The following is a 214,714-nucleotide window of genomic DNA, read 5'->3' as shown; positions in this document are numbered from 1 at the left end:
GTGCACAGTTCCCTGGTCCCCTGGAGCATATCCTACCATTCATTTGGTCACCTCGTATCTGAACCTTTGTGTTTGTGAAATTCTGCCACCTTGTGAGCCTTGGTAGAAGTAAAAAAATGACCTCTTTGACGTTAGTTTTTTATTGCTGCATAACAACAAATTACCACACACTTAGTGGCATAAAACAATACCCATTTAATATCTCACAGTTCTGTAGTCAGAGGTCTAGAATAGCATGGGTGGGTTCTCTGCTTAAGAGTTTCACAAGGCTGTAAGTGTTGGCTGGCTGCTTTCTCATCTAGAGCTTGGTGTCTTCTTTCAAGCTCATTTCTGTTATTGGCAGGATTTAGGTCCTTGCTGTTGCTGAGCTGAGGTCCTTGTTTGCTTGCTGGCTGACAGCTAGGGGCTGCTCACGGCTTCTAGAGGACCTTCATATCCTCACCACAGGCTCCTTCTATCTTCAAGGCAGCAGTGGCATGTTAACTCCTTTTCTCACTTGGAATCTGTTTGACTCCCTCTTAGGCTACCGGTGGGAGAAAACGCCTCTGCTTTTAAATAACTTACATAATTAGGTTAGACTCATAAGTGCCTTATGACTAACTCAAAATCAAATGATTTGGGGTCTTAATTACATCTGCTAAATTCCTGTGCCATGCAATATGAAAGAATTACGGATGTAGTATCGGGGAGGGAGATTGGGGGACATCCTAGATTTCTGCCTGTAACACCTATAAAACCTTAAGAAGCTTGAGGCTTAGAGTTTCCAGCATCTCTTGCAGCTAAGATACAGCTAGCTATGTGATAGGAAGCAGCAATCAACTACCTCTATCTTAGAATACACCAATCAAAGGCTGCTTTCCTGGATTTTCACTCGAGCTAGTGATGGAAGAGGAAAGAGATAGGGAATACCATCCCTGGAAGTAGCAGGATGCATCCTCCTCTTTGCTCCATCTCCTATCCCAAATCACTGCTGCATTTTTCCTAGGCTTTGGCAAGCACCAGAGAGGCAGAGCTACTTGGTGGACTTACAGTGCTAAAAAATAATCCAGGCCAGTGTTAAGTACCATTAATAACACTTCTCGTGGATTTGGTCCCTAAAGGGCTTATTCTGATGTGGGAGTATGAATCTGAAAGATCTAAAGCTTTGCTTTCTGGGTTTCTAGTATATTAAAGTCCTGGTAGAAGAAAACACATCCTGTCTCTGAAAGAAACCAGCATTGTCAGAACTAAGAATTCTGTTACTTCTAAAAGCAAATTATCAAAGTTTCAGTAAACACTGAGACATGGCATTGTGATCCAGAAAAAAACACAGGGACTCTATATCATCAGATACATGATGTCTATAGAATCATCAGATATAGACATTAAAGTACTTAGCATTGCTGTTTACGGAGATAAAGCCAGAACTGAACTACATAAAGTTGCGTAACAGAAGGAAAAAACCTAGAAATTATGGAACTGGGTTTAATGCCAGATTAGATTAAGAGTTAAAAGAGATATTGGGGAATGGGAAGAGAGGCTAGAAGATTCTACCCCTAAGGAAGCATGGAGAGAAGAGACCTGGAGAATGTAGGGATTTCATCGGAATCCCAGAGGAGAGCGGAGAGAGAAAGCAGCATTGGCAAGGGGACTGGACCTTTATAACCCTGTTCTGAACAGATGTGGGAGGCAGACTGTCCCCAGGAAAAGAGAGAGGTCTCGGATAAGGTGGCTCCCTTCAGCTGAGGACAATTCCCATAGAGGGCTGATGGGTGAAGGCTGTCATCTGGTTGTACTCCCAGCACCTAAAGCAAAAAGTCCTTCAGTCCTGATGGGGGATCAGGGCAGAAGATCACAACATTCACTACATGGAGCTATATCAATGTTACACAAAATGGTCTTTAGGGTAAAAGGTATCACTAGGGATAAAGTGAGTGGCTACATAGTGATGAATGTTTCATCTAATCAGGAAGACGGAGTAATTTAAATATATATTCTAGCAATAACCTGGCCTTAAATTATATGGCCTCAAACTAAAGTTGGCAGAAATATAAGAAAAAATAATTTAAAAATCATAGCATGAGACTTCAACACCTCTCTCAGAATTTGATAGGAAGAACAGACACAAATCAGGAAAAGTATAGAAAATTTTAATGAAATAGTTAAACATAATGGGCATATACAGGACACTGCAAACAATTTCAGCATATACATACTTTTCAAGCACATAAAATATTTACAACATTTGGCTATTCCCTGGGGCATAAGGCAAATTCCAACAAATTTTAAAGAACTGAAGTTATGTGGAGTGAGTTCTTTGACTGCAACATAAGTAGGTTAGAAAACAATAAAAAATAAGAATTATCAATTTATTTGGAAAGTTAGGCCTAAATATAAAATGCAAAAGTATAAAATTCCTTGAAGATGACATAGACAATCTAGGTGACCCTGGGTTTGATACTGTTTATCTACAACATGAAGAGCACGGTCCATGAAGAAAAAAAATTAGTAGTTGAGCTTTTACAGTAAAACCTCAGTTCTGTGAAAGGCATTGTTAGAATAAAAAGCCACAGACAAGAAATATTTTCAAAACATAAATGATAAAGGATTGGCAATCAAAAACATACAGAAAACTTAAAACTCAAGAGAAAACAACCCAGTGTTCAAATTCGGGGGTTGAGGGGTGGGGGAACTAGGCAACTCACCAAAGATACACAATTAGTAAATAAACATATGAAAAGATATCTGAGATCATACATTAGGGAATTATAAATTTAAAAGAGATACTACTATACTCGTTAGAATAGCTGAAGTCTAAGACCCTGAAAATACCAAATACTGATGAGAATGTGGAGCAGCAGAACTCTTATTCACTGCTGAGGGAAATGCAAAAACAACTTAGGAAGACAGTTGGGTAGTTTCTTACAGAAATACACACCTACCATATGATCCAGCAATTAGACTCATTGGTATTTATCCCAATGAGTGGAAAATATGCCCACAGGAAAACTTGTTCATAGTAGCTTTACTCATCATTGTCAAAACTTGAAAGCAACTAAGATATCCTTCAATAGATGAATGGATAAACTGTGTTACATCTATACAATGGTATATTAATGAGCAATAAAATCAATGTTATCAAGCCATAAAAAGACATGAAGTAACCTTAAATGCACCTGCCAGGTGAAAGAAGCCAATCTGAAAAGCCTACACACTTTATGACCCCAAATATATGACATTCTGGAAAGGCAAACCACGTAGAGAGTGGTTGCCTGGGACTCGGGGGTAGGGAGGGAAAAATAGGTAGAGCACAGAGGATTTTTTAGGGCAGTGAAAGTGTTCTCTGATATGGTGATAGTGGATACATATTATACATGTATCAAAATGTACAACACCAAAAGTGAACCCTATGTAAACTATGGACTTTGATAATGAAGTATCAAAATTGGCTCATTAATTATAACAAATATAATCCATAATACAAGATGTTAATTTAAAAAACTGGTGGGAGGAGGTAAAGGTGTTTATGAGACCTCTATACCTTTTGCTCAATTTTTCTGTAAACCTAAAACTGCTCTAAAAAGTAAAGTATTAATTTTTAAAAAAGAATTGCTGAAGAAAGTATTTCAAAGAAAGGAAATAACAGAATGAAACTTGGAAGATGAGGAATGAAGAACAGAATGGGTAAGCATTTGGATAAATATAATAGGCTATCCTTGAGTTTTAAAAATGTGAGATGGCTGAAAGCAAAACTGTATTATCTGATATGGTTGTCAATGTATGTAAAGGAAATATTTAAGAAAACAAATTATAAAGCAGTAAGCTAAATACCTAAGTGGTTGCAAAGTTCTTATATTTCACTAGAAGTGTCAAACTGTTGATACTAGGCAACTGATAAGTTATATATGTATACTGTAATCCATTGAGCAACAAAAAATATATACAAAGTGATATATTTAAAAACACAATAGACAAGGCAAAACAGAAGTTAAAAAAAATCAGGTACCCACAAGAAGGCAGGAAAAGGGAAACAGGAATGAAAAAACTATATAAAGGAAGCAAAAACAGAACAGCAGACTTCACTCCTAACATATGAATGAATATATAAAATGTAAGTGTCTCAATTGTAATTAGAAGATAGATATTCACAGAAACTTTAAAAATTACCTGACCATATGCTATCCACTCAAAACACATTTCAAATACAATTAATATAGGTAGGTTTAGAATAAATGAATGGAAAAACATGTCAAGCAAATACCAATTCAAAATAAATTAAAAAAAAAAAAGCTGGAATGGCTATACTAGTATCAGACAAAGCCTTCAGAGCAAAGAGAATTATCAGGCACAAAGGGGGACACTATACAAGGGTCAGTATGCCAAGAAGACATAAAAATCTTAAATGTATATGCAGCAAGTAATAGAGCTTTAAAATACATGAAGTACAAACTAGGACAGAATACATGAACTAAAATATATGAAGTACAAAACAGAACTAAAAGGAAAACATAGACAAATGATAATATAGCATTAGGAGTATAGAACAGGATTTCGAAGATGGCCAAATAGGAACAGCTCCAGTCTACAGCTCCCAGCGTGAATGATGCAGAAGATGGGTGATTTCTCCATGTCCAACTGAGGTACCAGGTTCATCTCACTGGGACTTGTTGGACAGTGGGTACAGCCCAAGGAGTGTGAGCCGAAGCAGGGTGGGGCATTGGTGTACCAGGGAAGTACAAGGGGTCGGGCAATCCCATTTCCTAGCCAAGGGAAGCCGTGACTGGACAGTACCTGGACAATCGGGACACTCCCACCCAAATACTGCACTTCTCCAATAGTCTTAGCAAATGGCACACCAGGAGATTATATCCCATGCCTGGCTCAGAGGGTCCCATGCCCATGGAGCCTTGCTCACTGCTAGCACAGCAGTCCGAAATCAAACTGCGAGGTGGCAGCAAGGCTGGGGGAGGAGCGTCCACCATTCCTGAGGCTTGACTAGGTAAACAAAGTGGCCAGGAAGCTTGAACTGGGTGGAGCCCACCACAGCTCAACGAGGCCTGCCTGCCTCTGTAGACTCCACCTCTAGGGGCAGGCATAGCTGAACAAAAGGCAGCAGAAACTTCTGCAGACTTTAAGGTCCTTGTCTGATAGCTTTCAAGAGAGTAGTGGTTCTACCAGCACAGAGTTCAATATCTGAGAATGGACAGACTGCCTCCTCAAGTGGGTCCCTGACCCCTGAGTAGCCTAATTGGGTGACACCTCCCACTAGGGCCTACTGACACCACATACAGCCAGGTGCCCCTCTGAGACAAAGCTTCCAGAGGAAGGATCAGCCAGCAACATTTGCTGTTCTGCAATATTTGCTGTTCTGCAGCCTCTGCTGCTGATACCCAGGCAAACAGGGTCTGGAGTGGACCTTCAGCAAATTCCAACAGACCTGCAGCTGAGAGTTCTAACTGTTAGAAGGAAAACTAACAAAGAGAAAGGAATAGCATCAACATCAACAAAAAGGATATCCACACCAAAACCCCACCTGTAGGTCACCATCCTCAAAGACCAAAGGTAGATAAAACCACAAGGATGGGGAGAAACCAGAGCTGAAAAGCTGAAAATTCTAAAAATCAGAGCGCCTTTTCATCTCCAAAGGATCACAGCTCCTCACCAGCAATGGATCAAAGCTGGACGGAAAATGACTTTGATGAGTTGACAGAAGTAGGCTTCAGAAAATCAGTAATAACAAACATCTCCGAGCTAAAGGAGGATGTTTGAACCCATCGTAAAGAAGCTAAAAGCCTTAAAAAAGATTAGATGAATGGCTAACTACAATAAACAGCATAGAGAAGACCTTAAATGGCCTGATAGAGCCGAAAACCATGGCACGAGAACGACATGACGCATACACAAGCTTCAGTAGCCAATTCGATCAAGTGGAAGAAACAGTATCAGTGATTGAAGATCAAATGAATAAAATAAAGCAAGAAGAGAAGTTTAGAGAAAAAAAAGAGTAAAAAGAAATGAACAAAGCCTCCGAGAAATATGTGAAAAGACCAAATCTATGTTTGATTGGTGTACTGAAAGTGATGGGGAGAATGGAACCAAGTTGGAAAACACTCTGAAGGATATTATCCAGGAGAACTTCCCCAACGTAGCAGGGCAGGCCAACATTCAAATTCAGGAAATACAGAGAAAGCCACAAAGATATTCCTCGAGAAGAGCAACCCCAAGACACATAATTGTCAGATTCACCAATTTGAAATGAAGGAAAAAATGTTAAGGGCAGCCAGAGAGAAAGGTCGGGTTACCCACAAAGGGAAGCCCAACAGACTAACAGCAGATCTCTCAGCAGAAACTCTAGAAGCCAGAAGAGAGTGGGGGCCAATATTCAACATTCTTAAGGAAAAGAATTTTCAACCCAGAATTTCATATCCAGCCAAACTAAGCTTCATAAGTGAAGGAGAAATAAAATTATTTAGAGACAAGCAAATGCCGAGAGATTTTGTCACCACCAGGCCTACCTTACAAGAGCTCCTAAAGGAAGCACTAAACATGGATAGAAACAGCTGGTACCAATCACTGCAAAAACATGCCAAATTGTAAAGACCATTGATGTTAGGATGAAACTGCATCAACTAATGAGCAAAATAACTAGCTAACATCATAATGATAGGATCAAATTCACACATAACAATATTAGCCTTAAATGTAAATGGGCTAAATGCCCCAATTAAAAGACAAAGACTGGCAAACTGGATAAAGAGTCAAGAGCCATCAGTGTGCTGTATTCAGGAGACCCATCTCACATGCAGACACACATAGGCTCAAAATAAAGGGATGGAGGAAGATCTACCAAGCAAATGGAAAACAAAAAAAGAGCAGGGGTTACAATCCTAGTCTCTGATAAAATAGACTTTAAATCAACAAAGATCAAAAGAGACAAAGAAGGCCATTACATAATGGTAAAGGGATCAATTCAGCAAGAAGAGCTAACTATCCTAAATATATATGCACCCAATACAGGAGCACCCAGATTCATAAAGCAAGTCCTTAGAGACCTACAAAGAGACTCAGACTCCCACACAATAATAATGGGAGACTTTAACACCCCACTGTCAACATTAGACAGATCAACGAGACAGAAGGTTAAGCTCTGGTTACTAAGGTTAAGGTTCCAGCTCTACACCAAGTGGACCTAATAGACATCTACAGAACTCTCCACCCCAAATCAACAGAATATACATTCTTCTCAGGATCACATCGCACTTATTCCAAAATTGACCACATAGTTGGAAGTAAACCACTCCTCAGCAAATGTAAAAGAACAAGTTATAACAAACTGTCTCTCAGACCACAGTGCAATCAAATTAGAACTCAGGATTAAGAAACTCACTCAAAACCGCACAACTACATGGAAACTGAACAACCTGCTCCTGAATGACTACTGGGTAAATAACGAAATGAAGGCAGAAATAAAGATGTTCTTTGAAACCAGTGGGAACAAAGACACAACATACCAGAATCTCTGGGACACATTTAAAGCAGTGTGTAGAGGGAAATTTATAGCACTAAATGTCCACAGGAGAAAGCAGGAAAGACCTAAAATCGACACCCTAACATCACAATTAAAAGAACTAGAGAAGCAAGAGCAAACACATTAAAAAGCTAGTAGAAGGGAAGAAATAACTAAGATCAGAGCAGAACTGATGGAGAGAGACACAAATAACCCTTCAAAAATCAATGAATCCAGGCACTGGCTTTTTGGAAAGATCAACAAAATTGACAGACCCCTAGCAAGACTAATAAAGAAGAAAAGGAGAAGAATCAAATAGGCGCTATAAAAAATGATAAAGGGGATATCATCACCGACCCCACAGAAATACAAACTAGAATCAGACAATACTATAAACACCTCTATGCAAATAAGAAAATCTAGAAGAAATGGATAAATTCCTGGACAAATACACCGTCCCAAGACTACACCAGGAAGAAGCTGAATCCCTGAATAGACCAATAGCAGGCTCTGAAATTGAGGCGATAATTAATAGCCTACCAACCAAAAAAATCCAGGACCAGACAGATTCATAGCTGATTTCTACCAGAGGTTTAAAGAGGAACTGGTACCATCCCTTCGGAAACTATTCCAATCAATAGAAAAACAGGGAATCCTCCCTAACTTATTTTATGAGGCCAGCATCATTCTGATACCAAAGCCTGGGAGAGACACAATGAAAAAAGGGAATTTTAGACCAATATCCCTGATGAATCAATGCAAAAACCCTCAGTAAAATACTGGCAAACCGAATCCCGCAGCACATTAAAAAGCTTATCCACCATGATCAAGGGGGCTTCATCCCTGGGATGTAAGGCTGGTTCAACATATGCAAATCAATAAACATAATCCATCATATAACAGAACCAAAGACAAAAACTACACGATTATCTCAATAAATGCAGAAAAGGCCTTCGACAAAACTCAACAGTCCTTCATGCTAAAAACTCTCAATAAACTAGGTATTGACGGGACGTATCCCAAAATAATAAGATCCATTTATGACAAACCCACAGCCAGTATCATACTGAATGGGCAAAAACTGGAAGCATTCCCTTTGAAAACTGGCACAAGACAGGGATGCCCTCTCTCACCACTCCTATTCAACATAGTGTTAGAAGTTCTGACCAGAGCAATCAGGCAGGAGAAAGATATAAAGGGTATTCAATTAGGAAAAGAGGAAGTCAAATTGTCCCTGTTTGTAGATGACATGATTATATATTTAGAAAACCCCATTGTCTCAGCCCAAAATCTCCTTAAGCTTATAAGAAACTTCAGCAAAGTCTCAGGATACAAAATCAATGTGCAAAAATCACAAGCATTCCTACACACCAATAACAGACAAACAGAGAGCCAAATCGCGAATGAACTCCCATTCACAGTTGCTTCAAAGAGAATAAAATACCTAGGAATCCAACTTACAAGGGATGTGAAGGACCTCTTCAAGGAGAATTACAAACCACTGCTCAATGAAATAAAAGAGGATGCAAACAAATGGAAGAACATCCCATGCTCATGGATAGGAAGAATCAATATCGTGAAAATGGCCATACTGCCCAAGGTCATTTCTAGATACAATGCCATCCCCATCAAGCTACCAAGGATTTTCTTCACAGAATTGGAAAAAAATTAAAGTTCATACGGAACCAAAAAAGAGCCCACATTGCCAAGATAATCCTAAGTCAAAGAACAAAGCTGGAGGCATCACATTACCTGACTTCAAACTATACTGCAAGGCTCCAGTAATCAAAACAGCATGGTACTGGTACCAAAACAGAGATATAGACCAATGGAACAGAACAGAGCCCTCAGAAATAATACTACACATCGACAAGCATCTGATCTTTGAGAAACCTGACAAAAACAAGAAATAGGGAAAGGATTCCCTATTTAATAAATTGTGCTGGGAAAACTGGCTAGCCATATGCAGAAAGCTGAAACTGGATCCCTTCCTTACACTTTATACAAAAATTAATTCAAGATGGATTAAAGACTTAAATGTTAGACCTAAAACTATAAAAACTCTAGAAGAAAATCTAGAGTTTCTAGGACATTCAGGACATAGGCATGAGCAAGGACTTCATGTCTAGAACACCAAAAGCAATGGCAACAAAAAGTCAAAATTGACAAATGGGATCTAATTAAACCAGAGCTTCTGCACAGCAAAACAAACTATCAGAGTGAACAGGCAACCTACAGAATGAGAGAACATTTTTTTCAATCTACCCATCTGACAAAGGGCTAATATCCAGAAAGTACAAAGAACTTAAACAAATTTACAAGAAAAAAATCAAACAACCCCATCAAAAAGTGGGTGAAGGATATGAACAAACACTTTTCAAAAGAAGACATTTATGCAACCAACAGACACAAGAAAAAAAATGCTCTTCATCACTGGCCATCAGAGAAATGCAAATCAAAACCACAATGAGATACCATCTCACACCAGTTAGAATGGCGATCATTAAAAAGTCAGGAAACAACAGGTGCTGGAGAGGATGTGGAGAAATAGGAACACTTTTACAGTGTTGGTAGGACTGCAAACTAGTTTAACCATTGTGGAAGACAGTCTGGTGATTCCTCAAGGATCTAGAACTAGAAATAACATTTGACCCAGCTATCCCATTACTGGGTACATACACAAAGGATTATAAATCATCCTGCTATAAAGACACATGCACATTTGTATGCACTATTGTGTTTATTGTGTATGTTTATTGTGGCACTATTCACAATGGCAAAGACTTGGAACTAACCCAAATGTCCATCGATGATAGACTGGATTAAGAAAATGTGGCACATATACACCATGGAATACTATGCAGAGCCATAAAAAGGGATGACTTCATGTCCTTTGAAGGGACATGGATGAAGCCAGAAACCATCATTCTGATCAAACTATCCCAAGGACAGAGAAGCAAACACCGCATGTTCTCACTCATAGGTGGGAACTGAACAATGAGAACACTTGGATGTCACAGGCTGGGAAACATCACACACGGGGACCTGTTGTAGGGTGGGGAGATGGGGGAGGGATAGCTTAGGAGAAATACCTAATGTAAATGATGAGTTAATGGGTGCAACACACCAACATGGCAGATGTATACATATGAAACAAACCTGCACGTTGTGCACATGTACCCTAGAACTTAAAAATAGTATAGAACAGAACGCCAACACATGGGATATAATTGACATTTACAGTATACTACCCAACAACATAAGATTATCCACTTTTTAAATATAGCTAAGGAATATTCACCAAGATAAACCATATGCTGAGTTATACAACAAACTGACCAATTTACAAGGACTGAAATCATACAAAATATTTTCTCTGACCATACCGGAATCAAACTAGAAATTAATAATGGACAAGGAAATCTCAAAACACTGGGAACTTAAAACAGCACACTCCGAAATAATATATGTATTAAAGAGAAAAATACATAAAGAGGGAAATAAAAAATACATTGGCTGAATGACATGAAAATGCAAAATATCAACACACATAGGATGCAGCTAAAGCAGTACTTAGAGAGTTTATAGCACAGGAAACTTGTATTAGAAAAGAAATCTAATCTTTCACCTCAAGAAATGAGACAAAATTAACCCAAAAAAGCAGTAAGAAGGAAATAAAGTGCAGAAATCAATAAAACTGAAAACAGAATACGAGAGAAAAATCAATGAAAAATGAATCTATCATTAAAGATCACACATTATGGACATTAAAAAATAATAAAGGGGTATTACAAAAAACTCAACATTTTTTTACTGCTTCCCAGGCTTCTGATCAATACAAAACATCTTTCCACACATAAATTTAAAAACTTAGAGAAAATGAACCAATAAAAACCACAAACTACCAAGACATTGAATAATCTCATAATAACTAAATAAACTCACAATTTAAACTAATGTCTGAAAAAAATCTCCAAGTGCAAATGGTTTTATTGGAAAATTCTACAACCATTTAAAGAATTAACAGCAATTATGCATAATCTCTTCCAGAAAAGGTAAGAGGAAGACATTTCCCAACATATTTTATGAGGCATTACATTATTAAAACAAAAGCTACTATAGATTGGTATCTTTCATGAATAGAGAGACAAAAATCTTCAGGCCAAATCCTATCCAGCAATATATTTAAAAAATTACACACTGAGACCAAGTGGGGTTTATTACAGAAATGCAAGGATTGCTCAATGTTTAAAAATCAACTGATATGATTGCTATGATTTGAATATGTCCCATAAATTTCATGCGTTGGAAACTTAATCCCCAAATTCATTATGTTGATTGGAGGTGGGCCGTCTGGGATGTAATTTTAAGCTTAACTAAGTTAATCAGGATGAAGTCTCCATGATGGGACTGGTGACCTTATAAGAGACTTGAGATGACATACACTCTCTTGCCCTCTAGCCATCGGATGTACCCATTTGTGACACAGCAAGAAGGCCTTCACCAGATGCTGACACCTTGGTCTTGGACTTAAGAACTGTAAGAAAAAAATGCATTTTCTTTGTAAGTTAACCAGTCTTTGATATTCTGTTACAGCAACAGAAAATGACTAAGACAGCAATTTACAATATTAAACTAAAGAAAAAAAAATACGGTTATTATATGAATTGATGCAAAAAAAGAGTATTTGGAAAAATAAGAAACTATGGCTAACAGTCATCTTCAATATTGTTTTATGCCACTTTTGATTTTGTCATTATTAATGTGTATCTGTCAAAAGGAGTTTTTGAGACAGGTCTTGCTCTATTGCCCAGACTGGAGTGCAGTGGCTCACTGCAGCCCTGACCTCCCAGGCTCAACCAATCCTTCCATCTCAGCTTCCTGGGTAGCTGGGACTATAGGCACATGCCACCATGCCTGGCTCATTTTTGTAACTTTTGTAAAGACAGGGTTTCACCGTGTTGCCCAGGCTGGTCTTGAATTCCTGGGCTCAAATGATCCGCCCACCACGGCCTTCCAAAGGGCTGGGATTACAGGCATGAGCCACCACACCTGGCCAAAAGGACATTTTATTTAAGTTTGTTAAACTAATTTAAAATTTTAAAATATTTAGAGATCTACTATGTTGGCTTCCATTTATATTCTTACTTCAGATACCACAAAAATGTTAGAGAAAGGCCTGTTTTGCTTTTGCGTGAAAAAAAACAAGAAAAAAAATTTGGCTTCCGGAACAAGTAAAAATAATCAAACTCTCTCATTTAACAAGAGAAACAGCCATTAAGAGAAAGTGAGGTGAATGAAGACTATGGGAATGATTAAGTATTGAAATATTTAAAATATACAGCTAAAAGGGCCTAAAAGATAAGTCACTAAGGAATCACTTTTTCATTAAATTAAAGCTTTGCTAAAATTAATTTTATTCCCAATCATGACGTTCACTGTTATAAGGTAACATAATATACTATATAAGGACTCAGAAAAATACAACTCGAAAATTTATACCAGATCATTAAGATATGAATCAAATTTAAGAACCAGAAAAAAAAGTAGTCACAATTTAAAAGTTCTCTGTCATTCTTGGCTCTACAGTGCTTCCGTATCAGCTGTTTTCCTTATTTCCCATGACTTTCCCAATACCAATAAATATTTTTTCTTATGTCCCATTCTTCACCTCATGATGAATTCTTGCCTTCATAACTATATAAAACTGGTGCTAGTCTCTCCTGGCACTTAGTAACACCAGCTTATCTCTTTATACTTTACCAACTAAGTCAAGAGTAGCACATCTGGCCATTATAAATGTCAAGGAATGTAAATAATAACTTTCTGTATCTCTAAAACTAATTAGTAATCCTCCTTCTCCCTGGTCAGATATATCCTTAAAACCCCAATCATTTGACATGAGATGAAATATCAAAACCCAAACAGAAATACATAAGATTACTAAGGAAAACAGCAAACAACACATGAAAAGGTGCTCAGCATTAATCATTTTAGAAACACAAATTAAACCCACTATGAGACAGGACTCCTCATTCACTAAAGGCTAAAATTAAAACGACAGCTAAAAATACCAAGTACTGGCAAGGACGTGGAATAAATACTCTGAACCTCCCAACACATACTGCTGTTGGGAATGTAAAATTTCAGCAAATTCTGAAAAGTTTAGCAGTTTCTTATATAAACACACTTACTATAATACAACAACCTTAATCTTAGGTATTTACCCAACAGAAATGAAAACATGTAACCACCCAAAGACTTATATACTTATGTTCATAGCAGCTTTATTCATAACAGCAAAAAAATCTGAAAATAACTCAAATGTCCATCAACTGGTAAATGAATTAACAAACTAGTATGACTATACAATGCAAATACTACTGAATGATAAAAGATAAAACAGGAACTAACTACTAATACATTTAACAGTGTCAGTATCTCAAAAGTATTATGTTCAGTGAAAGAAGCTGGACAAAAAGACTATCTGATTCCGGTTATTTGAAATTCTAGGCCGGGCGCGGTGGCTCAAGCCTGTAATCCCAGCATTTTGGGAGGCCGAGACGGGCGGATCATGAGGTCGGGAGATCGAGACCATCCTGGCTAACACGGTGAAACCCCGTCTCTACTAAAAAGTACAAAAAACTAGCCGGGCGTGGCGGCGGGCGCCTGTAGTCCCAGCTGCTCAGGAGGCTGAGGCAGGAGAATGGCGGGAACCCGGGAGGCGGAGCTTGCAGTGAGCTGAGATCTGGCCACTGCACTCCAGCCTGGGCGACAGAGCAAGACTCCGTCTCAAAAAAAAAAAAAAAGAAAGAAAGAAATTCTAGAAAAGGCAAAACGAAAGTGACAAAAAGCAGATCAATAGGTTGCCAGGGGGTAGAAGTGGGGGCAAGGGATTGACTACAAAGGGGTAAAAGGGAAACTTTTAGGTGATAGAAATGTTCTATATCAGCCAGGCGCAGTGGTTCATGCCTGTATTCCCAGCACTTCGGGAGGCCAAGGCAGGCAGATCATGAGGTCAGGAGTTCGAAATCAGCCTGGTCAACATGGTGAAATCCCGTCTCTACTAAAAATACAATAGTTAGCCGGGTGTGGTGGCGCGTGCCTGTAATCCCAGCTACTTAGGAGGCTGAGGCCAGAGAATTGCTTGAACCCAGGCAGGCGAAGGTTGCAGTGAGCTGGAATCGTGCCATTGCATTCCAGCCTGGGTGACAGACAGAAACTCCGTCTCGGGGGGAAAAAAAGAAATGTTCTGTATCAAGACTGTGGTGGTGGTAATTACATGACTACATGTTCGACAAAATTCACTGAATTATATACTTAAATTGGTTAATTTTATTATATATAATACCTTAAAATTTATTATATATAAAATAATACCTAAAGTTTATATATATCAAAATGGAACAATGGTAACATGATTTACTTTGCTACATTTCCAAATATTTTCCAGTGAGGATGTATTATTTTAAAATAAGAACAAAAATCACATTTAAGAACAATTAGCATATTACAAATATATGAATATACATGATCGCAATGACTTATAAATAAATAAAAACTCAGAGCTAAGAATAGACAGAAATTTATCACTATTTACTTTGGGTAAAGGAGTACTAAAATTCCTCCTAAAGCTTTTGTATAATTCATAACTTTTAGGGGAGGACTTTGTTTTAAAAATGCAGTAATAGAGAATGCCCTGCAATAATTGGTGTAAGTTTATACAGAGCTTTTGCCCAAATTAATTAATTGGGAAGGCATCACATGTGCTCACTTTTCAAAGATGCTTTTGAAAGATTATTCAGTAGTTTAATTTATTTTTGTTTTTTCCGGTAAGTCTCTGTTTCAGGTATTTTTTTTTTTCCAAGAGTTATTCTCTGCATTACTCAAAATGATGAATCAAACAGATTTTGCTTCTTAATTTAATGTCTTAATCTTTAAAAACTCCTAAAGAACGAACAGTTCTTAGACCTGGAATGTATTTTCTACTCAGTAATGCCCTATTTTGTAAACAAAAGAAACAGAACATAAGTAGCACCTTGGATTAAATTGTCCATTCTGATCAGCTGTACAGAAGACATAAATTGGAGGTAACAATAACTGCTTTAATCTCTGTGAATACCTCATCAATTAAATAATTCCTCGGGAACATTTTTCCCATTCATATGGGAATTAAATATTGGTTTGCAAACACAGAACCAACTAACAATCTTTTTTACAGAATCTCTAAATCCTTTCTTCTAAGACCATTCTGGCCAACTGACTGGATTTAAACTGGATAATACAAGCAAGGAAAAAAAAAAAAAAAAAAAAAAGCACAGACATAAACTCTTACAGAGCAAGAAAGACCGGATGGTCACCTCGACTTTATAGGCAAAACCAGTATGCTCTAATCTTGTGACACGACTCTAATGCCAGAATTCAATAAGAGACAGATCACTTTTAGAAGAACAGCCAAGATAATGGACTCAAGATATAACAGGTAACACACATTCCCAGGATTGCGAGCAGTACCTGAATGAGAGCTGTTAATGGATCATTGTAGCATTATCAATACATCCCAGTCATTGTATGATACCTTACTCTCTTGGTTTCCTTGTATTTGTTGGAAGGTACATTAAAATTTCCATTTTTTAGAGTGCAGAAAGATACTTTTCCTGTTTCTTTCTGCAGCATGTCCAGCACTTTTACACCTTCTGTCAAATACTTTAAAATTCTTATATTGCAAAATCAATAGTATAATACTCAGTGATGGATAGTGTATGTTTCCGATTAACATCCTTTTTGCCAAGTTAAAAATACCCTACTAGGGACCAGGTGGAGTGGCTGATACCTGTAATGCCAGCACTTTTGGAAGCCAAGGCGGGCAAATTACTTGAGCACAGGAGTTTGAGACCAGCCTGGGCAACATAGTGAAACAGTGTCTCTACAAAAAATACATAAATTAGCTAGGTGTGGTGGTGTAAGCCTGTAGTCCCAGCTACTTGGGAGGCTGAGGCAGAAGGATCACTTGAACCCAGGAAGTCGAGGCTGCAGTGAACCGAGATCACACCACTGCACTCCAGCCTGGGTGACAGGGCAAGACACTGTCTTCAAAAAACAAACAACAAAACAAAAACAAAAAACCAACAAAAAACTAACAATATCCTATGAAAAGTGGCTTAAACAATTGAAGAGTTTTTATCATATCAAAATAAGTCCACATGTAGAGCAGTTCTAGAATGGATTAATTCTGAAGCTTACCAGCATTATCAAAGGCTCTGGTGAGTTCTATCTTTCCACTAAGCCAACCTCAGCCTATGAGTCTGTGTCCCCTTGTGATCATTAGTTGGCTGCAGCAGTTCCAACTATCAGAGTCAGACAAGACAATGTCCAGGGAGAGCAAGATTTCCTCCTCTATTAGTGAGTAAAACATTTTTCAGACACCCTCTTGAAGATCACTTCTCAGTTGCCATTCACCAGGATATGTTTATGTACTCACGCCTTATCAATTATTTCTAAGGGGGATAAGACAACATGTGATTCATTTAGAACAGCAAGATTCACTCTTGGGGAAAGGGTCCAACGTACCTGCGCACAAAGCCGCACAGAGGGGAACCCAAATAAGCAAACAAGAAGGGAGGGACAAAACAGCTGCTGGCCAGCAACCGAAAGTATTTATCACTATTTGATAGGGCTGAAAATGTACAGCATGTGTTGTTACACTATTCCTTGGCTAAGAAGATAAGTAGCAATAAAATAAAAAGTGTAATAAAAAAATCATTAGATATTTACGAAAATACTTCAGGGACAACTAACAACTAAGATTCAGAGAGTACAGACACTAGGCTATGTGCCAGGCACTAGCCTATGTGCTTTACATGTATTAATGTATTTCATCCTCACAACTGTTACCTTTACAGTCATCCCTCAGTATCTATGGCGGACTGGTTTCCAACCTCAACCCCCCCAATACCAAAATCCATCGATGCTCAAGTCTTTTATATAAAATGGCACAGTATTTGCATGTTACCTAGGCACAACCTCCCATATACTTTAAGTCATCACTAGATTATTTATAATACCTAATACAATGTAAATACTATATAAATAGCTGTTAAACTGTATTGTTTAGGGAATGACAAGGAAAAAAAGTCTGCACATGTTCAGTACAGACGCAACCATCCTTTTTTTTCAAATTATCTTCTATCCACAGTTGTTTGAATCCACAGATGTGGAACGCATGGATATGGAGGGCCAACTGTATCTTACAGACAAGGAAAAAGAGAGAGAAGCCAAGACACTGACTAAGTGACAGAGCTGAGACTGGAACTGAGGTAATCAGGCTCCAGACCATGCTCTCAATTGCTGTATTATGCTGCTACAGGGTGATGTAAAAAAGGCACATATGTTTTAAAAATAGTAAAAACAGCAAATGAACCAAGCCATAGGTGGAAACGTAGAAACCAATCCAAGAAGTTGGCTGAGATTTAACATTGTACATTTTATTAAATACTGGACTTTATTACAACAAATTAATTTACTTCTGATAGAAGTTTCATTTTCAAAAATGTGGTTGTGTTCAAATTCTTAACTGACACTGTTTTTTTGGGCAAACATCCAATTTTTACTGGTGGTATCATCAATCATTATAAGAAAGATTAATTTTGTATAACAGAACAAAGGAATTTCTCAAGTGGACAATACTCAATACATATAAAGGGAATATACTCCCAAAGAGTGGGCATGACCACAGCAGAGTATATGATCAGAGAATATATTCCTTTTATGGTGTGTGTGTGTGTGTGTGTGTGTGTGTGTGTATATGTATGAAATAGCTCCATATAACATCACGTCATGCACATTAAGTCTTTACTACCTATTGAAAGTTTCTACCTTACACATGAAAATTGGTCATGTCCCAGGGTTTGGCATCCAGCCAAAATTTAAACAATGATGAAGAATGGCTGTCAAACAGATTTTTCAGACCACCCCTGAAAAGTTGTCAGCTGTAATATCCATCCTGGAATTGTGGCGGAAAGTTCCTGGGAGTTGCCTTTTCCTGTGTTTTGATCAAGTCTATAATAGCTGACAGTACTGCACAGTCTCTGGATTTAGTGTCATTCCAGTCTACAGGATGAGGACTTTCAATCTTCTCTTGCAGAAGAATATCTAGCTCCTTTCTTAATTCCTAAGGTTGGAAAAAGTATACATGTTCAACAAAGGCAGATATATTACCAAATAACATAATAAATGAAACTGATTTACCTGATACAAGGAGTTTCAAAAGCAATGTCTCAAAAGCTAAAATATTTAGTGAGCAATCAACTCAAGTGTGGTTATGAGCGAATAACTAAAGTTAAAATTCACATGCAATCACATTGAGCCATTTAGAATGGCTGGTCTGTTACCATCTCAAAAAACAATTCAGAAAAACCAGGGACCATTTTTTCAAAATTATTTGCTCTGCTGAAATACAGCAAGAAATGTTAATATATGTAACATTTTGAACAAAACCACTTGACCACATGCTGACTTACATGTAGATTAAAGATAATCGCATAAAGTCAGTTACCTTAACAAGATGGGCAATTCTTGCTGGAGACTGAAATACAATCCACTCATCTACAGCAATAGTTTCCTGATCGTTATCCTTCTGGATGGAAATATCACCTCCAAAAAACAAGAGACAGTATGGGGAAACCTCTGTGCAGTCATACAAATATATCTGTAATGAAAATTAAAGTGAATTAATACATTCAGGAGTCTGAAAAGATTACTATGTAAATTCAACAATATTACCAGTATTAATTAATAAGTACCTTCCTTCTAAAATATTAACCTGCTATTGTAATTACAGAGATTAATTTGTAAGAAATACCATTTTAAATGAGTCATCTTCATTATTCAGAGAACACAGGAATATTTTTTAGTTTAAACTAAGCACTACTGTTTGAACAAAATATTTTCTGAGTGACAAAACCAAAACACGAATATAGCTGAAGTTATTTTTATCCAGTTTTTTATAAATCATCTCAAATTACTGTTCTAAAGAGAAAAATATAAACAGAATCTCACTTAAAATGCTGAACAATACTTATAAGATATATTGACATGCTAACAAAATTCTCTATACAATGTAAGCTCCTGTATACCATAAAATATGCCAATATTCCTTGAAAGCAAGCTCTGAAAGAAAATTATGCAATCCAATAACTGTCCTAACTAAATTACAAAGATCCATCATTACAGACCTGAAAATTAAAAGAATAGCTTGTTTGAGGGACAAAGTTATTCATGTCACAGGAATAAGAAACAACAAAAAAGAAAAGTTTGTATATAATCATTAAAACTGTCATAAAAATATAATGAGACAGATAATCGGACCCTTAATTATTTTAAGCGTTCACTTACACTGCTTGTTCTCATCTTCAGGTGATAGATAAGCCAATTGTAGTGAAAGTCTGTTTGCTCCACATTAACAGATTTAGGATGAATAGCAACCAGGCCATCGGTTTTTGTGTAAACTTTCACCCTTTAAAAAAAGTTAAAATGCAGTTTGTTAAAAAGAAGTCTTCTAGAGGATTTTTTTTGTTTGTTTTAACACTACTTGAAAACCTGATAGAAGAGCTTGGTAAAAACCAAATAAATCCCGGAATCTAAAAAAACTCCAGAGAATGGCCGGGCGCGGTGGCTCACGCCTGTAATCCCAGCACTTTGGGAGGCCGAGGCAGGCGGATCACGAGGTCAAGGTGATCAAGACCATCCTGGCTCACATGGTGAAACCCCGTCTCTACTAAAAATACAAAAAATTAGCCAGGCGTGGTGACGGGCACCTGTAGTTCCAGCTTCTCCAGAGACTGAAGCAGGAGAATGACCTGAACCCAGAGGCGGAGCTTGCAGTGAGCTCAGATCGACAGAGCGAGACTCTGCCTCAAGAAAAAAAAACACTCCAGAAAATAATTCAGTTTATTTTTGCAAAAAATGTATTTATATTTGAGGACAGAGCACAATTTCCTTAAAAATATATGAAAAAATGCTATCAGTATGAATAATTTAAATCATGTAACTAATCTTCTTCTTGCAGGTATAATTACTCAATATTTTAGAAAAATGACAGAATATTCTTTTCCATAATGTCAATGCACACTATTCCACTGAAGATTAAAGAACAAAATAAATATCTAAAATAATTAAGTGATTCGTATCAAGAGAAGAGTCTATACATTTTACTATGACAATCATATTGATAAACAGCCCTTGACTTACAAAATAACTGTAAAATTATTAACTTAAAAATTTTACAGAGTATGACCCAGATGAATAAAAAATGAAAAGTTAAGAATTCTGTTTAAATTCATGTTGACAGTTCTAATTCAATCTTTTTTTGATAGTCATATACATAGTCATATACATTTGATAGTCATATACTTTTTTATAGTCATATACATTTTATCTAAATTTGTAAATGTCTTTAATGTTATTCAACAGGGAGATGTTTAATAATTTTTAAATAGTTAATATTAATTACCTGTATTAAATTAACAGCATAAAAGCTAATAATCCACTAATCTTTCCTATTTGTTTTTACGAGTGTCTCTTCTGAAGTTCTTTTTTTTGGGGACGGAGTCTTGGTCTGTCACCCAGACTGGAGTGCGGGGGCCCAATCTCAGCTCACTGCAGCCTCCGCCTCCCAGGTTCTGGTGATTCTCCTGCCTCAGTCTCCCCAGTAGCTGGGATTACAGGCATGTACCACCACCACGCCCAGCTAGTTTTTGCATTCTTAGTAGAGATGGGGTTTCACCACATTGGCCAGGCTGGTCTCAAATTCCTGACCTCAGGTGGTCCACCCACCTCGGCCTCCCAAAGTGCTAGGATTACAGGTATGAGCCACCGCACCCAGCCACTTCTGAAGTTCTAAGAATTCATAATACTTGTAGTCAAAATCATGAATCATAGTTACAAATTCATAGCTCAAATACTGAGAATAACCAAAAATTATTTTTTCTCACTTCAAGTCAATTTACCAATGCCACCCTGCAACCCTGCATAACTAGAGCAGAAGTTGGAAAATTTCTTTTTTTTTTTTTTTTTGAGACAGGGTCTTGTTCTGTCACCCAAGCTGGACTGCAGTAGCATGATCTCCTTTCACTGTGCAATGGTATAATCTTGACTCACTGCAACCTCCATCTCCTGGGCTCAAGCAATCTGCCTGCCTCAGCCAACCAAAGTGCTAGGATTACAGGTGTGAGCCACTGTGCCTGGTCCAGCAAATTTCTATACAGGACCAGATAGTAAATATTTTAGGGTCTATATTTGGGGGTCTATAATTTCTGTCACAACCACTTCACTCTGCTGGTGTAGAAGGAAAGCGGAATAGACAACATGAAAACAAATGGGCATGGCTGTGTTCCAACAAAAAATGTACAAAACCGAATTTTTGGCCTATAGGTCAAAATTTGCTGACCTCTAGTCTGGACAAAAACAATGCACCAGCCCAAGGGAAACTATGTTTGTTCATAAAGTCCTCCCAGGATGGCAGAGAGGAAAGTAAAATGAATTTCAAAGTAACTCTCTGTTAAGCTACCTGTAAAGTTAGTTACACATTTAAAAAAAAAAAAAAAATTGTCCAAGTATTAATTTTGAAAAAGTACTTAGATCACTTAAAATGTAAATAATCCAACCATAATGATTAAAATTCATCAGTTACCCATTCCTTCATACCTTGGAATAGGGTTTCTTGATGTTACGACAACCAGAAGTATCTCTAGACACTGTCCAATGTCCCCTTTGGGGGCAAAATCACCCTGGTTGAGAACCATTGCCCAAGAACAATGTCTGCACTTTGGCCTATCTGTAAAGTCTATATTTTTTCATGTTTGTAATTCTAGAATATCCAACTTTCATTTAACATCAGTTTAAATATTTTACATGTTACTACACAATGACTGTTTTAAAGCTCACCTATGGAGATGCATTAAATAGTATTATAAAACCACAATTTTCCATTTGCTACTAGAAATCTGTATTATTTACAATACAGCTGTTAGAAAACATTTGAAATTACTTCCTTAAGACATGTCTATCAAGTTAAAAACTCACTCATCCATGCGCTGGGTCAGTGACTATTTTAATGACTCAATACATAATTCTAACCCAGAGTGCCTTCCAAAATAGTAGCAATCACACCAATGGCCATCTGTGACTCTTAGTTTCTCTGTATCCTTTAGCTAGAATTAGCTCATTCTAGCTCATGCTTCATTGCTGTCTCCAATTACTACTGAGACTATCTGTACATACATTATTATACTTTATTTCTCAAAATAGTGATATAATAATTTTATTCAAAGAGCTAAGTTATCCATTTTATAAGACAAGAGGAAAAAAGTTTTCTGAAATAAAATCTACTCTAAGCAATTTCTATCCAGACACTGGTATTTACTGGCAGGCTGGCTTTTCTAATATTTACACTGGCATGATGTGGTAGCATTCTTTGTGAATAATGGGTTATCAGAGAGGTGATTCCAGGATATGTTGTGAGGGAAAGTGATACCAACGCTAAACAGTTCACATTCTCTGAAATGATTAAAAGAACAAGAACATAACCCACATATGAATAAGAACAAATTTATAATATAAGCCTTGTTACATTAGATTTCAAAAGTTTAAGAAGAGAATTACAAGTAATTCATAATAATCTTCAATGCTTACATTTTTCTTTTTTTACCCAAATTTAGTCGAATTTTAGCAACTTTGGGATATAAACCAGCACAGATGACAGCTTTAATTATCTTCTCATTATCTATGGGGGGGGGGGTGAGAAGGTAGAGGGAAAACAAGTAAAATACTGATACAATAGACAAAAGATACTTATTTACACTGTGTTTTCTGCTGTACCTGAATTTATATTAGATTCTGGATCTTTAGGATTTCTACTGCTTACAAATCCAGCTCCAAGAAGATGCTCAGCAAACTGTCCTTTCATGTTATGCAGCATCTAGGGAGCAATGGTAACAAATAGAACTAGAATACCTTTCACACATTGAGACTACAAAATATACACTAATAGATAAATTGAGTTGTAAGCTCTCTCTGCTTTATGAAAACTTTTGCAAACATGTTTTAAAGCAAAGCTTGGCAAACTACAAAAGCTGTTTTTGTCAATAAAATTTTATTGGAACACAGCCATACCCATTCATCTACATTTGGTTGCTTTTGCACTACAATGGCAGAGGTCACTGCTTGTAACTGAGCTTATGGCCTGTAAGCCTAAAATATTACCTGACTTTTCATAGAAAAAGTTTGCATGTTGTAAGGAATAGCCACCAATGTTTAAGGATTACTCCATTTTGTTAAAGACTAATAAAATTTTTAAAATTACTTTCCATCCCCATTTTAAAAAAAATATAGAAAAGCATAAAGAAAATAATCAACATCCATATTTCTATTACTGAGAATTAAATATGGTTCACAATGGCACGTAAACTTAAGGTTTCTTTTTTTTGGAAAAAAAGATACATGGCTTATTATAAAGCATTCAAGTAATTATAAAGCATTCAAGTAATATAGAAAAGTACTTCCCATGCCTCAATACTCAGTTTTCTAAATAAACAAGATTGCAGACACCTATTAAGCATATATACTGATAGAAGAAATGTATCCTAATGACAGAATCATAGTATAGAAATTCTTTATACAACAATTAACTTTAGTTCAATTTAAAGAAAAGTTAAATAGAAATGAAAGTGAATGACCAGATGAATCTTAAATTTTCATAAGCACAGAAATATTTCCTAAGGAATTCCTTTTAGAGATTATGAAATATAAAGTTGGTTGTATTTAAGTATATATCCCTTTTATGAAAGGTGTGACTTCCCCACCTAATTTCCTTACACCTGACTTTCTTAGACACCTCCTGGTTTTTACTGCCATTATTTTATACTATTCAGGATAATAATCTTTACATTCTATTTTGCATGTATAATTCCTAACACCATTTTATTATTAGCTCTACATTTAAATACTTCTAATGTATACTTCCAGCTGATTAAGCATGCACTCTCCAATCCTGAAATCTCCACTGTGATTCCCCTTTTAACTGACAGCACTTCACTGTCAATGGGCTTTTCAAGAAGAGATCAGGGTTATAGTATTTCTTGAGTATTTTCTTGAATACCTGTTGTTTTTCTTTACACCTGAATTCATATCCTGACTGAAGATGACATTCTCAAACACTTGGATTCAGTTATGTTTTCATACTTCTGTTCATTTTTTCCATTTCAAAAAAAAAAGTTCTTATATACGGCTCAAAATAAATATTCAATTACACAGGATTTCTATGCAGATGCTAATATCTACTGTTCTTATGATGGATCAGTCCTGTCTTCCTGTCTTTAAGATTTCACTTATTGCTTTAATTTTTGTCTTTTTCAGGTACCTCCATAAACTGTGATTAGTTCAAGCTTTTTTCCTATGGCAATAACTTGTTTTTAAGGGGTATCCATTCTATTCCTTGTGATTTCTTTCGTTCTTCAATTTATTTTCTCAGCTCAGGAGTCTTTTCATTCACTCTATTGTTTATTTTCTAACCTTTGTTTTGCTGGATTCATATTCTTATTAGTTATTCCATACTATGAAACAGTTGTAAGTTGTTTTCTACTGAAACACGGCATTCCATTTTTTTTTTTTTCTTTTCTTTTCCTTTCTTTCCGAATTGTGGTGATCCCTTTTTTCCATTTTGCTAATGACTGGGCACTTCTGATTCGGCATGTTAGATTTTTTTGTTTATTACTTTGTACATCTGTTAAACGTCCAGTATCAGGCCTCACTTCACATAGCTGGGGTGTATGTGTCCTGGGAGAAGATGAGGATATTTCTATTCCCACTGGCTTCGAATCCCCAGTTCAGTGTAGTCTGAAATATAATGGTATATACCCTCTTTACTGTTTTCTTCTGTTTTACAAATGCTTGCCTGCAGTGTTTCACTGTATGAAACCAGAAAACATACAGATATCTATCCTATTTGATACTTTTCAACAGATTTTAGAAGTGTTAGCAAAAATTCTCAGTCTGAATCATCAAAACGGCAACTAGAATGTAGGGACAGGAACAGAAATTGAACCTTACTGTGCTATGCTCTTACCCTCTGGAACTGTGTTTCTTTTCCTTGTTTTGTTGCAGGTGATTTAAGAAAGATCCCCCATTATTTTGGGTATATATACAAATATACTCAATTTCCATATATTTGACTTTTTTGCTATAGATCTAATTGTACAAAATGGATACACATACTCTGTAATCTAGCATATATGATAATTATTGCAAAACATTCACCATTACCTGCAGTGTGTTTGAAGACAGAAAATACTCCCAGCAATAGTCCTTTTCGTATCTGAAACCACGTCGCCTAGCCTCTTCCCAACCCTATGGGGCAAAGAAATGAAGAAATATATATTCCTCCTGCAAACGAAGATTACTACTGGTTTCCCTCTTTATTTTAGTAAAAGTTTAATATTCTACTAATATTTAATTTTCTTTGTAAAAAATTCGAAAAATTTTATAATTGACAAACTAAAAACACATACGCTCCCCATGATCCTAGTCCTTAGGAGATAACCACCACTGAAGTTCCAGACCTTTATACAATTAAGTATACAGTAATATATTATGTATTTTACACAAAATGACATCCAAACTGTACGTAATACACTCATCAAACAGAGCACACTATTAAACTGACTTAAATGCTATTACATATTTTCAAATTTACAACTTTTCTTTATGGTTTGCTTCTTTTTAGAGGAGGGAAATTGGGTAAAAAGGAAAGACAAGCTGAATAAGCTCAAAGACAAAAAAACATGAATTTCCCCCATAATATGCCATACGAAACAGAATGTAGAGCTACAGAAAAAAGATACTGCCTCTAAAAACCAAATTACATTTAAATTTTACCAAGATAGGTGATAAGTGTTTACCCTCAGATACACCTGGCTTTTGGGAGCAGAAAATGTCTCTTTAATCTGAATTATGCACATGATTATGATCCTCTATTACATGTTAAATTTGAATACATGGTAGTTTATTAATGACTAGAAAGAGACTGTCATGAGTGTTAATAAGCCAAAGATACAAAGAAATTATTAAATACAAAATTTTAAAATAAACAATTCACTTGTTCATTCTTACCAAAAACTACTATGAATTATAACTTTTTTCAAATGTTCAGCTAAATTTCAACATTCTCAGCAATTCACTCCTGATATTTATGATTATATAATATATATTTTGTTTTTTTGTTTTGAGATGGAGTGTCACTCTGTCGCCCAGGCTGAAGTACAGTGGCACGATTTCGGCCCACTGCAACCTCTGCATCCCCGGGTTCAAGCAATTCTCCTGCCTCAGCCTCCTGAGTAGCTGGGATTACAGTTGCCCGCCACCACACCCAGCTAATTTTTGTATTTGTAGTAGAGACAGGGTTTTGCCATGTTGGCCAGCCTGGTTTCAAACTCCTGATCTCAGGTGATCCACCTGCCTCAGCCTTCCAAAGTGCTATAAATACAGGCATGAGCTACCGCGCCCGGCCTTATGATAACACAGATTTCAAAAGGTTAAATATGATCCTTATTCTATTATCAGCATTCCATTTGGATAAACTGTCATAATCCAGAACAAGATTTTTTTTTTTACCTCAAACGCATTCACAACTGTTAAGTGATCACTTCTAGTATCCTTTGCCAATTCCTTTCTTCTTGCATCTGCAATCTTTTCTTTTCCCTTAAAAAGAGCAGATATAGGCAATTTAAATTGCTCTGATGCTATAACAGAGAAAGGCATTCTAATAAAATGCTAATGAAAAATATATCTAAGCAACTCCTGTTCATATGTAAAATAAATTGGTTTTGTTTCCATTTTTCTTACCAATGGAATGACAAATGGATCTTTGAAACTGAGACTAGCAGCAATAGTGAGTACTGGGTCTAAGCAGCAGAACAGAGCTCCAAAAAGAATCATTTTTCCAATATGTGGCTCAACGGGTAATCGTGCCAAGTGGACTCCAAGAGGTGTCAATTCTTCTTGTTTATCTAAAGCGTTCTGTAAAGGAAGAGTGTGTGTTTAAAATCGATCCTGTAAAGCGTTACATTTAAAATGATTTTAGGTTGCTTTAAAAAGAATAACAAGCCACTACTCTCTCTTCTAAGTCCAAATGCCCGAAAACTGTTCAGCTTTAGTTTTCCCTACCAAAACATAAGTTGTGAGGTCAGCAAAGGTTACAAACTTATTTAAACGAAACCAAAATTAACGCACATCTTGGCTTTTCTGTGTTAAGAAGAAATACCAGAAATGACAAACTTTCTGTTAAATAAAGAAAATCACCTAATAAAGTATAAAAATTGTAGAAACAAATAACAAAAACAAAAGATACACTATTATACATTTGGAATGCATAATGCATACTCTCTAGGTTCTAGTAGTTCAGGTGACATGAGACAGAAAAGCTAAAGAAAAAGGAACTATCTAAAACCCTAGAAAATGGGAGTGACTTCTGCTCTGATTCCCTAGGTCATCTGGTCCAACCACCCCACTGTGGACAGCTAGAAAAGTAGCGTGAAGATACCAAGGAGTAAACAAAGAATTACAAGTCAAGAGGTTAGGGAATGACAGACATCTAAGGGAGACGAGTGTAGAGGTTGGGGCCTCTTTTCCTGGCACAAAAGGAACATAAATCCTTGCTGGAAAAAAGCTACCCTCGTCCCGAGCTTCAAATCTTTATCTATGAAGAATTTTAGCCAGGCGCGGTGGCTCAAACCTGTAATCCCAGCACTTTGGGAGGCCGAGACGGGCAGATCACGAGGTCAGGAGATCGAGACCATCCTGGCTAACACGGTGAAACCCCGTCTCTATTAAAAAAAATACAAAAAACTAGCTGGGCGACGTGGCGGGCGCCTGTAGTCCCAGCTACTAGGGAGGCTGAGGCAGGAGAATGGCGTGAACCCAGGAGGCGGAGCCTGCAGTGAGCTGAGATCCGGCCACTGCACTCCAGCCCAGGCGACAGAGCGAGACTCCGTCTCAAAAAAAAAAAAAGAATTTTGTAAACAGAATTTCCAGTGCACAATTAAAATAACTAGGCATACAGATGTAAATAAGAAATAATAATAAAAAAATCCATAAGCATCCCATAAGACACAGATTTTTACTCAACAGTTTTGGAGAAAATACCCTTAATTTTTTTTTTTAAGACCTCTTTCAAATGAAAGAAAAAAAAAAATGAAAAACCCTCAACCTGTTTTCTGAACCTAGAACAGCTTGATATCTAAATTTTACAAGGACATCTGAAGAAAAGTGAATAAACTTACATACAAAAATCACAAAACAAAATAATGGCAAATTGAATGCTGGCAAGTTAGGTTTACTCTAAGAATAAAAATTTGTTTAATATTTGAAGTATCAGTGTATCTGAATACATGAACCAACTAAAGAAGTCATACCATAATCTCATCAGAAGCAGAAGATACTTGATAAAACTGATTATCCATACAGGATAAAAATTTCTTAGTAAACTTAACGTAGTAAGAGCTTCCACACACCAAAACAAAACAAAACAAAACAAAACAAAAATCAACAGACATTATACTCTCAATGACTTGCTGATGGCTCTTCCTTTACACTACCACATCACTTCTGCTCAACACTGTATTAAGGGTCCCAGAAACTTGAACAAGATTAAATAAAATTGTAATTATTTAGAGATGCGATTATATATGCAGAAAAAATCTACATAAAGTGATTAGAATAAGGGGACTTTACAGCATTAATGAATACAAAGTCAATCATTCAAGCAACTTTATTTCTGTAAACTATCATACTCAAAAGATGATGAAATACCACTTATCTTCTAGGTTAGTGGTATTTTGGATTCTGCTTTTAAATATTTGAAATCTAAATTTTTAAAAATCTAAATAAAGACATATAAAACCCTAAAGAAAACTCTAAAACACTGAGACTGAATACCCAAATAAACAGAGCTCTGTTATGCTGCTCTCAAGATTCTCAAATGTATCTGGAAAAACAAAGCACCAAGAAGGGCCAAGACACTCACCTGTTTTAAAACAATTCACTATTATTATTATTATTTTTTTTTAGAGATAGGGTCTTTTTCTGTCATCTGGGTTGGAGTGCAGTGGCACAAGCACAGCTCACTGCGACCCTCAAACTCCTGGGCTCAAGCAATCCCTCCCACCTCAGTCTCTAGAGTCAAGACATTCTTGAAGAAGAATGAAAGGGAGTGATTTGTTCTACTAGAAAGAAAGACTTATCATAAAGCTAGAGTAATTAAGGCAATGTGATACCAACTCAGGAGAGAAATACAGGTCAACAGATGAGAAATAAGCCTAAAAACAGACAAACAAATCCACAGACCTTGACCTATCAAAGACCGCAGACCAAGGACAAAAAGAGATGGACTTTTCTATAAATGGTGCTCAGTCAATGCTCTACATATGTAAAAACTTTTATTTCTACCTCAGTCCCAACACACATCAACTGCAGATGCGTTATAAACAAAAACAATAAAATTTTTTAAAATGTATCTTTATGACCTCAGGAAAAGACTTATTAAAGGCTAAAAGGCAATAACCTTTGAGAATGATATATCTGATGGCATTAAAATTAGGAATTTAGGCTGGGAGTGGCGGCTCATGCCTGTAATCCCAGCACTTTGGGAGGCCAAGGTGTGCGGATCATACAGGAGCTCCAGACCAGCCTGGCCAACATGGTGAAACCCCATCTCTACTAAAAATACAAAAATTAGCCAGACGTGGTGGCAGGTGCCTGTAATACCAGCAGGAGGCTGAGGCAGGAGAATTGCTTGAACCTTGGAGGCAGAGGTTGCAGGTTGCAGTGAGCTAAGATCACGCCACTGCACTCCAGCCTGCGTGACAGAGTGAGACTCTCTCTCAAAAAAAAAAAAAAAAAAAAAAAAAAAAAAAAAAAAAAAAAAAAATTTGTTTATCAAGGTATTAAAAACAGGTAAGTTGAAAACAGATATGCAATGATGCAATATACAACCAATAAAAGGTGCAGATGAAGAGTACACAAGAACTGTTATGATGATCTACAATCTAATAGAAAAACAGACACTAGCAATTTATTAAAGAGACTACACAAACGGATAATAAACATAAAAGCTGCTGAAAAATTCAACGATAGTCATAGAAATGCAAATTAAAACCACTACATACCTACCAGCATGGTTAGAACAAAAGGCCGATTAATACCAAGGAAGCTACAAAGCAATGGGAACCCTCATCCACCACAGGTAGGAGTTTAAGTGGTTTGCAGCTATGGAAAACTGTTGGGCGTTATCTGCCCAACTTGATCATATATGTACTTTATAACCCAGGACGTGGAGGTTGCAGTGATCTGAGATCACACCAGTGTACTCCAGCTTGGGTGACAAAGTGAGACTCTGTCTCAGAAAAAAAAAAAAAAAAAGAGGAAAAAGACAAAAAAAAAAAAAAAAAACAAGAAAACCATAGCTAAAAGCAACAATACATTTGGATCTCATAATATTAAGTGAAATAATCCAGAGCTCTCCTCCCTCAAAGAACAAAAAAAACCACACACATTCCATATGGGTAAAGTTCACGAAATAGGCAAAACTGAACTCTTTACGAAGATGCATATCTGTATGGTAAAACCATCAAAAAATTAAAAAAAAAAAAAAAAAAAAAAAAAGCAAGCCATTATAGTTAAAGTCATGATAGGCATTATCTATCATGATTGGGACAAAGGGACAGTGGAGTGATTGGGAGAGGGAAGGAAGGGGGCTTTCAGCATACTGAGAATGTTCTTCTTGACTTAAGTAATTACTACATAGTCCTTCCTTTGTGATAAATCATTTAGCTGCACATTTGTTTTACTCGCCAGTAATTACAGACCAGTAACTTTAAAATTTCAAATTTTATGTAATCTTAAATCAGGTTTACAATGAAAAAAAAAGTGCAGAAAGGTCCTAGTCTTTTAAGAATTATTAAAAAGATATCACTTTATAACTTTCTAATGCCCATCTCATAACCTGATAGTTCTAAATTGATAGTCAAATAGCAAATCAAATTTGGCATTGGACATCACTGGTCTTCCTTGCAGTAATGAGAGTAAACATTATAATTAATCGGCTTACATGCTCTAGTATTGTAAGTTAGAATTAAAAAACCAAGAAAATAAATTTACCAGCTCCATCAGGTGTCTTATGGAGAGTAACACTGCCTCATTTGATGGTGGATCCATTAACCTACTCAGAAAATAAGCAATTCCACCTAGCCTTAAAATCTGGGGGGGGGGGGGGGGAGACAAATATAATTAAACACATATAATATTAATATACTAGCATTACAACTTAGCCCTACCGGGACTGATGACTCAAAGCATCAAATTTACACATGATTTTCAAGTTATTTTACCAAAATGAATTAAAATTATATTTGTATTTCTATAAAAACATGTTTAAAGGCCCATATATATATTACTACTTTCTACCATCAACTCTATTAACAGGAAAAGTAGCTGGCTAAAATCTTAATGAACAAGTTGATTACCTACTATCTTCAAAATAAGGCTAACTATATCAAAAGACATAAGATACTGAAAAAATAAGTAGTTTATAATGAAGGATAACATGTTAACATGTAATAATAGTAGCTAATGTTTACTGAGCACTTAAACTATGTGCCAGGCACTGTTCTAAGAATTTTAGGAGGTTAATTTAAACAACCTGCCCAATATAACAGAACTAGCTTTTCTGGGGTGGAAGCAGGATTCAAATACAGGGAGTCTGCCTCCTCTAGAGCAGTATGTAATTTAAAATTGCTTAATATACATTTGAAGGAAGTTTAAATACACAATTCACTAACACACACACACAAAATAAATTGTGAGTTAATAATTCTTTCTTGGAGATTAATACAGTACTTTGTTTTATAAAAGATGTCGAAAATGAGATCACTTCCATTTAGTTTCTTCATTCTCCCACCTAATTTACCTTTATTTGTAAACAAAGTTCTTCCAAAGGAGTTCTCAAAATTTCTGGCAGTTGATAGTCATCTAGAAGACTTGCTCTAAGACCATTATACAGATGATAGCAATGACCAGGTTGAACTCTTAAAAAAAAAAAACACACACACACACAAAACAAAACAAAGAGGGACAGTCATCAATGACTTTTTAGAACTCCAGAGAAAACAGTAGGCAGGGAAGTAGCCAATATCTATTTCTTATAAGCCACATAATAGCTAATGTACATAATTATTTTTCCCTTTTTATGAATCATGTATTTCTTCTGTTTAGAAAAACCCTACACCATCTACCCTCTTGTCACAGTTTTAAGAAAGATACACAATAATTCCTCCCCACGCCAATAATTTGCTTCCCTGTTTCTGACAGATTCCAGATTACTGTGCTCAGTAACAGCAGTCTACTTAGGTGAAGGCTAAGAATAGTAACCTCAAGTATGCGTTGTGATCAATTATATTATGTAATGAATCCTGGCATTATGCTAACCTGTCTATATTACTGAAAAATATTTTAAGTACAGTATATTCTATTTAGCGAGTTCTCAGAGGGATATTAAAAGTTTTTGTTTTATGTTTGTAACTAGAGCCTTAAATGATATCATTTTTTGGACAATGATAAGACTAGATGTAGACTGGGCACGATGGCTCATACCTGTAATCCCAGCACTCTGGGAGGCCGAGGCGGGTGTATCACATAAGGTCAGGAGTTCAAGATCAGCCTGGCCAACATGGTGAAACCCCATTTCTACTAAAAAAAATACAAAAAATTAGCTGGGTGTGGTGGTATGCTCCTGTAGTCTCAGCTAGTTGGGAGGCTGAGGCAGGAGGATCACTTGAACCCAGGAGGCGGAGGTTGCAGTGAGCCGAGATCATGCCACTGTACTCCAGTCTGGCAACAGAACAAGACTCTGTCTCAAAAAAAAAAAAAAAAAAAAAAAAAAAAAAAAAAAAAAAAAAAAAGACTAGATGGGAAGTGGTGACCATATTCAAGTATTCTCAAGCAGAATAAATATTTCTATAGGCTCTTGCTGCTATAGGAACAAAAATGAATTCTAAAAATCTTAGCTATTTCTGCCATGAGTCTACATAGATCCATTGTCTATTATATAATATACCTGAATCTCTCTCCAGTAGAAACTAAAATAAGAGTACCTCCATTGAGAGCCACATAGTATAGCTTTTTCTGATCTCCAAAATAAGGCTTTGCTAAAGGAATTTTAATCCATGGAGTCTACAAACGACTATTTTCCTTTTAAATTAAAACACCAATTTCAGGATTAGTTAAAATGCAATACTCTATTAAGTTTAGTTCTATTATTGTTTCATGGAACAAATCTAAGGCTTAGTATGTTTACTATTCATATATAAAGGTGTGCCAAAACCTGGTCACTATGGTGAATACTTTTTGAATCAATATTTAGTGGTGATGGGTCTACATGGGAAAACCTCAGTCTTTCTGGGTCCCTTATCAAGTTATTCCCTGATAATTGATTAGGAGGGTATACTTTGACTAAACCATGATTTTGGTTCAACAGCATCAACTCTCTAATAAACTGTCTCGAAATCAAGTTATACTGGGATAATGTGCAAAGATTACGCAAGTAAGTCAGAGCTTTATAGATATTGTACAAACTTAAAACGAGGGGTTGACAGATGGTCTGTAAAGTTTTCTTTCAACTCTCCTTTTCTTAAGTCTGTATCAAAAGATTAATGGAAATCTCTTATTCTATCTATAAAAGGTAAAAGAAAAACCCTCTTCTGAAAGTCCAGATATGATTCTATCACTCATGTAAGTGTAGAAATACTGTGATATATGCATTAAAGTCCAATTCTTTGTAAAAGTTCAAGACAAATCATTTTTCCTACCATTAAGACAGAGATATTTTTACTTCTTAAGTTATTGTACCATTATGAGGAAAAGTACTTTCCTTGTGCTTTCATTGAAAACTACTGGTGAAAAATCAGTACTGCTATAAAATCCAGTGATTAGGAGCCTAGACTGTGAAGTCAGAATGCCTGGATTCAAATCCTGGGTCTGTAATTTAGAAAGTTATGGCACTTTGGACAAGTCATTTAATTTCCTTGTACCTTAATTTCCTTATCCATAAAATGGATATAATAAATGGATACATAGTACTGTAGTGAGGATTAAGAAAGTTAATATGAATCAAGTGTTTAGGAGATGATCTGACACTCAAAAAGTATTAGTTGCTATTATTATTACACAATATATGCTTTAAAAAAAAGAAATGAAAACCAACTATTGTAAATAACATAACTTATTAATCAAACTCAGAAGTTGAAGGCAAAGGATTCATAAAATAGAAAACCTGGCAGATACTTTTCCAAACTATGATTAAAATAACTTTCTATTTAAAAATGTTTTGCAGTAAGCTCAAAATAAGAAGAAAGGTAACTCTTCTAATAAATATATTTAAATGCCAGCATCACACTTTGTTACACAAAATTTTTGTGTGTTCTAAAAGCTTTGGACAGAGTTCCCATCTTACCTTCCAGCTCGACCTTTTCTCTGTTTGGCATTAGCTTTACTAACCCACTCAGCGGACATTGTACTGATATTGTTCTGAGTATCAAAATGTGTCTCTTTTATTTTTCCTCCATCTATCACATAAACGACATCGTCTATGGTAATGCTGTTTGGAAAACAGATAAATAAAATGTTAAACACATACACACACACACATCAAAAGCACTATTAACCTATAAAAGACCTATAGATAGGCATTTCAGAGCATTTTTTTTTTATTGCATCAAATTATTTTAGCCACTCAGGATGTTCACTACTCTTCACACCCACATTTACCAATATTATAGGGATCGAGTACCTAACAGTAGGCAGTGTCAGGCACTGTAAGTGACAGCACAGTATTAGTTCTTCAGACCATATACTAAATTCTTACTTGTCTACAGCCAAATATCACAAGTTGCCTCATACCTAGTTCCATGGGAGCCCCAACAGCATGGTTTAATATCAGCTTCCATAAAAGAAATCTGTTTCAGTGACTAAACTATGTCTTAGTACCTCCAAGAGAATACAAGAAAATTTAAAGGCTGGATATAACTAATTACCAAATACTACTCCCAACCAGAAACAGGCGAAAGGACAAAATTTACCTCAGCTCCCGTGCTTCTTTAGGAAAACAAAACAAACAAAACCCAATATCTAAAATGCTATTTCTGAGCTAAAGCATTATTATAGGTTAAAAAACCCCCACAAAATTGGCCATGCATGGTGGCTCAGGCCTGTTATCCCAGCACTTTGGGAGGCTGAGGCAATAGGATCGTTTTGAGCTCAGGAGTTAGAGATCAGCCTGGGCAACACAGTGAGACTCCATCTCTACAAAAAATGTTAAAAATTAGACAGGTGTGGTGGCACATGCCTGTAGTACAAGCTACTTGGGAGGCTGAGGTGGAAGGATCACTCGAGCTGAAGAGGTCAAGGCTGCATTGAGTCATAATCGTACCACTGCACTCCAGCATGGGTGACAGAATGAGACCTTGTCTCAAAAAAGCCCACAAAAAATAAAACTATGCTCACTGCCATAAAAAAGGTTTTATTTTTAATAAATTACAAGGCATGTAGTAGAGAAAACAGATTAAGGCATGTAAATATGGTGTTTAAAACTTCTGTAATCATCAGTATTTGATATTTAAAACAACTTTTACCTAGTCTCCGCAATGTTGGTAGCAATTACTATTTTCCGAACACCAGGAGGGGTTCTTTTAAACACCTGTAAAAATAAACACATCAGAATCACAAAAGAACACTAATTTCTATTACATTATTTTTGTAATTAGAGGAATTTCTTCAGATACTGTTCATTTTTAGCATTCTATGTTCAGTCACTGACATATACATCTAATATTTATTGACGTATTTATAAAGTATAGATCATTTTCAATATTACAAAATTATCTTTTGGTAAACCAAACTAAATCCCCCACAGATGTCACAATCTTATCACAAACAAGATTTCCAATGAGGTATCATTATTTAAATATACAGCAGTTTTTTAACAAAAGCTGGAGGTTATAAAGTAGAGGGAGGGATATTTATATTAAGGACAAGAATAATGAAGTCAAATCTCCATGGGTAAGAACAATAAACAATCAGGCAGATGCCCAACCCAGCAGAATAAATGTCAACTGTGCAGCTGTACCAACCACTGTCTACTAGCTTGAGATCAGATTGGAGTGAAAAAAAAATCCTCTTCAAATGGGGAATTCTACAAATACTGCCCACAACCCCGACAAAGTCACTCAAGTAGAAAGAAGATGGGTAATCAAGTACCACTGGCGATAATGCAAACAAACAAAACAAAGCATAAACTTATCCCTTCATTTATAAAACTGGTAATCAATAGAGAAAATGCTTCCCAGGCTATTCACATACTCTCCAGCAAAGGAATACATAATTTACTAGGTTATGGTGTAGAAGATGAATACTTCCACGCTAGAAACTCTTTCAGTCTTTGGAATCAAGAGTTTTCTTTCTTGCCCCTTCTCTTCTCTCAGGTATGTACTCTGTAATTCGTGACTAAGGTACCAGCAACAAAAATATTAAAAGGGTCTCAGAGAAAAATATCTTGATATTTTCTTACAAAAAGAGAAAAGGAGAAACTAGAAACGGGGAGAGGAGCAGGTTTTCTAATCAATTTCATTTTGCAAGAGCCTGCAAATACTATAGATCGTAACATTATCTTGCCTCTGAGAATGCAGTGTTCACTCTAATTAGGAAAGCGCCTGTATCTGACGGAGTCAAAACATTCATAATACTGTAACTATACTAATTTTGTGAAATTAAATCTCAAATCATCATCAAACTGTAGTACGTCACAGATCATTAATTTCTAGGTTTGGTTACTTTTGGTAGCACTCACATACCTTTTTCTCTTATTCAGGAAACCCAATCAAGTTACTGGTAAAACCAATTCTTTAAACTTTTCCCGAATGTAGACACAACTAATCTAATTTGTGGGTTATCCTCTAATATTCAAGTTTTTGAGCAATCATCCCCTGAAGACTCATTTGCAAAGGTTCTCAAATAAATATTTTTTACATGAATTACTATTTGAAAATGTTCCTTAAAAAAAATAAAGGAAAACGTGTAACAAGCAGTCCTTAAAGCTTGCCTCAGTTTGAAATACATTTAACAAATGTATCCATTTAACATACCTGTGTCTGGTTAACTGTAGGCATCAATGAATGTAAAGGTATAATTAAAAATTTATCTGGAAATTAAAAAGAATTAAATTTTAAGATAAAGAGTTGCAGAAAAGCTCCATCAAAAACATGAGACAATGAATTCAGATGCTGAACCACATAATTCTTTTTTTGATAAGACATTGAACATTTAATGAAAACAGCTAAACCATCTGAGTTATTGACAAATTGCCCATGTGTTTAAGAGAACCACACAATTCTTAATTTATATTTCCACATACAAACAGACCAACTTAATTTCTTTATAGTCTTGTTTTCTGAGTGCTCCAAGTTCAAGCTAACACTTTGTTCTGTTATTTCATATTGATAAGTATTTTCTCCAAACTCTTTAAAGAATGCTCAAAAGTTGGGAATAACTTTTTCAAATTACACCAATAAAAGTTGAATGAATAGCCAAAAATTCTGTTTAACATGAATATGTTTGTACACTTTGGGTGATCCTATTTTTTTGTTGTTGAGACAGGGTCTCACTCTGTTGCCCAGGAGAGTGCAGTGGTGTGATCTCTGCTCACTGCAACCTCTGTCTCCTGGGCTCAAGTGACCCTCCCACCTCAGCCTCCAAAGTAGCTGAGACCACAGGCATGCACCACCAAGTTTGGCTAATTTTTGTATTTTTTTGTAGAGATGGAGATTTGCCACGTTGCCCAGGCTGGTCTTGAACTCCTGAGCTCAAGCAATCCACCTGCCTCAGCCTTCCGAAGTACTGGGATTACAGATTACAGGCATGAGCCCTGCACCTGGCAATCCTCACTATTCTAATCATAACAATAATATCTAAATTTTTAAAGCAAATTACTTATTAAATACCCATGTCCTACTTAGAAAATAATGAAATAGTCCTCGTTAAAAATAATACATTCCAAGAGTAACCCACATTTTAAATACATTTTGTTAAAAATATAAGAAATTCCTACTTTTTAAGTTTCCAAATAAAATAGCTCAAGCCCATTCATGATTATTAGCCAACATATATACCTGATATAATACAGTGATGGGTGAAAGGGAGAGTATTAAGAAAACAAGGGTTAATTTCACATTTAAGCATGCTTACAAAAATACAATCTGACTTAAATGCCCAAATGATTCAAGTCAGTTATATTTCCCCAGAAAAGAACTGCTGTTATCTAAAGGAGATATGATGATCCCCATGGACTCTGTGAAAAGATTTTACGAATCTTAAAAAATAAAAAGTAGTAAACAGCTGTCAAGCAACTGATGTTGTTAAAAAAGAATGCTCTGAATTACTTGTCTCCGTGACAGTATGAAATATTTCAACTATAATATTCAAGCCAAAAATACGTGAATTGAATCAAGCCTTCAGATATAACTTCCAAGTTACAGGAAATACAGGTAAGACAGAATCAAATGAAATGATAGCATAAAGAGTCAGAAAAATTCAGAATGTTGGACTTATTAGAGAACAACTGGCCTGGTCTTTTCCATGACCTTATTACCATGAGGAAAAGCAGGGAGTGGAGGGGAGCAATGTTCTACAGCCAGATCAAAAGATGTATTTGGTTTGACATTTTCTGTAGTTTGAACAGACTAGCTGTGAAAGACACTTCAGAAAAATGGGAAAATCTGATTACAGACTGGATTATTAGATGGTATTAAGGATTAGGTATGATAAAGACATGATGGTTATATAGAAAATTGCCTTGAGATTCTTGCTTATACATTTAGAAATAAAATGTGACAGCTGCAATTGACTTTAGGAAAAAACTAGGACTGAAAAAATAATTGTTGGCACTGAAGTCGTGGATATATATACAGTATTCATTAAGATTCTCTAGTTTTGGCCGGGTGCAGTAGCTCACATGTAATCCCAGCACTTTCAGAGGCCAAGGCAGATGGATCACAAGGTCAGGAGTTCAAGACCAGCCTGACTAAGATGGTGAAACCCTGTCTCTACTAAAAATACAAAAATTACCCAGGCGTGGTGGTGGGCGCCTATAATCCCGGCTACTTGGAAGGCTGAGACAGGGAACTGCTTGAACCTGGGAGGCAGAGATTGCAGTGAGCCGAGATCGCATCACTGCACTCCAGTCTGACAGAGACAGACTCCATCTCAAAAAAAAAAAAAAAAAAAAAAAAAAGATTCTCTAGTTTTTTGTATGTTTAAAATGTTTCACTACAAACAGCTTAAAAAGTTAGCCAGGCATAATAAAAGTAAAAACAATTTTGTTGAAGACTACATAATCGGGAAAAAAAAATTTATATTGCTGATACAACTAACAGAGTTAATGAGAACAAAATCTACACTCTTATGAAAAGAAAGAAACAAGAAATTGATAAGCATTTAATAAACTGAATTTCAAAACTTAACTTCTCAGCACAGAGTTAGGCCAATTTTTTCCCCACGACAGTGACTAACTATACAACTGATTATCAAGGTTAAGCTTTTTTCAACATAATTTGAGAAAAACCACTCAAATTCTGGAAAGATTTCCTTTAAAAGGAATTGGGCTGGTAGAAGTATATACATCAGTAACTCTTTCCTTGAGAATAATTAATTGAAACTAGAAAGTTAATGAAGTCAATTATAATAATCTATAATATCACACCCTTTTCCCACTCCCCATCACATACACTAAATGAAAATATTTTGGTATATATCTCATCTTTATTGGTAAATATATGCACACATTATTTAAAATTATAAGTACACTATACAATAATGTTTATAATAAGGGAAGGAAAGGCCAGAGTTAGAAGATTTAGCCAATAAAAAATCTTAGTTGTTTGAAAAAAAAAATTCACCTGTCTAATCATGACAAACTTTTCTACAGAGAAAAGTTGTCACACAAAAAGAAAACAGAAAACAGTGTTTCTTTATAGAGAAGTCAATTAGATCAAAATACCTCACCAGCTAGATAGTAAATAATTTTAATTACAGAGAATGCTTTCAGAGCATGACAACAGGATTTAACAAATAATAAAAACACGCATTTATTATTTTAGTCAATACAATTAGATCAAAATATTTTCTGGTTCCTGTAAATTTTGTCTGGCTGGGCGTGGTGGCTCATGCCTGTAATCCCAGCACTTAGAGGCAGAGGCGAGTGGAATATGAGGTCAGGAGTTCGAGACCATCCTGGCTAACACGGTGAAACTAATTTTTTTATTTTAGTCTCTACTAAAAACACAAAACAATTAGCCAGGCGTGGTGGTGGATGCCTGTAGTCCCAGCTACTCAGGAGGCTGAGGCAGGAGACTCTAATGAACCTGGAAGGCAGAGATTGCAGTGAGTCAAGATCGCACCACTGCACTCCAGCCTGGGCAACAGAGTTAGACTGTCTCAAAAATAAATAAATAAATAAATTTTGTCAAAAGCACTTCAACAGAGTGAGGTTCTAGAAATTATATTTGGAGGCCACGCGTGGTAGCTCAAGCCTATAATCCCGGTACTCTGGAAGGCTGAGGTGGGAGGAACACTTCAGGTCTGGAGTTCAAGACCAGCCTGGCCAACATAGTGAAACCTCATCTCTACTAAAAATGCAAAAAGTCGGCTGGCATGGTGGCACATGCCTGTAGTCCCAGCTACCCTGGAGGCTGAGGCAGGAGAACTGCTTGAACCCGGGAGGCAGAGGTTGCAGTGAGCAGAGATGGCGCCAACACACTCCAGACTGCCGACAGAGTGAGACTTCATCTCAAAATAAAAAAGTTATATTCAGAACTGTAAAAATTAAATAGAATTTGCTTCGTAATTTTCATATTCGAAGTGAATGACTGCTGAAAATACTCTATATTTTATAGAAAAAAAATGTTCTCATTCATTCCTCTAAAGTTTATATGTTTCAAAATATGCTGCTCATTCAGGATCAAAATCATTTAAGGAATTTTAAAAACTTCAGATGTTTAGGTCACATTCTTAGATTTGGGGTGATGATGGGGTCTACGTATCTGAATCTTAAAGAAGCTCCATGGGTGACTCTGTTGTATAGTCAGAATTCAGAAACACTGGGCTAAGGGATTTCTTTTTTGCAGCAGTGAGTGAAAAAATGAAAAACCCCACATACCTATGCTTTAAGAGCCAATTTTATTAGGCAAATTGTGAAAAAGAAAGAAAATATTCTCTTCAAAATACTAAATAAAAAGCTTTCCCTTCATCTGTGACCTAGTAGAAGCAACACTTCTTCAAATAAAAGAAAAAAAATACACATCCCACATATAATTCAAATACTACTCTTTGAATTATAGTAAAATACATTTACATAATACCTGATTTAAACATTACTTGTGACATCAAGAGATCATGTAAAGTGCTGATATTGTCCCAGCCTGGTAGAAAGACCAGTATCGCACCATCCTATATGAAGGGGAAATAACCATTACAAAGGATCATATCAACAAAATGCAGTAACAGTAAAATTGTGTGCACACTTAAATCTCCATTAAAATTACACTAGCTCAGGATAATTTTCATGAATAATTAAAAGTATATAAACCCACTTTTTTTTTTTTTTTTAATTATTGTTTTTGAGACAGAGTCTTGCTCTGTCACCCAGGCTAGAGTACAATGGCATGATCTCGGATCACTGCAACATCTGCCTCCTGGGTTCAAGCGATTCTCACGCTCAGCCTCCCAAGTAGCTGGGATTACAGGCCTGCCCCATCACGCCCAGCTAATTTTTGTATTTTTAGTAGAGATAGGGTTTTGACATGTTGGCCAGGCTGGTCTCAAACTCCTGGCCTCAAGTGATCCACCTGCTTCAGCCTCCCAGAGTGCTGGGATTACAGGCGTGAGCCACTGCACCCGGCTAAGCTCACTTTTAAAAAATGAGACATAAGTCTTTTTTTTTTTTTTTTTTTTTTTTTGAGAAGGAGTCTCGCTCTGTCACCCAGGCTGGAGTGCAGTGGCCAGATCTCAGCTCACTGCAAACTCCGCCTCCCGGGTTTACGCCATTCTCCTGCCTCAGCCTCCCGAGTAGCTGGGACTACAGGCGCCCGCCACCTCGCCCGGCTAGTTTTTTGTATTTTTTTAGTAGAGACGGGGTTTCACCGTGTTAGCCAGGATGGTCTCGATCTCCTGACCTCGTGATCCGCCCGCCTCGGCCTCCCAAAGTGCTGGGATTACAGGCTTGAGCCACCGCGCCCGGCCGGAGACATAAGTCTTAATCCAGATATTTGTTTAGTCTTTTCTTCAAACAAGTCAAATGCCTAAATCTTCTGCTACTATGAGATGATTTCTAGTATCAAAAGTAATTTCTTCCAGGCTATTTTATAAACATTTAAGAAAATCGTATTTTTCATGGCCTTGATACATTAATAAAATTAAAATTATGTTAACTGAAGAAAGAAAAATAAACAAAACTAACCTCTTCTTCCAAAACAATGTATCGGATAAGGGCAACAATCAAATTGAGATCAACTTTATCATCATCCATCATTTCTATAACATCTACAGTACTTGCAGAATACCTATCAAAGTTAAACACAAAGTTACGAAATACTTAATCAAGTTTTCTACTAACTTGCTATAAAAGCTTAAAATTAACTCAATCTGCAAATGGAGGAACATAATCTACACATCGGAGAGAATTACTGGGCTAATAGTGCTTAAAAGTCACATCAGCACAATATTTAGCTGGAGTAAGAGATTCACAGTGCTCTCCTTTAAGTATGTACAGATTCAAGAAGATGCTCCCAGCCCCTGGCTTTCTGTTTTCGTTATTTAGCCACTGATTTCTCACCTTCAAACAAAATAAACTCACCTTCTTCGCAGTTCCCTTACATAATCTGGCCAACGTTCTTTATATATTGCTTCTTTTTCTTCTTTTTCTTGCCTGTTTACATGCCCTTGCATGAAACCCCTCTTAAACTGGGATCTGTGTTCTTTTTGTTCTGGAATATACCTAAAACAAAAACATTCTTGAATATCTTCACTTTTTTGAAACTCTAGTTTTAGCTAAAATCTGTGATATTTTATATTTAGGATTTTCAAAAAGAATTCTAAAGAACATTTTCATTATGCTTTCAAGTGAATGCTAGCTAAAGTATCAACTTGTGTTCATTAACTTAAAAAACCTGATATTTTAGATAAAAATCATTCTTCTCTATTGAAGTATATAAACCTATAGACCATTTTTAGTAGTTAAAATTTTAAAAAAATACTAGAGTAACTTATACCTTCAATTTTAAGTTTGCTTTAGAATAATAGTTAACATTAATGTAAGTCCAAACCTGAGTGCACATAAGAATTGAATCCCTCAGAGAGTTTGTAAAATATAGACTCCTAAATCCCATCCCTGATGATTTGGATTTGGTAGGTACGCCTTGGGTCTATTAATCTAAGAATTTTAATTAGTGCCCGCAGGAGATTCAGCTAGTATATCCAGATCTACAGACCCATGTTAGAGAACTATTTAATTCTGCTGTCACACAGTTGTAGATAATGGCAGATCCAGAATCAGCACTCAAGTCTCTCACATGTCAATCAAGTGCTGTACTATGATTCTACTACCATCCTGTAGTGACTGCTAAAACCACAGAGGGCACATCTGGACAATAATTCTACCTATCACTGTCAGTCCTGCGAGGCATGGGGTGGGAAAAGACAAAAACGAACCCACACTTTAACCCCAAGGCGTCTCTGAGTTCAACTACAGGACAGCCTCTAGATGGAATGGGGGAGGGGTTAGAGCATGGACTCCGAAGTCAGAATTGATATCCTTGCTCAGTTACTGACTAGCTGTGTGACCTTCGATAAGGCATTAAATATCTGGCCTTTAGTTATATTATTTGAGAGATTAATATGTTTATAACAGTACTGGCATGAGATTTTTAAAAATGTGATAAAGTAAAAAAAAAAAAAAAGTGATAAAGCCTCATGTATAGTAGACACCCAGAAAATGTTAATCCCCTTCCCTATTCAGTACCTGTGACCCAGAATTCCCCTAAGTCTTCGATACATACAGAGGCACCAACTTGAGGTAGGGCAACCTGAGACACAGATTGGTTCTAGTCACCAGGATGGACCCAGAGTCGGCTCCCTTCCCAGAAATTGCAAAACAGAGGTAACCTTCAATCCTCCCATCTCCAATCACAACCCTCCATATCATCTTGCCCTGCTCTTGTTCTGGTCATTGTATTTTCTTTGCTACCTCCCTGCTGTGCAGCTCTTCTTCTGGGAAGTGGACAGCCAGGAGCTTCTGATGAAAATCTCTAATCAAGGAATACCCTCATTCAACTCTCCTCTTAGAGTTGATCAGCAGATGACAAATGCACAGATACCACCTTTTCGCTTCAAGATACTGCTTGGCTACAATTCCATATGCATTCCCTAACATCCAGGGAGCTTAAGAAAGCAAGTTTCCATCAGGTGCCTTCAGATTATTGATCCTCAAAACTTTGTTTTCATTGTTGCCAAGCAGTTGCCTATTATTTTACTGGCAAGCAACTGCTAAATGTGCCATGATAGGATGTGAGACACATGGTAAAAAGTGGAAATGAAGAGGGAGGATACAGAAAATTTATGGCGGCTAATGATAAAATCAGGACATGGAAGACCATTACATGCTGTCTGTCTGAGGTTTTTAGTATGTTCTATCTTCTCTGACATATACATTTCCCTCTTTCCTACTTTGACTTCAACTGCTTTCCTAACTTGACCAGTCTCTACCTAACATACAAAATCTAATTTCTAATACACTCTTCACTTCCCTCAGACTTTATCAGCTTATGTGTCTCCCTGTCTACAAACAAATTCTGAGAGCATATACCAAGTCTCCCCTTGCTTAATGCTCAGACCCTAGCATAGTGCAAAACATTGAGTGAAATAAATGTCTGGTCAAAACTCAGCAGATTTTTCTTCATATAAAAATGGTTGTAGGAACTTTGCTCTCACCTTCCACTCTCACTTCCTGGCTTTCTTAAGAGAACTTTTAAGTCTTGAAAAATCTCATCCCAAGTGTTTCTACATCTAGTCCCCAATCCCCTTTTTTTTGAAACAGGGTCTCCCTTTGTCACCTGGGCTGCAGTGCAGTGGTGTGATCTCTACTCACTGCAATCTCAGCCTCCCAGGCTCAAGAAATCCTCCCACCTCAGCGTCCTGAGTAGCTGGGTCTATAAGCGCATGGCACCTCATGCAGCCTACTTTTGTATTTTTTGTAGAGACGGGGTTTCACCATGTTGTCCAGACTGGTCTTGAACTGCTGGGCTCAAGCGATCTGCCCCACCTCTGCCTACCAAAGCATTGGGATTACAGACATGAGCCACCATGCCTGGCTATCCTTTTTTATTCAGATTTACCATAGGTCAGGCACTGTGCTATGTACTAGTTACTAAAATAAACAAGACAAAATTCTGGACCCCAAAAAGTCTGAAAGCTAGTGCAAGAGGCAAATACAAAGAGATACACTATACAACAAATAACATAAGGGTTATAAGAGATATGATACAAATGTTGCAGGAATACAGATGAGAAAGAATTAAAGGCCAGGTGTGGTGGCTCACACCTATAATCCCAGCACTTTGGCAGGCCGAGGGGGGTCGGATCACAAGGTCAAGAGATCGAGACCATCCTGGCAAACATGGTGAAACCCCGTCTCTACTAAAAATGCAAAAATCAGCTGGGCATGGTGGCGTGCACCTGTAGTCCCAGGTACTCGGGAGGCTGAGGTAGGAGAATTGCTTGAACCTGGGAGGTGGAGGTTGCAGTGAACGGAGATCACGCCACTGTACTCCAGCCTGGCGACGGAGCGAGACTCTGTCGAAAGAAGGAAAGGAAAGGAAAAGGAAAGGAAAAGGAAAAGGAAAGGAAAAAGGAAAGGAAAAAGGAAAGGAAAAGGAAAGGAAAAAGGAAAGGAGAAAGGAAAGGAAAAAGGAAAGGAGAAAGGAAAGGAAAAAGGAAGGGAGGAGAAAGGAAAGGAAGAGGAAAAGGAAGGAAAAAGGAAGGAAGGAAAAGAAAGGAAAGGAAAAAGGAAAGGAAAAAGGAAAGGAAAAAGGAAAGGAAAAAGGAAAGGAAAGAAAGGAAAAGAAAGGAAAGGAAAGGAGAAAAAAGAAGAAAAAGGAAAGAAAAAGAGAGAAAGAAAAGGAAAGAAAAAGGAAAGGAAAAAGAAAAGGAAAAAGAAGAAAGAAAAGAAAAGAAAGAAAGAAGAAAAAGAAGAAGAAAGAAAGAAAGAAAGAAAAAGAAAGAAAGAAAGAAAGAAACAAAGAAAGAAAGAAAAGAAAAGAAAGAAAGAAAGAAAGAAAGAAAGAAAGAAAGAAAGAAAGAAAGAAAGAAAGAAAGAAAGAAAGAAAAGAAAGAAAGAAAGAAAGAATTCAAGTCTGTGAGAGGTATTAGGGAAGGCTTAACAAGCAATGAAGCTGGGATTTTTCTTATATAATCAATAGCTTACAAATGAAAGGATGGAGAAGATGCATATAAAGGTCTAAGAGGAACAAAAACATAACAGCGCAAATTCATGAATGAAAGGGCATGGCATGCTAAATATACCATTATGGAATGGTATACTTAGCACAAGCAGGCCATAGGACACATGACTGGGAAATGAGGCTAGAAAAGAGGATGGGGACACACCGTAAAGGGCCTTGGAATGACCAGCTAAGGAATTTGAACCTGATCCTATGGGGCTGTGCTTCTCAGTCTTTTTCCCATCAAAGAATACAAACACAATTCTACACAAGCTCCTGGAGAAGTCTGCTAGCAGCAAAAGGCCAGTGGTCAGAATGCTGAGGGAATCAGTAACTTGGGCATACCAGCTGAAGTGCTCTGTTATAGCCATGACAAACCAAAAAAGGCTCTTAACAGTTTTTTAAAGAGATATCACATATGCAAGGAGCTTGCCCAGGAGCAGAAAGCTCAAATGAACAAATTGTTTTTAGGAAAATATATGGCAGCAATCCTAAGAGTGAAGAATACAGTACCAAAAGAGTAACTATTATATAGCACAGGAGAGACAGTAAGGACCTTGGCAAAGAAATAAAAGTGAAAAGGCATGTTCAAGAAGACAGTTCCCACAGTTTGTGTCTGTTTGAAGGCAAGTACAAAATGACTTGGATTTACTTGGTTACTCAGCGTGTAAAACGGTTGCCATACCCTGGTATATAACTGCCTGATACACACTAGCTTTTGATTTATAGGTTAGAAAACTGAGTGGAGGATAATCATTAACCATTATAAAGTAAAGTATAAAGTATGAAACATTGTTTTATTTTTTTGGTGGGTGACTATAAGATAATGATTCAGGCTTGAGAAATGTTAGGTTCAAGGCACCTGTGGTAGTAGACTACTACAGAGTAGAAAGCCAGTTCAAAGATCAGGAGAAGCTTCAATTCTGAAGCTATACTACTGAAAGCTGTGAAAATATACAACTACAGTCAGGGATATAAACAGGTTTGCACAGTGAAAACATAAATGATTGAGAAGCCTGGGGGAAATTATATTTAAATGTTGGGCAATGGAAGTCAACAAAGGAAAAGTAAAAATCAGGTAACAGAACCATCAAAACGGCTCAAACACTAAAGACAAAGAGGTTCCCAAACTTTGCTGCCCAGGGATCTTCAAAAAACACTGATGCCAGCCAGGGGTGGTGGCTCATGCCTGTAATCCCACAACCTTGGGATGCTGAGGCGGGCAGATCACGTGAGGTCAGGAGTTTGAGAACAGCCTGGCCAACATGGTGAAACTGCATTTCTACTAAAAATACAAATACTAGCTGTGCACAGTGGTGTGTGCCTGTAATCCCAGTTAGTTGGGAGGCTGAGGTGGGAGAATCACTTCAACCTGGAAGGCGGAGGTCGCCGTGAGTGAGCCACTGGTGCCTGGCTACTACCTCAGACATTGTAATGTAATTTAGGTAGGGAGTATAAATCAGGCATCTGGAGTTTAAAAAGCTCCAGGTAATTTTAATGTGTAGCCAAGTATGGCTAATTCCCAGCAAATTTTTTACAAGGAAGTAGTCAATGGTGGGTTTCTGAGACTAAAGTTTGACATGAGAAAAGTGATATATTAGTACTTTTTAATGTTTTTTATTTTCTAATGTTTACTTACCTTATTTTTTCAATTATATCTTCCAAAAGATATTCCACAACCGGAAAGGTAAAACCAGGTATATGTATCATTGGACAGTTACCTATCACGGCAGACAAAATATAAGCATAAATTTGTACTCAAATGTTGAAAAAATTAATATACTATAAATAGGACAATGACTCTATTACTATTAATTCCAGAAAATGGTCCTGTAGCTTTTACAGTTCTACCCTATTTTTCCATATCTACTTTAATAAAAAGCAGCAGTCTAGTCTTCACTCAATACCATTTTACTGCTACCAAACTGTACACACATCTCACAGTTCTACAAAATAACACAGAATATCAAAGAATAGAGTTTTAAGTTGAACTCAAAATCCATTAGTTAGAAGTCTATTTTCTCTTCATCATTAACCCAGATAGTATCATAACAGAATATCCAGAATATCAAAGTTTTACTGAATTCCAGATAAGCATTACTACTTGTAGTACCCAGAATTGGTGGAGAAAAGTAATCAAAACAAGACCTAAACAAATAAATTGCTACTATTTCAAAATTACTAATAAAAAAATCACTTCAGCATTGTTATTTAAATACTCTCTACATTTCATAACAAGGAAAACAAGCAGTACACACGGTAAAAATCAAACATCACATGGGAGGTCAAAATATCTGAGCAAGTATCACTGCTCTACATATGACGTGCATACATTTGAGCAAGGTACTCAATGTTAGTTCTAGAAGTCTCATTTAAAAAAATAATAACAACACCTACCCCAACTAATCTTACATGGTTTTCAGTTTAACTAGGATGTATTTTAAAGGACTTTTATAACGCTGATGACAAGAACATTTATTAAACATAACTATACTACATTGTAATTCCCTCCCTTTCCCCTTCTTTCCTTCACAAGTATAAGCAGGAAAGACAGTGAGGACTGATTTTAAAAGAATGTGCTTTGCAACTGGTCCAATCTATGTTCAGCTTGGGAAAGCTACTTAACTGCTCTGAGGCTGCTTTCTCATCTGTAAAAATGCGAATAATAGTACCTACCTCATAAAGTATTATAAAGACTAAGGAAGACAAAGTGGCGAATATACTACCTGGAACATTGAAGGTGTTTTGTTAAGTGGTCACTAGCAGTATTAGCAGAAAACTGCCAAGTGGTCACTAGCAGTATTAGCAGAAAACTGCCACCCTAACCTGTGATAGTAGATAAAAGTCACAGAAAAATTACAGAAAGAAGTTTATAAAATTATGCAAATCTGTGGTTTGACTTCAACGATGCCATCTTAATTGTGTGGTGGTAGCAACAAGAAGCTACCTGTCCTCACTATCAGACATGACGCCACTATTAAAAAATAGACCCAATTGTCTAATCCATGAAACTGGAGGGTAGAAAAATACTAAAATAAAATTAATAGCTAAACATTCATTTTGACTACTCTTTACCTAGTACCATACTAATTTTTTTAAATTAAGTGGTTTTCTAGTACCTTTTCTAATGCAGTAACTACACATTTTACTCACCAAAATATTCTGAAAACTTTTCCGCATTCAACGTTGCACTCATCAGTATTACTTTCAAGTCAGATCGAAAATTGAGAAGATCTTTAACAACAGTCATTAAAACATCTGACTGCAGGTTTCTTTCATGGATTTCATCAAGTACGATATGACTAACGCTGGACAAATACCTAAGGCAGAAGTGTGAAGTACAAAATTTTAAAACCATTTTTCTTTAACACCTAGTAAAATCCAATTTAATAATTACATCTTTTGATAATACTTATATTTCCTTAATTGAAACATACTCACGGGTCTGACTGGAGCCACTGAAGGATGATTCCTGTTGTACAGTATAAGATAGAACCCTGTTTCCTTGGCAACCGACTGTGAATGAAAGACATGAACTAATAATTCTTGGTTTTCTTTCCTAGTAATTAACTAACTACCACAAAGGTTTATATCTTCAGTTTTAGAAATGCTTTCAGTGTTAATGAAAATCTTCATACTTTTTTTTTTTTAGTTATAAGAACACCCACCACAATGGGGTAATGGGAAATACTTCATTCAAATTCATTATACATTATCTTTGTTGTCATTGATACAATGTTAATTTCTTTTAAAAGATATGACCATTGACACTGAAATAACAACTGACTGACTTACAGGGCCTAAATATTTGGTTCATAATTGGAAAGTTCACTCATTTGAAGAGGCAAACGTGTCAGGCGTGGTGGCTCACACCTGTAATCCCAACACTTTGAGGCCAAGATGGGAGGGTTGCTTGAGCCCAGGAGTTCAAGATCAACCTGGACAACATAGGGAGATCCAGTCTTGAAAAATAAAAAAATTAGCCAGTCATGGTGGTGTGCGCTGATAGTCCCACCTACTTGAGAGGCTGAGGTGGGAGGACTGCTTGAGCGCAGGAGTCTTAGGTTGCAGTGAGCTGACTGCACCACTGCAATTCAGCCAGAGTGACAGAATGAGAACCTATCCCTAAAAACCATTAAGTAAATTAAAACATAAAAAGGCAAATGGAGTCCTAAGCTCCAGAAAAGGACCAAATATGTACTGCACAGTGGAGTTGGATAGGGGGTTAAGATACCAAAATCAATTTAAAAAGTCAGTCAGAAGTGTATGGAGGTGGTACTGAAAGGTGTAGAACACAATCTTTTCAGAGAGAGTAATGGTCTGCTAATCTACGTCCAGGAAAAATGTTTATTTTTCTAATCATTCCAAATACAAAAGCACCATTTTAAAAAGGCAATCGAAGTCCAATTTGGGTTAAAAGATAAATTTGTGGCAGCAAGCCATCTATGATGCAATTACTTTAAATGATAATTGTAATAGTAATAACCATCATAAAAATGGGGAAAATATCCTTTCTTTTGAATCTCCAGCTTCAAAGTTTCACAACATCTGCTTGTGTATAAGAAGTGAACATTTCTTACCTCTGGAGACGAATTTGATATCCAGTACTATTACCATTGCCACAAGATTCTGCCCTTTCTGCAGCCACTCTTTCCGCAACCTTTAATTCAAATAAAATATAAAGAGAATATAATTTCTTTTAGAACAAATATCCTGAATATCCACGAAAATCTCGGACTGTTGAAAAATTGCTCTTCAGATTTCTAAATGAGTTAAAAAAAAAAAAAACAGATATTAAAATCTGAGGTATCTAAAACAGTGTGTGCCTCTCTTAAGAGCTGTTTATGCTTATTTTTCATTTCCTCTTATAAAATCTTTTAAGGCCAAGTTCTCTCATCACTAGTTTCAAAGCGCCTTTCTATAGCATCCTCTCATTAATTTATACATTTTTGGTCTTTTCCAAGAGCTGCAAATCAAGATCTAAACTTGTAGAAATTATGTGTAATTTGAAAGTAATTACATATTGATACTCTTCCCTTGTGTTTTTGTTTGTGGTAGGGTCTGGTGTTGAATTTCTAGTTCTTGGTCATGCTTTGAAAGTTACGATTGCCAAAAATAAGCTTTGGAAAGATGAAATGTTATAATCTAATACTGATTTGTATAACTAAAAGTAACTGACAATTATTTCATGACAGAACAGTGATAATAAGGGATCAGAAATAGAAAATGGCATAATTTCTAAGAAATAATATTTTGGAAGTAAAACTTTCCAAAGTATACCTAGTACACCCTGACAGACCACATTAACCTGTCTATAGATTAAATTCCAACAGATGGTGAAAAAAGAAGAAAAAAGTTACCTACTTAGCATTTCTTCTACTATCTGCATATACGATAACGGCTATATATTAGTGAAAATATTTAAGTCTAGCTACAAAACTGTGTTATAACAAAAGTGGTTTATTTTTCACCATTCCGTAATTTTATGCAATTTCCTGGAATATCGTCCCCATAAAAGGGTGAAGACCACCTGAAACTAAAACTACTAGAAGAAAACCTAGGGAAAAACTCTTTTAGACATTGGTCTAGGCCAATAATTTATGACTAAGACCTCGAAAGCACAGACAACAAAAATAAAAATAGACAAATGGGAATCATCTAAGAAATTTCTACACAACAAAAGAAATAATCAACAGAGTAAACAAATAATCTCCAGAAGGGAAGAAAATATGTACAAACTATTCATTCAGCAGTAGACAAACATCTAGTATACACAAGAAACTCAAACAACAACAAAAGACAAATCATCCCATTAGAAGGAGGGCAAAAGACAAGAACAGACATTTTTCAAAAGAAGATACACAAATGGCCAAAAAGTATATGAAAAATGTACAACATCATCATCAGAGAAATGCAAATTAAAACCACAATGAGAAATCATCTTACTCTGGTCAAAATGGCTACTATGAAAGAGTCAAAAAATAATAGATCTTGGCCAGGACATGGATGAAAGAGAACTCTTACAAACTGTTAGTGGGAATGTAAATTAGTACAGCCTCTATAGATAACAGTATGGAGATTTCTCAAAGAACTAAGAATAGCGCTATCATTGATCCAGCAATCCCACTACTGGGTTTCTATCCAAAGGAAAAGAAATCAATGCATCAAAAAAAACCAACCAACCAACCAAGCAAACAAAAAACCCCTGCCTTGCATGTTTATCACAGTACCATTCACAATAGTCAAGATAGGGAATCAATCTAAGTGCCCATCAATGGATGACTGGATAAAGAATGGAATAATACTATTTAGCTGTAAGAGTGAAATCATGTCGAAATAGACATAGAAAGACAAATATCATATCTCACATAAGTGGGTGCTAAAAACCAGGTATATGTTGACATAAAGTATGGAATGACAAACGATGGAGATTCAGAAGAGAAGGTAGGAGGGGGACAGATGATGAGAAATTAGTTAATGGGTACAATGTATATGATGTGGGTGATGGATACCCTAGAAGCCCTCACTTAACCACTACACAATCTATGCATATAACAAAATTGCACTTGTATCCCATAAATTTACACAATTTTTTTTTTTAAAAAGCAGTGAAGTCTACTGCTCTTTCTTTATAGTACTTCTTAGAAACCAAAGCTTAAAACATATACTGTATTTTCTGAGAAATACTGTCATAATTGGTAATGTTTTTAACCACAGATTCTATATTAAATGACTTAGACATGTGATAAACGGCACTGTCATAAAACCAAAGACAAACACAAACCTTTATAATTTATACACAAAATTATACAGCATAAATAAATTCACTATGCATACTGAAATATGACAAGAAACCCCAAACACCTTTAAAAAATATATAACTCACATATTTAACTAGGTCATCTAACTAAAAACAATAACAACAAAATCAATGTACAGGTTGAATATTCCTTAGCCAAAATGATCAGGACCAGAAGTGTTTCCGGTTTCGGATTTTGGAATATTTTCATTATACTTGCCCTTGTTAAGCATCCCAAATCTGAAAATCCAAAATGTGAAATGCTCTAGTGAGCATTTCCATGTTGGTACTCAAACAGTTCTGGATTTGGGAGCATTCTGGATTTCATATAGTCAACCTGAAATAAGTTATTTATAAGTGTTACTTATGTATGCCTTCCCAAAATTTTGGACTTGACAAACCAGAAACAATACCTTATTTTTCCTCATGATAAATTTCCTCTTACTGAGTAGCTGCATTCAAAAATGACTGTGACTGGGCACAGTGGCTTATGCTTGTAATCCCAGCACTTTGGGAGGCTTAAGTGGGCAGATCATTTGAGCCCAGTATTCAAGACCAGCATGGGCAACACGGCAAAACCCCACCTCTATAAAAAAAACAAATATTAGCCAGGTATGGTGGCACATGCCTATAGTACCACCTACTTGGGGGGCTGAGGCAGGAGGATCACTTGAACTCTAGAGGTTGAGGCTGCACTGAGGCCGTGTTATCACCACTGCATTCCACCTTAGGTCACAAAGTAAGACCCTGTCTCCAAAAATAATTAAATAAATCACTGATTATAGAAATACAACTTAAAAGATTTCCCACTTTCACCACCATTCAGTATACTTACACTGAAAAAATGACAGAAGTAAAAAAAAAAAAAATTAAATAAACCAAGTAGTAAAATGTAAAGAATCAAATGATGGAGATTACTTGAAGCTTGTAATCAATTCTGTAAACATTTTATCTATTTCATTCTTGTGAATACACACTGAAATTTGCCTGGATATAAAGTTTATCTTGAATTCATAAATATCTATTATCTGTTAAGACAGCAGTTACTCAATTTTTTGGCCTTTATTATTAAACATGTTAAGCAAATATTTGCTTTCACAGTCAAAAATCCTAAGCCGAATTAAGAATCACTCTATACCTTCAGAATCAGTAGGTTCTAGCAAGATTACTTTAAAAAAGACATTTGTAATAAGTTACGAGATTACTTACTGAAATGGCACTAATTCTTCTTGGCTGAGTACAAACGATCCTGCAAGCAGATCCTTTTCCTCTTTCAATGTAGTTATCCAAAATGAACTGAGTAACTTGAGTGGTTTTGCCACAACCAGTTTCACCACTTATTACTGTTACCTGATGTTTATCAATTAAATTTACCAATTCCTATTTCAAAAAGAAAAATAAAAAATATCACATGTTGACTAAGTCTGAAAAAAGATATTAATCAAAATTCGACCAAACTGAAGATAATCATTTTTAAAAAAATATATTAATGCTTTCTAAATTTTGTCACATCCAATACTGGCAGTTTGGATATCTGGATCTACCAATCTGCAAGAGATAAGTGCACCAAACTATAAAGAACAAAGCCAAAGCACTGCTAAAGAAAAACATACTGACATAAACAAGAAGAGATAGCTTATAAGTTCCACGCAGAATTAAAATAATGTTGATATGTGGGGCTACTGACTACAGAAGCAAACTCCCAGCCTAAACAACTACTGATATTACAAATTTATATCATAATTAATAAATATGGCTTTGTCTGCAGAACAAGTTTTGTATGCCATTTTAGGAACAAGGAAGAAAATACTGTAGTTTAAAATGACTTCCTTTCAAATAATTAAAATAAAGTCATTAAATATCTAAACCAAAGCTATCTAGAAAACCTCATATTTGGGGAAGATGTTCTTCTACAAAATTATATGTATTAATATTTTTAATAATAATATTCACTATATAAACAAAGTCATCTTACTATCTCAAAGGGAGGTTAGGGGTTATTTTCATGTACAAAACAATTTAATTTGAAAATCTACCTTTTAAAAATTCCCCACTTAGGCCAGGCATGATGGCTCATGCCTATAATCCCAGCACTTTGGGAAGTGGTGGCAGGCAGATCTCGAGGTCAGGAGATCGAGACCATCCTGGCCAACATGGTGAAACCCCATCTCTACTAAAACTACAAAAATTAGCTGGACATGGTGGTGGGCGCCTGTAACCCCAGCTACTCAGGAAGCTGAGGTAGGAGAATCGTTTGAACCCAGGAGTCAGAGGTTGCAGTAAGCCGAGATCATGCCACTGCACTCCAACCTGGTGACAGAGCAAGACACCCTTTCAAAAAAAAAAAAAAAAAATCCCCACTTATTCTAACACATTATACATATATATAGATGTATATATATCAGAAAAAAGTTTTAAGTTTGAACACTGAAATTATAGCTGGTAAATACCGAGAAGTGAAATGTGATTCATCCGTTCAATAGGTATTTGTTTACTGGATGTCTTTAAAATGCCAGGCACTGTTCTGAGTCAAGAGACACAGAGTGAACAAAACAAATCCTATGCTCAAGAACTTACACTGGCCTAGGAAGGGAAGACACACAAATGTCAGGTGGTAATAAGTGCTATGAAAAGCAAAAAATAAAGTAAAATAAAATAAGACTGGGAAAACAGAGAAGGATGAGAGACCACATTATTCTATATAGGGTAATCATATTTTAAGATACAGTGTAATAAATTAAAGAACTGTATTTTTAGTAGTACATTATTTCGCACCTTGATTTTAATTAATACATTAATTTGTACATTAATCTTAACTGAAGTGTCTGGTCTTGACTTAAGTGCAAGGTATTTATCCAAAGTAACTTATAAGAGGAAATTTTACTTTTTAAATTTCAAAGATTTCAATTATGAACAAAAACAGGTGAAAACATCAGGAAAATTGTTTATGTCCTTTTATTTCTTTCTGTCCTTAATTCAAAAGAATAAAATTAACTTCCAATACTATACTGTAGAATAAAGTTCATTAATTTACATTTTTTCTTGATACAGAGCTCTTTTAAAAAAAAAATTGTGTATTTAATTTGCAAATCAAATTAAATAGTGGAAAAAAACACTTTACCTTTTGCATTCCATATGAAGGCAGCTTTTCTCTGAAATGCTGAAATTTAAAAAAAGTTTTAAATTTTCACAAAAGACATGTAATTAAATTATAATCATGGTAATTAGGATACATCATAGGGTAAATTCTCTAGAATCCAAAAGTATTATTATCTTACGGCTTGTGTAAAAAAATTATAAAGAATAATTTACCAATTCCTTTTATATCTGAAACATTCAAAACCAGAACTCCATTCCAAGCAAAATGGAGACAATGCTTTAAAGTCAGTGGCACTAAAATGAAATCGGATGTGTCCTAACAGCATTCTAACGATTGCTAAATTACTTTCACTATTTTTCAATATGTTTTATATATTCATCTTAGATTTGATTTCTGTATTATCTTTTCTCACCCAACAATCCACTATTTACTAACACATTAGGCACTGGAGCAGATTCAGAAATTATTTCAGGATACTTGCCTTTGAGTGTAAGAGAAAAGTAATATCTGCACAGTCAGAAAATCTGGTACTGCCATTTTAGAGCTGTGATCTCAGTTAAGTCATACTTAAAGTGTGAACGTCTAAAAGATTTTATCTCACAGGGTTGCCACAACGTCTAAATGAAAAACCTTTATATAAAAAGCAAATACCAGTTTCTGACACATATAAGCTACTCAATAGATTTCCAATGTGTTAAATTACAATTAGAATACAACAAAAGGAATGACTATTCTGTATTTATGTGACAATTTCTTCCTAATTCTGAAAACTTTTATGGAACCCATATTACATAAAAACACTTAAGAAGCAGTACTGTAGTTTACATTCAACTAAGTACATATAATGTAAAAAAAGAATCTTCAGTGGCATAAAAATAAAGTCAGCTTTAACAAACACCCTTCATTAAAACGGAAAAAACTGACCAGGTGTGGTGGCTGACGCCTGTAATCCCAGCACTTTCGTAGGCCGAGGCAGGCAGATCATGAGGTCAGGAGTCTGAGACCAGCCTGGCCAGCATGGTGAAACCCTGTCTCTACTAAAACTACACAAAATTAGCCAGGCATGGTGGCGCACACCTGTAGTCCCAGCTACTTGGGACGGTGAGGCAGGAGAATTACTTGAACCTGGCAGGTGGAGGTTGCAGTGAGCCGAGATCGTGCCATTGCACTGCAGCCTGGGTGACAGAGCAAGACTCCATCTCAAAAAAAAAAAAAAAAAAAAAGGAAATAATTAAATATATATATATATATAATTAATAAAATTAGAATTGTCTTTGGTAATCTAGTATTATATTATTGCCATGTTTGTCATGGTCAGGTAATTCTTATCAGCACCATAAAAATAACAATCACTGTGATGAATGAAATGAATTCTAGCGATTTTAAAATAACAAAAGCTACCACACTTACCTTACCTTATAATAACTTATCTTGTAATAATTTTTAAATTATCTAAAAACTATTTTTAATGACATAAGTATTAACACCCCAGGTAGTCAAATTTACCATCTTAACATATACTTATACACAAGCTATCCCACTGCATTGCAAACTGGCATTAACCATATATGATTTATACATGTAAATGCCACTGAAAAGAGAGGTATAATCCAATATTCTTTCCCAAGGCAGCCAAAGTTTCTATGTGCTAACTTTTGACCATCACCAAGATGTGAGATAGTTCAACTGTAAGCTCTCTGAGGACAGGAAATATCTTATTCCTCTTAAAAAAGCGTAATAAGCACAACTGGCTGGCGTGGTGACTCACACCCATAATTCCAGAATTTGGGGAGGTTGAGGTGGGAGGATCGCTCAAGCCCACGAGTTCAAGACCAGCCTGGGCAACAAAGCAAAACCCTATCTCCACAAAAATTACAAAAATTAACCAGGCGTACTGGCACATTCCTGTAGTCCCAGCTACTCAGGAGGCTAAGGTGGGAGGATCACTTGAGCCCAGGAGGTCGAGGTTGCAGTGAGCCATGATGGCACCACTGCACTCTAGCCTGGGTCACAGACTGAGACTCTGTCTCAAATATATATACACATACACACACACATATATAGCACAATAACTGGTATCCAGGAAGCAGAAAATTAATGTTTATTAAAGAACATCAAGAAAAAATATTGCACATGGCTAAAAATGATTAAAAAGTTGAGTTCTTAAACACAGCTGAATTTTAGATCTGATTCTGTTATGAGCTATGCAACCTTAGGTAGGTCACTTAACCCAAATCTTTTTCCTCATCTACAACAGACATGTAGTCTCTTATTCAAGGTTGTTGAGAAGCTTAAATAATGCAGTATACATGAAGCATTTATGACAACACATGAGAAATACGAAGACCATCAACTTTTCAAATGTTTTACACATTTTTTTCTTTCTCTGAACTAGATCAATCACCCATCTTTAGTATATGAGTTCTGTCTACCATATATAGCAAAGAGAAAGACACTAATTCTCCTTGTTCTTAAGGCTGTTCAAGCAGCTCTTCTCAACTAGAAGATTCTGAATTAATTCATCCTGAAATTTCCTACATTTTCAAATCACAGTTTTACCCAACAGGCATCAAAGAGCTACACAATTGGGCCCTGGACAACCTCAGCTTATCTATTCTAATAAGGAAATCTAACTTTCATCAGTAACAGTCAGTGGATCATTCTTTCCTAATAAGGAAATTCAGCTGTCGTCAGTTAGCTGAGGGATCCTTTCTTTCCTATAGGAGGTGCTATATCCTTTCTTTATCAAAAACAGCAGTGTGCATTTACATATTAAAGATATGGCCCTCAGAGTTCCCTTGGTAATTTCTTTTTAAAAAATACACACATACGAAGATGGCCGAATAGGAACAGCTCCAGTCTCCAACTCCCAGCGCGAGCGACACAGAAGACCGGTGATTTCTGCATTTGCAACTGAGGTACTGGGGTCATCTCACTGGGGAGTGCCAGACAATCGGTGCTGGTCAGCTGCTGCAGCCTGACCAGTGAGAGCTGAAGCAGGGCAAGGCATCGCCTCACCTGGAAGTGCAAGGGGGAAGGGAATCCGTTTTCCTAGCCAGGGGAACTGAGACACACAACACCTGGAAAATCGGGTAACTCCCACCCCAATACGGCGCTTTAAGCAAAGAGGCAAACCAGGAGAATATACCCCACACCTGGCCGGGAGGGTCCCACGCCCACGGAGCCTCCCTCACTGCTAACACAGCAGTCTGCGGCGATCTATCCGCAAGGCAGCAGCGAGGCTGGGGGAGGGGCGCCCGCCATTGCTGAGGCTTAAGTAGGTAAACAAAGCCTCTGGGAAGCTCGAATTGGGTGGAGCTCACAGCAGCTCAAGGAAGCCTGCCTGTCTCTGTAGACTCCACCTCTGGGGACAGCACACAGCTGAAGACCAACAGGGGAAACAGCGAGGGCCGGTGCAGACGCGAACGACTCTGTCTGACAGCTTTGGGGAGAGCTGTGGATCTCCCAACCCGGAGGTTGAGATCTGAGAACGGACAGACTGCCTGCTCAGGTGGGTCCCTGACCCCTGAGTAGCCTAGCTGGGAGACATCCCCCACTAGGGGCAGTCTGACACCCCACACCTCACAGGGTGGAGTACAAACCTGAGAGGAAACTTCCAAAGGAAGAATCAGACAGGTACACTCGCTGTTCAGCAATATTCTATCTTCGGCAACCTCTGCTGCTGATACCCAGGCAAACAGGGTCTGCAGTGGACCTCAAGCAATCTCCAACAGACCAACAGACAGTCCTTCTGACTGTCAGAAGGAAAACTATCAAACAGGAAGGACACCTATACCAAAACCCCATCAGTACGTCATCATCATCAAAGACCAGAGACAGATAAAACCACAAAGATGGGGAAGAAGCAGGGCAGAAAAGCTGGAAATTCAAAAAATAAGAGCGCATCTCCCCCTGCAAAGGAGCGCAGCCCATCGCCAGCAACGGATCAAAGCTGGTCAGAGAATGACTTTGACGAGAGGAGAGAAGAAGGCTTCAGTCCATCAAACTTCTCAGAGCTAGAGCAGGAATTACGTACCCAGCGCAAAGAAACTAAAAATCTTGAAAAAAGAGTGGAAGAATTGACAGCTAGACTAATTAATGCAGAGAAGATCATAAACGAAATGACAGAGATGAAAACCATGACACGAGAAATACGTGACAAATGCACAAGCTTCAGTAACCGACTCGATCAACTGGAAGAAAGAGTATCAGCGATTGAAGATCAAATGAATGAAATGAAGCGAGAAGAGAAACCAAAAGAAAAAAGAAGAAAAAGAAATGAACAAAGCCTGCAAGAAGTATGGGATTACGTAAAAAGACCAAATCTACGTCTGATTGGGGTGCCTGAAAGTGAGGGGGGAAATGGAACCAAGTTGGAAAACACTCTTCAGGATATCATCCAGGAGAACTTCCCCAACCTAGTAGGGCAGGCCAACATTCAAATTCAGGAAATACAGAGAACGCCACAAAGATACTCCTCCAGAAGAGCAACTCCAAGACACATAATTGCCAGATTCACCAAAGTTGAAATGAAGGAAAAAATCTTAAGGGCAGCCAGAGAGAAAGGTCGGGTTACCCACAAAGGGAAGCCCATCAGACTAACAGCAGATCTCTCGGCAGAAACTCTACAAGCCAGAAGAGAGTGGGGGCCAATATTCAACGTTCTTAAAGAAAAGAATTTTCAACCCAGAATTTCATATCCAGCCAAACTAAGTTTCATCAGTGAAGGAGAAATAAAATCCTTTACAGATAAGCAAATGCTTAGAGATTTTGTCACCACCAGGCCTGCCTTACAAGAGACCCTGAAGGAAGCCCTAAACATGGAAAGGAACAACCAGTACCAGCCATTGCAAAAACATGCCAAAATGTAAAGACCATCGAGGCTAGGAAGAAACTGCATCAACTAACGAGCAAAATAACCAGTTAATATCATAATGGCAGGATCAAGTTCACACATAACAATATTCACCTTAAATGTTAATGGACTAAATGCTCCAATTAAAAGACACAGACTGGCAAACTGGATAAAGAGTCAAGACCCATCAGTCTGCTGTATTCAGGAGACCCATCTCACATGCAGAGACATACATAGGCTCAAAATAAAGGGATGGAGGAAGATCTACCAAGCAAATGGAGAACAAAAAAAAGCAGGGGTTGCAATCCTTGTCTCTGATAAAACAGACTTTAAACCATCAAAGATCAAAAGAGACAAAGAAGGCCATTACATAATGGTAAAGGGATCAATTCAACAGGAAGAGCTAACTCTCCTAAATATATATGCACCCAATACAGGAGCACCCAGATTCATAAAGCAAGTCCTTAGAGACTTACAAAGGGACTTAGACTCCCATACAATAATAATGGGAGACTTCAACACTCCGCTGTCAACATTAGACAGATCAACGAGACAGAAAGTTAACAAGGATATCCAGGAATTGAACTCATCTCTGCACCAAGCGGACCTAATAGACATCTATAGAACTCTCCACCCCAAATCAACAGAATATACATTCTTCTCAGCACCACATCGCACTTATTCCAAAATTGACCACATAATTGGAAGTAAAGCACTCCTCAGCAAATGTAAAAGAACAGAAATTATAACAAACTGTCTCTCAGACCACAGTGCAATCAAACTAGAACTCAGGACTAAGAAACTCAATCAAAACCGCTCAACTACATGGAAACTGAACAACCTGCTCCTGAATGACTACTGGGTACATAACGAAATGAAAGCGGAAATAAAGATGTTCTTTGAAACCAATGAGAACAAAGATACAACATACCAGGATCTCTGGGACACATTTAAAGCAGTGTGTAGAGGGAAATTTATAGCACTAAATGCCCACAAGAGAAAGCAGGAAAGATCTAAAATTGACACTCTAACATCACAATTAAAAGAACTAGAGAGGCAAGAGCAAACACATTCAAAAGCTAGCAGAAGGCAAGAAATAACTAAGATCAGAGCAGAACTGAAGGAGATAGAGACACAAAAAACCCTCCAAAAAATCAATGAATCCAGGAGTTGGTTTTTTGAAAAGATCAACAAAATTGACAGACCGTTAGCAAGGCTAATAAAGAAGAAGAGAGGAATCAAATAGATGCAATAAAAAATGATAAAGGGGATATCACCACTGACCCCACAGAAATACAAACAACCATCAGAGAATACTATAAACGCCTCTACGCAAATCAACTAGAAAATCTAGAAGAAATGGATAATTTCCTGGACACTTACACTCTCCCAAGGCTAAACCAGGAAGAAGTTGAATCCCTGAATAGACCAATAGCAGGCTCTGAAATTGAGGCAACAATTAATAGCCTACCCACCAAAAAAAGTCCAGGACCAGATGGATTCACAGCTGAATTCTACCAGAGGTACAAGGAGGAGCTGGTACCATTCCTTCTGAAACTATTCCAATCAATAGAAAAAGAGGGAATCCTCCCTAACTCATTTTATGAAGCCAACATCATCCTGATACCAAAGCCTGGCAGAGACACAACAAAAAAAGAGAATTTTAGACCAATATCCCTGATGAACATCGATGCAAAAATTCTCAATAAAATACTGGCAAACCGGATTCAGCAGCACATCAAAAAGCTTATCCACCATGATCAAGTGGGCTTCATCCCTGGGATGCAAGGCTGGTTCAACATTCGCAAATCAATAAACGTAATCCAGCATATAAACAGAACCAAAGACAAGAACCACATGATTGTCTCAATAGATGCAGAAAAGGCTTTTGACAAAATTCAACAGCCCTTCATGCTAAAAACGTTCAATAAATTCGGTATTGATGGAACGTACCTCAAAATAATAAGAGCTATTTATGACAAACCCACAGCTAATATCATACTGAATGGGCAAAAACTGGAAAAATCCCCTTTGAAAACTGGCACAAGACAGGGATGCCCTCTCTCACCACTCCTATTCAACATAGTGTTGGAAGTTCTGGCTAGGGCAATCAGGCAAGAGAAAGAAATCAAGGGTATCCAGTTAGGAAAAGAAGAAGTCAAATTGTCCCTGTTTGCAGATGACATGATTGTATATTTAGAAAACCCCATCGTCTCAGCCCAAAATCTCCTTAAGCTGATAAGCAACTTCAGCAAAGTCTCAGGATACAAAATTAATGTGCAAAAATCACAAGCATTCTTATACACCAGTAACAGACAAGCAGAGAGCCAAATCATGAATGAACTTCCATTCACAATTGCTTCAAAGAGAATAAAATACCTAGGAATCCAACTTACAAGGGATGTAAAGGACCTCTTCAAGGAGAACTACAAACCACTGCTCAGTGAAATAAAAGAGGACACAAACAAATGGAAGAACATACCATGCTCATGGATAGGAAGAATCAATATCGTGAAAATGGCCATACTCCCCAAGGTTATTTATAGATTCAATGCCATCCCCATCAAGCTACCAATGAGTTTCTTCACAGAATTGGAAAAAACTGCTTTAAAGTTCATATGGAACCAAAAAAGAGCCCGCATTGCCAAGACAATCCTAAGTCAAAAGGACAAAGCTGGAGGCGTCACGCTACCTGACTTCAAACTATACTACAAGGCTACAGTAACCAAAACAGCATGGTACTGGTACCAAAACAGAGATATAGACCAATGGAACAGAACAGAGTCCTCAGAAATAATACCGCACATCTTCAGCCATCTGATCTTTGACAAACCTGAGAGAAACAAGAAATGGGGAAAGGATTCCCTATTTAATAAATGGTGCTGGGACAACTGGCTAGCCATAAGTAGAAAGCTGAAACTGGATCCTTTCCTTACCCCTTATACGAAGATTAATTCAAGATGGATTAGAGACTTAAATGTTAGACCTAATACCATAAAAACCCTAGAAGAAAATCTAGGTAGTACCATTCAGGACATAGGCATGGGCAAGGATTTCATGTCTAAAACACCAAAAGCAACGGCAGCAAAAGCAAAAATTGACAAATGGGATCTAATTAAACTAAAGAGCTTTTGCACAGCAAAAGAAACTACCATCAGAGTGAACAGGCAACCTACAGAATGGGAGAAAATTTTTGCAACCTACTCATCTGACAAAGGGCTAATATCCAGAATCTACAAAGAACTCAAACAAATATACAAGAAAAAAACAAACAACCCCATCAAAAAGTGGGGAAAGGATATGAACAGACATTTCTCAAAAGAAGATATTCATACAGCCAACAGACACATGAAAAAATGCTCATCATCACTCGCCATCAGAGAGATGCAAATCAAAACCACAATGAGATACCATCTCACACCAGTTAGAATGGCAATCATTAAGAAGTCAGGAAGCAACAGGTGTTGGAGAGGATGTGGAGAAATAGGAACAGTTTTACACTGTTGGTGGGATTGTAAACTAGTTCAACCATTATGGAAAACAGTATGGCAATTCCTCAAGGATCTAGAACTAGATGTACCACATGACCCAGCCATCCCACTACTGGGTATATACCCAAAGGATTATAAATTATTCTACTACAAAGACACATGCACACGTATGTTTATTGCGGCACTATTCACAATAGCAAAGACTTGGAATCAACCCAAATGTCCATCTGTGACAGACTGGATTAAGAAAATGTGGCACATATACACCATGGAATACTATGCAGCCATAAAAAAGGATGAGTTTGCGTCCTTTGTAGGGACATGGATGCAGCTGGAAACCATCATTCTTAGCAAACTATCACAAGAAGAGAAAACCAAACATCGCATGTTCTCACTCATAGGTGGGAACTGAACAATGAGATCACTTGGACTCGGGAAGGGGAACATCACGCACTGGGGCCTATTATGGGGAGGGGGGAGGAGGGAGGGAGTGCATTGGGGAGTTATACATTATATAAATGATGAATTGATGGGTGCTGACGAGTTGATGGGTGCAGCACACCAACATGGCATAAGTTTACATATGTAACAAACCTGCACGTTATACACATGTACCCTAGAACTTAAAATATAATAAAAAAAGAAAAAAAAAAGAAAAAAAAAAAATACACACATACACGTGACCACTTTATTACACCTCTAGAACACCCACAAATCATACAATTTTATGTTTTAACTGAAAGGGACCTTAAAATATCTTGCCTAGCGTAGAAAGAAAGTATCAGAATTCAGGAGACTCTCAGGTCTTGTGATAGTCCTGTATTTAAAATGTTAGTGAACATAGCATATCACATAACTTCTGAAATATTTAATTTTATCATCTACAAAAAAAGAGTTAAGTAACCTGGAACAAGCTTTACAATTTTAATTGCCTTTACTGTACATGGCACCTCACTAAACTGGCCTAGAAAAGCTGAAGAGTAAGTATTTTTTTTCCATTTGCACCAGCATTTCTCAAACATTTCTTCTCCTCACCACATAAGCTTCTGTGGATGAGACAGGATACTGTAGGTTATGTGTAACTTCCATTCCCACTGCTTTTCTCTACCATTCGAAAATAAAGTAATTCCCACAGAGGATGTCTTGTTGAGGATCTCACTGATCTATGCCATGCAGCTACCTCTAACCATATACACATTTTTAGAAAGTATAAGAAAAAAATGACAAAATATTTTTTGACATCTTTCTACTACCTGCATTTCAATATACCGGAGGTCATTTTTTTTCTTTTGTAAATCTTCCAATAATTTTTGGTCTAAAGTTCCATCTGGTTCATTTTCTTGCAAGAGATACTCAGAATCTTGGTCAATATATGATTTGTTCCTGATTCTAAACATTTTTTTTTCTTGGTTTATCAACTTCTTTTCCTGGATGTCAAGTTTCTTCTCTGAGCATGGTGTGTTCTTAGTACAAACTTCAGTACCGTATCTGTTTTGACAAAATAAGAAAATAAGAAAGGTGAGATGAAGAGCCACTCGAACCCTGGAACAAAACAAAACAAAACAATACGCTGTTGAAATATTTCACAGTCATCCAAATCCAAAGCTTTTCTCTTAGTACAGTAATTATGAAAATATACTTAAGATTCTTATAACAAATTCAAATTTTTCCTTCCTTTAAATAGATATTGCCAGATTAAGTTATTCCTTGTGGTAGTTAAAAATAAAAAATCCACACAATAGTCATTCCTTCACTGCGGTTAGTTACAGTGTTTCTCTTTTTCTGGTTTTCTTGAACTTGTTTCATGTCACAACATCTTTTTTCTTGCCACCCTTTCTGAGCTATAAATAGGATGCTACAATACACAGTCCATGAAATACTTGTACAAATTTTTCCTCTAAATGATACAGTTCTTGTAACCTTTCTAAAACAGGAGCAATTTCACTTCTTGCAGATCTCCCAGATAGAATAATTTCATAAATACAAAGAGGACAGGTAGGGAGAAGAATAAATAACAACTTAATACATCTCATATCCAGACACACTATTATTCATACCATTTAGCTTTTCTGTGGAAACATGCCATCTAAATTTTTAAAAGTCATTTCTAAATCTGTTTGATCTACATAAGAAAAAAAAAGTACATCAAGGTTAAACTTCACTTATTGAAGAAAATAAAGATGTTATTTTTATTATTAAAGTGTTACTCTTTGCCTATTCTTTAAAAAAATACTTCTTGTCATACCCATGATCCTCAGGAGCAAACCAGGATATCTGTGCTTCCGACTCTTTATCATTCTTCGCTTGAACAGAATTCAGTAGCTGCACAATTTGTTCTTCTCGTCGTTCATCCATGTGTACTACAGCTCTCTAGTTTGTGCCAAGAAAAAAGCATCTTGTCAACATAAGAAAGCATATGCAAAAATTATTTGATACTAAAGAAAATAAAGGCTAAGTAATATACGTTCAACAAATACATATAAAAGAAAGTTATTCACACTTGTCCTCTGGCCCAATCCCCCTTCCTAGACCTAATTAATTAATGTTAAAATTTTGGTACATATCCTTCTAGACCTTTTCCAACAAGCATTTATAAAATTAGCCCTATTATGACTGGCAAAGAAAGCTCATTTATGCCTCTTCCTACAACCCTGGTTCTCTTACTCCCAACCCTCACATACTAATTATTATGAATTTCTCCTTATCTTAAAATTTTGAAGTTATTACAACTCAAATGGTTTAAGAAAAAAGTTGAAAAGTGGAAATAGTTTGGTTGCAATGAACATTTGAAAGTTCTTAACACTAAACAGAAGAATAAATTGGTAAGTAAGGCTGAGCTCAGGAGTAAATAAAATTGATCAATGCTCATTAGGTGATCCAATGTGGCAAATGACGCAGTTGCTTCAAAGAATGAGAATAAAACACAACAAATTGGACAAAGATAAAGGTCCTTGGTGAACTATGAAAATTTTCAGAAACTTTACACATTTAAGAAATGTCCAAGGTAAAAAAAAAAAAAAAAAAAAATTTCCAAAACCCAATTCTTTGGAGACTTTTATATTTAGACATAGTAAGTTGAAAAACAGATTCTTCAAAATCTACGGGTCTACAAACGTTAGGTTCTAATGTGCATATAAATCCACAGGCAAAAGGAAACACACGAGGAGTGGTGAAAATTAGAGTGTGTTAGGTTAAAGAACCAAAGGAGGAGGAAGGTAAAAGTATAAATGAAAAGAAAACAGTCAAAAATCGAAAGAAAGAAACCAAAGGACTTAATGACTATTTGGTGGAAGTTGGGGACAGACAAAAAGGAAGAAAGAATCAAAGACAACTGTTTTCAAATTCAAGGGTGGATCGTGAGAGAACAGCAGTAAGATGAATCATTAGGAGGAGGCTGCTCTGTGTTACTGTACATTTTTGTGTACATGTAGAGGTGATGGAGGTCAAAATAGGATGCTAAGTTTGGATTTTAGGCAATTAAGAACAATGATGAAAGTTCCCAACTTGTAATAATGATTAGCCAGATGAATATATGGAAATGGATCTCTGAAAGGTTTTGTTTTTAGAGTTATGATAGAAATTTTGGAGTGTTCTGCAAAGTTGAAATCACACAGACACAGGAGTTCTTTTAATTTACAAATAACACCACCTCCAAAGATGAGAACAGATGGTTGACCAAGTCCGGCATTCAGGGGGCCAAGGCAAGAAAATAAGTCAGAGGAATAATCAAGAGAACAAGCAAAAGACTAGGAGCACACAGTGACAAACCACCCCTATGAAGTGAAGAAAGGTGTTAAAAAAAGAAATCAGAAGTATAAAATTGACGTAACTAAGGCAGAGAACTGAAAAAATTACTACTGTATCCAACAACTAGGCAGTTGGGAATGTTCTTCAAGGTGTTTTTAGTTTTTGAGGTTTGGTTATGATTTTTGGGGAGAAGAGAAGCAGGAGCTAAGGTAAGGAGACTGATGAAAGCAGATGGCAAATGTGCAAAATACTCTAAAATCTAGAGCAACAGATTTCAATTGTTTTCTATTTTTTTCATAGCAATCTGCAGTAAAACTAATGACTCAGTACACACATACACGAATAAGTAATTTCACAAAATACTTTCCTTACTCTGTACAGTGCAACTCTTCTCTTCACTGTATTCTATCCCAATTAAACAAACACCAAAATAGCTGGTCATAACAAAGTTTAACATAAAGTTTGGAAACCTGGGGTGGGTGGGGGAGTATGTGTCCCAGGAGAACAAGACATAAGCATGTTTAAGACAAGAGACAGGGTTTTATGAGACATTCTAATTCTAATCAGTATTACATGCTTTGTGAAAGCTCAAATAAGTTTACATGAGTAGGAGGATAACCTAATGTGATAAAAATAAGAAATTAGTGATAAAACAAACCTGAGGAAGTAAAGCCAATGAACTATAGGCTACCTCCTTTTTTGAAGTGAAAACAAGTGGCTAATTTCAGTTGTCAGGATATAAAATGTGTCTACAAAAGTCCTCTTAAAGTTTCTTGATGTATCTGTTTAGTTAGAACATAACCTGTATCTGCTATTCCTACAGTTCTCACTTTTCCATGTTAACTCATTACTCTGTATTTTGTTTAGTAAACACTTTCCTAGATTGACATTTCACAACACATTGCCCACCTCCTGCCCATAACAGCACAAAAGATTATTCTAATTTTATGAGATTTCACACGCCTTGGGAAAGGTGAATTACTGGATAACGTAACAGTCTACAGAAAATAAACAGATCTACACAATCTTTCAGTCCAAACTATCACAACAAAATTAGTTTTAATTAAAAAGTCAACATCAGTTGGTAGTCTGTAAGATACCTTACACAATGCATATGTACCAAGTAAGCATCTGCTAATCAATAAGGAATTAGTTGAATTGTAGTACACCCAATGGTTAAGAGTGAGTAGATCTTTCTGCAAGTATACAAACAGGAAAGATGACCAAAGTATTAAATCAAAAAAGTCCGTTGTGTAGCAGGATCTTGTTTTTATTACTATTAATTTAAAAAGAGGTTATTCACTCTCCATATCCTATACTTTTTGCAGTGCCTCTGCCAGATATAATTCTGGCACATGGTATATGCCCCAGGAATGAACAGCTGAATCTATCTTTTACAATGAACATGTATGATTAGCTCTTGAAAACATAATTTACACTCTAAATAAAAAGATTCGTATTTTTAACGATGTTCTCCCCACAATGAGTTTCTGGACGCTGCAGATAGCAGAGAATATACCTTAATTCCAAACTTGGATCTTGCCTTTTTGTAGGATACCTCTCTCCCACTCAACAACCTTCTTCTAGTTCTACCACACTTCACTTAATTTCACTCCTTGCCTGAAGAATCTCAGAAACACATTTTGTTTCATGACTATTTTCTTTTGTCATAGAATTTTGATTATTTCCTGCTTTCTTGGACATTCTCAAATATCCTGCTTCTAGTTTTCAGTTCCTTGCAAGAGACCCTAAATGATGTCCACCAAATTTATTTTATCAGCTTTCTAATCATGTGCAACTACTTCAAACTGTCTCCCCATTCTCTGTAACAGGCCAGCAGCACCTTTCTGTTTGCCCTCAGCATTCACACACAGTTTTTCACAAAACAAAAGCCCCAAGAAGAAAAGGTCCTCAGTTGGTTATCACCAAACCTAAACCCACCTGTATCAGAATTTATCCTTTTTTCTTTCCCGTTAAAAAAGAAGTGCATTTTAAAGGCTAACCCCTCAACCTGAGCTCTGCAGTCCAATTCCTTTCATGTCCTCAGGGCCACCTCATTCATTGAAATTTACCTTGCTTTCCTAAATTTCTAACCTCTCCAGTAGACATTAGGCAGTCAATCGATATTCTAGTTTGCCTCTTTTAGTAATGTGGTAGAAAATCAAACCTTGCTTGTTGTAAACCATTAAGATTTGGGGGTCGGTTATTACTGCAGCATAATTTGGCCCACTTTGATTTCCTCTTCCCCGGGTGCTTCCCATCAGGGCATGAACATGGTCAAATCTCTTCACCTTAGAAACAACAAAAACAAAAAACCCTCTCTTGAATTCCCTTACCCCTATCAGCTACTGCCCTATTTTTCTTCCTCCTCTTCACAGCAAAACTGTTGGAAAAAGTTCCACTTCTTAATCTCTGTTTCACTTGCCACCCTATTGCAGTCTGGCTTTTACTTCTACAATGCCACAGAAAGGGCTCCCATTAAGATCATCAACGACCTTGTTGATAAATCCAATAGACATTCTCAGCTCTTACGTCATTTGTGCATGCTTGCCACTATCAATTACTTCCTCTTGTTGATACACCCTTCTCTCCTTTAAACACTACTCTTAGATTTCAAAACAACACACATCTTATTTTTCTCTTCTCTGGCTGATCCTTCCTAGATTCTTTTGTAACCTTCTTTTCCTCAGCCTGTCCCTTAAATTTTCATTTTCTGTATTTGACAGCCTGAGTGATCTACAGACCAGCAACAATGGCATCACCTGGGAGACTGTAACAAAAGTCGAATCACTGATCCCACTAGTGTCCTACATTTTAACAAGATGTCAAGTGATTCCTATGCACATTCAAGTCTGAGAAGCAATGGTCTATAGAATTCAGGCTGGGCCCATTCCGTTTCTGACTATTCACTCCCACACTCCAACTACCACCCATGAGCCCATTAACTGTCAAATACTTACCTCCAGTCTAGATTTTTCTAGGCATCAGATCTACACAGCCCTCTCCCTCCTGCAAATCCTCATTTGTATGCCCTATAACAATATCAAACTCATAGTGTCCATAGCCGAGCCAATCACCTTCCTCCAACAAGCCTGATCCTTACAGACAGGCATAAAAGAGTCATCATTAACACTGTACTTATCCCTTCAGATAAAATACATCACAAAATCATTTTGAGTCTACCTCCTAAATCACTTCAATCTGTCCACTTCCCTCCATATCCACTGCCAACGTGCTAATTCAAGCTGTCATTTCTCACCTTAGTTACTGCAAGGGCTACTTAACTGGTCTCCCTGAACCAGGATTGCCCCTCTTCAATCAATTCCTTATACTGCTACCAGAGTGAATTTAAACATTTAAAATCCAGTCATTTCATTCTTTGTTTAAAATGTTTTACCGGCTTGCTACAGTCCTCAGAAAGACTCAATGTATCTCAAGGCCGTGCTTATTTTTCTAGCCCAGAGATTTTCAAATTGCTGTTTCTGAAATTATATTAAAGGATCATGAACAGCATTAAAAGAGAACAGAGAAGTTCAAAAACAAAAAAACTTCAAAGCAATGTGCAGGTAATTAAATATTATTTTACAGAACTTTTCATCTAGTTATACATATGTGTGTACTGGGTTGTAAATTCAAATATATTCCTTTTTGTGCAAAGCAGCCAAGTTTGAAATTGACTGCCCTAACCTCATCTCACTACTCTCCACATCCATGTTCTTATCTTTTATAGTTTCTTGAACTGAATATGTGCTTCCTTGATCTCGGTGTTGTTGCACATGCTACTGCCTTTGCCTGGAATCTTTTCCAAACCCCAAACCTCAAACACACACACGTACATTCACTTTACTATATTTCAAGTTTCAGATTAAGGGTTACCGTCCCTGAAAAATCTTCTAAAATACCTTGACCTGAGTTAGCTGATAGCCCATATTCTCTAATACCTTAATATTGTATTATATTTATCGCTCCAAATAAACCACAATCTCTGTAGAGCCTATATTAATACAGTGCTTAAGATACCATCACAAAAATAATGTCCTCAATAAATACTTGTTGAAAGAACATTTGTTCAAGAATGCATCATTAGAATGCATTCATTTTCAGCCTGGCGACACGACTCACACCTGTAATCCCAGCACTTTGGGAGGCCGGGGCTGGTGGATTACCTGAGGTCAGGAGCTCAAGACTAGCCTGGCCAACATAACAAAACCCTGTCTCTTCTAAAAATACAAAAATTAGCCGAGTGTGGTGGTGCCCGCCTGTCCCCAGCTACTCGGGAGACAGAGGGTGCAGTGAGCCGAGATCACACCACTGCACTCCAGGCTGGGTGACACACTGAGACTCCGACTCAAAAAAAAAAAAAAAAAAAAACTATTCATTTTGAAAACACATGACATGACTTTAAAAATTACCGAAATTCTGACTGGGAAGCAATGACATCAGGCTAAAGGTGGTCAAAGAAGAAATGGGATGAGCCCATTGAAAAATACTCACATTAAAACGAGACGGAAAGGTACATTTTAGACAGGAGAACAGTATGACACTGTAATAAAAAGTAAAAATAAATTATGTTTACAAAAGCTATAATTAGACTGGGGACGTGGGCTCGGAGAAATGCTCAAAGTGGTAAACCTGTTATGTTGAAGCCATATTACCAAGATTTCCAGAAAACATGTCAAGATGCAACTGAAATGTATTAAACTGAGACAGAAGTGGCCTGACTTCCAAATTCAAGTTGTGAATTAGGGAATGAAATGATCCAATTTTTCCTTTTAAAATATCACCATAGGCGGCTCTGCAAAGCACAGACAATGCAGAGCAGGAATGGAAGCTAGATGACTAGTTAGAAGGTAAGAACAGTTAGATTGGGATATATTAAGAAGGCAGAGATTTGCTGAAATGAAGGGGAAGAAGCAAAGATAAATCTCATTTGGCCTTGGCAAGTGAATAAATGGTCATGTCACCACTAAAAGGAGGATGGGAACGCAAGTAGAAATCAAAAGTTCCATTCATAACATCCACTGCACAACTGGCTATACCCTTCATGTGGAAACAATAATGAACATTTTTTCCTGACTTATTTAACTTTTCATCTGTTTAGGTATTATTTTCCCAGCTAGACTGTAAGCTCCTTGAATACATTTCTTCAAGTCCCTGGAGCAAATGCATAAAACCTTGTTTGAAACAGAGCCTTAATAAACAAAAGTTGTAAAGTTACTTAGACGTCTCTATCCTGATTTTCAAAAGCCAGTCTGCCCAACGAAAAAGTTAATTTGGGGCTGTAAAAGAAGTGGATTTGTTTATTAAAGAAGTTTAAGTTATGAAGATAAACGGATAAGGCCCCGGAAAACACCTGAATGAACATGACATGGTTAAAGAAATAAAAAGAAATGGAATGGTTTTAAAATAGTAGTCTAGGCCGGGCGCGGTGGCTGATGTCTGTAATCTCAGCACTTTGGGAGGCCAAGGCGGGTGGATCACCTGAGGTCAGGAGTTAGAGACCAACCTGGCCAACATGGTGAAACCCCTCTCTACTGAAAACACAAAAATGAGCTGAAGGGGTGGCGGACGCCTGTAATCCCAGCTACTCAGGAGGCTGAGGCAGGAGAATCGCTTGAACTTGGGAGTCGAGGTTGCAGTGAGCTGAGATAGCGCCACTGCACTCCAGCCTGGGCGACAGAGTGAGATTCTGTCTAAAAAAAAAGTAGCCTAAATGATGATCTAATTACACTCTATAATACATTTTATAAGGTGCTTTTAAAAAAGAAGTCACCAAAGGCATATACTAAGTTCCTACTTAATGATAAAAATTATTTTTATTAGAATTTTATTTATTAGTCACTCCGAGAACTTTGTTTCCTTTACTGCAGATCTTCAATATACAAATCAACCTGACAATCACCTGAAGAGAGGAGAGTAAGCCAAATCGTCTCTGGAGATTCCTTTCATTTTCCTTTTCAAAGAGAATCTGCTAATCAATAGAAATTTCTCCACCCCAACACAAAAAACAAACAACAACAACAAAAAAAAAACCTAGGTTTGCGGATAATTTTAACACTGATAATAAAAGCTGGACTATTTTTCTGAACGATCCACAGCCAAAATAGTGTCTGCCTGCTTTTGTTCCGCGCAAACCTATCTCAAATGTAGAAAGGTCGCTATTTGCTTCTTCACCAGGCAAAGACCTTAAGGTGACAATTATTCTAACTGAAAGGATGCCCAGAGGATACGACAACGACAATTAATAAAGTTAATTTCGGTTGGAACGTGAACTTAACATTTGCTTTGTCACAGTTCTCAAGTCCTCTAAGCAAAGTATATATTCAGCCTGCATAAATCCTGCCTGTTTTTCGTCAGATGCGCATGGCTAATGTAAAGCAGTACACCCGCTACAGGGAGCACCCACACGACATATTTGCGCCTCATTTGCATTTCACAAAACACGTGCATCACTTAAGAAACAAAACCAGGAAAAAGGGGGCAGCGGGAGAGAGAAGAAATCCTGTGCTGCCTCATCTCCTCCACTATAGAATCCGAGATTACCTCTTGCCTCTCCGCTTCCTTGTTCTTCTGTCCCTGTTTTTTCGCGTACCACATGCCGATTTCGCGGCCTTTCAGGTGCCCGGGATGCCGGCCCCTGCCGCCTCGACCACCCCCTCCGCCGCCGCCGCCTCCTCCGGAGCCTCGGTTCCCTCCATGACCCCCTGCCGACCCCCCTCCATAGCCCCCACCGGAGCTGCGGGGCCCCCCATCACGGCCCCAGTTCTGATGGTAGTCATAACTCATTGTCCTGACGGACTACAACCCGTCAGAACCAGCAACCACTGGAAATGGCGTCCGGTTCCGGAAGGCACTGTGCGCCCACTTCCGTTTTGCTTCCGTAGCGCAGCGCAAGAGGGCGGGCCATTTAGCATCGCAAGCAGCGGTTTCTGGTGACGTCACGGCGTGACGACCTCGGGGATCTGGACGGTGGCGCGGGTCGGGTTTTGTCTGATCCCCCTGAGTTGTTTACCCTTGTACCTCTGGAGCAACAGCCAGCCAAAGGCCCGTAGATTTTCTTTCCCTAGGCCCAGCAAGTGAACCAATGGCTTTTGGTTTTTACTTTCTTACTCCTGGTAAAATCCGCAGTTTTCTTGCACTTAGGTCCTAGGGTAGTAAACGTTGATTGAAACGAAAGAACCCGTGGATCAATTCGCCATCTTCTAAATGTCTGTAAAAAATGAGTTCTTCTTAAGTCTTGAAAACAGCCTGACAATCTTTCAAACATGTAATTTAAAATACCCTTAACCTCCTTGAAAGTATTGTCACTATTTACTACGTTTATCCAATAGTGTAAGATGGGCGTGTCTAGCCAAATTCAGTGCAGAGCTCTTAGGCAATGTAAATAAACTACTTTGAAGATTCATATGTTCATTTGAAACCATAAACTGTTGATTAACCAGAACATTTGAATGTTTTGTGCAAGCTGTTCTTGAATAATCAAGTAATTGGGCCACACAGGCTTGGATGTTCACCAGGAGATATCCAGCTCATGTTACCGTTAACTAATGTAAAAGTGCTGGGAATACTCACTGAACAAAGCAAATATGGCATTAACTTTCATTTGCCTACAGTCTTAAGGGGAAGACAAAGGCTATCTTTGTGCAGTGAATTAAGAAAGGGAAATGTTGTATGTCAGGAAGGGGTCTACGATACACCACTGTGACCTAAAAATTATTTTGAGCAAAGACATTTGAGTTTCTGAAATCTACCTGTCTAAATGCAGAACCACAGGGAAGAATTCAAATCAATCTCCTCCCTGGGAGGGAAACCAGGGAAGATTGACTCTTATCCCTGGATGCTAGAAGCTGGCAACACGCTTGAATAGACATTGTCACAAAGCTATCATATCTGGCATCTGTTTTAAGGTGTCATTTATTTTTACTAAAAGTCATTTGTTTTTTCCATAAGTGCTGTTTTCCCCTTCTCTTCCCCTTTTAAGATGGTAGATAAGCCGAAATTCTGCCTCCCTGAATCACCTTTTTCTGTGAACTCTATTATGTAGGTGGTTAAGTCTGTCTTTTGCTAATCTGTTTTGTCACTTTAACTCTGGGACCTGCAAACACTGAATCTAAGAGGGTAGACAAAAAGTTTTCCTCCCTAAGAGGCATGAGATATTACAGCAAAAGAATTTAATTTTGGAGTTAGGTGAGTTATGCAACAACTTTTGACATAAGTAGACTTTTGCCAGACTAATGGGCAGAAGAAAAGTATGACAGGTGTAGGGAACAATATGTAAAGACAGATGATGATGTGAAACATCAGCATAGACAACTACCCTGAATCTTAAAGACTGATAGGGAAGGCCAAAGAGGTAGATGGGGTCTGATTATGGACAACCTTATGTGCCATTTCAAGAGCAGTGGTATGTTATAAGCAGAGGAGTGATTATTTTAACTGCTTCAATTAGAAATAAATAGCGGAGACAAGAGTGGATACAGGGAAACTAGTTAATGTGCTGTGATGTAGAGGAGGCAAAATGGGATGACAGGGCATTACATATGGAAATAATTGGAATCAGGGGACATTAGAAGATAAAATTACTTAAATTTGATGATTCATTGAATGTGGAGAATTAGAAGGGTTAAATAACTCCAAGTTTAAGATTTGAATTATTAACACATGAGGAGGCACATTAAATCCTGAGACGAGAAACATAGGACAAGGAACATTTTGGGGGTGGGGGACAGGATGAGTTAATGTGTTTTATTTGTACATGTCAACTTTGAGGAACTTATGAAACATACAAATGGAGTATCTGGAAAGCAGTTGGCTATAAGAGTTAAAAGCACAGAGGCCGGGTGTGGTGGCTCATGCCTGTAATTCCAATACTTTGGGAGGCCAAAGTGGGCAGATCACTTGAGGCCAGGAGTTTGAGACCAGCCTGGCCAACATGACGAAGCCTTGTCTCTACCAAAAATACAACAGTTAGCCGTGCATGGTGGTGCACGCCTGCAATCCCAGCTACTCAGGGGGCTGAGGCAGGAGAATCACTTGAACCCAGGAGGTGGAGGTTGCAGTGAGCCGAGATCGTGCCATTGCACTCCAGCCTGGGCAACAGAGCTAGACTCTGTCTCAAAAAAAAAAAAAAAAAGAAAAGAAAAGAAAAGTTGAAAAGTGAAAAGTACAAAGAGAGTAGACTGAAATTATATGTTTTGGGAGTCCTTGGCACATGTGATTAAGGTCATAGGAATAAATAATTTCTATAAAAGCATCCCAATTGGACACTCCTAATATGAAAAGTATGTTAATTGTCTAAGAGATGAGATTGAGTAGGCACATTGAAGATGATAGGGGCAAAGTGGGAAGAAAATGGTGAGAGTGCTATGGGCTAAATCTTTGTGTTCATGTAAAATTCACCATGAAGCCCTAACTCCCAGTGTGGCTGTAGAAGAGGCCTCTAAAAAAATGTAATTAAAGCAAAATGAGGTCGTAAAGGTGAGATCCTGATAAAAGGTTTACTGCCCTTTAAAAAGAGGCATCAGAGAGCTAGTTCCTCCCTCTCAGAGGAAAGGACATGTGAGGACAAAACAGCCATCTACGCTCCAGGAATAGCTCTGTAAACCAAAACTAAAATTCTTCCTTTTTTATTTTATTTTATTTTTTGAGATGGAGCCTCACTCTGTTGCAGTGGCACGATCGTGGCTCACTGCAGCCCCGAAATCCCTGGTTCAAGCTATCCTCCCATCTTAGCCCCCTAGAGTAACTGGGACCATAGACATGTACTGCCACACCCACCTAATTAAAAAAAATTGGTAGAGATGAGGTCTTCCTATGTTGCCTGGTCTGGCCTTGAACTCCTGGGCTTAACCAATCCTCGTGCCTTGGCCTCCCAAAGTGCTGGGATTACAGGTGTGAGCCACTACACCTTGCCCCACAATAAAATTGGAAGCCCTCCCAACCAACTGAATGGATCCATCCTCTCAGCCAATAGCATTCTAAAGTAAACCTGAAATATTTGTTCAAGCCATGATGGGAATGGGAGGTTGGACATGCCTCGTTATACCTTCGTGCCTTTGGAATCAGGTACGGCTGACCTGTATTAACGTTGAAGTAGAGACCTTAAGATTGACAGAACAGACTCTTTGTGGCAATATGATATCAACATAGCAGTAGGCCCTGAAAGAAAGCATTTTACCCCAAAATATATTTCTTTGACATATTTTGAAACGGCCCTTCAAAGCTGTCTCTCATGGGGAAAATTACATTCTGTAGAGAATCTCCTTCCCTTTCCAGATCTTCTCCATGATCCAGGAGAGAATTAACTAAGAGTCTGGAACCTTTTTAAGTTGAATAAGAAATAATAACAATCTATTCTTTCTGAAGTCTGCTACCTTGGAGGCCTTATCAGCATAATAAGAACCTTGGTCTCCACAACTCATAACTGGGTTAACTTATCTTAACCCAGACAGTCCCTTCTGTTGATTCCAGGTCTTTAGATAAACTCTTTCAATCAGTCAGAAAATCTTTGAATTCACCTATGACCTGGAAAACTCCCTCCTCCTTTGAGTTGTCCCACCTTTGCAGATGGAATCAGTGTACATCTTACATGTATTGATTGATGTTTCGTGTCTTCCTAAATATATAGAATAAAGCTGTAGCCTGACCACCTTGGGCACATGTTCTCAGTATCTCCTGGGACTGTGTCATGGGCCATGGTCATTGGCATCTGGCACAGAATAAATCTCTTCAAATGTTTTACAGTTTCACTCTTCGTTGACAGCTCTAATTGGGAATTGGATTAGCTGGCACCTTGATCTTGGACTTCCTAGTTTCCAGATTTTAAGAAACACATTTCTGTTGTTTCAGCTGCCCAGGCTGTGACATTTTGTTATGACAACACAAACAGACTAATACAGAGAGTAAGGTTGGAAGAGAATTAGTGTTTATTTGTCACTTAGCATTTGCTAGGTATTAGACTAGGTGACAGGCATTTGTGGCAGAATAATGGCCCCAAAGATGTCCTTGTGTGTTTTTTTGGGGGTTGGGTGGGTAGGGGTGGGCTCTCACTCTGTTGCCCAGGATGGAGTGCAGTGGCATGACCATGGCTCATTGTAGCCTCGACCTCCCAGACTCAAGCAATCCTCTCACCTCAGCCTTCCAAGTAGCTAGGACTGCAGGTGTACACCACCATGCCTGGCTTTTTTTTTTTTTTTTTTTATCTGTAGAGATGAGGTATTGCTGTGTTGCCCAGGTTGGTCTTGAACTCCAGGGATCAAGTGATCCTCCCACCTCAACCTCCCAAAGTGCTGAGATTACAGATGTGAGCCACTGTGCCTGGCCGAGATGTTCATGGAAACTCCCTGGAAACTGTGAATATATTACATGGCCAGGGGAAAGTAAGTTTGCTAATCAGGTGATGTGATAATTAATTTTATGTGGCAACTTAATTGGGCTAAGGGATGCTCAGAGAGCCGGTAAAACATTATTTCTAGGTGGGTCTGTGAGGGTGTTTCTGGAAGGGATTAGCATTTGAATTCATAGACTAAGTAAAGAAGATCACCCTCATCAATGTAAGTGTGCTTGATCCAATCCATTGAGGGCTGAAGTAGAACGAAAAGATGGAAGGCTAATTCCCTCTCTCTTCTTAAGCTACGACATCCATCTCCTGTTCTTGGACATCAGCTCTCTGTTCTCAAGCCTTTAGGCTTGGATTAGAACTATACCACCAGCTTTCCTACATCTCCAGCTTATAGAAAGCATATTGTGGGACTTCTCAGTCTCCATAATCATGTGATCCAATCTCTCATGATATAGCTCAGTTTTTGTTTTGTTTTATCCTATTAGTTTTGTTTCTCTGGGAAACCTGATGAATGCAGCTGACTTTAAAGTAGGAAGATATCCTGAATTATCTGGGTGAGCCCTATGTAATCATAAGGGTCCTTGAAAGTAAAAGAGGGTGGCAGAACAGAAGGTCATAGTGATGTGGCATAAGGATTTTACTAACTGTTGCTGACCGTGAAGATGGAGGAAGGGGTCACAAGCAAAAGAATTCGGGCAGCCTCTAGAAACTAGGAAAGAAAATAGATTCTCCCCCAGGGCTTCCAGGAAGAATAGAACCATACTGATCCTTTTGTAGTTCATGAGCATGATCATTGGGTATTCGTATGCAGGTGTGAGATGTGCCACCCTCTAACTTTGTTATGACATCGGCACATTGCTCATCTAACATGAAGAAAAATAAATAAATAAAAAGAAATACAACCATATTGACCCCTTGATTTTAGCCCAATGAAGACTGTTGTCAAAACATTATGCTACAGAACTTTAAGATAGTAAATTTGTGTTAGTTAAGACTCTGTAGTAATTTCTTATGGCTACACTAGAAAAGTAATACAATTCCTTATCTCATTTCACACAATCCTTATGACAGCCGCAGAGAAAGTTAGCGTTCTCTCTATTTTCTGATACACTGTTTTATTGCCCTTTACCTCATGTTTGCTGATCCTACGTCGATTCTTAGTTATAAATGTGAAATTACTGTTTTCCATACTTCTTCAGCATGAACTAGTACTTAAGGTATTACTTGAGGCTATTCCTTTAGGTGAACACTTTAGGACAAATGTCACTGTAGTAAAAATCTGCAAAAAAGGAAGATTTTCAATGAAAGACCTGAGAGATATTGATGGGGAGGAAAATGTCAGTTGTTACCTGCTTTTTCTTTTTTCCCTGTCTTCATCAGAACCACGAAATCTTTTACATTACCTAATGCCAGAAAACAAACAGAATGGTTCATTATAATTGCCATTGTTTCTCTTACTGGTCCTCTGTTGTGTGCTGTTCTTTGGACAGGCAACCAAGATGTCTCTTTCAAATGTCCTCTTCATTAATGATGGCCTGGGCCACAGAATGCATAGCCATTGCTTTCAAACCCACAGCATTTGGTGTCCAGCTTCTGCTCTCCCCATCACACCTGCTGTCCAGTCTGGAATGCAGTAAAGGTGAGCCACACAGAAACTGGAAACTGTCACAATTTTCTCAGGATCAGGGAATCTTTTATTCATTTTTTTAATCTGAACCCTGTGAAACAACTCTTATATAATTTATTCACAGGTGTAATATTCATAAAGGCATGGGGGTGAAGGAGATTTTCTTCAGTGTTCTTAGAAAATGAAACCTTTAACTTCTACTTCCACTTGAAGGTGAGGATAGGGACATGCGGATAAAAGTGACCCTACCCTTCTATAGAATGTAAAGTCTGGCTATGGACTGGAACACCTACACATAGCCTCTCTATTTGATTTATCTGTGTGGCCTAGTTTGAGCCTCCTCACAGCATTGCAGCTGGATTCAAGAGCAGGTGTCACCAAGCAAGGTGGAAGTACATGACATGACATTTGTCTCTACAAAAAATCAAAAATTAGCCAGGCGTCGTGTTGCAAAGCTTGTGGTCCCAGCTACTTGGGAGGCTGAGGTGGGAGGATAGCTTGAGCCCAGGAGATCAAGGCTGCAGTGAGTGCATTCATGCCACTGCACTCCAGCCTGGGCAACAGAGCAAGACTCTGTCTCAGGAAAAAAAAAAAAAAAAAAAAAAGGAAGAAGAGGAAGAGCATGTGGGATGGAAGGAAAACAATTCCAAAATAGCACTATGCTAGGTGAACCAGATATTTGTATGAACAAATGCCATGTCTGCCTACTAATTCCATCTGTTTCCCACAAAAAAACAAAACAAAAATTGTGACTTTGTAAGGTCATAGGGTTTCAAGATCCACATTAAAAACCTTCTTGAGAGATTTTCATAACATATTGTCCTTTTAAAACTACACAATCTCATTAAATTGGTGGATTTTCCTCGCCCAGTGTAAACATGCAATCTTAGATCTTAGGAAAAAGTATTGTGAAAGAGTGCTAAGAAATTTTAATGAATAGAACTTTTTTTTAATTTAAAAAGGGTAATGAAAATATAAAGCCTTTTAAGGTTCAGTTAGCAAGTAGATAATGTAACTTTACCACGCTAAGTAGTTAACCATGTCTTTGTCTAAACTCCTAATATTTTTTGACCTGACATTAAAAAGTTTTTGGGGCTGGGCATGGTGGCTCACGCCTGTAATACCAGCACTTTGGGAGGCTGAGGCAGGCGGCTCACTTGAGGTCAGGAGTTCAAGACCAGCCTGGACGACATGGTGAAACCCCGTCTCTGCCAAAAATTAGCTGGGTGTGGTGGCAGGTGCCTGTAATCCCATCTGCTCAGGAGGCTGAGGCAGAAGAACTGCTTGAACCTGGGAGGCAGAGGTTGCAGTGAGCCGAGATCACACCACTGCACTCTAGCCAGGGTGACAGAATGAGACTCTGTCTCAAAAAAAAAAAAAAAAAAAAAAAAAAAGAAAGAAAGTATTTAGAAGTTGTATTTTTACTAAGTGGTAGAGAATACAATTTACCTCTGAGGCATATTTTTTCCCTTATTCTTGAAAAATTATCCAGTGAGACTATGTATATGTGAAGGTAGAGCAAAGGTCCTCCTCTGTAACAAAGTGTTTCAAAAACAGCATGCCTTCGGTTATCTAAACTGCTCTATATAACATTGCAACAGATTGTGTTCAAAGTTGTTTTATATTTGGATCTTTGCTCAATTCTGGAAAGTGATTGCCTATTCTTGAGAGGAATATATGTTTCTATGCCTGTGTATGAATGTTTGTGTATATGTATTCTCTATGTATTTGAAATTAAGACTTCAAGGCTGTAGGAAAGACTAGCAGATATGATCTGCTTTGTATTTTAAGCTATAAAAGAGATTGTATAAACAAACCACCTTACATTTGGAGCACTATAGTCTGAACTAGAGTGTTGACATCACAGATTCAGGGTTAAGACCGTACAATTCAAAGTTGGGAACATGTATCATTGTTCAATTACTGTGTGCAATGCCTCTGCAGCTTATAAAAATGGGCAGGGAGCGCTATTTACATTCCATTATGGTACAGTATGTGATTGTCTAGTTGGTTATAGGGCATGCCACAGAGACAGACTTGCTAGTTCTTCGCCATAGTTTGGGTTCTTCTTCATGTACACAGCTAGATATATTTCCTAGTCTTCTCTGGAATCAGCTGTGGTTCTGTATTGAGTTCTATCCAATAGCAGAGGCTGCAATGACTGAGGTGCAGTTCTTCCAAGCCAGTCTCACCAAGCACTCCAGTGCAGAATCCTTCATGTCCTTTTCCCATCTGTTGGCTGATGCAGATGAGCAAAATGATCATAAGAACCATACATTAACATTGTAAAACTACATGAACCTAGACCCCTGAGCCATATCTTAAAGAAGAAAGGCTCTGCTGATAAGGAACATTCATTTAACTGCTGCTGCTCTCTGCCTTCCAAATTTTGTACAAATGCCTTTCATTGTTAGATGCTAAACCCCAACTTTGCAGAAAAGAGGGTCTTGGAAACAAAGTTTTCTGTCTTCTAGCCTCTGTGATACATAGAGGAGTGGAGAAACATTGAGATATTGCAGAGCATTGACAGAAAATAAATGTGATAATTGTTTTTCCCTCAAGCTATAGGCTTCATAGGCTTTTAAGAAATGTGTAATTTATTTCATGTTACCGAGGAAATCTTCTCCACTTATTGCATCAGAATACAATTCTGATGCCATCTCTACTACTACCACCCTAATCCTAACCAACATCATCTCTAGCCCCGACTATTAGAATAGCCTAAGTGTTCTTTCTGTGGTGGTTTTTGTGTCTGTACAGTCTTTGGCCCTTGCAATAGACAATCATTTTTGAAATCAGATCATGTCACTTTTTTGCTCAGAGCCCTCCAATGGCTTTTCACTTCATTTAAAACAAGACTCAATGTTCATACCTGGTCTGCACGGCACTAATAGCCTGTCTCCTCCTGCCATTATCTGTTTGCCTTTATCTCCAACCACTTTCTCCCTTTCTCACTCAGCTGCATTCACATTGACCTCCTTAATGGTTTCACAGATTCCAAAAGCCACACTCCTACTTCTGGATACTTGCTGTTCCCTTTGCTGGGACTGCAATTTCCCTAGATAATCACATAGAATGTTTCCTCACTTTATTTGAGGCTCTGATGAAATGTTACTTTATCAATGAAGACTTTTCTGACTAAATTATTGAAAACAAACACTCTTTCCATCTTTGTCCCTTTATTCTAATTTTACTCTTTGGCCATTGTTACCTCTGGTCCCTATTTTCTGTCAATACACGTAATACCAGCATACATATATATGTACCACACACTTATCATTACCATATGTATATATGTAAATGTATAGAAAAGAACGTAACCTATCCAAAGAGAGGTTTGGCCTTTGTCCTCAGCTTCTGGGGAGGTAATTTCTAAGCCCTTGGAATGTCATGGCTGAAGAGTATCTTTGTTTGTCTGGGGGCCTTGGACCAGCAGATAGTAACAATGTGTTTTGGAGAGGGGACTTTTGGGCATTCTGTATCAACTTGGCCTCCTGGAGAGCCTGAAAGAGATATCAGTCATGTGAGTAGTCAGCCATGCTTACCATTGCTCCCACCATTATGCAGCCCCAGTAAGGACTCTGGACAGCAAGGTTCAGTTGAGATTTTCTGCTTGGCAGTATTCTGTGCAAGTTGTCACACATTGACGCCAAAGAAAGTAATGCCATCCATGACTCCATGGGGAGAGTACCACAGAAGTTCCACATTTACAACTTTTCCTGGACTTGGCTCTGTGACCTCTTCTCTAGGCTGATTTTATTCTGTGTCCTTTTGCTGTAATAAACCATAACCATGAGTACATAGTTTTCTATGAATTCTGTGAGCCCTTCTAGTGAATTATTGAAACTAGCAGTGGTTTTGGGAACTCCTTGAATTTGCAATTTGTGTCACGAGTGAGAGCAATCTTGTGTGGACTGTGTTCTCTGACTTTGTGTTTGTCTCAAACTCAGTAAATATAAATACATATATTTGTTTTGTTTGAGTTTTGTTCAAAAGTTGTAAAACCAAGTACCTAGAACAATTTTTAGTATGTCGTAGTCATTTATTAAATATTAGAATGAAGAAATGAATTAGGGTAGCTGAAAAGTATAAGAAATTAAGAAAAAATTGATTAATAAAATCCAATATTACACGTCAAGAAAAGCTTCCAAAAATGCATAACTAAGACTTCTTTATTATATTTTAAGTAATATGGTGGCATTTGCTATCTTCAAAGAGTTGCCTCCATCAGTCACAACTCTCAGAAGGCTTAGGGATTATGTGTTAGGTGTTTATACTATTAGGGAGTCTTGGGGATTACGTATGCAGTTTAGAGGAGTCACCACCAGATGGTGATATTTTTATTAGGTAACAAGAAGTTTTTGCCTTCAGATACATCAATTTATAGAGAAAAGAGATAACTATACAAAATAGAGTATTTATTAATAAGAAGAACAATATAACTATACAAGGGTAAGGTATTTGGCTATATCACAAGATATCTATAAAGGTATTTATTTCCTCTACTAGAAACACTTTTGTAATCAATCACTCTAAAGAGTAAGTAGACTTAAGTGAACTTGTGTAGTTTAATCTGCTCCTCCCTTAACAAGGATTTGGAGTGCCATTCATGCTTAAGCACAGCTCTAGTAGATTTTTCTTGTATACTTAGCTATTGTTGGCTTGGAATTTGAAGTGTTACATGTTAGTAATATGAAGCTGATTAGCCTTTCAAACTATGACTTTGGGCTAAATAATCCTGGTGTTGTTTCAATGCAGCAGAATTTTTATGTGCATCCATTACACAGTTAATTCAACAACCAAGTGCAATTAAATGGGAATATCCTAATTATTTTTCCAATTCCCGTAGTTTAAGCTCTTGTTCAGTTAAAATGAGAGGGAAAACGGGCATTATTATCTTCTATCTATTTCTTAATGCTCTTTAAACCTTGATTTCTGTTAGAAACTCTGTCCCATTCAAATTGCTGTGCAGTTACAAAGAATGTGTTTGCCTCCAAATCTTTGCTATTTTTCAGCTTTATTATGATCCTGTGTCTAATTTACTTTTTGCCTGAAATTGCATTTTAAAGCAGCAATATCACTTTTCTCTTTCAGAAAATTATACATCTAAGTTTAAGATATCAAAGCCTATCTTTTACAAAGCATTATTAGAATATTCAATTCAATTTTTCTTTTATAAAGACATTTAATGCTACTGATTTATAATATCTGATTGATCTGTTCATTTGTCACTGTGTTAAAATAGCTGTTAATATTGGTGATAGTCTTATAAAATATATTTGTAATGAGAATACATTTGACTTTGAATTCATATGTTACACATTATTTGAGGCTTGGTTTACAAACATTATTAATGGTAATACATATGTTTCCCAAATTTAGACAACTAGATAATGAGAAGTTAAAGATCGAGAAAGTCCATTGAGATAATTATTTTGAAAATGACTTGTCCTTGTGGCAACAAAACACCCTCTGAAGATGAAACATTCTGAAAGCCCGTGTCAAGCAATTTTGAATTCTAATTCAAGCTAATAAAATAGACACAAAAATAAATCATTCTAAAATACAATTCATTCAATCTGTAAATAAATAAATAAAGTATGTGAGTGAGGGGAGGGGCACAAAGTCTAAGACCATGTAAAGTGCCAACTCAGTAACTTTGGAAAATAAACTTTTAGATAATATATTCCATATATGTTTACAGGAAGGTTAGAAGAAAGCAATTTGAAGAAAAATCACTTTATAATTTTTGAAATACACATTGCTATTATTCTGACAAGGTGATTCCTGCATTTTTGCAATGTAATGCCTTCTAGAATTGTCTTGAAATGTGTATCTTACAATCACTTAATAAAATAGGTTCAGTTATTTCTTTGAGACAACATGTCTTTAGAGAAGAAACAAGCACCTAAACTTGATATAATATTTGAAGTAAACTTTTCTATTTCAAGAATAACTTCTATTTCAAGAAAGTTTGCCCAATCCATAGCTTTAAAAACAGATACTTCTGTTTTAGACTTATAGGATTTTGGACTGCTGTATCCAAAAGCCTACCATGTTTGAATGCACCTCTCAGAACTGAATCTGCCAGTATTTTCCCCCAATTTCCACTCAAGTTAAAAAAAGAATTTAGGAAAAAGTATACAATTGTACGATTACAACTTTTTTCCAATAATGTTTGAGTTAAAGATACTTCTAATTCCACCTCTAACACACAACATATTTGTTTTATGGGACGGTCTTGACATACTGAAAAGATGAAAGGAAAACTGTTATAGGTAAGAAAGAAAGAAAAAACAGTAAACAATTTGTATTTGGTAGAAATGAAGGAAACAACTATTTATAGACTAGGAACATGTACATTTCCCAGTTGGAAGCTAATTTTTCATTTTACAGAAGAATGTAAAGCTAAAGAAGTAAGTGTAATAAGCTTGTTTTGCTAGGCACATTTAGGCAAGTTCCTTCAAATACAATTTGGAGTTTTGTTACATTTCTTCCATTCCCAAAATTTCTCTTTTTACCCCTTTGCAGTAAAGGCCAACATTATATGTAGAAGCATATGCATGAAACAGTATAGTCACTGAGTTTATACAATTTTCTGTTAACTAGGAGGTTGACAAACATAAGCAAAAACATTAGTAAAGTAGGCCAACATTTGATTTAGAACAGATTTTTTAGAAATCAGATAAGAAGCAAAATCTTTTAATTACCATAGTGTGTGATCTTTAGGTAACACATCAAATGCACTTAATTGTTTACACTAGTTCTAGTTGGTCCCACAAAAAATCAACTATTAAATCAGTAAAACTTATGTAAACCAACAAATAAAAGGAAATCAGTCTCATAACAAAGGTGTTAGTTTCACAGCTGACGTTGCAGATCCATTCTTGCTGCTGTTAGACCAAATACCCATTAACTACCCTTGCTTTCTTCCTCTCTTTTTCTGTAAGCTGTATTTAACAACTGGATTTCCTCCTGATAGCCATCCCTCTCTTGATGCTGCCTTTTACTGTTCTGCCTGTGTGCTTCTACGGTGTCTGGAATGGAGATATTGATATCACCATCAGGATTACTGGTGGGCAAAAAGAGGGAGTATGAGGCCGTTTCCCCTAGATCACAGGAAACAAATCTGTTTTCTTTCCTGGAGTAACGTAGGGATGGAGATCTGACTTGTGTGGAGGACTGGCTGATGTTACTAATGATTGACACAGTGTCCAAGGCCTCTTCATTATCGCAAATTTCAAGAACCTCTAAGTGTATTTTCACACTGGTGTCTGCAAATGTGGATGAAGAATCTTCTGAGTTTGGTTCATGGCCAACACTTTTGGATCGATAGACTTCTATTTTCTTAGAGGCTGGAGTTATTTTTTGCCCTTCTGCGCTTACCTCATAGGTAGAAAGAGATAGAGTTTTCCCTGTAGGTGCATGGAGAGACACAGTCCCCTGGAATGCACACAAGGGAATGGCAAGGGCACCACCGGAACGCTGGGGACAAAAACAAAATTGTTATTATTGAAAGCTAGTTTCTGAGGTTGAGACATTTAGAAATTCATTTTGTTCATCAGAATGATAAAAGTTTTCTATTTCAGATCAATTTCCCTAGAAACATTTTATAGATATGGGATTTAAATACTGCCACCGAAGCACCATACGTCAGTTTCTCCTAGGTCAAATCAGACATTTAATGAGGGTAGTTAGGAACATTTATTTGAAGATGAGGGGCATATCTCCCCAGTTAAAGGCAAAGGTGTGTACTGATGGGAAGCAACAGATGTTTTCAAAGGCAGAATTCGAACATAAAATTGAATGCATATTTACAATCTGAAATTGCTTTTTTTTTTTTTTTTTGAGACGGAGTCTTGCTCTGTCGCCTGGGCTGGAGTGCAGTGGCCGGATCTCAGCTCACTGCAAGCTCCGCCTCCCGGGTTTACGCCATTCTCCTGCCTCAGCCTCCCGAGTAGCTGGGACTACAGGCGCCCGCCACCTCGCCCGGCTAGATTTTTGTATTTTTTTAGTAGAGACGGGGTTTCACCGTGTTAGCCAGGATGGTCTGGATCTCCTGACCTCTTGATCCGCCCGTCTCGGCCTCCCAAAGTGCTGGGATTACAGGCTTGAGCCACCGCGCCCCGCCTGAAATTGCTTTTATATTTGTGATACATACTCAGTTACATTAAAATGTTTGCAAAAGTTGGAAGAAATGTAGACTGTGTTATCAACATGAACTTTTTTTTTTTTCTGTTTAGTATGCCAGAGTAAATGATAATTGTGAAACTGTGACTTAAGGACAAAAGATATTTCAACTGTTAGGTTTGAGTATACATAAGAGGAACCAAATGTCACCAGAATTATGCTATGGTGTGCTTACTTTTCCACAGAGAAATCAGTCACTAAAGTAACCCAATAATAAAGAATACTATTCCACCTCTTTCAAAAACTTGCCTAAAAGTGTAAATCTTTTCTATTATGCTTTGTGTATTAAGATTTTTTAAAAACTGTACTTACCACTGAGAGGTGCTTCAGAAATGTAGAAAATAAGATTGATTCTTAAAATAGTCTGTACTTTTTATTGCTGATTCATGTGTTCATACTTTCAACTGACATGTTTTGATTTTTGATTATGTGTTAGTCCCAGAAGATGATAATGTGCAAAACTTCTAGAGCAGTAATTCTCAAAACTGAGTCTCCAACTCAGCATCAGCAGCAGCTTCTGGTAACTTGTCAGAAATACAGGTTTTTAGCACTATCCCAGACCTACTCAATTAGGCCTCAACCCAGGTACAGGGTCAAGCAATCTGTATTTTAACAAGCCCTTTAGGTGATTCTGTTGCATAGTAAAGTTTGGGATCGCTTGCTCTAACTAAAGAAATGTTGTAGTCCAAAAAGAAAAAAAAAGGGGGGGATGGTGGAGGTACACAGACACTTTTTATATAAGTGCCTACCACCTGTGAAGCCTACAGTTACTAATTGGATTGGCCTAAATGTGTCTGTCCACCTGGGGAACTGGCATGGGAGATAATGGCATTTTTCCAACTTAGGATGACCAGCTTTCTCAATTTTCCTGGGACTGTCCCATATTTAGCACTGAAATTTCTGCATCCCAGGAAATCCCCCAGTCTTAGACAAATGGGCAGGAGTCGGGGCAGTGGGAGATTGATCACCCTACTTGCTATGGGCATTTTCAATCTGGACCCAACAGTGGCTAGAGGAAGACAGGTTCTCACTATTGGAGAACAGTTCAGATTATTTTCTATTTAAAGAAGTTTTAAAGAGGATGAGTTTCATTGGGGGTGTCTTCATGCTCTACTTCTTGAATTGAGAGACTACAAAAAAATACAGTGTGGGCTGTGAGACATATGATCATTCTTTCCTGGTTACTCTCTGTGAGGGGGTCTTGAATTCTCTTTACTCATAAGGAGACCTAGGAACCTAACTGTAGAGTCTTGCACTCTAAAGTTTTGGAAATTTTGAAAATTTACACTATAATGTTCAGTCCAGCCATCTGCCAAGGAAAAGAACTTCATTGACTCTACATGTGTAATGCTGGCTGAAGTAAGAGAGACAGAAGAACCACACAGGTTCATCACAGCATCAGACTATTAATATTTGAGCAGTGGCAACTTCTGGCAAAAGAAAAGTAGGTTTCATTCCTATTATTATACATCCAGTTATTAAACATTTGCTAAGTAAGGATGTACATGATTCTGAGGTTGCACTGGATGTATGGAGATGCTAGCTCTTAAGACCCCACAGATGATTGGATGAGAAAGTCACGTAAATAAACAAAATAAAAATTTTAGTTCTAAATGTAGTAATTGAGAGATAGCTACCAAATTCTATAAGGTCCAAGGAATGACTATTGCAGGTAGGGAGATTTCATATTGTGGAGGGGGTCCTGTGAAATTGATCTTAAAAATCAAAAAAAGATTTATAGGTTTTTTCGTTCATTTGTTTTTGAGACAGAGTCTTGCTCTGTCTATCTTGCTCAGGCTGGAGTGCAATGGCTCCGTCTCGGCTCACTGCAACCTCTGCCACCTGGGTTCAAGTGATTCTCCTGCCTCAGCCTCCTGAGTAGCTGAGACTACAGATGCATGCCACCACACCCAGCTAGTTTTTGTATTTTTAGTAGAGACAGGGTTTCACTATGTTGGCCAGGTTGCTCTCGAACTCCTGACCTTGTGATCTGCCTGCCTCGGCCTCCCAAAGTGATGGGATTGCAGGTGTGAGCCATCATGCCCGGTCAAGATTTACAATTTTAAAATCTTGCTTTCTGAGTGATAAATCACCAGTTAAAGGGTTATACTGAAAACTTTCCATCCTGAGAAAACATTTTTGTTATCAAAGACTGAAACTTCTGTTTTTTTCTGAATAAAAATTGACTGAAACATTATTCAGTCAGAAAATTTGACTGTCATTTAATAATAACATTCAATAATGTGAATTAGAAATTTAAGAATAATATTATTATTTAATAATGTGAATTATAAATACAGCCTAAGAGACATAGTTAATTTGAAAGCTGAACTTTCTGACATTTTAATTAATTACAGAATTAAAAAAAACCAAACTTGGTGCTTACAAAATATTTCTAAAACTTAATAATACGATGAAAAAAATGAGTTATTAGACAGTACCCAGCAGTATAGGCATGGCTAGCTTAAAGAAACTTTTGCTAGAGCTTTAACAGCATAATTATATCATTATATGTGCCAACTTGCTTCACTGGTAAGTAGTTGATACAAAAGCAAAAGTAACAAAGAATTTTTCTGCACCTGATTTTATGCATCCATACAACGCAGATTTCAATAACTTCCCCATGCTAACCTTACCTTGAAATGAACGAACAAGCTTTACTGAGTTATCAAATGACAGCTCATTAAAATTGGCATTTGAGAAATGCATAGTGCCAGAGTTTGGCTATATATGAAGTCTGATTTTTCTGAAAGAGCACACAAAGTCTTGAGTTACTAAAATCATTTCGTGAAACATTCATATTCAAATGAGTAGTGTTTATTTGAGAGTTACAGAGGTAAAACCACAGACAACAACAACAAAAAATAAACAACATAATTAAAAAATGGCCAAGAAACTTGAATAGACATTTCTCAAAAGGAAATATGCAAAAAGCTGAGAAGCACATAAAAAGATGCTCAGCATCACTAATCATTAGACAAATGTAAGTCAAAACTATAATGAGCTACCACCTCACACCCATTAGGATGGCTACCATCAAAATAGAAAATAAGTGTTGTTAAGGATGTAGAGAAATTGGAACATGTGAGCACTTTTGGTGGGAATGTGAAATGGTACAGTTGATATGGAAAATAGTATGGCATTTTCTCAAAAAATTAAAAAATAGAATTACCAAGTGATCCAGGAATGCCAGTTCTGGGCAGATACTCAAAAGAATTGAAAATAGGGTCTCAAAGAGATATTTGTTAATAGCAGCATTATTTGTAATAGGCAAAATATGAAAGCAACCCATATCCATTGATGAATAAATGGATAGCAAAATATGGTATATATATATATAGCATATATAATTATATATTATATAATAATGCATTAATATAAATGTTATTAATTAATTATATATTATATATCATGTATATAATATTAATATATAGTATATACAAAATGGAATATTATTCTCCTTAATAAGAAAGAAAATTTGGACATATGCCACAACATAGAAACTTGAAGATATTAACGCTAAGTGAAATAAGCTAGTCACCAAAAGACAAATACTGTATGATTACAGTTACATGAGGTACTTAGAGTAGTCAAAATATAAAGACAGAAAGTAGAATGATGGTTTCCAGGGGCTGGAGGGAAGAAGGAATGGAGAGTGATTGTTTAATGAGTAGAGTTTCTGCTTTGCAAGAGGAAAAGAGTTCTGGAGATGAATGGTGGTGATAGTTGCACAGCAATATAAATGTACTTAATACCACTGCACTCTACCCTTAAAAACAGTTAAGATAACGGCCGGGCACGGTTGCTTACGCCTGTAATCCCAGCACTTTGGGAGGCTGAGGCGGGTGGATCATGAGGTTGGGAGTTCGAGACCAGACTGACCAACATGGTGATATCCCGTCTCTACTAAAAATACAAAAATTAGCTGGGCATGGTGGCACGCGCCTGTATCCCAGCTACTTGGGTGGCTGAGGCAGAAGAATCGCTTGAACCTGGGAGACAGAGGTTGCAGTGAGCCGAGATCATGCCATTGCACTCCAACCTGGGCTACAGGGTGAGACTCTGTCTCAAAAAAACAACAACAACAAAAATAGTTAAGATAGTAAATTTCATGTGTATTTTACCACAACTAAAAAATGAGGGAAAAATACAGAGACAGATTATATAGAAACAGATCTAAGTGTACATCTTTATATTATTAATTCAAAATTGATAGGTTAGTTTTGGCAAAACAGTACTGACTTTAATTTGGTCATTTTAGTTATGCTAGTTTTGAAAGTAGTAAATGTAAAAATTTGGTTTGGTTTTAGATTTGTATAAGAACTGTAAGTGTAAGAAGTTTACACCAATTTTATTTGTATATCTTTAAGCAAAATCACAAACATTTGATTTGACAGCAAGATTCATAAAGTTTTTTCCTTTGTAAGAGACTAGTATATTATTTAAGTTAGAGAAACATTTCTCTAGGTAAGAGAAAATAGGAGCTTGAACTGAAAGAGAAGTAAAACTGAAAAGAAGTAATATCTGTATGATACAAGGAGGAAGCTGACAGAATCTTCCATCTCTCTTAGGAATGTGGGGTGAAGACTATTAGAGTTAAAAGCTAAGAGATTGGGAGGCCGAGGTGGGCGGATCACCGGACATCAGGAGTTGGAGACCAGTCTGGCTAACACGGTGAAACCCCATCTCTACTAAAATTGCAAAAATTAGCGGGGTATGGTGGCGGGCGCCTGTAGTCCCAGCTACTCGGGAGGCTGAGGCAGGAGAATGGCGTGAACCCGGGAGGCGGAGCTTGCAGTGAGCCGAGATCGCGCCACTGCACTCCAGCCTGGGCGACAGAGCAGGACTCCATCTCAAAAAAAAAAAAAAAAAAGCTAAGAGAAAAAACTAATTGAACCACTGTTATGTAGTAAGAACTGGGTTAGCAGGTAAGTCCATAGCAATGCAACAATGAGACTTTCATACCTTAAGAGCCCATATAATACAGAAATGCTCAAGCTCATGAACAATTGCATGTCCATGTGTTTGATGCTAAAATAGACCCAGGCTGGGGTATTATGAGACAATGGAATGGGGTGCCTAACGTAGGTGGGGTGAGAAAAAAGAAGACTTGAGAATTCTTCCCAGAGCAGGGCTCAATTTTTATAGATAATATCCACATTATTGTCTAACATTGTTCTAGAGGTCCCAGCTGTGCAAAAAGTCAAGAAAAAAATAAGACATATATATAATGAGTAGGAAGAGACAACATTATTGTAATTTATGGATGAAAATATTATCTTCCTAGGAAATTCTAAAGAAGTAATCTAAATATATTAGGGAGTTTAGCAAGGTGGCTGAATTTTAGGTAAAAAATATTAAGAAATCAATAGTTATTGCCAGTCAAAAAATAATTTTTAAAAGGTACCATCCAAAATAGCAACAATACTATAGAAGTATGTGAGACTTTATGAAGAAAAACAGCAATAATAAAAGAAGTCTTGAATAAGAGAGAAAGAATAATGTTTCTGCATGAGAAAACTTTCTCGCGACCATGGCAGTTTTCTTTTAATTTATTGATTTAATACAATATTAATAAAAGTTCCACTGAAATTTTGTTTTAGAAGTTTCTCTTAAGATATAATTTCAGGAGTAATTGCTTGCAGATAACCAAGAACACTTGGAAACAAACAATAAGGTGGATTCCCAAGTATAATATGTAGCTACAGCAATTAATACAGGGTGTTCATCGCAAGATTTGGTAAATCCATGAAGGAAAACATACAGCCAAGAAAGTAGATATAGTATACGCTGAAGATGGTATTTCAAAATAAGCAGGGTAATTGTATTTTAAAAAGAAACAAACAAAAAACAGAATAAGTTATTTAAATAAACTTTTTACATATTATTCATTATCCATTACAACATTAAGTTAGGTAGCTTTCTGATGTTACATGCAAACATTTAAAACAATTCTTCTTAAATAATTAAAGTACTGAGTGAATAAGACCTTTCCAAATCTGGAATGAAAACTGGAAACCACAAAGTAAAAGATGGACAGATTTGATTGCAAAAAACTTTAAAATGTCTACATAGAAATATATACTATAAACAAAAGTGAAAGACTAAAGGCAACCTAGAAGAATATATTTGTAATCTATATAGAACAAAGTTGAACAGTGATGCTATGGAGAATTATTCTAAATCAGTAAGATAAACAGTCTAGCAGAAAAATGGAAAAGGGAAGTGGGCAAAACAATTAAAGAAAAATGGAGAGTAAACACATAAAAATATGTGCAATTTTACCAATTATTTTATTTTATTTTATTTTATTTTTTATTGAGACAGTGTCTCACTCTGTTACCCAGGCTGGAGTGCAGTGGTACATGTGATCTCAGATCACTGAAACCTCCACCTCCCGAGTTCAAGTGATTCTTGTGCCTCAGCCTCTCAAGTAGCTGGGATTACAGGGGTGTCCCACCAGTACCGGCTAATTTTTGTATTTTTAGAAGAGATAGCGTTTTGCCATGTTGGCCAGGCTGGTCTTGAACTCCTGACCTCAGGTGATTCATCCTCCTCAGTCTCCCAGTGTGCTAGGATTACAGCCGTGGCCACTGTGCCCAGCCTTACAAATAATTTTAAAAGTAAGTAAAAACAATGGTCATTTTAGCTTTTCAGGATGCCCTCCATAAAAGATAAACAGAAAAAAACCCCAGCAGAAATAAAGAGATTGATCCATCTTTAGAGTACATTTTGATTATATTTGACTATAAAATAAAAATTACATATGCTTACCATTGACCCTATATCTGTGAGTTGGTTCCTCCAAATACCAGAACATCATAATGTTAGTTTATTTCAGCACTTTTGTAAGCCCCAAATTAGAAAGAGTCTAAAGGTCTACCTTTAGAAAATAGTTAAATAAATTGTGATACAGTTATGTCCTGAAAAGCTATCTTGAACAGCTGAGGGAAGGCTGTAAATTCTACCTGGGTAAAATAATTTCCATACATTTTAAGATATAAAAGCAAGCAAATTGCAAAACAATCTGTACAGTATGATCTAGTTTTCTTGTTAAAAATAATCATGAGAAATCAGCCCAGAAAATTAAACATGTATAGGAATGAAAATAGATTCACAGACATAGAAGCATACCTATATATGACAGGCATAGAAAAAAGTTTGCAAGGCTACACACCAAGAATTGTTTCCTCTGGGAGTGAAGAGTGGCTTGGCATTTCGCTTTCAGTATTTCTATATTTCTAAATTATTTTCTTATGATCATGATTACTCTTGATCAAGGAAGTTTATTAGGTAGTGAAGGAGGCAGGGATTACAAAATATTGCTAGAAAGGCATCCAGGATGTAGGGGTAGGGTACTGAGTGTGTTGCCGATGCTGGATGCTAGTAGTTAGCCACAGGGTTCATCATCTGGAGTATGTATTAGGGTTTGTTCTATTTTTAGATTAAGAGACAAGAGACAAGCTAGGTAGAGGGCATTATTTCAAAAATTTGCCCTAATGGTTTGGTTGACTAGAATGAGAGTCTCAGTTGGGGTATAGCTAATTTCCCATTCACATTTAAAAAAGAAAACAAAGAAAAAGAAAAAATATAGAGAATGGCACTTATGACAGGAGAGAAATATTTTAAAATTATCTAAAAGGAAAAGTGATTAAAATAATCCTACGGTTCTAGTAAGACAAATATGTATAACACTCTCAAAGTGTCCAGTGTCTGTAATAAGTCAGATTATCCTCACTAATTTTACTGGAAAACTGTTATAAACATTTGAGTCCAACAAGCCGTCAATGTAAAGTTCAAATAAAGAGCCTCATCTCAGGAAACAATAACAACAAACAAGGAAATACTATACAACTTGAGTCACAAACCACAATGTAGCCAACAAATTTAAAAATCATTCAGAAAGTTTAAGGACAGTTTCAAAAAGAGACTTCAAAAGTAAAAGGCAATAGTATCTTAACAGAAAATGAACATTAATTGAAAGAAGTAGAATATGATACAAAAACTGTTAATATTGGTTTATGTTCATGTTTGTAATGGGTTGAATAGCATCCCCTTCCAAATTCGTGTCCCTCTGTAAACTGTGAATATGGCCTTATTTGGAAATAGGGTTTTTGCAGGTGTAAGCAAGTTGTATGAGGTCATACTGAATGAGGATGGGCCTTATCCAGTGACTCTTATCTGTATAAGAAGAGGGAAATTTGGACGCAGATGTACCTGGGGTAAGACAGTCACGTGAAGATGCAGATAACAATTGGAGTTCTGCTGTCACCAGCCAAGGAACATCAAGGATTGCTGGAGCCACCAGAAACTAGGGAGAGGCAAAAAAGGATCCTCCCCAAGAGCTTTCAGAGGGAGCATGGTCTTCATGACACCCTATTTCAGACTTCTGGTCTCTAGAAATGTGGGACAACACATTTTTGTTGTTTTCAACCATCTTAATTTGTGATAATTTGTTACGGCAGCCCTAGGAAACTAATTCAATCTTGTATGCAAACATGTACAAAAATACATTTGGAAAAAAACTTATTTTTAAAAGTCCTACAACAGACCATCTTTTTCTGGACACTGGAGCTATGTGGCCATTTCTGTCAAATCCACATATAATGTAATCTCTTCAAAGGAAGCAAACATTCCCTTGTTGATCTTTATCTTCTCTGCTACCTATAACAGTGTCTGGCATATGACAGGCCCTCAAAAATATCTGTAGAATGGATAAACAAAAGTGTGCATAAATTGGCAAAACTGACCTTATCTCCTTTCCAGATTCCATATTTTAACTTTTCGCACAAAAATAGGATCATCTTTTAAAATATTGCTGTTTAACATTTATATTTAAACAGCCCTAGATAATAAATGATGATAGTTACAAGTACATCAGAAGGTCATATTAGAACAGATTGTTTTTATCAAAATAAAATATTATGGCACTGAATTGTATGTGAAAGTTATTGCATGACAAAGAATGATAGATTCAGAGAGCATAGAACGATTCATTTTGTAGTCTCTGCTTTCTTTTCATTTAAAAGTCTATGAATTAGCATATGCTGTCAGGAATAATGATAATCCATTATTGCTATATTCTTGAGTGTAGGTGGCAAGGAGCTTTTTTATTTGGTAATAATGAGCAGTCTTTAAGCCACACAAAGGCTCCAGGAGAAGAGAGCATGCCATGTAAACACATTAGCACCCATAATCTCCTGTGATAATTGATTCAGACTTACTGACCTTGGGCACATTGAATGTTTTGATTTCTTCACTATGAGCCTCTGGGTGAATTCAGGGTGAAATTTTAATATAAAAAGAGTTGCTGCAAATTTATTTCCTAAGAAGGTGAAGTAGTCTGTTGATAATCTGAATCATTCCAGTTTTAGAAAGACATAATATAGCACCTAGGATCATGGCACTTAGCAGAAACTATGGCATTTAAATTTCTTATTTTATGAAACAAGAACTCATAGCCAGAGAGATCAAACACTTGCCCAGGGTCACATATGTCATATCAGGACTGGCATCAGGACTCAGTTTTCTTAACTCTCAGTTAAGTACTCTTTCTATTATTTGTATCGTGTTGTTATTTTAAAAGAAATCTGCTGTAGCTAAGAGTCAGCTGTAGTTTTCTGCCCTGCAAGGTAGAATTCTGTCACTAACACATGAGTAACCCAAATGACTGACAATTTTAATCTCAATTAAACTCATATAGATGATTGTTAGGTGACTTGGGTGACTTTAGGCCTCTTAAAGTATAGACATTGAGGAATTAAAGTGGAACACGACCATTTAAGATGGTTAGTAGAGATAGGGACATTGAGAGGGAAAAAAAAATAGCATGAAGAACAAGAACTTTGTGAGAAAAACAAAAGTAGATTTTTAATAATTTACTTTTCGGAATTTATTTTTTATTCAATATGCGAAACTATGTGGTTACTGTTTTCACATATTCAACTCGCAGAATATACCTTGTGTCATTCTGTCATTTTCATTTAAATGTTTAATGAACACAAATTAGAGAAAACACATGAATTCCTCAAGGAAAGAGAGAACAAGGGCAAGAAAATGAGGGCCTTCATCAAGGGTCTATAAGAGGCATGAAAAGTGCTAAGAATTTTAACACATTTCACATTTAATCCTCAAAGGCCTTCAAGTTACAAATTAAGGTTTTTCTTTTCTTCTCTTTTTCTTTTTACTTTCCTTTTTTTGAGATAGAGTGTCACTTTGTCACCTAGGCTGGAGTGAGTGGCATGATCTTGGCTCACTGCAATCTCCACCTCCTTCAAGTGATTCTCATGCCTCAGCCTCACAAGTAGCTGGTATTACAGGTGTACCCCACCATGCCTGGCTAAATTTTTGTATTTTCAGTAGAGACAGGGTTTTGTTATGTTTATCAGGCTGGTCTTGAACTCCTGACCTCAGGTAATCTGCCCACCTTGAAGCCACAGTGTCTGGCCAGCTTGTTCTTTTTAAAGATGAAAACTCTAACAACTGAGTAACAGATTTTTAGGATTGATAGATATCCATTCCCCAAAATATTTACTGATCCTGCTGAATAACAGCCATATATCAACCTTCTTGCTAAGCAGTTTTTATGTACTTTCTTATTTAATATACACAACAACCTTATAAAATAGAAAGATTAATTATCTTGAACTCGTAGATGATATAACTGAGTCATAGGGAGGTAATAAGGGAGGGTAATGAATATATATTAAGTGTCTAGTATGTGCTGTCACTGCACTTGGCATTTTACATATTGTATTAGTTGGTTCTCATGCTGCTAATAAAGACACACTTGAGGCTAGGTAATTTATAAAGGAAAGAGATTTGATTGACTCACAGTTCAGCGTGACTGGGGAGGCCTCAGGAAACTTGCAATCATGGCGGAAGAAGACGCAAGCACATCCCTCTTCACATGGTGGCAGCAAGGAGTGCTGAGCACAAAGGGGAAAAGCCCCTTATAAAAATCATCAGATCTCATGAGAATCCACTCACTGTCACGAGAACAGCAGCATGGGGGTAACTGTCCCCATGATTCAATTACCTCCTACCGTGTTCCTCCCATGACATGTGGGGATTATGGGAACTACAGTTCAAGATGAGATTTGGGTGGGGACACTGCCAAATCATATTGCATGTGAAATCTACTACAGGTGAAATATATAATATTATCACGTGGGTGGTAAAATTATTTACATTTTGCAGACAAATAAATTTAAATATGAAGAGGTTAACTAACTTGCCCAGGTAATACAGGAAAGTAAAGTTTTAACTGTGATCTAAATTCAACTCACATTCCAAATCCTTTCCATGATGCCACTGAGGGTCTAAGATGAATTGGAGAAAGGAGAGTGTGGTGGAAGGGAGTGCCAATAGAAGGTTTTTAGAATCATACATGGAGAGCAAAAACAAGATCTGAACTTCCATAGGTAGCAAAAATGGCGAACATGGGATGGACTATAGAAGTATTGCAAAGGCAAAACTATTGAGGCTGGGGAGGCTCGTGGGGAAGTACTGCTGTGGAGTCGCATACACCTGAGTCACTATCTCTATAATCCTTCCCTCTCTAAGCCTCAGTTGTCTCATTTGCAAAATATAAAAATTAAATGAGTTAATGCACGTGAAATGATTAGGGGAGTGCCTCATACATAGTGAGTGCTCCATAAATGTTAGTTATTATTGGAAGGTGAGTAAGAGAGAGGAATCTAAGATGTTTTTAAGGTTTCTAATCCTAGTGTCTAGTGCCAATAGTTGAGACTAGGAAGAGGTAGATAATAAAACATGATTTCTACAATCTTTATCTCCGAATTAGACAGCAGATTCCTCTGCGGCAGTTTATTCTTATGGTCTAAATAAACCAATTAAAAGCCAGACATTGGCAGAATGGATTAAAAACACAAATCAATTATATATTGTCTATAAGAAATTCATTTCAAATATAATAATATAAGCAAGTTGAAAGTAAAAAAAGAAGATTTATCATGCAAGAAAGAAGATTTATCAATCAAAGGAAAAACAAGAGTGGCTATATTAATACCAGATAAAATAGACTTCTGACCAAATAAAGTTATCAGAGACAGGGAAAATTACTATATGATAATAAAGTGATCAGTCCACTTAGAAGACATAGCAATCCTAAATATGTATAGAGCAAGCAACAGAACTGTTAAATATATAAAGCGAAACTGATAGAACTGAAAGGAGAAATAGTCAAATTTACAAATAAGTTGGAGACTTCAACACCTCTCTCTCAACAATTCATAGGATAACTGGAAAGAAATCAGCAAGAGTGTAGAAGAGCACCATTAATCAATAAAATCTAATCAACGTTTGTAGAAAATGTTATGGCTAGAAAATGTTTATTTATAGGACACTCCATCCAACAACAACAGAATACACATTATTTTCAAGTGCCCATGAACCATACACTGAGATAGACCATATCTAGGTCATAAAACAAACCCCAAGGAATTTAAAAGAAACACAATTAAACAGTATGTTCTCTGACCACAACAGAAATAAGGTAGAAATAAATAGCAGAAAGATAGCAAGACAATCTCCAAGCTCTTGGAAACTAAACACTTCTAAATCATCTAAGAGTTAAAAAGGGAGTCTTGAGGGAAATAATAAAAAAAAGTGAATGAAAATGAAAATGCAACCTGTTGAAATTTGTGCTAGGGAAGATCTGAGAGAGAAATTTAAAGCACTAAATGCATACATTAGAAAAGAGGAATAGTCTTAAACCAATAGTCTAGGCTCCCACCTTGATAATCTAGAAGAGGAAGGGCAAAATAAACTGAAAGCAAATATAAAGGAGGAAATAGATAAAAGCTGAAATCAATGACATTGAAAACAGAAAAACAAAGAGGAAATTAATGAAACAAAGTTATTTTTTTAACAGATCAATAAAATTGAAAAATCTCTAGCAGCAGTGACAAAGAGAAGACACAGATTACCGGTATGAAACAGGATATCACTGCAGACTCTGCAGCCATCGAAAGTATCATAAGGGAGTACTACAAACACCTTTACACATTTAAGTTTGACAACTTACATGAAATAGATTGATTCCTTGAAAAACACAAACTACTACAATGTGCCTAATGCAAAATAGATAATTTGAATATCCCTGTAACCATTAAGATAATTAAACTCGCAGTTTAAAAACCTTCAAAAAGAAATCTCTCTGGGCTCATGTATTTTCTCTGGAGAAATCTACTAAATATTTAAGTAAGTATTAATATAAATTCTACACAATCTCTTACAGAAAATGTAAGATGAATGAATACTTCTTGATTCATTTTATAAACCTAGTTTTACCCTAATAATAAAACTCTACAGACAGTACAAAAAATAAAACTATAGAATAGTATCACTCATGAATATAGATGCAAGCATCCTTAATAAATATTAGCAAATAGAATTCAGCAAACTATAAAAAGAATTAAGTACAATAATCAGGCAGGGTTTCTTTCAGAAATTCAAGGCTGTGTCAATATTTATTTATTTACTTATTTGAGGTAGGGTTTTGCGCTGTCACCCAGGCTGAATGCAGTGCTATGCTCACAGCTCACTGTAGCCTCCACCTCTCTCTGTACAAAAAATAAAAACATTTAGCTAGGCATGGTGGTGCGTGACTGTAATCCCAGCTACTGAGGAGGCTGAGGTGGGAGGATCACTTGATCCTGGGGGTTTGAGGCTGCAGTGAGCCATAATCATGCCACTGCACTCAGCCTCAGTGACAGAGTGAAACCCTGTCTCAAAAATAAAATAAAAAGAAAAGAAAAGAAAAGAAAAGAAAAGGAAGCAAAAATTGTACAGACCAGAAAGGAAGAAATGAAACTGTTGCAACTTGTGGATGACATGATTGATTTATGTAGAAAATCCCAAGGAATGGATAAAAAATCCTTAAGCTAATGATTGAGCTAAGCAAGGTCACAGGATATAAGATACATGTACAAAATCATCTGTACTTCTATGTACTAGCAATGAACACATGGATATTAAAATAGAAAATGCAGTACCATTTACAATTGCTAAAAAGGTTAAATATTTAGGTGCAAATCTTATGAAACATGTATAGGACTAATATACTGGAAACTACATGACACTTTAATTGACAATCGGAATAAATGAAGAGGCATATTGTGCTCATGGACTGGAAGATTTGACAGTAAAGATATCTATTCTGTAGAAACAGATCTATACATTTAATATAATTCCTATCAAAATCCTAGCAATATATTTTTGCAGTTATAGACAACATCATTCTAAAATTAAAATGAAAAGGTACATGAACCAGAATAACTAAAATTATTTTGAAAAAATAAATACAGTTGATCTTTGGTATCTGTGGGGGATTGGTTCCAGGACCTCCTGTGGATAGCAAAAATCTTCAGATGCTCAAGTCCCTTATATAAAATGGCATAGTATTTGTATATAATCTGTGTACCTCCTCCCATATACTTTAAAATCATCTCTAGATTACTTATAATACCTAATATCATGCAAATGCTATGTCAATAGCTGTTTACTGTATTGTTCAGGTAATACTGACAAGAAAAAATGTCTGTATGTGTTTAGTTCAGGCACAATTTTGTATTTGAATATTTTTGATTCAAAGTTGGCTGAATTCATATATAGGAACCCACAGATATGGAGAGTTGACTGTATAGTGGGAGGAATCAGGATATCTAATTTCAATATAACTACAATAATCAAAATTGTGTTGTTGCTAGAGGGATAGGGACATAAAAAACTGGAACAGAATAGAGAATCCAAATGTAGACTCACTCAAAACCCAACTGCCTTTTTACAAAGGTACAAAAACAATTCAATGGAGGAAAGTTAGCCTTTTCAACTAACAGTGGTAGGGCAATTAGTCATCCACATGCAAAAAATAAAATAAAATAAGCTACAACTGTTTCATAGTTTATTTAAAAATTAACTCAAAATGAATTGTAAACTTAAATGTAAAATGTAAAACTAAAATTTTTATTTGAAAAATGTAGGAGCAAATCTTTGATATCTAAGGCTAGGAAGGAGTTATTAGACTTGACACAAAAAGCATGATCCATAAAAGGATATTTGATAAACTGGTTTTCATTAAATTAAAAACCTGTTTTGTGCAAATGCAAATTTTGATTCAGGGGGTCTATGGTTGAACCTAAGATTCTGCACTTACTAAAAGTTTTCAAATGATGCTGAAGCTGCTGGTGTAGGACCCACCTTCTGAATAGCAAAAGACAGACACTCTGGCTCCTTACAGTCCTAAAATTATAGGGATAAATAATTTAATGGATAAATAAATTTTGTTATTTTATAGGGTTCACAATTTGGAGAAGTAGAGGAGATAATTTCAGTTGAAGGAATAATAGAAACACCTCAAAACCCAACTTTATAGCTGCATAAAATGAAAAACAAAATCTTATCTTTTCAAATGTCTTTAATTATCTAATATTCTAATTTTTTTCCTAAAGAGACAATAAAAGGTTTCTTAATTCAAAGGTATAACTGGATAAGTAGATTTGTTTACAACCATTCTTGTGAAATACTTTTTTTAAAAAAAATACGACCAACTTCTTTGAAAATAGCAGACACATACCTCAACTATCCCGGGCTAATTTTTGGTGGATAATGTACATAACTAGGCAGAAATAGGCAAGCTGATATTGGCAGATTAACTATCAAATACTCAGTCAAAACTCCATTTGTGACCCTCACTTGTTGATCCATTTCTATTCCCACTTCCTCTTCTACCATCTTGTCAGCTTCCTGAGTGACTCCCTTGTCGACTCGGTCTACCTGACCGGCCACCAGATCGACCACCTGATCTGCCTGACCTACCCGACCAGCCACTTGACCAGTCACTCCTCTGTCTGGGATTAGAGTTGTTTCCATCATAATATTCTTCAGTTTCAGGTAATTTGCCTGGCACTGAGAGTATCCAATTGGAATCATGCCACTCTGCCTGTAACCTTTCTGACTCAGTTGTAGAAACATCAAAGCAAACACCCATATTTCCTTTCAGGAGGCACATGCTGGTAATTCGAGACACTGCATTACTACTCAGCTTTCTGTTAAGTTCTTTCCAGGCACAGGTGATATCCTGTATTTCCTCTAGGCTTTCCAGAGTCATGGTCTTCAGGAGCGATCAAAGATCGTGGTTCAAAGCTTGATGCACCGGAAATGTGGGCTAAAGTTGTAGCCAATGCATCCACTGACCCTTGCTCTGTCATCCAGGCTGGAGTGCAGTGGCCCGATCTCGGCTCAGTGCAAGCTCCGCCTCCCGAGTTCACGCCATTCTCCTGCCTCAGCCTCCCAAGTAGCTGGGACTACAGGCGCCCGCCACCACGCCTGGCTAATTTTTTGTATTTTTAGTAGAGACGGGGTTTCACCGTGTTAGCCAGGATGATCTCTATCTCCTGACCTCGTGGTCTGCCCACCTCGGCCTCCCAACGTGCTGGGATTACAGGCATGAGCCACCGCACCCGGCACCCCTTTCTCTTCTATCAGTCCCTGAGCTGATGGTCAGAAAAAATCAACATCAGCATAAGAAACCGAAGTCAGAAACCTGATGGTATCCATGCTTTTAGATTTAACCAAACCCACTGTAGAAGGAACACCTACACGTTTAAAAGTAATTGCTGCTTTTTGTTCCACATATCTTAGTCGACCTTTTCCTCTTGGTTAATGAAAACATATACAAATCCCTGTCCAGCTCTACCTGTGCATCCAGAGCGATGGATATAGGACTCAATATACTGAGGAGGAGAATGTTGAATCACCAGGTCTACTTCAGGAATGTGCAAACTATGGGCAGCCATATTGGTTGCCACCAAAACTTTAAAACTATCTTCTCTGAAGTCTTTTCGTGTAATTTCTCTTTGTGACTGTGCAATATCCCCATGTAAACACTGGGCATTCTGTTTTATATGTGGATTCATGACCATTTCAGTTACATTCTTCTTGTTCTCACAGAAAATAATAGCCCTCCCCTCAGACCCACTGTAGACTTGAAGGACATCTCCAATAACTGCTGGCCTCTGAGACCAATGACACTGAATGACCAAGCGTTCCACAGTAGTTGCAGCCTTTTGAGTCATTTTTCCAACAAGGCCAACCTGTTCATATCTGGATTTCATGTAATTTTTTTTGCAACTTTGTATACCCACTGTGGGCAAGTTGCAGAGAAAAGTGAAGTCTGAGGATTATCTTCAGAATCAGTTTTGTAGGATTCGTGAATCATATATTCAACTTGCTCATCAAAACCTAAATCTAACATTTGATCCACTTCATCAAGCATAACATGGTGCAGTTTAGAAAGATCCAATCAGCCACTCTGCAGACGGTTTTTGATATGACCAGGGGTTCCAACCAAGATGTCAATACCATTTTGCATATGATTAATTGGGCTTTGATATAGTGTTCCACCATAAAAACACGCCACGCTGAGTTTCCTAGTTTTATCTTTGAAGTCTTTGGCTACTTGATTTGCCAGTTCCCTAGTTGGAGCCGAAACAAGTACCTTTGGTGAGCAGCTTTTTAAAAATTGTTTCTTGCATCCTTTGTAGGGACATGGATGCAGCTGGAAACCATCATTCTTAGCAAACTATCACAAGAAAAGAAAACCAAACACTGCATGTTCTCACTCATAGGTGGGAACTGAACAATGAGATCACTTGGACTCGGGAAGGGGAACATCACACACCGGGGCCTATCATGGGGAGGGGGGAGGGGGGAGGGATTGCATTGGGGAGTTATACATGATATAAATGATGAATTGATGGGTGCTGACGAGTTGATGGGTGCAGCACACCAACATGGCACAAGTATACATATGTAACAAACCTGCACGTTATGCACATGTACCCCAGAACTTAAAGTATAATTTTAAAAAAAAATTGTTTCTTAATTTCTTTGGAGTCTTTCAATCAAAGGGATGGCAAAAAAAAAAAAAAAAAAAAAAAAAAAAAAAAAAAAAAAAAAATGTCTTTCCTGTTCCTGTCCATGCTCGAGCTATTAAATCTTTTCCTTCATATACAGGACAAGGTCTCAACTTGAATAGGGAAGAGATATGTTACCTCTTGACCTTTCAGAAACTTTATAGTCTTTCCAGAAATACAGAAATAAGAGAAGGCTCCTTCTTCCTGTTCACGTGTTAAGGTCTCCTCTAGTTTATTATCACTTGATTTATGAGTAGAACTATCTAAGGATGATACTCGCTTTGATTTTTTTCATATTCATCAATATTTCCATTTGGTAGATCTTTTCTTCTTACGAGATTTAGAGAATTCACCTGAAAGTCTATTGAATCCTTCTTCAGTATCTCCATTTAGCTTTTCTTTCATTTTAGGTTTTTTTTTTTTTTTTTTTTTTTTTTCTTTTTTGGCCTTGGGAGCATCCAGGTCATCTGTAACACCATTTTTTCTTGTTTTTGATTTCTCATCCGAGTCTATAATGGTGCTTTGACTTCCTTCTGTCACTCCAGCACTGTGTAATGTGTTTTCAGTTTATCTTGTTTAAATCTTCATAACAACCCTGTAAGGGAAGTACAGGTCTATAATCCCTTATCCAAAATTGCGATATCCATAGAACTCTTAGTGATAAGGTCAGAGGCGTAGATTCCGCTTCCTAAGGCTATACAAAATAAGTCTCATTCTTTTGTTGAATGTCAGCCTTCAAATACTGCCACCTTAGCCGCTTCAGCTGATTTCTTTTTTCCAGGTCAAATGTCTCCAGTAAAAATTTTATCTGTGCATTTTCCAGCGTCTTGTGATCGTCTGAGTGTTTCAGGAATTTTTTCCTTTGCCCTCCTTTTTATTTTTGGAGGGCATGGGGGTGGGAGGAGGAAAGATGCCACAACTCCTCTACAGGCTCCTTGAGGTTAGGGACCAGACCATTTCTTACTTAGTTTAAGCTCCTTGGTGCGCAGCAAAGAGTATAGTACAAATTAAGGTCAACAAATGCCTTTTGTTTCTCCTTCTTCTGGCTCTCAGACTCCTCCGAGGGTATTTCTAGCTCCATAATGTCCCCCCATGGAGTTTCCCAGGCATTACTGGTCACCACTGCCTCCCTCCGGGCACAGGGGCCACAACCACCTGCAGTCAGCGACAGCGTAGAAGGAAGCCGGGCCTAATGCTTTATTCAAATGATACCGATATTGAAAATGATGAACCATTCTGATGAAAAATGATCAAGTTTCTGCATGAAACCTCATTTTACATTGATTTTATGGCCAAAACATAAGCTTCTGAAATGAATATATCATAATACTTAAGTTACTTATTTATTTATTTATTTATTTATTTATTTATTTATTTATTTATTTATTTATTTTGAGATGGAGTCTTACTCTGGCTCGAGGGCAGTGGCGCGATCTTGGCTCACTGCAATCTCCGCCTCCTGGGTTCAGGCGGTTCTCCTGCCTCAGCCTCCTGTGTAGCTGGGATTACAGGTGTGTGCCACCAGGCCGAGCTAATTTTTATGTTTTTAGTAGAGACGGGGTTTCACCATACTGGTCAGGCTGGTCTCACTCCTGACGTTGTGATCCGCCTGCCTTGGGCTCCCAAAGTGCTGGAATTACAGGTGTGAGACACCATGACTCGCCACTTTATTTCTTATTATGGGAATTTGTATTCTCGTATTTTGAATTCATACTTTTTAGCCCTGTGTGAATCGTGTGTACAATCATGACAGGCTACAAAAAATCCTTAGGGAATTTTGGATTTAGGTGTGTTGTTGCTCTTGGAATTATTAGACAGGGTTCTCCATTCTCAGTTCTAATAGAAATGAAATCTCTAGTTTTATCTCCTAAAATGGCATTTCAAATCAGATATGATGTGTATCCAAATTTATTTCCATATTTTATCCATTATTTCTGTTTTTCTAACAAAATAAAAGAGGATAAACTAGCTTGAAAGTAAGCATACACTGATTCTATTTTACAAGAAAATAAAATTTCATCAGGAATACATGAATCCTAAGAAATGAAATAACTTTTTATATCTTAATGATAAGCAGTCATTCTATTGGATGTTAGAAATACCCTACAAAAATATTTGCAAGAAAAAAAATTTCTCATACGTAATTAACCAGAATTAGGTCAGAAATGATATATTTTCATTTGTAAGACTGTTTAAAAGAATAAATACAATGTTTTTGTAAGATTGCTATACTCCAGAAAAGGTGTTAAAGTTTACATTGATGATATTCATGTAAGTAGGGAAGGCAAGAATACTTTTATTAAACATCATATTGTGGTACAAAGAGCATCAAACTAAAAAGCAAATTTACAGAGGCAAATACACTAGGCAGTGTCCTAGGGTAGAGGAAGCTAGCAACAGGGAATAAGAGTAAATGGGCACTTGGGACCTTACTGGTGTGATGAAAATGTTTTAAAACTGATTTGTGGTGATGTTTGTATAAGTTGGTAAACTTACTAGAAATCATTGACTTATTCACTTGAAGTGGATGACTTATGGGCTGTGTTAGTCCATTTTCACACTGCTATGAAGACATACTTAAGACTGGGTAATTTATAAAGAAAAGAGATTTAATTGACTCACAGTTCTGCATGGCATGGGATGCCTCAGGAAACTTACAATCATGGCAGAAGGTGAAACAGGCAACATCTCACACGGCAACAGGCAAGAGAAATGAGTGAGAGCAAGGGAAATGCCAGATGCTTATAAAATTATCAGATCTTGTGGGAACTCACTCATTATCATAAGAACAGCATGGGGGAATCCACCCCCATGATTCAATTACCTCCACCTGGTCCCTCCCTTCACACATGGGGTTTATAATTCAAGGTGAGATTTGGGTGGGGACACATAATCAAACTATATCAAAGGCTATGTAACATATTCCTCAATTAAGTATTCTTAAGAAAAGAGCATTTTGGCCAAGCAAGGTGCCTCATGTCTCCAATCCCAGCACTTTGGGAGGTTGAGGCAGGCAGACCACTTAAGGCCAGGAGTTCGAAACCAGCCTGGCCAATATGGAGAAACCTCATCTCTACCAAAATTACAAAAAAATTAGCCGGGTATGGTGGTATATACTTCTAATCCCAGCAATTTGGGAGGCTGAGGCATGAGAATAGTTTGAACCCTGGAGGCTGAGGTTGCAGTGAGCACCACTGCACTCCAGCCTGGGTGACAGAGCAAGACTTTGTCTCAAAGAAAAAAAAAAGAAAAAAAAAAGCATTTTACTGACATTCAGGAGACCATGAAAGACAGCACTTGTTCTGCCACTAAATAGCTGTATGACCCTGTATGAACAAGTAGTGTATTCATTAAAGATCTTTGTTTCATTATCTATAAAGAATTGGGCTAAATAAACCCCAACATATCTCTTATCTCTTCCTATTCCAACATTCTGTGACTATTTTGGCAAAGTAACCTCAATGAAAGCACTATTTTTCCTTGAAAAATATCTAAGTATAAAATCTCTTCTGAAAAAAATTAAAATCACAAAACCTTCTTTAAAAACTTCCCCAAAGAAATTATGGATCCAAGACACTTCAAAAGAAACTTTATTTATCAATAAAGCATTGTTGTTGAGGGAATATTTGTATCCTTCCAAAACATATGAAATCTAAGCCACTACACAGCCTATAATGAAAATATCTGAGGTGGGAAGATACAACAAGAAAGAAAAGAAAGCAGATTATAAACCAATGTTTATGTGTTTCATAGACCTTTATGAACTAGAACAAAACCTATAAGGATGATTTAATGAATCGCATACACTTCTAATTTATATCCTCTTTCAATAGGAAACACTTATTAAGCTTGAATACAGGTAAGAGACCATGTAATATCCTGTAGATATGAGTATATACAGGTATGTGCATGTCTTATATATTTGCGTGTGCATATTCGTATATATAATGTATAGTTAACTCTTTTCTGGTGATAGAAAGAATACATTACTGCTTCATTTTGCTATTGAAATATATCTAAAGAACATGCACCAAGAAGTGCCTTAGGTTATAGAAAATTAAGGATGACTTCTACATGATGATGTTAATAATTTTAACTCTTGTGAAAAAAATCATTTAACTGCATAGAGCCTATATGGATAGCATTATTCAAATCAATGGAATTTTCTTCTCAGTTTTTTTCATGCAAAATAAGGGACATTCTTTAGAAAATTCTGTGATACTTCTTATCTAGAAAATAATTTGATAGGTTTAATATTTATGCCTTAAAAACATAACATCTGGCATATTATACTCTGGTAGTTTGTATTCTTGTCAGTGAAGCTAAGCTGGGAATTAATTACATTTTCCCTAAGTCTCTTTCTTGTATCTCTCCAGATTGAAGTCGGCCAAGAAAGGAAGTTATATGCTATTTAGAAGGTGTAAAAAGCAATGGCCATAACCATTTGAAAATCTTCTCATAGGCAGAATCAGAGACAGACAGAAGAAGGGTACCAGACAGGGGCCAGCTTGTCATCACGCCTTTCTGCTCCACATTTAGCTTTTCTTGACTACTGTTATTGTTGACCAACAGAGCCTCCGATCCACCCCAGATGCTTGGCTATGGGCACACAGAGGTCGTGGTTATTCAGAGGCAACAACTTTTCATAGAGCTCTCCACAGATTTCCCCTTTGTGGTCCTACTTTGTTGGCTAGACATACTTGGTTTCTCAAGGGGACTGAGTGGTAACTCTTGTCTCTGATCCTCAAACTTCTCTTCAAGTCCTCTTCTTCCCCAACTTTCTCCACAATTCTAAATGAAATATCTTATCCCACAACACCCATAGTGTTTTTGCTCCTTAGACTAAACCTTAGTAGATACAAATTCCTAATCAACGGAAGAGAAAACCTAACTAAAATAGTGAAGAAAAAATACGATGATTTTAATTAATTCAAAAACCCAAAAATATTTATGGATGAAGGTGGTGGAAGGTAGTCCAATCACAGAATCTCTCTTATCCAGTAAAATGAAGAAAGAGAACAGTCATAGATTCACTAGCAGCAACCAAATAAGGAAAGGGTCCAGTCTCATGCAAAAGCTTCTAAGAGTGGTGGCCACCAAACAGAAACAAAACATTCATCCACTTCTGTAAGCAGTTGCCCAGAAAGAAGACGAGTTGAAAAAAACCTGAGAATTCTGGCTATGAATGGATTCCATTTTGCCAAGAGATGGTTTGAAGTAATGATTCTCAAAATGAGGTCCGCAAGCAGTTTCAGGGGATCTGTGGTCAACATCCATCTTACAAACAGTTTCAGGGGGTCTGTATGGCCAAAACTACTTTAATGACTATATTAAGGTTTTATTTGTCATTTTCACCATGTTAACATTTTTACTAAAGGTACTAAAGCAATGGTGGTTAAACTGCTGGCAGTTTAACAAGAATCAAGGCAGTGGCACCACATTTTCTTGGTAGCCACTGTATACCTAATCACCGCACATATAAAGTAAAAAATAAACCAACAATTTCACTTAAGAATGTCCTTGATGAAGGTGTGTTTTATGGCTATCCCCATTTTACAGATGAGAAAATTGAGATGCACAGATGTTAAGTATCTTTTTCAAGGTCAAACAGCCAATAAGTGGTAGAACTGGAATTCCAGTCTGGGCAGTATGGCACTAGAAAAAAAATAGACAGACAATTCGATTTATTCATGCACTGTATTTTTATTGAGTACTTAATATGAGGCAGATTCTACTCCAGGGACTGGAGATACAAAATAATTATCCATCTGTCCACCCAAACATCCATTCATTGTTCTCTCTGCATATGTGCATAGAGACCTATGGTAATTTCTGGGTAGTATAATTTTAGGTTAGAAGCCTCTCTCTTCCTGGTAGGTTTTTGTACTGCTTGAATTTTACAAATAATGAGCAAATGCTATTTTTATTAAAAACAATAAGGTAATTATTCTTAAGACAAAACTGAACACAACTAATTTCTCTTTTGAAGAAAATACAAAGTAAAATTTCGAGTCTTAAACTTAAAGGAGTATGAAAAGACTTCCCTGTTCTTTCTTCCACTTTTAAGTATTCTTTCTCACCACTACTTATATAGTAACAGAATATAGTATGTGGAAAATTCTTTTCTAAAACTGATTTAGAAGACAAGGTCTCCAAAATCTTCCCATCCCACACAGAAGATACTAAAGCAATTCTTTTTAAAATACATTATTACAAAGATTCTTTAGAAAAAATTAACTGAAAATTCTAGTGGTATTATTGAATCTCAAATAAAAAGAATGCTAATGATGAAGTTATACATAGAACATCACTCATATACGCACTTTTCAGAAATTAGACACTTGCCTTCAGAGGAAATGAGTTCTGTGAAAGTGAAAATTGCATATTCAACTAGTCTTCTTATTCCTGGGGAGAGAATAGCATACGCATTTTAACAACATCAGGAATACATAAAAGTATGTGTCCTAATAAAATCTACATGTTTCTTTGTAACCTGATTGATAGTGCTTTTTCAATTGATGGAATTACTAAGATATTTGCCTTTAAATTTTTTCTCAGTTTTGGTTTTAATTCACATTCACTGTTTATATAGTGGATAGGACAATCATATACACTAATGTATATTTTCATTTTACAGGGTGAAAATTTGTGATACTCCAAAGCTTTTGTTTTCAAAACATTTGGACCAGTACGGGGTGCTTTTTTTCTTTTCTCTACCAAAACTTGTTAGGGTTTCAGAACAAATTGGCCATCCTAATGTGGAGGTCTAGGAATCTGGGTGTCCAGCTTCTTAGAACCAATAATTCCCTTTATCACAAAAGTATTCGAGGAACATTAAATGCACTGATTGAGCCTATTTGTTCTTCCAGGATCCAGACCTCTAATCTTTATTCTTTAGACATGTTGTTTCCAAATGCCAGTCTTAGATTGGTGCTGAACTGACCACATACAAATACAAGCAGAGCTTATTAGAAAGATACATTTATAGTCTCTACTTGGAGAGATTTTGACTTAGTATTTTAGAATTGGAAGCCAAAGTTTATATTTGTGAAGAGTTCTCCAGATGATTTTCATATATAGCCAGATTTGAGAACCACTTGACTTAGAATATCCTAAAAATGATGACAGAGCTGTGATGCACATGGAAGCAAGCACTTTCTTGGTTAATTTACTGACACCCCAAAAAAGGACATGGAGAAATATCTTGCTAGATTTCCATATTCTGTTTCCCAAGTTTTAGTCAGAATTACAACTAAAGAAGCCAATAAGCATTTGTATTAGCTGAAACACTTAAAAACTATTAAAATATCAGAACTTCAGGGGGAAGAAACATTTATCATGAAGCTAAAGAAGTTTAAGTTCCACAACCAATCACATGCATGGGCAACTCTGAATGCTGATTATTGTTGAAAGTGGCAGTGGCCTGAGTGAAGACTGGAAGCCAGGTTGCAATCAGAATACATTCTTTGTAAGTGTATCTGGGAAATGGCCTAATGAGATCTCAGAAAAAATGTGTCTGAATCTCCAAGGAACCAATGCACTTATTGTTGTTTTTATTGCAAGTAAATATTAATTTTTGTATCTAATTTTGTATTCATGATTTGCATATTTTTTCTTACAGTTGTCTTTCCCAAACAAACACTATTCAAGTCCTATATAACCTGGATCCACCCATGTATCAATGGTCAGTATTAAGGATTCAGTGCAGAAATATCAGGGCTATTTAGAGATATTCCATTGGAAAAAGATTACACATGAGATCACTTGATAATACACATTAGCAGATATTCTTTGAAGAATCCTCTAAGATGAATTTGGGTAGAGGATGCAAAGGTCTTGTAGAAAGAAAGAGCATGACATATTCAAGGATATAATAGGTCAGAAACTGAAGCAAATAGTTCAAGGGGAGGTTGAGGAGACATGAAACCACAGGAGTCAACCACTTAAGCCACATTAAGGAGTTTCAACCTTGTCCTTAAGGGGAAAGGAACTACCAAAGTGTTCTAAGCACAAAGTTGACAGGAGAAAAATTATATTTTTGCACATTTATTCTGGGCTGTGATGTGTAGATCAGAGGGTTATCTTAGTCCACTTTTGCTGCTGTAACAAAATACTGCAAACTGAATAATTTACAAATTATTCAGTCTTGAATAATTGGTCTCCTGGTTCTGGAGGCTAGGAAGTTCAAGATCAAGATTCTAGCATTAGTGTCTGGTGAGGGGTGCTCTCTGCTTCCGAGATGCTGTCCCATTGCCGCAGCCTCCCGAGGGACAAACACTGTGTCCTTTCATAGCAAAAGTGACAGGCAAGAGGGTGCTCTCTTCAACCTTGAGCCCATTTATAAGGGTGCTAATCCTGATAGTGACAGGAGACAGACAAATTTCTTAGGCAGACAGGGACAATCCCCATTGTAACCCAACCTTCAAGCCAAGGACAGTCTAAAACCTGAAAATCAAACTGCCAATTCTGGATAGAGTCCATGATAGGAGTGAGAACTTCCATCCCTGTCTTGCCCACTCTCTCTTGATTGGTTCCTTCGAATGATGCCTTTTCAATCCAAAGGTACTTTTTCCAAGACCACTCATGGACAAATCAGCATGCATTCCCCTATTTTAAGCCCATAAAAACCCCAGACTCAGCCTCACAGACAGCAACCCACTTTTGGGTCTCCCTCCCACTGAGAGCTTTCTTTCTGTGGCTCAATAAAAGTCTACTCTGCCTTACTCACTCTCCAGTGTTCATGTACCTTATTCCTCTTCGTTGTGGGACAAGAACCTGGAATTCACTGAAATGCAGGAATGGAAACCGTGCTGAGCGGTGGGCGGTGGGAATAAAAAATCTATAACTCTCTCTCCTTCTCACGAACAATAGGAGAGAAGAAGTGAAGCTGCTGGGCACAAAACTCCCTCCTACTCACCAAGGTATAAGAGTCAAGAGGCAAAGCTACTGGTGCCACTCCCTCCTGCTTGCTGAACTATTGGAGTAAAAAAGCTGCAACAGTCCCATTCATGAGGGGAGAATCCACAGGTCTAACCACCTTTCACAAGTCATACTTCTTAATACTATTGCATTGGGCATTAAGTTATAACGTGAGTTTTGGAGAAGACATCTGATTTAAATCATAGCATTCCACTCTTGGATCCTCAAAATTCATGTTTTTTTCACATACAAAATACATCATTCCATCCCAATAGCCCCCAAAAGTCTTAACTTGTTTCAGAATCAACTTTAAAGTCTAAGTCCAAAGTCTTATCTAAGTATCATCTAAATCAGATATGAGTGAGCCTCAAGGTATGAGTCATCTCAGGCAAATTACTCTTTAGCTATGAGCCTGTGAAATCAAACAAATTGTCTATTTCCAAAATACAATGGTGGGATAAGCATGACACAGACATTTTCATCTCAAAAGGGAGAAATAGGCAAGAAGAAAGAAGTAATACATTTCAAGTAAGTCCAAAACCAAAAAGGGAAAACCACGTTGAATATCAAAGCTTGAGAATAATCTTTTTTGGCTCTATCTCCTGTCTTATAGACATACTGAGACTAAAGTTGGGCTCCAAAGGCCCTGGGGGATCCCACCCCCATGACTTTGCTGGGTGCTGCTCATGTAGCAGTTCTCACAAGTTGGAGTCAGGTGCCTGCAAGCTGGGATTGCACTCTGGCAGTTCTAGAGTTCTGGAGTTTCAGGGCAGCCTTACTCCCACAGCTTCATGAGACATTGCCTGAATAGAGACTCTGTGGTGACTCCACCTTCACAGATCTGCTAGGCATTGCCCTGGTGGGGACTTTTTGCAGTGGCCCCACCCCATGACTTTGCTAGGCATTGCTCTACTGAAGACTCTCTGCAGCCACCCTGCTCCTGTGGCATTTCTTTGCCTGGCCTCCTAAGACTCTCTGAGTCATCCTTTGAAATCTAGGTGGAGGTAGCCATGCCTCCACAGCTTGTGTACTTTGCATGCTTGCAATCTTAGCACCACTTCGATGATGAATGTTGACACCTTTTAACCCCACAGTTGGGAGCAGTTCACTAGAGTATGGGGGAGGAGAGACTTGAGGTGGCCCTGGGCAGCAAGCCCCAAGGTTCCACAGGTGCCCTGGGCCCCTCCTTTGAAACTTCTGCCTTCAAGGCTCTGTCATTCTTGGCCTGTGATGAGAGTGGCAGTCTCAAAGATCTCCAAAATGCCTTCAGAATGATTCTTCCATTGTTTTGATCAACAGCATCTGGCTTCCCTCCATTCATACTAATCTCTTTATCAATAAGTAGCTTGGCCACACCCTCAGTTTTCCTTGTTTAGCCATACTTTTGTTCTTCATATAACCAAGCTGAAAGTTTTCCAGATCTTTACCTTCTGCTCTACTTTTGATTGTAAATTCAATCTTGAGCTATTTTTTGTCTTCTCACACTTTACTATAAGTGGTTAAGAAAAACCATGCACTACCCTGAACACTTTGCCTAGAGATTTCTTCCACCAAATGTCTTAGTTCATGGCCCTTAAATTTTGCCTTCCACAAAGGATTAGGACATGAACATAATTCAGCCAGTTTTTTGCCACTTTGTAACAAAGATGACCTTCCCTTCAGTTTCCAATAAGATATGCCTTATTTCCATCTAAGATGTCTTCAAAATGCTCTTTTCTCTCCACATTTCTACCCACAGTCTGTTCATGACCACCTAGATAATATCTAACATGGAAGCTTTTATACTGCTTTTCTCTTCTGAGCCCTCACCAGAATTGCCCTTAATGCTCCATTCACAGCAATCTAGGCTTTTTCTAGCCTGCACTTAAAAACTGGTCAAGCCTCTACCCATTATCTAGTTCCAAAGCTGTTTCCATATTTTCAGGTATTTGTTATAACAATACCTTACTTATGGTAACAACTTGTAAGCCAAAAATAAAATCCTAGCCCTCAACCAAATGACCAGACCCTCTTTGGGCCAAAGAGACCCTCAGAGAAATCTGAAAAACTAAATTCTCAGCCATGACAAAAAGGGAGGTCAGGCACTCCTTATTATACTCTCTTCCTATTGGAGTTTCGGAACTGACCAGCATTGACATTAAAATAGAGATCATAAGCCTGCCTCTTTGAGGCAATAAGATATTAAATTCCAACCTACTCTGGTACAGCATTACATGACAGATAGCAGACCCTGAAGGAAATCAAAATACTTTACTCCAAAATACATTTCTGTGACACAATTTAAAATGGCCCTGCAAAGCTGCCTTTGGTGGGGGAAATTTGCACCGGCAGACAATCTCTATTAATGCAGCCAGGCCTTTCCCTGATTTGGGAAAGATTAACTAAGAGTCTGACACCTTTTAAGGTCCAAAAAGAGACATTTACATCTGTTCTATCTGATGCCTGTCACCTATAAGCCTTCATCTGTATAACAAGAACTTTGGTCTCCACAACTCCCCTTACCTTAACTCAAGAATGTCTTTCTACTGATTTCAAGTCTTTAAACAAAGCTTTACTCCTTTCAACCAACTGTCGGTCAGAAAATCTTTGAATCTACCTATGACCTGTAAGCCCTGGCATTGAGATGTCCTGCCTTTCTGGGCCAAACCAAATCAATACCTTACATGTATTGATATATATATTTGTCTGTGACTTCTGTCTCTTTAAAATCTGTAAAACCAAACTGTAACTTCACCACCTTGGGCACACTTTCTCAGGATTTCTTGAAACTGTTCCCTAGGACATGGTCACTCATATTGGCTCAGAATAAACCTCTTTTAAATATTTTACATAATTTAGTTTTATTGTCAACAAATTTCCATCTTAGTTCATTTGTGCTGCTTTAATAAAATACCTGAGACTGGATAAAGAACAGAAATGTATTGCTCACTGTTCTGGAGGCTGGAAATTTCAAGATCAAAGCTCTGGCAGGATTGGTGTCTGCTGGAGGCTACACTCGGCTTCTGAGAGAAGGTTCCAGCTGGGCTTCCTGGGTGGAATAGGGGCTCAGAAAGCTGTGAAACTCACTCCTTTCCTGCATCAGGACTTACTTTGGTCCTGGATGAATAATATTGAAGATATATGCTGAAAATATTCCTAACATCAGAATTTGTGCCTCTGTTTTGTTCCCCAAGAAAGCTATAAACAGCAAACGTTTTGTTGTAAGCTTCCCTGTGTCCTCTCTCCCTCTCTCCCTTCCCCCTCCCCTGAAACTAAAAGGAGTGTTAAAAGTCCGTTTTTCTGTGATCAGCAGACCTTATCTATGCTCCCAATTCCAATTCCTTGTAAACACAGTTTGTAAAGTCCTGTGAGATCCTGTCTCCTTTGTCATGCCTCTGCAAGGTTATAAAGTAAATAAAACTTAAGTTACAATTCCGATTCTCCTCAAGATGTGAGATATGTTAATTGTCTTTGTTTCTCGCTCTGGTAACATCTTCCCGCCATATATATTTCCTGCCTTAAAGAGTTTAAAAGGTAATTGAAAAATCTAACACTGGCTACCTGCTAGGGACCCCTTCCACTCTGTGGAAGCTTTGTACTGTCACTCTGCTCAATAAAGTCTACAGCTTTTTTTCCCGTGGTCCTGTCTGTGTCTCTCTCTCACCACGGGTTGCTGTCTCACCAAATCTTTGGTGTGGCTATGGCAAGAACCTTTGGCTTTCCATTGTGGCGAGCCAGCCAGGAGGATCTCCAGGAAAGGCATCTAGATCCTCACGTGGTGAGTACAATGGGACCTCTTTTGCTTGCTATTTTGTCCTGTATTTCCTTAGAATTCAGAGGCTAAACTGGGCACCTGTTGGCCACTTAAAGATGATTAGCACAGCTGCTGGACTAAAGACACGGGTGTCAGGCAGTCTGGAAAAGCGCTCTCTAACAACCCCCGACCCTCCGGGCCTGGGAACATTAGTTAGTCTAGACCCAGTTCCTACTCTTTCACTTTCTGTGGTGGTCCCGAAGTACACCCAGGAGTTATAAGCAGACATTCTAGTCTCCCAGATTTCCTGGTTGAGACCATGGCCCCGCCAGAGACTCCCCCTGCAAGGGTTACTGAGTGTGAGACTGCCACATCTTCTGACCCCTGCCTCCTGGGTCCTAATGTCTGCCAGCAAGACTTCTTTCCTCATCTCACAAGCAAGGTTATTCCCGCTAGGCAAAATCAAGATTCCCGATTTAGAAGTCTTAAATTTTGGGGGTGGTGTCCAGAAGATCCCCGTTCATGGTGCCTTCCAGGGTTTAGGCATGTGTCGCCGTTCGATGGCTATTTTAAAGGGCCAGTTCTCCACCATAGGGTATGGTTGCCTACATCAGGACAATTTAAAGACAGGTCTGTAATTTTCATGTGAATAGTAAAAGCCTTAAGGCATTTCCTCCATTGCCCCCCAGATAGGCTTTGCCCTTCCTTAGCACCTCTCAGGTGCAATCTGTGGTACAATCTGTGCGCCAGCTCATGCCATCACCCTCACAGAGCCCCTGGTAAGGTTGACTTAACGGGCCAGGAAGTGGACTTCCTTCTGGACACTGGCGCAGCCTTCTCAGTTTTAATCTCCTGCCCTGAACGACTGTCCTCAAAGTCTATTACTATCCGAGGAATCTTAGAACAGCCTGTAACCAGGTATTTCTCTTGCCTCCTCAGCTGCAATTAGGAGACTTTGCTCTTTTCACATGCCTTTCTTGTTATGCCCAAAAGTCCCACACCCTTTTTAAGGAGGGACATATTAGCCAAAGCTGGGGCCATTATCTACAGGAATATGGGGAACAAATTACCCATTTGTTGTCCCCTACTTAAAGAAGGAATCAACTTTGAGGTCTGGGCCTTAAAAGGACAATTTGGAAGGGCAAAGAATGCCCATCCAGTCCAAATCAAGCTAAAAGACCCCACCACTTTTCCTTATTAAAGGCAATATACCTTAAGGCCTAAAGCTCTCAGAGGATTACAGGATATTGTTAGCCATTTAAAAGCTCAAGGGTTAGTAAGAAAATGTAACAGTCCTTGCAACACCCAAATCCTAGGAATACAAAAAACAAATAGTCAGTAGAGGCTAGTGCAAAACCTCAGGTTTCACCTAACTTCAGGCGTTTTTTTCATCTATAATAACACAGCCTGTCAATACCTAAATGACACTCCGAAAGAACTATGCTTTCTCTCGTTTCTAGCACCTCCCATGTCCATATATACGGAACAGGAGTTACAAATTCTTATACCCCAATCTCGCCACACACGAGCCCTTATTGTCCCTTTTACTGTAGGAGCCGGAATACTGGGCAGGTTTGGGACTGGAATTGGAGGCATAACCTCCTCCACCCAATTTATTATAAATTATCACGAAAATTAAATGATGACATGGAACAAATTGCCAACTCCGTAGTGACCCTACAAAGCCAGCTTAATTATCTAGCTGTGGGTAGTCCTTCAAAACAGGAGAGCCCTAGACTTATTAACAGCTGAAAGAGGAGGAATTTGCCTCTTCTTAGGAAAAGAAAGTGGCTATTTCGTTAACCAGTCAGGAATCATTACTGAAAATGTCAAATAAATAAGAACGAATAGAAAGAAGAAAAAAGGAGCTTGAACACTCAGAGTCCTGGAATATGGTTAATCAATGGATACCTTGGCTGCTTCCCTTTCTAGGCCCCGCGACAGCCATCCTACTATTACTCACTTTTGGGCCTTGCATTTTTAACCTCCTTGTCAAATTTGTGTCCTCCAAGATCGAGGCCATCAAGCTACAAATGGTGTTAGAAATGGAACCTCAAATGAGCTCAACTCACGACTTCTACTGTGGACCCGTGGATCCACCCGTTGGACCCTCACTAACTTAAAAAGTTCGCCTTTGGAGGACACCACAACTGCAGGGCCCCTTCTTCGCCCCTAATCAGCAGAAAGTAGCCAGAACGGCCGCCGCCCAGTTCCCAGCAGGAGTTGGGGTGTCCTATCTAGAGCGGGGACTGAGAGGGCTTCCTGGGTCCAGTAGGGGCTCAGAAAGCTGTGAAACTCACTCCTTTCCTGCATCAGGACTTACTTTGGTTCTGGACGAATAATATTGAAGATATAAGCTGAAAATATTCCTAACATCAGAATTTGTGCCTCTGTTTTCTTCCCCAAGAAAGCTATAAACAGCGAACATTCTGTTGTAAGCTTCCCTGTGTCCTCTCTCCCTTCCCCCTCCCCTGAAACTAATAGGAATGTTAAAAGTCCGTTTTTCTGTGATCAGCAGACCTTATCTATGCTCCCAATTCCAATTCCTTGTAAATACAATTTGTAAACTCCTGTGAGATCCTGTGTCCTTTGCCATGCCACTGCAAGGTTATAAAATAGATAAAACTTAAGTTACAATTCCGGTTCTCCTCTAGATCTGAGACATGTTAATTGTCTCTGTTTCTCCTCTTGTAACTTCTTCCTGCTGCACGCAAGTATTTCCCGTCTTAAAGAGTTTAAAGGTAATTGAAAAATCTAACACTGGCTACCGGCCTGGGACCCCTTCCACGCTGTGGAAGCTTTGTACTGCCACTCTGCTCAATAAAGTCTACAGCTTTTTTTCTCTTGGTCCGATCCATGTCTTTTTGTTACTGCGGGCTGCCGCTAAGGCGAGAACCTTTGGCGTTACACTTCTAAGATGGCACCTTGTTGCTACATCCTCCAGTGGGGTGAATAATATGTTCTTAGGTGGCCAAAGGGAGGGAATGGCAAGAGGACACTCCTTTCAACTCTGAATTCTTTTTTTTTTTTTTTTTTTTTTTTTTTGAGACGGAGTTTCGATCTATCGCCCAGGCTGGAGTACAGTTGCGTGATCTCGGCTCACTGCAAACTCCACCTCCCGGGTTCACGCCATTCTCCTGCCTCAGCCTCCCTAGTAGCTGGGACTACAGGCACCCGCCACCACTCCCGGCTATTTTTTTGCATTTTTAGTAGAGACGGGGTTTCACCGTGCTAGCCAGGATGGTCTCCATCTCCTGACCTCGTGATCCACCCGCCTCGGCCTCCCAAAGTGCTGGGATTACAGGCGTGAGCCACTGCACCGGCCTCAACTGTGAGTTCTTTTATAAAGTTGCAGAAGGGCAGAGCCTTCATGATTTATTCACCTTCCAAAGGTTGCTACTGTTGTTGTATTGGGGATTAAGTTTCAACATGAGTTTTGAAGGAGACACCATTATTTTCAAACCAGAGCAAGGGGTTCAAACCTAGAGGCCAGAGGACCAGTATGGAGGTCATGGAGAGAGAATGGTGATGAGGATAGATGAGAAATAGTGGCTATAGTGAGATATTGGTATATCAAGACATATCTAGGTTGTAGGGTTTGGTCACTGCTTTGATGTGAGTTGTGGCAGAGGAAGAGGAGTTAAGAATGTAGACCAAGTATCTGGCTTGGGCAACTGAATGATGCTGGGTATTATTTTCAGAGATAGGAAACACAGAAGAGAAGCAAGTTTGGGAGGATGGGATAGTGGGTTCAGGAGAAGATAATACATTCAGTGTTGTAAAACCAAAATTGTGGTGAAATTGAATGTCCAATTTTAGAAATTCAGTAGCAGGAGACTGGGCTTGGGGCATGGGGCTCAGGAGTTACTTTTTCTGGAATATATATTTCAGTAAATATTTGGGTATATATTTGAAATCAAATTGAATCAGGAGTTTGTGTGAAATGAGAAGAGGGTACTAAGGAACATGGACATTTAAAGCATGGGCAGAGATAAAGGAGACAAGAAAGGAGGCTGAGAAAAAGTGAGCCAAAGAGGTAAGAGGATTGTTAGGAATGTGTTATGTCATAAAAGTCAAGGACAGCGTAGAACAGTGTCAAATGCTGCTTAGATATCAGGTAGGATAAGAACTGAAAAGCTCATTGATCCCTGAAAGAGCAGGGAATAAAAGATAAGCAATCAGGCTACTACAATGGAATCAATGCAAAGATGAACATACAGATTCTTTACTACCAGGGGCCCATACTGGGACAGTGGCTGATGAAACCTACATTGAAAAGCACTTGGAAAGTTTTAAAAGGAAACCATGAGCTTTCATCACTGATTGCCAAGTACTTTAATCAAATAGCCTGTGTTTTATCTGACAGTTTCAATTTTATAAAATCCTCTCTTGTTATATTTGTTTGTATTTGTCAGGACTAATCATCAGATGTTTTTGTTCAAGGAAATATGGTGCTTGTATATTTTAGGAATAGACATGATTAGAACAAGAGATACAACTCATCCTGTTTTCTACCTTCTTGTACTTAAATGTCTTAGACAAGAACATACATGGGTTGAATCTAGAATTCTCTGTCTTCTACTTCTCTCAGGACTCCTTTGTTCAGGCCTCTATACCTCAAGTCTTCTGCACCAGTATGATGTGTGAGATTTTAGGTAAAGCTAATATACCATGAATAGAGTAGATGATTGTTCATTGCTGTATTCACAGTGCCTGATACAGGTCTGACATACAGTAGGCACTTAATAAATGTTCATTCAATTAATGAATGAAAGAAAAAGGGGAAAATAAATTTTAATTTTTGTGTCTAACAAAAAAGGGCAAAAATAAACAAAACAACAAAAGCAGCCACAGAAAATATCTTTTGGGTGCTTATTGTTTTCCTGACCAGTTTAAGAAATTTATGAGCTGTTTGAGAACTCAATCATATATCTAAAATGACCAACAAAAGTCTTTTTTTCTTCTATTTTCTTCCTTTTTTTTTTTTTTTTTTTTTTTTTTTGAGACAGAGTCTCTTTCTGTTGCCCAGGCTGGAGTGCAGTGGCACAATCTTGGCTCACTGCAACTTCTGCCTCCCGAGTTCAAGCGATTCTTGTGCCTGAGCCTCCTGAGTAAGTGAGATGACAGGTGTGCTCCATGACACCCAGATCATTTTTGTATTTTTGTAGAGATGGGGTTTGCCATGTTGGCCAGACTGCTATCGAACTCCTGGACTCAAGTGATCCACCCACCTTGGCCTCCCAAAGTGCTGTGATTACAGGCATGAGTGATCACACCCAGTCCAAAAGTTTTAATATTCCCAAGGGTCCCCAAATGGTAGGTAGGTGGAGGTGAGGGCTCTCTAGTCCCTCACAATATCCAGAAACAGAGGGATGTTTTAGACTCAAACTAGGGTTAGTCAAAATGCATAAAAATTAATATCCTGATTTTTAAAAAGCAAAGAAGAGGAACCCTGGTATGCTAAATTTATTTGGGTCATGATATAGGTCCAAAGGGCATATATATATTAGAAGAAATCATGGCAAATCTTATGAACCAAGGGAAGATTGAAAAGCAGTTGACTGCTGGCTTGCCTTGTGCTTTTCTGATACCATCATTAGTGAGGCAGCCTTTGGTCCTCAGAGAAACACTTGAAATGGGCTAAGCAAATCTACTGGCATTTCCAATAACACACCCATCCTTTCTAACAGACTGCTATTACAGTTACTTAGCCTTGTTTCCTCTGACTAGCCTTCCAAGCAATATAACATGGTACAGTTTGAGCAAAGATAAATATTTAGAATTAGTTATATGGCAGCTTTTGGCAGATGTTTGTTCCTGAAAATTCACATTTCATATGCTCCTTAAGAAATATTCAATATGAAATTCTAATTAAAATGTTTACCCAAGAGCCACTTTTTAATATCACTTGCTTCTTTTTCTTTCATTTTCTTTTCCTTTACTCTCTTTTTCCTACTAGAGGCACACTGTGTCAATATCCAATTTTATTTGGGTTAAATAGGAAACATTACCTTAAAAAATTTAACAAATGATTTGAGGACACTTTGTCTTCAATAGTTCCATGTCAAAGCATTACATTATGTACATGTTGTATTAATTCAAATGACTGTAATCTTTTAAAGAGAGTTTTTCCCTCTATTTCCTCTATCGAACTCTATTCAGTACCATCATCATAGCCTACCACAGGGCATTTTTGTTGGTATTAACTCTCTATAAATTCCTGTCCAAAGTACCTGTAGGCTATTTTGCCAAATTGAAACTAAAACATTATTTTTACCAGAGGACTATACGTTCCAGAATGTAAACTTTTAACATGCTGAATAAATCCTAATACTGAAATTTATCACAAATAAAATTATGTTTTCTCATATCTCATATTCCCCAGTTGCAGTCAGTCTTATCAAACATTTTAACAGATGAATTACATTGAAAATAGACAGATGTTCATGTCCCTGATTATGGAAAGTATATCATTTTATATGTCAACTTGACTGGACTAAGGAATCCTCAGATAGGTGATAACACATTATTTTCTGGGGGTGTGGGTGGTCTCTGAGGGTGTTTCTAGAAGAGATGAGTATCTCAGTCAGTAGACCCAGCAAACAATATTGCTCTCACCAATGCTGGTGGGCATCATCCAATCCACGGAGGTCCTAAATAGAACAAAAAGCCATAGAAAACACGAATTTGCTCCCTGTTTTACCTGAAACACCCATCTTTCCCTGTTCTCTAACATCCATGCTCCTGCTTTTAGGACCTTTGGCCTTGGACTGGAACTCACACCATCAGCTCCCCTGTTCTCAGGCCTTCTGACTTGAACTGAATTATACACTGGCTTTCCAGCTTCTTCATATTCTGAATAGAAATTTGTGGGACTTCTCAGTCTCCCTAATCATGTGAGCCAAATTCTATAATGAATCTATTAATCAGTCTATCTATCTATCTATCTATCTATCTATCTATCTATCTATCTATCATCTATCATTTATCTACTGTTTCTCTAGGAAACCCTAGTTAATACAAAATGTATACAATGTATTCCTGTTTTTATCATGTATTTGTTAATTATTTAATTCAATCTTTAGTTGCTGGAAGCAGCATCTCTCACGGTACTCATCTCATTTTTGTAAAGAAGTCATATGATCAGGACTTCAAGTTAGTTAAAGATATTTTAAGTTTCTCTGCTATATATCAATAATCAGTTTCTAAAAAGACATCTATAGTAAATATGTGCTTATATAAGTCAATTTTCCCTGTTCAGGTTGTTCTTCCTTAAATGTATGTCAGGATGAAACACTGTGTATAAAGGGATTAGTTTTTGGGATTAATGTCAAAGTTCTACAATGAAGTCAAATAAATTTTTAAGTGTGTACATGTATGTGTATTCATATAGTATGTGAATTTACAATTTTTTTTCCAGTTACCAGCACCAAACAAATATTCTGGAGGAATGGAAAACAAATTCATATAATGTGTTCACATATTTCATGTTTTGTCTTAGAGAAACTGGAGGAAAGGAACAGTATATTAATACAGTTCACAGGGCATTCCTGTTTTGGAGAGCTTTATCTAAAAATATACATGTCTATTATAATAGGGAAGATAAAATGCAAAACACCCCCTCTCTTGCACTGCTCCTGAGAGGCAGTGCAGCTCAGTGGTTAAGAGGTTGGGTAGAGGAGTCATATTTCGGCCTTACCACTTTGTGGTAAGGCAACTTCTTTGTGCCTCAGTTGCCTTTACATAATAAAAAGATAACAATAATGACCACATCATAGAATTATTTTGAGAATTAAATAAAGTAAGGTGAAATAATGAAATAAAACAGACATGTAAAGTATTTAGAAGAGTGTAAACTTCAAAAATGTTAGCTTTTAGTGTTAGCACTGGTAGCCCTGAATTAAAAAAAACAAAAAAAACAAAAAAAAAACAGAGCATAACAAACAATAAAATACATGGGGTAGAGGGGAGTAGAAAATCATAGCAGGCATTTATAAAGTAAAAAGACGTGAATTGGCAGTGGAACATGATTTTAAAGTAAATGGAATAGAAATGTGTTATGACTTAGTGAATATTTGATAGTGTGGCCTTTTAACAAGCATATTAAATAAAAGGGATTTTAGGCAAAGGATGTTTTGTCTTTAAATTTATAAAGCATGTCTTTGTAAGCTAATATTGGACAGTGAATTTTGGGCTAGAAGATCTTGATCTGCTCTGCAATTATTATTATTATTGTTATTATTATTCAGTCTCATTCTGTCACCCAGGCTGGAGTGCGGTGGTGTGATCTTGGCTCACAGCAACCTCCACCTCCTGGGTTCAAGCAAGTAGCTGGGACTCAGGTGGCGCACACCTGAGTAGCTGGGATTACAGGTGTGCGCCACCATTTCTGGCTAATTTTTGTATTTTTAGTAGAGACGGTGTTTCACCATCTGGCCAGGCTAGTCTTGAACTCCTGTCTTCAAGTGATCCCTTCACCTTGGCCTCCCAAAGTACTGGGATTACAGGTGTGAGCCACTGTGCCCGGCCCACTCTGCAATTGTTTTTACTAACAACTTCTTTGTAATATAATTTGAATTCCACTAAACTAACTCATTGTAAAGAGTGCAATTCAATGATATTTAGTAAATTTATAGGTTGTGAAACCATCACCACAATCCAGTTTTAAAACAGTTCCATTATACCCCACAAACATTGCTTCATGCCCATTTTTAGTTAATTCCTGGTTCCAACTTCCCAGCCCTGATAATCCCTGACATGCTTTTGGTTATATAGATTTAAATTTTGTGGACATTTATATAAAAGAAATCACACAATATGTAGTCTTTTGGGTCTGGCTTCTCTTACTTTGTATACTGTTTTTGAAGTTTTTCATGTGCTAAGATGTATCAGGAGTTCATTTCTTTATATTGCTGAATGGGATCCCATTCTATTGATACACCACCTTTTTTTTTTTTTTTTTTTTTTTTTTTTTTTTTTTTTTTTTTTTTTTTTGAGATGGAGTCCTCTCTGCTGCCCAGATTGAGTGCAGTGGCATGATTTTGTCTCACTGCAACCTCTGCCTCCCAGATTCCAGTGATCCTTGAGCATCAGCCACTGGAGTAGCTGGGATTACATGTGTGCACAACCACGCCTGGCTTATTATTATTATTTTTTGCATTTTCAGTAGAGACGGGGTTTCACCATGTTGGCCAGGCTGGTACTGAACTCCTGGCCTCAAGTGATCTGCCCACCTCGGGCTCCCAAAGTGCTGGGATTACAGATGAGTCACCACGCTCGAACTATATACCACATTTTTAATCCATTCTCTACTTGAGGAACCTTTGGATTATTTACAGTCTTTGACTGCTATGAACAATGCTGCTGTAACCATTCATGTAGCTGCCTTTGTAGGGACACATGTTTTTACTTTTTTTTGGTAGAATGAGAGGAGTGGAATTGCTGGGTTGTGTTATAAGTTTATGTCTAATTTTTAAGGAAACTGCTCAACTATTATCCGATTAGTTTGTACAACTTTGTTTTCCAAACATGTCATGCAATAGTTTGTACAGAAATTTAGAATTTTACATTCCCACCAGCAATGCATGTTTCATTTTTTAACCTCGCCAACACTTATTGCTGTATATCTTTTTGATTGTAGCCATTTTTGTGGGTGTGTAGTGGTATCCCATTGTGGTTTTAATTTCTGTTTCTCTAATGATTTTGAGGATCTTTTTATGTGATTATTAGCCATTCTTATATCTTTGATCAAATATCTGTTCAAATCTTTTCTCCATTTTAAAAACTGGCTAAATTAGGTTGTCTTGTTTGTAAGAGTTCTTTATATATTCTGGATATAAAAGTCCTTTATCAGATAGATATATCACTTGCAAAGGTTTTTTTTTTTTTTTTTCCAGTTTATGGCTTATCGATACACTTTCTTAATGATGTCTTTTGGAGCACAAAGTTATTTGTTTACTTTCTTTTATCAATTAAATGTACTTATTTATTTACTTTGATGTTAAACTTTACCAATTTATTATTTTATGGATTGTGCTTTTGGTGTCATATCTAAGAACTCTTTTCCTAATGCAGGGTCACAGTAATATTTTCCTAAATTTTCTTCTATAAGTTTTGTTAGTTCTTGCAGTTAAATCTTTGACCCATTTTGAGTTAATTTTTGTGTATGGTATGAGGCAAGGGCCTAAGTTTTTGTTTTTGTTTTTTGCATAATGATATCCAAGTGTCCCAGCACCATCTGTTGAAAAGTCTAAACTTTGCCTATTCAATTGTTTGGCATCTTTGTGAAAAACCAATTGTCCATAAATGTAAGAATTTATTTTTGGATTCTAATTCTGTTTCATTTATGTCTACGTGTCTATCTTTATGCCAGTCCTGAATTGTCATAATTACTATGTTTTTATAGCAAGTTTTGAAGTCAGATAGTGTAAGTTCTATGTATTTTTTCTTACAAGATTTAAACACAGGATAAATTTGGGGATATATACGTATATGTGTGTTTTCTGTTCATCTTTTGGTAGAAACCAGCAAGCAAGCAAACAAAAATAAACAACTCCCCCAACAAAACCCAGAATAATCTTCTAATTGTCTAGAGAATCGAATAATTAGGCTCATATGATAAGTGAATAAATATACATATATATTTTGTTTTGGTACACAGCTTACATTTGCTAGCTCTTATTCATTAACACCTCTGACAAAATTTGTGTGTGTGTGTGTGTGTGTGTGTGTGTGTGTGAGAGAGAGAGAGAGAGAGAGAGAGAGAGAGAGAGATTGAGAATTTCCCATTGGCTAAGCTTGCAAGTGTCAATGGTGTGCAGTGGACTGGAACTAGCTTTGATGCTTTCACTGTGCTTCCAGGAAGTTCACTGCATGCATTATATTGCACTGCAGAAACCCTCAAAATCAAAAACTTATTGTTTGGTGTAAAGGTTTCTCTACTATTTGAATTGATGCCCATTTCTCCTAATCCCCACTGCTATCCCAGTCATTTAACAGAAATAAGGAAGATAACAAAACAAAGTTAACAAGGCACAAACCATATTTTGCAACAGAACTGCCTCTACACTATTCCTACATTTATATGATTGCACTAAATTATTTGTGTGGATCTTTCTGCCTCAGCCTCCCAAAGTAATGGGATTAGAAGCATGAGTCACGGTACCCAGCCCTATAAATTATTTCAAGGTCAAATTTTTGTCCCTAAATCAATTAAATTCAAACTGCCAATATCCAACTCTATAAAAGTATTTAAGGATTAAATTATTCATAAAAATTTTTTTTTAAATGAAAACCTTCTAACTTAATCACTTGCTATTAGACCAGGTGTCGAAATAAGTCCCAAGCAAATTCAAGCTCAGTATCTTCTGAGCTAAGACAATGTCAGATATGGGATTTTCAAAGGAGGAGCATTAAAACCAATGACCAGGCTCCATTAGCAGAAATAGCTGAAGGAAAATTCCTATAGCTGTTTTACTTTTTGAATCCAGCAGATATTATGCTCAAAACCAGTGTTTTCCAACTCTAGATACTCATCAGAATCTCTTGGAGAAAATTTTTAAAATACAAAGATCGGGTTTCCACACACAGAATTTTTAAACTTAATTAGTCTATGTGAAACTGGACATCATTAGATAATTCTAATATGTAGTCAGTTTGAGAAAACCGTTATTAGAAATAAAGCCTCCAAAAGTCAGTTAAGCATGCCATCATGATAGATGCAATTGAAATTTTTTTTCCAGGTTAAAATTCTTATACTGAATAAAACATGGATACCCTTGGAGAAGCTCACTGTAGTCCATCATGGTGTATTCACTGGACCCCAACACCTGTTGCTATTCACATGAACTCGTCTGTTCCAATCACGTTGTTGCAATCTAACAGAAAATAACCCAAAGAACTGATGTGTTCTTGTTGCTCCTTATATACTTGCTTTTCTGATAACTATACCTTATACATGTGGCAGTTCAACAATTACTACAATACTTTTATCTGAGAAATCAAGCTTTTTAAACTAGCATTTTTCTTGTGTGCCAAGAAAAATAAGGTTTTACTATTTTAATGTCTGTATTTACAAATTAATACAGCTCTGTTAGTCTCCAAGTTGTTAGGGTTTAGTTTTTTTTTTATATAACTGATAATTATTTTGAAATGTTTCACACCATACCAGAAATCTCTAATTGGTTTAAGATATTTAGTATAAAGTCATTATATCCGTCGTGAGGATGAGGATCTGCAAGGTAAAACAGACTTTAGGATGTTTGGTGGAACTATTCTAACAACTTATCTAGGTCTATTTGAAGAAATAAAGGTAATTATTTGAAGTCTGTTTATGAAAGACCAGGAAAGCCTTGTTGATAAGTCATAACACCCAAAATTGAATTTGGTGATGTGCACTATTAAAAAAAATGTGATTACTTCCTAGCATAAATCATTTAGGAATACATATTTGTCTTTATCAGGAAGTAAGGGAAAATATTATTCTTAATGCAGATGCATCAAATAGATGCTAAAAATGATCCACTTTCTTGCCCAACTACTTCTATCATACCCTAAATGATAAGGCTTTTTCTAATAGAGATAGTCTGCTAAAAGCCAGAGAAGATTTTTTTCAACATAGGGAGTCAATCTTAATATATATCCCTGAGAGTTTTCAAGTTTTCTTATCTCCTTTGCATGATTGTGAGAGACTAGAAGACATTTAAAATCTGGGTTTTGAAAGTAGAAGAGCATAGGCTATGGGTTCTGTCATAGTTCAAGATCAGCCAGTGATGCTGAGCAGGAGATTGGAAGAGAAGGAGTTGGGTCTTAGAGCTATGTGGCACCATATGAGTAGGGCAAATTATCTAGCAATGGTGTTTCAGTCACATCAGCTACTTCAGGGAATGGCATTCTCCAGTCAACACCGGGGGCCAGATATAGCAGAGCCCAACTAAGGTGGATGGTGTGGGAAACACTCAGAAATCAAGGAAGGCTGCTGGTAAGTATAGAAGTATGAACACAGCACCCAGATGGCTCGAGATGACACTGACAAGTCAATTTGCAGAAAGCTAATTCACTGAAGGGTCAAAAGTTAAATGATCACTTGATCAAATTTTTCAATTATCAAAATCTCATACTGAAAAATAGTCCTTTTGAATATCTTCAATTAATATATTTTACTCAGCTGTATTTTAAATAATGTTCAAATTTATTAAATGCTGAAGATCACGAGTCATTCAGTTTTCTTATGAGTATGTTCCTGAAGAATAGGTTGATAAGAATATTCATATTTAATATATTCAAGAAGAATACATTCTTAATCATATCTAAACAAAGTGTGTCTTCAATATAGTCTCAACAAGAATATATCCAAATTAATTTAATATACTCAAAATAAATGTTTCAATAAAATTGTTGGCACATTAGAAAAGTCATTACATTCAGTGAATTAGTCATTCAAAAAATTGCTCCTTCAGGGAACTGATTTTTGATGACTTGGTCTGTTTTCAATGTGGACTGAAATTACTGGGGCAGGATTAGGGCTGGGATGAGGGTGGTGAGATCTGGAAACAATACAGAATGGCTCTCATTGAGAATGAAGCGAGGGCAGCCTAGGACATAGTGCCTGTGCCCATTGCTGGGGCCAGCCTGCAGGAAAAGGGGTGCTATAATAAGCCTAGATAAATGGAGACATTGGACTTGAGGCTACTTATTTATATCCTGCTAAAACCCAAATTGCTCTGAAAATAAATAGTGAGGCTGGATCTGTAGAAGATTAAATGAGTTGACCCAGCTGTGGGAGATTTGGGGAAGGCAGAAGCTGGGGAAACAGGAATAAGGGCGAGACATTTCACTGAGCAGACCAAATTTAAGCGATCTCAGAGTTAACATATCATCTCCGCTTCTTTGAAATCATGGGCAGTTCCATTATAGGAAATGATTCAAGGAAGGTTTGGCTGAGATTGGGGGCACCTGAATCTATAGATTTCTTTCCTAGGAAGGAGGCAGTATTTTTATTTATTACTTTGTGTGAGTCTTTCACAGTGAATATGGGGCACACTGCTGGCCACATCAAAGTAGTTTAAAAAAAATGCCCATTAACTTGATACAGTCATATGTGGACACTTGCAGACTCTTTTCAAGTCATTTATGGACACTTCCATGACAGAGTTCTGATTTATACTTTTTGTGGCAAATTTTCCAGTGTTTAGAGTTCATGGGCATATGCTTGGAAAACAGAGGTACTACAGTCATTCCTTGATATTTGAGGAGATGCTATGGTCTGGATGTTTGTGTCCCTCCAAAATTTGTATGTTGATCTTTAACTCCCCAAGTTATGGTACTGGGGGACATTTTAAGAGGTGATTAGGTCATGAGGGTAGAGCCCTCATGAGTGGGATTAGTGCCCTTGTAAAACAGCCCAAGAGAGCTTGTTTGTCCTTTCTCCACCATGTGAAGACACAGTGAGAAGACAGCTGTCTCCAAACCAAAAAGCAGACCCTTACCAGACACGGACTTTGCCAGTGCCTTGATCTTGGATTTCCAGCCTCCAGAACTGAGAGAAATAAATTTTTGTTGTTTATAAACTATTCGGAGGAAATAAGCTATTTATAAGCTTATTTATGGTATCTTGTTATAACAGCCCTTGCCAACTAAGACAAGATGAGAGAAATTTACATACAAGATACTGGGTTGAAACAATGTACTTTGCACTCAGAGTGCTGAAAGTTAAAGGAGATTTAGAAAACTGTGAAGATTAAGAAGCCCCAGGCATTTACATAAAGCCTCAGGTGAGATCTTATTTTCAGTAAACTAAACTCAAAAAGCAAAGTTATAAATAGCTATTATTAATAAAGTGAAAGTACAGACACTTTCTCATAGCTTCTATATGTTCAGGCTTGTTAGCAATTAGGAACACCTCAAGCATAAAAAGAATTATTCAAGACCAAGGTTATTTGCCTCATCAATAACTGCACCAATAATCAAGGTGCATTCCTCTACAGCTCTTCTAAACAACATCAGTGAAAAATACCAACTGAGACAGTTATATAGTAACCATGGAAGCCTAAAAGTTGTGTTGATGTGACTGGGATGGGGAAAACCCTAATACTATGGAGACAGAAGCTTTTCAAAGTGGAATTTGGGGACTGTGCAATGTATGAAATAATTACAAAAAATAGCGTTTTAGGGCTGAAAAAGACCTGAGGCTATTTAGTTTCAATCTTCCTGTTTTTCTCAAATACCTCATTTTTCAGATGAGAAAACACAGGCAAAGAGCCTGCTCTGTTACACAATTAATCAGTCCCAGAACCAGAGCTAGAGTCCAAAATCTACCCAGCAACAAGGAAGCCATCCAAAGTTCTGGGGTTTATGTGCCCTTAGGTATAATTATTCTGTGCCAGGTTAGAGCTAATTTAGGGTTTGTCATTGGAATTCTATCATCAGGATGACCACTGTTTTTGGCTATGGAACAACTATGGAATAGTTATCAATATTTCTCCTGGGCAGAAGAGGGCAAAATATGAATCATTGCTGCCTCTTCTTCATCTTCATTCCTGGCAAATTCTCCTACGGACTTTCTCCAAATGGATATATAAATAAACTAAAGCCTTGATGAATATCTTTTGTGTGTGGTAGAGTACATACCTGTGCTTCAGAAATACTGTTTCTCAAAGGATATGTGTGTGTTTCCTAAAGGATACAAGTATGAAATGCATAGCTGAGCTTATGTGTTGTACTTGGATCTGTTTGTGCCTGGGGACTTGGTGTTTAGATATTTTTAACTAGAGATGATTAGATTTTCAGCTAATTTGCTGAAAAGAAATTAATGCTATGTCTGCTGTAGGGCAGAATGATGGAATTGGAGTTTATTTCACCTGACTTTCATCCCCAATCCCTGCAAATTCTTTGGAGATGGAAAATTCAGAGCGGGCTTTCATACTTTTTGTAATGGTTGTGAACGATAAGAAGCTTAAAAATCAGAAGAGGCACTCTTCATACAGGAACAACACCCTTGAGTACAAATGCTTTGTAAAATTCCAATAAACCAATAATTGTCCTCTTTGTGAATTACTGCCTTGTCTCCTGGGGTGTGAGTAGGGCAAAAACAGAGTTGAAAGTGAATACTGGAGTCTGACACTCTGGGTAGAATGTTGATTAGGCTTTTTACCAGCTGCGTGACTTTAAGGAAACTCTTTTTGGTTTGTTTGTTTTTATTATACAATCACATCTACACAAGAACTTCATTCTTAGGAGCCGTATAAGGGACAGTCACACATTCAAAGATCTCCAGTGCAATAACTTTCACGAATTTCTATAACTCTCTGTCTCTTCAGGTACAGGTAAGGGAAATGACTAATGACTTGTGACAAATATTAGTTGAATGAATACATTATTAAATACATATTTAATGAACAACAAATATCTAATATTTGAAGGATATTTCATACTTTTGTTTTACCTTAGTATCTGGTGAAGTGAGTGTTTTCATCCTCCTTTTTAGTCAAGGGAATTGAGAGTCAAAAAGAGGTCTAACAATAGTTGTGAATCAGGACTAGACAATACCAGTTTTGAAGTACCTGGATCTGACTCTAAAGACCTGCAATTATAACTTACACAATTGCAAAGAGCTACACATCATTTCTAAAGACCCAAGAATGTCTGTCTACCTTTGTTTGCAACAGTACAGACTCAGCCTGATGAGTTCCCACCAGAGATTCATACCTGACATCAAGGGCATACTCTGTTGAGGAATGTGGGTGGCACTGTCTCATAGTGTGACTCTGTTGTCATAAGAAAATGTTGTTTGTACAGACATTTAAAAAGAGAAGATCAGAGTTCCAAGGTTGAGCTTGTATTCATCTCTTTACTGCACAGGAAGCCCTTTGCAGTGCAAACCAATTCCTTCAGGCAACAAGTGTCATCCCCTCAGGAGACACCACCTCCCACTCTTTGGTTTCACCTAGAACCTGCCTTAGAGAGACTGTGTGTTCTATGGACAAGCTATTCCTGTAAAAGACATTGCTGAAGAAAACATAAGATTAAGGACAAAAAAGAAGCAAAACCACTGCGGACTGAATTCTCATAGAGCTGACGTTAAGATTTGGACAGCTAAAAAATATTGTTATAATTTTTTCTTACAAAACCATTCCCAATAATAAGGTTAAATATGTCTGAATAGAAGAGCCAATATTTTAAAAATTTTATAATAATGTATGTATTTCCCTCCTATTCAACTGGGATAAATTCAGCCTTTCTTTTTTGGAAGAAGGAGCTAAAGTATATTTTTCTTTCTTTTTTTTTTTTTTTTTCCCTGTTAAGGGAAATAGCCAAGAGAATCTAGGATTATGCTACAACATATGTTAACATTTAAAACCACTAACTGAATATATATAAAACAATACCTATCAAGACAATTTTTGAATATGCATTTTATACTGAAAAGAAATGCGAAAAGTCCCTGGACATTTCATGCTTTTGGGTGTTGAACACACTCTCTTCCTCCCACCTTTTCTGAACTATTACTCCTTTCAAGGCTTACAGTGAAAGCTGTAATGATTTCACTTCTCCTTTTGGCAAGATTATCTGTGCCTGTAACACTTTTGCACAAACTGTAGAACTCAATTTTCTTGAGGTACTGTCATTATCTGTGCCCTCCCGTTCCTTCTGATCTCTGAGTTACTTAAGAACAAGGGCTTGGTCTTATTTGGCTCTGAATGTTTCAGACCCAGCCTTGGGCTCAATGAATGTTTGTTGAGTGAATAATATAGGCCATGTCACAAGTATACTCATATTCTTCTCAGGTGTCTGAGGTTGAAATGCAGTGACCTGACGTAAGCTCAAACCTGTCTGGAGCCAAGTATAGGTCAGATCCCATGTCTACTTCAATTTTGGTAGAGTATGAGTCAGTGAGCCTAAATTATTTCCCTAGTTCAATCATCTACTATCTCTGGGTATCTTATTAAACTTCAAAAATCTGTGCCTTCTTCCATCTCATGGAAATGGTAAAAAATAAATGAGATCACATCTAAAGAACCAGGATTTCTTATTAGAGAGCACATTATTATCATTATATCAAGCAAGCTCCGGGCATTCTCTAGAGTGCTAAAAAATCTACCTTCAGGAAAAACAAAACAAATCAAAACTGGAAACATTTTTACTCTACCTGTGCTGTTTCTATTATTAAACAGTACACGTCTTGTGAACCTCTATGGCATGACCTTAAAAAAACTGAAAAAAATAATAAGACAAACAGCAAGAAAAACAAGCCTAAACATAGCTTTCTTTTTTTTTTTTTTATGTGTGGGGACATTGATTTTTATAACTTGCCTCAATGTGCAGAGATATTTAAAATAAAGAAATAATCATTTTTGACTATTTTGATTTGCAGGAAAGCATTTTGATATGTGAACTATATAGTTTCTAATAAAATATTTCTAAAAACACTGGTTTTTCAGGTTATTTTGGAAAAGTAAGCTTTAGTTAATGAGTTATTTAGAAAAATCCACTGATCTATGTTACCTTACATTTATAGTGCATTTACATTTACTGTTTTTTCATCTGTAAAATTAGTCGTGAAAAATACACTGTAAATTGATAAGTAAACAGCAGTATTCATATATATATATACACACACACACATGCATATGTATATATGTATATATACATACACCCCCTTATGAACTGTTGTTTGTGGGAAAAGTGCCAATTTGGAATCCAATTTTCCTTTTGCTTTTCCTAAGTGTGTTAGGAGAATTCAAATAATTTCTCTACATCTTTTTTCCTCTGTCTCTGTCTATCTTTCTCTGCAGCTTTCCACTATTATCTAAGCTACTATTTCCGCATTTTTCTCCGTTTCTGTATACTTGAGCCTCCAATTGTGCTTTTACCTGAGGGCTAATTTAGGAGTAATTTTCTGGTACCTTAGAAACAGCATTCAGAAAGCATAGTCCTTGCCTCCTTCCCAGCAAGGCCTGTGGAGCTGACAGGCAGGCTGTGATCCATTACTCAACATTCCCTAACTCTATTCCACCTGACTCTATTGCCTTTAACTTGACTCCAGTCTATCCGTATGTCCTAGAGGTTGACTATCCTAACACACAACTTTATCATTCATGGCACAGACACTAGAAAACAGAATTCTTTCTGATAAATTGACTACTGTTAGAAGAACCAGGATTATGGTAAACATTTCACACATATAAAAACACACACACACATGCACACAAAGAAACACTGTGTCTTGCATAAAAGCACTTCCCCCTGAATGGGAATGGGAGTTAATTCAGGTGAGCAGGAAGAACAAATGCATTCCCTCAAAGTTCAATAGAAAGATAAATCACTTGTAGGGAAATATGGGAGAAAGTGGTTGAACCCCAGAGCATTCATTCATTCATTCTTATGGAGTATTAATTTCACACTAGGCACCATACTAGGATCTTGGAGATACAAAGATTTGAAAATTCATTCAGTAATGTCAGCAAGATGGTAGGACAGAAGCCCTGGATCATTCTTTCCTCAGTGGAAACAATGATTCTATAATAAAGCACAAACTAATTTATTCTGTGAGAAATTCAGAAACTAGTCACAAGTCTCCCGCATCCTGGAGCAAGTGTAAAATCAACTACATGAAAACCAGCAAGAGAGACAGGGATACCCTCTTGCCAAGGGCCCTACCCCTGGCATGGTCATGGTGCCATACAACTGGGGGAGATCCTAGCTCCCAGCTTCTCTCTGAGGAGGGAAGAAAAGGACAAGACCATATATTTACCATTTAAATTTTTTTTGGAGGCCACCTGAGATGCTGGCTTCTGTCTCACTTACCTTGGAGAGCTGATGGAACCAGGAACACTATGGCCACCTGGGGCTACTGAGCATAATGACTGTTTTGAAATGGCAAGCTAACACATGAAGCAGTCTAGCTCAGCACAAGGGAAGCAATCAGAAACAAACGAAAGAGCTCCCAGTGTCTCTATGGGAAGTGTAAGAAAGAATAGGACAATGAATCCAATACTCTAATATTTTTGTAGGGTTCCGAAAGCACTGAATCCTGTCTTGCCTGCCTTAGAGGACTAATGAAATCTGGCATATTATAGCTACCTGGGAGCTGCTGAGACCAGAGACTGTGGTTTGAAATAGTAAGTTAACACATGCCATAGCCCCACTCCCTTGCTCAATGCAAAGTGAGTGGGTAGGAAAAAAACCTTAGCTCCAGCTTTTCCCTTGTGAGGGAAGAAAATAACTGGACCATATTTCCAAAAGTCTGATTGCGCTGAGGGCTGCCAGAGGCATTGACATCTGTCTTACCTGTCTCAGAACTCTGATGAGACCTAGCATATTCTAGATGCCTGATGATCAGTGAGAACAAAGGCCACAATTTTATCTAGCATGAGGATTTGAGGGGCCCCTGGAATCTCTGGCTGGTCTGACTGGTGAGAGTCTTCTCCTGTACAAGGTCAATCCATGAAGACTGGGAGAGGTGGCTATTTTGTCTAATGTGTGGACACAAACACAAAGAGTCGAGAATAAAGACACAGGAAAATATGTTCCAAACAAAGCAACGTGATCATCTTCCAGGAATCAACCCTAATAAAACAGAGATATGATTTACCTGACAGAAAATTCAAATAGATGCTTATAAAGGTACTCACTGAGTTCAGAAGAATAATGCATATAAACGAAAGGAGAATTTCAACAGAGATAGAAAATATAAGAAAATGCCAAACAGATCATAGGGATGAAGAGTAAATAACCGAAATGAAAAATTAACTGGAGAAGTTCAACAGCAGACTAGATCAAACAGAAGACAGGATCAGTGAAATTCAAGACAGGTCACTGGAAATTATCCACTTAGAAAAGCAAAGAGAAAAAATAATGAAGAAAGCTTAAGGGACTTATAGGATGCCATTGAGTGGACTAATACACACATTATGAGACTGTAAGAAGAAGATGAAATGTAGATAAAGAGGCAGAAAGCTTATTCAAAGAAATAATGAATGAAAACTTCCCAAATCTGGGGAAGGAAATGAATACCCAGATCAAGGATGTTCCACAAATTCAAATACAGTAAACCCAAAGAAATTCACAGTAAGACACATTATTAAAATGACAAAATTTGAAGACAAAGAGAAAATTTGAAGGCAGCAAGAGAAAAGTGACTCATTCCATACAAGGAAATCTCCATGGGGTTATCAACAGATTTATCAGCAGAAACATTGCAGATCAGAGGAGGCAGATGAGAATAAATTCAAGGTGCTGAAAGAAAAGACCCCTGCTAAGAATACTATACCTGATAAAAATGATCCTTCAAAAATAAAGGAGAGATAAAGACTTTCCTTCATAAATAAAATCTGTGGGAGTTCATCACTACTAGAGATGCTAAAGGAAATGCTAAAGGAAATTCTTCAAGTTGAAACAAAAGGAAGCTAAACAGCAATTGTAAAATATATGAAAATATAAAACTTGCTGGTAAGGGTAAATATAAAGACAAATACTCTAATACTGTAATGGTAGTGGGTAAACCTTTAATCATAATATAAAAAAGTCAAAAGTACTGAAATAATTATAATCATAAAATATGTTAATTGATACACAATATAAAAAGATATAAATCATGATGTCAAGAACATAACATGTGTGGGAGGGGTGGGGGGAGAAGCAACTGTAGCTTTTGTATGCAGTTGAAGTTGTCAAAAGCTTAGAATAAACTGTTATGACTATGAGTTGTTTTATGCAAGCTTCTTGGTAACCACAAAGAAAATACATACAGAAAAGCCATAAAAAAAGAGAAGGAAATCAAAGTAAAACAAAAAGTACAAAATAAAACAAAATACAAAAGAATACAGCAAGGAAAAAAAGATGAACGAAAGAACTACAAGGTAGTAAAAAAACATGGTTATAGTAAGTACTTGCCCATCAGAACGAAGTGCATTACTTACTTTAAATATAAAGGGATTAAACCCAATCAAAAGACATAGTGTATCTGAACGGATGAAAAAGACCAAGATGCAACTTATGATGGATCCATTTATGGAAAATTCTTAAGTTTGACAACTTATTAAGTTTACATAACATTTACTTTAGATTTAAGGACACATATAGGCTGAAAGTGAAGGGATGGAACAAATTATGCTGCAAATTTTAACCAAAAGAAAGAGTGGCTATACTTATATTGGACAAAATAGACTTTAAGTCAAAAACTGTCATGAGACAAAGAAGGATATTATACAAAGATAAAATGGTAAACTCACCAAAAAGATATAACAACTATAAATGTATACACATCCAACATCAGAGCACTTAAATATACAATGAAAAATTTAACATTACTGATAAAAGAAAGAAATAATATGATGATTATGAGAGACTTCAGTATCTCACTTTCAATAATATAACATTTGAAAAAATCAATAAGGAAACAGGATCTGAACAACACTACAGATCAAATTAATCTAACAGATCTATACAAAACATTTCACTAAACAGCATCAGAATATACATTCTCCTCTTTTCCAATCACAATAGATAAAACTAGAAATCAGTAACTGAAGAAAAACTGGAAAGTTTACAAAATGTGGCAATTAAAGACATTCTTGAACAACTAATGGGTCAAAGAAGAAATCAAAAGGAAAATTAGAAAGTCTCTTAAGAGCCGGGCGCGGTGGCTCAAGCCTGTAATCCCAGCACTTTGGGGGGCCGAGATGGGCGGATCACGAGGTCAGGAGATCGAGACCATCCTGGCTAACACGGTGAAACCCCGTCTCTACTAAAAAAGACAAAAAACTAGCCGGCGTGGTGGTGGCGGGCGCCTGTAGTCCCAGCTACTCGGGAGGCTGAGGCAGGAGAATGGCGTAAACCCGGGAGGCGGAGCTTGCAGTGAGCTGAGATCCAACCACTGCACTCCAGCCTGGGTGACAGAGCGAGACTCAGGCTCAAAAAAAAAAAAAAAAGAAAGTCTCTTAAGACAAATGAAAACAAACAAACAAACAAACACAAACAACATACCCGAACTTAGGAGATGCAGCAAAAGAGGTACTAAGAGAGAAGTTTACAGCAATCAATGTCTATATTTAAAAAGCAGGAAACTCTCAAATAATCAGCCTAACTTTGTGTCTCAAGAAACTGAAAAAGAACAAAGGCCCAAGTTAGCAGAATGAAGGAAATAATAAAGATTAGAACAAAAGTAAATGAAATAAGAGAATAAAAAAAGTGATAGAAAAATGGACAAAAGTAAAAGTTTATTTTTTGAAAGAATAAACAAAATAGACAAACCACTAGCATATTACAAAAAAAAAAAAAAAAAAAAAAAAGAGGGACGGCCCAAATAAATACAATTAGAAATAAAACAGGAGACATTACAACTGATGGAACCAAACTGTTAATATAAAGATTGTAAGAAACTACTATGAGCAACTATACACCAATAAATTGGATTACCTGGAAGAGATAGACAAATTGTCAGAAACTTACAGCCTGCCAAGACTGAGTTATGAAGAAACAGAAAATCTGAACAGACCTAGACCCAGTGGCAGGATTGAAACAGTAATCCAAAACTTCCTACCAAAGAAAAGCCTAGAACCAAATAGCTTCAACAGTGAATCCTACCAAACATTCAAAAATGAATTAATGCCAGTTCTTCTCAATCTCTTCTAAAGAATTGAGGAGGATGGAGCACTTTCAATCTGATTTTATGAGGCCAGTGTTACCTGATGCCAAAGCCAGACAAAAATATCAGAAGAAAAGAAAACTGCAGGCCAATATGCTTGATGAATATAGATGCGAAAATCCTCAAGAAAATACTGACAAACCAAATTCAACAACTTACTAAAAGGATCAGACACCCATGACCAGTGCAATTTATCCCTGGAAGGCAAGTATGGTTCAACATATGAAAATCAATTAAGGTAATACACCATATTGACACAATAAAAGATAAGAATCACATGATCTTAATAGATGTAAAAAAGCATTTGTTAAAATTCAACATCTTTTCATGTTAAAAACTCTCAACAGGCTAGAAATAGAGAGAAATTACCTTAACATGAAAAGGCCATACATGAGATTATCATAGCTAACATTACACTCAATAGTGAAGAGTTTTTTAAAGTGTTTTCTTTAAGACCAGGAACAAGGCAAGGATGCCCACTCTTGCCGCTTTTATTCAGCCTAGTAGAGAAATCCTGGCCAGAGTAATTAGGCAAGAAAAAAAAAAAGGCATGTAGGTGAGAAAGAAAAAATTAAAGTTATCCATGCCTGCAGATGGCATGATCTTATATATAGAAAACCCTACAGACTCTACCAAAGAAGTATTATAATTAATAAGTAACTCAGTAATACAGCAGGATACAAAATCAACATACAAAAATTAGTTGTTTTCTATATACTAACAATGAGCTATCTGAAAAGGAAATTAGGAAAACAATCCTGTTTACAATAGCATCAAAAATAGTAAAATACTTAGGAATAGACTTAACTAAGGAGGTGAAAGACTAATATACTCAACCCTATAAACCACTGACAAAAAAATTAAAGAATATAAACAAATGAGAAGGTATCCCATGTTTATATGTTGGAAGACTTAATATTGTTAAAATGTCTATGTTACCCAAAGCAATGTAGAGATTCAATGAAATCTCTACCAAAAAACTCAATCACATCTTTCACAGAAAGAAAAAAATAGTTCTACGATTCATATGGAATCACAAAAAACACCAAATAGCCAAAACAATTTTAAGAAGGAAGAGCAAAGCTGGAGGTAGCACATTTCCTGATTTTCAAAATATAACACAAGGCTATAGTAATTTAAACAGTATAGTACGGGCATAAAGACCAATGGAACAAGTCTATAGTTCATGTAGGTAAAAAAACTATATTGAGGAAGGATTTTTAAATATCAGAATATTTTAGAAAGAATAGTGAGCGCTGGGATACTAACTTGCTAGAAAACCAGAACAGATATGACGATTGAGATACTGACCAAAAAAAAAAACAAAAAACAAAACAAAGAGCAATACATCTAAGAAGAACTGACTTATTCTTTTTTTTTTGAGCCTGTTCTGGCTCTGTCGCCCAGGCTGGAGTGCAGTGGCCGGATCTCAGCTCACTGCAAGCTCCGCCTCCTGGGTTTATGCCATTCTCCTGCCTCAGCCTCCGGAGTAGCTGGGACTACAGGCGCCCGCCACCTCGCCTGGCTAGTTTTTTGTATTTTTTAGTAGAGACGGGGTTTCACCATGTTAGCCAGGATAGTCTCGATCTCCTGACCTCGTGATCCGCCCGTCTCGGCCTCCCAAAGTGCTGGGATTACAGGCTTGAGCCACCGCGCCCGGCCAGAACTGACTTATTCTTAGGTGAGCAGCAAGTTAAGAAGGCAGATTTTGGGAAGTATATTTAAAATCAAGTTTTATCGTAATTTCTAGAGCAAGACTAAAACCATGAATACGTTAAAAAACATGTACACTCTGCCAGTTAAAGATAATGTTTTCTAAACCTTGATATATATATATATCTAAATGTAAACACAATATGATTCTAAAAACACAATATATATAATTACATATATATATATATAATTACATATATATATATAATTTTTAAAATAGTAGGAAAGCAGGAAATCATTTAAAAGTACTTTTTGGGCTTTAGCCCATGCCTGTAACCCTAGCACTTTGGGAGGCCAGGGCAAGAGGATTGCTTGAGCCTAGGAGCTGGAGCCCAGCTTGGGCAACATAGTAAGACCCTGTTTCTAAAAAATAAAATAAACATTAGCCAGGCATGGTGGTGTGTGCCTGTAGTCCAGACTCCAGCTGCTCTGGAGTCTGAGGTGGGAGGATCTTCAAGCCCAAAAGTTGGAGGCGTCAGTGAGCTATGACTGTGCCACTGTACTCCTGTACTCCAGCCTGGGTGACAAAGGGAGACCCTGTCTCTCCTAAACAAACAAACAAACGAAATATGATTTCCTTATTAAAAAAACACACCCAGGGGCTTCAAAATATTTGATATTTGAAAGTGTATAATTTCTTGACTATTCAATATTTTTCCTGATTACTTAGGCTCAGATAGAGGAAACAGCAATCAAGAATTATAAACATGCTAATATGTGTCTAGTTTTGAACCTAAGTCTAAAAAGCATGGAGGTGGTCTGAATTCTGAGATTTTCATTGGAATGTATTGTTCCATGCAATTTTTTTTAATGTTGCCTAGTTGAATTTTAACTTACAAATCATATAAAGTTATGTAAATTTTTCATTCGGATCAACTCCCATTTTTAAAATTAGGAAATGTTTGTTTACTGTGGGATCAACATAACTATTCTCATTTTACAAGACAGGTAACAGACACTTAAGAAACAAATTCAGAGGACCTCCGAGAGCAAGATGGCCGAATAGGAACACCTCTAGTCTCCAATTCCCGGTGCGAGCGACACAGAAGACCGGTGATTTCTGCATTTTCAACTGAGGTACTGGGGTCATCTCACTGGGGAGTGCCGGACAATTGGTGCTGGTCAGTTGCTGCAGCCCGACCAGCGAGAGCTGAAGCAGGGCGAGGCATCGCCTCACCTGGGAAGCGCAAGGGGGAAGGGAATCCCTTTTCCTAGCCAGGGGAACTGAGACACACAACACCTGGAAAATCGGGTAACTCCCACCCCAATACTGCGCTTTAAGCAAACGGGCACATCAGGAGATTATACCCACACCTGGCCAGGAGGGTCCCACGGCCACGGAGCCTCCCTCATTGCTAACACAGCAGTCTGCGATCTAACCACAAGGCAGCAGTGAGGCTGGGGGAGGGGCGCCCGGCATTGCTGAGGCTTAAGTAGGTAAACAAAGCTGCTGGGAATCTCGAACTGGGTGGAGCTCACAGCAGCTCAAGGAAACCTGCCTGTCTCTGTAGACTCCACCTCTGGGGACAGGGCACAGTTAACAACAACAACAACAAAAGCAGCAGAAACCTCTGCAGATGCAAACGACTCTGTCTGACAGCTTTGAAGAGAGCAGTGGGTCTCCCAACATGGAGGTTGAGATCTGGGAAGGGACAGACTGCTTGCTCAAGTGGGTCCCTGACCCCTGAGTAGCCTAGCTGGGAGACATCCCCCACTAGGGGCAGTCTGACACCCCACCCTCACAGGGTGGAGTACACCCCTGAGAGGAAGCTTCCAAAGTAAGAATCAGACAGGTACACTCGCTGTTCAGCAATATTCTATCTTCTGCAACCTCTGCTGCTGATACCCAGGCAAACAGGGTCTGGAGTGGACCTCAAGCAATCTCCAACAGACCTACAGCTGAGGGTCCTGACTATTAGAAGGAAAACTATCGAACAGGAAGGACACCTATACCAAAACCCCATCAGTACGTCACCATCATCAAAGACCAGAGGCAGATAAAACCACAAAGATGGGGAAAAAGCAGGGCAGAAAAGCTGGAAATTCAAAAAATAAGAGCACATCTCCCCCTGCAAAGGAGAGCAGCCCATCGCCAGCAATGGATCAAAGCTGGTCAGAGAATGACTTTGACGAGATGAGAGAAGAAGGCTTCAGTCCATCAAACTTCTCAGAGCTAAAGGAGGAATTACGTACCCAGCACAACGAAACTAAAAACCTTGAAAAAAGAGTGGAAAAATTGACAGCTAGAATAATTAATGCAGAGAAGGTCATAAATGAAATGACAGAGATGAAAACCATGACACGAGAAATACGTGACAAATGCATAGGCTTCAGTAACCGTCTCGATCAATTGGAAGTAAGAGTATCAGCGATTGAGGATCAAATGAATGAAATGAAGCGAGAAGAGAAACCAAAAGAAAAAAGAAGAAAAAGAAATGAACAAAGCCTGCAAGAAGTATGGGATAATGTAAAAAGACCAAATCTACGTGTGATTGGGGTGCCTGAAAGTGAGGGGGAAAATGGAACCAAGTTGGAAAACACTCTTCAGGATATCATCCAGGAGAACTTCCCCAACCTAGTAGGGCAGGCCAACATTCAAATTCAGGAAATACAGAGAACGCCACAAAGATACTCCTCCAGAAGAGCAACTCCAAGACACATAATTGCCAGATTCACCAAAGTTGAAATGAAGGAAAGAATCTTAAGGGCAGCCAGAGAGAAAGGTTGGGTTACCCACAAAGGGAAGCCCATCAGACTAATAGCAGATCTCTCGGCAGAAACTCTACAAGCCAGAAGAGAGTGGGGGCCAATATTCAACGTTCTTAAAGAAAAGAATTTTAAACCCAGAATTTCATATCCAGCCAAACGAAGTTTCATAAGTGAAGGAGAAATAAAATCCTTTACAGATAAGCAAATGCTTAGAGATTTTGTCACCACCAGGCCTGCCTTACAAGAGACCCTGAAGGAAGCCCTAAACATGGAAAGGAACAACCGGTACCAGCCATTGCAAAAACATGCCAAAATGTAAAGACCATCGAGGCTAGGAAGAAACTACATCAACTAACAAGCAAAATCACCAGTTAATATCATAATGGCAGGATCAAGTTCACACATAACAATATTAACCTTAAATGTTAATGGACTAAATGCTCCAATTAAAAGACACAGACTGGCAAACTGGATAGAGTCAAGACCCATCAGTCTGCTGTATTCAGGAGACCCATCTCACATGCAGAAACATAATAGGCTCAAAATAAAGGGATGGAGGAAGATCTACCAAGCAAATGGAGAACAAAAAAAAGCAGGGGTTGCAAACCTAGTCTCTGATAAAACAGACTTTAAACCATCAAAGATCAGAAGAGACAAAGAAGGCCATTACATAATGGTAAAGTGATCAATTCAACAGGAAGAGCTAACTATCCTAAACATATATGCACCCAATACAGGAACACCCAGATTCATAAAGCAAGTCCTTAGACACTTACAAAGAGACTTAGACTACCATACAATAATAATGGGAGACTTTAACACTCCACTGTCAACATTAGACAGAGCAACAAGACAGAAATTTAACAAGGATATCCAGGAATTGAACTCATCTCTGCACCAAGCAGACCTAATAGACATCTATAGAACTCTCCACCCCAAATCAACAGAATATACATTCTTCTCAGCACCACATTGCACTTATTCCAAAATTGACCACATAATTGGAAGTAAAGCACTCCTCAGCAAATGCAAAAGAACAGAAATTGTAACAAACTGTCTCTCAGACCACAGTGCAATCAAACTAGAACTCAGGACTAAGAAACTCAATCAAAACCGCTCAACTACATGGAAACTGAACAACCTGCTCCTGAATGACTACTGGGTACATAACGAAATGAAGGCAGAAATAAAGATGTTCTTTGAAACCAATGAGAACAAAGATACAACATACCAGAATCTCTGGGACACATTTAAAGCAGTGTGTAGAGGGAATTTTATAGCACTAAATGCCCACAAGAGAAAGCAGGAAAGATCTAAAATTGACACTCTAACATCACAATTAAAAGAACTAGAGAGGCAAGAGCAAACACATTCAAAAGCTAGCAGAAGGCAAGAAATAACTAAGATCAGAGCAGAACTGAAAGAGATAGAGACACAAAAAACCCTCCAAAAAATCAATGAATCCAGGAGTTGGTTTTTTGAAAAGATCAACAAAATTGACAGACCGCTAGCAAGACTAATAAAGAAGAAAAGAGAGAGGAATCAAACAGACGCAATAAAAAATGATAAAGGGGATATCACCACCGACCCCACAGAAATACAAACCACCATCAGAGAATACTATAAACAACTCTACGCAAATCAACTAGAAAATCTAGAAGAAATGGATAATTTCCTGGACACTTACACTCTTCCAAGACTAAACCAGGAAGAAGTTGAATCCCTGAATAGACCAATAGCAGGCTCTGAAATTGAGGCAATAATTAATAGCCTACCAACCAAAAAAAGTCCAGGACCAGATGGATTCACAGCTGAATTCTACCAGAGGTACAAGGAGGAGCTGGTACCATTCCTTCTGAAACTATTCCAATCAGTAGAAAAAGAGGGAATCCTCCCTAACTCATTTTATGAGGCCAACATCATCCTGATACCAAAGCCTGGCAGAGACACAACAAAAAAAGAGAATTTTAGACCAATATCCCTGATGAACATCGATGCAAAAATCCTCAATAAAATACTGGCAAAATGGATTCAGCAGCACATCAAAAAGCTTATCCACCATGATCAAGTGGGCTTCATCCCTGGGATGCAAGGCTGGTTCAACATTTGCAAATCAATAAATGTAATCCAGCATATAAACAGAACCAAAGACAAGAACCACATGATTATCTCAATAGATGCAGAAAAGGCTTTTGACAAAATTCAACAGCCCTTCATGCTAAAAACGCTCAATAAATTCGGTATTGATGGAACGTACCTCAAAATAATAAGAGCTATTTATGACAAACCCACAGCCAATATCATACTGAATGGGCAAAAACTGGAAAAATTCCCTTTGAAAACTGGCACAAGACAGGGATGCCCTCTCTCACCACTCCTATTCAACATAGTGTTGGAAGTTCTGGCTAGGGCAATCAGGCAAGAGAAAGAAATCAAGGGTATTCAGTTAGGAAAAGAAGAAGTCAAATTGTCCCTGTTTGCAGATGACATGATTGTATATTTAGAAAACCCCATTGTCTCAGCCCAAAATCTCCTTAAGCTGATAAGCAACTTCAGCAAAGTCTCAGGATACAAAATTAATGTGCAAAAATCACAAGCATTCTTATACACCGGTAACAGACGACAAACAGAGAGCCAAATCATGAATGAAATTCCATTCACAATTGCTTCAAAGAGAATAAAATACCTAGGAATCCAACTTACAAGGGATGTCAAGGACCTCTTCAAGGAGAACTACAAACCACTGCTCAGTGAAATCAAAGAGGACACTAACAAAAGGAAGAACATACCATGCTCATGGATAGGAAGAATCAATATCGTGAAAATGGCCATACTCCCCAAGGTTATTTATAGATTCAATGCCATCCCCATCAAGCTACCAATGAGTTTCTTCACAGAATTGGAAAAAACTGCTTTAAAGTTCATATGGAACCAAAAAAGAGCCCGCATTGCCAAGATAATCCTAAGTCAAAAGGACAAAGCTGGAGGCGTCACGCTACCTGACTTCAAACTATACTACAAGGCTACAGTAACCAAAACAGCATGGGACTGGTACCAAAACAGAGATATAGACCAATGGAACAGAACAGAGTCCTCAGAAATAATACCACACATCTACAGCCATCTGATCTTTGACAAACCTGAGAGAAACAAGAACTGGGGAAAGGATTCCCTATTTAATAAATGGTGCTGGGAAAATTGGCTAGCCATAAGTAGAAAGCTGAAACTGGATCCTTTCCTTACTCCTTATACGAAGATTAATTCAAGATGGATTAGAGGCTTAAATGTTAGACCTAATACCATAAAAACCCTAGAAGAAAACCTAGGTAGTACCATTCAGGACATAGGCATGGGCAAGGACTTCATGTCTAAAACACCAAAAGCAATGGCAGCAAAAGCCAAAATTGACAAATGGGATATGATTAAGCTAAAGAGCTTCTGCACAGCAAAAGAAATTACCATCAGAGTGAACAGGCAACCTACAGAATGGGAGAAAATTTTTGCAATCTACTCATCTGACAAAGGGCTAATATCCAGAATCTACAAAGAACTCAAACAAATTTACAAGAAAAAAACAAACAACCCTATCAAAAAGTGGGCAAAGGATATGAACAGACATCTCTCAAAAGAAGACATTCATACAGCCAACAGACACATGAAAAAATGCTCATGATCACTGGCCATCAGAGAAATGCAAATCAAAACCACAATGAGATACCATCTCACACCAGTTAGAATGGCAATCATTAAAAAGTCAGGAAACAACAGGTGCTGGAGAGGATGTGGAGAAATAGGAACACTTTTACACTGTTGGTGGGATTGTAAACTAGTTCAACCATTATAGAAAACAGTATGGCAATTCCTCAAGGATCTAGAACTAGATGTACCATATGACCCAGCCATCCCACTACTGGGTATATACCCAAAGGATTATAAATTATTCTACTACAAAGACACATGCACATGTATGTTTATTGTGGCACTATTCACAATAGCAAAGACTTGGAATCAACCCAAATGTCCATCTGTGACAGACTGGATTAAGAAAATGTGGCACATATACACCATGCAATACTATGCAGCCATAAAAAAGGATGAGTTTGCGTCCTTTGTAGGGACATGGATGCAGCTGGAAACCATCATTCTTAGCAAACTATCACAAGAACAGAAAACGAAACACCGCATGTTCTCACTCATAGGTGGGAACTGAACAATGACATCACTTGGACTTGGGAAGGGGGACATCACACACCGGGGCCTATCATGGGGAGGGGGGACGGGGGAGGGATTGCATTGGGAGTTGTACGTGATATAAATGATGAATTGATGGGTGCTGACGAGTTGATGAGTGCAGCACACCAACATGGCACAAGTATACATATGTAACAAACCTGCACGCTATGCACATGTACCCCAGAACTTAAAGTATAATAAAAAAAAAAAAAAAAAGGAAACAAATTCAAGCAACTAACGAATTGTTGAGGGATAGTAGAGTTCACATGTTTTTTATTTCCATTATTAAGAAATTTTCATTTTTGTTTAAGACATTACTGAATCAAGAATATTCTTGATTGCAAATATATCTGCTTAAAAAACATTTTCTTTTGATTTATTACTTTTAACTTGTAGCAATGGGAGGCTTAAAATGTTTCTGTCTGTAGTTAGATGACTTTGTTACTCTTCTTTTGCTTCAAAGTCTCCACAAATCTAAATTTGTTGTAACTTAGTATGAGAGCATTGGTAGGGTGTCATTTTTAGAGAGTTTAAATTAATCATTATATAATCTAGTAGGGTATCATTTTTAGGGAGTTTAAATCTAAATTATAATTATATCTAAATGTAAACAAAATATTCTAAAAAACACAATTACAAGTAACGCTTGATATCAACAAAATATTTTTAGGAATATAAATATTAAGATCAGACTTTATTATGTACGTAAGAACTTGGTAGGTGTGAGTTCCTTTTGCTCTTCCCTTTGTCTTTTTATCACTTCAGCTCTTCATGAATCATTTCTATCAGACTGGAGTAGTGAGGGAGATAGAGGTTAAAAAAAAGTAGGTAGTCTTTTGTGTAGTTATCTCCTTTTTTTTTTTTTTGTCATTGTTGTTGTTTTTTTAAGAGCACTAAACATTGAGTCAGAAGATATGGCCTTGAGTTTAAAACTTATAATAATGCCGCCTTGAAACTTGGGTGTTTGTGTCTTTCCCACTGATTTTTCTGTCTTTTGGATATGCTGAGAGGAAGGAGAGAAGTGTTGCTGAATTAGAGCTTGAATTTGAAATGGAAGCAAATCCAACCCCTATTACTTGGGGAAAGTTGAGCGTCAAACTAGGAAGACCAGATACCTAAACCGATTCTCAGGTGAGGTGTCTGGTAAAGGACAGGCTCATAAATGAAAAAAACAGAGCAAGAATCAGATTTTAAGAAGGATCAGAAAAGGTCATTCTAAGAGAGGGCAGAGAGGGAAAGAGCAGTTTAGGACAGCCAGCTTGGAGGGACTATGGCTTATATGATCAGACTTTGGCTGTTTTTGAATGCATTTTATGCTGTATTTTCTTAAAGAATGGATTATGTCAGGAGTGAGCTAGAGTTGACTCAGAATGGCTCATGCAATTTTTAGAAATCATGCAAGCTGATTATTAAAAATAAATGATAAAAGTTTAAACTGAATTATATTAAAAACAAAGGCAATAAATACTCAAAACTCATCACTCCCAATTATTCTAATATATTTTGTTATTACTCATGTTCTTGAGATTATTTCCATCTATTCTATCTGTATGTTGGAAGTGCTATATAATATTGTGTTGCTGCACATCACAAGTCCTAATTTTTTGCAATTTCTGACTTGCATGCTATAAATACTCCCACCATGGCTGAGTTATAGCTACCACTGTGACATCATTGAATGCAGACTTGGGAAGAGATGCATGGGAAATTGTGTATTTGAAAACTACTGTGTGATTCAGTAAAGAAATGATTTATATCATTGACAAGTGAGTTTAGCATATACCTTAGTTCTTTAATTTTTATCTTACTCATTAGTACATATAAATGTTAACCGACATTTATATTGTCAGTTGTAACTACAAGTTGGCACTGGTTATAAGATTTTTGTAAAAATCAACCAAAGCACTCTGTGAGAATCAGGTAGCTATATGGAAATTACAATACAAAGTAATATCTATGTTAATATTATTTGTAAATTACGTGCTACACATCCTTTGTATCAGTAAAGGTCGTATAAGCTTATATATATATATATACACACACATTTTCCCCACAGTGCCAGTTTCAGTTGTTAAACATTTATCAACACACCATTGGGATATTAATCTCAGTTCAACTATCTGTCAAAGCAGAAGAAAACATCTTCCCTGACTATCTAGAAAGAGGATGAAATTAGGCAATGCATGTGAAAGTTTGTTACACACTGCTAAGTATTACACAAATAACAATTAAGGTAATGATTAGGGAAACCACTTTTCCTTTTCTGGTCCAGGCTTTCTTCAAGGTTTCACAATGACAATATCTTGACTTTCTGAAACAAAAAAGTTTCACTGGAGAAGAAAGTTGCTTATAGTAACTTGTGTCAATTTTCTCTATCTCTGATATTTTTCTTGCTTATTTTGATGGTCTTTTATCCTAAACTATAAAATAGATCATTCAGAATGGTTATTTCTATTTGCATCTGAATTGAAACTATTGTGGTTTTTCAATTTACACAGCTGAGAACAGGAAGCTTTGAGTACAATTTAAAAAGAAAGAAACAACAACAACCCTATAATATCATGGGGAAATGAGGTAAGCAGAATAATTACTAAAATTGAAATTTGGCTGAAATGACAAGTTCAAAAACCCAACTATTTCCATATGTGCTCTTGGATCTTAAATAATTAAAAATGGCCATGACTCATTTCATCAATGTAGGAACTGACTCAGAGAAACCAATACCATTTGTTCATGGATGCTCATGATTATTACTGCTTGATGACTTGGCAAACAGCAGGAAGATTGGATCAAGTCAACTCTGCTTAATTTTCACCATTTGCTCAAATTAAAGTACCAAATAATGTCTCATCCTATTCATCGAGCTGAATGTGACTCCAATAAACATAAGAGAAGGACTCTAATTAAAATGGGAACACTTTTTCCCTCATTATGTTATAACTTAGATTTATAAAATGCAGACTAGTGTTATTCAATCTAAGATGTTCATTGGAATCATTAATTTAAGAAACACTAAATGCCTGTACCAACCTGCTGGGATCCTCATTTGGTTATTCAGAAGTTGGGCCTTGGTATTAGCATTTTTTTAAGTTTTGATGTCTGGAGGAGGTTGAGCACCACCGGCTGGATTTATGATATTTTCCTATAGTAAGTACTTCTCCAGAGGTTAGGTTCATTAAAGACAAGTCAGAGCTTATATCTGTAATGTGAATATCATGTCAAAGATTCAGATTACAATAATTTTTTCTTCATACTTTTGTAAAAATTACTGCAACTCTCCTATAAAACTTAAACTTATGTAATATTAGAAAACTAATAAATGCTATTATAAATTAATGTTTTTCACATAAAGATGGCCAGTTATAACCTTTCTTTCCCCCAAAATGTTCAAAAATTGTCAGTCATCACTTAGTGTCGTAACTATCACCTTTATCCTTAGTCTAAGCATGTAATCCTTCTTTCTAATCACTCTGTATTCTACTTTGAACCTAGAGTTCCAGATAGAACTTTAAGTTCAATGTGGAACTTAAGTCTCCATATTGGAATCAAAATTCCCTCAGCATTTTCCGAGCTGTTAGCAACTTTCCTCTGGTCTACAGATTGATGGTCCATTTAGTCATCTAAAACTGTAGAAATATTTGAAGGCATGGCCTGAGGTATCTTTGGTGCACTATTATTAGGAAGTCTTTGATATCCTTTGAGTTTCTTTACCTAAGAGCAAGGAAACAACTCTATTAAAAACACCTAAATCACCTCCACACTCCAGCTTGAAATACTCATTTGCTTTCACTGAAATTTATTCATTCAGTTCACAGCATATTATAGAGCCCCTACTCTATGAAATACATGCACATCTGAAGGTTCTCTCACTAGTACTTCTGTACTATTATCATGTACGTGTGTCAATAATTGTATTTGAAATTACGTACAAATTATCACAAAATTGAATCCTTATAGTTTTATAAGCTTACTAAGGATCAGAGATTATATTTTTTACCTTAAGTAATATTTCATATAATATGTAGTGGCTGTGTCAATGGACAACCTTGAAGAGGGTCTTAGTATCCTTTTCAATATTCTTCACTGGTGGTTTCAAAGCCACTTCAATAAACATGTTCTCTAATGAAAATCAAGGAGGTTTATATGCAAAGCACTTTAAGATAATTTATCTAGACACTCCTTCCATGAGATTGTCATTCCGATGCTCTCTCTATGTAGAAATCCTGGAGCCCCCCCGATATCACTGAACTATGTTCTATTGAATTACATGACATCATCTCTGAGTAATTTCTGCTTCATTTTTATTGCAATGAATCAAAAGTTGTAAAACCACCCTCCTAAGGTTACAGAATTAAGTTTTATGCAGTTGGTAAGAGTTATAGATAATCTTGAAATATTTGAAGGAGATTTAAAGTTCAGGCCTGCCTGTTTCCAAAGCCCGTGCTCTGCCTGCAACATTTCATAAGAGACTAGCCCTTACTAAAGTGAAAACACATGATAATTAGTGATTAAAAGAAGGATGTTAAAGATCATTTTATCTAGAGTAATGTTTGTTCCAAAATGAATGGACACACACTAGACTTTTATACTAAAATACTATAGAATTTTTTGTTGTATCACAGGATGACAAATGTGTTTGAGTCCTGGTTTTACCACTTAATGTATGATTCATGAGAGAAGAAAGCTGGTTCAAGCTATGAAATGCAAAAAACTATGAGCTGATTTCTGAAATTTTTATCTTTTAATTCCTATAACTGCTTAAAATTGGTGACTCTTATAAATTACTAATAACTGTAAGTAAGTGGTATTAGTTTGCTTTTTGTGTTGACACTTTTCTGGCCTTGCAGATAGTGCCACTGAACTAAATAAAGATTTCTAAATCACAGCTTAAGGTATAGAAAAGGTGGGTCTTGAGCAGAGATTATTTATGAAGGTAGAGAGAATCGAATCTGTGTTTGCCCAGTAGCAAGGCAATGTCTTCAAATGATTCTGCTGAGATCTATTAAACTATAAAGCAAATCAGATGGCATATTTTTGCCTTGCCTTGCTGACAGTTTCATCTCACAGAGAGTACAGGAAGCAAGAAGGAACAGTTTCTTAGAATATAATTCTTATCAATAAGAGAGAAATAATTAGTGAAAGTAGAAAAGTTGGACACCTAAGGAGAAAAACAACTATTAATTCCTAGAGTATGTGATATCCAGAAGAAAAATGCTGAACTTAGTTGGCTAGATATATTTAAACTTTTAGAAGGCAAATTTGGGGAGAAAACAGGAAAGAAAATCCCACATATAAGTGTCAAGACTGCCATTTTGGCTGTATAATCATAAGTGATCCAGTTAAGGGATAAAGGAAAATTTCATCTTTAAAATTAATGCAGATCAGGTCAGGCCTGAGGGAGACTTATACAGTAAATTATTCATTGCAAAAGATGGGAAGGTTGATGTTAAGAAGTCTAAACAAGCATAATAACCTGTGGCTTGCAAAAATACTAAAACAACAAAGTAGGTCTTTGGAAACCTGTGTTTAAATCAAAAGGTCAAAAGAAGGAATAGTCCCACTTCTTGCAGCTAATGCCATCAAGTTAAGGGATGGCAAAGAAGAAGCTGATATCCTCAGCTCCTAATTTGTTTCTGTATCCTTTATAAATGAATCTTAAAGCACTAAGAAAGTATTTGTGAACATTAAGAAAGACAAATTTAAAATAAAAATAATGAGAGATCCTTGCTACTGTAGAAGCATTTCTGTAGCATTATGTAGCTTCATATAGTATGAAGCATACTGTATAATTATTTCTCTCTGAAAATAATTATACTCAAAGTTACCATGAAAAGTTTCTATATGAATATGGTTGTTGCTGATGTCCTTAAAGCAAATGGGAACACTAAAACTGTGCAAATATTTTCAATTTTTAAAATGGGAAGCAGGCCAGGCACCTTGGCTGACACCTGTAATCTCAATACCTAGGAGGCAAAGGCAGGGTATCTTTTGAACCCAGGAGTTGGAGGCTATGGCGAGTTATGATCATACCACTGCATTCCAGCCTAGATGGCAGAGTGAGACCCTGTCTCAAATAAATAAATAAATAAGAAGCAGTGAATTCAACAAAGTAGACAAGTGATATTTACATCAATTCCTAGAAAGTTTCTAAGATCCATGAAAGTTTCTAAGATCCGTCTTTCTAAGATGAAAGGACAGAGTTTGAAAGCCAAGAAAAAAAAGCTGTAAGACCAAAACACAGTATGAGTTCTCGACAACTAAATCTTTGTGTATCAATTCCTTCCTTCCTCAATGTAGCTGGACTTACCACTCCACCTTCTGTGGTCTGTTAAGTGCATTGTCTATATCCCGTACAGTTTTTTTCTCACTGAAGTGCCGCTAATTGTTTGAAAATCTTATTCACATACATGCCTGTGAGGAGCTTGAAAGCAGGAGACTTATATCTTTATATCCACAGTGCTTCTATGAAAAATATTTACTGAATAAACTAATGGCAGATGAAAAAAATGCATTTGAAAATTTTATGTTAGTATTCCGTTACAGCATTTTGTAATTTCCTAATGATATCCTTGTGAACAAGAGGGAGGAAAAATATATTGACTGCAAGGGCAACTAGGAAATAATAACTATTGGAACCCACGATATTAACAGTGATTTTTTTTTTTTTTTATGGAGTCTTGCTCTGTTGCCCAGGCTGGAGTCCAGTGGCACCATCTTGGCTCACTGTAAACTCCACCTCCCGGGTTCATGCCATTCTCCTGCCTCAGCCTCCTGAGTAGCTGGGACTACAGGCGCCAGCCACCATGCCTGGCTAATTTTTTTGTATTTTTTTTTTTTTTTTTCAGTAGAGACAGGGTTTCATCTTGTTAGCCAGGATGGTCTCGATCTCCTGAACTTGTGATCTGCCCGCCTCGGCCTCCCAAAGTGCTGAGATTACAGGAGTGAGCCACCATGCCCAGTCAATATTAACAGTGTTTTTAAATAAATCAAACTGATTGAGAGGACTTGTTTCTAGTAGTGTACAGCAGGGCTTCTGTCTTTGGCCCTGTCTTGATCTGCAATCAACTGTTTGGATAGAAACATGAAGCATAGCTTTGGTGACACAAATTTTGGAATCATAGTATAGAAGCCAGATCTTAGGATCAGCATCTGAAAGTATTTTTTACAGCATCGAAAAGGCTATTGAAATTACAGGAGAGTAAACTAAAGGAAGCAGGATGAAATTTAACATAGATAAGACATAATTGGGTCCAAACAACAGATGACAAATGTACAACATGGGACGCTTTATGCTAGGCAGTAGCATGGGCAAAAAGGGCTTGAGGGTGTCAGCTCTTTTTATGCTACATTGCTGTCATCATATTTGCAAAATTCATTCATGTTTTGTTAGCTTTAGTTTGTTTTGTTCTTTTTTAGATAGAGGTAGAACCAGATTTCAAGGGACTTGACAGCTTACCTAGCTTTGTTCTTTATAAAAGGACAGAAATCTTCTTTTTGTTAACTTTATGAAAACATATTTCCCCATGAACACATTGATAGGGATCCTCCTAGCCTTGGAAGAGATCAGCACAAGCAAGTTGCCCAAAGTTTTAGCTTCACTGGCTTCATGAAAAATACAATTCTGCATGTGGTATTCTATTGTAAAATAATTCAACAATGTATTCTAATGTTGATGGACTTTTGGTCTATTCCTAAATGCTAACTCTATGAAAAAAACAGGGCTGTCAGCATGTAAATATGATTTAGGTGGCACTATCCAATAGAACTGCAAGATGGTCACATTCCATTTGGGTGCTGTAGTCACCAGCCACATCTCATTACTGAATACTTGAGCTTTGGTGAGTGCACCTGAGGAATTAAGTTTTAAATTTAAAAGAAGTTTAATTTATTTAGATGTAAACAACCACAGGTGACTAGTGGTTAGTGTATTGGACAGTGCAATTCTAGGATGTGTAACTAAGAGTGTCATTGCTGAAGCATAAGGCATGGATATATTTAACTTTTGGAAATATTGCTAACCTGTTTTACAAAGTGGTTTTAACAATTTGTCCTACCAACAGTTTATATATGTTTACGTTTTTCCATATTCTCATTAACTCTTGAAATTTTCAGACTACTTAATTGGAGTTATTTGTGTGGGTGTGCGGTGGTCACTCACTGTTACTTTAATTGAGATATCTTGATTATTAATGACGTGGTATACCTTTACACACAGCCATGATTATTTGAATTTCCTTTTACATGAAGTATCAGTTTAAATCTTTTGCTCACATACTATTGGGTTGCCTGGTGTTTTCTTGTGCTGTTGGTGCTCTTTATACGTTATATACTCTAAATATAAGCTCTGTGTTGTCTATTTTTCAAATATCCACACACAGAGTTTTAGAGGATAATACCCAAATCTCACTCCAGACCAATTAAATCATGGCTTCTGTGGGTGACATTGTGACATATTTAAAGATCCCCTAGGTGATATTAATTTTCCTCTGTGAGGGGAATAGATTTAAACTTAGTGTAAGAAAGGATTGCTAACTATCAAAATTATGTCTCTGAAACAGTGTATGGTAGTGAACATATGGACTGTCTCTGGAATCAAATAACCTAAGTTTGTTCACAGGCTCTGATAGACCTTAGGTTTAACTTCTCTGTGCTTCAGTTTTTTCATCTGTAAAACTGAGTAACGGTACCAACCACATAGTGTTGCTGTGACTACTAAGTGAGTAATTTTTATGTAGAGTACTTAGAACCTCATGTGAAACACAGCAAGTGTTCAATAAATGCTAGCTATCATCATCAGCAACAGCAGCAGCAGCAGAAATTTAAATTAGCTGCCTCACAAAGTAGTGAGAGTTGTCATCTTTCTTAATAGGAAAACATCAGAAACCTTTCCACTATCAGGAAGAAGGCAAGAATGCTTACCACCTCCTCTACTATTCAACGATGCTTTAGGAGTGTTAGCCAATATAATCAGACAAGGGAAATTAAACAGAGGCATAAATTAATAAAGAAGTAGTAAAGCAATTTCTATTTGCAGATGATATCATATTATACCTAGAAATTTTTGATAATGATAAAATAAATTTAAACAATAAAAGAATTCAGTAATGTGGCAGATATAAAATTTACAGGCATAAATCAATACCTTCAATACACACACAAACAATAGCCAATGAGAGGGTACAATGACAGAGAAAGCCTTGTTTATACTGAAGACAAAAAAGATTGAATATGGCCAGGTGCGGTGGCTCACACTGGTAATCCCTGCACTTTGGAAGGCCAAGGTGGGTGGATCATGAGGTCAGGAGATTGAGATCTGGCTAACATGGTGAAACCCTGTCTCTACTAAAATACAAAAAATTAGCTGGGCATGGTGGTTCGCACCATAGTCCCAGCTACTCAGGAGGCTGAAGCAGGAAAATCACTTGAACCCAGGAGGTGGAGGCTGCAGTAAACTGAGACTGCACCATTGCACTCCAGCTTGGGTGACAGAGCAAGACTCCATCTCAAAAAAAAAAAAAAAAAAAAAGAGTAGAAAGTCCAGAAATAGATCCAAGTAGATATAGAAATGAGTAAGATAAAGATGATAACTCATTGTGGGTAATGATTGATCTTTAAATAAATAATACTTTTTAATAATTGTAAGCAATCATTTGGAAAAAACATATAATTATACCCATATCTTATATCTACCACAAAAATAAAATCCAAATGGACCTGGGATCAAAATAGAAATAATTAAGCTATACAAGTACTTAGAAACAAGCATGGGTGAATTCCATTTTAAACTGTAGTTCTAACGATTACTAAAAAATTCAAATGCAATTAATAAAAAGATTGATAATTTTTATTATAAACAAACACAAAATTGTGCATGGTAAAAATACCATAAACAAAAATCAAAAGGCATCTGATAAATGATGAAAAATATTGTAACATAGTATATAATGGATGAAGAACTAATATTTCTAATATGTAAAGAACTCTTAAAAATTAGAAGATGAAGAAAAAGAAATCTCTATAAAAGTCAGAAAAAATAATAACAATTTATAATAGAGAAAAAGATAGAAGTCCCTTAAATATATAAAAACTATTCAAGCGAGATTAATGCTGCCCCAGGGCGGAGCAAGATGGCCGAATAGGAACAGCTCCAGTCTCCAACTCACAGCGCGAGCAACACAGAAGACCGGTGATTTCTGCACTTTCAACTGAGGTACTGGGGTCATCTCACTGGGGAGTGCTGGACAATGGGTGCTGGTCAGCTGCTGCAGCCTGACCAGCGAGAGCTGAAGCAGGGTGAGGCATTGCCTCACCTGGGAAGCTCAAGGGGGAAGGGAATCCCTTTTCCTAGCCAGGGGAACTGAGACACACAACACCTGGAAAATTGGGTAATTCCCACCCCAATACTGCGCTTTAAGCAAACGGGCACACCAGTAGATTATACCCAGACCTGGCCGGGAGGGTCCCACGGCCATGGAGCCTCCCTCATTGCTAGCACAACAGTCTGTGATTTAACCACAAGGCAGCAGCGAGGCTGGGGGAGGGGCATCCGCCATTGCTGAGGCTTAAGTAGGTAAACAAAGCTGCTGGGAAGCTTGAACTGGGTGGAGCTCACAGCAGCTCAAGGAAATCTGCCTGTCTCTGTAGACTCCACCTCTGGGGACAGGGCACAGCTAAACAACAAAAGGGGAAGCAGCAGAGGCCCGTGCAGACGCCAATGACTCTGTCTGACAGCTTTGAAGAGAGCAGTGGATCTCCCAACACGGAGGTTGAGATCTGAGAACGTACAGACTGCCTGTTCAAGTGGGTCCCTGACCCCTGAGTAGCCTAACTGGGAGACATCCCCCTCTAGGGGTAGTCTGACACCCCACACCTCACAGGGTGGAGTACACCCCTGAGAGGAAGCTTCCAAAGTAAGAATTAGATGGGTACACTTGCTGTTCAGCAATATTCTATCTTCTGCAACCTCTGCTGATACCCAGGCAAACAGGGTCTGGGGTGGACCTCAAGCAATCTCCAACAGACCTACAGCTGAGGGTCCTGACTATTAGAAGGAAAACTATCAAACAGGAAAAACACCTATACCAAAACCCCATCAGTACGTCACCATCATCAAAGACCAGAAACAGATAAAACCACAAAGATGGGGAAGAAGCAGGGCAGAAAAGCTGGAAATTCAAAAAATAAGAGCGCACCTCCCCCTGCAAAGGAGCGCAGCTCATCACCAGCAACGGACCAAAGCTGGTCAGAGAATGACTTTGACGAGATGAGAGAAGAAGGCTTCAATCCTTCAAAATTCTCAGAGCTAAAGGAGGAATTACGTACCCAGCGCAAAGAAACTAAAAATCTTGAAAAAAGAGTGGAAGAATAGATAGCTACAATAATGCAGAGAAAGTCATAAACAAAATGACAGAGATGAAAACCATGACATGAGAAATACGTGACAAATGCATAGGCTTCAGTAACTGTCTTGATCAATTGGAAGTAAGAGTATCAGCGATTGAGGATCAAATGAATGAAATGAAGCAAGAAGAGAAACCAAAAGAAAAAAGAAGAAAAAGAAATGAACAAAGCCTGCAAGAAGTATGGGATAATGTAAAAAGACCAAATCTACGTGTGATTGGGGTGCCTGAAAGTGAGGGGGAAAATGGAACCAAGTTGGAAAACACTCTTCAGGATATCATCCAGGAGAACTTCCCCAACCTAGTAGGGCAGGCCAACATTCAAATTCAGGAAATACAGAGAACGCCACAAAGATACTCCTCCAGAAGAGCAACTCCAAGACACATAATTGCCAGATTCACCAAAGTTGAAATGAAGGAAAGAATCTTAAGGGCAGCCAGAGAGAAAGGTTGGGTTACCCACAAAGGGAAGCCCATCAGACTAACAGCAGATCTCTCGGCAGAAACTCTACAAGACAGAAGAGAGTGGGGGCCAATATTCAACTTTCTTAAAGAAAAGAATTTTAAACCCAGAATTTCATATCCAGCCAAACGAAGTTTCATCAGTGAAGGAGAAATAAAATCCTTTACAGATAAGCAAATGCTTAGAGATTTTGTCACCACCAGGCCTGCCTTACAAGAGACCCTGAAGGAAGCCCTAAACATGGAAAGGAACAACCGGTACCAGCCATTGCAAAAACATGCCAAAATGTAAAGACCATCGAGGCTAGGAAGAAACTGCATCAACTAACGAGCAAAATCACCAGTTAATATCATAACGGCAGGATCAAGTTCACACATAACAATATTAACCTTAAATGTTAATGGACTAAATGCTCCAATTAAAAGAAACAGACTGGCAAACTGGATAAAGAGTCAAGACCCATCAGTCTGCTGTATTCAGGAGACCCATCTCACATGCAGAAACATAATAGGCTCAAAATAAAGGGATGGAGGAAGATCTACCAAGCAAATGGAGAACAAAAAAAAGCAGGGGTTGCAAACCTAGTCTCTGATAAAACAGACTTTAAACCATCAAAGATCAAAAGAGACAAGAAGGCCATTACATAATGGTAAAAGGATCAATTCAACAGGAAGAGCTAACTATCCTAAACATATATGCACCCAATACAGGAGCACCCAAATTCATAAAGCAAGTCCTTAGAGACTTACAAAGAGACTTAGACTCCCATACAATAATAATGGGAGACTTTAACACTCCACTGTCAACATTAGACAGATCAATGAGACAGAAAGTTAACAAGGATATCCAGGAATTGAACTTATCTCTGCACCAAGCAGACCTAATAGACATCTATAGAACTCTTCACCCCAAATCAACAGAATATACATTCTTCTCAGCACCACATCACACTTATTCCAAAATTGACCACATAATTGGAAGTAAAGCACTCCTTAGCAAGTGTAAAAGAACAGAAATTATAACAAACTGTCTCTCAGACCACAGTGCAATCAAACTAGAACTCAGGACTAAGAAACTCAATCAAAACCGCTCAACTACATGGAAACTGAACAACCTGCTCCTGAATGACTACTGGGTACATAATGAAATGAAGGCAGAAATAAAGATGTTATTTGAAACCAATGAGAACAAAGATACAACATACCAGAATCTCTGGGACACATTTAAAGCAGTGTGTAGAGGGAATTTTATAGTACTAAATGCCCACAAGAGAAAGCAGGAAAGATCTAAAATTGACACTCTAACATCACAATTAAAAGAACTGGAGAAGCAAGAGCAAACACATTCAAAAGCTAGCAGAAGGCAAGAAATAACTAAGATCAGAGCAGAACTGAAGGAGATAGAGACACAAAAAACCCTCCAAAAAATCAATGAATCCAGGAGTTGGTTTTTTGAAAAGATCAACAAAATTGACAGACCGCTAGCAAGACTAATAAGGAAGAGAAAGAGAAGAATCAAATAGACACAATAAAAAATGATAAAGGGGATATCACCATGGACCCCACAGAAATACAAACTACCATCAGAGAATACTATGAACACCTCTACACAAATCAACTAGAAAATCTAGAAGAAATGGATCATTTCCTGGACACTTACACTCTTCCAAGAGTAAACCAGGAAGAAGTTGAATCCCTGAATAGACCAATAGCAGGCTCTGAAATTGAGGCAATAATTAATAGCCTACCAACCAAAAAAAGTCCAGGACCAGACGCATTCACAGCTAAATTCTACCAGAGGTACAAGGAGGAGCTGGTACCATTCCTTCTGAAACTATTCCAATCAATTGAAAAAGAGGGAATCCTCCCTAACTCATTTTATGAGGCCAACATCATCCTGATACCAAAGCCTGGCAGAGGCACAACAAAAAAAGAGAATTTTAGACCAATATCCCTGATGAACATCGATGCAAAAATCCTCAATAAAATACTGGCAAAATGGATTCAGCAGCACATCAAAAAGCTTATCCACCATGATCAAATGGGCTTCATCCCTGGGATGCAAGGTTGGTTCAACATTCGCAAATCAATAAACTTAATCCAGCATATAAACAGAACCAAAGACAAGAACCACATGGTTATCTCAATAGATGCAGAAAAGGCTTTTGACAAAATTCAACAGCCCTTCATGCTAAAAACGCTCAATAAATTCGGTATTGATGGAACGTACCTCAAAATAATAAGAGCTATTTATGACAAACCCACAGCCAATATCATACTGAATGGGCAAAAACTGGAAAAATTCCCTTTGAAAACTGGCACAAGACAGGGATGCCCTCTCTCACCACTCCTATTCAACATAGTGTTGGAAGTTCTGGCTAGGGCAATCAGGCAAGAGAAAGAAATCAAGGGTATCCAGTTAGGAAAAGAAGAAGTCAAATTGTCCCTGTTTGCAGATGACATGATTGTATATTTAGAAAACCCCATTGTCTCAGCCCAAAATCTCCTTAAGCTGATAAGCAACTTCAGCAAAGTCTCAGGATACAAAATTAATGTGCAAAAATCACAAGCATTCTTGTACACTGGTAACAGACAAACAGAGAGCCAAATCATGAATGAACTTCCATTCACAATTGCTTCAAAGAGAATAAAATACCTAGGAATCCAACTTACAAGGGATGTCAAGGACCTCTTCAAGGAGAACTACAAACCACTGCTCAGTGAAATAAAAGAGGACACTAACAAATGGAAGAACATACCATGCTCATGGATAGGAAGAATCAATATCGTGAAAATGGCCATACTCCCCAAGGTTATTTATAGATTCAATGCCATCCCCATCAAGCTACCAACGAGTTTCTTCACAGAATTGGAAAAAACTGCTTTAAAGTTCATATGGAACCAAAAAAGATCCCGCATTGCCAAGACAATCCTAAGTCAAAAGGACAAAGCTGGAGGCGTCACGCTACCTGACTTCAAACTATACTACAAGGCTACAGTAACCAAAACAGCATGGGACTGGTACCAAAACAGAGATATAGACCAATGGAACAGAACAGAGTCCTCAGAAATAATACCACATATCTACAGCCATCTGATCTTTGACAAACCTGAGAGAAACAAGAACTGGGGAAAGGATTCCCTATTTAATAAATGGTGCTGGGAAAATTGGCTAGCCATAAGTAGAAAGCTGAAACTGGATCCTTTCCTTACTTCTTATACGAAAATTAATTCAAGATGGATTAGAGACTCAAATGTTAGACCTAATACCATAAAAACCCTAGAAGAATACCTAGGTAGTACCACTCAGGACATAGGCATGGGCAAGGACTTCATGCTAAAACACCAAAAGCAACGGCAGCAAAAGCCAAAATTGACAAATTGGTTCTAATTAAACTAAAGAGCTTCTGCACAGCAAAAGAAACTACCATCAGAGTGAACAGGCAACCTACAGAATGGGAGAAAATTTTTGCAATCTACTCATCTGACAAAGGACTAATATGCAGAATCTACAAAGAACTCAAACAAATTTACAAGAAAAAAACAAGCAACCCCATCAAAAAGTGGGCAAAGGATATGAACAGACATCTCTCAAAAGAAGACATTCATACAGACAACAGACACGTGAAAAAATGCTCTTCATCACTGGCCATCAGAGAAATGCAAATCAAAGCCACAATGAGATACCATGTCACACCAGTTAGAATGGCAATCATTAAAAAGTCAGGAAACAACAGGTGTTGGAGAGGATGTGGAGAAATAGGAACACTTTCACACTGTTGGTGGGATTGTAAACTAGTTCAACCATTATGGAAAACAGTATGGCAATTCCTCAAGGATCTAGAACTAGATGTACCATATGACCCAGCCATCCCACTACTGGGTATATACCCAAAGGATTACAAATCATGCTGCTATAAAGACACATGCACACGTATGTTTATTGCGGCACTATTCACGATAGCAAAGACTTGGAATCAACCCAAATGTCCATCTGTGACAGACTGGATTAAGAAAATGTGGCACATATACACCATGGAATACTATGCAGCCATAAAAAAGGATGAGTTTGCGTCCTTTGTAGGGACATGGATGCAGCTGGAAACCATCATTCTTAGCAAACTATCACAAGAAGAGAAAACCAAACACCGCATGTTCTCACTCATAGGTGGGAACTGAACAATGAGATCACTTGGACTTGGGAAGCGGAATGTCACACACCGGGGCCTATCATGGGGAGGGGGGAGGGGGTAGGGATTGCATTGGGAGTTATACCTGATATAAATGATGAATTGATGGGTGCTGACGAGTTGACGGGTGCAGCACAGCAATATGTCACAAGTATACATATGTAACAAACCTGCACGTTATGCACATGTACCCTAGAACTTAAAGTATAATAAAAAAGAAAGAAAGAAAGAAAGAAAGAAAGAAAGAAAGAAAGAAAGAAAGAAAGAAAGAAAGAAAGAAAGAAAGAAGGAAAGAAAGAAATAGATTAATGCCATCAAACTAGGACTTGATGCAGGGAGTTAGTCTCTCTTGACCTTCTGACGTCCCCCATATAAGGACACAGCAAAAAAGCCCTCGTTGGACACCAAATGCTGGTGCCTTGATCTTGGACTTCCCAGTCCCTAGAACTGTGAGAAAATAAAATTCTCTTCTTTATAAATAAAAAAAAAAAAGAAAACTATTCAAGCTTACTTACAATTAGATAATTATAATTTTAAAAACTCTGAGATATCATTTCTCTCCTATCACGCTGGAAAAAGTTTAAAAGTATGATAATATACACTGTCACTGAAGTGGTGGGAAAAAAGATCCTCCTCCATACATTGCTGATAGGAGTAGAAACTGGTATAATCCTTCTAGAGGGGTATTTGGCAATTCCTCACAAAACTACATTCATCAATTGACCAAGAAACTCTAATTCTAAGAATTTATCCTGAAACTATACCTCCAACAATGTACAAATACATACATACAAGGTTAGTTACTCATTGCAGTACTGATTTTACTGTAAAATATTGGAAACAAGCAGAGTAGTTAAATTTACTATGGTATATTCACACTGGGTTATTATACAGCCATGAGGAAGATGTCTATGAACTAATATGTAGTGATGTCTAGTATTTATTGTTAAGGAAAAAAGTAAAGCATGAAGCGTATCTATATGTAAGAGAAGGGGGGATATAAGAAGATAAACATGTATCTACCCAGTTGTGCAAAAAGAAATACAGGAATGTTAAACCATAAACTATATGATTGGTTACTTATAGAGGGTATGTAGGAACAAGGAGGAAAGAATGAGAAAAATAAAATCAGGGAAGAAAAATGAATGAAGCGTATATGCCTTTTGTATTAGTCCATTCTCATGTTGCTGATAAAGACATACCTGAGACTGGGTAATTTATAAAGAAAACAAGGTTTTATGGATTCACAGTTCCACATGACTGGGAAGGCCTCACAATCATGACAGACAGGGAAAAGAATGTCTTAGATGGTGGCAGGCAAGAGAGAATGAAAACCAAGTGAAAGGATTTTCCCCTTATGAAACCATCAGATCTTGTGAGACTTATTCACTACCACGGGAAGAGTATGGAGGAAACCAGTTCCCATGATTCAGTGATCTCCCACTGGGTTCCTCCCATAATGTGTGTGAATTATGGGAGCTACAGTTCAAAATGAGACTTGGGAGGAGACACAGCCAAACTACATCATGTTTTATATCGTTCTGATGTTTGAAAACCTAATCATGCTTCAATAGTCAAATATAAATCATGAAAAATGTAACATAAAATGAAGGGAATGGAAAAATGGAAAAGCAAAGAACTAATCTAAGTAACTTTGAAAGATAATGTTTTGACTGTAACCTGTAAGCTAAAGGTAAAAACCATTTATAATTATTATACTCTTAATATTTTTTTCCTACAGGGGTGTGGGTTAGCAATTCTAAATTTCTTTATGTGTATATCAGAACTCGGCAAAAAAGTAAACGTATTTGTGAATAAAAGACTTGAAAGAACTCTGTAGTAGTTGATTGGAATTGGAGTTATCAGTATAAACTCATTTTAAAATTACTAATATGGAGTAATTAATGTAGAAATATAGATAAACACATCAGCATGTGTATATATATGTTCACGTGTATTTATTTCACATGTACACACACACACACACACACACATTTCCTAGCTCTGTAGGATAGTGGTTAGAAGCAAGATACCTCAGTGGCAATAAGCATATCTAGCACCCAGATTTTGGCTTCTCAATACTATTTTCCAGTTAAAGGAATCAGGGCTCCTTGGAAAAACTGTTGATTCTGAGGCAATGTTAAGGAAAATACACAATGATGCTGGAATGTGTCGTGCTGTCGGAAAGTCAGAAAATGCTAAAAAATGATTATGGCATGTTGGATAGATAGAGATACCAACATGAAAGAGCTCCCAATGGCCAAATATAGGATAGTTGGGGGTAACAAAATAAATGATAGTATAGTTTATGATCTATAAGTTAAAATAAACATCTATGAGTCCATACTGACATAAATAAAGAAATAAATAGGTAAATGAAGGAGAAGAGATAGCTTTTCCTTATAGTAGAATTCCCATACTAAATATAGAAAGAATGGTAGAAGACCTTGTGAAGATGGCAGATAGGAGGCAGGACTAGCTTGCAGTTCCCACTCAGAGGGACAGAGCAGCATGTGGAGACTCACATCATGACCTTTTGTTCCAAGAACTACTGCAGGAACATACCAAGAAAGCCAAAAGAATTCACACATCCTTTGAAGGAATTGGATCACTGCTGCAGGCTCCCTAGGACTCCAAAAACCTGTGAGTCAGCTTGCATTCTTAGCAGGGAGGCTGGTGGTCTGAGGCAAGTTCTCAGCCTGGTCACTGGCTGCCTGGAAATTAGATGCCAGGCTGTTAGGGGGACACAGTGGGAGTGAGACTGACCTCTAGGACTGTGGGCTGCATTTGGGAGTGGAGTGAGACCTGTGGCTGGTGGCTTTCTCCCACTTCCCTGGTGACCTGTGTGACTCAACGTTGGTAGCCATAATCCTCTCTTTGGGAATATAACTCCATTGGACAGGGAACCACACCCCCATCCCCCACAGCGGCTGCAGCAAGCCCTGCCCAAGGAGAGGCTGAGCTCAGACTTGCCTATCCCTGCTACCACCTTGTGGTCTTTCTCTACCTGCCTTGGTAGTCAAGGCAAAAGCAATAATCTCTTGGGAGCGCTATAGCCATGCCCACCACCTGAGAGGCCTGAATACTTAACCAGGTGTCCCTAGGGTAAGTTTGCATCCTCCTTATAGGACTGTAGCTGATGCACTCTTGAAAGTGTCACTTCCTGGCTGAAGGTCAACAAACACAAAACCAGCACACTAAACAAAAACACAACCAAAGACCCTCACAGAGTCCACTTCACGCCCCTGCTGCTTCCACCGGAGGAGGTGCTGGTATCCATGTCTGCAAGATCTGAAGATGATCACATCACAGAACTCTTTGCAGATACTCCCCAGTACCAGACTGGAGTCCAGTAGCTCTGCTGGGTGACTAGACCCAGAAGAGCAAAAACAATCACTACAGTTTGGCTCTCTGGAAGCCCCATTCCTAGGGAAAGAAGGAGAACGCCATATCAAGGAATCACCCCATAGGACAAAAGAACCTGAACAGCAGTGCTTGAATTCCAGATCTTCCCTCTGACATAGTCTGCCCAAATGAGAAGGAACCAGAAAAACAATTCTGGTAATATGACAGAACAAGTTTCTTTAACACCCTGAAAAGATCATACCAGCTCACCAGCAGTGGATCCAAACCAAGACGAAATCTCTGAATTTCCAGAAAAATAATCCAGAAGGTTGATTAATAAGCTAATCAAGGAGGCACCAGAGAAAGGTGAAGTCCAACTTCAAGAAATCAAAAACATGATACAGGATATGAAAGGAAAATTCTTCAGTGAAATAGAAAGCATAAAGAAAAAACAATCACAACTTCAGGAAATCAAGTACACACTCAGAGAAATGCAAAATGCACTGGAAAGTCTCAGCAATAGAATTGAACAAGCAGAAGAAAAAACTCCAGAGCTCAAAGACAGACTTTTGAATTAACCAAATCCATCAAAGACAAAGAAAAAAGAATTTTTAAAAATGTACAAAGCCTACGAGAAGTTTGGGACTATGTTAAACATCCAAACCTAAGAACAAATTGTATTCCTGAGGAAAAAGAGAAATCTGAAAGTTTGAAAAACATATTTGAGGGAATAATCCAGGATAACCTCCTCGGTGCTGCTAGACATCTAAACATCCGAATACAAGAAACTCAAAGAACACCTGGGAAATTCACTGCGAAAAGATCATCTCCTAGGAACATAGTCATCAGGTTACCAAAAGTCAAGACAAAGGAAATAATCTTAAGAACTGTGAGGCAAAAGCATCAGGTAACCTACAAAGGAAAACCTATCAGATTAACAGCAGATTTCTCAGCAGAAATCCTACACCCTAGAAGAGATTGGGGTCCTACGTTTAGCCTCCTTAAACAAAACAATCATCATCCAGGAATTTTGTATCCAGTGAAATTAAGCTTCATAAATGAAGGAAAGACACAGTCCTTTTCAGAAAAACAAATGCTGAGAGAATTTGCCACTACCAAGCCAGCACTACAAGAACTGCTAAAATGAGCTCTAACTATTGAAACATATCCTCAAAATACACCAAAACAGAACCCCCTAAAAGCATAAATCTCATAGGACCTGTATAACAATAACGCAATGAAAAAAACCCAAAGTATTCAGGCAACAAATACCATGAAGGATAGAATAGTTTCTCACATCTCAATACTAACATTGAATGTAAATGGTCTAAATGCTCCACTTACAAGATACAGAATGGCAGAGTGGATAAGAGTTCACTAACCAAGTTTCTGCCATCTTCAGGAGACTGACCTAAGACATAAGGATTCACATGGACACCAAAAGTGAGCAAGAGTAGCTATGCTTACATCAGACAAAGCAAACTGTAAAGCAACAGCAGTTTAAAAAGACAAAGAGGGACATTGTGCAATGAAAAAAGAACTAGCGTAACAGGAAAATAATCACAATTCTAAATATACATGCACCTAACACTGGAGTTCCCAGATTTATAAAACTATTACCACTAGACCTAAGAAATGAGACAGATGGCAGCACAATAATAGTGGGGGACTTTAATACTCCAAAGACAGCACTAGACAGGTCATCAAGACGCAAAGTCAACAAAGAAACAATGAACTTAAACTGTATCCTAGAACAAATGGATTTAACAGATATTTATAGAACATTCTACCCAATAGAATATACATTCTATTCATCAGCACATGGAACATTCTCCAAGATAGACCATATGATAAGCCACAAAACAAGTCTCAGTAAATTTAAGAAAATTGAAATTGTATTAAGTATTCTTTCAGACCACAGTGGAATAAAATTGAAAACCAACTCCAAAAGGAAGCCTGAAAAGCAGGCAAATACATGGAAATTAAATAACCTGCTCCCGAATGACTATTGGGTCAAAAATGAAATCAAGATAGAAATTTAAAAATTCTTTGAACTGAATGATAATAGTGACAAAACTTATCAAAACCTCTGGGACACAGCAAAAGTGGTGCTGAGAGCAAAGTTTATAGTATTAAATACCTACACCAAAAATTCTGAAAGAACACAAATAGACATGGAACTGGTGAAACAAGAACAATTCAAACCCAACCCCAGCAGAAGGAAAGAAATAACAAATATCAGAGCAGAACTAAATGAAATTGAAACAAACAAACAAACAAAAATACAAAAGATAAATGAAACAAAAAGCTGGTTCTTTGAAAAGATAAATAAAATCTCTAGACCATTAGCGAGATTAATCAAGAAAAGAAGAGAGAAAATCCAAATAAGCTCAATTACAAATGAAATGGGAAATATTACAGCTGATACCACACACATACAGAAGATTATTCAAGGCTAATATGAATGCCTTTATGCACATAAACCAAATAACCTAGAGGAGATGAATAAATTCCCAGAACTATACAACTCTTCTAGATTAAACCAGGAAGATATAGAATCTTTAAACAGACCAATAACAAGCAGCAAGATTAAAATGTAATTAAAAATTTGCCAACCAAAAAAAGTCCAGGACCAGGCAAATTCACAGCTGAATTCTATCAGACATCCAAAGAAAAATTGGTACCAATCCTATTGACACTATTCCAAAAGATAGAGAAAGAGAGAATTCTTCCAAAATCATTCTACAAAGCCAGTATCACTCTAATATCAACACCAGGGAAGGACATAACAACTAAAGAAAACTATGGGCCAGTATTCCTGATGAACATAGATGCAAAAATCCTCAACAAAGCACTAGCTAACTGAATCCAACAGCATGTCAAAAAGAGAATCCACCATGATCAAGTGGGTTTCATACCAGGGATGCAGGAATGGTTTTACATATGTAAGTCCATAAATGTAATACACCACACAAACCGAATTACAAACAAAAATCACATAATCATCTCAATAGATGCAGAAAAAGCATTTGACAAAACCCAGTATCTCTTTATGATTAAAACCCTCAGCAAAATCAGCATACAAGGGACATATCTTAAGGTAATAAAAGCCATCTATGACAAATCCACAGCCAACATTATACTGAACAGGGAAAAGTAGAAAACATACTCCCTGAGACGTGGAACTTCTCAAGACAAGGATACCCTCTTTCATCACTTCTATTCAACATAGAAGTCTTAGCCAAGCAATCAGACAAGAGAAAGGAATAAAGGGCAAATTGGCACAGAGGAAGTCAAATTGTTGCTGTTTGCGATGATCCTGGAAAACCCTAATGACTCATCCAAAAAGCACCTAGAACTGGTAAATAAATGTGCAAAGTTTCAGGACACAAATTAATGTACACAAATCAGTAGATCTACTATACATCAACAGCAACCAAATTGAGAATCAAACCAATAACTCAACCCCTTTCACAACAGCTGCAAAAACAGTAAAATACTTGGAGGTGAAAGACAAGGAAAACTACCAAACACTGCTGAAAGAGATCATAGATGACACAAACAAATGGAAACACATTCCATGCTCACGTATGGGTATAATCAATTTTGTGAAAATGACCTTATTGCCAAAGGAAATCTATGAATTCAATGCAATTCCCATCAAAATACCACCATCATTCCTTCACAGAACTAGAAAAAACAGTCCTAAAATTCATGTGGAACCAAAAAAAGAGCCCACATAGCCAAAGCAAGACCAAGCAAAAAGAACAAATCTGGAGGAGTTACATTTCCCAAATTCAAACTATAATACAAGGCCATGGTCACCAAAATATTATGGTACTGGCATAAAAACAGACACATATACCAATGGAACAGAATAGAGAATCCAGAAATAAAACCAAATACTTACAGTTAACTCATCTTTGACAAAGCAAACAAAAACATAAAGTGGGGGAAAGGACATCCTATTCAACAAATGGTGCTGGGCTACTTGGCAAGTCACATGTAAAAGAAAGAAACTGGATCCTCACCTTTCACCTTATGCAAAAATCAACCCAAGATGGATCACAACTTAAATCTAAGACCTGAAGTCATAAATATCCTATAGGATAAAATTGGCAAAACCCTTCTAGATATTGGCTTAGTTAAAGTCTTAACGACCAAGAACATAAAAGCAAATGCAACAAAAATGAAGATAAATAGATGGGATTTCAGTAAACTAAAAAGCTTCTGCACAGTGAAAGCAATAATCAGCAGAGTTAACAGACAAGCCATAGGATGGGGAAAAAATCCTCACAGTCTATACATCTGACAAAAGAGTGATATCTAGAATCTACAAAGAACTCAAATAGGTCATCGAGGAATAAACAATCCCACCAAAAAGTGGGCAAAGGATATGAATAGACAATTCTCAAAAGAAGATACACACATGGCCAGAAGCACACAGAAAAATGCTCAACATCACTAATGATCAGGGAAATGCAAATCAACATCACAATGTGATACCACCTCACGTTTGCAAGAATGGCCATAATTATAAAGTAAAAAAATAATAGATGTTGGCAGGGATGTGGTAAAACGGGAACACTTTTACACTGTTGGTGGTAATGTAAACTAGTACAACCATTATAGAAAACAGTGTGGAAATTCCTTGAAGAACTAAAAGTGATATACCATTTGATCCAGCAATCCCACTAGTAGGTATCTACCCAGAGGAAAAGAAGTCATTATATGAAAAACATACCTGCACATGCATGTTTATCACAGCAGAATTTGTAATCACAAAAATATGGAACCAGCCCAAAACCCTATCAATCAACGAGTTGATAAAGAAATTGTGGTGTATATATACAAGGAATACTACTCAGCCATAAAAAGGAACAAAATATTGGCATTCACAGCAACCTGCATAGAATTAGAGACTATTATTCTAAGTGAAGCAACTCAGAAATCAAAAATCAAACATCACATATTCTCATTCATATGTGTGAGTTAAGCCATGAGGATGCAAAAGTGTAAGAATGATACACTGGACTTTGGAGACTCAGGAGAAAGGGTGGGTTTAGCTAGGGATAAAAGACTACACATTGGGTACAGTGTACACTAGTCGGGTGATGGGTGCACCAAAATCTCAGAAATCACCACTAAAGAACTTTTGCAACCAAACACCACAGGTTCCCTAAAAACCTATTGAAATAGGCTGGGTGCAGTGGCTCACGCCTGTAATCTCAGCACTTTGAGAGGTCAAGACAGGCGGATCACGAGGTCAGGAGATCAAGATCATCCTGGCTAACACGGTGAAACCGCGTCTGTACTAAAAATACAAAAAAATTAGCCGAGCATGGTGGCGGGCACCTGTAGTCCCAGCTACACGGGAGGCTGAGGCAGGAGAATGGCGTGAACCCGGGAGGCGGGGCTTGCAGTGAGCCGAGATGGCGCCACTGCACTCCAGCCTGGGTGACAGAGACTCGATATCAAAAAAAAAAAAAAAAAAAAAAACAAAAAAAAACTATTGAAATAAAAAAAATTTTAAATGTGTTTATGTGCATCAGGAATCATGTATAAAAATGTTTACCACCTCCTTATTTGTAATATGCAAAGAATGAAACAAAAAGAATAATGGTAGAAATAGAAAATTACCATTACATAATAACTGTTGCAGGTAAGATTCATAAGTGCATGCTAAAGTTAGTGGGCAAGTTGTGATATGAAGCATAATATCTGCATAACCTCAAAATATCTCTCCACAAGACACTTAAAAATCACAAGGGGGAAAAATAGAAGCTTTACATGAAGAAATCTGGCAGACACCAATTTTATGAAGGGAACATCACCATCATAAGATGTATCAACATCATGTACCTTTTGATATGACGAACTAGAAAAGACAAACATCACTTTGGTGATATTCTTGTCTTTAATTCTATCAACTGAAAAATAAGACAATTACTAATGAGGGGTATTCCAAAAACAAAAACAAAATTGGCTAGTAGTCTTCAAAAGAGTAAACATCATGCAAGACGAAGAAAGAGTGAGAAACTGTTACAAATTGGAGGTAAGGAGTCATAAAAACAAGTACAATATATCATCAGGGATTAGATCCAGAACCAGAAAGAGGAAAATTGGTAAAACTGAAATAAAATTTAGAGATTAGTTATTAATTTCTTGATAATTGCATTGTACAGTGTAACATGTTTACGTTAGTGGGAACTGAATTAAGATATATTGAAACTTTGTACTATTTTTTGCAACTGTTTTGTAGGTCATGTATTAGCTCACAATAAAAAGTTTTAAAAATATAGTGAATTCCTAGTTACTTGAGTTCAAGTAGAGAGTAACCAAGGAGAGATTTAAGCCACAGCTGGGTCACTTCAGTACACAATCTTTTAGGTTTCATAAGCCAGGAGACTTTTATGAGAATGTTAACAGAATTCTTAGCCAACAGGTAAATTATGTGATTCAATGCAAGTTTTGATCCAATGCTAATTCCCTTGAATTTGTAGAACGTGAGCAGTTAGAGCTATTTTTACTCATTGCGGCAAAATGATGCATGCTGTGAGGATCACAAAATGTACTATGAAATATCTGAAGTAGTTTAGAATAAAATTCCCTTAGGTTCCCAGATAATGACACAAAGGGATGAAACAATTAAATTGAGGTTAAAGTTATGCTGTTAAGTGGAGAAAAGCAGAGTGCATGCAGTACATACAGCAGGACTGTTTTTGTTTGTTTGTTTGTTTTTGTCAAAAGTAAAAATGTATGCATAGAAAAGAGTGTGATATTTTATACAGCAAAATGTAAACAGTGGTTAACTCTGGGTAGGTGGAAATGAGTTTTTTTCTTTGCCTATCGGCAATTTCTAGATTTTCTACAATAATTATAAGTTAGTTTAATAATTATAAAAACAATAAAGTTTATACTTTTATAAAAACTAGGCAGTGTAGCAAATTTTCAAATTTCTGAACAGGGAGTAATAAACTAAGCACTTCAAACAAATGAATGTAGTCAAAATTAAAGTATATTCCAGATGATCATTTTGTTAAGATGACCAGGTGGAGGCTATAAATAGGTTTTAAGTGAATTTTTTCTAGTATGGTCATTTCAGTTAAAATGTCAGAAATTACTCAGAGGCAAGTTTAGGCATCTTCATTTTAAGCTAATAGTGTCACAGAAAACAGCAATATGCTGTCCTCATTTTTAAAATAGTTTGTTTTTTAAAGTGAAAAGAAAAGATGCACAGTTTTTAGGAAGAGGGAAGAGATATGTGTATTGAGTATTTTCTTCCAGCTTTATACTTAATGGGTCATATCTTAAACAGAAAGAATTAATTTTGCCCTGCACTTCAAACTCATGCCCATTCTCTAGCAATTAGAATCTAAAGCAGTGCTTTTAAATTTTTAATGTGTATATTAGCCTACTGCAGGATTTTGATTCTGTAGGTCTGAGGTGGGACCTTGGTTTTGTACAGAAATTATCTGGAAGCTTATTAGGAATGGAGAATCTTGGACCCATCTCTTACCTAATCAATCAAAATCCACATTTTAATAAGATACCCATTTGACTAGTATGCACATTAAAGCCTGAGAGGCTCTGATCTAAAGAACTCAAAATAGTCTAGCTAGCTTTTAGATTCTGTAGTTTCCTATGAAAATTACTTAAATAAACAATAATATTTTAAAAATACTATAGAAACCAATACTGCTACTAAACTCTATTAACAACTGATACAACATAACTTTAGAAAACTGTTTTTAGATAGCTAAAACATTTTCCTTAAAATGAAAATAAAATTTCCTTGATTCTCAGGCGACATTAAAATTAGTTCTTGTTGGCCTTATTTATCCCTTAAGCTAAGTGACTATGTAGCAAATTTAAACACAATTACCTCCCCCTGGTTTGTCTTTCACTTGAGAGGGAACCTTCCAGAATCTGTTTTTAAAACATCCTACTGGCAAAATGGAGGACCTTGTACCTTACAGATCCTATAATGATAGGATTGTAAATAGATTAAAAGTTTGAGGATATCTATGTTTTTGATTCACAAAAATAAATGAGTGAGTTTCTGGAACTCTAAAACAGAATATTAAAAGGAAAGAAAATGGAATCCAGGTAATTTTATGAACTTAGTATTAAAAGAGAAAATAGAGTGATCACTCACAGGCCAGCTGATTATTTTATAAGTCTAATTTTCTTTATTCATAGATGACAAAATTTGGGGTTCTAGAAAATTATCATTTCATTTCAGAAAGAGTCATACCAGTGGCTATCGCATTAAGACTTTCTAACTAAAAATCTCTGACACTTCTGACTATTCCTTCTGGACTTTCAAAATGGTAAACTGCTTAGATTTCTACTTATTAGGTGTTCAAAAAGAAGCAATTATGTGACCAGGTTAAAATTGAATTTCAGTCTTATGAATACCTTCAATTCTTGTAAATTTTATTGGATCACATTTAAATCTACTGAAGCCATTCTATTACCATCATTTCTACACCTTAACCTTGATGTGATGATAGTCTCACTCCTACCAGGACTTCCAAGAAAATATACTGAGAATTGTTAACATAAACTTCAATAAAAAATTAAACAAAGCATATTGTACAAATAAAGGAGAGCTCACTAAATATGTTTAAAACCAAATCTGCTTTTTAAAAAAATCCCGAGAACACATACTATTAAATGTAGTACCGTTAGACACAAATTGATAAATTGAGCCTAAATGTTTGAAAGTACAACCATAAAACAATCAAAAGAAGTAGTGTTTTTATAGAGTAACTGCAGTGTCTACCAACAGTTTAATGCATCACTATATAAGATACATATGTTAACATAGCTGAAAGCAACAAACGGCACTGGGAAGAAAAAGATAAAAATGAAAGTCCTTTCTAAGTCATCATTCACTTCCATGTAATATTTGCTGCTGAAGAAAAGGGTAAGAATTAAAAGCTGTTTTGGTCTTAGGAAAAGTTCTCATAAGGTTTTCAGTCCTAAATGCATTTTTTGCTAACATTTTAAATTACAATGTGAACATTTTAAACTTTGTGCTTTAAAATGTTTCGTATAATTTTGTAACACTTTTTTAATTTAACATTTTGTATTTCTATTTGAGGCTAACCTTAAAGACCACAGGTACTTTTACTAAGGGAAGGTTATACGAAAAACGTCAATCTGCGGTTTAGGATTTCTTCCTGTTGTTTTAAAATTTATGATAGTATTTTATTTAATTTTAATTAGGCCCTGGAAATAAAAAGTTTTAACTTTCCAGAATATTGTATTATCCATCTTACCTCTAATCATTATTTTTCATGGTGACCATTTCAGAGAAGTTTCCTGAAAGACTTGATCATTACAGTTGTTTAAATATCTATATTTAACAAGCCAATATTTATAACTGAAAGATATCTGGATTGATCAAAGTTTTATACTTCACATAAATCATTTTAATTTTTGATTTAAAGAAGATTGTGGGGAAGTTGTTCTTCATCATTCTTCTGTGCAAACGTGTCTGATTCTTTCACATTCTAGTTACAGTTATTCATGTTCTAGTTACAGTTATTTGACTCTACTTTCCAAACTATAACCAAGGCTTTTAAATGAAGGCATTTAGTTGTGGTATTTTAGATAATAATTCCAACAGTTTTGATGAAATAAATAAGAAAATTGAGCTACTCAGTAATGTTAAATGAACAAAAGCAGGCCCCAGAAGACTATATACAGCATGATACCATCTTTAGAAGGCTCAAAATTAGCAAAGCTAAACATTGTGTTATGTTAGAAGTACATACATTTGTGATAAAAGAATGTAACAAAAATATGAGTAAGATTCAAGATAGCTGTAATCCGTAAGGGGTAATCATGAGGATGATATAGGTGACTAGCACCCAAGGTAGTTACAAGTTATTGAGATGGACACACACACACACTTGCTTCATTATGAACATGACTTAAAACAATTTCTAAGTGCAAGACTAAGAGGTTTAGATTATTTAGGAGCAAATTGATGATGAAAGTGTTGGAATTCCCCTCTTAGCTGGGAAAACACATTTTTTCTAAACATATGGAGTGTTGTGTTCTTTGGCCTCCACCTTTTACTGTATTATGTAATTTATGACAAATATTTAGTGATATTTTCCTTTGATTTCTAATCTCTAAACAATATGCACAACTATCTCTTCTTTTTTTTTCTTTCTTTCTTTCTTTTTTTTTTTTTTTTTTTTTTTGAGACGGAGTCTGGCTCTGTCGCCCAGGCTGGAGTGAGTGGTGCGATCTCGGCTCACTGCAAGCTCCGCCTCCCGGGTTCACGCCATTCTCCTGCCTCAGCCTCGCGAGTAGCTGGGACTACAGGCGCCGCCACCACGCCCGGCTAATTTTTTGTATTTTTTAGTAGAGACGGGGTTTCACCGTGTTAGCCAGGATGGTCTGGATCTCCTGACCTCGTGATCCACCCGCCTCGGCCTCCCAAAGTGCTGGGATTACAGGCGTGAGTCACTGCGCCCGGCTATCTCTTCTTATATTTTATACACCTTCTTTTACTATTGAACTCACTTTAAAAACAATGATATCAGGAGACTAGTAGTTTTACTTACTGAGAATAAAGAAAATCTCAAATTATTCTGCTCATATTTATAGTTCGTGTTATATGATCATACTTTTGATCAATGAATACATTATTCCTATCAGTGTATTTCTAAAATAATGCTTTTGATTCCAGAGATTAGGTGCATGTAGATTCTGATTTCCATTAACTCATGTAGAAAAAAGACTCCTTTTTCCTAGGAAATCAATAGTGTGGAAAGCAAGGGCAACTTAATTATCACATATGAGAGCTTGGAGAAAGAAAAAAATCTCATATCAATGTCACACTGCCATTTCAATAAATAAGAAGGATCCCTCACCATTTTAGGAAGGCTGAAATCTAGGAAAGGACGAGAAATTCAAATGCAAATTCTTTTAGCTTTATTAAATACTATAAAACCATTCTTCCATATTTAAGGAGATGGAACATTCATAAGGGCTTGCAAATGCTCACCTGAATGTAGTCTGGAATAATTTTTTTTCTGCTGGGTACTGGAGGGATTAGTTCTAGTAAGACTGATAGGCAAGCTGCCTAATATACTTTCAACAGAACAACACTTCTCACTGCAAGTTGTATAAATATTTGCCTTTGCATGGAAAAAAAAAAAAAAAAAAAACTTCCCTTGGAGACTTAAGAGATACCTTTGGAATGGAGGAGGGAAAAATAAAATGTACAAACTAAATTAATTTGAACCGTGAGTTCTGAGAATCTAATCTGAATTTATGCAGGTTACTTGAGGTTAAAAAAGAATGCCCTACTCTTCTTAAAGAGCCTGTTTAACTCTTCCTATTGTAAAATGTATAGATTTTAAACTGATTAAAAGAATTAAAAAGTCCTTCAAAAGACACTTTGAAATAAAATTAAATATCATGGAAATTAATTGAGGCAAGTGAAGTTAATGTTGGACTAGATTGAATAAAATAAACAACTGATAATGTTTTTCATGGCTATCACATTTAGCAACACCTTTAATTTAACAGCAAGAACAATCTTTACTGTACCTGACGAGGGGTTCTTTCTGATTTACTCCTACACCACTCCCAGTCTGAAATATCTGGTTTCTGACTCTCTTCATGAGACAGTCTTCTTTCTGGCCCTTCAGAAAAGGTAGTTTCTTCATAGTGAATATCCCCTCCTGTTTTGTCAGAAAATGCACCCTTTTTGTTGTTGATATCCTGTTTGGCTTCTGTAATATCAGTATTTGTGCATTTGTTGATGCCGCCTTGTGTGGAGCTGTCCAGAGAGGGCGTGGTGCTGATTTCTACTTTTATAGCATTGAAGACGTTACGGTTGTCTCTCTGAGGGTCTTTTGTAGTTTCACACTCATAGTTCATCAGGTTGTGATAGAATATGGAATTTTCATCATCATCATAGTAATCTTCATGTGCTATTTTATAAATCCCATAACTTTTTTGGAATGATAGATTGAATTCAAAGCCTTTTCTGTTGACTGAGTAAAAATAAAAACAACAGTTTATGGCTAGTAAGGTAGATATAAACCACATTGGCTATATATAGCAAATAAAAATAGAAAGTGCATTCAACTTGATTGTTTTAAGTTTTAAAACTATCTTCATTTACTTTTTGTCAATTATGCAAAGAAATTATGCTTCACAAAATTATCTTATTACCCTGTGCCTAATTTTTCTCATTTACACAATGAGGGTCTTGAAATACATACAATCTTAAAAACTCTTTTGGTCACTAGAGAAGCCTTATATAACAAAAACTTAGCCATACATCAGGAAATTCTCAAATACATTGTTTTAGCTTATGTTAGTCTAACTAACCAATTATTTTGCACGTTTCCTTATATTTTGGGATAAGATATATTATTTATAAATTTTATTTTGCTAGAAATTAATTATTAAGTAGTCTTAATATTACATGAGTTATTCAGCTGAGAATACCGCCAATAAATATAACTTGTTTAAATATTTTGGTGTATAATTTTTGTCATTTGTATGTCTATAAATGCAAACATTTAAAATTAGACCATGCTGCTAAGTAGCTTTTAAATTTAAAAAAGTAACATGTACATTTCTGATACAAGTAAATGTGAATTGAACGGTAAAAAATTAGACGGATTCATATTTTTAACAAATTGAAGCACTTTATAATGTCTATAAAGCTGATTATTACAAGAGTTTAGCAGGAATGCATAAAATTTTTATGATTTAAATCAGGTGAAATATGATGATATACTAATTATAGTACTATTAGTTGGTGGAGTGATGCAAAGTCTTAGAATAAAAAACAAGAAAGTAACAGAAAGTGATACAATTTTTATTTTGAATGTCATTAAATGCTAGATAAGTTTTATATATTAAGAATCAAGTTATATTAAGGTGGTAGACAAGATATAATTTAATGTTTTTACTTTCATCTGTCAAAACATGGTTTGTTTCAAACAAATTTTCTACTTTGATAGCTCTGTGTTTTATAGTGAGATATTTAGCTGTCTTTGGTAGAAAAAAAGTATGAAAAGCTTTAAACTTTCTATAAAAATAAGTAAAATTTGATTCATTTTGTAATATACCCTAGTGTCATTCATATGCAGATTCTATTACTGAGATGTTTCTCAGAATCTAAGATTTGTAAACCAATTCTGCTGACTGAAAAGTAGAATTTATCAGTATCATTCATTGTTGTTTAGGCCAGAACACAAACAAGAAAAATTTTGATTCAAAGAAAAAATAAAAGTAGAAATAGATGTTCATATTTTATATACTGTCTCATTTATATTTGTATTGACCTTTTCTAGTACTGTAGTCAAGTAAAATCAAGTTATGCTGTTTAACTTGCTCTAAGAATGTGAAAGGTGAAAGAATTAAAATAATGTTTAAATTATTGATGGGTTTCTATTTTTCTCCAAAAAAGATACAAAGTGACAAATTGTCAATTCAAGGCCATTAAGAAAACAAATGCTATCATAAAATCCCAATTTTGTGATATAACATGATAAAATTGATGTCTATGACTATAATTTTATTAGTTGCACATTGTAATCTCAAATATATAAAGCAAAAATGAGTAATGTTTGTGAAGGAGTGTGCAGAATGTGTTAATGGGGACTTCACCTCCATGTCACAAGGGACAAAGGGCTGTGTGAGGTAGGTTATGAAAAGAAAAGAGGATTATCAAGAGACCATGATGTGATAGAACATTCTGAGGTCGTTTTGCCCATCGAATATCTCATTTAACACACCAACAATCCTACTTAGTAAAAATCTTATTGATTCTATTTTATGCTGGAGAAAACTGGGGGTGACAGACAAATGCTACTGAAGATTACTTACAGGTAAAATAATCTGAATTTAAAGCTAGCTGTTTTCAGAATTGGAGTTATTTGCCTTTATTTGAAATTGCTTGGCCGGGCGCGGTGGCTCAAGCCTGTAATCCCAGCACTTTGGGAGGCCGAGGCGGGCGGATCACAAGGTCAGGAGATCGAGACCATCCTGGCTAACACGGTGAAACCCCGTCTCTACTAAAAAATACAAAAAAACTAGCCGGGCGAGGTGGCTGGCGCCTGTAGTCCCAGCTACTCCGGAGGCTGAGGCAGGAGAATGGCGTGAACCCGGGAGGCGGAGCTTGCAGTGAGCTGAGATCTGGCCAGTGCACTCCAGCTTGGGTGACAGAGCGAGACTCCGTCTCAAAAAAAAAAAAAAAAAAAAAAAAAAAGAAATTGCCTTACTGCTAATCAGACCCATGAAAGAATTATGTTAATGGAAGCAGAGTTACACAATGTGCTGTTTTTAAGTCAGAGGAAATACAGTAATTATGCAGTATAATCAATGAAACATTTCTTGTTAGTGACTTATCACTTAAACGGCAAATTCTGCCTGAAGTAACTAATGTACCTGAGATACTTAAGTTGAGATAATAGGTTATAACAATATCACAAAGTTGACAATGTAAGATGAGAGGCTGGTTGTAAGGGGGTGAATCCCTATAAAAATACATTAATATAGTTAATAATCAAAATTATGTTGAAGAAAATATGAGAATCAGAGTCAAAACTAATCATTTCTAAGTTCTTTGAGGGTAAAGACTAGGTTTTTTTTTTTTTTTTTTAATGAACCAAAAGCAGAAAATAAAAAGTGTCTATGAGACCAGTTAGCTAACATTAATTATTAACAAAGACAAATGGGAAAGCTCTTTCTCCACCTAAAGCAGGATTCTCAGCTCCAGCCATTTGTGGGGAGATTAGGGGTTGTGTTGTCAAGAATTCTAATTTTTCAGACAAACCAGGTTCATAGACTTGATATAAAATATCCTGATCTTAAAATTTCGGTCCATAATTAAGATTAGTTATAAGTAACTATAAACATTGGTTAAAAACCAGATCTTTGAACCAAATTCAGCTCATGGGTCATGCGCTGAATGACCCTTATGGAATTTCTGTTCCTTATTGAACAGAATTTCTGTTGGGAATTTCTGTTCCTTATTGAACATGCGGCACAGTGCTAGACATATAGTGACGTTTTCCCTAATAAATATTTGTTTATTGAGTGAGCGAATGAATGAATGAATGGAGCAACCTGTAGGAATCATGCTTGATGTGATAGGAATGGTTTTCTAGGTTAGCCTTGACTCCATGATGCTAGCTGAATAAAATATGATTTCAAAAAAGTGGTATCTTTATAATATTGATTTCTTTATAGGAGGAAGGCCTTGACAGTGCTATAGTTTTATTTCACTGAAAAATTACATAGTTGAGATTTTTTAAAAACTTTTTTTGTATTTTGTGTATTTTGTATTTTGTATTTTTTTGTATGTTTTGTATTTTGTATTTCTGTCTATGAAAGTCAGAGATCTTTCATTGATTAATAATTTTCAAGAAACTTAAAAACCATCAGAATATTGTCCAGAATCCTTTGAAATTTAAACCAAACATCTTAAAAATAAATATAATTTTTTGTTCTTAAAAGCAAAATCTTTATTCTTCCAAAATCCTCGATAAAACATGAATTAGCTCTAGTCTTCTGCTTTTAATCACATCTTGCCAATTACAATTTTAGATGTGAGTAATTATATCAACTTGTAAAAAAAAATCATTCTTCAGAGTAGTATCACTTACCAGATACTATCGTTTTGTCAAAAAATAAAGATCAAAAATCTATTTTTTATATAATGTATTTGACATTTAACTGTTGAAAAAACATCATGTCAGGCAAACAAAATGGGTCTGAAAGCTATATCCAACCAATATGTCTACTGCCCCAGACCTCTATGTTAAAATCATTTGAAAAAAAAAAAAAAAAAAAAAAAAACACTTTTGAGACACTAGTAGTACAGATTCTTGTTGGAAACAGGAGAGGATTATTATTTCTGCAAATTATTTTTCCACTGCTCACATTCATTTTCTGGTTGCACATCTCTCAGTTCCCATTTAGTGAAGTTGAGCTTTATAATTATATTTACATCTTCAAAATTAACCTATGATAAATATGTTAGGGAAAAAATATTTTCTCTCCCTTGCTTCTGAAGTCCGCTGACTGATAAAGGATATAAAGAGAGGGAATCTTAGTTTGTTATGGACAAAAAGTTTAAACATACAACTCGAACCATCGAAGAATTAAGATACTCTAGCTGATCAACCACCTGGTCCACCTAAGCATGTGCTATGTTTGGGGTTTTAAAATTTTGTTGTGTTATACTAGCAATAGCAAAAATTGATGGTGGCTTCTCAGACAGTAGAAACACATCACTGTTATTTTCAGAAAGTTCTGATATCACAGCCTGGATCATGGGGGGAATGGAGTCATTTGAACTATAAGTATCTTAAACTAAAGTTTATCACAATGTTTTATTTGTGAAGCCATGCTTCTTTTTTATAAGCCTTCATATAAGTCCTTCTTTGGAATTTTAAAATAAACACAAATAAAAGCAATGGTAATTTTAGAAAAAAACATTATTTTGATCTCAAAAGACATATTTTTAATTTCAAACCTGTGATATGAGTGTGACTGTTGATTCTGCTAGCCTGCCGTAAGACTCTTCTGTCTGTGCAGTACAGAAAGTAGAATATTTCATAGGTCATTTACAAGAATAAGTCTGTTGTCTGCTTTGTTTTCAGCTCTGAGATGGATGGTCCCCACTTCTTAAAAATGACTGCTTTCAACTAATTCACTAAGACTTTTCATTTTCACTGACACTAGACTCATCCCTCTCACAATTTTAGATGTCACAAAACTGGGCTAGTTTACTAGTTTAGTGGCAAAATGCTAAGATTTATTAGAATGTTAGAGTTTTGAGGCTTGTGAATTGTTTCCTTTATGTTACATGTTTTTATAAGTCGTCCATAAGGGTTTATTATTAATTTTCCCTGTCACTGTTGCTCTGGATATTAGTCTTTAGAGACACATCATTATTATAAATTCTAAGGTTATTTTAAAGACAAATGCATCTGTCATCTACTACTAATAAAACTTAATGATATTCTTAACAATAAAAAATTTTCTGGTCATTTGAAAAATATCTAGACATTCTAAATTTTAAATGCCATCATTATGACATAAGAAAAATGGCCAGTTCATGGCTAATTACATCAAATAACTTTGTTGTTTAATTGATTGCAGAGTATACTTTGATATTCTCTAGATTTTGCAACCCCAAAATAGCCTGAGATAGACCGTTTTTATTTATCCTTCATCTCTGTTAAAGAATAATATACTTGCATGATCTGAGCAAAGGACAATTAATAGGACAGTTAATGCAGCATACACTAACGCATTCTCAGATTTATTAAGTGATAAAACATCCTATATTCTGTCTGGAATAATACAATAATATCCTTTTTCTTCCTGACGGAGTCAAAATATACAGCTCACTCCTCAACACTTTTCCTGTCTTAGAATATGGGAACAATTACACTTAGGGAGTTCTGGAATGGACCCTACTTTCCACTCTCATTCTAGGTGTACTCTTCAGAACACAGAGTCTTCTTTAAGTAAATAATTTGGCTAGATTCATACATGAACACACAGTAACAAACTGTCACTTGTGTCCTTTTTTTTTTAAACTGAGGTTTTGTTTGTTTTTGTGTTTGGTCCAGGGCACCCGTGTATGTGTGTGTGTGTGTGTGTGTGTGTGTGTGTGACAGAGAGAGAGAGAGAAAGAGAGGCCTACACTTGCAATTTGTTTTGGAACTGTTTTCAAGTACTCTGATTCCTTACTCTGAAAACTTTCCAAAACCCTGGAAGAACACAAGCAGTAAAACAACAAAAATGCCTTTCTTTACTGTTCGATTGCATAATAATGGGTTATAGTGTAATGAGTTTTCAACTCCTTTCAGAAGGTTAATAATCCTTTTCAAATTCAAGCTTCTTATGGCAATGCTGCATCTCATTCTAGACTTGGGAGAGGAGTTTGTTTTCTATTCTGGACTAAGAACTATGGTGAATATATCATCTAAGTGCCTTTGTTGACATGATGTGCTAAATGAATTCTAGTCTTTCCTTTTTTTTTTTTTCCTGCCTAAAATAATTATTCAGTGCCACAGCACTTCATGGGGTTTTTCAAAACCAGCCTCATTTAAAATCTATCCCCAAACTGTGGTAGTGATTGTTTCATAATTTCCTCTCACTATTTACCATTTACATTTATCCTTGGACTCTCCATTCCCTACTGAGACAGCTTTGTTAATAGACTACTTTTCTGAAAGTCACTGAACGAGTATTGCTGCCAATCACCGCGGTGTTGAGGACTTACTTTTTTTCCCATCGGATGCCACTGCGTATGCGTTCTGCCTGCAGTTGATGATGCAGCCACAGGGTAAGTGGGTCCAGCGTTTGGACAAGACAAACACTGGGGTTACAGTGGTGGCCAGCAGGGTAAGTAGAAAGCTGAATGTCTCCAAGGGAAGGCTCTGAAACCCCACGACGTTCTGGACCACCATGTGCATCTGCAAGGGCAAGAGAACTTCAGATCTAACCTAAAATTATACTTTGTACTTCCCAAGCCTTTTCTCCACTCACGCTGCCTCAGTTCCCTTTCCAGTTCCTTCTCCTGATTGACAGCGAGAGGGGAGCTCTGCTACGGAGCTGGCGCCCTGTCCTTGGTGGTGGGCTCTTGGGAACGGCGGGACGCACCCCGCTACGTCAGACAGCACAGGATTGGGAGGAGTTTCTGCTTTTGAGTGCCGGGTCTGCGCCCGCTGCCTATTCAAGACTCCACCAGAAAGGCACAGTCTACAACGTGGAGGACGCTAGCTGGGAAACAGGCGTCCGGGAAACCTGAGTCTGGTTCTCCGAATGGTCTTTGTCGCCTCCCTGGACCCTCACCTCCGCCCATGCGCGCTGGTCACAGCGGGGCGCCACTCTGCTACCTTTTAATCGGCTTCCTCCTAGAAGGAGGAACAAAAGCCTGTTTTGTCCCCTGTCTTCTCCCTCCACAACTGATATCTCCTCCCCTCTATCCCTCCCTGCTGAGGATGGGCGTCGTCCTTACTAGTCGGGAATGGAACGGCTAGAACGGGATGACAGAAGGTTGAAGGGAAAAAACCTTTCAATTCCCTCTCTCCTTTTCTGAATACTCTCAGATTTTGCTGTGTGAGACAATATCCTTGGCCACCATCAATATGGAAAACTAAGTCGCTCGCGACGGAAAGCGATCTCTACTCCCCTGACTTTTGAAAGGAGAAGCATTTAGTAGCAAAGGTTTTGCGGCCAACTAGCCCTATCCCGGACTGCCTTCCTCTATCTAAGTGCATCTCTAAAATCCAGCGAGAGACACTTGCAAGCGGACTTCACTGTGTGTCTCTTGGTGACTCCCCAAACCAGCGACGCCGGTCCCGACACTCATTTACACTGTCTGGCACCCACACTCGCGCTTTGTGAGCAACTGCACTTTTACCATCATGGGCAGCCAAAGGACGACTTTTGTAAGTGCTAGGATCAAAGCGAAGCGCTTCTGCGCTACGCTCACGGTGAAGCTCCTGGTGCCGTAGAGAGTCCCCCGGTTCTCACGCCTGCAGGCTCCAGCCCCAGCGGCAGCGGGCGCACCCGGTCCAAACACGGTGTCTGAGCTCGGGGAGCATCCTCCAGAGCGCCGCAGACTCGGGCCGGGAGCATCCTCTGGGGACAGAGAAACCACTCTTCCCGCAGTAGGAGGGGTCCCAGGAGTTGAAGCTCCACGGGAAATTTCCTGGTAGTTGGCGTGGAGTCTCGGCGGCTCCTCAGAACACAGCAATCGGTATGTAAGTGGGACCGAGAGGCCCACGAGGAGTCCGAAGGCCAAAGCGTACACGGTAGAGAGGAGCAGCACGTAGGAACTGGAACAGTCCACCAGGCATCCCCAGGGCGTGCGCACGAAGGCGCCCCAGCCGCATAACGGGAGTGCCGAGAGCAGCAGACTGGCTGTCCACACGGTCAGCGCCACGCCAAGCACCTGGCCCGATCTTCTGGAGGCTGTCTGGCTCCCCACAGCCCTGTGCATCGTGTAAAAGTTGTAAGAGACTAGGAGAGTCGCCTTCAAGTTGCTAGAGAGGCCCTGGCATAAATACAATAAGGCAGATGTGGTGCATAGAAATTGGAAGTAACCGGAGACCTCGTTTGGCCACTGCAAAAACATGAAGATGGTCACCGACAGGACGCTCATGAGATCATCCACAGACCAGGAAGCCACAAGCATGGACACAACAGTTCTGTTCTGCATCTTCAGCAGGGAAATTAGTGAATAAATGCTGCCCACCAAGGCTGCAAAAGTCAGGAGACATGTCAAGCAAAAAAGATAGATATTCAGAGTTCCTGGCGGATTTAAAAGGTCCGTAGAATTATGATTCTCTTTCCACAGGCTAGAGTCATTTGTTGATAAGTTACTGAGAAATAAAGACATTGTCCTTGGTCAATATTTAATTTCTCTTATCAATGAGTCTGATAGTTTTCTCAAAAGAAAGACTGGCTGCTGTAAATCAGATTTCATTTCTCCTACCAAGTTCCCCTCTAGATGTTCTCCCGGTCAGTCCTTCAGCAAATGGTCAGGCATGTCTCCTTTAGATCTGACTCAAGCTATATTTAAAAATTAGGTTCCATTTCAAGCATTAAAAAAAAAAAAAAAAAAAATCCGAGCAAACAACTTTTCAACATTCCAATTAAAAACAAAGCAAAAACTCCTTCCCACCATCAAGTTTCAGGGAAGAAAGAAAAAACAAACAAACAAACAAACAAACTCTTCAGGTACATTGAAAACCAATGATGTCTGGATCCTTTGGGGTTCTTCTTATGGAGCAAAGCAGCTTGTAGCTTGAGATAATCAAACTCTGTTCACTTTTAAGAGCAGTAAAATGATGCATTTGGTTGCAGAGCTGGATTCAAAGGCAGGAGATTGTCAGGTAGGTTTCAGCTTTGAAGGTAGAGAGAAAGAAAGAGAGAGAGAGAGAGGGCGAGCGTGAGCCAGTCAGAGGGAGCTTGTGCACAGATTTCCATCTGAACTGCTGTGTTCTTCAATCAGCCTGTGATCCTCAGAGCTGCAGGAAGGAGGAGTCAGCTCCAAGCAGGAGAGAAGCAGGAAAAAAAAGGGAGGGGAGTTCACTGTGTGAACAAAATATACACATATATCTTAGCCTGCCTCTTTCAAAGCAAGAAACAATGTCCTTGCTAAACTTCCCCTTTGGTTTCAACATGTAAAACTAGTCTAAATACTTGCTCAGGCTTGATGTGAACTACAAATATCACCTGTGAGAGGTCTAAGCTACTCCAGTAACTAAGGGACTGCTTTTATTCTTATCTAGACTTCCTGCTTCTTAATCCAATGGAGGAAGAATATAATCAATGCCATGTGTAAGAATAAGATGAAGGAGATTTCTTTTAAAAAATTAGTGTACTTAAGATTGTCATTATAGTCCTCATTACTCTAAATGGGATTATGCAGAATCTTTGGATAGAGTCACACTAGCTTTAGACATTTATTTATAGCTATTTATTTTCTGTCAATGGCATCAAGTAAGCAGGCTGCCATTCGAAAAAATGATATGTCTAACTATCCATAAAGTCCAATGATATTATACAGGGCCTAAAAGGAAGATCACCCTACATTTTTAACCAGAGTATTTGGGACATACAATAGTTTGTATCTCTGAATGGTCAATTTTGCAAGATGAGTGATTTAGCAAAGAAGTAACTAACAGAAGTACTTCTGGTCCAGCATTTCCCAGTATGCTGTAGGGTAGCATTCTTCTCAGCTCAGCCTCATGACCAAATGGTTGCATTCTCCTACATAGTGCTGGAGGTCTAAATGGAAACAGGGGAAGGGAAAGGAAACAGTTGATATGACAATGATTTAATAACTGCAAGTAGTAATAGAACTGCAATCATTCTTTTCATTTTAGAAATAACTGAAGTATCATTTTGAACCTGAATCTGTTCAAGTAGAAAATGATTGCATTAGTCATTGCCAGTCACACCCTTCAATAAACACAGCAGGTATTTCACTTATCTTGATATGTTGATTGTTTGATTTTCCCCCTCACTCAGCAAATGGAAACAAAAACCACATGTAACAGCTAGCTCGGCACTCTAGCTCTCCCTACTGATAGTATAGACTGTGTAGGGCTGTGTGAGTAAGAAAGGTTGGGCATACATTCATTTTAAAATAACATTGATTCAGAAAGCATGATGAAAAAAAATCTTATTTTTGAAGACTTCAAAATTTGACATGCCATTCTGCCTCTTCTCACAAACCTTATTCTTCCTTGCCATGGCAAAAATATTATTCTTCAATATGGTACTGAATCCTGCATTTTCAGTTAGTTTGGGCAGTAAGTCTCAGATTGTTAATATGCAATGAATAGAAATTAATAATAGCTACTGTAGTACCATTTCAGGTCTGAGAACATTTCCTCTATTATTACTATCATTTCTGGGTTTTCCGTTAAATATAAATTAGGAAAAGAGATACTTAATCACCATATTGTACTGTTCTTTAGGATATTACAGAAGAAACAAGAATGTTTAGCACACTTCCAAAGGTTGGTAGTAGAATTGCAGCCAGGAGAGAGCTAGTAGAGATATCTGAATTTAACTTTAGACTCTGCTATTGCAGGATAGGTAACCTAGGACAAAAATTCTAGTACTTTCTCTGGGTGTCTGTTTCTGCATCTGTAAAATAAAGAGGCATCTTAGTCAACTTTGGGTTGCCGAAACAGAACACCACAAACTGTGAAATTTACACAGAAAAAAATTATTTCTCATAGTTCTGAAGGCTGGGAAATTCAATATCAAGGTGCCAGCATCTTGTAAGGGCCTTCTTGCTGCATCATCCCATGGTAGAAGGTAGAAGGGCAAGAGAGCACGAGAGAAAGCAAGAGAGAGAGAAAGAGGGGGCTGAACTCACTTCTTTTTTTTTTTTTTATTTTTTAAAGACCGAGGGTCTTGCTCTGTCACCCAGGTTGGTGTGCAGTGACACCATCATCCAACTCCTGGGCTCAAGTGATTCTCCTGCCTCAGCCTTCCAAGTAGTTGGAACTACAGGTTTAAGCAACCATGCCCAGTTGTTTGTTTGTTTGTTTTGTTTTGTTTTTGTATTTTTTAGAGGCGAGGTCCTCACTATGTTGCCCAGGCTGGTGTCAAACTCCTAGCCTCAAGTGATTCACCCACCTCAGCCTCCTAAGGTGTTGGGACTGTAGGCGTGAGCCTCTGCACATGGTCTCACTTTTATAACAAGCCCACCTTCTGTAACTAACCCACTCCTGAGGTAATGGCATTAATTCACTCATGAGAGCAGAACCCTCGTGATCGAATCATCTCTTTTTAGGCCCCACTTTCCAAGACTCTTGCACTTGTATTAAGTTTTCAACACGTGAGCTTTGGGGGACACATTCAAAGCACAGTGAGGGGTTTGACTGGATTATTTTTAGAGACCTTTCCAGTTCTAAAATTAAATGATATAATTTTTAAGTTCAGGTTAATCTTATCTCTATTTTATTTCCTGCCTACTTTACAATAATCATCATTGTTATCTAATAAGAGGTGGAAGCCAGCAAGAACTAATGCTTGGGTCTGCCTGATTTCTCCTTCTCAGTGATAGCATGGAGGCAACTGTCTGTATGAAGGTAGTATAAGATTCAAGCAGCCTGAAATCTCTGAGCCAACTGAGAGATTAAGGCTTGCTCTGGAGATATGTATGAACCTAAAGCAAGTTTTGCATGAATGAGAGGTAAAATTTATTGTGTAAATCACTGAATTTGGGGAGTTGACTGATACCGAATAATATCCTAGCTCATCCCAATATTGTTAGATGTATTATTGCTCCCCTTTCATAGGTGAGAAAACAGAGGCATGAGAGATTAATTGATTTGTCCGAAGTCATACATTTATTAAGTGGTGGAGTCAGATTTTCACATTGTAGTTTAGTTCTGTATTCTTAATCACAACAGATACATATTTGCTAGTAACTCCCTTTTCGTTCTCCATCCTTGGGAACACTTCCAATGGATGTTGATAATCATCAAGTTTTATTTCTGCTTTTCTTTCTTTCAAAGAATGTTTGAAATGTCTCATTTTATAAAATTTTAATCTGCAATATTTTACCAGGCTTTATATTTTATAATGTATTTTATATATATATATCTATAACATATATAAATGTTTTATACTGCATTATATGTATTATAAATGTATATATGTATTTATAATGCATTATATATATTATAAAACATAAAGGTTGGTAAAAGATGGTTTGTAAATTGAGTTCATGAACATTATTATGGATCAGTTAAGAGTTTCTTGAAAATTGTAAACCCTCTCCTGAGCCATAATTTCATTTTCTTTAAGATATACTTTGTGGTTAGTTTTCTTAATAAAAGAGTATTTGTCATTTTTCTAATGAGGATTTACTAAATATGATTAACCAAGAAGAGGCAATGACATTTTGTGTAGATGGCAGCTCTAACAAATATATTTGTAAATATCATCTTGGCCATCATTAGGTATATTTTAATAGCAAAGTTAATAGCTGTCAATCAAAGTGAGTGGGTAATTAGAAATCCTACTCTTACTGAATATAGTTTATTGTCATGTCAGATATTTTTTGGTTGCCCATTTTAGGGATGCATCCCAGGTAGGCCCAAACTAGTCACATGCCAAATATTCAGGGATCAGATCTGAGAGTGTTGGTAGCCACCATTTAAGAAGAGAAACTAAAGACAATTATATCCAGTGACAAAGCAACATGAATTCAATTTGTCTCTCAAAGACATTGACCATTATTTACAGAAATAAGATAAAATATAGCAACTTGGTATCAGAAGTTGAAGTTAAGAACAAATGGGAATACAGCAAAGCTGGATAATCTATAGCCTAGGGCAAATAGTTGAAATAACTGAACATCTGAATATATATTATATATATATTAGAATCACTGGACTCCGTACCAAGCCACTTAATCTGAATTTTGATGGAAAAGGACAGAAGGGGTTAGGGCCAGGTTTTAAGATATCCTCCTGAGGGAAAAAAAATCACTCTCAATGCATTTTAAATAACCAAAATAACTTTTAGGAGACCATGAAGAAAGATTTCTAAGAAGATTCTTTGTGCCTTAAAAAATCTTACTCAGTTCCCGTGAGTGAGCTTTGTTCATCTCTCTCACCTATAATAGAACTTTATATCTTCAATGATTGTAAATTATGTCTTTAAATTTGTTAATGCAAATTTACATTAATTTAAATAAAAATTATGGTTCTGCCAGTACAGCTTAGGTGAAGACATTTATTTTTATCCCACTGCTGCTTTGGCTACTTTAAAACATGTACCATATATAATATAGCATTATAAAGTGTTAAACAACCTACAGAGTGCTAAATTACAGAAATTTTACAGGAATAAATTGCAGACAATTTAAACAACCTACAGAAAATTACATGGCAATAATTCCATTAGGCTCGTAGTTTATGAAGCCCTGATATAATTATATCTTTGCAAAGCACTACAGGCAATTTATTTCTCTCAAAGTCCACGCGGTATCTAAAAATTCTCAGAGCATCACACCTGAAAATCCTCGAAGACTAGGAAATAGCGTAAAAAGTTATAGTTGAATATCATAAAATAACATTCTTAGCAATGTGGGGCTTTAACAACAAAAAAGTTACCACAGGACCAAATGAAATGTTTAGTTTGTTTTATAAAAATAAATAAAGCATCATAGATAAAGTTAATCATGAAGGTATTTTTTTTTTCTGTTTTTAGAAATAGCGTGCTATGCACCCAAAACATTTTAGAGTACTGGCTTAGCATAAGATGCATACAAACTTATCAACAAATATCAAGTGAAAGATCCATAAATTATTTAATTTCATGCATAAAACATATAAATAAAATTCATATCTTATCAATGCAAATACATGAGTATATAAATTTATAATTTATATAATTGTATATATATCTGCATTATATAAAATACATGCATACTCTGCTTCAGCTGATAGTTTTCCAAGAAGGTGACTAGCAATTTGGCATCATAGAAGAACCCAAATGTTGTGATTTATTTTCTTCTTTTTCAATGTATCATTAAAAACCTACAGTATCTTAGTACTATCTAATAACTATGAGTTAAGGACACAATTTCACATGACTCCAAGTCAGAGAGACTTTTTTGTGAATATAATCTTTAGAAACCTGATTAATATGCTGTCAGTTCAAAGACAGTACTTGACATTTGTGGGGATTGTGTTAAAGGTCTCTCAAATGGGAAACTACTTTTTTTTTTTTTTTTTTTTTTTTTTTTTTTTTTTTTTTTACTGATTCCATGGATAAGACACAAAAATGTTAAAGAGATGTGTGTTTATGTATAAAAGTAGACCAGCTAGAGAGAAAAAGATTTCTCATTAGTGGGTGTTGTTTATTCAATTTTAATAATACTCATTCTGGACATGGATCTTAACCATAGTAGTTATGTAACTTCTACCTAGCCCTATAATAAACGTATCTGGAGGAGAGTTTTATATAGAGCTGTGTGAAGCTGTTAAATGGATTGGGAATGACTCAACTCATCCCACAGAATAAAAATATAAATAACATACTGCCATCCTAAGTGTAATAATATACTATAAACATTCATTCATTCATTTATTCAGCAACTATTTGAGTGTTTAGCAATCAGACAATGTACATTAGTGGTAAACAGAACATTGTAGTTCCTGTTCTTGTGAATCTTACAGTTTAATCATTTTTCATATTATCACTTTCCTTAAATTCCTCTTTTTGAAAATAACCTCTCATCCCAAGGGACTCAATATACTAAATAATTAATGCCTGGGATGAGAATATTCTGATGCAAAAAAAAAAAATAAATAAATAAAAAAAAGTTGACTAAGCCTTAAGTTAGTAATGAGGTAATGCAAGGGGAACCTTTGTGCCTTATTATGAGGTCCACTTGAGTTACAAGATTTCAAAGAAATTCTTTTAACATCTCAATATTTCAAAAATAGAATATTATCCTGAGTTAATTACTATCACTATAAATGATATGCAAGGGAATTCTGCCATTAATTTTTAGTTTCTTTTTCATTAGATAGCTGGTGAATACTGTTATGTAGCTATGAGAATAGTTTTCGGTTCTGATATAGTCCCTTTCTCTTCATCTTGCATGGTTTATGTTATGCTAATCCATGATGATTATGTGCCATCCCCTGCACTCTCATTATTTCTGTCCCATACCGGGATGTATTGGGGGTATTGGTCCTTTTAAAATAATGCCTTTCTTAGCATTTTCAGAAATATCTCATTCTTTACACCTACAATTGCTCAACGTTTGCTTTAAGTACCAAAAGTTAATCAACCATGTTCTCAAAGATGGTTGCTCTTTTCAATTCTTTGCAAAATGAATGACATACATGGCCCTGGAAGTAATTTTGCTAAGTGCTATAGCTTTACTTTTTAACCTGAGCACTCTGTGCACCCTTTAAGGATCATTATCTTGTCTTGAGGTGATATCTGGAACATGTAATAGGAAATATATTTTATCTTATGCCTTTCAGCAAAAAGCAACTGTGTTATTGAGTCTAAGCTTTCCTCACTAAGTTAAAACAAGGGCTTTGAAAGATTTCTCGGTTTATTTTATGGGTTGGCACACTATGACCTGTTTTTGTACATAAAGTTTTATCAGAACACAGTCACATCCATTCATTTACTTTTTCTTAAATGGCTGCATTCAAGCTACAACAACAGAGTTGAACTCTGAGTAGCTCTGAAAGGTGCTATGTGAACAAGAAAGCCCTTTTCAAAAAACACTTTGTCGATTCTTGGTTTATATGAAGGAGGAACATTTCAATGTAAAATTATCTCTTATTGGCAGAATATTTGGGTCATTTGTGAGATTTAGACATGTCGATATACCCTGTCTATTCTAAAATACATAATAATATGCTATATTATGTAATAAAATATGTTATATTTATACATAAATTATGTATAATTATTAATAATAACATTAATGGGAACAACATCAGTGGCTAATATTTTAGTTCTTACAATGTGCTAGACATTCTTCTAAGCTATTTACATGTATTAACTAATTTAATTTCATAATCTTATAATATGGGTATTAGGTTTAGCCCCATTTTCCAGACAGAGGAACTGAAGCAGAGGTTAAATGACCAAACTATAGCCACACTGCTGGTAATCGAAGGGGTTAGGATTGAACCTGATTATTCAGAGACAGAACCCTGGCTTATAGGGACAGGATGGTAAGTGCTTTATTTTTCTGCCCTATTCTCTGGATTTCTTGCCTTTCCAAACATACTGTGAGCCTCAATAAATCAGAGTGATTGCTAGCAAAGAGAACTTCTTGAGGCAATACACATTTTACAGTTCCTAAATCAGCAGATGGCCTCCTGTTATTTCTTTTCATTTAGTATCATTGAGCTCCAAGGTCTTACAAAAATTACCTCAGTAGCTTTTAGTTTCCTAAGAAAAAGTTAGGTTTTGTCCAAACTCTGCACTTGAGATGTTAAAGCACGCAAACAAAATCATTTGTTCACTGCAATTCAGTAACAATTAGAAATTAAATTGATCTCCCTCATTTTCCTCATGCCTTTTCTACTCACAAAGGTGGAAGTGTCTTTAAGATCTGTAGTGAGAAATACCCCTAGTTTGGTGTATTCAGGAGTGCAGTGGTGCAATCATGGCTCATTGCGGCGTCGACCTCCCAAGCTCAAACCATACTCCCACCTCGTTTTTTGATTTTTGTGTAGAGACGAGGTCTCACTCTCTTGCTCAGGCTGGTCTTGAACTCCTGGGCTGAAGTGATCTGTCTGCCTTGGCCTCCAAAGTTCTGGGATTATGGGGGCATGAGCCACCATGCCCAGACTTTAGGTGCATTTGAAGTGAAGCGTTTATGAAGGACTTTTAAAATTTTTGAATGAAAGAAAAACATGGCGAGGGCTTAAAACTAAGAGTCCTGCAAAGGTGAAAAGTGATATCATTTCTCTAGTTTCTGTAGTGGAGAAGTTGGAATCTGATAACCCAAATGTCTCATTGTGGATTTCCTTGAATCCTTCAACAAGTCACTTTATCTATGGCTGAATTCCACTATCATCATAAACATAGTAATATCTATCTTGAAGAACTTTTAAAGCTCAGATGAAAAGCAGATCAGAATAACAAAAGTCACTGTATACACAATTAAATTCTCCATTTGATGCTCAGATTAATAAGCTTTGCAATGAAAAGAGAGGAGAGAAAGGGAAGAGGAAGCCAGAGAGAAAGAGAGAGAGAGAGAGAGAGAGAGAGAGAAGAGGAGAGGAGAGGAGAGGAGAGGAGAGGAGAGGAGAGGAGAGGAGAGGAGAGGAGAGGAGAGGAGAGGAGAGGAGAGGAGAGGAGAGGAAAGGGAAGGAAGAAAGATAATATACAGTGGACTTGAATTTGAGGTGTCCGAGCAGATGTATTCTGGTGCTTGTGTCAAGGCATTGGAATTTAAAGAAATATGGCCAGCCCAAAAAACTGGAAAAATTCCCTTTGAAAACTGGCACAAGACAGGGATGCCCTCTCTCACCACTCCTATTCAACATAGTGTTGGAAGTTCTGGCTAGGGCAATCAGGCAAGAGAAAGAAATCAAGGGTATCCAGTTAGGAAAAGAAGAAGTCAAATTGTCCCTGTTTGCAGATGACATGATTGTATATTTAGAAAACCCCATTGTCTCAGCCCAAAATCTCCTTAAGCTGATAAGCAACTTCAGCAAAGTCTCAGGATACAAAATTAATGTGCAAAAATCACAAGCATTCTTATACACCGGTAACAGACAGAGAGCCAAATCATGAATGAAATTCCATTCACAATTGCTTCAAAGAGAATAAAATACCTAGGAATACAACTTACAAGGGATGTCAAGGACCTCTTCAAGGAGAACTACAAACCACTGCTCAGTGAAATCAAAGAGGACACAAACAAATGGAAGAACATACCATGCTCATGGATAGGAAGAATCAATATCGTGAAAATGGCCATACTGCCCAAGGTTATTTATAGATTCAATGCCATCCCCATCAAGCTACCAATGAGTTTCTTCACAGAATTGGAAAAAAACTGCTTTAAAGTTCATATGGAACCAAAAAAGAGCCCGCATTGCCAAGACAATCCTAAGTCAAAAGGACAAAGCTGGAGGCGTCACGCTACCTGACTTCAAACTATACTACAAGGCTACAGTAACCAAAACAGCATGGTACTGGTACCAAAACTGAGATATAGACCAATGGAACAGAACAGAGTCCTCAGAAATAATACCACACATCTTCAGCCATCTGATCTTTGACAAACCTGAGAGAAACAAGAAATGGGGAAAGGATTCCCTATTTAATAAATGGTGCTGGGAAAATTGGCTAGCCATAAGTAGAAAGCTGAAACTGGATCCTTTCCTTACTCCTTATACGAAAATTAATTCAAGATGGATTAGAGACTTAAATGTTAGACCTAATACCATAAATCACTTAATCTGTGGCTGAATTCCACTATCTTCATAAACATAGTAATATCTATCTTGAAGAAATTTTAAAGCTCAGATGAAAAGCAGATCAGAATAACAAAAGTCACTGTATACACAATTAAATTCTCCATTTGATGCTCAGATTAATAAGCTTTGCAATGAAAAGAGAGGAGAGAAAGGGAAGAGGAAGCCAGAGAGAGAGAGAGAGAGAGAGAGAAGAGAAGAGAAGAGAAGAGAAGAGGAGAGGAGAGGAGAGGAGAGGAGAGGAGAGGAGAGGAGAGGAGAGGAGAGGAGAGGAGAGGAGAGGAGAGGAGAGGAGAGGAGAGGAGAGGAAAGAGAAGGAAGAAAGATAATATACAGTGGACTTGAATTTGAGGTGTCCGAGCAGATGTATTCTGGTGCTTGTGTCAAGGCATTGGAATTTAAAGAAATATGGCCAGCCCAAAAAACTGGAAAAATTCCCTTTGAAAACTGGCACAAGACAGGGATGCCCTCTCTCACCACTCCTATTCAACATAGTGTTGGAAGTTCTGGCTAGGGCAATCAGGCAAGAGAAAGAAATCAAGGGTATCCAGTTAGGAAAAGAAGAAGTCAAATTGTCCCTGTTTGCAGATGACATGATTGTATATTTAGAAAACCCCATTGTCTCAGCCCAAAATCTCCTTAAGCTGATAAGCAACTTCAGCAAAGTCTCAGGATACAAAATTAATGTACCATAAAAACCCTAGAAGAATAGCTAGGTAGTACCATTCAGGACATAGGCATGGGCAAGGACTTCATGTCTAAAACACCAAAAGCAACGGCAGCAAAAGCCAAAATTGACAAATGAGATCTAATTAAACTAAAGAGCTTCTGCACGGCAAAAGAAACTACCATCAGAGTGAACAGGCAACCTACAGAATGGGAGAAAATTTTTGCAATCTACTCATCTGACAAAGGGCTAATATCCAGAATCCACAAAGAACCCAAACAAATTTACAAGAAAAAACAAACAACCCTATCAAAAAGTGGACAAAGGATATGAACAGACATTTCTCAAAAAAAGACATTCATACAGCCAACAGACACATGAAAAAATGCTCATCATCACTGGCCATCAGAGAAATGCAAATCAAAGCCACAATGAGATACCATCTCACACCAGTTAGAATGGCAATCATTAAAAAGTCAGGAAACAACAGGTGCTGGAGAGGATGTGGAGAAATGGGAACACTTTTACACTGTTGGTGGGATTGTAAACTAGTTCAACCATTATGGAAAACAGTATGGCAATTCCTCAAGGATCTAGAACTAGATGTACCATATGACCCAGCCATCCCACTACTGGGTATATACCCAAAGGGTTATAAATCATGCTGCTCTAAAGACACATGCACACGTATGTTTATTGTGGCACTATTCACGATAGCAAAGACTTGGAATGAACCCAAATGTCCATCTGTGACAGACTGGATTAAGAAAATGTGGCACATATACACCATGGAATATTATGCAGCCATGAAAAAGGATGAGTTTGCGTCCTTTGTAGGGACATGGATGCAGCTGGAAACCATCATTCTTAGCAAACTATCACAAGAAGAGAAAACCAAACACCGCATGTTCTCACTCATAGGTGGGAACTGAACAATGACATCACTTGGACTCGGGAGGGGGAACATCACACATCGGGGCCTATCATGGGGAGGGGGGAGGGGGGAGGGATTACATTGGGAGTTATACCTGACATAAATGACGAATTGATGGGTGCTGACGAGTTGATGGGTGCAGCACACAAACATGGCACAAGTATACATATGTAACAAACCTGCACGTTATGCACATGTACCCTAGAACTTAAAGTATAATAAAATAAATAAATAAATAAATAAATAAATAAATAAATAAATAAATAAAAAATATGGCCAGCCCAGAAAGGTTAGGGATATAGACAAGTTAATAGACAAAGATTATACATTTTAAAGTTTATTTGTTTCAAAAAAGATTTAAGATGAATGCCATTAAGTCAGACTTGAAAATGAGCTAAATGTAACTAAAGATATGGCAAACAACAGTCACAAAAGTACAAAAAAAAACTACCTTCTCCTCGTGCAGAAGTTATGACTATTGGCAGTTTCACGTGCACACACAAATGAAATCTACACTTACATATGTTTCAATATCTTGTTCTTTCATGAATCAAATTTCACTGGAGACCGCATCATATCACTGAATTATTTTTATGTTACTATTTTGTATTTTATTTTATGGATAAACTATAATTTATTTAATTATTTTCTCACTGAAGTACGTATTAGTTTTTTCCTTTTATTTTGCTTTGCAAAACAATCCCAAACGCTGTCTACAAGAGACTCACTTTAGAGCCAAAGACATAGTAGGTAAAAGTGAAAGGATAGAAAAAGATATTTCATGCAAATAGCAAGAAAAAAGAGAGCAGCAGATTATTGTAATACCAGACATTAGAGACTAAACAAAAAAATGCTTCCAAGAGACAAAAAAGGACATTGTATGTTAATAAAAATGTCAATATAACAAGAATACATAACAATAAAAAAGTTTATGAATCTAATATCAGACCATCAAAATATACAAAACTGGGCCGGGCACAGTGGCTCACGCCTGTAATCCCAGAACTTTGGGAGGCCGAGGCGGGTGGATCACTTGAGGTCAGGAGTTCAGGACCAGCCTGGACAACATGGCGAAACCCCATCTCTACTGAAAATACAAAAAGCCGGGCGTAGTGGTGGATGACTGTAATTCTAGCTACTTAGGAGACTGAGGCAGGAGAATTGCTTGAACCTGGAAGGCTGAGTTTGCAGTGCTCTGAGTTCGTGCCACTGCACTCCAGCCTGGGCAACAGAGAGAGACTCAGCCTCATCAAAATAAAAAAAGAGAAAATACTCAAGGCTGAATAATGTTCCATCGTATGTATGCATCACATTTTGTTTATCAGTTTATCTGTTGATGGACATTTGGGTTGCTTCCATCTCTTGGTCATTGTAAATAGCGATGCTATAAAAATTCATGTGCAGATATCTCTTTGAGATTCTGCTTTAAATTCTTTGGATACATACCTAGAAGTGAAATTGTTGGGTCACGTAGTAGTTCTATTTTTAATTTTTAAAGGAATCATCATATTGTTATTCATAGTGTTTGCACCGTTTTATAGTCCTACTAACAATACATAAGGGTTTAAATTTCTCTGCATCCTTGCCAACACTTGATATTTTCTTTTATTAATAGTAGTCTTTGCTATCACTTTTTCATTTAAATTTTTACCTGTTGAATTTATTTTGGCATAAGAACTTAGAAAAGAACATTATTTTATTTTTATTTCCCAAGAAGCTATTCAGTTGCACCAACATAATTTTATGTATTCTATCTTTTCCCAATGGATTTGATATGACACCTTTAATATACAGGTATAATAATTTCCCATATGAATTAGGTCTATTTATGACTTTCTTTTCTGTGCTACAGATTATTTTCTGTTGATTTATCCAAAGAAGTAATATTTTTCAATGAATTCCATTGAAGTATAGCATGAATACAGAAAAGTGCGCAAATGATAAATGTGCAAATCAACAAGTTTTCACAGAGTGAACTAACCTTGAAGAAAAACACATTAGCAGAGTGTAAGAAGCCGTGTTGTTCTCCTTCTAGTTACTACCTTTTCTCCCACAACCACTATGCTGATTTTTAATCTGTATTATTGATTAGGTTTCCTTGGAATGATAATGTAATTTTGTATGTCTAGCTTCATTTGTTCAACATAATGTTTGTAAAATGTATTCTTGTTTTGGAACATAGTGGTTTGTTCTTTCTCTTTGACGTATAGTATTTAAGTTTATGAACCTTCCACAATTCATTTATTAATTCCAACACAGATGAACATGTGTGTTTTTGCCAGTTGGGGGATATTTCAAAGAAATGTTGGTACAGTTTACCTTTGCAAGCTAACTTGCCAAGCTAATAAATGAGCTTGCTACAGTTTCCTGGCAAAAGACATAGAATTCTTGGTTCAGAAATAAAAGACTGCAACAGCAGTCTTTTTATACTAACATTTTCTTTTGCCAGTTTCCCAACCCCAAATTCCTGGAGGAACAGGTGCAGAGGGTCAGGTAACATCCATACATACCTTAAGGGTTATGTTAGAGAAGAGGAACCCTGAGTTTAGAGAATGCAAATACAGTCATGTGCCACATAATGACATTTTGGTCATAATGAAGTTTCAGTCAACAGTCAATGACAGACTGTATATAGAAAGGTGGCCCCATATGAGTGGAACAATTCCTGTTGTCTAGTGACACTGTAGCTGTCATAACATTGTAGCACATTAGTCACATGTCTGTAGCATTAGTCACATGTTTGTAGTGATGCTAGAGTTTTCCTCTCTATTTTTAATTCCATTTTTGGAAGGAAGGATGGCTGATTTTGTAGAGAAGAGTTGGGTAAAATTATGTTTTCACCATCTTTGTTTGGAAGTCTCTTTAATACATAGCTAGTGTAAACAAACCTATTGTGCTGCTAGTCCTATACAAGTCTAGTGCATACAATTACATGCAGGACATAATATTTGATAATAATGATAAATGACTGTTACTAGTTTACATATATACTGTACTATGCTTTTAATTGTTATTTTAGATTTTGCATCTTGCACTTACAAAAAAGTTAACTGTAAAATAACCTCAGGCAGGTCCTTCAGGAGGTAATCCAGAAAAAGGCGTTATCATCATAAGAGATCACAATTCCATGCATGTTATTTCCCCTGAAGAACTTCCAGTGGGTCAAGATGTGGACATGGAAGGCCGTGATATTGATGATCCTGACCCTGTGACCCTGTGTAGGTCTAGGCTAATGTGTAGGATCTTAGTTTAAAAACAAATTTAAGAAGTAAAAAAAATTAAAAAGTTTGTAGAATAACTATATAAAGAGAGAAAATATTTTTGTTTAACTGCACAATGTGTTTGCATTTTAAGCTACGTGTTATCACAAAAAGTCAGAGTGAAAAACATTTTAAGTTTATAAACTTACAGAAAGCTAAGGTTAATTTATTATTGAATAAATAATTTTTAAAAATAAATCTAGTATAGCCTAGGTGTACAGTGTACATGAAGTCTGCAATGGTGTATCGAGAAGTTCCAGGCCTTCACATTCACTCATCACTCATTCACTAACTCGTCCAGAGCAACTTTTAGTCCTGCAAGCTTCTTTCACGGTAAATGCCCTGTAGAAGTACAGCATTTTATCTTTTATACCACTATTTTACTGTATCTTTTTAGTGTTTAGATATGTTTAGATACACAAATATTTAGGCAAATATTGTGTTAACAATTGCCTACAGAATTCAGTACAGTAACATGTATAGTCACATGCTGTACAGGTTGGCAGTCTAGGAGCAATAGGCTGAACCATCTAGCCTAGATGTGCAGTGGGCTATACTATCTAGGTTTGTGTAAACACACTCTATGATATTAGCATAATCCAGTGGCAAAATCGCCTGAGGACACATTTCTTAGAACATATCCCTATCATTAAGTGACACCTGATTGCAGTTTATAATGAGAATACCTGCCCCTTACTCTGGAGACACTATCCACTTCTTCCAAGGCTGTAAACAAATTTGCCCTTTATTTTGGAAGGAGATAGTTTATTTTTCTTCCCAAGCTGTTTAGTATACAAACCACACTGGAAAGAGAATCTAGAAAAAAGGGCAGTTGGTTTCTTTTCTTGCAAAACATGCAGAAACATGAGAGACCCATGGAGAATTGTCTCCCCACAGGAATAGGACAAGGCTATCCACTATTGGCATTACTATTTAATATATCATTAATAGTATTACCAGTGCTATGAGGGAAAATCAGAGTTTGAAAAGGATATATGTAAATAAAAAGTTATCATAATGTGCAGATGAAATTATCGTAAGCATAAAAGTACCCAGAGAATTTATAGATACATTATAACAGCTACAAAGGGAATTCAATTGTCGGGTATAAGATCAATTTTAAAAAATCAGTAGCAGGAACAAACAACTTAAAAAATCTAATAAAATACTTATTTTCGTAATTTCATTCCTTGAAACACTAAAAGTTACGAAGCATTTGAGGAATTAGTTTAACCAGTAACACTCAAACTCTACTTAGAGAAAACTTGAAAGCTTTAATAAAAAAGGCATAGAAGATGATCTAAATAGATAGAGAAATTCCATGATTCTGGATAAAGTGACTTAGTATTAAAATGACATAAATTATTTCTAAAAATATCTACATACTAAATACAATCCACATAAAAATTCGAGTTGAATTTCTTGAGAAGTTCAGGAAGCTTAAATTACTTGGAACAAATAGAGGTCCATGAAAAGCTAAGTCAGTTTTATTAAAAAGCCACAATACATACAACAAAGCTATTGTTGTAAAGGTAGTATGGTATTAATACAAGAGCATATGAACTACCAATACAGCAGAAGACAGTTCAGAGACAGGCTGAATGTATATGACAACTTAACTTATTGTATTTCAAGCATGATCGCATCAAGTACAGGCTGTAGGGTAGGTGATAATGGGAAAACTGACTTACTTTATGGAGAAAAATAAAAATGGCTCCTGACGTTGTAACACAAGGAAGTGTAATTTTAGATAGATTAAAGACCTAAACATAGAAAGGAAAACTAAAAAAAAGTTATTTGCAATTTGGTACAGTGAAGATCTTATTTATTAAACCTTAAAACACAAACTACAAAGCAATAATATTGATGAAGCTTTTCACATCAAAATTTAGAATTTTTGCTATAAAACAAATACCATGCCCAAGGTTTATGGAGAGGTGACAAAAGGAAAGAATATTTTTATAGTTGCTAGAACTGAAGAAAAACAAATGATTAGCATCTATTGAAAGGAATATACATATGTAACAAACCTGCACGTTATGCACCTGTACCCTAGAACTTAAAGTATAATAAAAAAAAAATAAAAAAAAAAAAAAGGAATAGCTCCAAATCACTAGTAGGAGAACAACTGTCCTGATGTAATAATGAGAAAAGTGTACCAACAGGCAATTTATGAAGGAAGATATACTGAAAGCCAAGAAGTATGTGAAGAGGTGTTAAAAATAGAGAACTAAACATTAAAACAATTATGAGATATCATTTTACACTTGTTAGACCAACGAGAATAGGAAAGGTGAATAATGCCAAGATTTGACAGGGTTATGAAAACATGGGAACATTTTTCATTGCTGTCGGGAGTATAGAGTGATGCATTCTAGGAAAGCACTCCTTAGGGAAATTAATTCCTTAATTCCATACCTATAACCTGGTAGAAACGTGAAATTTTTTATGGATTAATAAGTGGACATGTAACAGGATGTTCATTATACCTTAGTTATTTGGGTGGTGAACTTGAGGTGACCTGGGTGTCCATAACTGGAAGAGAGGATCCATAAAATGTGACAGATAACATACAGCAGTCAAAAGCACTGGTGTTAGCCAAAATTTAAAAAAAAAAAAAAAAAAGGAAAAACAAAATTAAAAAAAAAAACAACAACGGTGATTTGTACACAGAGCAATATAGATGGATCTTAGAAAGCTGGTTGTTTAAAAGCAAAATTTAAGAAAGAAAAGGAAAATGTATGACACAGTATTATTTACAGATGTTAGAAATACACTAAAACCTTAACTCACATTTTGTAAGTACACATGCGAACAACAGTGTATATATTAAACAAAATAGATTAGATGCCTAAGGTGTAAGGGAAATAGCAATGAGGGATAGAAATAAAGGGGAAAGGGGGAAAATCATCCATTTCTTCTGGGTTTTCAAATATATTTGCATACAGTTGAGAAAAGCTTTTTGTAATAATTCTTACAATTTTTTTGTGTCTTAGCTATTTTTCTCCTTCTAAATTCCTTTTTGAATATTTGTGTTTTGGCACTTTTCTTTCTGGATTAGATTGTAGTGGTTAGTGTATTTTATTGTTTTATTCAAAGTACCAGCTTCTGGATTATTTACTAATTCAGTTTTCATTTTTTAAACCTCTTTATATTGACAAGTCAAATTATTCTTTTTTTTTTTTTTACTTGGATTGCATATTTCATTAGTTATTCTCATTTGTTCTTGTGAAGTAATGTGGATGCTCGAGGATATTTATTTGTTTATTTTAGCTGAACTCCATTATAGTTGAATCCCCTGGGTTCTGATTTGAAGTGAGAACGGAAGTGTTAGTCTGTATGTGCTGAAACCAAATGGTAACTTTCCAATCGTGATTCTATTGTTGCCTATGGAAAAACAGTTATTGAGTAAACTAGCATCTTTTCTTTTGAGCTCAAATGATTATTGCTCTTTTATTTCTAACTGTGTGAATGTATTTATTTCACTGAATGACTGAACGTCGATCTGGAATTATATTCTGACCTCAACGACATAATTTTCCACTCACAATACGATTTTTTTCTGCTTAAAAACTGGATAATTTTCTGTTGTTAGCTTTGATTACTTCCTTGGCCTTTTCCCTGGGTATGGTGAACGTCAACGTCTCTTTAAGGTGCCTCCTCATAAAACACGCATCAGATTTGCACAGACTGAGCAGCACAGGAGGAGGCAGATGAAGGAGAAAGTAGGGGTGTCATATTGCTTGCATAATCTCTATTTCAAAAATTATGTGCAATTTAGACTGCTTTTCACTTGGACCTAAAATTATTTGAGAGAGTTTTTATTCTGGTTTCTAGGTGGGAGGATATGTTTTCATATTTTTTAAACATAATTACTGGTTTTATTATATTGGATGAGAGAAGGTGACCTATTATTTTAAGTTTTGGAATGAATTTGGGTTCTCTTGAGAGTTTAATATTTGATTTGTTTTTATGAAATCTTCACAGGCACTTGAAAAGAAGATATATCCTCTTGATAGAGCATTTGGCACTGACTTTTGAGTAAGTCTGTTTCTGGACAACTACAGAGACATGCTTGCTCTTGTCATCTTCCCATTACATTCACCAAAAAATTCTCTGCACTAGTCATCAAAGATGGAGTTTTTTTGTCTCTATTATTATTATTATTATTTTTTTTTTTTGAGACGGTATCTCACTCTGTTGCCCAGGCTGGAGTGCAGTGGTGAAATCTTGGCTCACTGCAAGCTCCGCCTCCCAGGTTCATGCCATTCTCCTGCCTCAGCCTCCCCAGTAGCTGGGACTACAGGCACCCGCCACCATGCGTGGCTAATTTTTTGTATTTTTAGTAGAGACGGGGTTTCACCATGTTAGCCAGGGTGGTCTTGATCTCCTGACTTCATGATCCACCCGCTTTGGCCTCCTGAAGTGCTGGGATTACAGGTTGTCTCTATTTTTAATTCTATTTTTGGAAGGAAGGATGGCTGATTTTGTAGAGAAGAATTGAGTAAAATTACGTTTTCACAATCTTTGATTGGAAGTCCCTTTAATAACTATTTTAAAATACAATTTGATGATAATGATTATAATGCCCAAGTTAACCATTTTGAAACATAAATGCCTAGAGGCAAAATGTACCTAGAATTTTTTGTTTTCTCAGGACTACAAAAATGGTCTCTGTCTTTTATTATACCCTAGCATTTTAAAATCATGGTGCATCTTACTATTTTTATCTATGTAGCTCCTACCGCTTTTAATATCTGTAAAGTGATACAGTTTACTATGTAATTTCACCTTGAGATCTTGTTTACTCTTCTTTTTTTAATTTTTTTTAAATTATACTTTAAGTTCTAGGGTACATGTGCATAACATGTAGGTTTGTTACATATGTATACTTGTGCCATGTTGGTGTGCTGCACCCATCAACTCGTCAGCAACCATCAATTCATCATTTATATCAGGTATAACTCCCAATGCAATCCCTCCCCCTCCCCCCTCCCCATGATAGGCCCGGGTGTGTGATGTTCCCATTCCTGAGTCTAAGGGATCTCATTGTTCAGTTCCCACCTATGAGTGAGAACATGCGGTGTTGGGTTTTCTGTTCTTGTGATAGTTTGCTAAGAACGATGGTTTCCAGCTGCATCCATGTCCTTACAAAGGATGCAAACTCATCCTTTTTTATGTCTGCATAGTATTCCATGGTGTATATGTGCCACATTTTCTTAATCCAGTCTGTCACAGATGGACATTTGGGTTGATTCCAAGTCTTTGCTATTGTGAATAGTGCCGCAATAAACATACGTGTGCATTTACCTTTAGAGCAGCATGATTTATAATCCTTTGGGTATATACCCAGTAGTGGGATGGCTGGGTCATATGGTACATCTAGTTCTAGATCCTTGAGGAATTGCCATACTGTTGTCCATAATGGTTGAACTAGTTTACAATCCCACCAACAGTGTAAAAGTGTTCCTATTTCTCCACATCCTCTCCAACACCTGTTGTTTCCTGACTTTTTAATGATTGCCATTCTAACTGGTGTGAGATGGTATCTCATTGTGGTTTTGATTTGCATCTCTCTGATGGCCAGTGATGATGAGCATTTTTTCATGTGTCTGTTGGCTGTATGAATGTCCTCTTTTGAGAAATGTCTGTTCATATCCTTTGCCCACTTTTTGATGGGGTTGTTTGTTTTTTTCTTGTAAATTTGTTTGGGTTCTTTGTAGATTCTGGATATTAGCCCTTTGTCAGATGAGTAGATTGCAAAAATTTTCTCCCATTCTGTAGGTTGCCTGTTTACTCTGATGGTAGTTTCTTTTGCTGTGCAGAGCTCTTTAGTTTAATTAGATCCCATTTGTCAATTTTGGCTTTTGCTGCCGTTGCTTTTGGTGTTTTAGACATGAAGTCCTTGCCCATGCCTATGTCCTGAATGGTACTACCTAGGTATTCTTCTAGGGTTTTTATGGTATTAGGCCTAACATATAAGTCTCTAATCCATCTTGAATTAATCTTCGTATAAGGAGAAAGGAAAGGATCCAGTTTCAGCTTTCTACTTATGGCTAGCCAATTTTCCCAGCACCATTTATTAAATAGGGAATCCTTTCCCCATTTCTTGTTTCTCTCAGGTTTGTCAAAGATCAGATGGCTGTAGATGTGTGGTATTATTTCTGAGGACTCTGTTCTGTTCCATTGGTCTATATCTCTGTTTTGGTACCAGTCCCATGCTGTTTTGGTTACTGTAGCCTTGTAGTATAGTTTGAAGTCAGGTAGCGTGATGCCTCCAGCTTTGTTCTTTTGACTTAGGATTGTCTTGGCAATGCGGGCTCTTTTTTGGTTCCATATGAACTTTAAAGCAGTTTTTTCCAATTCTGTGAAGAAACTCATTGGTAGTTTGATAGGGATGGCATTGAATCTATAAATAACCTTGGGCAGTATGGCCATTTTCACGATATTGATTCTTCCTATCCATGAGCATGGTATGTTCTTCCATTTGTTTGTGTCCTCTTTTATTTCACTGAGCAGTGGTTTGTAGTTCTCCTTGAAGAGGTCCTTTACATCCCTTGTAAGTTGGATTCCTAGGTATTTTATTCTCTTTGAAGCAATTGTGAATGGAAGTTCATTCCTGCTTTGGCTCTCTGTTTGTCTGTTACCGGTGTATAAGAATGCTTGTGATTTTTGCACATTAATTTTTTTTTTTTTTTTTTTTTTTTTTTTGAGATGGAGTCTCGCTCTGTCGTCTGGAGTGCAGTGGCCGAATGTCAGCTCACTGCAACCT

At 37.0% G+C, this 214,714-nt stretch overlaps 2 protein-coding genes, 1 non-coding gene and 1 pseudogene across 4 annotated transcripts; 1 reads left to right on the top strand and 3 right to left on the bottom strand.

The window, feature by feature from the left end:
• Nucleotides 1-17,944: 17,944 nt before the first annotated feature.
• Nucleotides 17,945-75,989, bottom strand: DHX36 (DEAH-box helicase 36). Of its 2 annotated transcripts, XM_010370617.2 has the most exons (25): nucleotides 75,666-75,989; nucleotides 67,621-67,745; nucleotides 66,629-66,863; nucleotides 57,051-57,089; nucleotides 55,139-55,309; nucleotides 51,711-51,790; nucleotides 50,572-50,646; nucleotides 50,284-50,450; nucleotides 48,770-48,851; nucleotides 43,491-43,631; nucleotides 43,095-43,197; nucleotides 41,998-42,085; nucleotides 37,729-37,784; nucleotides 36,220-36,284; nucleotides 35,043-35,186; nucleotides 32,502-32,619; nucleotides 31,694-31,792; nucleotides 27,383-27,556; nucleotides 27,152-27,238; nucleotides 25,805-25,888; nucleotides 23,363-23,462; nucleotides 23,177-23,267; nucleotides 19,880-20,000; nucleotides 19,041-19,193; nucleotides 17,945-18,656 (listed from the first exon to the last, which is right to left on the bottom strand). In XM_010370617.2, the coding sequence occupies exons 1-25, from the start codon at nucleotides 75,906-75,908 to the stop codon at nucleotides 18,471-18,473; spliced, it is 3,027 nt and encodes a 1,008-aa protein (XP_010368919.1). In that variant the 5' UTR covers nucleotides 75,909-75,989; the 3' UTR covers nucleotides 17,945-18,470. The 2 variants fall into 2 exon arrangements, with proteins under 2 accessions (XP_010368919.1, XP_030784388.1); XM_030928528.1 differs by lacking the exons at nucleotides 17,945-18,656; nucleotides 19,041-19,193; nucleotides 23,177-23,267 and having other exon boundaries at nucleotides 19,895-20,000; nucleotides 75,666-75,908.
• Nucleotides 75,990-81,228: 5,239 nt separating this feature from the next.
• LOC115892236 lies at nucleotides 81,229-81,332 on the top strand. Its single transcript, XR_004052127.1, has one exon. It is a non-coding gene; the product is annotated as a small nucleolar RNA U13 (small nucleolar RNA).
• A 4,790-nt stretch (nucleotides 81,333-86,122) lies between these two features.
• Nucleotides 86,123-193,557, bottom strand: GPR149 (G protein-coupled receptor 149). The gene is made up of 4 exons (XM_010370619.2): nucleotides 191,999-193,557; nucleotides 190,856-191,048; nucleotides 184,144-184,592; nucleotides 86,123-89,575 (listed from the first exon to the last, which is right to left on the bottom strand). Exons 1-4 carry the CDS (start codon nucleotides 192,977-192,979, stop codon nucleotides 89,003-89,005), a joined length of 2,196 nt encoding a protein of 731 aa, XP_010368921.1. The 5' UTR covers nucleotides 192,980-193,557; the 3' UTR covers nucleotides 86,123-89,002.
• Nucleotides 105,969-109,329, bottom strand: LOC104668011 (annotated as a pseudogene).
• Nucleotides 193,558-214,714: the final 21,157 nt, after the last annotated feature.

The sequence above is a fragment of the Rhinopithecus roxellana genome, chromosome 1 (genome assembly GCF_007565055.1).
Source record: "Rhinopithecus roxellana isolate Shanxi Qingling chromosome 1, ASM756505v1, whole genome shotgun sequence".
NCBI lineage: Eukaryota > Metazoa > Chordata > Mammalia > Primates > Cercopithecidae > Rhinopithecus > Rhinopithecus roxellana.
Note: the sequence above shows the minus strand (reverse complement) of the source record. Positions and strands in the feature narration are given on the sequence as shown.

Bases quoted from the DNA above. Each gene is read 5' to 3' on its own strand.
- DHX36 (XM_010370617.2), bottom strand. From the start codon at position 75,908: ATGAGTTATGACTACCATCAGAACTGGGGCCGTGATGGGGGGCCCCGC. The intron at 51,791-55,138 runs GTAAGTAATCTC...TTTGAATTAAAG, and splicing joins GAAGAATTAGTGCCATTTCA to GTTGCGGAAAGAGTGGCTGC. The intron at 18,657-19,040 runs GTAACTGACTTT...TTCCAACCTTAG, and splicing joins GAATTGCCCATCTTGTTAAG to GAATTAAGAAAGGAGCTAGA.
- GPR149 (XM_010370619.2), bottom strand. From the start codon at position 192,979: ATGTCTTTATTTCTCAGTAACTTATCAACAAATGACTCTAGCCTGTGG. The intron at 191,049-191,998 runs GTAAAAGTGCAG...TTGCCCTTGCAG, and splicing joins TCCTTTGGCTGCCCATGATG to ATGCACATGGTGGTCCAGAA. The intron at 184,593-190,855 runs GTAAGTCCTCAA...ATTTTTACTCAG, and splicing joins GGCATCCGATGGGAAAAAAA to TCAACAGAAAAGGCTTTGAA.